This window comes from Talpa occidentalis, unplaced genomic scaffold (assembly GCF_014898055.3).
Source record: "Talpa occidentalis isolate TD23 unplaced genomic scaffold, MPIMG_talOcc4v2.1 talOcc4.10, whole genome shotgun sequence".
Taxonomy (NCBI): Eukaryota; Metazoa; Chordata; class Mammalia; order Eulipotyphla; family Talpidae; genus Talpa; species Talpa occidentalis.
In genome coordinates this window covers 38965621-39253978 of record NW_023600993.1, presented here as the reverse complement: position 1 = coordinate 39253978, position 288358 = coordinate 38965621, and the positions used below count along the sequence as shown (strand labels likewise).

At 43.1% G+C, this 288358-nt stretch overlaps 2 protein-coding genes and 1 long non-coding RNA gene across 7 annotated transcripts in view; all 3 read left to right on the top strand.

Annotated features, from left to right (window-relative positions):
• The window catches only part of ERC2 (ELKS/RAB6-interacting/CAST family member 2), an 847094-nt gene extending 755487 nt beyond the window's left edge, over positions 1-91607 (top strand). For 2 of the 3 annotated variants that reach the window (XM_054694730.1, XM_037501575.2), the window contains one exon: positions 88702-91607. In XM_054694730.1, the coding sequence (XP_054550705.1) occupies positions 88702-89037 (336 nt within the window). In that variant the 3' untranslated portion in view covers positions 89038-91607. The remainder of the gene's footprint in view (positions 1-88701) is intronic. The other variant, XM_054694735.1, reaches the window with a different exon arrangement.
• A 19128-nt stretch (positions 91608-110735) lies between these two features.
• WNT5A (Wnt family member 5A) lies at positions 110736-133245 on the top strand. Of its 3 annotated transcripts, none has more exons than XM_037530802.2 (5): positions 110736-111814; positions 117728-117861; positions 119094-119344; positions 123854-124146; positions 127979-133244. In XM_037530802.2, exons 1-5 carry the CDS (start codon positions 111809-111811, stop codon positions 128435-128437), a joined length of 1143 nt encoding a protein of 380 aa, XP_037386699.1. In that variant the 5' UTR covers positions 110736-111808; the 3' UTR covers positions 128438-133244. The 3 variants fall into 3 exon arrangements, with proteins under 3 accessions (XP_037386699.1, XP_037386708.1, XP_037386713.1); XM_037530811.2 differs by lacking the exon at positions 110736-111814 and adding an exon at positions 117228-117324 and having other exon boundaries at positions 127979-133245; XM_037530816.2 differs by lacking the exon at positions 110736-111814 and adding an exon at positions 117495-117537 and having other exon boundaries at positions 127979-133245.
• A 6061-nt stretch (positions 133246-139306) lies between these two features.
• LOC129145701 (uncharacterized) lies at positions 139307-286783 on the top strand. Its single transcript, XR_008551622.1, has 3 exons — positions 139307-139431; positions 283322-283963; positions 286389-286783. It is a non-coding gene; the product is annotated as an uncharacterized LOC129145701 (long non-coding RNA).
• The last annotated feature ends 1575 nt before the right edge of the window (positions 286784-288358 follow it).

The following is a 288358-nucleotide window of genomic DNA, read 5'->3' as shown; positions in this document are numbered from 1 at the left end:
CAACCTAGAGAAAATCTCACACCTAGTATATAACTATTCCAACTGGGAATTGCTTGTTTCATAGTCACTATTTTCTACCTCAGCCTAGCTTGCCTCAGTAATCTGCTTTCACAAGAGAGGCTAGAACATGGAGGAAGTTTAAAGCTGTGGTTTTAAGTGGGGGCCAATTTTGCCCCTTAGGGGATACTTCACAATGTCCAGAGGTAACTTTACTTATAACAACTCAGGGTATGTGTGAGGAGCATCCTACTGGCATCTGGTGACCATGCCAGGGACCATCCAAAAACTCCACATGTGCAGGAGAGGCCCTGCAACAAAGAATTACCCATTCTGGAATATCATAGTACTGGTATTTAAAAACTCAAGTTAAGGAGAACAAATTCTGTGTCTTACATCAATGAACTACATTCTACCTATGGGCTAAAGTCTCTCAAGAGGTCTCAAATACACACACACACACACACACATACACACACACACACACACACACACTACTGAACCAGAGTAGACTGCATCTTAAATACATTCTGTGACAATTTATCTGATATGTGTATACACACTAGTATGACTTATAAAATAAGACTTCATTTAAAAATATGCTGAATCTCTGGTAACTTTGTTCATTATGTATTTTTCTGAATCAAAAGTTAAGCAAAATAAAATTCTTAGGTGGGGGAGTGCAAAAAGTTTTGATCTTTAAAAGGAGTCTCAGAATTGTGATGCCCCTATGTTCCATGATAAACTTGAACTTGGGTTGTGCCCTTTGTCAAGTAGCTTCTAATCTAAGGAAAATTCTTAGTGCCTGATTTTCACTAATGGCTACAGTGTTGGGCAGATCTGGCAAACAGATGTTTATGGTGTAAACTCTCTATTCTAGAATAGTTCCTACTGAGGCAGGAGGAAGGCTAGGCTAGAGAAGAATGTGCCAGACAATATGCCCCTTTGTTAATCAATGTTGTCATCTTGGCTGCCCCTCCAGCAGCCTCATCTTCCTGAAGTTTTCAGTAAAAAGGATGTTCAACAATTACATCTGGCATCGGCCAGGATTTTTCAAGTTCAGTTCTAACAGCAAGGAATGAATTTAATCAGATTCAAAGCAACTTAAGACTCATTCTTTAAATGTATTACATCTCCGGTAGAGCTCCGGAAAGAAGATTATTAAAAACCAGTTTCTTGAGCAAAACTTGCAAACAACTAACATACAGTACTTGACTATGTAAGGGCCTGAAATCTTCCTGGCATTTACCAAACTCATTGGAATACGTACTATATTCAGTACATTGCTGGAGTAACCTAATTTGTCTTTGTGGCAACCTGAGGAGTGAACATGACATTATGACCATTTCATAGACATGGAAACAGACTGAGGCCATTAAATGAGTGATTCCTCCTTCTCTCACCATCGAGTTGATAACATGATCACACTGTTGATTTTGAGTCCAAAAGCTATTATTTTAAGTTCTAACCCTTATTTCTTTAACTAGAAAATTCAGTTCTCTTGCAGACATGCAGTTATTATAAAAAACAACAAGTTGAGTCAATTTTTAATAGATTTGACAAAAAGTAGTTATCTATATAATAATAACCAAAACACTGAATTTAGTTAAAAAGCCATTTCCAAGTTTTCTCCTCTTTCCTCACTGGTAGCTCCCACACATGATGGGATGTGATGCAGAGGCCATTTGGAGGGGATCACAGTCAGGAATCGGGCACTTTCATTAACAAGATGTGATTTTAAGCAGGTCATGTGACTTTTCAAGGTGTCAGGTTCCTTCTGACCAAGAGGAGGTCATAGTTTATTCAACAATCATTTACTTGGCATCTATTACATATGCAGATATGATGACAAGTTCACAATCTCTTACTGAGACTGTCACACAAATAATCCTAATGTAATGTGATCTCTTCTAGGAAGTAGGTCTCTAACCTCTGTGAGGGGCCATGAGCACTGCAGGCTGCTGAGACAAACCAACAGTAGCAAATATTTATTGAGTACCTACTATACTCCTGGCTTCTTAACAAGAGCTAGAGATTGCAAATATATTCCATTTTAGTTGGGAGTAGGGGCATGGAGAGAGACAATAAGCTAGTAAGCAAACAATTAAGATGATTGCAGAGTCTGATTAATTGAATGAAGAACATACAGTAGAACAATATAATAGTGATTGGGGGTGGAAGGAGCTAATTTGCTTAAGGTCATCAATCAGAGAAGGCTTCTCAGGGAAGCTAAGAGCAAGAAAAGCTAAAAATGAAAACAATTTTCTAGGTAAAGAACCTGGATGGTATAGCATTAATACATAAGGTTCTAAAATTTTATTATTCTTTCAAGAGAGAAGCTTAGATGTCAAGTAGGTAATGTCACTTCTTGGGATTTGTTGGGATTTCTTTTTTTTTTTTTTTTAAGATTTATTTATTTATTTATACAAGCACTGGGTACAGTCAGAAGTGCGGGAAGGTGAGAGAATTCACCAGAGTCAGAGGGGAGAGCAGAGCAGGCAGACTGATGAAGTACACTGCTGAGGGGAGCAGTGGGCGGCAGGGGAGGTCTGCGCACCATGTGGGACCCTCACCCAGTGGCCGGGGATTGAACCGGCGCTGCAGAGGCTGCAGGCAGCTTCGCAACCCAGCACTCAACCGCTGCGCCACGGGGGAGTCCCCTGTTGGGATTTCTTAATGGTTAAGCACATGTTTGACTTTTTGCAAACATTCATTCACTCTGAATGAATATTCTTTTTGGATGAAGTTTGTGAATTATGCACTGGAATCTTCTATATATATATATATATTAATGTTTTAGCTATTTAACTGCTCAGATTTGGAGAAAATAAGCATCCAGATGTTCATGATAATTATGGATTTGGTCATTTCTTTCAGCAATTTTATCAATTTTTGTTTTAAATATTTTGAGGCTCCAATTTTAACTGTATTAAATGTTATTGTCTAAGTTATGGCCTTCTGGTGTGTTGTTCTTGTTGTTGTTAATTAATATTCCCCCTTATCCTTATTAATGTTTTTACATATAAATTTAATTTATTCTGATAATAATGCTACTGCATCATACATTTGGTTAATATGTGTGAGTGTATGCTTTTCCATCATTTTATTTTCAGCCTTCGTGTGTCACTGATCCATTTATAAGCAGCATATAGCTGAATTTTTAAAAGTCTGGTATCTCTGTCTTTTGATAGGTGAATTTAAGCTATTTACCTAAGTATATCTTCTTATTTGTCATGTTCTGTTATCATGGGTTTTTTTTCTTCCTCTGAGCTCCTTAATTGCCTTGTTTGTTTTTTCTTCATTTATTCTATTTTTTTTTTTTATTTTCCCCTCTTCCAGATCCCTTTCCATTTTATATGTTCTATATTCTATTTCTCTTCTCTTGGTGGTTTGGAAAGTATCTAAAGAAGAATTTGGTAAACATTTGGAGACTCTTACTACATTGACTTTGGTTCATTGACTTTATCTAATATCCTGACTCCCCAGGGGCTGTGTCTTTCCCAAGGTGGGATATAAATGAAAGTACACAGCACAGTCATTGTGACGAGTGTATCTTGGAGTGTGGATTTCCAACCTGTGTTTGCCAAGATGCTGTTGCCTGAGAGTTCTGGTAACTGGCAAATCGTAAAACCCTCATGGGTTATGGATAACATAGCTGCCTTTAAGCAAGAGGCCTCTTGGTGTCTTCTGTTGCCCCTCTCCTTGTCTACATTTGAGCTCTTATAAGTGATGATAAACATTAAATAGCTCCTGTAAAACTGTTGAATTGTCAGTTTTTAAACTGCATAAAACACTGACATTTTCATTAGATCCCAGCCCTGAGGAATGTCCGGCTTTCATCATAATAGATTTGTTTACTTCTGCAGAGAGTCTTAATGTGCTGCCTATGGGAGACTTCTTACTGTCACCTGCTCTTAAATGGGAAAGTCGTTGCTCAGCCAAAAATTTTTGGAAAAGGATTTGCAAGGGTTTTTTTCCTACCTCGTTTCTCCTCTCACTGCCATCTCCCAATGGGTAAGGAATAGAAATAGAGTCTGTGAAGAACTTCAGTATTGCACAGGAAAAAGTTCAACATAAAATTATCCTCCAAAACCCACTAGGAAACAAAATATTGGAAAGATGCTATTAAAATACTATTTAGTTTCAATGTATCCTTTTAAAGATAAGCAAATCACATCTATGTCTTTCCAACCTCAATCCTTTGGTCTACATTTAAACAGATATCTTGACTTTGGAATAATAAACTCTCTCGTGTATATTAGTAAAGAAAACATTCTAAACTATTGGGTCCTTCTAAGAAAATTAGACGAGAGAAGATTTTTATCTTCCAATCATTGCATTAGATTTTCACCATTTTTGAAGAAGATGCCAAATCATGACAAATGTAGAGTCATCTCAATTTTAAAAGCCAGAAAATGTGTAAGCTCAAAGAGAAGGCTTGTCTTAATATGACAAGAGCTGAGAATACTAACTTTTTTTGGAATCAACATGTTGCAATTGATGGCCACATTTCTTGTTTATTTTTAAAAAGAACATCCTTTTCTGTTTTAACTTGTTGAATCTATCATTGGCAGGTTTCAACAGAGACAGCCTGGAATAGGAAATCAAAGTCTCTAAGTAAGGCAGATCAGCATATGAATTCTGTTTCTAGAACATTCTCACTGTATAATCATAGATGGACTAATAAATCCTTCTGAGCTTTGGTTTTCTCATCTATAAAACTGAAATCATACACTGACTTTTTAGAGTTGAAATGAACACTGAGAAAGATAATTCATGTGAAGTGATCAGCCCAAATCCTGGTACATAGTAGGAAACCAATGACATTTGATGATGATGATGATGATACTTATGAAAGTAGTGATGGTGGAGATAATGGCAATTAAAGACAATAATGGTGGTGATCATGAGGATGTTCATAATGGTGGTGGCAATGGTGATGAAGATGATGTTGGTGGTAAGGATGACAGGAAGTTCTTTGAAAAGGATTGAGAATGTAATTAAAAGACCTGAGGAAAGGCAGAATTCTCTATTACTACTTGTTCTATAGTCTCCCAGCTTCTACTGGGGCACTCCTAATCACTAGGAGGTCCATTCTTAATAAAAATTCTGTTAGAGACAGCAAAACAAAAATCCTACTTTATTCATGCAACTATGTTTTCAGGCCTGAATTTGCATTTTTCTTAAAGATTTATTTATTTGTTTGTTTGTTTGTTTGTTTATGCAAGCACTGGGTACAGTCAGAAGCGCAGGAGGGTGAGAATATTCACCAGAGCCAGAGCGGGGAGCAGAACAGGCAGACTGATGAAGTACACTGCTGAGGGGAGCAGCGGGCGCAGCAGGAGAGGTCTGCGCACCATATGGGACCCTCACCAGCAGCCGGGGATTGAACCAGCACTACAGAGGCTATGGGCATCTTTGCAGCCCAGTGCTCAACCGTTGTACCACTGAGGAAGCCCCAGGCCTGAATTTTCCTAGAAAAAGCCAACAAGTGTTACTTTGAGTCTGTTGATCCTGTTGGGACACATCTTCTAAAATTTTCTCGCTCCTTGATTTCTGTGATGTTAGACATTTGGAGTTCTTCTATTTCCTTCATTATTTCTCTCTTAACTCTTTGCCAACTTCTTCTTCTTCAGTCATTTAGATACCTGAGTGTTGAACTCATAGAAGGCAAGAGAAAGAAAGGGTCAGCAGCAGGGTTGGAACGGAGTCTACAGGTGGAATTACAGTTCTGTGGGAAAGAGGAAAGATAGTGAATGTAAAAGAAACAGTGAGGATAAAGGAGGTTGGGCAATACCTTTAATTTTGGCACTGAAAGTTTAGCATTGGCATCTAACACAAAATTATTGGGATGGTAGAAGAAGAATAATGAAGGATTACCTGAGAGATGAATGGTAGAAACCACAGACATTAAAGAAAGCTTTTTTTTTTTTTTTTTCACATAGGAGAGAACAGTGCTTAATTGTAGACCCACAGGAGGGAGTCAGAGGAAATTAAGTATGAAGGTACAAAAGCAAGAGGATTCAGATATTTGGTGGAGGAAATGGGAGAGGTAGAAAGAGGAATTTGTTGGTCCCCACCTGCCACATTCCAAGTGAGCAGACAGGGATATCACTAGGTAAGGAAAAACACAATCTGAGGATCATGCTGAATGACCTTGGCTTTCTTTTAAAAGAGGGTGAGGTCTCTGATGGGAGAGATGTTTGGAATCATAAGGAGTTTGGGAGTCTAACAAGAACCACTATCAGAAATGGGAGTGGAAGACAGCCAGCTGTCAGTGAAAGACTTGCCAAGGAGCCCTGTGCAGAGGAGGTGTGTGTTTCTGTATCTTCCCATACTATTTGTGTGCTGGTTTCTACCTCCGGGATCTTCTGTGCACCATGAGCTCCCTAGAATCCCTCAGAGCTTCCACTTCACACATGGGACCCTCTCTCTCCTGCCTGGCTTTCAGAAATGAACTAGTGGACTGATAAGTACCAAAGAGAAGAAGATTTCAAAGACCGATTTCTTTTTTTTTTTTTAATTTTTTATTATTATTTAAATTTTATTTTTATGTTCCCCATACAATTACAACCCCCTTATTTTGACCCCAACCCCTCCTTTCCCTGCCCCTCACCCCCCATAGAGTGTCTCTGGTTCATAGTTGTTTGTTGATTTTGATATTTTCTTTCTTATAGTTATTCTTTTTCCTGGTCCCTTATTTAAGTTTTCTAGATTCCTGCTATGAGTGAGACCATCCGGTATTTTTCTTTTTCTTTCTGGCTTATTTCACTGAGCATGATCCCTTCCAGCTCCATCCATGTTGCTGCAAACTGCATGTGTTTATCTTTTTTGAATGCTGAGTAATATTCCATGGTGTACATGTACCACATCTTCTTGATCCAGTCATCTATTTTTGGGCATTTGGGTTGTTTCCAAAGCTTAACTATTGTAAATAGTGCTGCTATAAACATAGGGGTGCAGGTGCTCTTTGGAATTGATGTTTCTGTGTCCTTTGGGTAAATACCTAGGAGTGGAATTGCTGGATCATATTGAAGCTCTATGTTTAGTAGGTCCAGAAATCTCCACACAGCTCTCCATAGTGGTTGGACCAGTTTGCACTCCGATTTCTTATCTCACCCAAGCATTAGAATGGCAGGTAGTTGAATGAGAGCGCATAGGATCAGGAATCATGGGCACGGAGTGCAGCTAAAGGTCTACTCGGTTAGCCTGTATTGTGCCCTCCTATGGCACAGGGGTGTCTTGCCTTTTTTGCTTGCATTGCAGTTCCAGCAGTAACACCAGTACCAGGTGTTATCTAGCACCTGGCACACAGTAGGTGCTCTGTATTTATTTGAATGGGTTAGTGGAGAGTAAAGATCTTCAAACTTCCTGTCATCCTATGCAAATATAATGGACTATTACTCTGATGTGCATTTTAACTATATCACAATATCAGTTGAAGGAATGACTCTCTGATAGTAGAATGTCAGCTTCCATTGCTGGGCAAGTGAAAGGAAATACTTTCCATAGAGCTTGGTGGGGGTTTCCAAAATTGCTCAAATTTAACTACTAGATATCTGGAGCTATTGGTTTGGTTTATAGATGGATTAGTTTCTGTGTCTTCAGTAATCTGGCCCAAGGTGATTCAGTCATTTTTCATTCCTGTTGAGTCTTCTATGTCATTATAGACAAAAAAATGATACCCCTACAAGGCAAAGAGATGAAAATGGGTTCCAGATAAAGAAGCAGAACCTCCTTCTCACACATGCTCTCTCCTCTCCCCTCTTAAATCAGATCTTTCTCTACCTTTCCTCATAACTCCCCTAGCATGGTGAAATCAATTGTCAGCCAAGTCCCAAAAGAATAAAACTCTCTTCAGAAGGAGAGGGCAGAGGGCTAAGATGGAAAGCATCCATATAAGCTGAATGGATTGGCCTAGAGAGTGTGGAATCCAAGAGAGTGTTTATTTTCAAAACACAAGCTTACTGATCAGGTACTTTCAACAGATGAGAAAGATGGAATGAGCAAAGTTTGTGCCGAAGCTCGGGGACATGCCTACAGTGGCCCAAGCAACTGAGTCAGCAAGAGCAGCCTTTGTTCTCCCGGGCCTGGAGGCAGCCTTTGGACAAGCAGGGCTCCTCAGTGAGTTCCGGGAAGGTTGCATCAGTCTGGGCTGCTCTGCTCATTCCTCTGGGTCCCTTAGAATCTCACCTTCCTGCTCTGCCCACATATTACAGCAGCCCAAGGAAGGAAGCCTCACCAGCCACCCACTGGCAGACAGCCTGGAGTGACTGAACAATCCCCACAGAACATACTGCTGGCTGGCATCTTTTCGAGCACTGCTCTCTTCCACAAATATTTCTTAAGAAAAGACCTTTGAGACAAGAGTCATTTTTTTTTTTTTTTCTATAGGAGTTGTGCGTCAGAGCATTGGAAAGATGTCACTGGATTTAAAATCTACCTCAGTTACTAATATGCTGTGTGACCTTATGCAACTTGGTCACCTTTTCTGAGTCTCCGTTTCCTCTTTGGTAAAGACGATGTAAATTCTACCCTCTTTATAGGGTCTGATCAGACTGGGGGTTAACAGAGATGAGGTGTTTGTCAGAGGGTCTGGCAGAGAAGGAGCTCAGTGACTGGCAGTGAACCTGGCTGGAGATCCCCACACCCAAGAGCCATTCAAGACTTTTGCTTGTTTATCCTTGCTGTAGATGTTTGGTTTGGGCCTCCATCAGCTGCTTCTTCCATCAGAACCACATACACTCTTATGTCTTGAGTGTTGGTTCTCTTTGTAAATAGTTCCTGGCCTGCACAACTGACAATAGCTTCCAGGCCCTGCCAGTTCCCTGGTCTCAATACCTGGAAAACAAAGGGTGTGAACTCAATTTGAACCAGCTTTGGGGTTCCCTTCCAGCCTTGATGTCTGAGGACTTTCCACTAGACTTTCTGCTTCCAAGATGTTGCCTCCAAATCACCTCCAGATCACCTCCAGGTCACCTCCAGATCGCAGTGCTGATCACAGTCCAGGTTCCCCAGGTGGAAACATGAGGTCATATGAGATAGAATGCAATGCTAAGTAAGAGAACAGACTGAAAGCAAAATGGAAAAAAAATTTTTTTTCTCAGAATTTCCCAACTGCTCAATAATAAGCATATGCTTTTAAAAATTGTCTGAAAATCACAAATGAAAGTCAACTGCAATTCTACCCCTTAAATTTATAGAGAGATAAAACAGAAAGCCAGTGTTCTGTAGCCCCTCCTTTCAGCAGTGTGATCATGTTCCCAGATGCTGCTGACAGTTTGGGGTAATTCCTTCCCCATGCTCTCCACTGGGGCTTATAACATATTTCCCTATTTACATGCGTGCACGCACATATGTGGGATTTTTACAGAACTGTGCCCTGCAGTTTGCATTTTGGGGTCACTGCAGTCTATTTGATACCATATCAAGCTCATCCTTTCAGGCCAGTATCTGAAACTACCCCTTGTCTTTAATGCAGTGTGTTGTTGCATTCTATGGGGGGGAAATCATATTTATTCAACTACACCCTGTTGGTGAGCAAAAGATTGCAGTTTTTTTTTTTGTTGGTACCAAGAAGGCCTCAGCAAACACATTTATATTTCCTTATGTTTTCTGGTGACTCTATTGCCGTGGAATCAACTCCTAAGAGTTTGACTTCTGAGTCAGAGGGTGTTCTCCCCTTAAATTTTAGAAAAGATGTCTCAATTGGTTTCTACAGTGTTTGAAAGTCCCTTAGGCACCCACTAAAAGGATAGGAAGGTGCCAGTTTCCCCATAAACTTACTGGCGGTAGAGATCCCCTGTCTTCTTGTTTTTTTCTCATTCTGACAAGTGGAAAATCGTCTTGCTGCTTTGATTTTATTTTACTTAGATTTTGCTTATTCTCTTTGGCCAATTTTGTCTTAAGATGTTTGATCCTTAACACACTCTTGAGTGAAATTTTGTCTTTTTAAAAATATATATGGTCCAACTTTTATAATGAATTAAAAACCAAAAAGTGATTTTGAAAAGGCATTTTGAAAATGCAAAACTTCCCCAGGCTGTTGGGAGGACAAGGGAGTGGGGTGTGTGGAGTGGGGTGTGAGAAAAGGAGCAGTAACGACTTCAGTGTGCCCTGCAGCTCGCGGGAATCTTCTGCTATGTTTATCTTTGCCCCTGTGTGCTCCGCCGTGCAGTCCTGGGGTTTGGGCTGAGCTCACAATGGCCTCCAGACTGTGGAACTTCAACTTGCCGCCCTGACTGATGAGACTGCCCCGTAGGCTTGACCTGAGAATTCAGAATCCTCTGCTTCTGCCTCCTGCTGGGGTTATCACCACCGCATTCTGTAGCCCTCCAGCCCTCACTGTGCGGCCCCTCTTAAACCCCATATTCATGAACTCTGCAAGCTTCTTAGAGCCCCAGGAACTCATTGACAACCTCTTTTCATAATTCAGTGCCAGCTGAAAGACTCCTCATGCAGCCCTTAGGAGATGGTAGGTTTTTTGTTACCTTTTTTTTTCTTACAACAAAAATACTAGTTATGCAACTGAGCACTTTCCACTTGAGAGGCCAATGCTTGTGGTTGTGCAGATTCTCCACTGCACAACTCCAGGGCGCACCATTCACTGCACAGTCATTGCAGATTCGTAGAGTTCTTTCTGCCAGATGGTGGCTTGCGGAAAGTACCTTTTCTCTAGTTCATACAGAATCATGATTGCGAGCAGCAGAGTTAACCCTATGCCAGGCACACTGTACACGTTGCTTTTTAAATCATTCCAGTTACCTGCTGAGGTTGATGAAATTACTTCCCTTGCCAAGCCTGAGAAAACTGAGAGGTTATGTTGCTTGCTCAAGTCCCACAGTTCAGAAGTGAATTCAAACTCAGGTCCAGCTGATCCCAAGGCCTGTGTTTAATGCTTATCCTCCCTCTGTATTGGGATCCAGTTACTCTCAAAGAGACCTCTGCAGTACCCCCCAGCTGTGATTATCATACAAGCACCAGGTTCAATCCATCATTCTCTTCCTACAACGTTCTAGAAGGGCCACTGTGGCCAATGGGCAGTACAGTTACAGCCAGGATGAACTTGAAACTACCCAAGGGATCCTCGTGACCCAACAGTGTCTTTCTGTGACCTAAACCCCAAACACTAGGGCTCAGCTCCCCCCTGCGGCCATCTCATCAGGAGGTCAGCATCTCTGGATCTCCTGGGAAGGGGGAGCCCCACTTTTTTAATGTGCACTCTTCTGGCTGAGGGTTTCTTGGTCTCTATCCTGGAATCGGTTTTCTTTAACCACACTCAGAGTACGGGTAACTGTAACACGGAGGTGTTAAAAGTGAGAGCCAACATTTCCCATCTTCTGACTCTGATGCTGATGGATGGGGACTGGGTGAGAGGGTGTTTCTGGAATTGATTCATCAGACTGAGGGGATTTCCCTCTCCCTCTCTGCTTTCACTTCTGAGGTTCATGTGTCTTTTTAACATTCCATTGGCTTACTGGGGCCTAAGTTGAAAAAAGTCTTTAGGATCCATTTGTTCTGATTCAATTGCTGAGGCTTTATGATGGTGTCCCTCTCTTGGAAAAATGCTCCGGGTGGTTTGTGTGACTGATGCACTCACTCCGCAGCAGCCTGATTGATGGTGGGGAGGTCCTGGTTGATGCGCCAGCCCTGTAGCCAGGGGCCTACAGATGGGCTCCTGAAGCAAGACTGTCTGCCCTTGATGCCACCTAGCTTGGAGCCTTCTGCTCATTCCTTGAGGATACCCAGGGAAGAAACAACCTTGATGTTTGTGCCAGCCTCTGCTTGGGAGCAGGGAGTCAGGAGTGCTGGGTTCAGCCTAGAGATGTATACCAACTTTAGTCATGTGGGTGAGCTTATTTTCTCTGTGGCTCAAATCATGAAGCTGGTCAGTGAGAAAGGATGTTTCTGCAGTTTTGAAGGCAATGATATTTGCTTGTTAAGAGTGCTGGAGCCAGACACAGCTGGTTGTTATTACAAACCCACCATTTACTGTCAGGTTGACTCTGTATAAATGGCTTCCCTTCTCCAGACCTTTAATTCATATCTGCAAAATGGGATTGATAAGACCTGTTTTATAAGGTCAGTGCTAGGATTAAATGGGATAATTGATGTGATACTATGTGTAAATAGCTTAACCCACGGACCAGCACATAGAAACCTCTGAATCATATCATCACTAGCTTAGCAGTCAAGGTCAGTCATACTCCACACCACAAATGTATTGCCCTATCTCTGCTAGTGTGGATTTTACAACCACTTCGGAGTGTAGCTTGGTAATGTCTGGTGAAGTTTAAAATTGACCTGCACTATGACAAAGGAGTTTTACCTCTAGGTTTATACCCTATGCTGGGATCTATATGCAAGAGGACATGTGACACTAACATCATTGTAGCTTTGTAATGGCAAAAAGTTGACTCTACTCCAAATGTTCATCAATAGACGGTCTGGTATATTTCCGCATTCGGGTATTTCACAGCGTTACAATGCATTTGGCAAACTGCATTAATGTGGGTAAGTAGTAAAATCACCATGTTGAATGAAAGGAGCAAGTGCGATCATGATAAATGCAGTATGCGAACATTTGTTAAAAATTTTTAAACTTGTATATTGGCACCGCATTTAATAATTCATGAATACATAAATGACAGCAACATTAAATGTGTAACAAACATGAGTAAGAGTAATACCAACTTTAGTTTAGTGTTTGCTTTAGGACTGGGGAAGGGAGGGAAAGGAAATTAAGATGAGGTAGCTTAAATTATAGCCTTACTTTTCATTCCTTGAAAAAAAAATAGTTGAGAGAATATGGCAGAACATTAAGATTTATTTATTAGTGGGTATATGTGCTTTTAATATTCAATTTAATTTTGCATGTTTGAAATATTTCACAATAAAAATGCTTAATAAAAGTAAGTTGCTTATGCAAAAGAAGGAACAATAATGGATAAAAATACTCCTTTCAAGGCTTTTGTGTCTCTTCTTACATTAAAAAGAAAGAGAGACAGTAACTTTGTGTTACAGCACAAGTAAGAAAAAGTTTGGAGCATTAGCAGATTTTTTTAAGAGTTAAAAAACCATTTGGTTAAAATATATACAATCTTTTCTCCTAAATGACAGTTTGAAACCGCAGTTATTTTAAACATACTTTTCTTTAAAATAGGCGAAATAGGTCACTGACTTGGTCACCAACTCAGTTGTGTTTCTATGTTTGTGAATGAAGAATGGGCAAATCTCCTCGGAAAATGCTTCTAGTAATAGTTGCAATTTTAGCTATAATGATCAAATACAATGATAGATGTTGCACTTTAATTATAAAAAACTTTCCCAGAGTAACATGGGACCTATGGCAAATGTCTCTCTAAGTGTGGCTAGAATGTACCTTTTTTTGTGCTAGCCTAGCATGGTTTGGAATTAGCTTGAAAAGGTGGGGAAAGATCCACAGTCCAAGAACTGGTCTACATTGCCAGGGCTTCTCTGGAGCACTGAAATGCCAGGACCCTCTTCTTGCATCTAAGGAGTCCTTGCAGGTGTCTGCTTTCCCCTCCTACAGCATGTCATTCACATCTTTTGGAATATGGTCCCGTTCACCCAGTCCTCTTTTCTCTGGAAACATCAACCCATCCCCATTTGGTTTCATTTCGGTCCTGCCCTTCCCCCTTAAATTGACGTTCTGTCTCCAGCCCCTGGACCCTCAGGTTTGGTCCAGTGCCCGGACATCAGTCCTGCAGCAGGGGCCTCGGCCAGAACTGGGACAGAGCCCAAGGCTCCCAGACCCCTCTCCAGGAAACCCTGCTCTCAAGCACTGCCATTTCCAATGTTTCCTTGAGCTCGCCCTCCCACGTCTACAGACTGAGGGGGAAAAGGATTTTCTTTTCTTGTTTTCAGTCTGGTTTTTTGATTTTCATTCTGCGGTTCTGCTCTGCCTCGCTTTGTTTATCAGCATCAAAGCTGAAACCAGCTGTGTTTGTTTGTGGATCTTTCATTTCCATGAAACCTGCGGATTTTTCTAGGTCACTCTGTGTTCTTAATAATCAAGAAGGTGGTTCACATGGCCACAGAGGAAGGACTGGGGTCAGAAAACCTCAAACCCACAGAGGCCCCTCGGTAGCCTTACCCTTGGCCCGGATGAGTGGGAATAACAATTAAACATACTGATACAGTATAGGTTTTGTTATCTTTCGGGCGAAGTCCCTCAAAGGCTCTGCCTAACAAGGAAATTCCATCTTGCTTATTATTTCTGAGTAATACCCCGTGATAAATATCTCATTTAAAAATCTAGAACCCCAGCAGTTTCCAAAGGGGCAGGAGCATATGTTGGGAATTTCCTTCATATCTTAAGTACTGGAACTTCAGTTGCTTTATTATGGGCCCAACAGCAACCTGAGGACACAGTTGTTGAGTTGTTTAGTTGAGGAGCATTTGTGTGAGTGGAGCCCCGGCCCAGCGGTGGTAAGCCTAACCACTTAATAGGCCATTTGAACTCTAAGGACAGTTACTGGTGCAAAACCCCTGAACCCTGAACCAGGAGAAACAGGAGACAGGACAGAAGCCCTTTTAGAAATTGAGCCCTGAAGCTGTTAACCTCTCCTGCCCAGCTGACAGCACAGGCAGCTGGGAAGGCCATGCTGGGTGCTATTTATCTTTGAACTGGAGAATGTGGTGGTGGGGGGACCGAGTCTCGGCCCACAGCAGAAGCAGCAGCCAGCTCCAAAAAGCCATGTTTCTGCCTGTCCTTCTATCCACCCAATGGACTGACATACATCAGGCTCCCGAAACAGCAAAGACAAGACCGTATTTGGATTTGTAATTCCCCGGGCATTTGCAGGCAAGTCTGGTTCTCGTTGTCCACTGACTCAGAGATAAAATCAGGGCCTCTGCTCAGCTTGAGACAAGCCATTCGTTTTGGTCACCCTCCCTCTCCGGATGGAAATGCCAGTGTGCTACTTGGGTGATTCCAATCTGTTGGTAGAGTTCCCCTGTCAATCTTCCCACTTCAGTAAGGAATTGCTGTTCTGTATCTTCTGTTATCCTTGCACTTACCCTTCTGTCCCCATCCCACTTTGGAGGTCTCCAGAAAAAGGGAGGCTGAGCAGGGAGATGTGCGCCAGGGCTGCCTCTACTCTCCAGACAGGTCTGTGATCTCTGCGAAGGTGCCCGTACCTCGAGGGCTCTGCATGACAGTGAGTGGGAAGGTAGGAGGGTGCAGTTTTAAAACCTCATCTACAAGAAGATGGCATTGCCTTTCCTCTGAGTCTTAGCAAAGCATGGGCAGAACCAGTCGCTGTGCCCCGAACCCCTGGCACAAATAGCTGATAGTAATAGCAGCTGTTGTCCAGTGAACATGGAGACAAAGCAGGCACGACTCTGAGGGATTCATGCCCATTCACTCATTCATTCCTCATGACAACTCCATGATGTGGGTGCTGGTGTGGATCCCATTTTGCAGGTGGAGAAGCTGAGTCTGTGAGAAGCTAAGTGCCTTGGCCCAGTGGCACCTAATTCCGAAGTGGCAGGCCCTGGCTTCAAACGTAGGTCATCAAGCTCCAGCTTGAGCTCTTAACCTGCAGGCCAGCCAGTAGGAGGGATTTTTGAGCTTCCCATTACTGCTAATAATAATAATAACTGTTGTCAAGTGAGTGCTTGCCTGATGCCAGGCACTATTAAAGAAACACTTTCCCTGCGTTATTGCCTTTAATCCTTGCAGTAACTCTCCTGGGTTGATACAGTGCTTATTTCTCTTTCACACATAAGAAAACTAAGACTTAGGGAGGTTGAGTGACTTGCTCAGCGAATTATAACTAATTGGTGGAGGAGCCAAAGTTCTAGCCCAGGAGGTCCTGAGAGCTTGGATTCCTGGCCTTTGTGCCTATGTTGGGATGGGGGCTGTTGCTGGATTGATGGCCAGGGCTCCCCCTGGGCCCTGTGCTGCCCTTTGAGGGCCACAATGGGAGAATCTCAGGGAGTCCTGGGATACCTAGAAGAGCTGGAGTTGTCCCTCGTACAGGTAACTAGTCCCATCATCTGTGCCACGCTGATCTCCCAGCTTCTAGCAAACCATATTTTCTGGGTTTAGTTGCTGAAATAGGAAGCAAATATTGTTTAAAAATGAAAAATGATGTAAAGAATTAAAAAAAATTAATAACAAATAAAAATAAAAGAATTTTACTCAGTAAATTATCAGGGAAGCTGATATTACCCAGCGCATCTTTGCCTTCTTCCCTGAGTGGATGAATGAGTGAATGTTTCTACCCGGGAACTAGCCAATAACTAACAGATGTCTGACTTCACCTGTAATTTCTCTAGGTTCCTATTTAGTAATGTGAAGAGACTAAAGGCCAACTCTTGAACGTTCTAGCCTAGGAGGTTTTGAGAGCTTGGATTCCTGGCCAGGAAACTAGGTTCAGAGATGATAAGTGGCATCTCAGTTGGTTTGTAATAAACTCCAAATTTGAACACAGGCTTCATAGGTCATCCTGTCTATATTAACAAACCCACTCCTGATCAGCCTCTGTTCCTGAAGGCAAGAGAAAGGTCAATGCAGAGCCCTGCAGGAGGATCTCTAAGTGGAGTTGTGAAGATTGATGTGGCACAAAGGCAGTCATTGGGATTGCTTAAAAGCTCACTTCAGGGGCCTAGCTGGTGGCACAAGGGGTTAAGCACTGTACTATGAATCAGCCCTCAGCCTCTGCAGCACAAGTTTGATCCCCAGCCAGCCACAGAGCAACCCACATGGTGCAGCAGACCTCTCCTGTCTTGCCCACTGCTCCCCTCAGCAGTGTACTTCAGTCAATCTGCCTGTTCTGTTCCCCACTCTGTGTCTGGTAGATCCTCTCACCACCACCCCCCATCTCTGGCTTGTACCCCAGCTCTTGTATGCATAAATAAATAAATCTTTTTTAAAAAAATAAAGCTCACTTCAAGTGGGAACTGATCAACTGAAAAATTTAGTCTTTGAAGTTGATCAACAATTAAAAATATATATTCCACCACAAAAGATTGCTAGTTAGTGCTGTGGCTCAAAACCCAAGTCCATGAAAGCAGGCATGTTTAGGCTATGGGAGAACCTGGCCTCAGGTTGGGGAGAACAGATGGGTGTCCAGAAGAATCTGCCTCTCTGAGAAAACTAATTGATCAGCACAGCCACCCATCCATCTGTCTAGAAATACGTATTGGATGCCCACTAAATCCAGGGCCTTGTGCCAAGAAAGAAATCCCCAGTTGCACCCTCACAGGTAAAGTGTTCTAGCAAGGAATACTTTTATGGAACCAGCTCAATAAATGCTGGTGAGATATCATATGGGAAACATGGGTGATTCATAACTTTGTCACCAGGAATTGCCTCCTACAAGAGAGGTCATTTTAGCTGAGACATGACTGATAAGTGAGCTATATGAAAAGCAGGGAAGAGTATTCCGAACAATGGGAACAGCATGTGTGGAGGCAGGAGGTGAGAGAGCCTTTGTACAGATAGAGGACTGGATATATATGTGGTCATTCATGTAATCAGTGTCTTAAAGAAGTTATATAGTCAATAAACTCATCTTGATGGATGCCCTCTGCATGTCTCATCTTGCCTTCCCACAGAAGTGGGGAGAGGGCAGCATGCATGTGTATTTCAAAGTTCTTGGAATATTCAGTTAAAAACGATCCCTCTAATGATTCTGAATGAAGACTTCTGATGGTTTAGTTCTCCTGGAGGGATCAGATCTGCTCACCCACTTCCCTGGAGAGAAGTGAGGACAGAGGTTGCTCTATGCCAAATCAATAGTTCTTCATTTTGGAGGAGTTCTTGAAAATGTTTTGAGAAGGGACCCTTTCCCCAGGAAAACAGCACACAGAAAATATTAGATGTTGCATGTCATTTCAAGTTCTCAGGCATCTCCTGGAGCCCACCCATAAAGAAGGGATGCAAGCGCCACCGGTGAGCAGCTGTTGTTTTTGTTCTCACCTTTGGACTTCCCTTTGGAAACAGTGCTGGAAACAAGCACGGAATTCCCTCTGTCTAATGCATGTCACTCTTTCCTGCACGTGCAGACTTCCCCTTACACATCTCAAGTCCCCACTGCTAAGGAACTGCACTGGGTGAATCAGTCATTCATGTAATCAGTTCCTTGAAGAAGTTATATAGTCAATAAACTCATCTTGATGGATGACCCTTCCCACGGAAGGAATAAATGATATTATCACATGTCTATTTTTTTTTTTTAGACAGCATTTTCTTTCCCATTTATTTTCTTCCTCAAAGGAAGCAGCAGTGGGAGAACTGCTTCTCTTCAAATTCTCATCAAATATTAGCTTAAGTATTTGCAAATGGCAAGATGTTACAGTATTAATGGCTTTCTTCTACACTGCTCATTCTAAAGTTGACTTCTTTATGGGCCTATAAGAATCACCCAGTACTGCCGCCTAATTAAAGCAATACATCCTTAAAATTGATATTAAAGAAGGCCCCTATCCAATGTGTCCCCTTTCCACCACTCCTATCACTCCCTTCCACCTCTGCAGCCAGGCACCTGCTACCCCAGGGCCTTTATACGGCTTACAATTTTCTTCCCCCAGATAACCACATAGCTTACTCACCTCTTGTTCAGATGTCACCTACTCAAGGAGGCCTAATTTGATCACCCCTTCCTGGGTTTATCTTGTACCTTTCACACCTAACATACAATTAATTTTGTTTATATGCCCCATTCAGGCAAGCATGTAGACTATTTTGTTCACTGTGCACAGTATAGGATGTGCCTATATTCACACATGAATATTAGGGGTGTTCAATATATTTAATATTTCTGGATGGCTTTAAGGAAAACAACCATCTCAGGGATCAGAATATATATGTAGTCAATCAAGAGGTTTACCTTCCAAAGCTCAAGCATCACTCAGGCCCAGAGAAACGAGAATATCTCACTTGCCAAGCTCCTGGGTTTCTCTCTAGCCAGCACTCTTATGAAAACAATTACACTTCTGATTTGGAGAAATGACTTCAACACTCTCATGGGCTCAGGACCCTCTCAGCACAGAGGACCCCCTGATGTATGCGGTGATTGTCCAAGGAAATGAATCAACCTTCTGGGTCTCTGTCCTCTGTTATTTCTTCCAAATTTTCCTGATATTAAAAGCCATTGCTATTTTGGGTGAAATAGGATTCCTGCCCTCAGGTTTTTAGCCAAGAGAAAGCTTTTATTCTTTTGTCCATGGCAGCACTTCCCCTTCCCCAAAGAACCTTATATGACTCAGTTTCCCCAAGGATCAAGATGCTCTGGCTATTGCTATCAGTGGCATTTACATCCCCTTTTGGCAATTTTGGTAAAAACCAAACAAAAACTCAACTTGCTTTTTGATCTTTTTGCCTCATCTCACATGTGCAAATATCCCCGAACTATTCTATCACCTTTTTTTAAATTTTATTTTTATATTCCCCACACAATTGCAACCCCCTTATTTTGACCCTAATCCCTCCTTCCCCGGCCCCCCCTCCATAGTGTGTCTCTGGTTCATAGTTGTTTGTTGATTCTGATTTTTCTTTCCTATAGTTATTCTTTTTCCTGGTCCCTTATTTAGGTTTTCTAGATTCTATCACCTTTTAAGTTCTCTTCCTATGTGTCCCTGAATCTGTAGGTCCTAGTGTTTCAAACTTTTACCAGTGCTATAGAGATATTAAATTAAGCATTGCAGCTTAGTGTGGAATGTGTAGATACTTGAAGGAGGATTTAAAAGACATTCTGATTTCCTAGAAATGTAATAGTATATTGCCTTGGAGCAGAGAGAAATGCAGGAAGGAGCCTCCTTTTCCAGCACCATGTCTGCTGCTCTTCAACGCAAAGGAGGTTAAATCATGAGCCGAATGCAGAGCATGTGAAAGGTTGAGGATGTGTTCTGTTTAGGAGACCCTGTAAACGGACTTGTTTTGCTGGGTGGAGGAATGAATCATTTCAGCCATGCACACCAGCTGCAGCCTGTGGAAGTAAACCGAGGGCTTTCCCACAGCATGCGCTGTATATTTCATTGTTAGAGCTTTGCATTTTGACAGGTAGTTCTTATCCTTCTGGAAAGAGAGGTCTGAAGCCAGCAGCTGGAGGAAGACCTGGCAGGGCCTGCTGTCTAAATTGAGAGCAAGCATGTGCAGCAAAACCTCATTATAACATGACCTGTTATTACGTGGATTTTGATATCCCATGGGGCAAATATGTCTCCTAGCATAGAACAACTCCATACTGCAGACGCCTGTTGCAACTTGTCTAACCTGGAAAACAACATTATCCCAGAATCCTGTGTTATAGAGGGGTTTGTGCCATTTTTTAAAAATTGACACAGATCATGAATTACATATACTGGGTAGAGTAATAAGACTGTGCACAGTGCATGGCAAGTGCTCATTGAGGTCCTTCCTCCTGTGGAACTTACAGTGTAGAAGGAGAATGGATTAGACAGATTAGAAAAAGATTCCCAATTCTTTGCAATGTGCTTTTGCAGCACCTCCCCTAAAGAGATGGAATTCTGGTTCACCTCCTTTTGAATCTGAACTAGTCTTGAGACTTTTCTTCAGCCATCAAAATGCAGTGGAAGTGAGAGTATCCAGTTCTGAGCCAGAGCTTTAGGAGACCTTGTAGAATCCTTCTCTCTCTCTCTCTCTCTCTCTCTCTCTATCTCTCTCTCTCCCTCTCCTCTCTCTCTCTCTCTCTCTCTCTCTCTCTGTGTGTGTGTGTGTGTGTGTGTGTGTGTGTGTGGGTGCGTGTGTGTGTTTGTTTCTGTCAGAATTCTGCCTGCCCATTCTAGCCTACAGGTACATTCAGGAAAGCCTGATTGTCCAGCCACAGTTATCCTAAACCAGATCACAGCCAACCATCTACATATGAGAATGTCCAGCCAAGATCAGCAGAGCCACCTAATTACCCACTGCAGACACACAAGTGAGCCCAGCCAAGATCAGATTAATCATCCGGTTGACCTGTAGACTCATGAACAGTAGTACACAGTTGCTGTTTTAAGCCACTGCATTTCGGTGTGCTTAGTTACACAACAGTGGTCAGCTCACACTGGGGCGTGGGTGATATGTAAGTGAACATAAGGGAGAATTCAAATGAAAGGCAACTACCTTGAAGGAAGTAAAACATGGTCACATGATGGAGAGGAACTTGCACAGGGTTATTTCCTGTAAGAAAGTGAGTGGCGGCCTTTCTGAGGAGGAGACAGGTGAGCTGAGACCTGAATGATAATTTGATGTTGACTGTGGAAGAGCTAAGGCAAAAGCTTCCCAGGGGCAGAGAGAGCATGTGTGATGGCCTCAAGGCAAGGCTGAGGAGTAATGAACAAGGTCTGAGACGGAGAGAGAGGGGCAGGAGCCATACTCTGTGCAGCCCTGTGAAGCTGGAGTGAGAAATCGGGATTCTGGTACATGACTGGAGGAGCCAAGGAGGACACTGACACAGGGCAACAACATTGTATTTTTTTTTTCACTATCTGGCCATGGTGTGCTGGTCAAAGTGGCTGCAGGAAGCTAGTCAGTGGATCACCACACCAGGCAGATGTGAGATGCTGGTGACCCAGATGAAGGCTCGGATGGGCCTGCTGCTGCCCTCACCACATTCTTCCTTGTCTGGGGCTGCTGCTCTCCCCAGCTGTGAGGGTGAGGGTGAGCACCCAGAGTGAGGTGAGAGGATGAGCACCCTGAGTGAGGTGAGAGCCTGTCTCCTTTGTCTCTCCATCTCCAGTGCCGAACACACAACAGGACCTCAGGAAGCACTTGCCTGAGGGAAACTCTTCTCTAAATTTTTGATCCCTAATACATGCTCTGCTCTCCTACCCAGCCCCCTCCCTTCCCTTTCACTCGGTGGCTTGAGATGGAGCTCTTCCTCTTTCACAGTCAGTGGAGGCCCCATAAAGCAATCCAGGACATGGCCTTTGTTATTACAAAGCGTATTTTCATGGCTCGTGGCCATCCCCCAGTGGGTTCCTCTCCCAGGCCTGGACTGTAGTGCGTGACTGGGCTCTGTTTAGGGCTCAACCTGACTCATCAGGTGACCATGGGGGAGTCTTCAGGCTTCTCGGCGCCTCTATCTTATGCCATAAAATCCTTCTGGTTCTCACTTCCCACCAGCCCACCTCAAAGGCCCATGACTGTTGTGATCTAGTGTTTACAGAGAACCCTAAGCAATGTAGGCAAACTTTGGGAACAGATGCTACATTTGAGACCCTGCCCTGATGAGCAACACTCCCCAAGTGCCTTGGGAATCACAAATAAAGGAACTTTATGAGGATATAACCTTATTATTTTTATCCTGTCTCTCACTGCCCTTTTATTAGTAGAATTGTTTGGGGCTGGCCTTTTTCTTTCAACTGGCATAAATTTTCTTTGACTCAGCTTAGCTTTTTTTTCTCCTCTTTTCCTAGGGAGGTAGGTGGAATTTAGAATTAAAAAGTAGCAATGCAGTGGGAATGCAGACTTGTCTTAAATTTCACAGCAGTTCATGAACTTCAGGAAATCTGAACACACAGTATGCAATTAAGAGCAGGAGGGGATTTTTTTTTTTTAATCAGTTGTGAAAGAGAAGATGGCGGCCAGAGAGGGGCAGCTAGCAGGCCTCTGAGGCCTAGGAGGCTGCTGTAGGACAGGGCAGACAATGGCCTGTTGGCAAGCCAGATGCCTTGCCAGCCTTTTGATCTCTTATCGCCCAACCTGTCCAGGACAGGCATGGCAAGTCCTTCTAGGTGGAGAGATCAGGGCCGGGGTCCGAGAACTCTGAACTAGGCTCAGGTAAGACTGGGGGGCCCTGAGGGTCTAACCTCCTCTCCCAGATGATTTTCCCCTGAGCCACCTAGTGATACTGAATGTCTGGTGTTTGTCACCCTTTGGAGCTGCAGTTTTCCAACAGGCAGGAAACTGAGGGCTAAGAACCAGAAAAAGATCATCGGCTGCAGTTATAAAGAGAGAGACGGCCATTAGCCAGCAGCAGGAAGAGAAGGCAATAGGCTTCCTTTGAAGCTGGTTCTCTCCCTCTTGTCTTGGCTCAGCATTGAAGTAGGAAGGAAGGTGCCACTCCTGCTCAGGAGATTGGGAGAAGCCTCCGGCTAAGAGCAAGTGCTGGGTCCAGGTCATGCTGCGGCTTTGCCCTTGGACATGTCATGTCTCTTCACCTTTCTGAGTCTCAGTTTCTTCATCTGTAAAATGACATATATACATATGTAAACCTCCCGTGAGGGATTATTTTGAGCATTGCATATACTGATCTGCATAAATCCCCAGTGATTGTTGCTGGTACAAGAGACTTCATAAATGGCTCTCTCTTAGAATAAGATTTGATAGATGTGAAGAATAGGGGTCTTTGGAGTCCCACAAACCTGGTATTGAATTTAACTTAATTATTGAACTTCCTATGTGACCTCTAAGCAAAGCACTCAGCAACTGAGCCATAGCTTACTCCTCTGTAAGAGGATAGTAAAAGTATCTACATGATCATTCATGGTAAGAATTAAATCCAGTTATGTCTAATGCACAGCCCAGGGTTTAGCACACAGTTCCAGGACCGTTTGGTTGCTCTTGCTATTCTGATTTTATTCTAAAGTTATACTGTGTCAGCCAGAAGGCCTTGTGTGTTTTGTGGGGTGCCGTTCTCCTTCTTGCCTGTCACTGAGTCACTGCAGGGCCTCCAAAAGCTCTTGAGCTAAAACAGCCCACAGGGATCATGGCTGGCTGGTGAAGGCCACCTGTGTAGTCAGGAATCAGGCTTGGCATCCTGGTTGACAACATCAGAATAACTGACTTCTGTGTGCTGCTTAGTCCATGTACATCCTCTGTAAAGAATTCTTGTAATAACCCTGCTCAGTAATTTTGTTTTTCTCATCCCCATTTTACACCAAGGTAACTGAGAGGTTATATCATTTTCAAGGGATCATATGGGCTAGTCAGTGTGAAATGATGGAGATTTGAACCCAGGCAACCCAGGACCCCAAATTACCTGCTATTCTCTATCAGTCAGAAGCACCCTGGGTCAGCCAAGCCAGGAGAGAGAGGAGCAGGGGCTAGATACCTCTGTGAGTCAGAAGTTCAGAATTGGGACCCAAAAGTCTCCATTCCTTTAGTGGGTATTTCTCTATCCCTGACAAGTGGGTACTTGTGTGTCATTGGGACTAGCGAGAACCTGAGAACTGGTCCCAGGGAGGCAGAGGGCCCATTCTGACCTGTGTCTAGAAGGGATAGTTAATCTGGCCTCTGACTCACTGCAGAGAAGTTATGGGACTCTGGAATTGGAAGGGACAGCCTTGGTAGTGAACTTGAGCCTCTGCAGTCCTGGTAACAAGCCACCATCCATTGAGCTGTCCAATGAGGGTCAACCTGTGGACATCTTGAATCCTCAGATTGCCCTATGAATCACTGGTCCCCCGTGTACATGTGCATGAGGTACATGGTCCCCCGTGTCCATGAGGCAGTGAAGGTTCCCAGAGGCACAGGGGCTCTCCCCACACCTTTCAGCTGATTTGAGTGTCAACCAGAATCCCCAGTGCTTGCCAAGACCATGGTGGCCTTTTCTGGATCCCCTGTCGTGGGGCATTCTCCTCAGGCGTTCTCTGGAAGCAGCCTGTCACTTGTGGGATGGCCCTTTTATTTAGGAGCACTGGCCAGATGACTTGGGGGATAAACATTTGTTTTATTAGAATGTTTCCTTGACAGACTTCAGCAAAAGAATGTCTTATCAAAGAATTCATCACAGATTTGAGAGAGAAACGGATCTCTACCAAATGGTACAGATAAACAGGAGGAACTTGGGAGCCAGATGGCTCTGGATCTGGGTTTAAATCCAGGCCCTTTGGTTGTGGTGCTGTGAAGCTGTCATTGCTCACTCCTCTCTGTACTTCAGCTTCCACTTTGGCCAAATGGGAATAACAGAGCCTATGCATCAGAGCACTTCTAAGAATCAAAAATAGCACATGGAAAGTCTTGGGCCTTTATAAGAATTCAGCACAAAGTTCTCATATTAGCAATTATTATTACTATATCAACCCCAACACACATGCAAGAATAAATGTGTGTATTCTTTTAGTTCTAAAATACCCCAATCAATATTTCTTTGGAAATGAGGAGAAACACTGCCTCAGTGTAAGGGCACTTATCAATGTAAGCTACATTGTCATTTCAGAAAAGCTTAAAGATAGGGAAGTCATTGTTTTAGGACTCTGGAAATGTGTGCTTCCTCCTCAATCAAAAAAAAAAAAAAAAACTTTGTAGATAGAATGATAGAATCACTCTCACTTAGGTTGATGGCCTGTGGTGGGCTGCGTTGATTCCTGAACTAAGTGCATGCAGGGGGAGGATGAGATGCACATGGGCTCAGGAGGGTCCAAGCAGCGGACTGGCAAGCAAAGACAGAGGACAGTCAGGCTTTAGCTATGCAAATGGAGGAAGAAGTCCTAAGTTGCAAAGGACCACATGCTTATAGCCCAAGGCACATCCAGCTACCCCAACCTTCCCTTTTATGGCTGGCCTCCAGCTGGCCATCATGTTGCTTCTTGGCACTGTCTTCCAGCTTGCTACCAGATGACTGCTGTGGACCCCACCATCCTGACTTCCCTCACATCTGTTGCTCTTCATGTCATCATTCCAGATGTAAAAGGCTTGCAAAGAATAGAGTAAATCATAAAGTTCAATGATCATATTAATGGCTAACATTTATTGAGTGCACACAAAATGTATCCTCTCAGGCCATTCTCAGGTAACTCTATGGAATGATGACTATTGTCAGTGCCATTTTACAGACGAGACACTCGAGGTACAGAGAAAGTTAAATATTTCCTAGTAAATTGTGGAGGTGAGATTCAGTCTGTCTAACATCAACAGCCCACTTCTTACCCACGCCTCTATGTGTCACATCCTGTAATTCCATAACATTCCAGAAATATTTACTTTGAGATGGGAATGCTGGGAGGGAAGAAGGTGGTACAGGTTTTTGAACATTTTGAAAAATTTTGAAGAGTTTAGGGCTTGGGTATCAAATCTGCTTAGGAGTCAAAGTTACTTTAAGGTTACACAGCCTATAAAGGGGGCTTCAACACCCTGCAGTTTGTTCAGCTCCCGGAGGAAAATCTACAGTTTTTAGTGTTCGTTATTGAAGAAAGGTCCCTGTTCTAAAATGCCGATGCAGGGACACACTCCCCTGCACGCCCAGTCTACCCCTGCGGTGGGTGCTGCTCCCCTCTGGGCTCAGACTGAAGGCCAGAAGGGGCCTGGTGTGGGCGAGCCTCCCAGCTCACCTCTGGCTCCTCTGGGAGCCTTCTGCCTGTTTCAAGCAGTCTTTATTAAAGAAAGGTCCCTGTTCTAAAATGCCCATGTGGGGGACGCGCACCCCTGCGTGCCCAGTCTCTAGTGATCATTATTGAGTCAAAAGAAAAACATATAAAGAGATTCTTAGTTTGGCCATTTGGGGCAATCGCTTCATAGCAAAGAGAGGGAAGCTGAGGCACTGAGAGGTCACCCAGCTGAAGTTTTTGGACAGTTAATAGAATTTATTTGAAAAAAAACCTCATGGAGTAGTGGAAACAGTTCAAAACCAGATTTTAGTTTATTGACAGGTTAAACCTAGCCCTAGTACTTACTATATGACCTTGGGAAAGCCCCTTTTTCCAATCAAACCCCATGCTCCCATCTGAAAATGAGGCGAGTGCTACCCCTTTGCAGGATTATTTTGGCTATCACATATACAAAGTGCTTGGAATGATACCCGGCACATAGTAACTTCTAGGCAAATAATACCTATTATTTTCTAGAAGATTCCAAATATCCACACCATCCCACAGTCAAAAAAAAAAAAAAAAAAAAAGAAAGTCACTGGTACTCTTTAAGCATGGAATTGCTTCAATTGTCTTTCTTTCTTTCTTTCTTTCTTTCTTTCTTTCTTTCTTTTTTTTAAAAACTTTTTAAAAGGCTAGGTTTATTAGGAAAAGGAGAAAGAAAAAGAGAGTCACCTGCAAAATCAGGTGGGCAGGAGAGCAGTCACTGCTGCTTTGCAAAGGGAAAGGGTTTTCTGCCTCAGTTATTTTTCTGATGCCACACACGTTTTTATGGGCTATGATTGGGATTGCGTGTGGTGCAAGGAAAGCTAATTGCCAGGAATGATATCCCCACAACATCACATTCTCACTTTCAGTTCCCTGTGCCTCTTGTGGCAGCAAATGTTTCTCTAGCTGCAGGACTGATGTCTGAGGTGCACATAAGTGGGTGACAAAGCCTGCCTGCCCCCCAGTCCACTCTCTGGGCTTTTTCTGAAGGGTTGCCAGGATGAAACCGTAAAAGGTGAGGCTCCCTAGCTGCTGTCTTTGTTCTCTTGCTAGCTGGAATGTCTCATAATGACAGGCAGGAAAAGCCCCTTCAATGCCCAGATACCATATTCTTTCAGTGACACCATCAGGTTTGCCTCCCTGAGTCATATAAACCTCATAAATGGCGGGAAAAACAGTCCTCCCTGGGTTGGGAGGGCAGGAACCACCAGAATATTAGCCAATGTGTGTGACCTTGTGTTGACATTATCTTGTGAAGAAGGAAGAAGTCTGATAATATGATAAATGGAGAATTTTTGTGAACTGTTAAGTTAATCGGAAGGATTGAAAGAGTCATTCACTTGGTCAGTCAATTCCCAGTAAGAATTCATTGAGCACTTGCTATGTGGCAGGAGCTTTGTTAGTGTTTTAAAATGTAGATTTAAGTATTATTTAGATATGGCGAGGTCAACAGATCAGGAGACAACTGCCATTAAAATGATAGTTTATTACAGTGTCCAAGAAGGGGAAATCACCATGCTTACAAAGCCCACAGGGATGCACCAGGGTCCATTAGGAGGCAGAAAAAGCAAGGGGGAAACAGTGGGCAAGAGCCTTCATTATGGTTTCCAAAGTCAAGGAAGGTAAAACAGGCTTAAGATTGTCGAATATGAATAATTTCAGCAGATTTTAGGGCATAGGGGAGGTGTCTGACAACTGATCCCTAAGATGATTAGTACAGGGGACTATTAGCTTGGAGTATAAGAATTCTGCGATACCCATTAGAGGTGATTGAGGCTGTGGGTTTGGTTGGTTGCTGTGTATATGAGTCATTTATTATCTTTAGGAGTTGACTAGCTCTAGGGTGAACTCTCTCCTTTTGGTCAAAAGACTCCCAATGTCAAAAGAACAGAAATAAATATGTGTAATACAACAAGGCTCAAGGGCATACACAGAACACAAAGCAGACCTGATCCCTGTCCTCATAGACTGTTCCATCAAGCAAGAAAGAAGGCATCAGCTTATTGATCATTGTAAAATGCATCGAGAGAAGAAAGAGGAAAACAACAGACTTCTGTGGAATTTATCATAAATAAATATCACGGATGGCTTGAAAGTGCCCTCTGCATGGAAAATGGGTGTGGAGAAGGAAGCATCTTTTCTAGTGATTAGTCGGTCAAAATTGAACAAATGGACTAGGAATAAGAGCATGTCAAAAATGGGAAGAAATATAATGATTTTCCAAGGGGGAAGGCCAGAAGTGAGGGAAGGGCAAAGAAGAAAAGGGAAGCTGCAAATTTTGGAGTTTTCCTTGAATATCTTTATCACATTCCAGTCTTGATGGCCAATCTGACCATAGACCATCTGTTCATTCTCCCAGTATTTTAGCGGTGAATTAGAGGATTATTGCCAGAACCCTTTGAACTCCAGGGAGAGGGTCCTGCAGAATAGCCACCGCTTCCAATCCATGCGTCATTTGGCTCCTGGCCCTCCATCCACACTCACCTTCCAATCCCAGACCATTTGGAACCAACCTGGAAGCCATTATCTCGTCAAGTTACATTGTCACATCAGCAAGTGGGAAACTATCACCCTAGAGATAAGACTTGGAATTTGCTTCTTTTTTGGCTGAGGTTCATATTCTGACCATGCTGTTAGCCTGCTCCTTTCCAGTGTATAGCCTGGCATTCTCCTCTAAAGGCACCAGGGCAGACCATTCTAGAACAAGAACTTGCAAGGGGGGTGATTCAAAGCACCATTCATCTTTGGGAGGAAAGGAGAATTAATACATACAAGGAAGCTTGGAAGGTGTCATCTAAAGGTACAACTTGTGTTTCTATCCCCAAACTTTGGGCACCACAAAATGATAATCAAGCCCAATTAATTGCTCGTCATGTCATTTTAAAAGAAGATGAATAGTGAAATGTTTTTAAATTCTTGACTTAATTGAAATCAGTGTTTATATGACTTGCCAAGGTTTTAAAAATGTGTGTGACGGGTTGAAAATGTTAGCATAAGGAGAGTTTCAGGCACATCAGATGCAAAAACATTGAAAACCATTCGTCTAATTTAATTGTCAAGTTGTGCCAAAAATGCTAACGTGATATCTTTGAAGAGTAATTGGTACAAAGAATATCCTCAAAGAGAAATATTTCCACACGTCTGGCTCTTATCTTACCCTCATTAAATTTTTCCCTCCCCATTGGCAGAGTGTTCACGCTCCTTCCCTGCCCCTTCTGCACCGGGACCCAACTTGCTCGGCAATTTTTTTAGCCACTGAACTTTAACATGTTATCGGAAGATTCCTTCTCTCAGATTTGGCTGAAGATAATCATGGAGGGATTTTTAATCCTTTGTTGCCGCCAAATGTGGTCTTCTTGTGTATTTGTTTAATCAGATATGTTGGAAAGTTGCTGCCTGCTTGGCTCCTTGGAGACGAGGATACCTGCTCACTGAAGTGAGATGAATTCTGGGGGTTCGGTGGCATTTCCTTGAAGTGGGTCCAGAGGCAACTTTTAGCCCCTCTCCCTCAATTACATTACCCAGAAGTTCCTGGAATGGCCCCAGAGAGAGATGAATGAAAGGTGAGGAAAATGAAGAACCTATTCCATTTTCATCACTCTAACAGGAAGTGGATAAAGAGAAGCTGTGCTCCCTGGGAAAATGGGTGATGAGAGCCACCCACGGTGTCCCTGAGCCACCCACTTTTTATTCTGCTTGCCTGGCCATGGTGACCTGACAGCTTGCATCCTCTTCCTGCGTGGTGATTGTGTTTGCATGGTCTGGACTGCAGAGCCACCTCCAGCCATGTTCCTGCGCCCCCGTCCTCTGCTCCACCTCCACTTTTCCATAACATTTTGCACCATCCAACACTCTAACAACTGTTCGTTTATCTTGTTCACTTGTTCATTTATCTTGTCTGTCTCCCACCCTGATAGAATTCAATCTCCTTGAAGGCGAGGATCTTTGTCTTGTCCCCTATGTGCCCAACACATTGTACTCAGCAAAAATTTGTTGACATTAAAATAAAGATTTAAGTATTTGCAAAATTAATTGACATAAAGACTTCTCTATTAAAAAAATTGGGCACTTTTGTCAACTAAACAGTATGATTATCCATCATAGATTCCAACCATAAAAAATAAACCTAAAGAGATTTTTTTTTAAGGCATTGAATGGCAAAAGACTGACTCTTCCACTGGTCACTTAAAGATCTTGATATCAGGAATGTGGTAATCAGCCAGAGCTTTGCTCCAGCTAGCCAGCAGGATGCCTTGTTCCTGTGCTACTGGACAAAGCTTTTCCTGCCTTTCCCTTCAACCGGCCTGCTGAAAAGGTTCTGGCTTTGATAGTTGACTTCCCCCATCAACCTCACGCTCCACAGTGGGGTCCCTGAGAACCCAGGCCCTTGACTTCTGTGATGCAGAATCTGGGGAAAGATATATGTATGTCAGGGGAAGAGTTTGGGCTGGAGAGAGGCATTCCTTGGAGAATAAAGGAAATTTGTGTTGGAGAAGCTTTGGGAGACAAGGGAGTGGGAGCAACTGAGAAGACTGCAAGGAATGAAGGAAGTGGACACAGTATACCGCATGCTTTTCTGAACAGGGGTAGTAATTTAGTGCCTTCACCAATCTCACTTGGGGTACCTCCATCCCTCCTGATGTTAGATATGAACTTGAGTCTTGTTCTGGCTAATGAAATATAAATAGAGGTACTATGTACCACCTCTGGAAAGAAACTTCTAGAGTCATGTGTGGTTCACCTTGCTCTTTCCTCCCCAGCTTTCTGACTGTGGAAACGTGCTGAGGTGGGGCCCCGGTAGCCACAATTGGCAAGGCCTTTTGCTGACCCACAGTCAACATATAGCATGACCAAGGGATTATGGAAAATCACTAAGATTTTAGTTTGTTATTGCAACATAACCTGGCATATCCTAACTAATATGTGACCAATGCTATTTAGATTGGTATGACATTCAATTCAAAACTTGAATTTTTAAAGAGTCTTTTCATTCATTTGTTCATTAATTCATTCAACAAATGTTTGTTGAGAACCTACTCTGTGTCAGACCCTGGATAATGGACCAAAGATGAAAAAATTAGCAATACAAACAGAAATCTTTGCCTTCAGTGAGCTTATACTTACTTGAGGAGGGAGATGACTTAAAAAAGATAAATTTCGAATATATTTGTCAATGGTAATGTTTTCTGCTTAGTACCATTAATAGAGCCAGGACCTCCCTGGTGGCACAAGGGGTTAAGACACAACCTATGAAGATATCTGTAGCCACTGCAGCACGAGTTCGATCCCTGGCCAGGGAGCAACCCACATGGTGCAGCAGACCTCTCCTGTCTTGCCCACTGCTCCCCTCAGCAGTGTACTTCGGTCAATCTGCCTATTCTGTTTCCCACTCTGTCTCTGGTGAATCCTTTCACACACACCCACACCTCTGGCTTGTACCCCAGCTCTTGTATGCATAAATATATAAATCTTAAAATTAAAAAAAAAAATAGAGCCAGACGAGAAGAGGCTATGAAAGGTATAAAGTCTTACTGAGAATGTCATATTGAAGGAAGACCTGGAGGAGGTGAGGGATTGAGCCTTGCTGAGAGCAAAGAGGGAATGGTGGGAATGGTAAATGCAACCTGCAGTGGGGATGTGACTGACACGTATTTGCAACCCATGATACGAGTATCATGAGACTTGGGAGAATAGTAGGGGATGAGTCAAGCAAGAACAAGATAAGACCATGTAGGCCCCTTGTAGGCCACCATTAGAACTTTGGCTTTCGCTGTGAGAAGGGAAGTCATTGGAAGGTTTGGGACAGATATTTGTCAGGATCTGATTTCATTTTGATGGAATTTCTCTGGCTGAGTTGAAAATAGACAGGGGTAAGTGGGGGAGGTAAGGCAGGAGAATATAAAGCCTGTTAAAAATAATCCAGAAAAGAGATACTGAGTTTGGACCAACGTGGTTACAGTGGAACTGAAGGGAATTGTTGGAGTCTTGATGGATTTTGAAGGAAGAAGGCCAAAATTTGCTGACAGGTTGGATGTGAGGTATGAAAGAAAGAGAAGTCAAATGGCGCTCTGAGGTTTGGCCTGAACACCTAGAAGGGGAGAGTTGTCACCATCTAGAATAGGGAAGGTTCCAAGAAGGGATGAATAGATGATGATCAGGACTTTGTTTGGGGAGATGTTAGTTCTGAGATGGCTACTAACCTTTGGGTGCAGTGTGATTCTTCTCTCACCTCCTTGCCACTGTATACTCAGACTACCTGACTCTGCTTTGTAAGCATTACCAAGTTGAACCAGGATGGTGGTTTAACTAGCACTGACCCAAACAGTAGATCTCTCATGCCCCACGTGTGACTCATCAGTCAGCAGGCAGCCTTCTGGGAGATACCAAGAGAACATGAATTACTCTTTCAGTACGAACTCACCATTATGAAATGCACTTGGCTAGTGGTGCTCATACACTTGTAATGACCTGACTATAGATTCCACTGAGCTATAAAATAATATAATAACCATTTTAATACACAGCATCTCTCTGCCAAGGCAGCTAAAGAGAAGGCTATGAGCAATAAAATTAGTCCCGAGAAAAAAATGAAAAGCCATTGGAAACAATCACCTTCTAAAAGGAAACAGATTAGAAGGGCCCGAAGAGGGAGGCCATCACCAGGAGTGAAACTTGCCAGATTGCGATAAAACAGTTGTAAGGGGAAAGGCCGGAAGGAAAATTTCCAGGCTGCTGTCTGTGGCTTCACTAATCACCGGAGTGACCTCATTCATCCCCCTGGCCTCATCTTCCATGCATGGGTGATGACTCGTAAGCCTGAAACAGGCCTCCAGATCCCTGTTTCCACTGCCACTGGGAAATCTCAGCATCTTCTCAACCTCATTCCAAATCTAATCCTTTTCCTGGAAAATCCTGGAATCATCGTTATCTCTTCCCTCTCTCTCACCCCCTGCACCCAGTATGCCGGCCCTCTACCGTCCACTTCTCTTGTTTCCCTTTAGATTCCCAGCCCCTAGAATTTATTCTCCACCCAATCTAGACCACCATCATTTCCCCACTAGACCACAGCAACCTCCGGCCATTCATGTTGGTTCCACCCTAGTTGTTAATCATTTATAAGGATCTGGTTTTAACATGAAAATTAGATTACGTTCTCCCTTAAAGCCCTCCAGTCTTGTTTCATTTGGATAAAATTCCAAAAAATTTATCAGGATTTCCAGGTCCCATGTAATGGAGGGCTTGCCTATCTTCCAACTATGCTACACCCTACCCTTGGCTTTTCTTAATTGATCTTCTATCTGTTCCTTACACTTTTTAAACCCTTTCTGGCCTCAGGACCTTTGCACATACCCATACCCCTGCCTGTAGTGCTCTTTCCCAAATCTGCACATGGTGGTTTAAGCAGTCTTCCCTGTCTACTCCTGCCCACCTCATTGTAGATTATTCATCATACGACCCTGGCTGTATGTGCTATGAGTTGCAAGTGCTATGAGAAGAAGGACTTCTCTTGTTTCCCTTTAGATTCCCAGCACCTAGAATGTGGTCTAATATACACACATTTATAATTTTTTGATGAATGAATGATTAGCATAATAATGACAAACATTAATTGCATAGTTACTTTGTAATGGGCATAATGCAGGCATAGTATTGGTCTACTTTGTTTCCTACTTACCTAACAGAGTAGGTGCTCAAAAACTCTTTTCAGGATGAATTTAATTCCTCATGTAACCTGTATTGAAAATGAGAAATAGGGCCTCCCATGGTGATGCAGGCTGTTGAGCACAGCGCTGTAAAGCTGTCCGCAGCCTCTGCAGTGCCGGTTCAATCCCCGCCAGCCGCGGAGATGCCTACATGGCAAGGCAGACCTCTCCTGTCTCGCCCTCTGCTCCCCTCAGCAGTGTATTTCGTCAGTCTTCCTGTTCTATTCCCCATCTGTCTCTGGTGAATCCTCTCACCCTCCTGTGCATCTGACCTGCACCCCAGTTCTTGTATAAATAAATAAATCTTAAAAAAGAAAATGAGAAATAGCATGTTATCCCAGAATCCACAGTTGGTAAGTGGTGAAGTCAACTTTGAACCCCCATATTCAGAACAGAGCAGTTGTTCCTGACACATAATAGGAAATTCAATGATGGGATATCATAGGATGAAGGCCAAGTCTAGTTAAATCCTGAGTCAGAAAACAGTAGCCAGGACATTTTCCCTCAGGCCTCGAGACTGCTGCCTCCCCACTGGAGGTAGTAATTTCATTTGAGACATAAGTAAAAAAGAAATTTTGAATTTGAGAGAAGTGTATTTTTGGATTTGAAACTTGACAGCAAAAGACTTTTGACTGGCCCTGATTTCAGTTGCTCTTGAATGTGCCTGTGAAGACAGAGTATTTACATCTAGCTCGGCGCAGCCAGCGGTTCTGAGTCTGAAATCAAATGATTATTTCTGAAAGTATTTTATTTTAAAAGCCTTTGAGTGACAAATGATTTAGCAAGTTTTCAACACTGTGCTTCATGTGGTTTCTGTTGCCAGAGGGTGACTTACGGCCACGCCCGGGCGCTCGAACCCCAGTGCACTTACACTGGGCTAGGCAGTCACGTCTTTTTTATTACGTTTAATAAAGTTTAGCACTTTTTCTTTTCTGAGTGGTTTATTGTTCTCCTGATGGCAGCATCTCAGTGAGCCAGGAAGGAGTACCAGACTGGCTGGAGAGAGGGCCATGCAGAGGCAGCGAGTGGATTCCCAGGCCCCAGCAGAGCCGCGCGCAGGGCAAGGGGCCTAGAGGGGCCATGTGGTATCTCCCCAGCCCACCTGGAATCGAACCCACGCTACAGAGGCCAGGAATCAAACCCCACGCTGCAGAGGCTGCAGACAACTTCACCGTAATCAACCTGCTGCGCCACTGGGGAGGCCCCTAGAGGGCTGATTTGTGCGAGGCCCAGACTCCATCCCCCTCTACCCTGTGACTTCGGAAGCCTGTTGTCCACTAAGTCTTCAACTAGGAGGCAGGCTTAAGCTTTTTGAATACAGATATTTAGTTATTATGGAATACCTATTTAATTCAAAATCTACTTTAAGGTTTATTCCAGGTTTTTTACATGCATCATTTTACTTATTCCTTAAACAACTATTTCACTTACAATTGGGTTTGGTTTAGAATGACAGAAATTCTGAAGCAAAAGTCAGATTTTTTTTTTTCTCATATAAAGTCTGGTAGGAGGCAGTGCACGGCCAAGTAAGAAGCGGCGTGATGTCATCAGGGACCTTGGCTCCTTAAACTCTCCGCTCTTCTATCCTAGGGTAGGGATCAGTCTGCACTATGGCCTGCAATCTACTGCCTGTTTTTGTAAATAAAGTGTTATTGGATCACAGCCATTCTCATTCGTTTGCATATTATCTGTGCCTGCTTTCCCAATACAGCAGAGTTGAGTAGCTGCCACGGAGAACATATGGTCTGCAGAACTCAAAATGCTTACTACCTGACCCTGAAAGGAAAACATTTGCTACTCCCTGTCCTAGGACATGGCTTCTGCCTTCTGCTTCAAAATGGCTGCTTGAGCACCAGCCTTCATAACTGTATTCTAGGCAACAGAAATAAAGAAGAAATAAAATGGGACCTTCCTTTTCCCTGTGTATACCCTCTCTAGAGATTGCTTATAGCCCTTCTTATATTTTATCAGTCAGAATTTTGTCAAGTAATCAGACCCAGCTGCAAAGGAGGCTACAGGCTTTGTAGTCATTATCCTACAGCCCTTTGTGTATCTACACATCAGACCCTATGACTAAGAATGGTGAACAAGGGCCTCCCCGGTGGCGCAGCAGTTGAGCACTGGGCTGCGAAGCTGCCTGCAGCCTCTGCAGCGCCGGTTCGATCCCCGGCCACCGGGCGAGGGTCCTACATGGTGCGCAGACCTCTCCTGCCGCCCACTGCTCCCCTCAGCAGTGTACTTCGTCAGTCTGCCTGTTCTGCTTTCCGCTCTGGCTCTGGTGAATTCTCTCACCCTCCCACCCTTCTGACTGTACCCAGTGCTTGTATAAATAAATAAATCTTAAAAAAAAAAAAAAGAATGGTGAACAAAAAGTAGGGTGAATGACTAGCAGCATTTCTGTCATGAGAATCCTACAACACGGTTCTCATTATTGCCACATTGTAATAAGAAAAGCTTTCTCTCAAGCACTTTGGCAACATATAAGCAAGCCACACCCCAATTTCACAAATGGTTAAAATGTGAAAGAGATCATTTAGAATTGGGTGATTGAAAGACACCAAAGAAGCACCTTTCTTTTTTTAAAAAAATAAGTAACATTCCACTACACTAAAACACTGTAACTGGACTTCCAAGTTCATAGCATCTAAGCTTTCCTTCTTTTCCTTGACTTTGCTTCAAGAGCAGACTGTTGCCTTCCTGGTTCCAAATAGCCTCAGATCTCCTCATCATCAAAACCTCAGAAGAAAGTCATCTCTTGATATGGCAAGGAGATTCCTTAGAATGAGACCTGTGTCCTAGTCATTTTAGGATCGCCCACCCAGCACCTTGCACAGATCTTGGAATAGAATAGATGCTTAGCAAACCATTACCAAGCTGAACACAATTAGATTTTGAGTTCCTTTGAAATAAGAACCGTGTCATCTTTCTCCTTTGTCCAACTTCTTTTACGGTCTTGTTCATGCTGCAAATATTGCGGGTAACTGTATCAGTTAAAATTAGTTCAGTTCCAAGTGGCAGAAGCCCAGCTCAAACTGGCCGAAGCTGAAAAGAATATTTATTGGCTAGCTAACATTACTGAGAAGTCCAGGCAGGGGTGGTTCTGTTTGCCGGCACAGCTGGATCTGAGATCTCTCTGCCTCTGTTTCTTTCTCTATCTCTCCATCTCTTCAATCCCTATCACATTTATCTCTCTCCTTTCTTTCTGTCTGTACATTGGCCTCTTCCCTTCTTCTATAAAAGGCTGGGGTAAAGGTAGCAGTTTCTCTCACCCATGGTTCTTTCTGCTTAGGATCCTAGAAGAATAGACTAGGTCTCTGTAGTTTTTTTTTTTTCTCTCTCTCTCTGTGTTCACTTATCAGATCTTATGGAAGCATCAGATGGAGCATTTTCCCAACCATTGTGGCCAGTCATTGTGGCCAAAGGTTGAGTAATCTGATTGGCCAAATCCCAGTCAGGAGCCCATCGTGGGACTAGAAAGGAATGGGTCAGCCCCTCCAAGTTCATGTCGAGGTGGAGAGGGTCCAGATTCTGGTTATGCAAGAGCAATCTCGTATTTTCTTTTTACAGACATGGCTCTTGAAATAAAAAATATGAAAACCCTAAGGATGCATGATCATCTGTCTGTTAACAAAATTTTCTCTGAGCAGTTGAATTTAGACACCAGTATGGGGGAAACAGTCAACCTTACTTATTGCTAAAAAGTGGTTATTCTTTCTTTTTAAACACTGGTAATGGTTTTAGAAAGTAAGTCTTCCAAATAAACCTTACCACTACCGTCTTTACATGTGCGCATTCTCTCTGGTGTCTGGGGCTGATGTTCAAGTCTTTTCCTTGTACATCAGTTACTGTTTATTTGGGATTCATGTGTTTCTTTGACCTCCTGTACATGGTTGATGGATGGGTTTTTAAGCATCTTTAAATGAATTACAATATATGCCAAACTTATATTTTTGTAATATTTCTGCCAAACTGGACTACAGTGAATGGCTTATTTCCACATTCCTTTGGAATGTGCATGTTCATAAAATTTTACGCCTGTCAGTTGGTGATTTGCCAACATTCATTTGCTATCACATCATGATCTTTTTTTTAAAAAACACAACAAAAAAATTTAAATACAAGTATTAACATAGACAGAAATGTCTTCTAATAGCATATCATTTTGATGTCTTGGCTGGAGAAAGATGAGCTCCTTAAGCGAAGGTGAAGCTGGAAAGAAGTGGGGAAAAAAGAAAGGAGGGCAACTGGACTGGGTGGGCTTAGTGTTCTTTGGTGTTGCATACACTCTCAGATCACCAAGCAGGGAGCTTGCTTTCTCTACAGGCAGTATGCAAAAACACTTGGGGTCTTTCTCATGACATCCTCAGACTCAATCTGCATTTTCTTGTTCTGATAGTTGAGACTCTTGGTGTCAAGTAACAATTATACTAATCAAATTGAATTAATTAAAGAGAAGGAAGCAAGGAAAAATATGTCAGCCTAATTAGAAGATCCAAGGTCCTGTTGACTTCAGCTGGATCCAGAAACTCATCTGTTGCCATCAAGATACTACCTTCATCTCTAGGCTTTGTTTCTCCTTTATGTTGAATTCTTTCTTAGGCTAACTTTCACATGAAGGTGACAAGGTGTATGCTGCCACTCCAGACTGGCATCCTACACTCTCTGAAGATATGCCAGTTTTCTGACAGTTTCACATACTTTCATTAGACTGGTTTGGGACCCCTGTCCATCTACTGCTGAACAATTTGTCATGGACAAGAGGACACTGCTTTTGACTGATCAAGTCTGGTCATGTGCTCCCGTTTAGATGGAGTATAGACTGATAGTGGAAGAATAATGACTTCTCCAGGAAAATCGGGGTGCTATTATTAGAAGAAAGAGGAAATAGAAACTGGGAGAAAGAAGAGTAGCTCACCATGCCTACTTTTTTGAAAGGTCAACATGGGGGCTAAGTGCAAAGATTGCGTACCAATATATTCCCCTTCAACATCAGAAGCCTAGAATTTAGAGATGAGGATTTTAGAAAGATCCAAATGAAGACAGGTTAAGTTCAGACAGGTTTTTAGCTTTCATTTTCAAATTGAATATTCTGCCAAATGCCAGTAAATTCTTTTGGTTGAAGTCAAGTTGGAGGACCCAGGCCCCAACTTACTGATTCCTCCCTCTTACCTCCTTCCTAACGCACATAAATATACCCAGTCTCTGAGGAGCTTCTGTGGATTTCCAAGAACTATACATGAAAATATCTGAGTTTGTACAATGCCAAATGGACAGATAGAAAAATTTAAACCCAGGGATATAAAGGAGTTTCCTTAAGTTCTCAAACTTGTCACTCTCTGAGGTGACAGATCTGGTTCTAAATCCAGAGTATCTGATTTCTAGCCCAAAACTTTACTTCTCTCATTTTTTTTTTTTATTTTAATAGAGGCATGTTTTTTTTTTTATTTATTTATTTACTTGTTTGTTTGTTTTTGTTTATACATGCACTGGGTACAGTCAGAAGCGCGGGAGGGTGAGAGAATTCACCAGAGCCAGAGCGGGGAGCAGAGCAGGCAGAAGGACCGAAGTACACTGCTGAGGGGAGCAGCGGGCGGCAGGAGAGGTCTGCGCGCCATGTGGGACCCTCCTCCGGTGGCCGGGGAGCAGCCGGGGATCGAACCGGCGCCGCAGAGGCCGCGGGCAGCTTCGCAACCCAGCGCTCAACCGCTGCGCCACCGGGGAGGCCCACTTCTCTCATTTTTTAAAGAAGAGAATAATCAATGCTTTAACTAACTTTCTACTAGGAAAATACCAATATCATCTAAATCTTCTCTCTAAAATTATGACTCATACTTGTCTTTGGCCATTGATACATTAATAAGCCCATCTTTCATGTTCACATCCTAAGCCATGGGGAGGAGATCTAGAGGGTTCTTCCCCACTTGGCACCTGGAGTCTTTTTGGAAGACAAGGTTCAGTATACACAGAAAAAGGGTATTAGGGGCTTAATGGACCAACAGTCTGAGGAGCTCCCTCGTGAGATTGATGCTGATTGCTGACTTGAGGCCCTTGAGTAAATTTTAGCATCTGAGCCTATTTTACAAAAAGAATCTAAAGTGAAGGCTCACTATGTACAAGAGATGAAAGCAGAGCTGCTTTGAGTGCAAGGAGTGGCACAAGGGCATTTGGGTTCTGACTAATTTTCATCCTCCAGAGGGTCCTAGGAGAACCTCATGAAAGTTTAGGAGTCCCCAGATCCAAAATGAAAAATCAGACTTAGAAGGAAACCAAGAGGAAGTCAGTCCAGAAAGGGTGGCCAAGAGACCATCAATCTGACCAACGGCGATGATAGTGAGTTTCTGTAGAGCTTTAAGTGTTGCAAAGTTTTTAACCTATATTATCTTTCTGGCTTCCAGTAGCTTTTTGAGGGCATTGACATTATGGTTCCCTCATGGCTGGCAAGGAGCCTTGCGTACAAGAAGATGGGGCACTGTTTCAGAGTCAGACAGCTAAGCAGCTAAGTGTGAACCTGAAGGAGTCCAGCCCTTGACTCTGCATTGCCCTGTGCAATGGACAAGCCTCCATTCTGGGCAGACAGGCCAGATTTCACTTGCAAAGAACTGGCCTTAGTCCCAGACAGTGTTAGAAAAAGTCTGGGTGAAGGAGGAAGAGAAAGAGGGCTGACATCAACTTTGGAATGACCGGATGGCTAAGGACACAGCCTCGGGGGAATGGGCTGGGGACTTGAATCCTGGCCTCTGCACTTGTTGGCTGTATAATCTTAGGCCCACCTAGCTTTGCTCTAATGTGGGAGTAAAGCAGACCCCACTTTGTAGGTTTGTTTTGGTGATACACGTAAAACATACAGCACAGAAATGAGGGCTCTGGCACCCCTTTATAATCTGATTCTAGGTGGAGTGCTTGTTCTAAGTGAGACTGGGTATCAAGTATTCCTGTGCCTGCAGGAATGCCCGGTGAGGCTGGGTAACTTTGGACAGGAACAGCAGTTGAGGGCACTCAAATGTCAAGATCTCCCTAAATTCCTTCCTACCCAGTGTTCTCAACTTTTCATGATTTTGTCCCCTGAGGGATATTTGGCAGTGTCTGCAGACACTTTTGATTGCCATGACTTGAAGGGGACATGCAATTTGCATGTAATGGTGAGAGGCCAATCATGCTGCTAAACAATGCAGGGGACTGCCCCTACCGCACCCCAAATGGTTATCGGATTTCAAGTATAAATAGTGCTAAGGTTGAAAAACCTTGCTCCAACATGACATTCTAATATAGTTTTTATCTCTATCAGAACTTACACTAAGATGCAGATTGGTAAACTTGGTCCTGTAAGCCAAACACTGCCTGATTTTGTAAATAAAGTTTTATTGGAACACAGCCACACCCACTCCTTTTTCTACAGCAGCATTTGTGGTATCACTGCCACACTGTCTTCCTAGGCAGCTGGGTGTTGGCCTGATGCCCAGGAGGGGTGGCGTGGGCAATGCTCCTGGTACCGCACTACTCCAGAGAGAGATGCCTGGGCTCAAGTTCCCTCAGCAGCTCTGTGGAGATAAGGCCTCTTGCCCCCAAGTTGCTCCAGAGGGTGGGGATGGATGAGATCATGTCTGAGCAGCCCCCATGGGCTCCTATGAGATAGAGTGGCCATCCATACTGTGGAGTGGTGCCTTGTTCCCCTGGAAACTGATGATTTGGCATGAAATATGGCCTTGCCCAAGATGGAGCTGAAACAGGCCAAAGCCTGGGGTCAGGCCCTTGCTGGAAGGGAAGGATTAAAAAGAAATTAATCTCGCTTATTCTCTCTTTGTTCACCAACTCCAGTGGAGGGAGGCCAAAGACAAGGAGGACATTGATGGATAGACTGAGGGTGTTGTCCTATGAGGCCTCTCTGGGTGCTTTGGCAGGGATCTAGGTTGCACCCTGAAAACTCTGCCCACTGCAGTGCTCAGGCCCCATCATGGGGGGACTTCCTTCCAGTCTCATGTTATCAGGGAGGTCTCCCAGGGACACGTATTTTCTTATGTCACTAATTTAATTTCAGCATTAACTTCCAACAGCTTAGTTGCTAAACAGATAGTTATTGAGCGTCAAGAGGTAAAGAGGTAAGATGCATGCAGATGGGAGTTCAGCTTGGCGGAGGGGGCAGATTTTACAGTGTTGGGGTAAGCAAGCACCTCTTTGCCCTCCAGTACGTCCTTCTTTCCAAGAAGCCATTGTGAGCAGAGCAGCTTGACTTAGCACTACATTCCACGGATGCTTCTTGGGACCAGAATCTCAGAGTTAGCCATTTCTTTTGGGGAAGGAAGAAAATCTAGAGAAACTTTCAGAAGACTGAATAGCTCGGGAGGGAAAGCATCTGAGCCACAAAGCATCTCAGACCAACAGAGAGATGAGCAAAGGCAGCTGAGGGCTGGCTCAGGCCTGCCGGGCAAGGGAGGTGGGTCAGGAACCCTGCTCCAGGGGAATCTCTGAGCAGGCAGATTTGCATGCCTTGCTCATTCCAAAGATGAAGCTCCAGCGTCTGGCTCTCCTGCCTCCATTTCTGTTGGCGCTCAGCCTTCACTCCAGGCCTGGCTGTAAGACTGTTTCAGTGAGTTTTGCAGAGAGAAAGGTTAATGTCCCTAGTGCAAGCTGTTCCCACTATTGGTTATTGGCATCAACACCACCCTTTCTGGAGGACCATAGAATAACCCTAGATCAAAAGTTTACCCCTCGATCTATAATGTATTCTATAGTTCAGAAACCCACCATGGACGTCAAAGGAGAATTTGGCTCATTATTTGTTCTAGGGCACATATTCCAGACATATCCCAAACATATAAACCCTCAGATGATAGTATTGCAGAACAAAGCACAATGTTATTTAAAGTCTGAGCCAAAGGTCACAAACACAGAAACTCCCTTGGAATTGTTAGAGATGCTAGAAGAGGAATTATAGTCATTTGAGGCACCTCAGACAGACTTCTGCTGACTTCAAAGTGCTGCATCTGGTTGGCCACATTTGCTCTGAGTCTGAGCCTTGTATCCTTTTTTAAGGAGTAAGTGAATCGCTAGAGGGGAATTCAGTGGCTGGGGCCTCTTCTGGAACCTGTTCTCTTCATCTTTAAAACCACAGATATTTGCACCTTTAAGATTATGCTCCTGAGCTACTTGAAGGGACACTTAGAGATATGGGTTTTCTGCAAATGATAAGAATAGCTGAGGTCTCCCTTTTTACTCCCCTGACTTTTTTTACTCATAACTGCATTCCTGAAATATTTATTATGTCCCTACCTAGTACCAGGCATTGTACTAAGCACTAGATTACCTCTGCCTCTTGGGGTTTTCAGCTAATTGGCTAAGCAGATGTCAATTAAAGGATCATATGATACAGTCGATTATATATGTGAGGAGGCAGAATGGCAGAAGGATGTGGTACTCTGAAGTCATATGATGATGGCTCATGTTTATTTAGTGTTTTGGTGTGCCAACACAATTGCCTCTCCATTATTATGTTGATATTATCAGTGAGAAGGCAGAGGCATGGACAGGGCACGCACCAAGTAAGGGCATGCACTGAAACTGGAATTCAAGCCCAGGATTCTTACCCTGGGATCCTGACCCTTAACCCATATACTGGGAGGAGTGGAGTCGTAGGAGGGTTTGCATGATTAAGTGGCAGTTGAGTCGTGACCAAAAGAATAAGTTGGAGTCATTGGGAAAAGAGACAGTGTTCCAGGCAGAAAGAACAGCAGGTACAAAGGTCCTGTGGCTGGAGGCCATCGGAATTACAGAAAGTACAGGGGATGGTGGAATAAGAAGAGGTTGGCAGAGGCCACATCATGCAAGGATCTAACTGGAGTGCTCCTCCTAGGTTCATCCCTTATGAATTTCCTGGGGACTGCCAACCAAACCTTTTAATGTTTGAATGTTTAATATTCAAAGCTAACAGAGTTCACATGGTAACTACTCCATACATAAGGATTCTCTCCAGAGGTGGCCAGAATAAGTAAAAGCTAAAATCCTGTGCAGATTGTGATCTGTTACAGAAACCTTTGCCCTCAACACCTCAGGATGGCTGAATTTCAGCCAGAATGGCTTCAGGATGAAGAGAGAGATACTAGAGGTGCTGACAGGAAGGCAGAACCCTGGCCACGGCCCCACAGAATTCCATGGTCTGCCCTTTAGTTCCCCTGGTGCTTGTTGATCAATATGGATGTCTGCCATTTCAGAACATGTCTCTTCACCTTTGCTCACCCTGTCCCTTCTACCAGAGAGGTCATCTGCCACTTTCTACTGCAAATTCTGCGTGTCAATTTTCAGTTATCTTCAGGTGATGCTAAGATGCCATCTTAGTGAATTCTCCTGGCCTTGACCAGAATAAAGCTCTTATTCCTTGTGTGTCAGCAGAATTGTAAGAGCAGAATTTTTTTCTTTCCTTTGCAACATTTGCCAGCTTTTTTTTATATTACACATTCAAGCTCATGTCTCATCTCTCCTAAAACACTGTATGTCCTAGGTCTGTGTGTGTGGGTGCATTTGTCCTGCTGTCCTATAGTGTAACTACCACAGTGCCAGCACATAGTAGGCTTTCAGTGAATGTTTGTTGGATGTTGCTAGTTGACTTTGCTTCTCTCTCACATATTCAGCTCTTCTTTTTTTCAACTCTTTCAGTTGTGAGTTAAAGGAAAGCCAAGTCAAAATCATATAGGATGAGAAAATGTATGGGCCTTTTAAATTGGAAGACTGATGCCACTTTCAGGCATGTTGGGATCCAGGAACTCAGATGTTATAGTCAGGACCTGATTACTCTCTACCCTGTGCTTGTGCTTTCCTGTGTTTTAGTAACCTTCTCAGGCTCCACTTGGTAGTAATATGGCTATCAGCCACCAGCCTTCTGCATTTAGGTTCATTGGCAAAGTGAAAGTTCCAGTCATCCAGCAAAATTCTCAGTTCATCTCCTTGGATCCAGATGAGTCCTTGTGAGCCAGGGACTGTGATACTGTGATTAAGCTGAGTTATATGCTCTCCACTGAAAGCTGGTGATGGCACATGTAGACAGAAATGAAGGAGGTGGGCGTGTGACCTACCTTCCTAAAGGTGAGGGACTTGGAATGAAAGCCCCATGCCCCCTCTACTCTACATACAGGGCAGTGGCATGACCCCATTTGGAGTTCTGGGATGGTGGATCTGCTTTTGAGAGGTCACTGTTGGCATTGTTAGACTGGGAATATCCAGAAAGTCAGAGGGTGATTCTGCCCTAGATTTTAGGTCCTAACCTTGTCCCCCAAAGACCTACATAGGAAATTCCCCCACTTTTTAAGGCTAGATGAAGAGTTAGGAAATGCAGTTAAACGAGTCCCTGAGGCATCTTTCTTGCTCTGTCTTTCTCAGCCAAAATAAAATGTTTATTTCCAAGGGAGAACTTCCATCCTCTGATTAAGAAGGCAGAAATATCTCCCATCCTGGGAATTTCCTCAGCCCCATGTGGTTATCGGTGTCACAGTCTCTGCGAGCTGTGAATTCTGGCATGGGATTTGGAGGAGAAGCACTGGAGGTTTCAGGGCCTCCCCTGGGGGCGCAGGTGATTGAGCGCCATGTTGTGAAGCTGTCCTCAGCTTCTGCAGCATCAGTTCGATCCTGGCCAGCCAGCGAGGGTCCCACATGGCGTGGCAGACCTCTCCTGTCTCGCCCGCTGCTCCCCTCAGCAGTGTATTTCGTCAGTCTGCCTGTTCTGTTCCCTGCTCTGTCTCTGGTGAATCCGCTCACCCTCCCACGCATCTGGCCTGTACCCTGGTTCTTGTGTAAATGAATAAATAAATCTTAAAAAAAAAAAAAAGAAGCATTGCAGGTTTCAGGGGCCCTCGGGACTGGGTTGGAATTATTGAAAGGGATGCTCTCTCTGCAGAAACCTTTCCCAGTCTTAAACCTGCTTCCTCAGTGAACAGGTAACAACCAGCAACTCTAAGGGCATTTATTACCGACAGGAGTACAGAGTTGCTGCAAGGGGGTACCCCAGAGCTGGCAAAAATATCTGACTCCTGCTGCTTCTCTGCCTGGCCCATGAGTTTCCCCAAGGCAGAGAGCATGCCACGGGCCCATCTCACTGATCACGATGCCCCTTGAAGACTCTGATACTTGGCAACTTTTCATTGCTTTGCCCAGGATCACCCAGGTGGTAAGAAGTTGACCCAGTGGTCTGATTCCAGGACGTCTACTCGCAACCATCTTGCAGGGCAACCTAATCCACTTCTGAGGTGTCTTTGGCCCTCCCCCCTCCCAAAATGTTAGCACCTCTGGCACCATTTCTTTTTCAGGAAAGAGCTTTTTGATCCAGGCTCATTTGCTCCTGGCAGTAAAGAGGAAATGCTGCTTCCTCATAGGTCTTGTCCAGAACTTAGCTTTTCTTGCAGGCTTCTTGCCTTTCTTAATTTAAAGCTCAGATGAGCTCAAACTGGGACTGATAGGATTTCTCCGCCAGCCGAGACAACAAAAATGCGTTTCTGGCATGGTTTGAATTAAACGAGAATTTCCCATTTTTCATAAACATTTACAGTAGTTGTGGATGCAGAGTTGAAAGGTTTAGGGTTTTGGTGTTTAATTAGAAACAAATGCCCTTTATGGTCCTGTTAGCAAGGGTGGCAAGTCCTAGATTATTAGCATTATTCTTGTTATTTGTGCCTGATGTTGACTTTCTGCCTCATCCCGGTTCTGACCTCCCTCCGGTGACTGGGTGTGGTGGTGGGAAAAGGGACCCACAGAGTCACTGGTGAAGTTTCTGTCTGCGAGCCAGGGCTCTGGGCCTGCGTTGCGCCCCACCTCACACGCAGCCCAGGGCTCCTTCCTTCCTTTCCTGGGGCAAGTATGAGCTAAGGGCTTAGCCTGCAAAGCAACTGCTGCCTCTCTTGGGCCCTGGGCAGAGAGCTGTTTCCCAGTCCTAAACACCCAGGCCCTCCAAGAAGAGGCTGGCCACAGCCCTGGGCCCACACTTGGTTTGAAACAAGGCCAACCTGCAGCCTGGGGCACATGCATGGAAACCCAGCTCCCTGAAGCTGCAGAGAAAAATCAGTCTTACACGTTACAAGTACCTTTGTTTTGCCCCGGATGGAGATTACAAGGCTTTCCCTGTGGGAGCAGGAGAAGAAAGAAACAATCATAACTGTCTGAGACCCTCGCACCCCAGGAAAGTGTATCATCCATTTGGTATCTCCCCAGAATAGGCCTGTGTCTCCTGCTGTAGACCCTAAGAGGCCAGCTTTAGCCAGGCTACTAATCCCCTCAGGGCCTGTCTGCTCAGTTATGTTGAAATTGTTAAAAAGACGGCTCAGTCACACCTTGGAGTCCTCGCGCACAGTCATATCAAAATTGTTGAAAGGGTTGCCCTCTGTCAGACCCGCTTCCTCAGTGAGGAATGAAAGGATTTAATAAAAGAATGGAAAATGCCTACAAGTCCTTTCTACCTGTTAAGGATATCATGAACTCCCATAAAGCAGTGTCTTTGAATAGTTGGTTCAAAGAGACTTTGTAGGTTATTTCATAAGCCATTAAAGGGGTCATGGACGTTTATAGGCAGACGGTCCTTTGAAGCATCAATCGATCAGTCTCATTTTACAGATGAGACAACTGAGGCCCAGAGAAGGGGAGGGGTCCCACACGTAATCAGGGGTGAGGAAGTGGACATCTCACCCCTGGCACCATCAGGTCCTCTGTGTCCCACCTCAGTGTACAAAGATTCATGTTAATTTTGTGGAACTTCCTCTCAGAGGTATTGAGGCACTTTGTAAAAGACATCCAGTTTTCCCTAGCTAAACCTAGGCAGGATTATATTATTTCCCCTACAGTTGTGCAAGCACTACTCCATGATTCATTATAGAAACATTCAAAACTTTAATAAAGTTCAAAGAAGAAACTAAGTCACCCATATTCCTCCCTCCTAAAGACAGTTTCATTACCGTCTTAGTCTTAGTCTCCTGTTGGCCTTTTTACTTCGAAAATTAGACTGTAAATGAAGCAAAGGTTTGATTCTCAGAACTATCATTTCCTAGCTGTGACTGGGTCAGTTACTTAACCCTACAAAGCCTCTTGTCCTCCTGGGGCTCTGGTGAGGATTGAACAAAATTATTAATGTAGGGCGTTGAGCACAGTGCTTGGTGCATTCTAATAACTCACCATTATTATCATCATCATAAGAAATATCTGGAAGCATCACAATCATAACAGCACAAAATTATTAAGTTACAAAAGCCAAATAAAATGACGTTGAAATAGAAGAATGATTACAAATCATTCAACCACTTAAGGAAAGAATTCATTTGCTTGTTCGGTTTTTGACCCTAGTTCCTAAATCCACTTGGACAATTAAAAAAAAAAAACCTCTAAGTAGAAGATTACTAGAAAGCAACATAAAACAAGTCCCTGTGTCTCCTTATTAGAAGAAAATGCCATTCAAGTGTTTCTAAACCAACAGAAATGATGTGCATGCTGTGTGGAATTATGGGATAGCTGAGCCAACAGACATTTTCAAGGGGCCCTTTTTTTTTTCTTTCTCTCTCTCTTTTTAAATTTTCTGGGTGAAGTTAGTTACACCAGACAGTTTTAATAGAACAAAGTCATATAATGAACTTTTTCACATAAAGTGCATTTTTTCCATGATTCACTCACTGTACCTTGTTTATGAAGCTTGTAAATACAGTAGATTAAATGGGTCTCTTTCTCTAGTGTTCAAAAGTCCAGACCCCTCAAAGCCAGAGAAGGAGAATGGGGTGGGGGTTAGGAGGGAGGAGAAAGTCATAAACGGGCAAGGCAGGCAGGGAGGGGGGAATGACTTGAAAATGAGAACAATAGGTGGCTGTGGGGGAAAAAAAAATGAGAGTGACTTTCCTGAGGGGGAGGTGCAAGTCTTCATCCCTGCCCCCACCCCAGCTCCAGCCCCACCAAGGCCCATTATGTGCAGACTTGCTAGGTCATAGTGACCCTGGAAATTGGTCTACCGTCAGACCTCACCTTCCAAGCAGAGGAGATTTGCCCCCAAGCACCAGACACCTCCTCTCTGCACTTTGAGAAGCCAGGTGTCTCTGTGTTGGTGGTGGGGACTGTGGTCACACATGTTGTTGGGTAGGCTTGAGTTCAAAATAGGTTGGGGTATAATGATACAGGACCAGGAGGGGTGTGTCTCAAAATACTTCACTAACAGACGAAAAAAAAAAAAAAGAAGTTTTGCTGAAGCAAATGTAGAAACTTTTGATAAAGGTTAAATCTGAGTGATGGGTACATAGAAGTGCTTTTCCATGTCAGTGTGACTCAGCCATGGTGTCCAAGCATTTTCAAATGTTATTCTAGATGCTTCTGTGAAGGTGGTTTTTTTTGGATGAGAATAACATTTAAATCAGTGGACTTTGAATGCCGTAGATTACCCTCCATAAAGTTGGTGGGCCTCACCCAATCAGTTGAGGGGTGTAATAGAACAAACACTAACCTCCACTGAGCAAGAAGGAATCTGCCAGCAGACTGTGCCTCTTCCCTGGGTCTTCAGTCTGCTGATATGTCTCCCATAAGATTTTCAGATTTTAATTTACCCGGCTCCCTACTTCTACAAACACACACACACACACACACACACACAGACATACACAGATATTTCTGTTGATTCTTTTTCTTTGTAGAACCCTAATACAGAAATTCACTATATTACTTTTGTAAATCAGATATGTTTGAAAAATTGTAAATCAGACAAACCCAAGGACTCATCTCCTCTCTATCTCTTACTTGCTGTGTAAGTGGGCAAGTCACTGCCTCAGACTCTTTGTCTACTTACAGCAGGGGACAATGTAAAGTATCTACTTGGGCCTCCCCGGTGGCACAGCGGTTGAGCGCTGGGTTGTGAAGCTGCCCGCGGCCTCTGCGGCGCCAGTTCGATCCCCAGCTACTCCCCGGCCACCAGAGGAGGGTCCCACATGGTGCGCAGACCTCTCCTGCCGCCCGCTGCTCCCCTCAGCAGTGTACTTCGGTCCTTCTGCCTGCTCTGCTCCCCGCTCTGCCTCTGGTGAATTCTCTCACCCTCCCACGCTTCTGACTGTACCCAGTGCTTGTATAAACAAAAAACAAACAAATAAATAAATAAAACATGCCTCTATTAAAAAAAATTTAAAGTATCTACTTCATGAGATTTGGAGAGGTTGACATGAGATTGTGGGCATAACCTAATTTATTAGATTATTAGATTTATGTATTCACTGATCCGATGAATATTTACTTTGCACAACCCCTGCTGTAGGAATACTGATGTTGAATGCAAAGCAATGAGACCCTGCCCTTGGCAGCTTAGGTTTTAGCAGAGGAGCTGGAACTAAATGACACCATCCTACTCCCTAGCAGAAGGGCTTTGAAATCAAGGACTGTGAGTCTGTGAGGGATCTGGAGCAAAGGAATATGACCGACAGCGGCAGCCTCAGAGAGGGAGCCCTAGCGGTAGTGTTGCTTGAGGTGAGGGGAATCTGGTAGTGCAAGACCCTAAAGAGAAAGCAAGGAGGCAAGAAGGCCTAGGGAGGAAGGAAGCATGAGGTCAAGGAAGATGACAGAGGACAGAGGAGCACAGGAACCAGGCTGCGAGGCTGGCTGAAGATTACGGTCCAGACCAGATGGACAGTGGAAGCCATGGAAAGGTTTTTTTCATTAAGATTATATGCATGTGTTTGAGAGAAACAGAAAAAGTCTAATTGTCCTTTGGGAACATGACTCTGGACTTCATGGCTTTTAGTGGGTTGATCCGACTGCCGAGGCGCCCAAGTGGGCAGCTGTAGCAGGTCTCCAGGCAAGAGGCACCAATGACCACAAGTAGCTGCTGCTTTTACCACTGTTACTACTGCCTTGGAAAACAATATTTACCAGGAGGCTTCAGCTGCCTTCACACTTGCTGACGGCAGGACTTTATGCATTAAGCCTGTATTTAGAAAGGTGTATCATTTGCCAGCGCCTGGCCACCCAGAAAGTCTTGCCTGCCATCACGGCCGGGGTCTCGCTCTCATCCTACTTACTTTCTCTGGGACCTTGGCACAGTCAATCTTCTCACTGAGCCTCAGTTTCCCCATCTAGAATAAAATAGCACCTGATCTGACAGCCTTGCAGGGCAGCTGTAAGTTTAGTGATATCAGCTCTCATGAATGTGGAACAACTTTGAAAAGCACTGGGGAGGAAAAAAAAAAGGTAAGGCAGTGTTTGCTCCGCATCTGGTTTCCATATTGTTTCAGGCATTTTGCTTTGGGAGAGCAGCCTCAGAGACAACCACTTAGTTCCAGGTTTAGGCCTCAGGGTCCCCAGTGATGGGAAGTATTTCTAGATAATGAGAATAACCAGGGCATGGCACTTTACCCTTCAGCAAGTCCTTTCGCAAAAGGGACCAAATTTAATCCTCATTCTACTTTGGTAGAATGGCAGGACAGGTAGGGTTGTCCCTTTTCACAGAAAAGCAGATCAAACCCTGGAGATGACAGATTCTTTGAGTGAGTGGTGAGTCCGGGGGAGACCAACTCCTGTGTTTTGCAGCCAAGTTTAGTTCCCTGGTTCACACACACACTGATTTTCTGTAATAAATAAGTGTGAGTTATAGACTTAATGCGGGTTCCTTTAGAGATCAATAAATACATTTTTTTTTTTTTACCTGCATGCACTCTATCTCAAGGGTCTGATTTTGTTGCCAAGATTTAAGAATTTGGTGGTTGACATAAAAATCCGGGTTTTGGGTTTCTCTTGAGAAGTGGATCATCTGACTGCTGAGGAGCTCCAATTCTCACATACAACATTGCCCGGAAGAAGACCTGCTGCAGGAATGCTCAGTTCACCACTGGCCCTTCCATTCCCCCCAGGGGATGGTGCCTGCCTGGTGCCCAAGTAAACACTGCACATTGCGACCCCTAATTTAAACCTACTTCGACATTTAGAAGTGAGAAAATGGAGCTCCAGTAATGCTGAGTTACCAACTAAACAGCTTTTGAATCGAGGGTGGGAACCTGGAATTTCATGGCCTTCAATCCCATCTCAGCTCCCCATCACCTCCTTCCTGACAGGCATGTGTCAAGTCTACAAGAGAGGCTTCTGCACGGCCATTTGTTCCTGCTCCTATTTTCCAGCCCAGAAGAGAAGGACTTAAGTGAGAGCAAGCATGGAAGATAGAAGGATAGACACAGAGGAGGAAAGTCTGCATTGTTTTTGCAAAGAACCCAAGTCAATCCACTATATTTAACCCTTTTCTTTACTGTGACAATTGACAAGATCGATTGGTGGAGTAGTTCTGAAATGATTTATTACCATGGAGATAATCTGAAAGGAGAAGACAGATGCATCTCCAGGAGAACATTGTTGTCAATTTTTCCTGTGTGGTGTGATTGGGGAGTACCAGATCTCACCCATGGGTGTTCATGTCAGCCTGTAAACACTGACCACCTGGCCCACAGGTGGTTCAGCCTGGCATTCAGGACACGCATCGAAAATCCTGTGTTCAGCACTCAGAGTTCTCCTGCTGTCTGCCAACCCATCAGGAGCTGCTTGCAAATCCATCAGACTTTTATCAGGCATCCCTGCCCCTGGCGTAGGTCTGGCAGCCGGGGGAGGGTGCTCTGGCCAGTCTCATGGAGACTTCCAGAGCAGAAAGTGCTCTGGATGGGGACTCAGGGTAACTGTCTTCCATTCTCAGTTCTGCTTCAATCAGCCCAACACTGCTATGTTGCTGTCTTGCACTTCTCTGAACTTCAAGTGTTTATTGAGAGACTTATAGAATACCCCGTTCAGGGAGGTGAGGTTAAAAAAAAAAGAATATCCCCTTCAGCAGCAAGAATTCTTTGGTTTGCCAGTTCCTTGGATGGGGAGGACAATTCCAGCACTCAGGATTCCAAGACCTCTGCTCTTTTCCTCCTCTCTAGAAGAGGCTGCGGGCTTGTTTTCCTGGTCAGGTCTCTGCAGCTTCTTGGGGACTGAGCTAAACTCTCCTGCGGCTGAATGTTTTGTGTGCTACCCCCACGGAGGGAGCGTTCGTCTTCATTATTTCCAAAGAGAAGCTGCTGGAACAACAATGAGACATTTTATGAGAAAGAAGACCTTAAACTGGTTTTCATTAAATGTGGCTTGATGGAGGCGAACCGGAAACATCCATTGGAGCAATGGCAGCCTTTCAAAGCCCCCCTGCAGAAACGATAAGCTATAAAAACAAATGGCCCAGCAACAGAACAAAAAACAAGGCTCCAGGAACATTTGCCGGGCTGCAAACACGGTCCGCTGGGCCCTACCCCGCCTCTCAAAGGCTGAACCGTCCGGACCTGACTGATCTAGGGGATAATGCGAGCCGGGGCTGGAGATTCCGTGCTGGGGGAACTGGACAGAAGCAGGCCTGGAGTGAGTGGGGAAACGGTGCTGGGGGTCCACAGAATAGCCACAGTAACAAAAGCTAGTATTCGCTTTGTGCCAAGCCCCCAGAGAGCCCTTAGCATGCATCCCCACTGCCTCCTTCTCCCCCAGGGGAGGCGTGGTTATCATTCCCATTTTGCAGCAGAGCAAACAGAGGCTCAGAGATGCTGAGAGGTATCCAAGATCCTGGTGCTGAGTGGGAAAAACAGGATCCAAACTCATTCTCAACAGAGGGTGCAAACCACCAGTAACTTCTCCTAAGAGGAAATGGTTATGAACTTACCCAGCTTTTAGACGTCAGGAGGATGAACGCTGGTGAATAAGCCCAAACTTGTTTTCTACCTAAGTTGGAAGTAATGAAAGTTGGGGTGGGAAGGAAGCTGCTCTCAAGTGTTAGGGAGACCTGAGCACACACACCTTCCTTTCCTTCCACCTACTGGCTGTTTGGGCTGAGATGGCTCCCTACCCTCCCTGAGCCTCAGTTTTGTCATCTATGAAATGGGAAGGCCCACACGCCTGGTGTTGACTAGTGTCACTGTGATGGTGAAGTAAGAGTCAGTCAACTCATTGTTTATTGAAAACTCCTTTGTGTCAGGTCCTGTGTTTTGACCCTGGAGATAGAGCAGTAAACAAAATAGGCTAAAACTCCCTGCCCTCTTAGGGCCTGGATTCCAGTAGAGGAGACAGACAATAGATGTAAGTGAGGGAATGATGTGGTGTGTCTGACATGGTGCAGTCCGTGCCTTGGAGAGGAACCAGCCCAGAAGCCGGGGTCGGGGAAGGGATAAAGAACAGATTTAATAAGGTGACAAGGAGGGCCTCATGGGACTGTGATCTAGAGCAAAGAAGCTGACAGAGGTGAGGGAAGAGTGCTCCTGGCAGGGGGCACAGGGAGGGCAAAGGCCCTGTGGTGGGAGCAAGCTTGGTCCCTGAGGGAACAGCGGTGAGGCCAGGGGCTGGGGTGGAGGCCATAGTGAAGCTCGCAGAGCAGTTGTTCCCATCCTTATTCTTGTTTCTATTAGATTAACCATGAAGCCAGGTGCCCAGACTCCCAGCATCCATCTGAAGGTTCTCCTAGCCTGCTCCTTACTTGCAAGGATGGTGATGCTGCCTGACGCGGCCGCTAGGGCCTCCCTCCCTGCTCTACTTCCGTCCGTCTTCTGCAGTAGTTGTGGGAGTGAGCCAGTTCATGTTCAGAGACCTAAAGGAGACACTGAAAATAGGTAGAGACTCAGGGTTCCTCAGGTGCTCTCACTCCACAGCCCCTTGGATTCCTCCAGGAGCACCAGCGACTCCCAGCCCCAGCCACGCTCTGAGCCACTCTGGGCCCTGCAGGCTGTGCTTCGGACAACGCAGGCGGGGGCAGCCACACCAGGGCCATGCTCCGCACAGCAGGCACAGTGCATCCCGCCATCCTCTGCTTGTTGCTTCTTTGGACTCCTCCTGTCCTAGTCCTCATGCTGTTCCTGCTCCATAAGACGCATTCAGAAAACTCTTCCCTGGAGGACAGAAGTTCGCTGGTACCCAGGCTCCTTGGGGAGGAAAGTTGCCAGCTAGAGCAGCGTGTCCCTGGGAATCACACTGAGAGGACAAATCTCTGAGCAGGCTCCATCTCCCCACATTCTGACCCACCCTCCCCACCCCCTTATGGCAGCCTCAGCCTCTGCAGCTCTGCAGACTTCCAGAAGGACTTCAGTGGCTGCTCATCCTTCGGCCTCCCTGCTTCTCACCACCCCAGTCTAGTGGAGCCACGTAACTGGATCTGCCTCCTAGAAGGGGCCCCAGCTGACATTTAGAGTTAGAGTGTAAATGGATGCTGAGACTGGAGGCAGTGGAGGCAGGAGCTCCATTAGGAAACTGGGGGGGTGGGGGTGTTTGAGGGGGTAGGAGAGAGACTGGCAGCTGTGCCAGTGAGGATGAGAGACAATGCTCAGCCATTCTGAAGATGAAAGCAGAGGCCTGGTGACTGATCAGATGGGAGAGGAGAGTCATCAAGGTGAGAACCAGCAACACCAAGGATGGTGCGATGCCACACAGGAGAAGAGCAGGAGTCGTTCTCACGAGGTGGCAGTAGTGTGACGATGACACTGCAGAGTGCCTGCCTTCAGTCAAGACCACAGTGGATGTCACATTTCGTGTCGACTCTGACAAGACCTCAGGCAAAGTTGGGGTTTAATTTTCTGAGGTCTATTTCTTCATCTGTTTATTGGAGATGATAATGAGTCCCAGGCTGTGGAGGGGCGGGTGACGTAACAGCCGTAGCACAGTGTTCGGCACACCATGAGGATTTGTCTGTTGTCGTTTGAATGATGGTGAGCATTGTATTGTCTCTCTGCCTCACCTCCACCCCAAGATGTCAGAAGTGGCTCCTTGATTTTAAGCTGTTCCATATTAAGATGAAGTCTCTCATGAATCCAAGTAGTATCAAGCAAGGAACCAGCATTTGGCATTTTGGAAGTTGGATGTACCCTCAATGACTCTGATAAATGACAGGAAAGCAAGCAACCCCCTAGGGAATGATTCTTAGAAGATGCCCCTTCCTTCTCCTCCATTGATATGGGGGTGGGGAGGTAGGCAGCATCCTAGGTGGGGAAAGATTGGCTTCTTCATAGCCAGAAGCAAAAGGTGGATGTGGTTGAATTGGGGGAGGTGGGGGACAAATGGCACATCAGTCACTGATAAAAGGCTGTTGTTGAGACCCAATAAACGCAGTAGTCAGTCACCAGACCATATGTGTGAGTGGGAAGGTAGGCTGTTTTCCATCTGCTGAACATTCACCCAACTCTAGCAGGAGAGCCTTGGGGCTCAGGAGGTCTAACTCTAGTGGGGAGATTGAAATATGGAACTTGAAAGGCTGAGAATTATGTGCTGAGAAGAGGGAAGGGAGCATCTCAGGCAGGTCTCATGATGTCTAAAAGCCCACATCACTTTCTAAAGAAACCTCCCCCTTCCATGGTTCTGTTGCCCAGGCGGCCACTTGTTGGCTCTGCTGCCCAGCCAGGCCTCAGCATGACTGTTCAGATAAGGGTTGGACATCTAAACCACTAGCAGGACCTCTTCACCTACATGGTCACCTGGAATGTGGCTTTCCAGGAACCAGTGAAATGAGCCCATCAGGTTCTTATTCTTGGAGTCTGAATTGAGGAGTAGAGAGAGTTAGACGTGATTAGCCTTGAGTGGTAAGGCTATGAGGATGACAAGGAAAGAGAAGCTGGGGACCCATGTCATGCAAGCTAGTTATGAGCAGAGAAGAGTTCCATGCATCCTGGTTCCTGATACTTCCTGATCCTATAGAAGAATCCTTCCCCCAAATTCTCCTGTTTCCTTGGTTTAGCTTCAGTGAATCCTTGATTCTTATAATCAAGGTTGACTGTAGGTTGCATCATAAACATACCCCACCTCCAGGGTCTTCTCCAAGGGAAGGGAAGTTGGAAGGAGGCCAGCCTCACGCTGCCCCAGGCAGCATACCCTGTTTATAACTGCACTGGAGCCGAGCTGGGGGAGAGCTCAGCGGTGACCTGGCCACTCATCTTTATGAGAACATCCCCCATGTGGGAACCTTCCCTTTTCATCAGGATGTTTTTCTTGATGTCCAGCCGAAACATTCCCATTTTGTATTTCTTCCTATTAGTCTGAGCTCTGGCCCTCGATATTACTGGCTGATATCAACCCTGTCTCCCTGAAGCTGCCCCCCTGAGTTCAGATGTTTGACTGCTTACGCGTGGACAGCCCTCGGCTGCTGCTCCCCTCCCAAACGACTCCTCAACAGCCCCTGTTGTTTTCTTAGCCTTGCTCCCCCACTCCTCCCCGAGATGAGGTCTGATGGAGTTCAGGGACAGATGGAAGGACAGATTAAGCACAGCGGGTGCAGGAAGTCAGGCAGGCAGGCCAGGAGAAAGAATCCTCTCAGTCGAGAAGAGGAATCCTGACAATACAGAAGCTTTGAGCAAAAAGGACATTGAGGCGACCACCCCAGTGACCCCTCCCCCCGATGGTTCCCTATGGAAGGGTCCCTTCCCCAAGGGGTGGAAGCTGAGCTTGACTACATATGATCATGTAGGCAGACCAGTTGCCTTTCTGGGTGGAAATAGGAAAGCAAAAAGAAGATCAGTGAGGGACCATAGTGGAAACCACTTTAGAAGACTGGGAGAAGCCTTTGAACATTCCTTTTGGTGTCAGGCGAAGCTCTCTGGTCTGCTATTAGGCGAGCTGTGGGTCGTTTAAATGAAATAGTTGATCCCGACCTCCTGTCAATGAGAAGGAGCATTCAATGGGGGACACAAAGGGCTCTTCACTCTTCCATAGAGGGACATCCTGCTCTTAGATAGTTAGAGTAAGTCCGTAGGGAAGTGAAGTTTGGATACATGTGTCACAGAGTCACTCACTGACTGTTGCTTTTTCAGGAAATGAGAGGAAGAATAGAGTAAAATAAGGGGAGGGGATTTTTTTAAATAGTTTCCTATAGCTCAGAGTCAGAAAATACATGATACAGACACCATTCCTCCCCACTGCCATGGCTAGTATCCCAGACCTCAGCTTTCTTCCCTGAGCAAGGCGGGTACAGCTCTCCAGGTAGGACATGAAACAGATTTGCCATCTTGGGCAGTGTTCTCTTTTTGATAGTCTTCTGTGATCTCAGAGTCTGGGTGGTAAAGTAGCAAAAGGAGTGATAATCATTGTTCTTACTGTATTAAGAAGAACCAGCACTGACATCTTCAGCAGAATATCGGGGAAAGAACCTAACTTTGCAGACTTGAATTCAAATCCTGGCTTCATCATACACAAACCCTGTATCAATATACTAGCCTTGGATAAATTCTTACATTTTCTGAATTCTAATTGCCTCGACTATCAAGAGGGTTTTAAAATACTGTGTAGGATTTCTGTGAAGATTAAAAATGGTAAATATCATTGTTTTTCACAGTGCCTGGAAAATAGTAGGTGCTCAGTAAAGCATAAGTTGGTATAAAAATTGAGTAAATTGCAAAGTCTTTCAAGTCTATGTACTTGACTTAGTATGTTTTGGACTGAGTTGATCAAACAACACTGACTTGGCATGTGAGCAGACTAACTTTTCTATTTTCAACGTTTGTGAAACTAACCAGGGCAAAAACATTTCTGCTTGGATTATTATCTGGGTCTGGAATCTAATGATAGCCCTTGTCTGGCTTTCAAGACAACCCATTTTGTGTAGACACTTAGCCATGCAGTTTTTGATGTCTGTAAATGGTTTGTGTGGAGAAATGGCCAACTTTTATGTTGGAGAAGGCAACATAAAGATTATGAAAGCTGCTCTGGATGAATCATTAAACTGTCCCATGAACTTTCCTTACCAGAGATAATCACTTGCTCAAGCCAGATAAGAGCCAAGAGTGGGATTCCCCATCCTTAGCTTATTGACAATGGAAAGTCAATGACTTTTCTTCCAGGATCCCTACCACCGGCTCTTATCAGCTAGGGTGCAGGACCCAAGGCAAGCACCAATGGCATGACTTGACAACCTGAGACACTTCGTCAGAGCTGTAGTTTACTGGAACCTAAGTGGGAGCTGGACTGTTTTTGGCTGACTCGAGGTCTTTATAAAAGTAGGTTGTTTGTCATCCTAATTTTTAAAAGCATAGAATCTGAAGTTCTGGCCAAAAAAAATTAGCAACCTTGTACATTGCATGTAGTTTGCATAACAGATGGTGGTCAGGGAGGTTGATATTTTTCAAGACTTGATGACGTCACGGCTTGATGTCCTGAATAAAGTTGCTTTTCACAGACAGTATTTCAGGAATAGGGATTTTTGATCGGGACAAAGATCTCAGCTGTACCTGAACTTGGGACCTAACTTTTCTGAGTTTCTGAAATTCTCTTCCAAAGAAAACTTATATATGTAAGCTTTAACATATATGTTTGATATTTTTATGTTGGTCTCTGCACCTCTCGCTTTCTTCAAACATCGTGGGAGAGTCAGCCTATAACAAGAGGAGCTGTTATCTGAGGGTCTCCCTGGGAGGGTAGGGAATTGCCAAATCCTCACAGGACTGCCCTAGATGACTCCCAGAAAAAGCATAAGCTTTGCATAAGCAATTGGTCTGTGGGGTGCTGGTCTGAACTGACCTTGCTCTTTAAAGAAACAAAGAGGATTCTTTCCCAGAGAAGAGGATTTTGACTTTAAAAGCAGCCATTCATGGTACAGTCATTGTGTGAATGTGGCTTTGAGTGTGGCTCCTGGGAGAGGAGGGGAAAGAATGTTAAAGCTGGGAGGAACCGTCAAGACACTGAGTTCACCTCTCTCATTTTATCAATGAGGAATCTGAGCCTTCAGATAAGAAGGCAAACCCTGAGTTCAAACAGCAAGTCAGTGGCCAAGCGTTCATTAAATCTTATGTTTTCTTCTCCCAGGTAAATATAGGCTAGCTCTTAGCCCTATTCCCCTCCACCCCTGCCCCCCAGCTCAGCATCAATACTTTATAGCAAGGATCAGCCTGACCTAGCACCAGCCTAACCCTTTAACTCACAGTCTGGAACATTCTTACCACACCAAGCTATCATCAGCCAGAGTACAAGAGCAAAGTGTGAAATATCACATGGATATCAGGGGGCACCTCTTCTGAAGAGACTGGTGCCTGGCCTCCCCCACACGCATCACCGATACCCAGTACATTCTGTCTTCTCACAGAAGCACAAGTCTTCTGACAGTCACAGGAAAGCACATTGTCTTATCCCCATCATGGACTTGAAGACCTTCCAGTCGATACTTAGGGCTTTTCCCCCAAGTATCCCCAAAGACACCCCTGAGGCCTTGAGCAAGTCCCAATCCTTCTTCTGAGACTCATTATCTTTGTTTATAAGTGATGGGATTCGATCAGCATTTCCTGAAGTGTATTCTGAGAAATACAGGTTTCACAGGCCCATCATGATTACTTTTAAAAAAGAAAAAAGATTCCCTACAGGATGTATTGAATCAGTATTATTTATTTGAAATAGGTGTTTTTAAATACCTTTAATTTGTTTCAATAAACATTACTTAAATAAGTATTCTTTTCAGAAAAATCTGAGTTAAACAAAATTAAATATGTTGTTTCATTGCAGGATTTAGTAGAGACTTCAGTATGAAAATGTGCCATAGAAAACCTCCAAGCACGGGTGAAATACACACTCTCTCAAATACTTTTGGCCACAATGGTCCTGTTTAATCAAACATCCTGCCTCAGCTTCACAAACATGGGACAGATGATCTCTCTAACCACGTGGAGTTCTAACCTTGTGCTTCCTTTCTGCACTCGCTCTTCCTTGATAATGTCTAGTAGCTCTATTTTCTAAAATAATAGCCAGACCAACTTCCAGGTTTTTCTCTCTCATTATCAGTGTGATTCTGTTTGCGTTTTCTTAGTTTATGTTTTTTCAGATGCAGAAAATTATGTAATTAGCTGTGAGGTCTCAGGCCATAATTTGGGAAACATTTCCCACTTAAATTAAAGGCTCTGCACGCCCACCCAATCCGTAATTGTGTGGATCTTTCAAAACTCTCCGTTGGCTTCATTTAATTGTTAAACATTAATTTAGTGGGGGGAAATCTTCAAAGAAGGGGTAGAGGGATAGAGGAAGCGTGGCTGGTAGGACAAAATATTAATAGGTGGTTAAAAGCAAAACAGTAATTCTTCCCGTCTAAGCTTGCAGCCTTTGGTCGGTGGAAAAGAAACAATTGGTTATTCTGGGATTATATAGGTTTCATTGACTTAAAATGACCTAAGAGCAGCCAGAGAGGGATTTACTTTGTCTTTATTTTTTGCCTGAGGAGACAGAAAGAAAAACAGGGTTTTGTTTTTTAAATCTGAAAAGGTCCTTTTCCGTGATGGTTTCCAAAAGTGTTCGTTAAAGAACAAGATGCCGTTCAACAAAGACCAAAAATTAAAACGGAAAAATTCCTTTCTGCCAGCAGTGTTGCTCATACAGCCATTTCTGCTCAGCCGACTCCAACCCAGTCAGCCCCCAGTGCAGGGCAGGACTCAGCACCTTCTTGGACCTCTGAGTTGAGGCTGAAGATGTGTGGAGTTGCCATGGTGATCGCTGTCAACAAAGGTTACCCCTGGTGGAATCTCTTTGGCCCTGTGACCCACACACAGAGTTGGAATAATAGACTCTGTAAGTGGCTTCTGCTCTGCAAATAGAGACAGGGCTGGAAATCAATTATTAATGAGCTGGGTGACATTGACATTCATCCACATTTAATAAGCAGCCCAGCAACCAGAGGAGGGCTGCGTTCTGCCCAATAAAGTCCCACGGGTTGATAGGGAAAAGAAAAAGAGAAAGAGAGAAAGAAAAAAGCTAGGGGAAGAAACCCAAGGAGAAGCAGATGATGGTCTGTCAATAACTGCTGAACCGGTTTTAATTATTCGGATTTCTCTGCTTGACATTCATATTGGTGCCAGTTTTTATACTGAATGAACCGGGAGGATGTGACCTGCTGATCACGCTCAGCCGCTCCTCCCTGCTGCCTCCCACATGCATACCAGGCAAGCAGATTGGGATGGTGGGGCTTGTCTTCATTTGTGGTTCAAAAGCTCTTGGGTTCTTTTGGGACTTTGCAGAAAAGTGAAATGCTAATGAAATGAAGGGGAAAAAAGATGTTGAAACAAGTGCCCTGCTGCCTATGTGTTCCATGCAGAAGAAGCAGGACTAAGGTTTCTAAGATTTTTCTCTAGGAATTACTGTGGTTTGGGTTTTTTGTTGATGGTGGTGGTGGTGTTTTTTTTTATTTTCCTTCCCAATCTGGGCTGACCCAAACTTACAACATGCAGCCTCTGTGGGAAGAAGTGTCTCGTACTAGTTAAAAATACACCTCTGCTTTACAGTGGGAGTAGACACAACAGAGATGCTAGAACTGTTTTAGAACCACTTTACAGATTGGTAAGCTTAAGATCCAAAGGAATGAGCTATGAAATTGACTCAACTGATCTTCAAATTAAAAACTCCAGCCGGGCAGTCTCCCTCTGACCCAGACTTTGTCAAGTCTTGAGCCTGATAGCTCACCCTTTGATATTCTATATGCTTTTTTGGAATCTGTCACTTTGAGGTGTGGTGTGGGGGTACAATCTCCCACCTCCATGCACCAAACCCTTCTAAGACTGTTCTTTCAGCAGACTTGTCATTCCTAGACACTGATTGCTTGTGGCACTTGGCGTGGCAGTAAGGCCAGATTCCTCGGGGGAATGTGGCCGCTTGGCCCCACTGGTCTGCAGCAAGTTACTGGTGTCCGCGGAGCCCGTCCTGCCTCCCAGTGTGCTGACAAAGGGGGCCGAGGTACTCAGGAGAGACTGGAGTCAATTAAAGGCTACAATTTGGGAAAAGCCCTCCTTGCATCTCCCTTTTTAATCTGGACCCTTTACCTTTTGATATTCTAGACGCTTTTCTTTTGCCCTCTGTCAGCGCAGAAATTTTGAAGGTGACTGATGTCTCAGGTCAATAATTACATGTGGCAAAAGTTCTTAAGCTATAGGTTTAGATGCCTCTAATTTCAAGGCAAAAGCTTGAGGTTTCACAGTCCCTTCCTGTAGGGCAGGGTTGAAGCAGAGGGGGCTGGGAGGCCATCGGTGGGCTACCCAGAGCAATCGAGGGTGTGCCTCCACTTCTAGCTGATGTTTTGATAGCTGAGTTGGATAGTAGGGGGCTCCCACCCTTCAGTCACTTGCCACACCCCTTGAGTGTGGCCTCTCCATGGGAGTTGGGGAGTTCAGAGTCATTACTACACAAATTTTAAATAAGGTTCATTTTTATTTTTTTACACTCTATCAATTTACCTTTATTTTTTAAAGATTTATTTATGGGAGTTGGGGAGTTCAGAGTCATTACTGCACAAATTTTAAATAAGGTTCAATTTTATTTTTTTACACTATCAATTTACCTTTATTTTTTTAAAGATTTATTTAGGCATACAACAACTGGGGTACAGGTCAGAGGTGCGGGGGGTGGGGGCGGTGAGAGGATTCACCAGAGACAGTACACTATCAATTGATGACTTCAACTCCTTCAACAGAGATTGGTAACTAGATACTGTAAGACCTTTCTCCAGTCCCTACACTTGGCCAACAAATATTTGTTGGGCATCTCCTGTGTGTCAGGAGCAGTGCTAGGAGACAGCAACGAAAGGGTTCCTGTCTTCTTGGTGCTCACAGTCTAACTGGGAAGACCAGGCAGCCATATGTGGAAAGTGCCAGACTGAGGGCGAATAGGTACTGGGGCTCAGGGAGCATTCCCAGAGTTGCTACTCCCTGACCTGAGATCTGAAGGATGAGTATGTTTGTCATGGTAACAAAGCAAGTCAGAGTAGGACCATGGAAAATGCTGGAAGAAGATATCTGGTCATATTGTTTTCTCCTGGGATCTGCAGGTATCTACTAAAGGGTCTTATGCAGGGGAGGGGCTTCATTGCTTCCATCTTACCAAGTTCACTCTGGTGTATGCATTAAGTAAAAAAAGAAAGAGAGAGAGAGAAAGAGAGAGGGAGGGAGAGGTGGGAGGAGGGAAGAAAGTTCACTTTGACTTCACAGAATACAATAGATTGTAATTTGAGGCCTGAAAATATTGTTTTGCTTTAGTGATTATTTTATTGATTTGTTTTATTTTAAGTGGTAAAAGGGGATTCATGTGGGTTGGGGGAGATGGTCCAACCCTCATCCCAGGCCATGGGGCAAGGAGAGAGCACAGGCAGTTCCACTCATGTTTGTGAACCGTGCATCGATGTTAGCCCCTCATTTTTCACCATCACCTGCCGTTGGCTCACACCGGTTCCCAGATGCTCGGTTTTTCTAAGCTCTTGTGTCCTGCATGTAAAACTTTTGTTCCCGTGAGACTCCTCAACCTTGGCTTAGGATCCACTTCCACTTCATCCTCCCCCAGCCCAGTCTTTCTTTCTAAACCAATCATCCCTTTCCCGGCCTGCTCGCACTTACACATGCGCTAAGCCGCTGCTGAGCCGGGAAGGCGGTGGGGTAGTGGAATTCTGGCAGGTTGGCTTATGGTGCCCATTTATTTTTGTCAAGTAGTATTCTGCCTTCCAATATTCCAGAGGCAGTTTCCCCTGTCATTTAGAAGAGGAACCTCATGAAATAACAAGTCAGGCAGAAAGAGGAAACGTGTTGGTCCACTCGGAAACCCGGCGAGGAAGTAAAACTCCCGATCATGCTAAAGTCCCATGCAATGAAATGCTAATGAAATAGTATGTTCTGGATGCTCCAGGGGTGACTTAGGCCCCACGTGCCCCCAGACTGTTCAGGGGCTAGAGTCCCATTGCTGGATTCTTTGGACACACCGTGCTTTCCACCACGGTCACCTTCTATTGACCATGAGGCTAAACTGATTTGTTTCCAAAGCCACGGGCACCCTGTGGTTCTTCCTGGGTCCTGGTTCTGAAATGAATGGGGAGATATGTCCTTGCTTGGTGCTGACTTCAGGTTGTAGCCTGACTCTAAGGTAAGAGTCAGAATTCAAATGACATTATAAATAATACTTGCTACCATTTATTGAGCTATTACTTTGTGTCAGAGTCCATGCTGGTACCTTTTCTCTTGAATACACTTGTCCTCAGCAAACCCTTCCATGTATACAACAAGGAGTGAGTCTCATCCTTTGACAACACGAGTGGGGAACTGAGCTTTGACAGATGATGTCACTTGCCCAGCTGGTTGGCAGCAGAGCTGGCATTCAAACCCGAACCCTCGGATCGTGGAGACTGCCATCCTAGCCTGCTCATGTGCCACCCACCAGCTGGGTGAGCTGCCCCTCCCGGCTTCATTTACTCTGCATCCTCAGCAGTATATGGCACCGTTAGTCCACAGAAATCTTACAAGGAACCTCAAAATATAGAAGAGAGAAAATGCAGAGCTGACCAGGACAGAGCACGGGTGTGTGTGGGGGGAGGGGGCTGCGGGGAGAGGGTAGGACACTCAACCTCGCAGCCGCCCGCCACACAACAACGTGTGCTGTTTTGTCACTGTCACTCTGACCTCTCCCTGCCAGCCCAAGTGGGACAAATTGCCTGTGGGTCTCCTATCTACTCCCCTCATCCCACCAACTTCTTTTCTTACCACCTGTCTCTTCTTCCCTTCTTTGTGATCCTCTACTCCTTATCCTGTGGCCTTCTCTTGCCTGGAAAGATAGACAGACAGTAGGATCAGGACTGACATGAGAGTGTTATCACCCACCATTCCGGGTGGTGGTCTGTATTAGCTGCCAGTTGCACATCCCATGCCCTCTTGATGGCTGGCACAGGGCCCTCCACAGAGGCGGTTCATAATGCGATTAATATGAATATTGCCCTTATCATTAATAGCACAAAGGGGAGCTGGAGATGGGGTGGGGGGACCTCTGGAGAGCCATGTGCATCTGTTAGGGTCATAGCCAAAGGCTCTGCAGAATTACTGAAGTAACTTGCAGCCTTCTCACACTCAGCCCCTGTGTCCAGGAGGCCTCTGCCACGGCCCGGCCACTCCCATTGTGGCACTCCTTCCAGATCTGTGATCCCTCATGCACACATCTTTTGCTCAGCACAAAGTCTCCCTCTTAGGTGAGAATTGTACTTGTGTGAAACAGGGCCTAACCCTAGGCTGCTCCCAGTGTCCACTCCATCTTAGCAATTCCCCAGTCTTACTGACTGGGGAGACATTTTCGGACTCATGCCCCAGAATTCTAGGGACAAGGGCTCTTGGACAGTGGGGAAGGGTTTTAGGTAGTTGGGCGGGGGAGGGGTTTGTCCTACTCCAATGTGAGACCTGTGAGCACAGGGACCCTATCTTTCTAGCTGCTTCTGTCATTCTAGCACCTAAGCACTGGGTCAAGCCCCTGACAGGAGTTCATTGACATAAAAGAAAAAGGGAACTGATTACTGAGAACGCGGCATCACCTCTGATCTTGAGGTGATGAGTACACCTTGTGAAGCCCTTGAGAGGGCTGAGTTTGACCCTGGTTCCATCACTTAATACCTAGGTGACCCGGCCCATTAGGTCTTTGGTGTGCTCATCTCTCAAACGAGAATGAAGAGAGTATCTGCATTAAAAGATTTGGAAAGAATTGACTGAGCTAATACATAAAAACAGCCTTAGAAGCTACACTTGACACCTGCGTTGTGCTCGGTAAATTTCATCATCATTACACGCTTGAGATAGAAGACAGAGGTTTTGTTTGCATATTTGTTTGAGGGCTGGGATGGGTCTTGCTGAGTTTTGCACCCTAGTACAATTCATGCCTGACATGTAATAGGAGCTGCTTTGCTGGTGATGTTTGTAACGATAAAAGGAAAAGTAATAACACTGTATTGATTCTTCGTTGGAAGGAGAGACCTATAAGTCTGGAGGTCCCTGATGGAAGCATTGCAAAGTTGACCAACTTAACCCAAGCCACCCTATGTGTGCATGTTGGAGCTAGGATAAGGACACAGCTCAGGCATGACCAGAATCAGCCCTGTGGTCCTTGCATTCACTGGGGGCTTCTAGTCACAGCTCCTTTGAAAGGACCCTTGTTAGCTTTCAGCCACAAAGGAACTCCCCTGGAAGGAAGAAGTGGCTGAAGCAAAACATCTTATACAGCCCTGGAGTCTTGATGTGAAGCAGCCTGAAGTATGGAGTATCAGCATAGAAAGACTAAAGCCCAGAACATTTCCCTGGGTTTTATTTGCCAACCTTTTTACAACCATGATTAATGACTGCCAAATTTCCCGATCTTTCATTCAAACAAGTGAGAGGAACCCCCTCAGTTTACGTTATGCCCTGAAACTCTACAAATATATTGAAACTGGAAAGAGAGAAGAGAGTTGCGTCCCATCATTGCTGGTGATGGTCCAGGCAAAGCCCAGCTTTCTAAGAAAGGCAGCCAGGCAGGACTGAGGCTGAGCTGGGAGCCGGGGTCTGGCTGAGATTTCCCATCAGCAGGTTGAAATCAAGGGGGAGAATTAACTCCTTTCCTGACTAGATCATGAGTATGGGTGATTTGTGCATGTGGTTATACGCCAAGCCACCCTTTATCATCTTTTTAAAGGGAAATGAGAATCTTCGGGGACCTCTCTGCGCTCTGACATTCTGCTCGCAGGAAGTCCAGAGTCATTACCATGAAAAATGGCAGCCAGGATGCAAATGCACATCAGGGGCAGACAGTGAGCTGAGCAAACACATTAATGCTCTGAGGGCAAGGGAGGGGTGACTTGTCATGGGGAGGAATCAGCTGTCTTTCTCTAGAAGCTGCTCCCAAAGACTGCTTTACAAGATGGGAAACTGTGCTTGCTTTGGCAAGGGTTTCGGCTTGTGACTCGAGGGTTGCATCAATTCATTCCAAATTGTGTTGGTAAGCGATGGGAGTCTTGCCTTCTGGAGAATTACTGCTCCTTAAAGACATCCTCACCAGCAAGCCCAGCCCAAGGAGTAGCAGGCCAAGGCCCCCGGGGTGGATTATTCACTTAATAATCAGGTCTTTCCTCCTATTTCCCTCCATGGCCCTCCCTCTCCTCAGTCTGTGCCTCTCTATCGAGGCGAAAATCTAATCAAAGGAATGCAGGGGCAAAGGGACTGGGAGAAAATCAGAGAAGGAATCGACTTAGAAATGCAACATAATGAGGTTCCCTGAACAGACTTCAAAAGGTCAGTTCGGCTCTGGAGTCCCATGTGATGACCTCACGATCAAACTATTCTTTTGTCGTCCTGTTAGAATCCAAATTGTGCTCATGTGTGAGCTGGAAAGGTGTTCTGGTGGGAGCCAAGCCCACCCCCACCTCTACCCACTGCCTACAATAATTGGGCATTGTAACTCTTTTAACACTTGGATTTGATTTTCCAGGGAAGACAAGCCAAGTTCCCGGGCATGGGTGCTCCATTTACATCCATCCCTTCCAGCTGATTCCCCTGCTCTTGAGGCCACAGCTTAACGCAGGGACACAGTGTGATTTTTGATGTCAGTCATCTTGAAGATCTTTGCTCCTCAGCTGGACTCGTGCAAGGACATTTTTGTACACTGTGACTGTAGGAATATGGGCTTAGGGGAGAGTGGGGCTGTTGTTAATGCAGATAGTCCAGACCCAGAGCAGCATGGGGCTATCGAGATGGTGAGGACACATGTCAGAGGCTTTGACCTCACCAGGGGCTTTGACCTCACCAGGAGCCAGCCAGCTGCAACCCGTGCCAAATCCAGCCTGCCACCTCTTTTGATTTTATTGGATCAAAGCCCCATTCATTTATGTCCATACTGTCTATGGCTATCCATGTTTTCATGCCATAATTGCAGATGGAGACCACAAGACCCACAGAGCCTAAAGTACTTTCTCTCTATCCCTTTACTATCTTGTCATCCTCTGGTCCACACTGTGGCTAATATAAGCCTGGAGACCTCAGATGCTGTGTGTATACCCCTAGTTTGAAATCGAATAAGATGCTGAAAGTAGTTTAGTGCTTGTAGGAAAACCACACTTAGTCACTGATTGGTTTATTCAAGAAATAGTCGTTGCGAGATATTATTATCAACATCATCTCCATAGTCCCCTCCTCTGAGGTTTCCCAGGCTGGAGAAGAGGCTGCTTTCAGAGAATCACTGACTTGACTATTAAAGCAAGGACTAACCCTGTATTCTTATCTGGTCCAATAATCTTATTTTACAGATGCAGAAACTGAGGGTCCGTGGAGGGAAAATCTTATTCTTAGTCACATGAATAGTTAAAGTCAAAACTGGAATTAGAACTTAGGTCTCCCAGGCTGGGAAACAGATCACAACAGATGACTGTATTATCTCTGTTGCATCCTCTGAATTTGGTCAAGAGCAACCAGTGGTCTTGGCACCATTTTCAGGAGCAATAGTTAACTGTGTGACTCAGCAGTTTCTTCCTCTGAAGAGTACGCCCTGGTTCATTCTTAAATGCAGCTGATTGTGGTGATTATTCACATAAATTGCACCTGTCACTCCTCTGCACAATGCCAGACCAAGGGGTAATGTGAGCTCCTTGAAAAAGGAACCCTTTTTTTTTTCCAGAGTGATTATAAATTAGATATGAATGTAGGCTTAGGATCCTGGCAGACATTCTCCCAGGGAATTCTTTATCTTGCATATATTTGCAGAGTAACCTTTGCAAAGGTTAGACTACTCTTGGAACCGAAATACAACTTTGAAGTTTAAAATTTCCAAGATATTTTGGGAATATAATAATCCCAATTCTCTTTCCTCTAAAATTTGCTGTGAACTCCCACTGAGTTACTGTTCATGGAGCTGAAACTTGGGCTGTGCTCCAAAGGGCCATCCAGGGGCTCATTGGAGAATCGACTTCCACTGGTAACAATGCACAAAGATGCTTTGGGTTGAGAACATGAGTTACCTAGAGTTACCTCCAACTTATAAGAATTAAATGTGTGTGCCTGATGTAATTTGGCAGTGTGTGAGAGAGAGAGAGAGAGAGAGAGAGAGTGCCAGCAAGCCACAGAATCTGAATAGCCCTGTCCAGGATCTCAGCCTGCAGAAACAAAGTCACATGAGCATCAAAGATCACCTCTGGCTTCTGCTCCTTAGGATTCCCTTAGTAGGTGTATGCCTCAAATGTAGCCTGAGAGCCACTTTTCTCATCCTTCTACCTAGAGCAGTGTTTTCCAACCGGGAGCAATCCCGTTCTCTTGCCTTAGGGAACATTTGGCAAGGTCTGGAGTAATTTTTAGTTGTTCAAACTGGGGTGCAAGTAGCACTCACATGGGAAGCAGCCAAGGATGCTGCAAACATCCTACACACAATGAAGCATTGTCAAAGTAGGAACTATCTACCGAAAACTCAAAAGTACTGAGGCTAGGAAACCTTGACTTACAGGGTCTAGACCTGCTCATCACTGTATCAGTGCCAGACAGTTACCACATGTGTCATGGAATGGACACTCAAGAAATTTCTGTTGAATAAATAAAATGAAGAGAATAAAGTATATGAAAGATTGAATATTATCCCTGCCTAGTAAGAGTACTAAAAAATTTTACCAAATAAAATATCTATGCACAGTTCCTGGCGCTGTGCCCAGCACATAGTAGGTCTTCAGTAAGTGGTAGCTTACAATGATGCCAATAAGTTTACCTGATTGGCTTCATGCTCATTTTAAATAAGAATTCACTTGTTTTCATCCTTTGCCAAGATAACAGGCAGTCTGTGCAGGCAAAAAGCCCAGTGGGACTTTTACAAATATTGGTTTACAAAGAATCTTTTTCATCTTGTGTTTTCCAGATAGGTAAGCCAAGGGCCACTTGGTTGTGCCTTCATTTCCGCTCCCGCTGGCAGACTTTTCCGAGGCTGGGTTTTGTTTCTCTAAAATTATTGTTTCATTGCTTTGTTGTTCTGAAGGAACCTGTTGGTTAATATTAATGCATTTTTATCTTGGGCCATTTCCTTCCAATTCTCTTTTCCATTCTACCATCGTGTTGGGCTTTATCCTCTTGTAATGTCAGTGCCGTTGCAGGGCCCTTTCTTGTACATATCACACCTCGAGCCTCCTGGGTTCGAGCAAGCCTGTGCGGTGTTACTTTCATTTGCATTGGACAGGGTGGGAAACTGAGGCCCAGGAAATTAGATGACTGCTAGGGAATAGCTTCTGTCTCCTCCTTGTTACCCACTTGCTGGATTTGAGAAGTGGGGGAGATATAGGGACAGAGGTGAGAGACGGGGAAGTGACTGCCCAAATCCTCAGAGGAAGTGGTACCTGGGCAGTCTCCTGATGCTCCCATCTTATCTTTTCCAGCCCTTAATTCCCCACCTATTCCTGTAAATGGATCTCTCATTCATTCATTCATTCATTCATTCATTCATTCATCAGAGGGAGTCATTGAATGCTTCTGTGCTCTGTCATGATGACATGGGAAAACTTTCAGGTTTGGGTCTTGCACCACCTGTTACCACCAGAAGGCACTTGCCTAAATTACTTAACTGCCACAAACTTCTCTCATCAGAAGTGGACACGACCACTTCTGAGATGTGTCCCAGAATAATCGCGACAGCCCATTGTGATCAAGACAAATTAAATTCTTGTGAGGATTCTCCACCCTCTCTTGTCTTCCCTTCCACTAGGACTAGCACTGACAAAAATTAATATTCTTATTCTATTGGCACCTGACTCCAGGGAGAAAAATAATGACAATTGGGATGGCTAATGTTCATGGAGCCCTTGCTACTGTCAGGCGCTCCATGAAGCCTTTCTCTGAGTGACCTCATTTAATCTTCTAAACACCTGTGGTGGTTTTGGTGTCTCCATCTCACAGGGGAGGCAGTTAAGGCCAAGAAGAGTACAATTCCTTGCTCCGGGTCACACAGCTGACCATGGACTGGGCCAGGATTAAACTCCATTCATTGGGAATAAAAATCTCACTCACTTCCTAGAGCCAGGCTCTGCCCTAGGCAGGACTCTCACCCCACCCAGAACAAGGGCCCAGGACATCTCTTCCTGCAAAAGGTGTGGACTCGCGTGTGCTCCTGGAAGTCTGTGGTCCCATCAGCTGTGTCAGCTGCCTTCCCAGGGAAGCGGATGACATTCCTGCTTCCAGCTGGGAACAGCTGATCAGCGCTGAGGGAAGGCCCAGGAGGCTGAAGTCCTGCCTGGCGGCAGCACAAACACAACAATTGTCTGCTGAGCCCCCCTGAAGACTCTGGCCCTTGGAAGGGTCCCTTCATGCTTCCTGAGCCGCTGCCTGCCAGAGCCTACTGTTTGAGACTTTCGTTCCTCCTGGCTCATCTTCAGGGGTTTCCTCAGGACAAGGTTGCTCCATGGCCTAAAGACCACATGGATTGAAATCTCTGAGAAAACCTGACGGGGCTTTCATAGTACAAACACAACTGTTGCCTGTGGACAAATATTGACTTTTGGGGCTAACTCTCTCACAGATGGCCACCCTTGGGAGAGGCTCCTCGCAGGCCACAGAGCACTGGTTGCTCAACCGGGTCAAAGGGAGCCAGAGGTGAGGGGGAGATGCTTCATGGATTGCGGATGACCCTCATCCAAATGGACCCCTGCATTGCCGGCTGATGGCAATTTAGAGTTATGGTATTTGGGGGAGCAGTGGAGGGGCACCAAGTACCATCCATCAGAGGGCTTAAAACAACAGAAACTTGCTCCCTCCTGTCACTCTGGAGTGACATCCCAAATCAAGTGTCAGCAGGGCCAAGCTGTCTTTGAAGCCTCAGGGGAGGATCCTTCCCATCATTTGCTGGCTGCTGGGGTGGCTGGTAAGCCTTCACTTGTGGAGGCAACACTCCGCCTCTGCCCCGTTGTCACGTGCGTTTTCCCACATCTCTGTGTCCAAATCCCCTTCTTCCAGGGACACCCATCCCTGGATTAAGACCCTCCCTAGTCTAGTCTAATTTTATCTTAATTTGATTGCATCTACAAATATCCAGATATGGTTCCAGGTACTTAGGCTTAGGTCTTGAACATATCCTTTTAGGGGATGCTGTTCACCCACACCACCCCCCACCAGAGTTGTTTGTCCTTTCAGGAAAGGTGGTTTCCCTCCCCACAGCCACACCAGCTGCCTCCATCCAGCGCCCACATTGCCCTACAGGGAACCTCCTTAATCACAGCCTGACAGCCTCCCTCCCCATCTCTACTTCCCCGCTGCCCCCAGGGAGGTCTGCAGTCTCCTCGGTGTGGCCACAAAATCCAGGGTGACTTGACCTCGCTTTCCCCTGCCCTGCCACTTGACTTGCCCTTTCACATTCTGTGTTTGCCTGTCCTTGGCACTTGCAGTTCTCTGAGTAGGTCTTGCTCTGGCCCATGTCTGGCCCTCTGCTCAGAAACTCCTTTCTTCCTTCCTAGTCTGGCTCACTCCAACTTTTTATTCCTCCTGTCTCAATCCTGAAGTCATCTCCTCTGGGGAGTCTTTGCCAGCTCTCCCTGACACTATATCAGGGGCCTTCTGGGTTCCGTGGGCACCCTGTGCTTCCCCATCCCCATTAGCTGGCACCTCACAGTATATTGCTATTGTCTCCTCGCTTGTCTGTGCCCCTGACTTGACTTCAAGACTTGAAGATCAGGTCTATGTCCTACTTACTTTTGAATCACCAGTCTCACAGCCAACGAAAATAAGTGCTTTTGATTTGAATAATCGATTGATTGAATGAGAAAGTAAACAGAAAGCAAAAATAACAACAGTAGCCCAGTTGCCTTCCTAATTCTATGAAAACTAAAGGAGATTTTTATGCCTTTCTGCCAATCATTACATGCCACCAAATCCAACCAGGCACAGATGCTTAGAGAAATGATGTTTCAGAGATATTCTCATGCCAGGATTTGAACAGAACTGAAGATAGACCTGGAAGGCAAATCTGGGGGAGTCTTGACTTGTTGTCAGGAATGTCCCCGCTGAGGCTGTGCTGCAGGTGACAGTGGTGCTGGTGATCTTCTTTGGAGTTTCAGTCCCATTCTCAGTAAAGTCCCATTTCACTCCTTTCTCAGTAAAGGTTAAAGGCAAAAGAAGAAGTGGATTGACTGAGCTAATTTCTTCTGCTTTGACATATGTGTGGTATAGCTCTTTTGCATGATTGAACATTTCAGTCCACTGAAGAATAGAATTTGTAATTCCCCCCCTTTTTTTCATTGTGTTTAGCCAAAACAAGCTGTGAAGAATGTAAAATATATCATTTTGTTGGCACCCGTTCACAAGTGAGTCAGTGAGCTTGCTCGCATTTACAACTAAAATTGGATTCTAACCTCCCAAAAATTTATGACAACTGCTCCTTCTTGTGGCTTAAATGTTGACATATAATTAATTTAGGATTTCTTCCCAAAGCTTCCTGTCCAGGTTTGTACCTGCCACAGAAATATCCTTGAAAGTTTATCTAATAGCTGGAGCTGTGAAAAAACCCTCCAGAGGCTTTGTAGAGCGGGTGGGCTGTGCCAACAGGAAGAGCCCAGAGAGCAAAGGGTGAGGTCGCCAGTGTGGCTGGCTGCCAGGGGTGCCGCGGGTCGGATGCATGGAATTTGCAGTTTGGGGGAAGCTTTGGGCTCCTTCTGCCACCATGGCTTCCGGGCCCCTGTAATGTGTCCCCTCTTTGTCCTGCGTGCTTCCTTTCATGAAGACGACCAGACCCTGGTCCAGCCCATGAGTAACCTAAGCACAAGCAGCCTGGATCAAGCCGGTGCTGATCTCCACTCTGTGTGGGCTAGTGGGGAGGGCAGAGTAGCAAGAAGTGCTGTTACATGCCTGTTACATGTCAAGCACTGGTTGAGGGGCTTTTTAGGCAAAGTTCATTTTATTTTATGTTCTTAACCACCTGGGAAGGTTAGAATTATTATCCTCACTGTGTACATGAAAAAAACTGAGGCTTGGGGAGGTTTAGTGACTTACCGGAAGTTACTCAAACCAGAAAGGGGAAGAAATGATATATGGGCAGTTCACAGGTGCAGAGCTTCTGTTGGGCCCTGGCTCGTGTGATGTCTGAGGTAGGCAGATCCCCTCTGTGCTTGGATGAAGGACTGACTTCAGTGAATGGAGTCATGGGAGCAGGCGCAGAAGGTGAGATGTTTGCCAAACCTGGGCTTCCACCCAGACAGACTACACCGTAGGCCGGGGCTTCCCTCTCACGTTCCAGCTAGTCTTGCACACTAAGAGTGAGGGGCCTTTGACTTCATCTTGCTGACCACCTTGCTCCTGGAGGGCCTGGGCATCACCGGTCATTGACCAAGGAAGGGAAAGCAGTCGGGGACAGAAGATGTGCCACTACCTCCAAACTTTGAAAATGTGCAGCCTTCCCATCAGGATCCTGCTTGGGGACAGTCTGAAAATGCAGCCCAGGGCCATTGCAAAGAAGCTCACGAGGTCAAGGTGAAGAAGGCCAGGTCCCAGCCCCACACTGACCTCCTCTAACCTAGGTGACCGCTGCCAGCCTTTCTCATGCTTGCACCTCTTCAAATGGAGAAAGTGCTTCTGACCTGGTTGAGTCTCCTCCTTGTGGTCTTACTTGGGGCAACTAACTTAATCTCACTGGTCAGTTTTCTTAACTCTAATGGGAGGGAAATAATAGTGCCCAGTTCACAGGGTGATTATGGAGACTAGGTGGGTTAATCTGCATACAACAGTGGTTCTCAACAGGGTGTGGAGGGAGTGGGCTTGCATTTCCAGGAGGAATTTGGCAATATCTGTAGACATTTTTGGTTGTCATGACTTGGGGAAGCAGGGCTGTACTATGGGCATCTAGTGGGTACAGGCTAGGAATGCTGTTTAATCTGTTACCAAGTACAGGGTAGCCCCCGGAACAAAGAATCATCCGGTATAAAATGTCAATAATACCAAAGTTAAAAACCTCGGCTGTAAAGTGTTTAAGACTCTTCCTGGCATGTAGTAAGCCTTCAATAAACATTTGTAATCATTTATGTTCAGCTTTCTCCTTAATCCATTTAAATATTTATTGAGCACCCACTATGTGGCAGGCACATCAGAATACTGCAGTGAGCCAAACGTACACAACCTGTCCTCATGAAGGCAGTGAGGCTACAGTCAGACGTTAATCAAATACTGCACAAATACACGGGGCCAAATTGCTCAGAAGCGGGAGTAAGTGGACAACAGTGCTAAAGGGGTGTGTAGCTAGAGGATTGGACCAGAAACAATAGTCAGAGAAGGTTGCCCCTGAAGAAATGACATTTAAACTGACACCAAGGATAAACAGAGGCAGTCAGGGGGAAGGGAGACAGGAAAGTGCCCCAGGCAGAGGGAGATGCAAGTGCAGAAGCCTTGGGGAGCAGGGAGTAGGGAAGACCATTGATGAGCCTCCTCCTGCCTAGGAATCCAGATGCAGAGTTTGCTACTGCCAATCACATGTGTCCCTGAGTGATGTGGGAACTGCCAGAGGACTTTGGGGTTCTGCTGTATTTGGAAGATTTGGAAGTGGCTCAAGGGCTGCCCCCAGAAGCTATTGGTGTCGTGCTCTAGCTCCTTGACCTCTGAACCAATTCAGCCCCATGGTATTTCCCAGCTCACCATCCCGAATGTCAAGCCTGGCTTGGAAGAGTTAAATCCACACCCTGCCTGCCAAAACCTTGCGACTTAATAGCGACACTTCCAGCCAGTTTTTGTATTATAGAAAATGTGCTTTTTCCTCTCATCTTCAAAGTGACCAGCAACAAAAGCAGCCAGGAATTCCCTCGTAGAGCACCTTCTCATTTAAGTTGAAAACATTTGTGATAGAAGTCCCATAGCATGGAAGAAAGGCGGGCCCATTGCTATGCCCTCTCAGTTATCCTTGGAGACCATCCAACCCTATGAGGATTACTGAGCTCACATATGTGCCCCAGCAGGAGCTGGAGCTGAAGCTAAAGGCTGCAGCCATGAACCTAGAGCGCCATGCAGACCTACAACAGCAGACTTTGTGGCATGGAGTTTAAATGCAAATTCAAACTAGAGAGCATGTCTGCTTTTTCACACTGCAAATGTGGTTCTCTTGAATCTGCTTTTCTCAAATTCCTCATTCTGGAGAGCATGTCATTATTTCCCTTTAAGGTAGTCCACTGTGCAGTGGACTTCTTGAGCAAACACGCTGAGTATAGATATTTGCGGAGATGGATTACAATTTTGAAGCCGCCTTGATCTGTGAGTGTCCCTTAAAATTGACACTGTATAGGCAGCAGCCCTTCTGCCCACCTGTGCCCATGCACACCTCCCTTTTAACAAACCGATGCCTCTTGGGGCAGCTCTCTCTGCCCACTTGTGTCTGTGCCAGCATTCTTTACCCTTCTCTCCCCTTTATAATAAACCTGCCCCTTTGGATATATTAAAAAAAATTGACACCATGTAAATAAAGCACATAGTAGGTACTCAGTTGCTGTCTTTCATAATGGGACATGTACATGGACTTGAGAACCTGGTTTTTGTTGCCTGATCCCACATACACATGTAGCACACAATCAGTAGTATTGCCAATACTTCAAAAATCTCACTCTCTAGAATCCTGGCCAATTTTCCCACTGACCAGGCTGCCCCAGCCTATGTAAGGAGACTAGAATATTGTCCTGTATAGGAACCCGAATGGCAGCCACTGTGCCAATGACCTGGCCCAGACATCTCAGGGAGGTGCCAGTTTGTTTATACCACAGTGAAAATTCCTTTTTGGCAAAGCAGCTTGAGGTTAAAGAGAAATCTTATGAACGAGAAGTCATACCCCACCAATGCTAATGGATTTCAGGTCAAGGTTTTCTCAGGCCTTTCAAGGTTACCTATGAAAGGACAAGGGCAAGAAGGCAAGATTCCATGTGTTGGAGGAGAGGGAGTAACTCAGCAACAGACATCCTGGCCATCACTGGGGGAGGTTCTAATATGGAGTAAGTCAAATCATGGAGTTATGCTTTGTCGTAAAGGCAGACCCTCCCTCAATAATCTTTTTAGCATCCTACTCCTTCAAAGACAACTTGGACCCTAAAGCCCTCATGTGGCCAGAAGACATGTGAATATTCCATCAGTTGCATAGAAGCAATAGATTGGAATCCTCCAGATAGTTCACTCAATCTCAGAATGATAAATGATCAATCATTGCATTCCTCCTAAATGAAATTAAGATGTTAAGATATATTGCTTGGGGCTTCTGGTTGGGATTTCTGCAGTTGAGTTTCCAACAGAAAATGTATTGCTTTGGAATCGCTGGGAAAGGAAGACATTCTGAATCTACGTTAAGGCAAAACATTTGACAGCGGAGAAGAATGCTGCAGACGTTAATTTTTTTCATATTTAAAAGTGATTAATCATCCCAAATACCATGAAGCTAGAAGGTCATAATGAAAACTTGGGGGAGGAAGGAGGATACACGTGCCTGATACTCTGAGGTGGAGACATTTGAAGGAGGCCGTAGGTAATCTTGTGCTGAAGACAAAAACAACTACTAAAAATTCACTTGCAAGGGCAGAGACTCTGGGCAAAACCCTCGTAGTGCCTAGAAATTCAGACTTTTTCATTAGTGCAGGAAGGAGACATTTCCTTCAAGAATGTGTATGTACAGCATAGATGTGACTTCTTGGAAAGTCATTGCAACCCTCCTGTCAGATCAGGTCAGAGCCCCAACATTCTGGAAGCTGTGGATGTGATGTTTTGGTGTACCGGGAGCTGTGTGGCTGGAGTGTGTGACTTTCTTTGCTGTGTCTGTCTCGGAGCAGTATAATGCATTAATAATAGCAGCCCCTCAGAGGGGAAAACTAGATGCCAAAAAACAAGCATGTGCTCAGTGAATATTGGGGAGCATTCTCCTTTTTGGTAGTTATTGTGATTTTTAATGAATTTAGTCCATGTTCAGTTTAATTATTTGTTGACTGTAATATCTGACACACTCACCAGACAAGCAGTCCATGAAGTCAGGGCAGTATGTGGGTGTTTAGTCACATATCCTGGACACTTAGCATGGTTCCTGCTTTAAAAATTGTGGGAAGGAGTGTGAGGAGAAGAAAGACCAGAGGGAGGTGCTGATTGGGGCACAGAGGGCTCAGAGACCCCAACTCTCTAAAAAGCCTGACTCCACTCAAGGAGGTACTGGTTTATGCTGCTACATTTCCCTCTTCCCTTCCCACCTATCAAAGGAAAACCCCCTCTCCAGAAAGTTATTTTCTTTTGTTGCAGTAAAACTCAGATTTGGTGGTTGCTTAGAAGAAAAAAAAAGTTTGAAACAAGTTTAAAATTAAAGCACAAATTAATCTAATGCAAAAGTCCATTCAGCTACTATCTGCCAGAAATAAATAGTTTAAAAAATGAATTTCAGATCGCTGACAATGCTGACTGTGTTTATGGCAGCAGAGTTGCCTCCTTCAACCAGCGCTTGTACCCAGCATTTAGAAATTAAACAAAAACACATTGAACTTGCTGCATTAGCTGTTGCCACATCGCACACTAATGGGTTTAGTGACCACAACCCACCCAGGCCAAAGTGTGTCAACAGCCAAAGGACCAACCTCCCTCTCTGTGCTTTGCCCAAGTTGTTACAAGTTTAATTCTTTGCAGCTTACTTTTCCTGCTGTTTTGGCCTTTCCCCCACGGTGTCATAAAGAGCATCACAGCCAGGCCAGCCTCATAGAGCAAGGCAAGGAAACCCCTGCAGAACCTCTGCAGGTGCAGGCACCTCCAACTTTTGGGTCTCATGACCTGGCAGGTCAGATCAGTGCTCAAGAGAGCACATGTGGCTACACTGTTTCTCTTTCTCCAGGTTCTTTAGCTGGGCACTGCAAAAATTCATTCTGGAAATGGCAACCTTGATTTTCCACTCATCAGAGAATCCAGTCTTCTGCCTCTTCCCATACACGAAAGCATGCTGTGTGACATTTGCACTCTGGGTGGTGGTGATGTGTGTGTCTCCATTCCTTTCAGGCCTTCAGGCCTGCCTGAGGAAAGAGGTTGGCTGCCTCCCTTTATGAGCAGCTGAGTCAAGCACTGGGTTTCAGGGCCTCGGTGGTGAAGAGGTTAAATTGCTCAACCAGCTGGATCTGTGCTTTCCTGCCCACACTTGCTCCTGGCCTAAGGCAGTGCCTGCTGTTTGGGGAGGGGGGAAGGGAGGTCTCCCCTGGACCCAGGTGGCGGACAGGCAAACCATGTTATTAAGAAGCAGGGATCGCTAAACCTTGATCTTCAAAAGAGACCCCTAATTAGTCGCCAGCCCAAGAGTAAATGGCATTCCACCTCAGCAAGGCGGGAAGGGCGCCTTCAAATCCTGGGGACTAATTGCCATTATTGGTTCTATGAAGATCCTGTTGTAAACACTTGTCATCCAAGCCACTTCTGGTCGGCAACCTTGAGATATCAAGTTGTTCCTTCATGTTTCAAATTCCCCAAAAAGCCTTGTTGGCTCCTTTTTCTAAGAGGGGGTCAGGCTTCTCAGCACCTAGCCAGGGAGATACCTCCGTGCCACTAGACAGCAAGCTCCTCCGAAAACTGAACTCTTGTCAGTAAGGGATTTGAAAAGATGTTTTGCTTTATTATCACTTGAATGTGAAAATCCCATTCCATATTTGGAAATGCCATTTCAAACAATAAACTTTAATTGCAGCAGAAAGGAGTTCTCCTGAAGCTAACTCAGACCCTCAAGCTCACAGACCTTCTCAGGACCTTGAGAGGGTCCTAACCAGGTGTTCCCATGGTCAGATACTTTCATCAAGTTGGAAACCATCAATTATTTGTGCATTCTCTTTCTAAGAGAGGCCCACACAATGGTGTCAAACCACGGTGGGCTCTGTAACAACCAGGTGTGTGGTTCTCCTGGCTTCTGCAGTCTTTTCTCCCTATTCTTAGACTTCTTGCTTCTTGGTCCCGGTTGGCACCCGTGAGATGAAACTCTTCCAGGCCACGCGCAGGATGCTAGGTTTTGTCAAAATTTACTCATGAGCTAGGAGAAAGTTTCGAGGTCTTAGGACTGAGAGCCTCTGGTCCGGGCCCCTCAAGGGCAGCCCAGATAACACCAAACTGATGGCAAAAGAGGCCCACCTCAGGGAAAGCCCCGGACATTAGGGCTTGTGGCTCTCCGGAGCTCCAGGTACTTTCTATTACCTGGACTCTTCCATGGCCATTAGTATGTAGGAGTGAGACAGAGAGAGGGAGGAGGCAAGCTATGAGCAATTTCTGAACAGTCTGGTGACGTGTTTTCTATTCAGCGTTGGATCGACTTTGAGCTAGCACCTCTGGGCCCTGAGTCCGGCACCCACACTGCCACACCTGGCAAGCTGTGTGGCAGGCCCAGGGCCACGGCCTGTCTAACAGTCCCTTTCTCCTGATGCTGAGCTCCACAACTCTTTCTTCAGAGAGTTAAGGAGTCACAATTACTCAGCGATAATGCTTTTGTGTGGCTATTTAGGGTGGGACAGGAAGGTGTGAGTTCTATACACAGGCTTAGGATATTTGCTCATCGGATTCCATTGTCTCCACCATAAGAGTGGATGGTTTTCCCTCCACAGGTAACCTAATAGCCTCAGACAATGACAAGGGAGGCGTTGGCCCCCAGCAGGCTTCTCCAGCAGTGACTAGGGCATTTTCCCTCTCCCCAGGGTGAGTGTTCTGTTTGTTGAATCAGTCCTTCGTCTCCAATGTCATTCTCAGGGCCTCCAAAGATTCCCAAAGCATTATTTTAACCTATACATTTCGCTGATTTGAGATGTTAGAAATTTGTATGCCAAACTTTGGGTTATTTTAACTAGTTCAGAAAAGAAAGACTAACATCAGTTTTGACAACAAACAAAACCAGTTTTTGTTCTATCAGTTATGTTTAAAAGATTCCAATTTCAAACTAAACACAATGTGTGGTTATTCTGTCAGTGATTTATATAGCCACCAGGGCGCCACAGTTACACACTGCATACATCATTGTATTTTTAAAATGTACTTAATGAACATTTTTTTTCTTTTCTAGTAACTACTTCATTGCCTTAAATGAATGCATTCCAATAGAATTTGTAACAAATGACCACTTTGTGTTTGCATTAATGCCAAACACGTTTAACAAATTTTTAACAAGGAACCCTGGCAAAATGCCAAACTCCTAGAGGGACACTGAAGGAATGCTATAAATTTAAACTAGATTTTACCTTTTCACTTAGCTCAGCAAGTGTCTTAGGTGTCCTGCTATCTCAGGATTGTGGCATTTCTATTTTATGTCAGATAGTTGTACATTTTCATTATTTTTATGACTTAGGTTGTACCTATTTCCACGGGACTTTTAAATCTATGCAGTCCTGTCCGAAATAATTTGATGGCAGTGGAAAATAGTTCTTTATTTCGGCGAGGTTGTTCATATGTTGTGTGGATTTGTAGGTGTGTGTCTACCTGTACATTGCTACCGACAGAGCGCCATATTTAAAACAGCACAGTCAGCCCATAGCAACAGAAACAAGAAACAAGGCCAGTGGTTCTCAACTGGGGAGAGTTTTCCCCCTGGCAGATATTTGGCAATAGCTGGCGATATTTTTGATTGTCTTGATGGGAGGGAAGGGAATGCTACTGGCATTTAATAGGAATTGGCTGGGGATATTGCTAAGGATGTTGTAACACGGCACCAAGACTGAGGGTGTAAGTGGCCAATGTGTGCCAGGTCCGGGGAGTGGCTACCACCTGGCAGTGGGAATGGCCTCTGAGGGAGGGTCTGGGCAGTCTGCACTGCATGTCCACCAGGAGATAGTTATTTAGGTGCTTGCCAGCAAGTGCTTAATTTTAATAGTTATGTAATATTATAATGTATAATAGACAAATACTAGCTCCACTATGCTATTAAAATAAAATCTTTCTTCAGAATATTCATTTTTCAGCAAATATTTTGAAAGAAATGATTAATTAAATATGACAGTAGTCTGAAGAGATTTGGGGAGATAGAACACTACAGACTGAGGTTCAGGAAGGCCTGACCTGGTGGGGAAGAGAATGGTTGGCTCTGGAGTGGAGAAGCTGTCACTTCAAACCAGGGCCCAGGAAGGTGGGAATTGGACCCAAAGCTTCCAGTTCCTTTAAGTTTCAATATCTGCATCTGCTTCTGGGGTCAGCAGCTGGGTCAGTCACAGGATACTGTCCAGTTCATTTGAGATCATGCATGTGAAAGCACAGAGGACGGGGCCAGGTAACATGCACCAAACACTGGCTGTCGGTCATTCTGAGAGCAGCCCCGACAAGCATCAGTCCTAAGAGGGTACAGCAGCGTGTGCTGCTGCTTGGATGTGCACATTTGAATCGCTCTAATCACCTTCATTTAAAAACACTCAGAGTGAGGTATACCCAGCGAACTCTCAGAAGATGGAATCTGGGGTCTGCCCCACACCCCTCCTACCAGTGGTTCCCACTCTGAGCTGAGGGCTGCTCGGCCCGCCCCAGCCCCACCCCCAGCCCTTTGGGCCCCGAAGTGTTACATTTTATGGCCCCGTGGAGCTGTAGGAGGCCACTGGCGAGGTAGAATGTTGCTCTCCACTCATATTTTTGAATTATGGCTTCAAGGTGGTTGCTCCTATCAAGAAAATTAAATGATTTAACATAATTTGTTGCCACTTTGATCACAACAATGTAAATAAATCTTCATGAGGAAAACGGGAAACCCATTCCGCCCCATTTTAAAAGATGTTAAGTAATAACACAGATGTAGTTATAGAATTGGGGGGGAGGGGAGCAGAAACGACTCTGTTGGGTTTTCCTGTGAGCAGAGGCGTGTAGGAGAGCGGTCCTCCAGGCACCCTGGCCCCAGAAAGAGCAGCTCGTCCCTTCAGACCATTGTTAATTAGCCCATCAGGGCCTGGCTTTTATGTGGGCACCGTGTGCAATGTCAGGGGCATCCAACGCCGCGGTGAATGGATGTCTGTTTTTGTACCTGGGGGCACACTCACACATTTGGAAAGCACATGGAGCGTAATGGACATTAACCCAGATGTCAAAAATAGCCTGCGTTTTACTACTGTTATTAAACAGTTTCCCCTTTAACCCCTCCGTGTTTACCAAAGACCGCCTTCTCCCAGCCTGTTTCTGCACATCACTATGGAAAGGGCAAGAGAAGAAAGCCATAATCGGGCAGGTGTCTTTATTCCAAAGAAAAACAGTCTGAAGGAATATTTGTGAGACACCACACATTTATAGCCTGCTCTCTTGGGGACCCTTGTCCGGAGGTGGAATCTTACAGCGCTTGGCCTACCCGCCCCCCCCAACTCCACGGCACCCCCACCCCTGCACAGCAACTGCAGAGTTTCCTTCTGAAGAACCAAGTCAAGATTTTCCACAATGGAAACAGCTTTCTTTCCTACAGGGATACTAATTACACATTATTTGGTTTAAAAAGTTCAAAAAGTGCAAAACCAACAAAAATTCTAAAGGAGAAAAATTTAAAATGCCACCCAGAGAAATTTATTAAATAAATTCTGGTATGTGCACTGGCAAGCATTTGTGCTTACGTGTGTGCTGGTACACCAATGGGATCGAACTATACAAATAGCATTATAATCTACTTGTCTCACTAACAAATTGTGGCCATTTTTCAATTAAAAAAATCAACATCAAAAATGTCATATAACCAATCAATCTTATGCATCCCTTTCACAGGCCCCAGTTCAGTTTCTTTGTGGCACCCATTTTTTAAAAGTCTCACTCCTTTATTCATTTGTGTATCTATTTGTCTGTCTTCCTCCTGAAAATATAGACTCCGTGAGAACAAAGATTTTGTCTGCTTTGCCTTTCCATCCCTGTCATTAAGCACACTACCTGACACAAAGGAGCTATATTGGTTTTTGATTGCTGCATCACAAACAGTCATCTGGACAGAAGCCACCCAGGCTCCGTCAGCTTCTCTCTTTGGGGTCTCATAGGCCTAAGTCAAGGTGTCAGCCATCCTGAACTTTAATTTGGAGCCTTTGCGGTAGAGCCCAGCTCCAAGCTCATTCTAAGTGTTGGCAGGATTCAATTCCTACTGGCTATCAGACTGAAGTCCCTGTTTATGTGCTGACTGGTGACCAGGTCTACGCTCTGATCCTCTAAGGCATTTTCAGGGTTTTGCCTGTGGCCTCCTCTACCTCAACACAGCAAAACCCATCTCCTATTTCAGATTTCCCTGACCTTCTTTGCTGCTACCAGCAAGGAAAAAATCTCTGCCGCTAAAGGGCTTGTGTGATTAAATTAGATCTACTAGGACAATTTCCCTTTTGTTTAATTTAAATTCAACTGATTAGTGATGAGAATTACATTGGAAGGTGACATAATCATGGCAGGAGACATCCATGGTCCTGATGCCAGGCATTAGAGCAGCAAATCTTGGGGGTGAGGTTGACTTTAGATTGTCCCTTCTCTAGGTGCTCACTAATACCTGTGGAAGGAATGAGTGAATCAGTTTGTTTCATGAATGATGCCAGACACAGGGGATGCTAAGTGAGTAAGACTCGCCACCTCCTGCCCTCAGAGGGCTTCTAGTCTAGACCCGGGCTGTTCAGTACAAACAGTGCTAGCCACATCTGCAGTCATGAGTGTCCTGGTTGTCACTTAAAAAATAGTAATAAGAAACAGGGGCCTCCCTGGTGGCACAAGGGGTTAAGCATCGCACTAGGAAGCAATCCGCAGTCTCTGCAGCACAAGTTTGATCCCAGCCAGCCAGGGAGCAACCCACATGGCGCAGCAGACCTCTCCTGTCTCACCTGCTGCTCCCCTCAGCAGTGTGTTTCAGTCTGCCTGTTCTGTTCCCCACTCTGTCTCTGGTAAATCCCCTCACCCCCTGCATCTCTGGCCTGTATCTCAGCTCTTGTATGCATAAATAAATAAATCTTTTTTAAAAAAGTAATAAGAAACAGAAGGGATTAATTGTAATAGCACATTTTATTTGATCCAATATATCTAAAATATCATTTTAACATGAAATCAATATAAAAATGATTACTTGGTTAGTTTACATTCTTTTTTTTTTTTTCATAAAAAAAATCAGCACAATCCAGTGTATATTTTATAATCATGGCATATCTCAACTCAGACTAGCCATATTCAAATGCTTGGTAGCCACATGTGCCAGTGGCTATGATACTGGACAGTAAAAGTCTAGAAATTACCAGAAGGGAACCATACAGGGTGTGTGCTACATCCCACACTGGAGGTTCAGGAAAGGGTTCCAGAGAAGAAATGGCTTCTAAACTGATACTGAAGAATAAATAGGAATCAATCTGTTCAAGGGGTGATATCAATTCATGTGAGACAGACAAGTTTGTGCAAAGAGGAGTAAAGAAAGCATTAGGACTGCAAAAGCAAGTTCAGCATTAGTGGAACATGAAGAGTGGAACTGAAGAGAGAGGGAGGCCAGATGGGGTCTCGCCAGCATCATGAGGAATTCCCGCTCCATCCTGAGGGCAGGGGGATTGTAAAGGAGGGTTGCAAAGCATGCTCATGAAGTAGATGTCCTCATTGAAATTGCACTGTTGGCAGCACCTGGGGAGATTGCAGCGCTGGGATGCTGTGATGGCAGACGCCCAGGGACAGGTCATACCTGCTGTGACCATCCAGGTGAAGGGGGACTGGCCAGAGAGTCTCTCATAATGAGTGACTCTCCAGTCACAACATTGCTGGAAGCCAAGATTCCTTTTTAAATTTAATTCCTTTTTTTAAATTATGTGCTTACTTGCCCCTCAACTGGGATCATTTGCATTTCCAATGGCTGATAATATCGTGGGAGTTTTTTTTAACTCGAATCCATTTAGGCTTCCCAGTGAATGGATTGTCTGGTGGAAGGAAAGGCAATGCTTTTTGAGAGTTCTCTTCTCAGCATAACCTTACAGCATCAACCTTACCCAAGAGCAGCACTCTGCAGTGGTAAGGCATCGTATTCTGCCTTGTGACCTGCTACCCAGCTGGAAATCTTTCTTTCTACTGAATAAATGATTGTTCTTTGCTACTTTATCTTGGAAAAACATCAAGGACATCGGACATTCGCTGTAATTATTTTTCACTCGTTTCACCATCTGTAAAATATGACTGGTGCATTTTAGTACTACTTTGGGTTTCTCTTTACCTTTTAATCATGTAGCCTTTTAATATATTGGTCAGCCCTTTAAAAGGATGATTAAGAAATGCTTAATGCACAAAAGAATTAGAGCTATGCACAGCTCATGAAGCAGAAAGCGTGCTCTGACTTACAATTTTCATACAAAGTTTACAGAGATTTTATGTGCCAGAATGAGTAATATGATCTGCTCTAGGAACTCCCTCGCTTTCTGGCTCTGCAAAAGTAATTTTTTTTTACCCCGATTCAAGTTTCTTCACCAGAAGGGTTACACCAAGCTCCTCAGAGTATGAATTAGCAGAGTTCATCCAAGCCACATATTTCACTTGCACTCTTTAGAGATGGCTTGAAGTCACTGCCTACCTGCGTAGACACTGAATCTTTGATGCAGTTAATAGTGAGTGCAAATTGAGAAATACTGTATAGCAAACACCAAATCTGACAGTGCCGGCTATATATAAAACATCACTCACATGAGTGTGTGCGTGCATGCATGTGTACATGCGTGCGTGTGTGTGTGCTTGATCTGCTATATTCCCCGACAGCTGGACTATTGACATATGCCTAGAAACTTCCAAAGTATCTAAGGCTTGGTGATAACAACCCAGTTATACCAAATTAAGCATCAGCTGGGGAGAAAGTCATGATTTGAAAGGTCTACGTGGGGTGAACCTCTCCTGACTTACTCATCTTATTGTTTCTTCCCAGGCTTCATGGTACTGGGACAGTGAGAAAACTTGGGACACTTCTGAGTACCTATTGTGCAGGCATGAAATATGCAAATGGAAGATTGATGTATTTCTGTTTGGTGTGAAGCACATACCATTTGATGTGGGAATAAAAGCCAGGTCTATTTCATTCTGCTGTATTTAAAAACATATCAATATACTTAAAACAATTTTATTGTGGTAAAATATACATAGCAAAATTTACTGTTTTAACCATTTTAAGTGTATAAATCAGTGGCATTAAATGTATCTAACCAACACTACTATCTATTTCTAGAACATTTTCATTACCCCAAACAAAAACTGTAACCATTAAGGAATAATTCCACACTCCCATCTCCCCCAAGCCCAGCCCTCACCCCCAAGCCTATGGTAGCCTCTAATCTATTTTCTAGAGTCTATTGAAGTGGAATCACAGTAAGTGTCCTTTTGTGTCTGGAATATTTAACTGAACATGATTTCTTCAGGGTTTATCTATGTTATAGCATGAATCAAAATGTCATTTCTTTGGGACTAAATATTTTATTATAATAAAATTCCATTTTTGTATGTAACACATTTTGTTTATCATCTGTCGACAGACACTTGGGAGTTGTTTCTACCTTTTGGTTATTATGGGTAATGCTGCTGTGGACATTTGTGAACACATTGCTAGCTGAGTCCCTGCTTTGCATTTTCTGGGTATATACCTAAAAGTCGATTGCTAGATCCAATAGCCTCTTAAATTATTGCTCTTACATGGTTTGTAAGTGAACATTAAGTTCTCTGGTGTCTTGACAGGCTTTCTCTAATCTCTCTAAGGTCAAGTTAAAAAATAATTGAAAAAGCATAGTCATTGTAGAAAAGTGTGGTGTGAAAAAAAAAATATTATCTGACCACATAGAAATAACCACTGGACATTTTGGCATGTTTTCTTTTGATTTCTTTTTGCATATTAAGAGATATCTAAATCTATATGTGACATATTTTGACAGAGGCCTCTTCTCAGATGTGTTTGCAGGAAACAATTTAACTTTCTGTTTACTTTGTCTTTCTTCCATGCGTCCTCCCCATTGCCTACTCACTCCCAGCCCCAACCCCAACCAACCCCAACCAAAAATGGTAGAGAGGCTGGTGCAGGGTGGAGAGAGAAGCTGTCAGGGTTATCTTAGACACCAGTGCCAGTTTCTTTCCCTGCTAAATCATGTACTTTCTTTTTGCAGCTATCAGAAGGGTTGAATAAAGAGAAAACGCAGCTCTGCAGCAATATTCCGATAATCTATTGCAGTGCGACTCACATCACTGTCCATCACCACCTGGAATGGCTCATCAGGACTCAAGAGGAGTTTTCACTTTCATTATTGAGCATGTTTCTGTTTGACTTGATATTTCCTTCATCATCCTATGTCCTTTCTCATGGATTAAGATGTATGGGAAAGGAAGAATGTGGAGAAGACAAAAATGACAGATCCCCCATATTTGGTCTGGATTTGGGCATTGAACATGTGATCATCTCTTCTGAATGTCATTATCTGATAACATTTAATTATGTTGTTTAGACATCATCAGATAAACTTGAGCTCCGTGGGATTGAACTGTGGATTCAGCTTCTGTTGGACAACTAGCTTCATCTCCAGTTTTTCTGCTGGTTCAGTCGAAGTGGTCATTCCTAATGCATTAGATTATCAAAAAGTGTAAATTCTCTGTGAGTGAGTGGTGTTGGCAGTGTTTGTATACCAAGATGCGTGGAGTGTTTGACAAAGAAACCAACACACCAAAAACGGCGAGCCTTTACCCTCCTCTATTTCTTTAATCTGCTGTTTGAAGAACCATATTTTGATGGTGTAACCAGTAGTTACCTCTGGGCCAGGTTGGAAATGAAATCAATTTTTTAAACCACTAATACTTGCCAAGAAATCGCCTTATGAGAACATGGTGTGTGTCTCTGACAATGCATGGCACATCTAAATTAATCATTCATGATTTTATCTACCCTGTTTATGTACTGGAGAGTGGCAAAAGCCTGAGGCACCTGCCTACTTCTCTCTGTGTATTGAATGCATCCCCACAGCTGGGATGTGGCCAAGCCTCAGACTCTTTCCATTCCCTTACATGCAGGTCTCCATGAAGAAGCTGGGACTCATTCTCATTTCAAGATCCAAATGCTGTGCAAACAGTATAAGCTTAGATCTTGTGTAAACGAAGGTTCATTTCTCATTTTTTAAAAATGTCTATAACATGGATTCCAAAGCCTTTTCAGCATAAAACTCGAAAACATTGATGAATGAGGAATAATCACAAAAGCTGTGTACCTGTATATAGCTCTACACAACATGTTTGTGAGTACAGAGTCATTATTTAAAGCACATGCCAGGGAAGGAGACCAAATTTTGAGGTCTTTCACATACAGTGACACGGTACTAAGGAGAATTAAACTCCTACTGCTTACTCTGAAGATTAAAACAAATTTTAAGTTGTTAGAACTTCATAGAACTCATGACCAAGTCTGGCAAACATGTGCAACTCTTGTATTGATCCATTTTCTTGTCAATGGAAGATACTCTTCCACATGTATGCAAGTAGGAGATGAAAAAATCTGCATTTTTAAAGGACAAACAGTGAATTTAAGCATGAGTGGCCTTAATAAATATAGTTGTCTTTCTTTGCTGCTGTGGAAAGGATTCTAAACATATGTTCCTGAAGTCTTGCATTGAATTTCCTTGTTATGATTAATTTTTAAAATGTTGGTGCAATGAACTCTGGACCTCTCTCGTGAGCCATAGAGATGTTCAAAAGACAGACATCTTATTTGTCGGGGAAGATGAAACTGTCCCTGATTGGCACCTGGTCGGTGCATTGGGTATAACATATTCAAGCAGGTTTCTTGCTTTTGGCTTTGTTCTTGTCGTCAGTAAGTATAGCGAACTATGTGAAGCTTACGTGTTGCATAAACAATCCAAATACATTCATGTTTAAGAAGTTTGTCCTTTAACTATCAAAGCAATCAAGGTCTTGATTGGAGGAAATGAGCAAAGTTCTTTGCAAGCATATTTAGCACATTTTGACATAATGTCACACTGAAAAACCCAGGCCACAAACGCATCCCCGTGAACAGTTTGGGAGTCCTTGAGTAGATGGTCCTCGCTGTCGCCTACAAAAAGGCCCTGAACTGAACTCTGCAACTGAATACTTGAAATAAGAAATCCACCAGGGGAAATGGGGGTCCTGAAAACAGGAAAAGCAACAACCACGTTGAGATAGTTATTTCTAAGTATGTGCCAATTTTGTCACGGCTGTTGTTTAGGGGATATTTTTTTTGCCCCAACTTTGTTGGTTTAAAGTATTCTTGATCTTACCTTTATTGGGGACATATCATTTTGCTTCTTAAATCTTAAATTCTGTCTAGCATAGAATCTTTTTCCATTCCATGTAATATTCTCTGATGTTGGGGAGGTTACCAAAAAAAAATCCTTTTTCACATATTGAAATAGTCTCTGGGTTTACAACAAACACTGTGATGTTGGAGAGGTATTTCCTTTGTGCAAACTTTAGCAGGTTCCCCTCTAATCATAAAGAAGTTGAAAAAAAAGTCGAGGCTGACGTTTAGGAGAAGTTGGTCTTCTTACTTTGTGCAAAAGCAGGCTTGTACTTTATACCCCATTTGATTTCGATGTACAGTCTCGATTTTGTATTTACTAACTTTTGTGTATTCAGTATGCACGTTAACAGCGTGTCAACTTTCATTTGAAAATGGGTTTCAATTTACTTTTTAAACAGTGTTTATGATGAGACCTCCGAAGTGTTGACATAAGCCCTATCTGAGATGTTCTTTGTGTAGAGTGGCGTTTGAATGCTGCCAAGGGTCAGTGTATCTAATTCCCTGAGACCCTAGTTTGATAGTGCTTCTTGTAATATTTCTTTAAGTGAGTGGCATGTGGGTTGTGATATTGACCATGTGATTATGGACTTCGATATGAAAAAAAATAAATAAAATTAAGGAACCCTCAGAAACTACCAGTGGGCATGTATTAGCCAGTCATTGTAACCTCGTGTCTAGTAGAAGTACAACATGCAGGTATGTACAGTTCATAAATTTGTTATCATGTGTATGAGAAGTACTTTGTGCTGATCGCCTTATTTATATTCATCAAATAAACTTTGTTTCTTTCTGAAGTAAGTTCATTCCATCTCTAATAAATACTCTAATTCCAGAGGTTTCTAATCTTTTTTGGGGTCAGGGATCCTGATTTGAAGAGCCTGTGGACTTGAAAGAAAAGGGAAGCCATGGACTCATTTTCCTGGAGCCGCCAAAGTGTGACTTTCCCTTTATCCATAGTTGGATCTAGAAGTCTGTATTAAGAAATTAAGTCACTGTTGGTGTCGCCTGTCTTCCTGCCCTTGCTCTTTGCCTTCCCTTTTTGCCTTTCTCTTTCTCTCTCTCAATCCCTCCTCTTTCCCTCCACCTTTCCCTTTCTCCCTGTTTTCTTCACTGTTTCCATGGAATTGAATTAAGTCCCTGGTAGGTTCTCTCCATTTGGTGACAAAGATAATGCCCAACAACTTGCAGTATTCTTGTCTTTGAGAGGAGAGACCTTCCCTTTCCTAGCACCCATACTGTCCCCAAAGGGACTCTGAGTCCGATTAGCTTTTTCAAGTGCATTGGGTGGGTAAGGTCAGTGATTAACAGCCTCACTGGATATGAGGGTGGGGGCAGTTTCCAGAGGGAAATTATGGTCTCTGTTCTTGAAGAGAAGGATAAGAAATCTGGGCAGGCAGGGATAACAGCCCTGGATACATATGCAAATTCATCCAGAAAAACACACGCACACAAAATTGCACCAACCTTCACAGCCCGCAATTGGATCATGGTAGCAAAGCAGCTCCTAGTTTCTGTAAAGGTGTCTCTTATATTCCAGGAAATAAACTGCCAATTCTGACCATTATTGAAATCTAGATGTTCATTGATTATCAGAGCTAGAAAATAGGTTAGATTATCATGTAATCCAACACATTTTACAGAAGAGGAAACAGATCCAGTCAGAAGTGACTGATCCAAACATACGTGGTGAATTCATCACAATCTAAGACCATGCCCCAAAGATCCTGAAACAAGAATATGTGTCCATAAGGACTCAGGAGAGAATGGGACAAAAATCTCACCCCACTTGGCCCTTGACAACATAGGGAAAATATCATTTAGTGTCTATGCTTTCTGAACAGGAAGTCAGGAGGTGTGGGATTCTCTCATAGTGAGGCACATTTGGAACAACCTGCAAAGTCATTTGTCTTTTGCATTTGTTGCCTTTTTGTAGAAAAAGAATCCTTGTTGGACAAGAATTCCTTTATCTCATTAGGACTTACTAAAACAGCAAGTCGGATTATGTAAACCCACTTGGTCGGGTGCAGCCTCTGCTTCTTTACTCATAAACCAGTAGTTTAGGTAAGAAAGGTCTAGCCCACACAGCTCTAGATTCAACTGCAAGCCAGTCCATACCTTTGGTTCCATTAATGCATGGAGACATAATTTGAATCCACCTCTGGTTTTGACCATAAAAATCAACAAAATCAACACTGACAGCCTCTAGTATGTGTGAACAACTATTACAAAAGATTGGAGAGACGCCCTAATTCTTGGAATTGCTGATCCTTTATCACAGTCATATTACTAAGTAAACCTGAATAAAAGTAATTGAACATTATTAGCATTTTCTAGGAGCCAAGCCATGGAACTCAGAACTAATATTTATTCTGACAATAGTCCCAAGAGGTAGAGACGGTCATGATCCACATTTTACAGTGAGGGATGATGAGTAACAGTGTGCATTTACACAACACCGACTTGATGCCAGCATTGTGCTAAATGCTTTGCTGACAAAAACTCAGTTATCCTGATGGTAATCCCATGAGACAGGTACATATGAAGAAAAGGAATTTCAGGGAGCTTACATACCTCTGCCAGGGTTCCCCAGATGGTATGTGATTTTGAATCCAACTCTTAGCAACCCCCTCCTCTTAGAGGATCCTCTAGATAGAATGGAGGAGATGAGACTTGGGTTCATCTCCACTGGAACCCACACAACATGCTGTCATGTTGCAAGTTTGATCTTCACTACTGCCTGTTCAAATCAGTAGTCAGAGGGACACTGCATTAGATTAGCGTCAAGACATCTTAACTAAACTCTCAGTTTGATGACTATTTTGTGATCCTTGTTCTTAGGGTAGCATGTGATGGTGTAACTGCCATGTGCCTTTGTTTCAGAATCTAACCAATAGGAGCAAAGCATATGTTACCGACCTGGCATGGAGTAACAGAGGAAAGAATGAGCCAGTCATTGAGAAAATATTCAGGAAGAAAACATTTTAACAAAACTCTCTCCATAAACCTCATAAAGTCCTACTGTGACTTATTTCAATTTTTACTTAGTTACTTGGATACACAATATTTGGGTGAATATATTAAGTGATCAATTTAAAAACAAAAGCACTTAAGAAGGAACTGTTGCTACACAGCATAACATCAATGACTCTCACAAAATATTAGGGAAAACCAATGGACATAGGAGAACATACACTATGATTCCATTTATATAAAGCTCAAGAAGTGACAAAACCCATCTATGGAATTAGGAGGCAGAACAGTGGTGAGCCTTTCTGGTGTTAGTAACTGATAAAAGCACAGAGCAGAGTTTCTGGCAAGGTTGGTCATATTCTGACTCTTGACCTTAAAATTGGTTATGAAAATTCATCAAGTGATATGATTTGTGTGCATTTTTGTGTGTATATCTCATTTCTAAAAGTTATTCTAAAATAGTTAACATCATTAAACATTAATCCAGGCTCAAATTACAGAGTTTGGAAAACTAGAGCCCATGGGATGAATTAAGACTTTGGATACTTCTTTGTCTGCCTAGCGCTATGTCTTAGAATTTTTTTCACAGGGCAGTAGTAGCAGGCTTGGAGTCTGGGAAATTGGAAAACTTTAGAAAATATTTCCCATTTCTCCATTGTCCTCATTTCTATTTGAAATGCTACACCTGCTAACTTTACTTAGTGTGTTACCTGCCTGATCCCTGAAAATATTTTAATTTGCAACCTCTGGAATTATCAAAATCCTGATACCACCCTATCCCAAACAAGTGATCTTGGACTGATTACTTAGCCTCACTGTGTTTGTTTTCTCATGCTAAAATTATAACAATTTCTAGAAGGGCTTTTTTCCCCCTAAGGATCAAATATGCACTTAACATAATGCCAACCATATGATAGATTCTGAATAAATGGGAGCTATAACTCAAATTAGTAGTAATATGATCATAAGGAATAAAAATGTTTAACAAAATAAAAGTGATGGTCAGTTGCTGACTCCTGGCCACTCTCTCACAAAAATTGCTTCAGAGATGGTCCTTGTTCAGATTCCATTTGCCTTGTCATGATTTCCCTTAATGAAGTTTAATAACCAGTGTCCAGGGACCTCCCTGGTGGTGCAGGGATTAAAGACAGTGCTATCAAGCTATCCACAGCCACTGCAGCAGAGTTTAATCCCAGGCTGGCCAGGGAGGTGACCCACATGGGGCAGCAGACCTCTCCTGCCTCCCCTGCTGCTCCCCTCAGCAGTGTATTTCAGTACATCTGCCTATTTTGCTCCCCACTCTGTCTCTGGTGAATCCTCTCAACCCCTCACCTCTGGCTTACCCCCTAGTTCTTGTATGCATAAACAAATAAATAAATTAAAAAAAAATAACCAGTTTCCAGATCTGGATATTGGGGGTTGTAAATTTCCCTGGTGATAGCTGCCAATGACAGGGAAGGAAATCTTGTATAATTACCGCTTGTACTTCCACAAAACACATTAATTCAAGTCAAGAAATAGACAATAGTTTTTTGGACCAAAAAACACTGGATTTTTTAAATGCAGGAAAGATCTGCCCAATTTGTATGATAAAAAAAAAAAGTATATACCTGGTGGAAAAAAAAAAAAAAGAAAACAGAAAAAAAGGACTGACCCCAATGTGGCAGAACATCAGTGGAAGCATTTGCACTGGATAGGACCCTTTCCTTACCAAAGGCTGCACACATCTGGAAGAAGAATTCAGACTTTAGGGTTTGTCATGGGTTGACTGGGAATCAATGCTTTTACCTGTGGCCAAAATCCATCCATGACCTTGGTTTTTAGCATTCATTTGGTAATACAATAACTTTTCTTAGTTAATTGTATGGCATGCTTTTTGTAAATGATGCCATGCTGTTCAATATCCTTCAAAGAAGGTAGCTTAATGAGCTCCTGGAAATAACTCAAAACAGCAATATAATAGGATTTTAGAAATGTTAACACATCATAATTCCATTCGGAGTTGTTCAAAAGAGTCCTTTGCAAGATTTAGAATGTGGGATCTAAATTCTAGTTGATACTTTGGTTTTTGAACATCATGTTTTCAGTTTATGAGAAAGTGTGTTCAAACCGGTTGCAGAGAAGGAAATGCATTGCCTTTGGATTCCCCCAATGTGTTTGTTTTTTGAAAGAGGAGAGGAAAAATTTTATTCCATGCCTCCCCCCTGCATTTCTGCTCCTTATAACAAAATGGCATTCCCACAGTAGCCTGAGTTTGAGTTTGTGTTTCTAGAAGGAGCTGTCCACATCAGCACAGGATCAGGGGTTCTGAGAAAAGGTTGAGCAGGTTGAGCAGCAGAGTGATAAGGAACAGAGTTGGAATTTCTGAAGCCGATCAGTTCCAAATCTCCTAAAATTCCAGAAATTATAAAGTCATGGGAGAAAAACTTCTCCAGGAGTCTGATTTCCTGGTCAAAGGAACAAATTCAACAAGTCCAAAAGCGATCACCACAGAGTATGCTTAAAGAAAAGTTCAGAACGTGGCACGTGGCCACTTCTAAAAGCATGGATGCCCTCTTCCCAAGTTAATGAAATGGGGCCGTATTTTCCTTCTGACAACAATGGTTTCATTGATATTTCATACTGGTTCAAAAGAAGCAAAGTTGATCTTGCATTACCAAAGACTCAAGTAGGCAGAAAGGAATAAAAATTTGCTCCAAGTATTTGGAAGGGCCGGGCATTTTTCAAAGTTGGACAAGAGAGATCATTAACAACACTTACTCTGATATACTGATGTTCTGCCTATATGCCCTTGAATTATTAGTGAAAGCATGGATTTTTCTGACTCACCCAGAAATCATCTCTTTTCCCAACGTACACTTTGGTTCATACTACTTCACTCACTGTCAAAAGTATACAGCTGAAAAGCAAAGGATGGCTAAAGGAAGCATACTAGTTAGCCTAAAGGTGAGGAGTTGCCTTTCAGATTTTGTATGATTCAGAGATAGTTAATTTATACTCCTCTTCTGTCAGCCAACTTCAAGATGCCCCTAAACTTTTTTATGTGCTACATACTATCTTTGAAGAAAAGAACACAAGGAGAACTTCTTTGTAGAACAATTCTTCCTTTATCCTGCACAACTGTGCTTGTAGTTATCATTAAATGTAACAGAGCTAGGTAAAATGGATACCACACTCAGAATAAAGAGCTGTATTTTCCTTCAGTCAACATTTCGGAAAATTTTGATGTCAGTTTGGACATTGATGTTAAGCCAATCCATACAAATTCAGTCAACTGCAGCTACAGAAATCTCTTTTAAAAGTCAGTCATTTTGTACTGAGGGTCTCCAGTAGAGCATTACAAATGGTGGTAATTAGCCTATCAGTTCCTGCATTTGATTGGAATTTGAGAAGATAATTGTTTCATTTCTATGTTGTGTATCTCTAGCTCACCATTTGACCTTAGAGTAATTGCTTAATCTTGCTTAGTTTCCAATCTTCTATCTTGAAAGTAAGAATAATAATAACTTCCAACTACCTATGTCATCCAGGTATTGAGTGGATTAATGGGGTCATGTCTATAAATTCTCAAGAGAGAATTCTGCTACTTTTACAATTCCGACTGGTAATATCTTAGAGCTATAGTTGGGAGGGGCTGCATGGAATGGGGTCATTTTTGCTGGTTGGTGTTCTCGGCTTCCTTGTAATGAAGGAATGGACTTCTTTTGATAGCAAACACTTCGTGACTGTGAGATCTCTGGTTCTCTTTTATAATTGCAAGAATCTGAACTTCTGTGGTAAACCAAACTTTATCTAGACAATCCATGGAACTCCAAGGATGATACCATGATCTCATCACCACAGGAAATTACTCAGAGTATTTCTGCTTCTGTAATACATGGATTGACTTTTGGGGTCCAACAGACTTGGTTCAAGTGCTGTCTCTTTCCTTACGGGATGATTCAGGGCCAATCTCTCATCCTCCCACCCCGACTTCCCCTGCTCCTGCCAAGTGTCAGGTCATTAGGAACACAACCTTTAGATGAAATGCTTAGCACAATATCTGACACATGGTAGGTTTTCAGAAATATTTCCTCTATTAATAGCATGTGTAACAGTAACTAAATGTATTCTCAGGCCAAGAAGGATTATAATGAATGCTAGTCCTTAATCAACCAAAATCTAATTCATCAAAGCTGGTTCTTAGCCAGAATCTGGCTAGCCACAGCCATCCATTAGCATTACTCTCATTTTATAACTGTAGTATTAGGAAAATGGCAAATCAAAAGGAAATAACTTGGTTTCAGGGATTTCTGCAAATTCCCATACCATATTTTTCTGTCATTGCAAATCTAGCACCATCTCCTGACTTTGCAGGTGCAGGCCCACAGCATGGCTCTGAAGAGCTAACATTTGCTAAGAAGGCACACCATCCCAACTGTAAGTTAAATACGATGTGATTGTCACAGCAGCATGATGAAGTCGGCACTATTAGCAGCCGTATTTATAGAGGGGGAAGCCAAGGTTTAGTGAGGTTAAGTCACTGAGTACTATAGAGTTATTAAGTAGAAAAGCCAAATTTCAATCCTCACTGACTCAGAATGCTGTTCTGATCCTGCACTGTCCTGCAGAACATAAAACAAGTCATATATGTAATATTAATATTGCTAGGAGTCACATTTCTTAAAAATGTAAAACAAAGCAGGAAAAATTCATTTCAATCACACATTTTCTATATTCCAATATATATAAAATATCATTTTAACATAATATTGGAATTATTAATGAGACCTCTTATCATCTTTTTCTTTATTCCTACTGAGGCTTTGAAATTCAGTTGATATTTTATACCTAGCCCATCCTCATTTGATTAATCTCAGCTCAGGTGCTCACAGTCACATGTGCACGGTACAGTTCTAACCTCTGTGCCATCAGGCCTGAGTCTTTGAAGACTGCCAACCAGGTGTACCAGGCTGGTTACTGGAGAAGAATCTGATAGAGTTTCCGTGTTTAACAAGGAAATGTAGCAGGAGTTTTATATATTAATTTTTACATTCTCAATTTATCAATTAATTTATCCTCAAGGAATAACTCTTTCCTGAAACATTCTGCAATGTGAACTTGTAATATATAATATGTGTATTTTACAAGTTGGAACAAATGAATAATCAATGCATGCATGGATGGATGGATGCATGAATGGATGGATGGATGAATGACTATATTCACTACCATGGAAAAGGAAGATCTTAAGCCAGGAAAAAGTATAAACTTCAAAAGGCAAGAACTAAGTTTTGCCTACCTCTGTAGTCCTGCCTGTTCCAAAGTGCCAGGCCCACAGGAGGCTTTTGAGAGACAATTTCTGCAGCATAAATTGATGAATCCACATGAAGAAATTAATTACATCAAATGTGACTCCTTATTTTTTAAGAATTATTTTATTTATGCATACAAGAACTGGGTTGTAGACCAGAGGTGTGGGAGGTGAGAGGATTCACCAGAGACAGAGTGGGGAGCAGAACAGAAAATCCACTGAAATCCACTGCTGAGGGGAGCAGCAGGTGAGACAGTAGAGGTCTGCTGCGCCATGAAGGTCACCTCCCTGGCTGGCAGGGGATCTAACTCATGCTGCAGTGGCTGGTGACAGCCTAACAGCACTGTCTAACCCCTGTGTCACCAGGGAGGCCCCAAATGTGATTCCTAATGGGCATAAGGGATCAAGATTCTTCTTTCTCTCCACTGAAAATTTGATTTTAAGACCCAAAATCAGCACTTGATGGATGTTATTTATATAACCATTTAATTTATCTTTCCAAATGGAACAGCACCAGAGAGGCCACAGAAATCAGAAATCAAGACAGTTGCTGACTTTCCCATTGATAGTCTCAAACACGTCATTGGATGGGTTGAGATATGGATTGACATATGACAATGGATATAGCTTTGGGTCATCCACTGTATTATGTATCTGCCCTTAATCTAAACCTGCCTTTACCTTTTTAACTTAAATGGAATTTTTGCCTAAACCAATCAAACATTGTGTCCTCAGGTCAGATCTCTTTGAATTGCAAATGATAAAATCCAGCTCAAACTGATCTCAGGAAAGAAAGGGGAGGCGGATAATATAGTCTCAGGCAAAATTGGATACAAGGACTGCAACAAAGTTCAAGAAAGTCCATGGAGATATTTTCCCCTCCATTTCTGGATTTCTACTTATTTTTATGTTACCTTCATTTTACATGTAGTATGGGGCTTCCAAACCCCTCCCCCAGAAACAGCATTCATAGTCAACCAGCTTAGTAACCTCAAAGGAAAATTAGTATGCCCCCCTCTGACCATCCCCCCACTATTGCCAAAACAAAATCCCCAGACTAGCTCTGGCTGTTCTAATGTGTATCCCATGATTGGCCAAAACTGAGTGGCATGCCCTTATCTTGAGTCAGGAAGTAGACCAGCCCCATAACATAACCTGGCCTGGAAGCGCAGTGTAGGTGAGGCCTCACAGAACAATGCACTCTCACCTGAGGTGGGAGGGATTGATGCGAGACAGGCCAAACCTCAGTGTTTCCAGATGAGGTGCTCTCTCTCCAGAGTTAACATACTTCTTTCTTTTCTTTCTTTAGTAACACGTCTGCCTTTTCCCTTTGCTGTGTCTCCCACATTCCCCATTGTGTAGCATCAATGACACTCCTGGTCACCATCACACCTGCCTGAATGTCTTGTTTTACTGTGAGTACTTGAGGGCAGGAGTCATGACTTGTTCATTTCTGCATCTTTAATGTTTAACATAGTTCCTGGTACAAAATAGCTAATTGGGGGAAAGGAAGAAATAGGTGAGCCGTTTGAAAATTGAGCCCCAGGTTTGGAGAACACAGTTCAAAGGTATGGATATTGTTTTACTGGTCGAGTGAAAACTCCCCAACAAAGAGTTTGGAAGTAAACTCTGAAGGGTGTACCATCCTAAGATTGCACAGTTGGATTAAAAACAAAACAAAAAGCGAGAAATCTAATGTTAATCTTGTCACCACTTCATTAGCTATAGGGCAACACACAACTGATTCCAGTTTTGACATAAGTACAGATGTTTGCTATCCTACAGTTTACTCAAAGACAAAGAGATCAAGCAATAGACAAAGAGGAGAGTAACTGGTTTCTCGTCTTTCTTCTTTGAGAATTGACTCCACCTTTCTTTCTCCCCAATTTGCTTTTCCATCCCTTTCTTTGACCCTTCTCACCTGCCTCTTCCCAGCTGGTTCTTCTGTTCCATTGTTCTCCTCTGCCTTCCTCCCTCCTTCTGCCTCTTTTTCTACCTCTGCCTCTGCTTTTACTCTTAGGAATAAAGGCTCTTGATGTGCAGGATATGCATCTAAATCCTGACTCTGTGACCTTGGGCAAGTCATTTCACCTTACCTTTACTTTCCTTAATCATAATGTCAGAATAATAATAACCCTAAGTATTATTCAGTCAAGGTGCATGATATTATATATGTAAAATGCTTAACACAGACTAGAGTGGGAGATTTTAGGAAAAGTAAGAGAATTTTTATTTCCTATGGGGTAGTAAAGTTTGAGACTGTTTCAGTTACAAGTTATCCCAGACTCAAAATAGCCTCCTCAAGTGAGTCCAGTGTGTATCTGCTTGCAGAACATTTTGTGGGATAACAGTGCTCAGGAGCCCCAAAGTGATGAAATGGCTGCAGATTGTTTGTCTTCTGATGGATACTCACTGGACTGGAGTCAGCCCCTCTTTCTTGATGGACTCCACTTAGGACTTCTTGGGTGGCCAGCCAGCAAAAGGAGGGATACCTTATGTTGAATTTGGTTCTTAAGCCCTTTAAGCACTATTCCAAACCTTCTGAATTTAGAAGCCACAAGCTCAATGACCTTACCCATGCAATAACATCCAGGGTATGTTTACAAACATTTTTTGGGGAATGTCATTCCACCCATATATTTGGGACTATCTTTTAGAGTCTGTTCATGTCTAGCACTTAGTAAGTGCTCAATAACTGTTGACGAAAATAGGAAAACCAACATGATCTGGCATATACAACACTAACTCCATGCACGTATGACTGGGTGTGTCAGAAATGCTTGTTAAATGAATGATAGATGAGCCACCCTTGATAATCCATGAATATTTGTTGAGTGAGCAAACACTGGAATGAATGAATGAGTGAATGAATGACCTGTCAATCACATTCATGGCTGTTACTTTCCATATGTGTTAAACTGCTGTTTATTTTTAGTAGCTGAAATTCAATTCCAACAAGCTGACACACAAAATGTCTGACTTGTTTTTATTTGTTGTTGTTGGATTTTGGGATACATGATGCTATCATATGGATTGAATTTCATTTTCAAATAGCAAGGAGATATTTTCAAACATCCTTGAATTGAGCATGCAGAACAAGGGAGGGATGGCTCTTATGTAACTGCTAATCTCTGTTATGACATCTCTGCATGACTGAGAGGCTCATGCTTCTGGGTTGAGAAGAAGAGGGTTGTCCATGAATGACATGTGAGTGGAGCCATCGTGTTCCTGTATATACTCGGTAGATATATGTACAGCCTGGAATAGGTAAATGTAATCCCCTGCCATCATTCATTTCACTTTCCTGAATTCTGTGGTATTTCCAGGGAGTGACTGCTTTTCTTCTGGGTTAAGTAGAAATCTTTGCTTAAGTCAAAACCACTTACTTTAAATACATTCAGTGACATTGGGATCTTTTGCTCTGGGAGTGTTTCTCATGCTTTTCAAAGTCAATGAATTGTCACTTGACCTCAATGGACACTTATAGATCACTGAATCAAGGATTAAACTGAGTGGAGAAAAGAAACTTTTATCCAGAGTGCATTGATTGAGACATATTTGGGAAGTCATAACAGTATCACTTTATTGGGCATTGATGATTATAGAGGCTAAATATATAAATTGTGAAGACTTAGATTTAATTCTGCTATCTAGAATTATTTGAGATCCCTTGTAAGAATGTTGATAATATTTAACAAAAAAAATCATATTTGAGTGGCTCCAGTGAAAATTCTGTCAAATTCCTATGATAAATCAGAACATCCTTGAAAAGCTAATAAATGCAGTCAGCTGCCTGGATGTTTTGTGCACATTTTGGTGTCTGGAAGACAGATCACTGACTAAATGGCTACACTCTGTCCTTCCCATTCAGAGATTTTATAATTTTGTGTGTCTCGTCTTAAAATTATCCATTATTGGTTTGGTTTGACATTAAAAATTAAGTGTCACATGGCTAAAACTGACCAGGAGAGATGCTTATATTTTTAAGTAGTCTTGAGGTGTCAGGATACACTTTTCTTCTTCAGGCAAAGTCCATTTTAACACTCATCCAAACTTGTTGCCAGGCAGGCTTTCCAAGCGGTCAAGAAAGGAGGGCTGTTCATTACTTCTTATCTGGAAGGGATGGAGGTGATCTGTGTTAGAGTACAGTTAGAACAAACTCTGAGCTTTGTCTACTTGTTTTTAAGTGAGATCTTCTGCCGGCCAATCTCACAGCATGCCAAAGTCTGAAAACTTTCAAAAATATTACATTTTTCTAGTTTTTCCTTCCAGAAAAAGGAACTTAACTAAAGAATTCAAAAGTCTGCTATTACACACCCAAGAACATGACTGTGTCATGGGTTGTCTGGGAACAAAAGCAGTCATTGGGAATAACTAAATCATATTTCTAAATTTTTTAAAAAGATTTATTTATTTATGCATACAAGAGCTGGAGTGCAGGCCAGAGGTGTGGGGGGTGAAAAGATTCACCAGAGACATTGTAGGGAGCAAAACAGGAGGATCTACTGAAATACACTACTGAGGGGAGCAGCAGGTGAGATAGGAGAGGTCTGCTGCACCATGCGTGTCACCTCCCTGGCCAGCCGGGGATCGAACTAGTGCTGCAGTGGCTGTGGATAGTGTCATAGTGCTGTGTCTCAACCCCTTGTGCCACCAGGGAGGCCCCATATTTCTAAATCTTAATGCACAGAATTAGCCATGTGATATTGAGAGTTCCAAATAATAAATAAAGACAAAGTAAAAATTCTAGCATTTTCTCCTGTCTCTCAGATAAGACAGTCAGTTTTTTTCATGTTAGGAAAGAGACCTGTGTTCCTTTGGAAATGACTGATCTGTGTTCTACACCAGCATCTAGATGTCCAATCGGCCCACACAGAACATGGAAGAACACGAGAGAACAAGACTGATCATGTCAGCTGCCTTTTATTATTATTTTTTTTTTAAAGCCAGTTAAGAGAAAACAACTTTTCGGAGGAAACAAATATGACAGAAGGGGGAGAATCATGGAACACTGTCTTTCTTCAAAGTAAAACTATTTTTCTTATCAGACTCTTTTCACTTAGAGTAAGCCTCATGTGGGAGAGGCCAGAGGAAAAAGTGTAAGTAAGCACATTTGGGGAACCACAGAGACATCTTTTAAATATAGTATTGCCTTTATTTATAGGTAGGTAGAGTAGAGGGGGTATGACCCTGATATTTGAGGTCAGATTATCAGGGCTCAAACTCCTGCTTAGCGTTCATCATTTCTGAGCACTTTCACTGTGCCAGTACCTGGACATTCCAGCTTTAAACAAACAGATGAGTTCTCAGCACTCCGGGATTCATGTTCTAGTGAAGGGGAGCAGAAAATAAACAAACAAACATGAGTGTAAATGAAATAAGTTTATTTTTGATCAGGACAAAAGAAGAAAACCATACAGAGTAAAGAGGTAGAGATTCATGGGGATGAGGAGATTGGGAGCAGAAGCTCCAATCAGTTCTAAGAACACTGAGGCTGTGACCTGAGTGGGGTAAAGACCTTCGGATCAGAGGAACAGCATTTCAGGCAGAGATGACAGAAAATGCCAAGGATGATTCTTATGGGCCTTGCAGGCAGGTTAACTTACTTAGACTTTATGTGGAAAACTAGGGAGTCCTTGATTTTAAACAGAGGAGTGATATAATCTGAGCTATGCTGAGGAGAAAGAAGCGTCATCTTCTCATCCGTCACTTCAGCAGTAACCCGGAAGGAGCAGCAAATCAAACTCTTTTTTCAGAAGGCAGGAAATTCAAAAGACACTGTCCAGACAAGGTAAGAATTTAAGGTGAATGGCTGAGTATGGATGCTATGGTTCCTCCTGGTGGTGGTGGAGTGAGAGCAGGAAGGATGGCTTCCATGGTAAGTAAATTAAAGAGATGAGGACAAATCGCGGAAATGGATTTGAAGTAGGCTTTCCCATTGTGGTATTCATATGTGATACTTAATGGAGTGAATTAAATGCTTTCAGGAAGGACTCTCCCATCGAAGGTAAGTCTCGTGTGGGAGAGACCAAAGGGGAAAGTGTGGGCATATTTGGGGCACCAGGGTACACCTGTTAAAATGGTTTTGTCACAGATGAGTGGACCAATAAGATGTGGTACACACACACACACACACACACCCCACCCCCCACACACAGAGGAATACTACTCAGCAATCAAAAATGATAAATTCATGCCATTTGCAACAAAATGAATGGAGCTGTAAGGGATTATGCTAAGTGAAATAAGCCAAAAGAAGAAAGATAAATGCCAGACAGAATATAGAGAATTTAGAGATATGTGGACTATAGAGAAACCAAACAAAGGGTCAGACAAAGATAAACTTTATAACCAGTCCTTGAAAGCTGACCAGAGATCTGAAGTATTCAAGAGGGGAGGGAGTAGGAGAGAGGGATGCACTAGAATGGGAGCGGGAAGGACAATAGACCATGGTGGAGGGCTCTGGGTGCTTTGGTGGTAGGATGTGTGGTAACCACAACTGAGGGGAGAAAGCCTACATTGTCAAAATATTAACAAGTATGTAAAACAAAGGTATGTAAAAAAAATTGCGATGAACATTGCATTCCTACCAGCAGCGTAAGAGTGTTCCCTGGGGGGAGATGGATCATGGGTGCTATGGTGGTGGTAGAACTACAAGGACTACATCTGAGAGGGGAAATCAAATACTGTACAAGAATTAACAATGATGTCAGAATAATTAATTAAAAATAGTTTTATATTTATTTATGGGCAGATGAAATATAGTGGTTAAGCCTCTTATTTAGAGTCAAATTACAAGGATTCAAACTCATAAACTTGAGTTCTAAAATGACTTGGGTTTTATAGAAATTGTGACTCTTTGAATCTTTCCTTTTCTCCATGTAGTGCAGATGATAACAGCATCTGTCTTGTGAAGTAGTAAGGACGAAACCACACAAGGAATATGAAGAGTTCAGACAGGAGCTGGCATGTAACACATAGTAAGAACTCAATAAATGTTACCAGCAATTATTATTCATTACTTGTCATCTCAACATTTATTAGCCTCATCCTTATTGAATTTTGTCATGCAGACAAGGCAGACAATTATATAATTACATCCCACATTTCTCTCCTCTTCTCGAACCCTCTCTTGGGCTCCTCATTTGTCTCAGGATTTTAACTGCTGACCCAGGGACAGACATTCCCAGTGTTGAAATAATCGCAGATGTTGTTGCCAGGGCAGAGGCCCAACCAAGGCCATTTGTGCATTATCTCAGTTGTTAAAATGACGCTACAATAGGATCTCCCCTGGTGGTGCAGGCGGTGGAGCCCCACGCTGTGAAGCTGTCCGCTGGCTGTCCGAAGTCTCTGCAGCGCCAGTTTGATCCTGGCCAGGCCAGCGAGGGTCCCACATGGCACAGCAGACCTCTCCTGTCTCACCCGCTGCTCCCCTCAGCAGTGTATTTCGTCAGTCTGCCTGTTTTGTTCCCCACTCTGTCTCTGGTGAATCCACTCACCCTCCTACACATCTGGCCTGTACCCCAGTTCTTGTATAAAATAAATAAATAAATCTTAAAAAAAATGACGCTACAATATTTAGTTATCTTCACTTTCAGGTGAGTAAGCTGGGGATTTGAAGAGGAAGTGACTCCTATAGTCCAGTCAGCAAGAGGCAGGACTGGGATTCAGACTCAGGTTTGTTTGATCCTGATGTCCCTTTAAAAACAAAAAAACTCAAAAAACCAAAGAATCCACTCAGGCCCCCACCTGCCAAGCACTGCTGACCCTAAAAATGAAGAGGACTGTAAGCTAGGAGCAGGCATGGTGACTAGGACCAGTGCAAGGAAAGCTTGGGCCTCTCTCGGAGCCTCTTGAGTGAGCCCCATGTCCAAAAGTAGCCTGTGACCTCAAGGGAGCCTCTGCACTCCCAGGCCAGTGGAGGGGCAGTGCTAAGTGAGGGTTTACTTTGACTATGGCCATGTGGTGGCTAAGCAGGCCCGACCCCTTCCGGCCTCTTTGTCCTGTTTAATGCTCCATCCGCAGCCCCTCCAGGCCAGGCAGCGGGGCTGGTCTTGACTCTGAGGTAGAGGAGTAAACATCTTGGGGCTCTTTATTAGTTTATTTCAGAAGATGGAGCCTGTTTGTCCCTGGGGCCCATCCCTCTTTTATGGCCTCTAGCCCTTCTTGACAAATTCTAGCGACTGGAGAGAAAACCGCTTTCTACAGCGGATCATTAAAACACCGCCATAAACTCAGGGCCATAAAATATTATTTGCTGGGCATAAAAGGAGGGTAGATTTTCCCAGAATGACAACCCAGACCCTGCTTTCTCCCACTGGGGAAGGCGGCACAAGGATGCGATCGTTCATAAATTCTTTATCTTGCACTCTGTTTTGTGAAATAACCCTGTTGGGAGAGCAGCCAAAAATATTGATTTATTTGTTTCACGGACTCAAAAGCATTTTTAATGAGTGAAGCAGGGTGATGCCTTGCCAGTGTGTTTGCAGATGACTCAATTTGAGTGCACACACCCAAACGTTTGCACAGACAGTTTGCAAGGGGAAAAGTGGACTTCCACAAATTGGAGGCCTGTCTTAGGGGAACCTTGGAAGATGGAGATGGAGAGGCACCCACTTTCCCCCTTTCTGCCTGGTAGTCTCTCACCTGAAGGAAATCAACACTCAGAATGGGACAGGATGTTAGAACAGAGCCTGACTTGCCAGCATTCACCCCGTGATTGAAGGCTCAAAGGGGCTTTCCAGTTGGTTCCACTTGACATCTTCTTCTAGAAAGAAACTTTTCATCTATTCACTCATTCATGTGTTAGTTCAACAAATACTAGTGAGCACCTACTAAGTGCCGAGAACTTACTGAATTCTGGGCACTGGCTTTACATCTCCACTATCGTGGAGTGTATTGCACCCCCATGGGATATAGTCTCAGCTCACCATATCAGTACCATCAGATAAAATCCATCATCCTTTATCTGAAACCGTTGGGGTCTGATAGGTTTGCTGGAAATTTTAGAATTTTTTCTGAAAGATAAAATGAAGCATATGATTATTTAATTTTCGAACAGAGCCAGTCAGGTCTGGGGAAGTACCCAGTAACCCAAGGTCTTTCATATTTCTTCAGTGAAAAGTAGGAATAGTCAATCCAACTGGGGTAAATCAAAACCATAGATGATCTTGTCATGTGTGGTCCAGTTTTGCCAACCAAAGTATTTGAAAATCTCTCTTCAGAAGTACTTTTCGTAGAAGAGCATTCTTGAGGACCAATTAAGTGCCTGACCTCAGCCAAGTACCACATGACCATCTTTGGGCATTTTTCCCACTTCTCTGATTTTCAAGGTCACCCCTTTCATTTTCACTGTGCCCCTACCACATGTGTTCCTGATGGTTGTCTGCTTTTTTCCCCAATGTGGTGAAGTATATGTGTTGAAGAGAATTCCGAGGCACTGCGAAGCTAATGGTTTGTCCAAGATTTCACTGCTAGAAAGAAGCAGGTGAAGTGGGCAATCTTCACCACCACGAAAAACCTTCCCCTCCAGGAAAGAAAATAAAGGGGCAAATAAAACGGCCGTGCCTATATCTACACAAGCAAAGAAAAGTGGGAGAAAATCAGGCAATTATCCAGATCATTCCGAATATATCATCTTTAAAAAGGTTTGTGGCTGGGTAGCCAAAGATAACCAAAAACAAGTATACCTGGATTGGCTGTATGGGTGGAGTCTATTCACCGTGTAAGGCCATTCTCCTAGGAATAAGATAATCTATGTGTACTGCCTCCAGACACTCAGGTGCTGAGTGGCTTCAGCACCCTTTGGGAGCTCCACTCTTAGCCAACTCATTTCCCGTCATTTTTCAGTGCCGCTGCTGCAGAAGAACTAGGTCTGCCCTTGGAATCCTCATGAGGGACAACACTGGGGTTCCTGCCCAGAGGAATCCCTGGCTGCAGCCACTGTGGGAGAGAAGGAAGGGCAGTGGGAAGCTGCCCAGGCAGCATCTGGCCAGGCAGAAAGCCCTCTTGTTTAGACCCTACTGTCCCTAGAGCAGATCTCAGGCCAGAGGGGCATCTCTTGCAGGTTTTGAGAATGCCACACAACCATTTTGATGCACCGGGCAATAGAAGGCTAGGGCTGAGGAGGGTCCAGTCAGCCAGCATAAAAGTAGGACGAGGAAGGGACAGCAAAGAGAGGGACAACATTCCTGAGCCTCTTCTTAGCTCCTAGGAGTAGTTAAATCTGGGATGGGACACCTTGCAGCCCAGGAGACAGAAGTACCCAAGCTATAGATTTTGCTGCTTGAGGTCAAGTCCATGCCAGATGGAAGGGAAATGGAATTCGGAATTCTGTGTGTGTGTGTGTGTGTGTGTGTGTGTGTGTGTGTCTGTACACACACACACGCCCCTTCCACCTCCTATGCCTGGAGAGGGCTGTGCACTAAGAACAAGAATTGCTCTCTAGTGTAAGGCACAGTTTGACGGTGGCCCCGCTGGTGTGCCTGAGGTGGGGGGCACCAAAATCCTCCTGCCAGGATTCCACCAACCACAGGTGTCTGGAAGTGTGTTGTGCCCTGGAACCCGTTTTTTGCCAAACTTCGCAGGCTTCTCTCTCACCTAGGGCATCTGCCAAGATCCAGCCCCCACAGGACCGCGCCTCACACCTGGGTATGCTGGGTGGTAGCTAGATACTCCACCATGCGCCCTAGTCCACTAATCTACTGCCCTGGGGGCACTGCAGGGTGTATGCACCTACACCTACCCTTTTCTCCAGCATCCCAGCTTAGCGACCCCCCCCCCACACACACACACCCAGGGGTAAGAATAGGGGAACTGTCTGGACCGTGCTCAGTGCCCGAGCAGCAGCACCCCTTGCAGCCCCAGTGGGAGCGGCCTGGAAGAGGCCAGATCAAAGGGCCCATCGGTGAAAAAGTTGGGGTTCAGCCTCCCGCGGGTCAGCGGTTTGGGAAGGAGTGCAGACAGTCTGGCGGCCGGCCGGCTGCGGAGCGGCCCTCTCTTTTCCAGCAGATGCCTGCGGGGGTGGAGGGGGTGGGAGCCCAGCGCAGGGGGCTTGAGCAGGGAATGCATCCCGCCTCCCTTGCACCCCAGCCCGTGGTACGGCTTTAAAATCCTGCGGAGTTTGTCATAGGCCGGCCTCACCACGCATGCGCGCAGGCCAAGTGGAGTTTTTTCGCTCTGCCCCCTCCTCTTCCCTCTCTCTCTCTCCAGTCGCCTTTGGTTCTGCAACTGAAAAAAAAAATTTTCCCCCCGATGAGAACACCCGGGGACAGAGGAGCCCGGAGAGCGGGAGGGCGAGAGTGAGGCAGCTGGCCAGGAGGGCCGGGGGTGGGTGGGGGACGCGTCCCCCGGCCGGGCGGTCTGTCCGCGGGGCGCAGGACGCGTGAAGGCTGCAGGAGCGCCCAGGCACCGCCTCCGCCGCGCAGAGTCCGGTTCCGAGCGGCCGCGGCCGAGCGAGCTCCTCCGGCCGCCGCCACGGTGCCCCCGGCCGCCCGCCGCCCGCCTGTTTGCGCTCCCGCCCCTCGGGCCCGGGCGCCCCGCGAGGACCGGGCAGCCCGGGCAGCCGTGCCCGCCGGGGACCGCCGCAGCCCGACGACCTCCGCGAAGCCCCGCGCCCGGCCCGGCCCCTCGCCCGCGGTGCCCTCGCGCCTCTGCGCCCTGGAAAGGCGGGGACAAGGGGGATTAACCCGAAGAGAGAAAGAAGGGGGTCGGGAGAAGGGAGCTAGTGGCTCCCCTGCCATTCGCCCCCTAAATCCACCGCGCAGCACAACGCTCGGGAACGACTTTGACCCGTCCTGCGCCCCTCTTTTGCCAAACCCTAAAATGAAAGGACAAAAGTTGGCGCTGCCTCTTGCAACTCGGAGAGCGACTTGTGCGTTTCCAGCGGCATCTCCCGGAGAAAAAGCCGTGCACGCCTGATTGTTCTGTGGCCCCACAGCTAGTGTGCGTGCGTGCGCGCGTGTGTGTGTGTGTTTGGGTGTGTGTATGTGTGTGTGTGTTTGGGTGTTGCCTGTGTGTGTACACAGACGTCCACACACTCACTCGCGGCCACAGGACCAGCGCCTGGAAGCAGACGTTTCAGCCACAGACTTGGAGAGGAGGAGCTGGAGACCGGGAGGCGTGAGCCGCCGGAGTTTGCAGAATCCGTGGTGTGAATGAACTGGGGGCACCTGGGCGCAAGGATCGCCCCCCCCCCCCGCTCCCTGCCCCGGGCCAGAGTTGAGTAGTGGGGCATTTTTTTCACCCTCTTGTGAAGAATTTTTTTTTATTATTTGTTGTAAAGTCTTTTGCACAATCACGCCCACATTTGGGGTTGGAAAGCCCTAATTACCGCCGTCGCTGATGGACGTTGGAGAGGGAGCGCCTCGCCGCGGAACAGTCGCCTGCGCGCTCTCGCCGGACCCGCGGCTCCCTCCTAGCGCCCCGGCCCGACCCTGTCGCTGCCGCGGGCGGGCTGGCTTCTGCGCCTCCTGGAGTCCCCGGAGCATCCTAGTGTGGCCCTGGTGCCCGGATTCGGGAGCCAGTGACCACTTTAGCTTGCATTCCCTGCGTCTGCCCAACGCGCCCCGGAGGAGCCCTCAACTCAGCGCCGAATCGCCCCCCCAGCCTTAACCTGGTCGCTCCGCTCGGATTCCTCGGCTGCCCTCAGTCGGGTGGCGACTTCCTCCCGCGCCCCCTCCCCCTCGCCATGAAGGTAGGTGTTCAGTGCGCCAGCGACGCTCGCCACTTTTTTTTCTATACTTTTTTTTTTTCCTTTTGGAAGTTCACTGCAACCCCCCACCGCCCCCCTTTCCTGGCTCCCCGGCACACACCTCTTCCTATCCCTCCATTTCTTCTACCGCCTGGAGAGGCTGGAGCTCCCCTGCTGCTGGCAGGGACCCTGACCCCTTAGACCTCCAGCCCACGGCGCACTGCTTGTGTCTCCCGGGAGACCACTTCTTGTCCTAACAAACGTTCTGCAAACTTTTTCGACTTTGGAGAAAACATGGGGAAGAATTATGGCAGAAAGACTTGAATGTGGGTCACAGACGAGTTTCCCTTTGCCTCGAGAACCTCGCGTGTAATTTACTATGTATATTTCAGTAACAGGATAATGATTCAATTCAACAAATATTTACCGAGCGCCCACTGCGCGGGCACGGAGAGGGTGTGTGGCCCGGGCTCAGAGAGCGGAAGGGGACTCATTGGTTGGGAGAAGCAACTAGAGGCCCACAACCCCAGACGAGTGCACCCCCAGCCCTTTGCAGCCCGAGGCCAGGTTACAGACTCCTGTCGACCGGGAAAGGCCTTGTGCCTTTAAGAGTGCCTGGCTGGGGGCCAGCGCGCACCCCGGCGCGGGGAGCTGGGTCGCGTTATTAGCATTATTAGCCGCCACTGGGTGAGCTCAGGCACTTTGCAGCGGTGATGGGGGTGGGGAATGCTGGCTGTAATTCTGTCCCCTGGAAGAGTGCGCCCCGGCCCCCTGCAAGGAATCTGCCTTGTCCTTTGGAAACATTTGGGCCTCTGGGTTGGGAGAACGGGCTGGAGGTGGGGGGCAGTTTGTGAACTCTTGTTTGTTTTAATTGTCAGTTGTATGTTAAAGCCGAGTCACACACTCCGAGGGTCACCGAGAGTTCACTTTTACGAAAAGTTAACATTTCTCCTTACAATTTAACTTGCCTTTTTCTAAACAACTTTTCTCTCTATTCCAAGGTTCCATCCTTATTTCCATTTTCCTCTTCTATTTTTAGTTTTCTAGAAAATAAAGTTGTAATTGGAAGATGTTCTCGAAACACAAACAACGCCCCTCGCCCCCCCCCCAAAAAAAGTTAAAAAACAACAACAAAACCTGGGCATCCCGCGGCCTTGTTTTACTTCCCAATCCCAGTCTGGCATGGGGCCCCTTCTCTTCGCTCACTTTCTTTAAATGGACAACTCGTTGTTTGCAAGTCACTTGGAGCCTGCAGCGGGATCGCACCTCCTCAGCCCCTGCCCCCGCCAACATTCACAGCTGCAGCCAGCCAGATGCCTAGGTTTAGTTTCTAGAGAGCCTCTGCCAGGGGAGTTCCAAGGGGGGCAACGCTGAGAGCCACAGACGATGGAGAAGCCCTGGAATTGGTGTGTGTGTGTCCGAATTGTGGACCCGTGTCCTCGTGTGGGTCCGAGAGGGATAGGGGGCCGAGGTTAAGTTGTTTTCGGAGCTGGGACATACTAGCCTTTTTCCTGCCCGGCCCCACATATGAGAACTCTCGCCTGGATGCTCTGCCCAAGGGTCCCTTGCCTTGGCATTCCCTGTCTGGGTGCTTCGGTGCACAAGGGGTTAGCACCGAGCGCTCAGAGCTTAGTCCTTTCCGCTGCCTTTTCTTCTCCACTGTGCGGTGCCGGCTGCCCCCTGTTGGCTGCCTTGAGGTAGGACGCCTTGGAGCCTTGGGGCGGGCGCGCTAGCCTTTCCCTCCTACCTCTGGATCAGTTCTTCCTTCTCTACCAGCAGGTCCTGTTCTCAGGGTAGAGGCCCTGGGACATCCCTGGAGGACGAGCTGTGTTGTGAGGCTACCGCAGTACGGAAGGGATCTTGGATCCGACTCAGCAAATGGGACTATGAGGAGTGCATTTAGGGTTGATACTTCTCTAAGGCTGGTCTTAGCAACTGGATTGTAACCTAGGAGGCCTCAAATGTGACTGTCTTTCTGTCTCTCTGTCTCTCTCTCTGTCTCTTTCTCTTTCTGTCTCTCCAGATAGGGTTGAGAAAAGTGTTGGTTTCTCTCTCTGGGCTTCAGATTCTTTGTCTTTTAAAAGGGGATGAAACGACCTCTAAAGAGACGATCCAGGGGATCTTTAATTTATTTTCTCATTTCAAGGACACTCAACTCTTCCTTTGGACAAAGTTGAGAGCCTGTGTAGAGAGGAGACTTAGATACCCTATGTGAGAAGGTGTAAGTGATATGTTCGGGTGTGTTTGGGGAGAGGGGGTTGTCTTGAGGTCTAGAGCGCCTTCCCAGGGGCTGGATGAGGGGAGGAACAGAACAGGACAGTCCAGTCTTCCCCAGGAACCTCCTGGACCTGCTATCTGTTCTGAGTCCTAGGCAGGCATAGGCTCCTCTTATCCTTGCACTGATTTTGGCTCAAAGACTCATTCCAACCTTTCTCCATCTCCAGCACTCCCCCCCAGCACTGTGGACACATACCAGCAGTTTGGGGCTGCCCTGGTTTCCCTGGGTCCAGGCTAGAGGCACTGGGGGAGCAGACTCGTCTACGTCTGCAAAGGGGAGCTCCTATGGGCTGCACCAGTTCATCCTTCAGCATCTCCCACTTCTCTCTGTTTTCCCTCAGAGCAGGATGACCCGGCTTTGGCTGCAGCTGAGTTTTTCTCCCACCAATGTCTCCAACTCCTTGGTTGAGGAGTGAGGAAAACAAATTTATTTCCCACCAAAAACTGGGATTCTTGGCGTTTTCCTATCTTTTTCACCATCATAAGCCCAGGTGAAATGGGCTTCCTCCGAATTCATCTCCCTTATCATTTCTGTTTCCAGAAACTTGAGGGGGACCTGAATGCAAAGAACCCAAGGGGGATGCCCAGATCCTCGAGATAGCACCAGTAATGGGGGGCTCCAGGGTCTTCCCCCTGCCTTTGTGTAGTTTCTCTACAGGGGCCCGCAGGCTAAGGACTTCGGGAGCTGTGGGGTTTGTGCTCACATTTGTGCTTTCTGAGGCCCCTGAAAGTCCTCTCACCAGCGTGTTTTCACCTCTCTCTCCTCTCATCACCCGTGACCGGCATCCCATTTGATTAAAAAAAAAAAAAAAGCTAGGAACCCCTTTAATCAATACAAAGGTTTGGGAGGAGAAACAAAATAAGCAGCCAATACGTTGAGCACGAGGGGCTGGAGGCAAAGACGCCCGAACACACAATCCCCACCACACCCCTCCAGAACCACTGCAATGCCCGAATGTTGGGGAACACTACACTACAATAGATTTCCAGGATTCTTTACGAAGTCGGCTTTCCGGGGCTCGGAAGTGTTCCCAAACATTCACCCCACGCTTTGGTAAATTCAGCTTTTACCGGGAGCTTTTGTTGTCGCCCCGGTGTCAGTCTCAGAAGTTTCACTTCGTACTTTTTTTTTTTTCCCCTCCTTTTCAACCAAATCTCTTAAACAGGCCGGCATGTGTACCCTACAGACTTGATATGTTTATTAGTGAGTTCCCTGTGGGTTCTTTCAGTCCTTCAAACTGGTGAGGCCTTTTCGGGGTTGCACGAGGACTGCAGCAGGAAGAGGGCCAAGGTGTTTCCCGGCGAGCTTGCGGGGTTAAGTGGAGGCGCGACTTAGGGGGCTCTCCCTCCGCATCCCCTTTGGGACATCTCGGGCCTACGGCCACCCGGGTGACCCGAGTGGAGCAGAGCGAAAAGACCCACTCCCGGTTGGCCTCGCTTTTAGGAAAGGGTGGGCTGTCGCCGTGGTCGTCCGGGGGGAGAGCAGGTTCGGTTTGTGTGGCTTCGCCTCTAACAAAGAGATCCGCCGTAATCCGCCAAATCTGTTATCAATTTCTCCGCCGCCCGCGCCCCGCCCCGCGCGCCCCACCCGTCGGGAAGCTCGGAAAGTGCGCGCGGCCAGCAGCAATCTCGGCGGCCCTCTCGGAAGCACGCCGACGCGAGTATTGTGCACGAGTGTGAGTGTGTGAACACACATGAATGTGAGTGCGTAGTTGTGTGTGCGCGCGCGCTGCCTTCTCCGCGCTCGGGGAGAGTCCACTTTGCAGCCAGGGCCCCGCGAGAAGGCAGTCCCCGCTGCCCACCCCCTCCTTCTGCAGGAAACTTGACACTTCGGGCGGGGGTGGGGAGGGAGAGCAAGCCTCCGCTCCCAGGCAGGGAAACCCCAGGTTTCCATTCTCCGGGTTGCGCCCCCAGCTTGGAAGCGTTTTGGGGACGCCAGGGCCACCGCGCAGAGCCCTGGTGGCCGGCGCTAGGGACCACAGAAGCGCTTCCCCTGCCTCCGAGAAGCCCCCAGGAGTCCCGGGCGGTTGGCGGGGAAACCCAGGGCACTCTCCTGAGCCCCGGTGCCTTTTCACCACAGCCGAGGTCCCCTCAGGTCCCTTGCGGCGCTGGCGCTCCCCGGGTTTGGTGGAGGCCCACCTTTCCTTCCTCACGGAAGGGGCTCCCTCCGGGACTGCGGGCTGCGCGGCGGGGCCGAGTCCCACGTATCAGAGATGTGAAAGGGGATTTGGAAACCCGCTCCTCCCACCCGAGCCCTCCGCCGCCTCGCTCCGCCGCCGCCTACAGGTGGAGGAGTCCCCAGTGGCGAGGAACGGCGGCGGAAGCTTGCAAGGCCAACCCCCTGCCCCCCGAAATTCTTCACCGCACGCACTGTCGCCGCCGGGGCCCTCAGCCCTGCAGCCCAGGAGCTCGGCACGGGCGCGGGACCCCGCGCGTCTCGGCCCGGCCGCAGGACCCCGCGCGCCGCCTCTGGCCTCGCCCTCCCGCAGGACGGAGCGAACCGAGCGTGACTTGGGCTGGAGGGTGGAGTGGCCGCGTCCCGGCGCCGGGCTCCGGATGCCGCGCGCGCCAAGTGGCCGACGCGTCCAGACTAGGACCGAAGGACACACCGGAGTCCCCCGAGTGCCTGCGCGCGCGCGCCGCGGCAGCTGCCAGGAGTGGGGGGCCAGAGGGAGAGTGAAAAATGAGGATTTAAGGGAGCTTTGTGGGGAGGACCAGCCAGGGATCCTCTCTCGGGACAACGGGACCCCCAGATCCCTTTCTTTCTTGAAGATGCCAGCCCTTCCCGAAGTACTCTGAGTCGGAGGAGGCCGCGGTCAGGAGAGGGGGGCACTGTTTTCCTCTATCCTGGGTTGGGGGAGCAAATCTCCCCCCCCTTTGAGTCCCCGCGTCCGCTGCCTCCTCGTCCCTCTCCAACCCAGCCAAGGGGCCGACCCAGGAAACCCAGGCTGCCCTTCCCTCTCTAGAAGTGGCCTCCCCCAAAGCGGCCCGTAAACTGATGGTGAAGCACAAGATGTTAATTCGAAGCTGCATTGCCCAGCTGGGCACTCGCGCGCGCGCCGCTCCCGGGGGCCTCGCCCCCCACCCCTGGCCCTTCCCTCCCGCGGCCTGCCCCCACCCCCACCCCCGCGCGGGCCACCCCGCCTCCTCGGCAGCCGCCGGCGGCGCGCCTCAGTCGCCTTCGCCATCCTCTCGCCCATGGAATTAATTCTGGCTCCACTTGTTGCTCCGCTCAGGTCGGGGAGAGGACGAGGGTGGCGGCGGGTTCCCGAGTGAATTCCCGAGGAGGGACGGACTCTGCGCGAACTAGAGGGGCGCGAGGGGTGCGGGACGCGCCAGCAGGAAGGAGGCAGCGCCTGGCACCGGGGCTTTGACTCAACAGCATTGAGACATGTTTGTAATCGCTGGCGTGCCCCGCGCGCAGGATCCCAGCGAAATCAGATTTCCTGGTGAGGTTGCGTGGGTGGATTAATTTGGAAAAAGAAACTGCCTATATCTTGCCATCAAAAAACTCACCGAAGAGAAGCGCAGTCAATCAACAGTAAACTTAAGAGACCCCGGATGCTTCCGTTGTTTAAACTTGTATGCTTGAAAATTATCTGAAGGCAATAAACATCTGCTCCTTTCTTCCCTCTCCAGAAGTCGATTGGAATATTAAGCCCAGGAGTTGCTTTGGGGACGGCTAGAAGTGCAATGTCTTCCAAGTTCTTCCTGATGGCTTTTGCCATATTTTTTTCCTTCGCCCAGGTTGTAATAGAAGCCAATTCTTGGTGGTAAGTTCATTCTCTATGCATATTCTTGTAATTTTTTTTTATTTTAAAAAGTAATTTGTATGATGCTGCAGGATTTAAAACCGAGTCGTGAGTTTGGGTGCTTTTTTCTAGTACAGATATATATATATATATATATATATATATATATATATATCTTTCCATCAGAATTTTATTTTCATTTGCTAATATTGGAAAGCTTATCTTTAGCTCCAAAGGGAATTGGAACCTATAAATCTAGACTTTTTTTCTGTGAGGTCCTTGTTCAGATGTATGCTAGTAGTATATCATGTTATAAAAGGGAACTTCAGTTCACTTGTCTGATGATTGTAAGCCTAATCAGTAAAAATTTACTTTTTGCTACCTTTAGGTAGTAAAAGAGGGTTCCAACTTTTATTTTCTGTCACTTGAGGTTATTTACCTTCAGGGTCTGAAGTAGACAGAGTTCTAAAGTAAGACAGCTAACCTTCCAGTGGGGAAGAATATGGGCTTGAAATTTGATCAAAAGAAGGTTGACTTGAAGTAGTCAAATATCCCTAAACGAGGGTTTCTTTCTAGCAGGGGCCTTGTAGATAGACTGCAATATATCCAGAGGATTATTTTTGACGGGTTCTGGATATTTTTTTCCCTGTAAATGAACGGCGTTTTTCTGACTGTCAAACATGACTTCTGTTCACTGGATACCTTGTCTTGGGTCCTTTACAATCACATAAGGAGCCCTTTTAAAATGTCCAGAACATGGTGAATTTTCTTCAGTCTGTATACTTGTCCCTCTGTTCTTCCATCAGTCAAAAGGAACTGCTATCTCCTACCCGTGTCGAATTGTGTCTACTTGCAGCGTTCATATTTTTTCAAGGCAGATCAGTCCAATTTGTGGGGCAAAGTGAGTCACTTTCTCTAATGTCAGAGGCCCGTCCCCGAAACCGCCATTTCCCCCTATTCTGACTGGATTTCGGAAATGTTGGTTCAAATGTATGGCAGAGGGGCGAGGAAGGGAGTGAAAACTAACTGAGGAGCCAGATGGCGGGGTGGGGAGTACACAATACCTCCGTTTTCTGAGTGGAGTTTAAACAGAGAAGTTTTATGAAGCCCTTCTCATACTTTGTCATGAGGACAAGCAGGAGAGAAAAAGCATCTGTGTGCTTAAAACTATGTATTGCTGACATGCTTTCATGGGGCCTACCTCTAGAGTTCACGTAAATCTTGAATGCACATCTCCCCCCCTCCCTTTTTAGGTCGCTAGGTATGAATAACCCTGTTCAGATGTCAGAAGTATATATCATAGGAGCTCAGCCTCTCTGCAGCCAACTGGCAGGACTTTCTCAAGGACAGAAGAAACTCTGCCACTTGTATCAGGACCACATGCAGTACATCGGGGAAGGTGCGAAGACAGGCATCAAAGAATGCCAGTATCAATTCCGCCATCGAAGATGGAACTGCAGCACCGTGGATAACACCTCCGTTTTTGGCAGGGTTATGCAGATAGGTAGGCAACTATTTAGCGTGTCTTTAAAAGGGTATAAACTTTTCTCCCAGAAAAAGTCTTCAGTGCTTACTTAGAAGCTTGATAAGGGGGGGACCTCCAGCAAGGTGATGACGCGGGGATTTTGTCATTGGTGCTACTTGTGTTGCTTCCTAACCCCACACCTGACTATAAGTTTTAGACTTCTTTAACAAATCGAGAGGGGCACATGTAAGACACCTTTGTTCTTCTTGCACTTTTCTTTTTGTTCTGAAAAAGCGTTTTGTTTAAAACAGCAGAACAGTGACTTTGGTTTCTCAATGGTAGATGAGGGAAGTTGAAGCCTTTATATACTTTTAAACTTCAAAACTTTTAACTGGTAGGCATTCCCTAACTCAAGCCACAATTCAAGTGGACCATGCATCAAACTAAAAATTGTCATCTTTCAGAATGCTGGATATGTTGAAAGCGAATAAGGTTTTAATTTTCCTAATGTAGATATTTCCTGAGCAGTAGAGATATATATGTTAAAAGCTTTATTTTTAGTCCCAGAAAGAATTTTAATTAGAAGTGATCCAATTTACATTTGTGATTTTGGCAATTGGTATAAAAGCACATGCTTTAGATCTCAACTTTATAAAAAAAAATGTATCACTCACAGTTTAATTCTTTATTTCATGTATGTTGTTGAACTTGGTATTCCATTCAGGGAGGAGGTAACATTAAAGCTGGGCTAAAGGCAAAGCATTTGGGAAATCAGTTTGTCTCTGGTTTGACTTAATAGCAGAGGACACTATGTGACAGATGTGGCCCTGTGTGTGCTTTCTAGTGTGAATATTTTAGGTCTCTTGATTTTCATGCAAACAAGCCTTTATAATTAATATTACTGCAGTGACTCTTAAAATAAGAAGCGATTTATCAAAGCAATTAACTGTTTATACTGACTGCAGATAAAAAAGTTGGCTTAATATCCGTCACGGATGGATAAAATGCTTTTTAAAATCTCCTGAAAAGTGCATTCATTGAGAACAAAAAAGAGTTGTCAGTGGATGTTTCAGCCAAGCAGCTTCATAAACTAAAATAATACAGGACTGGAAGCCGTTCCTCTAATTGAATGGGAAAAAGTTCTGCAGCCTCAGCCTGCAAAGTTTCATAGGGCTTTGTCCTTCCTGTTAATGATTAAAATGTGCTAATGTATATACTGGGATCTGAATCTAGGCGTCAGGCTTCAGGAATACAGGCATTTTCCCTGAATATGGGCTGTCTTATGTAGTTAACTGGGGGAGTGCTGGAAATTTAATTCTGCATGTTGATCTTGTGAGTAAACGCCAAACTTTTTTTGGCCAAATAATATTGTCAGTTTCCCTCCCTCACCTTTGCCTTATGTGTTCCCCTTAACTGCCTTCCCCTCAGACTGTAGGACCACGTTCTTCATGTGTATACGAGTTAGCAAAATCACACATCTCTGATGGGAACCACGAATTAGGAAGAGCAGTTGGAACTGTTTATCTGTATAGGCACTTGAATACAGCTTTGATTTAAAATCTTCCTCTTCTCTTCACACGTAGCTGGTTTGGGACTAAAATATTCTAACTAAGCCATCATTTGATAAGTTTGAATTTTGTTGGAGATTTATTTAAAATAGAGTCCAGGAGCCAAAGAGCCTGCTTTGTCAGGAAACAAACAGACCCCTTGGCCCAAAGGCCGATATTTAATTGTCCCTTGCAAGTATACTCTGGTCCTCTGCTGAGCGGTACCACAGCCTGGGGTGATGGAGAGTGGGTGGGAGTGGAACCTCTTGACAGCTTTCCTGAGATACCAGCAGCCCTTGAAGATACTATCAGCCAGTCATCTGAGGTGCAAGGAAGAAGACAGCACCTCTTGCATCTCCCTTTCCCAGAGTTCCCCAGGTGCCTGGTATGTGAGCAGAAAGCTGCTGCTGGGTGGCTTTGTGGTTGCTTTTGCTGGGACACCAAAGGGGCTCTTCTCTTCCTTATTTACTTTAAAAAGAGCTGAAGAGAAGGAAAAACATGGACCCTGCCTCAATAGTGGGAGAGTTATTTAGCTTTCCTTTTTCTCATTAAGGATATGTTTGAGAAGAATGAGCTAAGGGAAAAATTAAAATACCTTTGATGCTAAAAGGTGTATGCGTGCACGCACGCCCACCCCAAATCCCTTAGTACTCTAGAGATATTGAGAGAATTTTTTTGTCCGTGAGAATCTGACCCTGAGATGGGGCTAGTGTCTGAGAAACTCAGGCTGCCACCTCCAACCCCTCCTCAACTCATTTTTCTAGGGTGCCAATTGCCTTGGAGGCACTGTGTACGATCGCCTCATGAAGGGCCCTCTCTTCATTTTGGAAACATTCTCATTTTTCATCACGCTACCCTTTCCTTCCAGCTTTTGTCTAGTCTCTTCTTTGTTTCCACGCTGTGAAAAGATATGTTAGAAAGGCACCATTTTTAAGGAGTGTGAGGAGCCGAATAGAAGCAGATTTCACAGAGAGGGAAACCCTAACTGAACCAGCAGTGTTCCATCCAGGATGACTATATCCACAGGCGATTAGCCAAAGAGCACTTTGCAAACTGATGTTTTCCCTGCAGTGACCAGTTAGCTTAGCAAGTTCTACCAGGTTTGTATTCTGGAGCAAAAAAGGAAATCCTCAAAAGATACTTATAAAAAAAAGCAATATTATTGTGTCTTGTACAAAAGCCCTTTTACGATTTGTATAATCAAAGGACAGTGTCTTGTTTTCCTCTGTCCCCAGAGAATTGTTTATCTCCTATTCCTCTAGCTGCAGCCTCTTCATTCTACAAGTCTCGGATCCAGGGCCATGGCATTCTCTGTATTATCAGTGTTAATCCTCTGGTAACTCCCTAGAATCTGTCTTCTCCTCATTTCTCTCCACTCCCCCGATGCTCTCTGTGTCTCTAATTCAAGCTTGATAGATATAACACCCCCACTGGAACTTTCTGGATCCTCCTGCCAACCACCAGCACACTTCTCAAGATAGTCATTTTTTAAACGTGAGAGGGAAGGCCTGTGATAAATCACAAGCGTTGCCATTGCCACAAGAGGCAATCAAATGGCTGGTGTTGAAGAGGGGAGATGTCCAAGAGCGGCTGTGGCTGGACCCTGGAGCTGGCGCCGCCATCCCCTGCAGAATGAGCCTCTGGCTGGGACCAAGTCCTGTGGCCAGCTCTTCTGGTGCTGCCCTCACCCCACCCAAAATAGAGATTGTTAGCAAGGCCTCTAGTAGAGGAGAAACCAGTTCTAGTCCAGGGATTTCAGTGCAAGAAGGGGCCTTTTCCCCCCTAGGCATCCCTATTTCAATACCCTTATTTTATAGTTGAGGAAAGTGAGATCCCCTCATCCTGCCTAGCTGGGCCTGCTGTTAACCCTTTCTCTTTCATAGTACATACCACATTTTTTTTATAAAGTGTCTTCTTATCACCTGTAGAAATATCTCCAAGGGCGAGTGGAGGTAAAGGTAGTCTGTAACTGTCTCCAATTTTTCTCCTTAAAAGTAGGCCTCCTATTTCACAGTTTTACAGTGAGGTGTTCTTTACAAGTTTTAGGGAAGGAGAAACACAACCCCCTAACCTTCAGGTTTGTATATTCTTTTTAAGTGTTCAGAAGAACAAGGCTTTATTCCTCTTACAGTCTGCTCTCCCCCTTCTTGCTGTTATTCTAACACTTGGAAGTAAAGCTGTCAGGGAGTTGCAGAAGTGGTGTGGAGGAACAGCAGGCTGTTTTAAAAGTGGATACTTATCTTCTTGAATGGGAAGTATCAGGTCAATCAGCCCAGAATTTAGGAAGAGGCAAGTTTTATTTCTAACTCTAGAAACTAGTTTAGAAAGGGCCCCTGGAAGGTCCAGAACCTTGTTCTGAGACAGCTATTTCATACTGCATGATGGAGTGGGATGGAGAGGCTACAACTGCCAAAGGAGGAGGGGAAGCCAGGCTTAAGCTAGTGTGGCCACTGCCAGGGTGGCTGTTGTAGTGTCTGGGTCCATTGCCAGCCTAAGACTTCCAGAGACTCTAAGCCTAGCAAATTCTATGCTCTTGCCCTACCGCTAGTTCAAAATGAAAATAATGCCAAATATCAAAATATGTGTAAGGACATCTACCTAAACTCTGAGTTTTCCTTCAATGACCTCTTTCATGTGCATTTTGGGAACAAGTTTTGAATATTTTCAAAAGCATGGTGGAGAAATATCAAGCCAGCACTGCTAACCACCCCTGCCTTAGGCTCTGAAATGTCAGCATGGAGAGGTGGAGGACCTGCTATTCCCTTGTCATTCCTTCCTTCTTGTGTGTTTGGGGGCATTTCTCTTGGCTTGTCCTCAGGGTGGGCCCCTGGCCACGGTCTTGGTGGGGCTGGGGACTCCTGGATACCCTTGGGGGAGTGGGCTGCCAGGGGCAACACATGGGGTGGCTGCTGTCCTTGGGGGTCCGGGTGTCGGCATCTCCCTGCCCCTCTCTGAAGCCTGCGGGGCAGGCAGCCCGGTGACCCCGCGTCTTTGCCCGCAGGCAGCCGAGAGACGGCCTTCACGTACGCGGTGAGCGCGGCCGGGGTGGTGAACGCCATGAGCCGGGCCTGCCGCGAGGGTGAGCTGTCCACTTGTGGCTGCAGCCGCGCCGCGCGCCCCAAGGACCTGCCGCGGGACTGGCTCTGGGGCGGCTGCGGCGACAACATCGACTATGGCTACCGCTTCGCCAAGGAGTTCGTGGATGCTCGCGAGCGGGAGCGCATCCACGCCAAGGGCTCCTATGAGAGCGCGCGCATCCTCATGAACCTGCACAACAACGAGGCCGGCCGCAGGGTGAGTGCCCCAGCAGACCCCCCAGTCAGCCCCTCGCTCTTACCCCCCTCACCGGTCTCTGGGCTCTGTGTGTCTCCCTCTGCCACCCTCTCAGTGCATTCCTGTTCCTGTGTCTCCGCCATTCTGTCAGCGTCTGCCTCTCCCTGTTTCTCTCCACACACCCCTCTCCTGTCCAGAGAGGCTTCTGGGCTGCCCCCCTTGAGTCCCTGCAGCCCAGGTGCTTCTGCAGTTGTCTGAGCAAGACCTTCCTCCGCTTTTTAGATTTGTCCTCAGTGCAATTGCCCAGCCAGACTCAGAAATAAAAAAATGTTTAATAACATTCTCCCTCTTCCCAGGACATGGAGAGAGTTATTTATCCCAGCAGGTGCTCAGATGAGGACACCCGGGGCGACCCAGCTTTCAGGCAGGACTTACCTGCCTTTCTTTCTCCTTGCCTTTCCTTATGTCATTAGACAGCAGGCCTTATAAGATTGAAGTTTCTGGGGTTTTTTAAAAGATCTTTTCTAGGAAAACGCCAGCGCTTTTAGTCATGTGGAATTTTATATGACCATCAGACGACTGGTGGTAACTCTGGAGGAAGAGAGAGCCACTCGGAAGTGCAGGGAGAGGAGCAGCTTTGGGAACCCTCCTGCGCCCCTCTCTTCCATACTTTCTTTCTCCTGGTGGGGATATGAAAAACTTTTCCACAATAGTTAAAAAGACCCTTTTTTTTTCCTGTGGTTAAACACATGGCACTTTATGGCTGATTTAAAATGAAGGGGTGAAAACTTTTCTTAACTTTGGCAGCACTGAAAACCAGGGCCATTATTTTTTCACAGAATCCAAGGTGGGTGCCAGGAACTTTCTGGTCAGAGATTTCACTCTTCTGTATTTTGGGGTGAGGAAAAGGAAAGATAATCACAGAGCAAAATACAGAGGACTGGAAGGAGGCTCAGAACCCTCTGGTCACACAACCTCATTTTAAAGATTGGAAAACTGAGGCCTGGAGGACCTCACTCCATGCCACCGGCAAAAAGTGATGGATTCAGATAGAAGCCCAGGCACTTCTTAAATAAATGCCTACATCACAGCTGCAGGGTGAAGGGCTGTAGGTTTTGGAATGATAGAAATCTAGAGTAAAATCCAGTTCTGTCTGTGCTTTCCTAGATCTGAGCCTCAGTTTCGACTTATGTTAAATGATCATGACATTAACTATCACTTGAGGCTGCGCTCGTATAGTCGAGTGTAGCATAGGAAATTACCAAAGCTTGACTATTTCTGACCAATAATTTTACATGGTTCAATCAAAGGTCTGTTTAGTGTCGGTAGTATTTAATAAATGCTAACTTGATTGCTGAATGTTATGAAGCAAAGGACATAAAGAAGTAAAAGATTATCTAGATAATTCCATCTAACCTAGCTTCTTCTCACATTTGATGTGAAACATTTGGGGGTGTTGAGGGTTAGACTAAACTTTGCAGAATATTGCCTGTGCTGCCTAAGGGGACAGATGATTGCTCCAGAGGGAGTGTGGTCTCTCCTTCTCAGCCCCCCCCCCCCATTGCTGCAGTGCCTGCAGTGTGGCCCATGCTCTCTCCCCTCTGTGGTCAACTGAAGCCATGTAACAAGTGTGGCAGCTCCCTGGCAGCTCCCTCTCTCTCTCTGGAGCCCACAGAACCTTCCTCCTTTTCTCATCAGGGTCACCTCATTGGACTTGTGCCCACAGGGTGCCCAGTATCTCAGTCTCCACAAAAGAAATGAGACTGACTCTTCTGGGCCCCATCACACCCATGTTGGGTGCATCCATCTTTGGGGATTTCTTGGACTTCCTTCACATAGAGATATCATCATGGGTATAGCAGCCCAGACCAAAGGGTCAAAAGATATCCAATTGGAGAGGTGGAAAACCACTTTTAATATTACACATTCATTTATCATCTGCATTTTTTTTGGTAAAGATTTATTTATTAATTTATACAAGAGCCGGGGTACAGTCCAGATGTGTGGGAGGGTGAGAGGATTCACCAGAGACAGAGAGTGGGGAACAGAACAGGCAGACTGACCGAAATACACTGCTGAGGGGAGCAGAGGGCGAGACAGGAGAGGTCTGCTGCGCCATGTAGGTTTCTCTCTGGTCGGCCGGAGATCGAACTCGTGCTGCAGAGGCTGTGGATTGCTTCACAGTGCAACTGTTGTTTAACCCCTTGTGCCACCAGGGAGGCCCGATCATCTGCATTTTTTAATAGTGAGATTTTTAGGGTCATTGTTACCACTTGAGTAGTGAACTTGGATCCTGAGGAATGAGGTTACATAGAAGATGACAGTTTTTCTCCAGGGTAGTGGGGGTAGGGAGGGAAGTTGGACCCTATGCCAGGAAATTATATTAGAATCTCCTTGGGGCATTTGCTTTTTATTTTCTTCAAAGGAGAAGCAAAGGTTAAATACGTTTGCAAAACCCTTCCTCAAACTAGCTGAGTTGCTGAAACTCTTTATTTTGAGGGAATATACTTTGGCCTCCTTATTAAGAAAGCCCCTTGTAATTTCTGGAGAAAGAAGCTAGCTCTTCTGGGTGGAAGCAGCCTTCTCACTCTAGCCTCCAGGTTCTTGACAGGCCCTCTACAGCATACCAGCATGACGCCGACACTGGAGGGTCACTGGCATGGCAACTGTGGGCAGTCAGGGCTATAAATAGGCAGCCGCCACCTCCCATACTGCTGGGCACAGTGCTGTGGGGCCAGACCTGTGGGCACTGCTACCGGGAGGCCAAGGTCACTGGACAAGGGCCCAGGAACAAGGCCCATATGCCATGCCCTCATTACCCTGGAGAAAGACCAGATTACTGAGTGTGTCCTACTTGTCACATTCTGCACATGTGTCCCCTCATTTTGCCCTTTAACAATGCTATGAGCTTGGTACTATCACAGTCCCCCTCACTGGTGGAAAATGGAAGCTCAGAGCTGTGAGGTCAGTAGCTTGAATGCAGGGGCAGAGTGAGGACAGAACCCATGTCTGCCTGGGTCCTTTCATTGGTGGTAGGGGAGAGGGGCAGTACAGGAGTTACTCCTGAGTTACCCTGCATTTTAGTTGTTTGGCCTTGCAGGCCACTTACCCTCCTCTGTGTATGACATTGCTCTCACCTAATCTAGCCCATTGTAACATTGCTGGGAAGATTAAATAGAGTATAAGGTTTCTTATGGCAGTGCCTGCTAAAAGCAATAATAATAGCAATAATTAATGAGTGAAGATTTGAACCCTCATCTCACCTGGGCAAGATGCCTCCAGCCCTGTCACTTACTGGCTGGGTGTCCCTGGAATGGTTCCTGAACATGAACTCTGTACCCAACTGCCTGCATTCAAATTCAGACACAACTTCTTCCCAGCTTTTAGAGAATTAACTCACTTTTCTGGGCCTCACTTTCCTTCTCTGTGAAATGGGGATGATCCTGGCACTTCTCATAAACGGTTATGGGGATGAGGCCTGGTGATACAGGTAAGGAATTGTGCAGCCTTTGACATGAGTCTATGCCATATTAGTTGCCGCTAGTGCTGGTGTTTTCCTGCAAGGAAGAAGCACCGGAATGATGTTTTGTTCCTGTTCCCATTCAAAAACCATTTTTGGTTTTTTTAAATGATGATGTAATAATACTGAGGGGCTAAGAATATATCTTTTGTGTAGACTTTTTAAAGATGACACCACCAGGTTTCTGGTCGTGGAGGATGAGAAGGAAATAACTTGACCCCTCGTTTAGCTGGTGGCCTGGGCTCCACCTGGAAAGTGAAGAGCTGTGTTCCCCTAGCTCCTGCCTGTGCCTCTCCGTGAGCGTGTGTGCTGACTGGCTGTGTTTCCCCGCAGACGGTGTACAACCTGGCCGACGTGGCCTGCAAGTGCCACGGGGTGTCTGGCTCCTGTAGCCTCAAGACGTGCTGGCTGCAGCTGGCTGACTTTCGCAAGGTGGGGGACGCCCTGAAGGAGAAGTATGACAGCGCTGCCGCCATGCGGCTCAACAGCCGGGGCAAGCTGGTGCAGGTTAACAGCCGCTTCAACTCGCCCACCACACAGGACCTGGTCTACATCGACCCCAGCCCTGACTACTGTGTGCGCAATGAGAGCACGGGCTCGCTGGGCACGCAGGGCCGCCTGTGCAACAAGACGTCCGAGGGCATGGATGGCTGCGAGCTCATGTGCTGCGGCCGTGGCTACGACCAGTTCAAGACCGTTCAGACGGAGCGCTGCCACTGCAAATTCCACTGGTGCTGCTATGTCAAGTGCAAGAAGTGCACAGAGATCGTGGACCAGTTCGTGTGCAAATAGTGGGCGCCCTGCCGCCTGCCTGTCCCCCAGCCCAACTCCCAGGACCCACTTATTTATAGAAAGTACAGTGCTTCTGTTTTTTTTTTTTTTTAATATTGTTTTATTTTCTCCCAAGAATTGCAACCGGAACCTTTAATTTTTTTTTCTGTTCCCATCTAAGAACGCTGTGGTTTATTATTAATATTATAATTATTATTTGGCAATAATGGGGGGTGGGAACCAAGAAAAATATTTATTTTGTGGATCTTTGAAAAGGTAAGGCAAGACTTCTTCTGATGGTGTAGGATGAGGGGAGCCTGACCCATACCCTAACTTAGCTGTGTGCACATCCAGAAGGTAAAGGAGATTTGTTTTCTTTTTCTGAACTATGGCGTCACGTGGTACAGGGAGCATCCAGCTGCAAGAGGGGGTTCAGATCTATGTAGTTCAACTTCTGTGACCGAAATGAATCTTAAACATTCTGGTGAAAGTTGAAGGGTCTTGAGAGACAAAAGAGAAAACAGGACCCCCCCCCCAACCCCCACTCCTTTTCCCAGGGGCTGCCAACCTGAAATATCAGAATAATCATTTAAAAATGTAAGGGTGGGAACCTCATATCCCTGAAGGTAGAAGGTATATCCTGTGTCTCATTCTTCTGGAACATTCCATCTGCAGATGATCCTATTCTAATAGCTACTGATACTTAGGGAGCAGGGAGAAAAGGCTCCAGAACTTCTTAAGAACTTAAAAATGCTTCTATTAAGACAACAATTTAAAGTTGTTACAAGAATTAAGTTTTCAGATTGGAAAAGGATCCCGAGATGACTCTAGGTGCTAGACTTTTTGTTTGGAGAGGGGCCAGGGGACGGAGTGGTTGGCTTGAAAATAAAGGGAAATAGACTGTAATTTTCTTAGGGATACTTGGTTAATAAATGATAATAATGAAAATAATACATGGATTCCACTCACAGATCCTCAGCCCACACAGCAAGATAATTGTGTGCAGGTCAGCACTGCACCAGAGCAGAACACCTCTTTGAGGGGAAAAAGTAAAATCCACCTCCCACTTGACCCCAGGCCCCTCTGGATGCTGGCCCCTTTGCCAAAAGGGCAGCTCCATTGGGTCCCCTTTGATTGATTGTAGGACAGGAAATGAAACATTAGGAGCGCCACTTGCAAAACAGTTCACTACTTAGGGACTTTATTTTTTCTAAATTGTTATTTTGAGGAGCAATAGTTTTCTATGTTTTAATGACATTACTTGGCTAATGGAGTTCACAGAGGTGTTGCAGATATCACTGTTAATGATCCTGTGTTTGGACTATCCGCTCAAGCTTTCCCTATTATACTGCAGGTGTACCCTAAAACTGTTCCCAGTATACTTGAACAGTTGCATTTATAAGGGGGGAAATGTGGTTTAATGGTGCCTGATATCTCAAAGTTTTTTGTACATAACATATATATATATACATATATATATATAAATATAAATATAATTATATCTCAGTGCAGCCAGTGATTTAGATTTACACTTTACTGTGGGGTTATTTCTTGGTCTAGCGCAGTGTGGTCTGCCATCCAGTGGGGATTTTTCCAAAAGGTGTCCTACTTGAGCTTGGGCGGTGGTCCTGACATGGTAGCCCCAAGAAGCACTGTGTTTCTGAGGGCCTGAAAGGTCTCACCCATTGATATGCGTATTGGTTTGAAGATTTCCTTTCCCTCCCCCTACCCCCTTCTCTCTGACCTTCACTTTGTACACTTTGCGGAGAGGGCATTACTTGTTCCACACAGACGTGGAGATGAAGAAATATTCCAACTCAGAAACATTGGCAGGCTCTCAGTTCATTTTGCAGAGTGGAAACCAGTGCCTATGAGACCTGTTGAGTCCCCGAGGAAAATCCAGCCCACGACAGATGGAGCTAGTTTAACATTTTTTCGAACATGGACACCTCTTTCCAAAAAGTGCCGTCAAGTGTGTCCTTATCTCAGACACCATGGCTTTCGTATTTGGAAAGCTGCACCTCCCCTGCAACCCTCACCGGCTTGGTGGCCTTCGTGTCACCTCAGCAGCTGTGGCTCTTAATTTATTGCACAGGATGTTCACTTCCCCTCGGTTGCAGTGAATTGCAAGCAAAGATCTTGAAATTAAAAAGCACTAATTCGTTTAAAATGTCACTTTTTTGGTTTTTATTATACAAAAACCATGAAGTAATTTTTTTATTTGCTAAACCAGATTTTGTTTCTTTTTAGTGATTCGTGTTTATGAAGAGAGTTGAGTTTAACAATCCTAGTTTTTAAAAGAAACTATTTAATGTAAAATATTCTACTTGTCATTCAGATATTATGTCTATCTTCTATGGCCTTTATTCTGTACTTTTAATGTACATATTTCTGTTCTTGTGTGATTTGTATATTTCACTGGTTTAAAAAAAAAAATCAAACATTGAAAGGCTTAGGCCAAATGGAAGATAGAATATAAAATAAAACATTACTTGTATATTGGTAAGTGGTTTCAATTGTCCTTTGGATACTTCATGTGGAGATTTTTTTGAGAAACCATGAGGGATAGTTTAGGGGAACTACATGTCAGAATAATAGAAGAGTGGAGAACTTTACCAAAACCAAACTATTTGGAAGCTTCAAAAGATTTCTATATGTAACGGAACAAAAGGGGAATTCTCTTTTCCTCTATATGTTCCTCAAAACCAGAAATCAAGCAGATGGCTTAAAGCTGGTTATAGGATTGTTCACATTCTTTTAGCATTATGCATGTAACTTAATTGTTTTAGAGCGTGTTGCTATTGTAACAGCTCAGAGAGGAACCAAAAAGACCCAGGCTTTTATCCATGACCAGAATTGTAATCCAAAAAAGTATATTTGTGTTTATCACGCAACTATTGCACTTCTCTAGTTGAAGTTACTAAGGATCGAGCATATCTATGCCCCTTTGAAAGTACTTTTATGAAAAGCAAGCCTCAGTCTGCAGAGAATGAAAACTCTTTGGAAACTAAAGGTCCGTTGTGTTAAGTGCAATTAATACTAGTTCTTGTGCTTTCCGAAAGCGAACACCGAAATCTGGCCAACCCTGTGCAGATTGATATGTTAACCTTCTGCTTTTTTTCTTTCCGGATAACCTTGTAACATATTGAAATCTTTTAAGGATGCCAAGAATGCATTATTCCACAAAAAAACAGTAGACCAACATATAGAGTGTTTAAAATAGCATTTCTGGGCAAATTCAAACGCTTGTGGTTCTAGGACTCACATCTGTTTCAGTTTTTCCTCAGTTGTATATTGACCAGTGTTCTTTATTGCAAAAACATATACTTGATTTGGGAGTGTCAGCATATTTTTTTCCTTCTCATCTGGAGTGCTTTCAAGATCTTCCCAATACAGGAAAATTAACAAAAAAATTATATATAGGCAGCAGTAAACAGAGCTGTGTTCAAAATAGTAATTATGGGCTCAAGTAAAAGGAAGACTGTTGTTAGTCCTGTTTATCTGTTTAGTTCTTGGAGTTACTGACCCCCTGAGACCGGCAGCGTATAGGTTTTAGTAGCCGACCCAAAGCCTTTTCTCGTGATTTTGCCAATACCAATTTTCAATTTGTTTTTGCACAACATTACTCAAGCCACTTGGTTATCAAATATGACAGTCTAGGAGGACAAGTACTCCCGTAAGAGACTGGTACTGCCCGATTCCAAGAGATCATTAGCCAAAACAGTCCCCAGACACGGAGTGGTCCATAACGGCAGTAGAGAGATCGACAGAGAGGGTACTTGTAACTTGAAGCATATATATAATGCAAATATGAACCAAGGCATAGATCTGAAATACTGCATTATCACTGTAAACTATACTTTAAAAATATTTATTTTTTTTAAAGAAGTGTTTTTTTAGTCTCCCCTCTCTCTATGGAATGATGAAAACCCGATACCACATTTTGAAAATAAGACGATGAAATGGATTTTAATGCAGGTAATGATCAGCAATGTAGGAATTTAAAACTTAGTAAAGGAGTCTTATAATTTACCTCTTCATATAAACTACACTGAAATCTGATGATTGGATATTTTATTCTAGTGAAACATCATCTTGTTAGCCAACTTTAAAAAATGGATGTAGAATGATTAAAGATTGGTATGATTTTTGAAACAAATGTGTCACTTCTCATCTAGAACAGTAAAATGCTGTCTCAGTATTTCAAAAGCAAAAAAAAGGAATGAGGAAAATCGCATCTTAGACCAGTTTTATATGCAGTGTACAATTTGCTGGGCTAGAAATGAGATAAAGATTATTTATTTTTGTTCATATCTTGTACTTTTCTATTAAAATCATTTTATGAAATCGGCGGAGTCGTGTGTGTTTAGCAGAGATGTCCATGGCGACTGAGGATTGATGGGATGTGAGTATGGAGCATGATTATGGCTTAGGGCATCCAGACAAATAAGCATTCACATATCAGGCATGTAGGTGATAATCAAATCTCAAGGATTTATTTTGTATTTTAATGCTCATTTCTTTCGCTAGTATTAACCTTTACAATTCTTACTAGTTCTACTGCTAATGATGTATAAATTTGTGCTTGGAGATAATTACTCCACGTAAACATTTAGCACAGCGAGAGAGGATCATGATGAAATTACAGGAAAAGAGAAGGAAGGTGGAATGATTTGAGGAGAGTAATAAAATAACGTTCTAGGTAGTCAGATTGAATTTCCTGGAATATCCTACTGACTGCATATTGCAGTGGCTCTAAGCCAGATGTTTACCTCCAGGGTTCTCAGCCTCTGTACTAGTGACTTCGGAGATAGGTAATTTTTTTGTTGTGGAATTTATCCTGTGAAATGTTTAGGAGCATTCTTCCCCCATTTGTGACAACTGAAAATGTCTGCAGACATTGCAGAATGTTCCCTAGGGAGCAGAGTTGCCACCCCTGCTCCAGTTGAGAAATGCTGTGTCAGATGGAGGGACAGAGCCTTGTAACCACTGTTAGCTTACCTAGCTTACCAATGAGTCAGGGAAGTGTCTTGCAAATTTCCCGGTATAGAGCATGGAGATGCAGCATCTTCCCATAGTCAACACTGGTTAGCAGTTAATAATACAGGCTCTGGAACTAGAGTGCCTATCTTCCAACCCAGATACTGCCATTTGCTGTGCCAACTTGGAGAAGTTGCATAACCTCTCTGTACCTCTGAGCCCTTGTCTTTAAAATGAGAGAGAGCATTACAACCTACATCTTGGGGTTATTGTAAAGGTAAAATGAGTTAAAATGTTTGGACTGAGAGCAGTTTTCTAGTACATAGTCATGTTCACTAAATGTCATGCTAGGAAAGACAGAGAAATCTGAACACTAAACCTGGAAGCTTGGGTGATATCATCTAATATACTCATCAGCACCTAGCTTAGTGTGAGGAAGACCCCCTTAGTGTTTGGGGGAGGTGGCAAACCTGCTGCCCACTAGCTATATTATATTCCCAAATGTGTTTTGCTTGACAGGCAAAACATTAAAAATACTTAAATTAGCAGCAGACATTAAAAGATGAGTGTTTTTTATATTCAAATTTGGACTTCTGGCTTAAAAATGGAAAGAGCTGCTTACCTGGACACTTGGTGCCACAGGGCCCTGGAGGCACAGTTCACTGCATGGAGCAGCCATTGCTCTAGGAGACATGCAGGGCCATGGGAACCTGCTGTGATGTCACTTAGCTGCCCTACAGGCTCACGCTCTGTGGTGGCTTTTAACAGGGTTCCCCCCACAAGTCTGAGTTTGTCAACCTCACCACTTTGATATTTTGAGCTAGATAATTCTTTGTTGTGGGGGGCTGCCATGTGCCCTGTCGGGGGGGGTAGCTGTGTCCCAGGCTCTGCCCTCTCAGCACCCATAGCACCTCCTGTTTGTCACTCCACATTCTCCAGACATTGCTGATTACCCCTTGGGAGTGGGGGGGTGCGGGGTGCAGAATCACCACAGTGGAAAAACCATGGGTCTAAAAGGAAAAGATCTATATTTATAAACTAGCAGTGAGGTTAAAATAAAGAAGTGAAACAAAAAAGAAGACTTTCTTGGTGTAAAGACATGTCTGGAACACCATAGGAAATTGATAAATATTTAGTGAGTGAGTGAAAAACATATCCAATCCCAGATTTCAGCCTTGCCACTCTTCTTCTTCTTCTCTCTCTGTTCTTACTGACCTCGGCTGGAACATGGGACAGAAGCAACTACCCAGTTAGGTTTGATGTTTCAATGACTGATAGAACCTGCAAAAAGCCACCTCCGAAGTCTGACATTTTGTAACCACTTAGTGAGAGTGGAAATTAGTATTAAAAACAAAGTCAGCCGCCCCTCTCTAGCTAAATGAACATTTTCTGTTCTCCCACCTTTGTTATTGAGATGAAATGTATAAAGAGCATTACATCACTCACAAACTCAGGAGATGCTCAGCATAAAGGTTCACAGCAAACACGTTTGAGAAATGATGAATGATGGATTCTGCTCTGCGGAGAGAGACTGTGTCCATTAGCATATTGGCAGCACCAATCACAGAGCTGCGGAGAACAGCTGGCTGCTGAGCCCAGAGCTTTGGAAGGCAGCACTCTGTTCACCTGACACCTGCTCCTCTCCTCCAGGTAGGTTGGGGAGCACTGGTGTTAAGCACCCTCTCCCTGGCAAGTGGAGATGCAGTCCACTGGGGTCAAGAGTTTTGTGGCTGCACAGGGGGTAGAGTGCTGCTTAAATCATTTAAGTAAGATTTCCAGCAGTCTTCAGTATAACACTGTTGCTGACATATCATGGATAAAGAAATGCAATTTTGGAGAGGCGAAGTCTGACCACAGAACCCTATGTTTTTTCTCTCTGTAGCAATGTGGAGGTGACATTGGACAATGTCTTCCTAATCAAAGACTATATATGTTTTCCAGACTTGCATCCAGATATGGGCAAAAGGCTAGTTTCTATCAGTGGAAGGTGAATGCAATGATGCGTGTTAATTTTGGAGCTCAGGTTTCTGAGAAGCTAGTGAGCTCTTCATTGCATCTTTCCCCTCCCAGCTGGTAACAGAAGACTCTAGTGTGATAGGGGTTGATGGAGAAATGGTGCGGAAATGGCTGGGTTCTTGACAAACCGAATGGAGGAAAGGAGCTGACTAGAAACTCTTTCAACTGTCATATGACTAAATGACGCATTTCTGTTGTAGTAAGCCTCTGTTGTGCTGGAGTTTGATAGAGTAATTAGTTCTCACTAACACTTTGCCCCTCCTGGTTCTCGTCATGCTCCCCTGGTCAGGAGCAGGGACACACTGGATCCCTGGGCACAGTGGGGGTTCCTCTAAGCAGAAGATTCCTTAACTGACAAGGTCTCTTGCATTTTCACGTTGTACCCCAAGGAGACACGGGCACCAGGGAAGCATGCCATTTCAGCTGGAGAACTCTATCCCTAGCTTTGACGTGTCCTGACTCATCCACATTCATTATCGAAGAGGGCTCCTCCCTCCGTCAACTGGATTAGCTCCCAGTCATCTAGGAAAGTAGGCCTCATTCAGCAAAGGTGAGGCTTTTTCCCACTTATTTTTTTTAAGATTTATTTATTTATGCATACAAGAGAAGGGGTACAGGCCAGAGGTGTGGGAGGTGAGAGGATTCACCGGAGACAGAGTGGGGAGCAGAACAGGCAGACTGACTGAAATATACTGCTAAGGGGAGCAGCAGACTAGGCAGGAGAGGTCTGCTATGCCATGTGGGTAGCTCCCTGCCCAGGGATCGAACTCATGCTGCAGTGGCTATAGTGGCTTCATAGGTTGTGTCTTAACCCCTTGCGCCACCAGGGAGGCCCTTTATCCCACTTCTGACATAACTCCTGTATAATTTGGGGCGAGTCTCTGAGCCTCTGATTTCCTTTTTTGTCCTTGTTTTATCTCTAAGGGCCCATTCAACTCATTTATTGTTTTATCCTTTATTTATTTATTTATTTTAAAGATTTATTTTATTTATTTATACATACAAGAACTAGGGTGTGCAGGGGGGCAAGAGGATTTACCAGAGACGGGTGAAGAGTAAAATAGGTAGATCTACTGAAATACACTGCTGAAGGGAGCAGCGGGTGAGAGAGGAGAAGTCTGCTGTGCCATGTGGGTCAGCTCCCTGGCTGGGGATCGAACTCATCTTGCAATGGTTGGCAATAGCTTGATAGTGCTGAGACTTAACCCCTGCACCACCAGGGAGGCCCTATTCTTTTATCCCTTATATGTTAGGAAGGAATATTTAATAAACACTACTTGTCCTGGGCACTGACTTAACTGATGGGGTTGAAGGAATATTTAATAAACACTACTGTGTCCTGGGCACTTACTTAACTGATGGGGTTGCAGAGGTAAGCAAGGCACACTTGGACCCTGTTCTACCAGAGTAGCCAGTAGGCACAATGACAGCGGATCAAGGTAGGCTAAGGTACCACAGGGGCCCCAGAGAAAAGAGTCAAACCCAGACTTGGGAAATCAAGGCTGCTTTCCAGCAAAAGTAACATCCTAGAAAAGTTTTTAAAGACAAGTAGGGATGGCCCAGGGTAAGTGTGGGAAGAGCACCTAAGGTCATTCAAGAAAGAGGGCACAGCTTGTGCAAAGGGCCAGAGGTGGGAGGTGATCCATCCCAGGATTCATGAGTCCAGAGGTATGCTGGGATGTGAAGGTGGAGGAAAATGGTGGGGGATGAGGCCAGGGTGCACAACAGCCCAGGCTGCCGTCAGGCAGGACCCAGAAGCCTGTCTTAGGAGGATGGGGAGCCCGGGGGGAGATTCAACAGAGGGGGGAACATGCTCAGAACTGACATTTAATGACCCTGTGGAGACACTTGCCTCTTTCATTCCTTAGGTCCTGGACCCTCAAGGCCTCCATAATCTCAGAGACATTTTTTTTGGTGTTGCATTGCTTTGGCTCAAATCCCTGCAATCCTGGGCTCCCAGCCCAACTCATGATGGCCTGAGATCCATGTAACTGACACATATGTAGGCAGACACTTGCCTACCTCGGCTCCACCAGTGTGATCTGCTATAAGTTCTACCACACTCTTGCCCAGGGATGCCCTCTACACACACTTCCCCTTCCCACCGAAGTCTCACTTCCTGTCACTTAACTTGGAAGCTCCAACCAAAGCTGCTGGCACTGATGGCAACCCCCTTGCTCCTGTGAACTCCATGGCAGACACAGAGCTCTGCATTCCAGGCTTCAACTCATTCAATCTCCATCATAAGCTTGTCAGGTACAGGTGTGAATATTACCCCCATTCTATAGATGAGGAAATCGAGGCTCAGAGGAATTTAGCACTCACCTTAGCAGTTATCTGCAGCTGAATAACAGATTATACTCATACCAAAGCTTAGTGACTTAAAACAGTAACTATTATCTTTGCTTATGAGGCTATGGGTCAACTGTTTGGGCTGGGTCACTGGATGGTTTCTCTGTGGCTTGTACGTGGGGCCTGACAGTCTAACTAGGGCTGGATGAGCTGACATGGCCTCACTGACCAGGCAGCAGCTGATTCCAGCTGGTCTTCCTTTCCATGGGATCTTTCATCTCTAGGGAGATCAACCTAGCTTCTTCCACATCATGGTGCCCCATTCCATGAAGGTGAGAATGGAAGCTTCTAGGCCTCTTGAAGCCTGGAGTTGGAAACTGCACTGCATTCAACTCGTCAAAGTTAAGCCAAGGACAGCCGAGATTCAAAAGCGTAGAGAAACAACTCCACTTCCCCACAACAGGAGTAGCTAAGCCTCTTTGCAAAGGAGATTTGCACAGGATGGGAGAAGTGCTGCAGCATTTTTGCCAACAGTGTTCTCTGTGGGTCAAGGTCCAGTGTGTGACTGTGAGACATACTGAAAGAAGGGGACCCTCTGACAAAAAAGTCGTAGTCAAGAAAGCCCAGCATGAAGCTTTGCTTTTATTAGCTGTGTCTTTTGGTCAGTTATTTACCTTCTCCGAGCTCCTTCGCTATCCTCACTGTAGGGTAAGGAAAAATGTCAGGCTTTTCTGCCCTCCCGCCATCAGGACAGATGATGGATCCTTGCGGTCCTGAATGCATGCCTGATGGCGGGCACCTGGAGTAGGGTGTGGGCAGAGGTAGATGGGATTCACCTGGGCTGACTGGGCTTTTAAGGGCGGCGTCACGGGGACGCCAGTAGAAGCCAAGAACGAACGGAAGCTGAAAGAGAAGCCGAGAGAGAAGCAAGAGAAGCAGAAGCCGAGAAAACGCAGGAGAGCCCAGATAGAGTGAGGATTTGCTGGGGGCTGGGAGGACTGCCAGCCTCCCGGCCCCCCAGAACCCCTGTCTGCTGTATACCGGGTAAATCCCAATAAAAGACCTGCAAAACCACTGAGGACTCTGACTCCTCCTTTACTGGGTCTGCTGGATCAGAAAACCTGCCCTGTGTCCTTCCTGCCACGACACTCACGTAATGTGAGGCTACGGTATGGATATGTAGTGTCAGGCTGAGGTTGTGGGTAATGGTGAGGTTGGCCTGTTGTGTGCAGAGCAAGCACTCAGCAGGTAGTGGGGATAATGACAGTGATGGTGGGGATCGCTGCATGGGGAGCAAACAGCCACATTCTCATCACTAGCTTTCAATGAGTCGCGGGCCTTCCTGGTTCCTTTGAGGCAGGGGGCTGCCTTTGAGGCACTGGGAGGGGGCTTCTGAAGTTTCTTGATCAGGCTCAGGCTGGGCAAGCAGAGGTAGGGAGTAAGAACTTGACTCAGGACTTGACTCAGCCATGCCACTTCCTCCTTGTCCTTGGGAAATTCCATGAAATGCTTTTTCAAGGCTTAGGAGAGGCCGATGAGGCTAACCAGCTGGGTGCTTATCTTTTCTTTACAGAGGATGATTTGGGATTGAAAAGAGCTGACCCTGACTCCTAGGCATCCCCTTCACCATTCCCCACATCACTTTCGTGGATACAGCAAGCTGTGCTCCTTGGGCAAATCACTGAGCTCCCTCTGGCCTCCGTTCCCTCACCTCTAAGGTTGAAACAGTAAGTAAGCCCCATGCAACTCACAACATATTTATTAGAACTGCTCCCATTTATTAAACACTTACATGAGTATTTCGTTGGGTTTGTGGGGGGTATTTTTAATTATACTACTTTATTTGATCTCATAGCCTCTGACAAAAAGAAGGGCTACTTTCCCCATTTTACAGAAGACAGAGAAGGCCTAGAAGATTGGGTATCTTTCCCCAATTACACAGAGCTAGTGAGAAGCAAAGCCAGGTTTTTCTGATCACGGAGGCCTTGCTTTTTCTCCAGGAGATGAGAACGCCTCAGGGCTGTGGGAAAGAAAAAGGGAAGACTCGAAATACTAGAAACCTCCATTTCATTCCTGACTGAGGTCATTTGTCCTAGTTTTTGAGATGAGGCCACTTCTGAGTTCCTCCTTTGATCTTCTCGAGTTTGTGCTGTTGGAGAATGCCAGGGAGTGTCGAACCAAGGTCCCTCTGCGCTGGGGGCAGGGCTTGATGAATGGTGGTCCTGGCTGCACTTCTGGCCCAACAGACCTTTCACTGCCTAGACTCTGGTCTCACGCTGGCTCCCTAGTGGCCGTGTGACTTTGGGAAAATCCCTAACTTTCTCTGGGCCTCATTCCCTAATGTGTGCATGATGGTTTGGAGGGTTCACAGGGCTGAATTTGTTTTCCTTCAGCAATATTATGTCCCAGGAAGTCAATGCTATATTGAGGTGGTAAGAAGACTGTAAGCCATGGTGTAGGGTAAGGAAAAATGTCAGGCTTTTCTGCCCTCCCGCCATCAGGATAGATGATGGATCCTTACAGTCCTGAATGCAGGCCTGATGGCGGGCATCTGGAGTAGGGTGTGGGCATAGGTAGATGGGATTCACCTGGGCTGAGACTGGGCTTTTAAGGGCGGCATCAGGGGGACGCCAGCAGAAGCAGAGAAAGAAGCTGAAAGAGAAGGCAAGAGCAGAGAAGCAGAGAGAACGCTGGAGAACCCAGAAAGAGTAAAGACTTGCTGGGGGCTGGGAGGCTGGCAGCCCTCCCAGTGCCTCTGCCTGCCATGTACCTGGTAATCCCAATAAAAGACCTGCAAGAAACCACTGAGGACTCTGATTCCTCCTTTACCCAGTCTGCTGGATCAGAAAACCTGCTCAGTGACCATGCCTGCCCTTACACATGGTCTGCTCACATTTGGGAATAAAAGGCATGTAAAGGGAACCCAGCCCCCGTGACTTTGGTCGCACAATAGCAAATGTGAGACAGCATCATTGTATACTCCTGCACGCCCACCACATCCTGCTCCATCCAACACGGTTACGGGGCCAGGCTAGGAAAACTATGAGCTTGAGATCAGAAACACCTGCGCAATCAGGGTATGCTTCTGGACCTTTCTGAGCTTTCATTTCCTCATCCGTAAAAGGGGCCAACCATACCCACTGTGCAGGGGTTTTGTGAGGATAACAAGGGAAAGTGTTTGTGCAGTGACAGGCAGCTGGTAACCACTCCATAAATGGAAGCTATTATATTATTATCTTAATCCGAAAGCCCTCGTGTCCTGCCCTGGAGAAAGAAGTCCAGTAAATTATTTAGTGGCAGATAATTCATTAGTTAATCCAGTCTGCTGCCCAGCACTCTGTCTCAGGAGTCTGCTTTTTCTGAGGGAACAGAGTGCAAGTGGGCAATTCTCACTGTCTTCCCTCCTCCCCCAGCAGTCTTTACAGAGGGATTTCTGGCATCGAGGTGAATTCCCCTTCCTGGGGCCTCTTCTGACTTTCTTGATTCAGACTGTGCATGGGGGCCGTGTGCTTTTATTCTCTCATTCCACATTTCCCTAATGTCTCTCTGTGCCAGGATTCTTTCGAGGTGCAGAAACGAGGAGGACTCTGTCCTGCCTCCAGGAGCACTGTGTCTGCACCGAAGTCTACCTCTTGGCCCATCCCAGGGTGCCTGAGGTTGAACACTCAACTGTGACATCCCAGGGGACCCCCAGGGGCTGGCGGGGAACCACACTCCAAGGCTGTCTTCAAGGAGCAGCTTTAACCGCTTGAATTTGGGTCTCAAAAACCAAGAAACCAGTTCTAAGTGTTTTCACCTCTCCCACTGCTTCCTCCTAAATTTCATTAGGGCTGACAATTTGTATATCCACTTACAGGGTAATGTGATTTAAATGGATGACCGTAACTGTTAGAAATGGAGTTTTCTCTGGGCGCTGGGAGCAGGCGGGGCGGCGGGGGTGGCTTCCCAGCTCATCTGGCCTTATGTAAAGGCCTGAGTGCAGCATTGCGCGTGATGGGATGTCCACCTCAGGAGATGGAGGGACAGCCTCTTGGCCCCCTTCCCTCTTCACCCCACAGTCGCTTTTGTTCTTGGAGGCCAAGCTATCTTGGAGTTTTCGGCATGCAATAAAACACACTCCACCACAAGGCCGTGTAGAGCCAGGACGCCTGGGGGAGAAAGCCAAGCCCGCGGGCTGGATGGTCTACATGGCCAGGCGGAATTGATAGTGTGTGTCCTGCTTTGTGGCTTTCCTTTTTGTTTTGGCTTTGTAACTAAAACAGAGTTGATGCCTCAGAGATGGGATGTTCAGTTTAATTTTATTCCCTATCAACATCTCACACACAGTGTGTGTGTGTGGGGGGAAGGGGGCAGTTATTCAATCATGGATTGAACTTGGGTTTGAATTTTCACCTTGTCCACTCTGTGACCTCAGAGATGTCATTTCCCCTCTCTGAGTATCATTTTTCTCATCAGTAAAACTAAGCTGCTGTTTCCTGCCTTGCATAAGCAATAGGTAAAGTATCAAAACGGCGCTCTAATACTCTACTCTAGCCATTTCCACATATGGTTATTGAAAGTTAAATTAATCAAAATAAAATATCCAGTTCCTCAGTTGCATTAGCCCCATTTCAAGTGCTCCGAAATCACATATGTGAAATGACAGAGTAGCTGTAGGACTTTTCATCATGCATTGTGGAAACTTCTGTGGAACCATAGGCCCATAGCCACTAGCTGCCCCAGGAGCCTCCTAGAGAGACCGATGGCCTGCAAGACCTTGACCTGGCGCCAGGACCTGCGGTCATACCTCTCACAGTGAACACATTCCTGCAGCATTTAGAAGTGGAAACTCACAGGCCAGCTCTCTTGTTCTTATGGACTCCTTTTCTTCTACGTACAATGTCCAAGCATGGGAAATCCTCTGCAGAGAGGCGGCCGCAACACAGCAGCAGCCAAGATCGCAGAATGCACAATGGAGGACAGTCGCAAGGCAGCAGTTCCGGGCGGTAGACTTTCATGTTCTTTTAACTGAAACCGAAGATCGGAGTCCAGCTGGATTAAACCAGCTGCAGCCATCAGGAGGCAGACTCATCAGAAGATGTCAAGATAGATGTCTCCTGGAACCCAAGGACCGCTGGAGTCTTTGGGGTGATGGGAGACTTCAAGTCAGAAATTCATACATTTGCCCTTTTCTGTTCTTTCCAAATTTGACAGAGTTCCAGAACTGACCAAGAGATTCACAAAATACAGATTCTAGGGCCCTTCCTTGGATATTCGCAGTCAGTATGCTTGGAACCCGTCCTGGGAATGTGTATTTTTCTAGGCTCCTCAGACAGACTGAATAGCCATCTGGAAACTTGCTTCCAGCAATCTGGACCTGTGTTCCTAGTAATGTTGCCGTCAGATTGAGTGTCCTGTTCCAGAGGCAGAAGATCATGTTGGCCCAAGTCTCTGCCCATTGTCCATTGTGCAATCAGGAGGTGGGTGTAGCAAAATCTAGTGGCTCATACCTGACTCTGGGAGTCAAAATTTCTAGAATAACCTATGCATTTTTAGAATTACCATATGAGCCAGCAATCCCACTTCTGAGTACATATCCAAAAAGATTGAAATCAGGATCTGGAAGGATCAGCACCCTCGTGTTCATAGACACATCCTTTACAACAGTCAAGAGATGGAAATGGCCTAACTATCCATCAACAGATGGATGCATAAAGAAGAGGCAGTATAAGCTACCATCTTCAAAATAAAAAAATAAAAGAAAAAAGAAAAAGAAAATCTTTCCATGCACTACAACCACAGAGGAAACAGGAGGATATTATGGTAAGTGAAATCAGCAGTGGCAGAAAGACATACTGCATAATTCCATTTACACGAGGTCTCCAAAGTAGTCAAAGTCGTCAACTCAAGGAAACAGATAGTAGAAAGGGGGTTGCCGGGCCAGGGGGCGAGAATAGGGGCAACAGGGAGCTGCTGTTGAATGGGTATAAGGTTTCAGTCATGCAAGACGAATAAATTCTAGAGACCTGCTGTACAACACTGCACCCATTGTTAACAATACTGCATTGTACACTCACAAATTTGTTGAGAGGAGATCTCATAACTGTTCTTACCACAATTTAAAAAAAGAGAGGGAGAAGAGAATTTTGATGAGGTGTTCAGAGAGCACAGACACATCTGCAGGGGCAAGGCCGTTTTTAAGACTTTGTTTTGTTATGTCTGGGAGGCGATGAGACACTTTGTCATGCCGTAATAGATAACTAATACAAAGAGCTAGATTTTTTTTCCTTTTTGAAGAAAAAATTCCCCTTATTAATGTACTGTTGATTTGTAATTTTTCAATGGAAAACTTACAGTTAGTCCTGTGAACGTGTGATTTTTAAAAGTTTGTTCAAGTATCTGACTTGATCGTTTCTAAGGGTCTTCTTCTCCTTTCTGTCCTTAGACAAGTTATTCTGTGGAAATGAATGGGTAAACATATTCATGTGTATATATCAAAAAAAGTCTGAACAACATTGTACCAAGGCATTCACAGCAATTCTCTTGAGGTGGTAGAAACAGTTTTTAATTTTATTAATATCCATATTCTAAATTTTCTGTGTTCAATACAATATTCTTTCAATGAAAATCATTTTTAAATAAAAAATGGAGAAGTGAAATGATGATTGACATGTTTGTAATAACCACTCATGAAAAATGTCAGAAAGGATCTCTGTTACCTGAGGGCTGTCTTCATGCCGGAAGCTGTGAGAAGTTTAGTTTTCCAAGGGTGGAGGAGTGCTCAGCAGTTTGGCAACTGGGATCACATACCTCCCTCCCCAGGAGGTGACAGGAGCAGAATCTTCCAGGTAGTTCCTGAGGATCAGGCCCTCTAGAACTTTTTCTGTGTACCTTGGACACTGCCCAACATCTAGTAAGTGTGCAAAAGCATTGAGTCAATGAAAGAATGAATGCAGGAAGAATTTGGAACAGACTCACACCGTGAAACTTGGGAGAAGAGAAAGAGTCAGAAGATTGTTATTTGATACAGAGCATTTGGGTCCCTCTCGGTTTCTTACCTGAGTCTGGAAGAATACGGGACCCTGACATATGGGTAGGCTGTTGTGTCATTAAAGGGGGTGCTGGAGGAACTGTGCCAAACAGTAGCAGAAGTCAGACTATTTGGCCAGCAGTCAAGGGAGTTGACACCTGCTGAGCTCAGGGAGGTCTTTCTGTGTGAGGCTGGTGGTAGAGGGTGATCCCGCAGCCCTATTGGTAGTGGTGCATGCTCAGCCAAGGGGTTTCCACAGGGTTTTATTTATTTGTTTATTTTTTAATATTTTATTTTATATAATTCTTACATCATTTTTCATTTTTGCACAATGTATGCAACTTCATTTTGGTTATATTCCCCATAAAATTGCACCCCTCCTTATTTTGACCTTAATCCTTTCTCTCCCCTCCCCACCTCCCCCATAGTGTGTCCCTGGTTTATAGTTGCTTGTTGATTTTGATTTTTACTTTATATTAATTAGTCTTTTTCCTGGTCCCTTATTTAGGTTTTATTTTTTTTATGATTAACATCTTGGATATATTTTGAGCTTTCTATTTGTCCTTAGTTTCCTCAGAGCTGCCCCTTTCTAAGTAAAGGTTTCCCAATGTCTTGAAGTTGCAAATGAGTTGATGGCATCTTACTCATTTCTTCACACTGTCTTCACTTATCTTTCTAGCAAATGGAATCGTTTATATAGTGTCTATTTTTATAGGTAATGCTTGGCACCTTAGTCTATTGGATTTGGCGTTGATATGACTGCTCGCCTCTTCTTTTGGTTTATATTTGTCTCTTTCATTCCTTTCATTCACTGCTGTGTGTTGTTAGGATTTGATTGCTTCTTTTAAGCTTTTACAGTTGGATTTCTTTAGTATGACAATGTTTGTCTTTTAACTGGTAAGTGTAGTTCATTATTTTGATTAAAGTCATTGATATATTCTGAGCTATTTGCCTTACTTTTTATTTCTTTTGTTTATCTCCTGTTATTTTAGATGCTTTTCAAAGCATGGTCTGAATTTTGTGATATGTAAAGCTTCAGGGAAAACACCCCACGTCATCAGGGGAGAGGACCTCTAGTATCTCTTCTTGTAAGGGCACTAATCCCATCAAGAGGGGCCCACATTCTCAGACTTATCTAACCCTAATTACTTCCCAAAGGCCCAATTTCCAAGTAGTATCATATTGGGGGTTAGGGATTCAATATAGAATTTGGACCCTACACAAATATTAATCTACAGCACCTATCTTCACCTTCTGTCTTACTGTCATCATCACAGCATCATAGCATTGGGAATGAGAGCAGAAGGCTGGACAATGTCCCATGGCAATGGCTCATACTCAGGGAGCTTACGGCTGGCAGGGAATAGATCTGGTGCTCATTCATAGCAATGGCCACTGTTTATTGAGCACTTATTATACCTACAGGCATGCTTTTAAATGCAAATCCTGCACCAACTCACTTAATCCTCACAAACCTGAGATAATCACTGCCATTTTACAGGTGAGAAACTGAGGCACAGAGAGATTAAGCAACTTTCACAAAGTCGTAGACCTTGAATATCAACTTTAGTCCATCTGTGTTTTTTTTTTTGCAACATTAAATAGTATGGAAGTCTAGAGGCTGACTGCTTGGCTTCAGAACCCGCCGCCACCTGGTCCTAAGCAAGTTCCCGTCACTCTGAGCCTTGGTTTCTTCACCTTTATATAAAGGGGTATGATTTGCTGTAAGGATTAAATGCTGCAGATGATTGTGCTTAGTTATTGAGACAGGAACTTGTTGACACTTTGCAGCAGGAACATGATGAGGGACACAACAGTCGTGGAGTAGGTTTGCAAGGCAAGACTCTGCTACTTGAGTATTTATTGAAAGCATACAGGCTAGTAAAAGCTGATCATGAGACAATGGTATGAGGAATAATGACTGGAGAGTGGGATAGGAATGGGGGACAAAGTTTTACGAGGGACAGGGAAGGGGACAGCATGACCATATATCAAGAGACATTTGCATCAACAAAGTATTTGATGTTATTAAAGGCAGAGTTATCCAAGACCACCGTGGAGATAGTCACGTAATCAGGTCAGCAACAGCCTGGGCGTTCCCAGTGTTAAAGCACTCCGGTGCCGAGTCCAGGAACAACCAAGACCCAAGTTTGATGCAAAAGCAAAGGTGGCCTTTATTAGCTAGCTCGAGCTAGGGCCCGAACCCCCAGAGTGGAACCGACACAGCGGCCGCGCCCAGACAGGGTTGGACCCCGAACACCATAATTAGGCGGTTTAAATAGGCACACAGAATGGGTCCCTCAGGGTAATCTGACAGCTTCAGATGTGGATTCTAGGAATCTGACTGTTAGGGTAATCTAATGGTTACAGACGCCGGTTCTTCGAATCTAGGAATTGCAACCTCACTGTCAGCTATGCTCTTAAAATAGCTGCTATACTAACATGGCTGCTGTACTTTAAAATGGCTGCTGCTATGCTCTATTCTTACACCAGGCCTGCCTCGTGATATAAACTATACTCTGTAGGTAGTCAAGGAATGTTCTGCTGTGATTTGTAGATAGCAAAGAGGTCACAGTTGCCCACGAGTGGCCAGCTAGTAGCCAGCTCATAGGAGCCCACACTTAGTATCAAGCAGACGCAGACATAGTGATAAGAGCTTTTGGGGTTCCTAAGAGTAAAAGTGTTGATTTGACAAATGGGAAGCCTGAGGAAACAGAGGGCCTCTGTGGAAGGCAGAGTCTGAATTGTTGGAGGAAGGGCAGGCAGAGAGATGATTGATAGTATCGGAGCTCCCGGGAGACGGTCCTGGAGAAGAGAACATCCAGTCCCCATCGTCGTGCCCTGGTGGCAGTCCCGGCAGGTGTGTAGCTCAGGGTGTGAGGCTGGGCTTGGTGAGCCCACACCTGTTGGGCTTTAGCATTAGGGTGAGGTAGGTGTGGCCAGGCAGCAACTGGCTCCAGACAAGGGCAGGTCTGGGCCCATCTTCCCTGCACCCGGGGATCCAGGAGCTCATTAAAGAGGAGGGGAAGGAGCAATTACATGCAAACTTCTGAAGGTAAAGACTATGAAGAGTGGGGCATAGAGGGATTGCTCTCTACCTCAGGCTTCTCTGGCTTGCCAGGAAGGCGGAAGGGATGAAAGGAGGCTGGAGACACTTCCAGGGTTATTAAGGTCAGGACAGGGCTGGTGAATCAACCAAGATGGCCTGGAAAGCTAGAGAGAACAGATTAGGGTGGATGTGACCTGCAGTGGGCAGCCTGGGTGAGCTCTGGAGCAGGGGAGGAGCAGGCTTAAAAGGGGAGGAAGGTGTGGCTGGTGACTGAGCTGCAGGAGTTTGAGGGAGGAGGAAGAAACACCAGATGTGACTGTATCTAGGGTCTGGACTTTGTGGGTAACCGTGCCCTTTATCCAGGGTGCTGCTGTCAAGTAGAAATACAATGCCAACCACCTATGTGATTTAAAAGGGTCTGAATGCACATAAAAACAGCAAAAAGAAAGAGGCGGAATTCTGCTAATGTGTTTTATTTAACCCAATATATAAAAAATACTTATTATTTCAACATGTCATCCACATAAACATTTTTTATAGAGTACATATTTTTCTTGTGCTAAGTCTTCACAATCTGGGGTGTATCTCAAGCAGGATGTCTCTATCCCAACTCGCGGGGGCCGGAGGGGGTTTGCTGCTGCTGGATTGGACAGTGCGGGTCCAGACCTAGGATCAGCCTGTGTGAAATTGATTGAGGTTGTGTCCTTTCCCTGTTTCCATTTTGTCCCCTTTTCGCTGGCTGCCGCTGGAGAGCTGGAGGCCCTGTTCTCTAACCAGAAGCTGTGAGCAGGATGCTCTCTGGCCCTCCTCTTTGTTCTCGGCTGAGCTGGGGCCTGTGCTGGTCTCCATTGTGTGCTCAGAGTTAAACATTAACTCTGCATTTTTAGGGATAGCCCAAGGAAAGTGGTTTTTAGAATATTAACTTCCATTGTGAAGGACACCTCTCTTCCTGGGGACAGGGTGAGGAGGTGGGTTTATGAGATAACTCTAAACTTTCGGTGATAGAGCTGGAAATTTACTTTAAAAAATGGATTTGATTTGGGAGTCCCAGATAAAGGAGTCTGAGTTGAAAAGACAGCAGCTGGGTGTTCCAGGAAACCCAGTGCATGGGAGGAAACTGTTCTTCTGCTTCAGGCTCCTTCTCTCAGCTGTTTTTGGATCTTGTTGATTCGGAAGAACAGGAGTTGACTTCGAAACTGATTCTTTTCTGTTCCTCACACACTGACATGGTATGAAGGTTATTAAACAAACGATAGTGCTGGATAATTCAGGCTTTGTGTTTCAGCTTTATGGGGTAGTTGGGTCACTTCTCTGTTCCTCACTTTCCTTATCTGAGAAGTGGGACATAAATATATACGATTTGAGTGTTTATTCAAAGGATAAAAATGAGAGAACGTGTATGAAACCCTACTTGGACCTGAGGACTCATGGAATGGTAAGTAAGGTCTGGGTTCTTATTACTGTCATTACCATTATTATTGGTGAAGCAGGGTCTGCCTTGCGTTTGTGGTTTGGGTCAGGAAAGGCAATAGGAGAAGGAGGATGGAGAGAGAGAGGGGAGGAGGGATGTCTCCTTACCAACACAAATCTGAATGGGGATCTCTGAGTGGTGGAGGTGGCCGAGAGGGCTCCAGACAGCTGGGACAAGGCTCGGAGAGCCCCAGGGAGCTTGTCAGGGCTGGCACACCAGCAGCTCTCTGGCCATAACCATGAACTCTGTCGAGGGGCTGCGCTTTCCCCACAGGTTTCCAGCTCCACCGCCCATGTCCCAGAGTTACCCAAACATTTCCAAACCAGTCTGACCCCTTTCTAATGCATTCCAGATGCATTTGTAAGAAATTGGAAAAACTCAGAGCCAAGTGGGAAGTTGCACATTTATAGCACCATGTTGGGCCCAGAGATTTTGTCCAGTGGGCACCATGTCCCAGCGGAGGAGTTGCCTCTACTTCACTCTCCTTTCTCTCCCCAAAGAGGAGCCTTCCATACCTTCCCCAAGTGTGGCCCTTGATGACCTGGGGTTTTCTGGGTCATGTACATGGACCCTCAGATCCATCTGGAGGTCTTGGGTTCATGTGCCTTCTGAATATTTATTAAGCACCTACTATGATTTGGGTTGTATTTCCCTAATGATTAGTGACTTACAAAAGTAACTTTGATCTTGCAGACTCTCTCAAAGGTCTTGGGGATCTCCCAGGGGTTCAGGGATCATACTCTGAGAACTACAATGTTACAGGGGACTATGAGATATTAAAATAAGGCAACCCATCCAGGTTTGGAAACAAAAGACTAGATTAAAAAGAAGGCTGTTAGGGAGTGGTCAAGTTTTGGCAAAATGTGCACAAAGATCCAGTGAAGGAGAGCATGATACCTTAGAGGAACTCAAGAAAGAAGATCTTATGAATCCTCTGCCTAGGAAAGCCACAAATTCCACACTCCTCTTAAATTCTGGTCACTAACATTTATTGAGATACTGTGACTTGCCATATATAAAGCTCATCTCTTCTCCCCGGGAGCTGACAATCTGGAAGGCGACAGCTTATGCCTCTCCCATCCAGCATTACTGTGATATGTACAGAGATGGGGAGGTGGGTTTGCTATGTGTGCATGTGGAGGGACACAGATATCAACTTTGGGAAATCAAGATGACATAGGGGTTTAAGTTCAGTCTCGAAGAGTGAGTAGTGGTGATCTTGACACAGGAGATGGTCTGCATGCCAGGCTGAAAGACAGGCAGTCTGAGAGCAAGGAACTACTTGGGCTTTGGTGGAAATGGGAAAGGTACTTATGAAAAATTGGGGAGGCTGGGAAAGGCATTGGCCATCCAGTGCACTTGACTCTGAACTCTAAATCCACTGTGGTCTGAAGTTAAGTTCAAAGGGTGGATTCTAAGCCATGACTTTTTACTTTGTGGGAAGGTTATTTCATCTTTTTGGATCACCTGAGAGAGGCTGCACTGCTTAGTTTAAGATCACACATTGTGGAAGTTGATCTGGACCCAGATCCCAGCTCTGCTATAAACTACCTGTATGACTTTGGAGCAGTTTTTCTGTGACCTCATATTTGTTATAGGAATAATACTGCAATGGTTATATGGATTCAATAAAGTGTATTTAAAGTCATAGGGCTTAACTATTCTTATTGACAAATTCCTTACACACAATGGGGATGTTCATCCCATCCTGTTGACTTCTGATGATTCTGTGGGAAGCATTAACATCTCAGCAGAGGCCGGCCTTGATCCTGTTTATCTGGTTTCTGTGTGATTCAGCTGCCCTCTGCCTTCCCTGCACATCCCTGACAAATGGTGATTGGGCTGTGCTCAGGCCTGCTGCATGACGGTGAAATTGGAGTTAAGAGGACAGTTATCCCAGTGGATTATTCTTCACTCTCAGAAAAAAAACCAGAAGGGAAAAATAAAGTCAGAAAAGAGTGAATCTAACGTCTGTGTCCCTTTCTTCCACCTTATGGAAATAAGATGCAAGTGTGTTTCCACAAAAAAGAGAAGATCTTCCTCCAGTTTTCTACTCCATCAGCTTTCTGGAGCACATAGATGAGTCAGGAGCTGGAGCAGCTCAGCAATGAGAATGGAGTGAACTCGGCTCTGCAGAGAAGAGGGCAATACTACAAAGCAGGTAGACAAGTGTGGTTGTTACAAACAGCGCTGGTCCTGTAGCTCAGGATCACACAAGCTGTCATGCTGAAGTGGACAGACTCCTCCTTCCGTACTCTGCCCACTGCTGGACTGAGAACAGCTGGGCGGGTCACAGCCCTTCCAGTGCAGTAGAACTTGCTTCCACAGGATTTTCAGAAGCAGACATTGGCCACGGCACAAAAGCCAACCCACTTGCTGTTTCCTGAGTGGGTTCACCTGAGGGTGGACAGTGAGAACACAGATCCAGGTTGTTCTCACTGACCTTCCAGGCTGTTGGGATTTCCCCTGGGCGGGGACTCATTCACTGCCCCATCAACCCCAGGAATGAGCGTTCCCTCCTGCACAGGATGATACTCCTCCTCCTTCTCCTTCCCAATCTGTGGTGTCTATCCCTGCTCAGCCCACAGCTTTGATTCAAGGGACAACTTTGCTGTGTGGTAGAACAAATGTTAGTGTGTCCTCCTGAGGCCTGATTTACCATGTCACTGAAAGCTGGTGCAGACAGGAGATGAGCGTGGTGAGAAAGAGCCGGGCATCTGGAGCCAACTGCACAGGTTCAGCTGACCATTGCGGCGAAGTGACTTACTACACCTTGCCATCTGAAAAATAGGCTAAAACCTACATAGCAGGCTATTAAGAAAGATAAAAGTACTTGAAAATGCACCTGGCACACAAAGCTGCTCAGTCGTGTTTGCCAGGGTTGCCGTGTGCCAGGCAGGGTTGCCCTGAGCCAGGTAGTGTGTTCAACCCTTTGTGTGGGGTCTCACTTATCTTCACAACAGCCTGATGAGGGCACTACAATATTTGTTCCCATCTGTGCTGTCAAGTCAGTTGCCTAAGGTCACACACCCAGCTCCCCCTATTTCCAGAGCATTATTCTCAGTGGGGTTCCTTGTGGCCTCCAGCAACAAATGATTTTCAATCTTCATGTTGCTGCTTTCTGAACGGAGGATCTTGATTAAGCTGGTTCCTTCATCTGAACCCCAATTTTCTCCTCCTTTAAAAGATGATACAATGCCTGAGAGGTGCAGTGCCAAAGAATGAGACTGTGATCTTGGATTCCCACTGAGGTCCTGTCACGCTCCCCTGTTCATCTGAGGAGACTTAGGCCCAGCCATTCCACTGCTCCTGCTTCAGTTTCCCCATCTGTAAGTATGAGAGCATTTGCCTTGACGACTCCGGAGGCTCTTCTTATGTTGGGGATGCTGAGCTGCTTCTGTGGAAGCTGAGGCCCAGGCACACTGAAAAAGTGGCAGAGCCTGAAGGCAGTTAGGGCAGTTAGGGCTCGCTAGGGATAGGCTTGCTGAAAGTTGGCGCTGGAATCACAGGGTGAACCATCTCCAGAAACATTTACCTGACGACAGGCTCTACAAGTGAGGGGACTGACATTCGGCCTGCCTGGGACTGAGTCCTGGTATTTCCCTTTACTTGCTGTATATGGGACCTCTTGGGGTAAGTTGCTTAGTCTTTCTAAATCTCAGTTTCCCCATATGTTGAATCAGAGGTAGTAAAAGTACCTCCTTTATAGGATTGCTGAACGAAACGAGGTCATTTATGAAAAATGCTTAGCATGGAACATACCAAGTAGAGCTTACAAACTGCTGGCCAGAGGGCCAAATTAGACTCCAGTCCCCTGGAGGGCAGGCCCCTGTCCACCAATGTCTGTGTTTCCAGGGCCTACTACAGCCACCTGCCCATGTTCATCAAATGGGAACACGTACCTTCTATTTATAGATGATGCGGCTGAGACCCACAGAGGAGATACTCTGTGCCCAAACAGTCAGCTGGTTGAGGAAGCAGTACAGGAACCCCAGCTTCTAGCTTTGCACCAGTGGTGTTTCCATGACAGCATGTGAAACCTTGAATTTTTTTCAAGACTTGAATGTTTGTTAAGACCTAGAGTCACTGGAGGTTTTCCTGAAACATGGAATGTCTTTCTTTAGCACCATGGAGTAGGGGTGGGGGTTTAATGCCTTGGGGTCTGCACTGGACCTTGGGGGTTGCTTAACATGTCTATAAAACTGACTTTGGGAGGTCCTCACAGTCTGAAAGAATGCTGAGGGTTTCTCTAGGGGTACAAATTGGGTAATTTTATGCTTGCATACTTACAAGATGGGCTTGCCAAGGAGATGGGAGTTGGTGCCAGTGTTGCCTGAGAGGTGACCTTGCTAATAGTTTTTCAGTGACCCAAACTAGGCAAACTGCTCACAGAAGTCTACAGAGCCCTTCTAGTCTACCTAAGCACCCTGGCATTTTCAAGCTAAGCTCTCCTGCTGAAAGCAGGAGGTAGGTTTTCACAGGCCCAGAGCTGCTTCAAGTTGAGCAGGAAACATTTTTCATGAGCCCTGTATAATGAGGCGTGGTGACCTCTTGTAATGAAAACTCGTCCTCCCTCCAGGAACCCTGCCTCATGCCTAGGGACAGGAGGCAGTGACTGGCATGTGTGACTTGAAGAGATAATGGGACTAAAAAGATGCTCATAAACATTTGTCAGATGGCCAGATGGATGTGCACGGAGGGCTCCTGCAGTTGGAAGTGGTGGAACATCCCGAAAGCATCTGGTTGCTACCAGCTATAGGAATCCCATGATCTGTGTGCTGGGAGGTAATAATAGATTCAAGAATAGGATCTTTAGGGTAAGTCTTTTTAAACTCAGAGTCTCAGCGGGCGGGGTTGTTTCACTTCCTAGTTCCATCTCAGATCTTTCCTTTGAGTTCCAAACCCTAGGCGCAACCTCTATTGGACATCTTTAATTGGAATCTGAAAGAAAGGTCCTTGACGTCTGCCCCGGACTCCCATGCACACTGTCCCTACCCAGACCTCCCATCTCAGCGGTGGTACCAGCTGCCTCATTTCAGCCTCATGGTCAGTCCCCACCCTCCACCTTCCCTTTGCCCACATCTAATCCAGAGCTGTTTTGTGGATTCTACCTCCAAGGTAGATCTTGACTCTCCAAATCTGCATTTGCACACCACCACGCCTGTAATAGCAACCTTCGTTTCTCTCATATGGGATACTAGAGTACCAGCTACTTTCTGGCTCTACTCTTGCTCCAAACTTTCATCTTATTAGCTTCCACCTCACAGTCCCACTCAGCACATGCTGCTTTCTGAATCTTCAGGCCTCAGGGACTTGATGTTTCTACTGCCTGGAATGTTTTCCACATGGCCATTCACTAGCTAAATGTTGTCCTTCTTGGGGTCCCAGTTCAAATCATACTTCTCTAATGATCCTTTCCCTGGCCCCTCCCCCTCAACAGCACCTCCCTGCCTCTCACCCAGATGACGTCCTCCAGAGTGTCTTTTTCAGTCTGTAATCATCTTATTTTCCTGTTTAGTCTGCCTTAGAGAACAGCAAACCTTTCCAGATAGAAATATTTTAAGCTCTGTGGCCATACGGTCTCCATCCCAATGATTCAATTCTGCTGTTTGAGTGTGAAAGAACACAATTAGACAACACGTGAGCAAATGAATGTAGCTGTGTTCCAATACTTTGTGACCACTGACTTTCGAAATTAATTTTTACATCACAAGATAGTCTTTTTTTTTTTTTTTTAAATCTTTAAAATCAAAGAACTTTTCTTAGCTTTCGGGCCTTACAGAAATATGAAGCAGGATCACAGACAGCCCCACAGGCTGAGGTCTCCCAGCCCCTGGTGTAGAATGTAAGTTCCACGAGGCCAGGGGCCTGCCTGCCCCGTCTGTGGCAGTATCTCTGCTGTATAACAAGATACTCAATATCTGAGGAATGAAAGAAGGTAAAGGAATCAGTTTGAAGCTAATTGGACAGTTCTCCAACATGGGATGATCATGTTCTGAAAACAGGAGTAGAGGGTCAAGAAACAAAGGGAAGACAAGCATAGAGAAGGGCATCTGAAGATTTGTCAACAAAAATCTCCGGACATCAAGTTCATCCTTCTGTCTCTTTTCAGGACAGCAACTGACCACTCATAATCTGGATTTCTTGACCCAGAGATGATTCTAAGTCAGCAAGAAACCACAACTTTCCTGTGCACAATCCCCCAAATTATGTCAGTCATGTTATCAGAGCCCTAATCCACAGGAAGATCATAGACCTTTTGTCCTGGCACAGGGTGTTACTAGTCGAATAAATTAATTATTTATGAGTTTTATGAAGAAAGTTATTCTGAATTGATCCTGAAAAAGGAGATCAACCTTTGGATCCCACCTGCTATTTGTATTATTGATAATTTCTTTTAGTTGGCACCTTCACCATTCACTCAGAATAAATCCTTCTTGGATTTTTTTCTAATAGCATTTGTCGCCCCCCTGCTATAAGTTTGAGACAAAATGCTTTTCTTAATAATACTCTCAGAGGGAAAATATTTGGCTCTCTCCTCCATAATTTTTGATGGAACCTGTTTATTGCCTGTGGTCATTCCATTGGCGGTCATTTGATGCTTTGGACTGCTGAATGAGGCCCCATTTGGACTGTGTCTCTAGACACCAGTAGAAACATTTGCAAAGTTTAAAGAAAACTCAGGCAACTGATTATATTAGAGGGAAAATTAATACTAGACTCTCGCTCACCTCATATCAAAATCCTGGATGAGTTGAAGATTTAAATAAGGAGAAAAGATGGATGAACACTTAAAAAACATAATTTTAGGATATAAATGTCTCTAAAAATGTAACTGAAGACAGAAACATAAATATAAAAACAACTGCATAAATTAATAAATCTTCAGCACAGCTTCACCTACTCAGCCCCCAACCCCCCTAAGAAAAAACCTCTTAAAGAGAGGTATAACTTTATATAATTATTTGCTGACAAAAGGATTATTATTGAAAAGTTCTCTTTATTTACCTTTTTAAATGACATTTATTTGTCATCAAATTTAATAACATTCTACTCTTAATACATTTTAATTATACAAAACAGAGTTATATGTTATAAGTTTGCTCCTCAGGCCTTATTCATCTTATAAGTGGCAGAGTCTACTCTTCTACTGCTTTCTCTTATGCCTCCCCACTGCTCCAGCCCTCCACCCCCATTTTCCCAGTTTCTGTTTCTAAGGGTTTGACCTTTGCTTTTTAGATTCCACATAGTGATACCACACCATATTTGTCTTTCACTTAGCATAATGGCCTCAAGTTTCATCTATAGCACAAATGACAGCATTTCTTCTTTTATAAGATGACACATAATGGAATGTTATACACAATGAAATATTATATACATATATACATATAATTATGTATGTATAATCACTTGCTGTATACATATATATAAAGTCACTCTCAACACACATGCACACACATGCACCACATTTTCTTGATCCATTTGCCTGTCTCCATATCTTTGTATAGCAAATATTGCTTCAGTGAATGTGGAAGTACAACTGTCTATTCAAGATAGTGAGTCATTTCCTTTGGATATATTCCCCAAGGTGGGATTGCTGGATCATAGTATTGTTCTTTTTTTAATTTCTTGAGGATCCTTCTACAATTTTCCATAGTGGCTATACCAGCTTACAAACACTTATCCCTTTTCTTCATATCGCTGCCAGCATTTGTTATCTCTTGTATTTTAGATAATAGCCATTCAAACAGGCCCAAGGTGATAGCTCATTGTGGTTTTGATTTGCATTTCTCTAATGCTTAGTGATGTTAAGCAGGGATAATTTCTTTCATGTGTAAAATGATCTAATCATTGAGAGGGTGGAGGGGAACCCAATTGAAAAATATGTAGAGACTCTGCAGAGTTGTATACATAAGGATTTTAATGGAAAAATGAATGAAGGACATAAACAGATGATTCACAATGAAGTTCAACTATCCAACAGCATGTCTGAAAAAACATTCAATCTTGTTAGGAACAAAACAAACCACAAAACAGCCCTGAGATACTGTGTTCTGTCTGCCAAACGGGTAAGCATAAAGGATAGTGACTGTGAGGTTGCCTCATGGTGAGTCAGCAGAGGCACGTGCACCCCAAACTCCAAACTTACTTCCTACCCCCCAAAACAGTCCTACGTATAGACATTGAGGTTTTCACAGTACTGGAGAGTTTTCTATTTGATTTTGTTATCGTTTGGGTGCTCCTAACAGGTTATTAATAAAAACTGGTTGAATGACTGGGTGACTGAATGAATACAAAGTGATACAGACCAGAGAGGTTAGAGTGTTTTGAGTAGGAACATGTCCAAGACATCCTCCATGTTCAACAGTGGCTGTTGCTTAGGTATATCTGCATCTAGATTGCCTGACGACTGGTAATTTGATGAGTTATCTACTAGTTGGCTGACCAAATTGGTATTAATTCAGTCAAAGTGACTCCTTGAGGAAGCAGTGTAGGTGGAGTTTCTATACCATCACGCATTCACTCCAGATACATTATCGCTGCTTCTACATTGAATTGGTGTCTAAACGTACGAAACACTTTGTATGTTAAAGGGGTAAATATATCATCAGTTGCTGGATTTTTAAGGACCCACTAAGCTGAGTGTAAATGTGTGTTAGGGACTTCCATGTTCCTCTGGTATCAGGACTTTGTAGAAAATGCTATCTTCCTCTTTAATAAGCTCCATGTCCACATGTCAGTTAGCCTGCAGTCCTGGAATTAATGCCTGTATTAAAAACCTTGGAGAATAACATGCCTGCTTGAGGCAATCTAATTAAATTTCTCCTGTCAACTTGAAGTGACCCCCAATGGACAAATCGAACCTATTTTTAGGTCACTAGGGCTATTAGGGGGAATATTTAATTAGAGTAGGGATGTTTAAAATAGTTTTCTCTCTTAACATCAGTGCCTGCTGGCATATTTTCCCTGATGTCATTAATCACCAATGAACGAACGTCAGAATTCATATTCAGATATAGTTCCTGTCCAAATCTGCCTTCTGTGGGTAGTTCGTCGCATAACTCACATGCCCAGTCTCTCTGGATTTTGGCCCTTTACTGTGAGACAACGGAATGGAGAGCTTTAGAGAACTGAATTTAGAGCATTTCTTCAGAATAAAAGCCCTGACAGAGTATTACTCCCAGGGATCCTTGCGATTCTTGGTGCCAGTGCAAAGACAATCACATTCTGACTGAGGAGATGGAGAATGTTCTGTGGTCAAGGGACTAAGGAGAGCATGATGCTGCTATGGGACCAACGAAGAACTGGGCTATATAGAAAGTGATGTGTGGAAGATAAAAATTCATTAGGGCTCAAATCTCATTTTTGATATCCTTTATAGATTTTTTTGTGCTATAGAAAGTTATAGATCTTAGTCTGTATTGAAAAATCACATGAGCACATGATACACACCAGGCACTTAGAACACCAAAGGGTTTCAGGTGTTTTTAACCACAGCAGCTCTTTGAAATGGGTATTACTGTTATTCTCACTTTGCAAATGAGGAAACTGAGGCACAGAAAGTTACTCCCTCGGGAGTGGCAGAGCCAGAATGAAAACATAGTTACCTGCCTTTGGCCTTGGGTGCTTAGTACTATCTTCTATTTTATTCCCTTAAGAGTAATGAGTTTTTTCCTTAATTCCTGGCAGATTTTAAGTAGTGCATACTTCCTAGAGCTTTGTGTTCAGGCTTCCTACCAATTATTGCTCTTCTCCCCAACTCAGAAGCTGTTAGAAAGTCATTATTTGTGAGAGGAAAAGGCACTTCTCTGCTGCACTTAAAAGAGTAGACATTAAACCTGTATGACCCTTTGTGCAAAGTTCTGAGGAAGCAATCTAACAAGGATATAGAGAAATCCACTTAAAGTGAACTGAGATCATTGTCTATCCTGTTTTTCATATCATCAGAACCCAGAAGAGTCGCTGACATTGTTCTGCAAAGAATTGTTAAATAAACAAACTGTAAAGAAACAAAAAATATACGCACAAAACCTCCATGTCCACCCAGAGGATGAAATAATTTTATATCCACAGCCAGTGTGCTCTGATATTACAAATCATGTTTGTAGAAGAAATTTCATTACCAGCACATTTAAATAATCTCTTAAATGAATAAATCAGGCACCAAAAGATTGGAGACATTATATTCTCAGCTCATAGTACAATGACGGTCCCCACAGAAGCCTCTTGGCCCCCTTCCTCCTTATGACCCTGATCATCTTGCTAAGCAGTTAGGGATCACCACATCCCCAGTGACTAACACATGGTAGGCTTTTGTATGTTTGTTTAATAATTAAACTAAAATAGCTGTGGAGCACATTGTTAATACTTTCAAATGTGTTATTTTTGCATCATGAGGTTTTTTTTTTTAAGGTATGACTCACCTCTAATAACCCCTTGTTTCCAAGGTCAGACATTCACTTCCGGTGGATTTCAGGGTGTGGTGCAGTATGTCATCCCAATGTCCCCGGGGTGGAGAAATCATTAACCTCCCTTTTCAGAGAGAAGCCTGGAGGGAAAAGCATTTGCCTGGGAGACTTCATCTTTAGGCTCAGACCCCTCTTTTCTGATGGTATTGAGCCATCTGTGATGATTGGGGCTGGGGTCCACAGTTAAGGCTTGAGGATAGTCACAGGCACAGAATGGCCACTGGGGGTCAGTCTTATGCATGGGAGGTGTGATGGCCCCAGTACCTTTCCTCCAGTGTCTTCCCAGTCTCCAAACTGATACCTGAGATTCCGCTACAAAAGATTTATTTCTTAGGTTAAGATTTCTAGCAGAGCTAAAATATAAATATAATCATATGTCTATACTCCAAATGTGCCTGAAGTTCCTGGAAGTACTTTTGGGTGGGAAAATTGTTGAGAATGATCTGCTACCTATCCTTTGCCAGGTTTCCTATTTGGAGTTTCATGTGAAGGGTGACCACAGAATTTATCATCCAAACTGGGATGTGAAAGGAGGTGATGATTGTTCGGGGTGCCGGGGCAAAAGGCATGAACTGGGAGAGTATTGCATCAACAAGTTTCCATGGTTTCCCTATTTATGGATATTAGTTGGTCACCATGATAAATGAAGTGTCTTCCCCATCTTGGAGATGAAGAAAGTCTCAGAGAAGTTAAGACCCATGTCGAATGCCATGGCCATAGTTGCAAGATCTATGCTTCTTTATCCCTTAGGTATAAGGTCAGAGGACTCACGAAGTCAGCAGGAAAGAGATGTAAAAAAGGGCAAGGGGTGTGGCCTTGAATGGGGCAAAACAAGAAACAACCCAAAGGTACTTTGTTGACCCAATGATCTTATGATTTCTAGGTAGTTTTACTGCCAAAAGCAGGTTTGCCACATAACTAAAAGCCTGGAAAGGAATTTTTCTACATAAGATGAAAGAACAAGAGGGAGTTCTAAACATCAGGAAATGTGAAAAATTAGTAACAAAATTAAATAGTGTTTTTTCATGTATGTGTAGATTCAGGACATTATTGCCTTAAGAGCCAATTTTCTTTTGTGGATGGTGCTAGGACTTTGTCTTCTGGTTTTTCTGTTCATTCATAGTATTATACTAATTTTGGTTGTTTTTCATTGATCCAACTAAGTGGAAGTGTGAAATCAGAATGTGAAGCCAGATCACACACTACTATACTAAAAAAAAAAAAAAAAAAAAAACAAACCCCAAATTGTCAGAATTGGTTTCTTATTTCATCAATGGAGAAGTGAACCAAACTGTTAACCCTTTAGTTTTTCCCCTCTTTGACAGCAAAATTGCCTTACGGCCAATCCTCTATTGGGTGAAAATACTTGGCAGCAAAAATACTGGACATGGATTTTGCCAAGATCAAAGGTGGCTATACTCTGAAAGGGACATGGGAAAAGTCTCACTATGAGAAAAGTTAACCAGCTCAAGGCTGCTTTACCTCGGGGTGCCTCATCATCAGGTGTCAGACCATGTCTGCAGGTGCTGAGTGTCCCCTTCTTGCTCTGTGCCTGTGTGTGCAACTGTGTGTGCATGTGTGTGTGCCTGCATGGGTGTGTGTGTTTGGGGTCAGGGGGGCTTGCCTGGGAGTCAGAGTTCTGACTTGGTTGGTGCCATTTTACCAGCTGTGATTGTCTTACAGGTCAAGGTCATAAGTGGGAGGGAGTCATCTTGGCACAGCTGGCATCATAGTTTAGGATTTCTCTCACACGGATTTTGCAAATTTCCCTGGATGAGGGAAAGAGAGGGCCTAAGCTTATGTCCTAGAAAGAATTTTGTCACAGACAGCCACGAAGTGTTGGAGGCATCCAGGCTTCATTTCAGGCACAGCACACCAGGGGAGGAATGAGGGCGCTTCACATAAATCTCATAAATTAGGACAGGCATTTCCCTGAAGGGGAACACTGCCTCCTACAACAACAGGCAAATTGCCGCCTTTCTATATCCCCACATCAGTCCTTCCAACATGCCATCATCATTTAGTGGAATTCATTTCACAAGTAGTGAGGCCAATCCTTTTCAGCTCCCATTTTTTCATTTCTACTCGCGTGTCATTTGTCTTCACACCTTGGCTGTCTCCCTATGAAGTGGTCATCAGAGCTGAGTCTGAACTCTCACCTGGAGGTTTTGGGACATCCCAAGGAGACATTATGACAGGAAGAGCCAAGCCCACCACTCATCACCCATGATGTGCCAAGAGCTCCTGATGAGGACTAAACCAGACGGCAGCTCCCCAGTGCGTCTTTCAGGAAAGCCCTCACGCTCACCTCTGCTCTTTCTCGGGGCTGTCCTTCTCATGGTCACCGCTAGTCCTGAGCTCCTTCTGTGAAATTATTTTTTAATGTTTTGCTTCACCATCCTATATTTTCTTATTATCCTAATCTGTTCAAGATCGAACGAGGAGGAGAGTTGACCCATTTCTGTGATTTCCACCAAAAATAAAGCCAAACCCAATTTCTAGGTTCTGGGAAAATGGCAGTGAATGTGTCTCTTTAAATGACTCCAAATTCCTACATACAAATCAGACAGCTGGGCAGCAAGACTGTCAACAAATGATCCTGATCGACTGTTACTAAACAAACACACGTCCCACTCCCTTTCCCCAAAGCAAGATACTTTTACAGACTTCCAAGTGGAAGGAATAAGAAAAAACCACCAAAAGACACAAAACCCACAGGGTATCAGCATCTACATAGCTGAAAACAGAGGGTAGAAACGTGGTGTCTGATGGGCTTGAAAACAGGGAAACCCACAGATATCTAACAGGAGTTCATTGCAACGTGCTAGGTCAGTCCAGGAACAGTAGATGAAATGGAGGCAATGCTTACTCTTACTAATTACAGGTGACTGAGGGCCCTCAGAAAGGCTAGAAGGGAGCGGGGCAGCCTAGCTAGCCTTTGTGAACCCTAGAAACTGATCCATCAAAAAATTCAATGGCCCTCTATTGTTTAGAGTGTTAATTCTAGACTTTTAAAAGCTTGATATTCAAAACCTTTCATAGCTTCACCCTAACATACCTTTCAGTATAATTCCAACCACATCTTTCAGTTTGCCTGATACGCCAGCTACACTGTTCTCAGTGGTTCCATTTGCATTCCCCAACTTCTTCTCATTTCTCGAATTTCACTCAGCCATTATGATATGGTTTTGGTCAATTCTGGACAACATCACTGAAAATGCAGGCTCGAGACACAGTTGATGGTTCTCAATTAACTTTTGGCACACATTTTTTTTTATATAAATACAAAATCCCTTTGTATTTATAAAAACTCCTGAAATAATAGCAGGCTTCCTAGTACTGTAGTACTTGCTTTAACATACAAGTCTCTCTCAACTTTCTACTGATTTTAAATAATTAATAATGTTACTATTTAAAAACCCATCCCTTAATTGGAAAAAGACTAAATGGCATTCACTTGACTTTTGAAATGATGATAGGACATTTCCTTTGGCCTAGAGAATGCCAACTAAGTTCAAATTCTACACAGGTGCTATGGAGACATCGGCTAATCTGAGGGTCTGGTGCTCACATCACTGAAGCTTCCTTGGGGGCAAATGCCTGTCCATAAAGGAAGCTCTAGAGGCTAAATATGATGTCAAGGGCCCTCTTGGTGATTCTGGCTATGCCCATAACTCCATGGAATAGGAGAAAGAAGGTCATTTTTTAGAGGGAGCATGGATGCTTATTTTCCTTTTCTTCTGTTGTATATGAGTGTGTTGATTTCAGGCTGGGAAGAAGATTCTGATATGCAGAATCCCACCACGTCCTCAGTCAGAGAAACAGATGTACCATATGATTTTGAGTGTGGCACCCAGGATTTGGGTCTAGTTCAAGCACACAGCTCATAAAAGCCCAGACAATAAAGAGTGAAGATGTAAAAGATAAAAGGGTTACTTTAGATGCCATAAAATATTGTTTAAAACCATTCCCTAACATTAGTGTTCTAACCTTTACGTTTCCATTTTCAGGCTTTAAAAAAGGACTGTTCAGTATACTAACCAAGCTCAGGAAATGAACATCTTCTGGCCATTAAAAGCAGGTTCTCCTAGATGAGTAAAGGGATCTGCATCTGTCTCCCTGTGATACTGGACTTGCATTCATACACTGGGATGCATTCATCTCATGCTCAGGACCTTGCTAATGCTTTATTTCCTGTAGCTAAATCCTGTAGCAAAAGGTAATACTACAGCTGACATTTTTTAAAAATATTTATTTATTTATACAAGCACTGAGTATAGTCAGAAGTGTGGGAAGGTGAGAGAATTCACCAGAGCCAGAGCGGGGAACAGAACAGGTAGACTGAGGGGAGCAGCAGGCGCGGCAGGAGAGGTCTGAGCACCATGTGGGACCCTGGCGGGTGGCCGGGGATCGTACCGATGATGCAGAGGCTGTAGGCAGCTTCGCAGCCCAGCGCTCAACTGCTGTGCCACCCGGGGAGGCCCTACAGCTGACATTTTTGACAGAAAGACAATCACAGCTTATTACTTTAGAGAGTTTTAGTTCTCTAACTCTAGAGAGGTTTGGGCAACCAATTTAAGAGCAACGATTGTGGAGACCCTGTGAATATATGGTTAGACTTGAACCTCTAAACATTTCGTGAATACTGTTTGCCACATATCATTTAGAGTAACCACAGAGTGACAATAAAAATAGTAGCTTGCATGTATTACATATTTTCTAAGAATTAAGCCCAGAGCTTATTAAATCTTCTCAACATGTTCAGGACAGGTACTGTTGGGAAACTTTATTTATAGGTAAAGAGAATGTAACTTAGAGGTGAAAATAACTTGCCCAAGGTCAAAAAGTGATAGAATTTCATTCCAAATCTGTCTGGTTGGAAAACCCAATTTCTTTTTTTTTTAAAAGATTATTTATGCATATAAGAGCTAGGGTACAGGCCAGAGGTGTGAGGGGGAGAGGACCCACCAGTGACAGAGTGGGGAACAGAACAGGAGACTGACTGAAATACACTGCTGAGGGGAGCAGTTGGCAAGTCAGCAGAGGTCTGCTGTGCCGTGTGGGTAGCTGCCTGGCTGGGGATTGAACTGTCAGCAGCTGCTGACAGTTACATAGGTTGTGTCTTAACCCCTTGCGCCACCAGGGAGGCCCAAGAAAACCCAATTTCTTAATCACTTTTGATATACTGAGTTTTTCCCTAAAATAGAAAAATGCTAAGTAATGTTTCATTAAACCAGAAACTGTTTAAAATGTGAAACATTCCCACCCCCTTGGATCCTGACGTTTGGGGACCATATTGCTCTTTCTGTCAAAGCAGCATAATCCACCCAGATTTTAGTTTTCTTATTTGCAAAACGAAGGAATGGAGTTAAATACTCTCCAAGAGCACCTTTTCCTTCTGACATTCATTCATTTGTCTTTTCAACAAAGATTTATTTGAATTTCTACTCTAAAGAAAATACTGAATGATCTAGTCATAATAATGAACTGTGATTCTTGAGTACTAAGAGCTCACAATCAAATGGAAGAACAAAATTCATCATCATCAGATCCAGTGCAAATAGTATGCATGTATTTGTCTATGCACACATGCATGTATGCATATGTATATATATATACATGTTCAGTCATATACATTGCTACATAAACACTCATACAGATGTCTGTGGGATGGAGCAGAGGCAGGAATTTAGAAGTTGAATGGTTTCATAAAAGGGTGACAGCAAGGTCCATGAGGAGAAGGAATTGAGTCTTTTTTTAACCACATTACTTCCTAGACCTGACAGGTCAGTAAATATTTGTCAAGTGATGGCATGCATGAAAATGAGATGTAATCTGGGTAGGATATTTATTCCAGGTAGTAGGGACAGCATGTACAAAAGTAAGGAACACATATAATTTTTTTTTGTGGGTTGAGGGAGGTATTGCAAGATGGAGCTCAGAAAGAAAGGTACAGATAGGTTAACAAGAGATAAGGTTACTAAAGGTAGATTTTGGCCAGATTTATGGAGGATCCATGTCATGAGATTTGGGTAACACGTGGCCCTGAAGTTCTTTTAATGGGAACATTTGATTTGTTTAAGAGCTCTGAATGCCTTACTTATTATAACTATTATATTCAAAATTATTTAATATGACAACTTAAAAAATAAAATGGTAACAATGAAAACTCCACTAGGAAAAGATTGCCAATAGGCACCTGTTTTTTGTTTTTTTTTTTAAAGATTTATTTATTTATACAAGAGCTGGGGTATAGTCCAGATGTGCGGGAGGGTGAGAGGATTCACCAGAGCCAGAGCGGGGAACAGAACAGGCAGACTGACGAAATACACTGCTGAGGGGAGCAGAGGGCGAGACAGGAGAGGTCTGCCCGCCATGCGCATTGCCAGCAGGGATTGAACTGGCACTTCAGAGGCTGCGGACAGCTTCCCTGTGCTGCGCTCACCTGCCTGACCCACCAGGGAGGCCCCTGGGCACCTGTTTTTAGGGAAAAAAAGTTATCAGTGTAAATTAGAGGATAATTGAATTGCTCAATTAATTAACAAAAAGTAGTCAGTTGAATAAGGGAATGTGTTTTTGTCTGTGAGAGTTTGTTAGTCTGCTGGGAGAACTGTCAGAGTGAAAGCAAATGTGATGTATTCTTGGAAAAGTGACTTTGCAGCCTCCCATTATGAAGAGATAGTAGTCTATTCACTATTTTTTGAAGCTGGGCTGTGTTATCACTTGCATAGGACTGGAAATGATGAGTGCCAGTTCTGAACCTAGGCCTTGAGAGTCCTTGCTTTCTTCCATTCACTCTCTGAGGACATTACTGCCACCATGTGAACAAGTCTGGTTAACTTGATGGTTGTCAGCCCAGAAGAAACCCCAGAGAAGCTCGAGACCTGTGATTAAGGCCACCCTAGATCAGCCAGGCCCAGCCAACTCATCAGCTGGCATGTCAGTAAGCCTGGCCAGTGCAGATTGCTGAGCCCAGTCTAGTTTAGTGGAACTGGTCAGGGAACAGGAAGACTAATGAGCAAGAATAGATGATTGGTTTAAACCAAAAAGAAAGAAAAGGAAGAAAGGAAGATGTGTGTGTATGGAGGGTGGGGCAGAAAGAAGGAAGAAAAGAGGAAAGAGGGAGAATGGAAAAAAGAAGGGAAGGAACGAAGGGTAAATGTTAGCAAACGGTTGTGGAGAGGAATCCAGTATCTGGCACTTACTGTGAGGGTTACCCACTTTATACTTAGTCCTTTGTTGCATCAAATTGGTTCATAAATGCGTCATTTCTCTCTTCTAAGGAAAGTTTGATTCCAAAGACCTTCAACTTGATCTAAGCTGCATGCCAGAAAGATTTTAATCAAAGGGCATAGAATCAGGAAAATCTTGGCTTGAATTTCAAATTCCCCTCTTACCATCCATATGACCTTGGGTCCAATGATAATTTATGTTTCTAAAAAGTGAGGTTAGGGCCTCCTAGGTGGCACAGCGGTGGAGCGCTGGGCTGCGAAGCTGCCCACAGCCTCTGCAGTGCCTGTTTGATCCCTGGCAGCCGGGCGAGGGTCCCACATGGCATGACAGAACTCTCCTGCCACGCCCGCTGCTCCCCTCAGCAGTATACTTGTCAGTCTGCCTATTCTGTTCCCCACTCTGGCTCTTGTGAATTCTCTCACCCTCCCACGCTTCTGACTGTACCCAGTGCTTGTATAAATACATAAATAAATCTTTAAAAAAAAAAGTGAGGTTAAATAATACCTACACCTTGGAATACTATTAAGCCATAAAAAGAAGGAAATCTTGCCATTTGCTACAACATGGATGGACCCTCAGTGCATTATGCTGAATGAGATAAATCAGATAGGAGAAGACAAATACTGTATGATCTTATTATTTGTGGAAACTAAAAATCCCACAGAAAAAGAGATCAGATTAGTAGCAACGAGTAGGGATTGGGAAAATTAGGCAAAGGTAGCTAAAAGGAACAAACTTCTAGTTATAAGGTAAATAAGTACTGGGGATATAATATACAGCACGATAATGATAGTAAACACTGCTGTATGTGTCGTATATTTAAAAAAAAAAAGCCCCATGTTTAATACTTTGAGATACCTCCACATGAACCAATAATTCCATTTCAAGGCATCTATCCCCCAAATTCAGAAACACTAATTGGAAAGGAAACTTGCACTCCCACGTTTATTGCAGCACTATTGACTATAGCTAAACAATGGAAACAATCTAAGTGCCCAAGAACAGATGACTTGGTCAAGAAGACGAGGAAATATCCACAATAGAATACTACTCAGTGATCAAAAAAGATAAATTCATGTCATCTGAGGCAATATGGATGGAGCTTGAAAGGATAATGGTAAGTGAAATAAGTCAGAAGGAGAAAGATGAACCAGATGGTGTCACTAACATGTGGAACATAAAGTAAGTAAAACAATAGTCAGATATAGGCAAGTTGAAAAATTTACCCTTGATAGCTGACTACAGCAGTGAAACCCCAAGGAGGGGTAAGAACAAAGAGGGAGGGAAGCACAGTGGTGTATGGTGGTGGAATATGGGTGAGTTGGTGGGTGGGTGCACTATGGTGGCAGTACCTGATGGGGGTGTCCCAATGTTACCTCAGTTAAAAATAAAATAATAAATAAATAAAGCCGAGAGTAGATTCTGAAATTTCTCATCACATGAAAGCTAAGTTTTTTTCTTTCAGTATGGGTGTTAACTAAACTGACTGGAGTAATGATTTCTTAATATATGTAAGTCAAGCCATTTTACTGTACACCGTGAACTTGTCCAGTGCTGTATGTCAATTATATCTCAGTAAAACAGAAAGGAGATCTATCCACACCTTGTATGGTAGCAAAGGTAAGCTAACTTAAACCCAGGGCCTGTTACTGCGGCTGCCCAGCAGGAGCTGCCTTATCATTACCACCTGTGAATTTAAACCAAGTAGAAACTGAGGGAAAGAAGTTCTTAGAACAGGTTCTCAGCCTGTTTCTAGGCTGCTCCCTGATGGCCTTCTGAACAGCACACACACTCCATGGGCATTCCCAGGCTCATCTTTAATTTCTTGTACTTCATTCTCTCTCTGGTTTATATATATATATATTTTTTTTTTACATCATTTTTCATTTTTGCACAATGTATGCATTTTCATCTTGGTTATAGTCCCCATACCATTCTCTTTCTGTTAAGGGATGTATAGAGCATAAAAGTGATACCAGAGGCACAAACTTCAAACCACTCTCAGCTATAAAGACTAAGTGATTGCAAATCTGAATAGTTTCTTACCTACACATTATTGGCAGCGGAAGGATGTTGCTTGTCATGCATCTGTGGTTCAATCAGGGTCTGAGAGAACCACTTCTGCTCTCAGAACTGTGCGCTTCACTCAGGCAAAGCCTGTACTGGATTCTTCTGTGTTACTGGCACGTAGCTTATTGGCACATAAGCAGTAATTGATAAATATTTGCCAAGTGAACAACTGTACTCCCCACTCCAAGGGAGTGAGAGAATGGTCTTCTCCCTCCAGTAAATCAGAGTCCTCTGGGACTGGAAGGGAGGAGTTGGACAGAATGTCAGATTTTGAGGGATCAACACCAGCTTCCTGTCAGCAGCTTGACTATCCTGGCTTGATCAAACCCAGTAAGAATGAAAGAAAGGGGCTTTGTTTCCTGAGTGTACCATTACTAACTGGCACAACTACCACTCTAAAGCTCGAGGGGGTTAGTGGCTTTTCAAGTTTGTGTCTTAACTGTCTCTTGAATTTCAAGCCCCAAAGTCTGTTTTCCTTATTGAAAATTCTCCTGCTTTAAAGAGTTAGGAAAGCAAGCTCTAAATAAGGCAAGTAGACAAATACATAGAATATTAGATGGTGATGAATATTAAGCAAAAAATAAAACAGGGATCAGGGATTCGGTGTGTCAAGGGCAAGTGCAATTTTGCAGAAGAGGGTCAGAAAAAGGATTCGGTAATAAGGTGAATTTTGAACAAAGATATGAAGTGGATGAGGGAGTGAGCCAGGAGAATCTAATGTAAGGCATTGTGGGTAGAGGGAGAAGCCACTGCCAAATGTCAGAGGTGAGAGCCTTGGGGGAACAGTATGCCCTGAATGAACCCCACCCTCTGACATTTCCTGGACTCCACCCCCACCTTCAGGCCAAAGAGGTTCCAGGCACCCAGGACTACAACTCCCATCATGCTGTGAGTCTGCCATGACTCTTGACTTCTTGTGGGGTGTATTGCTGGGAACCAAGGGTGGAGTTAAGCAGCCATGCTTGGTATAAAACCAAACACTCGTGGGCCTGGAGAACTGGGTTTTACCAGCCTACAGCAAGCACGGGGTCCCAGTTCTGGCAGCTTTACCGGTAAGGCATACCGATCAATTAATTTCTCTGTCTCTCTTTCTCTCTGTGCAACCCCTCTTTTTACTTCCCTTGTAAATAAGCCTTTTCGTAAACTTTCTGTGTGTGCCTGCCATTGGGTCTTGTTCTGAACTGTTTTTTTTTTTTTTTTTAAGTGTGAGGGTAAGGACTCACATCCAGGTCATCCCATGCCCCTTTGGGCTTGGCCTGTGACAGGAGCATGTTTGGCATCACTGAAGATCATCGGTGAGCCCCTTGTGGCTTGCTCAGTGTGAGCTGGTTAAGAGCAATGGGAGATGACATTGGGGAGGTACTGGGCTGTCGGGTCATGGAGATCCTGGTGCTTGTGATGAGGGTATGGACTTTTGTTTTGTGTGAGTAGAGGTGTGCTAAGTTCTGGACGTGGAGTTTGGCAGAATTACACAGATTAAAGGGCAGAGGTAAAAGTGAAGAGAGCCCAATTAGGTGAGGATGATAATGAATTGGAAAATGGTGTGGTGAGAAGCAGATGGATTCCAGAGATTCTTTGAAAGTAAATCTGAAAGCTTTGCTGATAGCTTAGATGTGGGGTAGGAGAGGGGACCCCTTTAGAATAGCGCTCCCTCCATCAGTTAGTCCTGTATTATGTGAAGAAGGTGGTCATGACACTTTCAGGGGTACAGAGAGATGCCTACACTTTTTAATAAACCCTAGAACCAATGGATGCAACTCAATTTTCCTTTTTGGAAAACATTTCCAAGTTCAGCACTATTTGTAGCTTTCATGGAGTGTGAAACCTTCTAATAGCAAGTCACAGATGGCCAGCAGGGAAGGAACTTTGAGAGATCAAATAAACCAGTGTGTCCCACAGTGCGGGAAATCCTGGTGCTTAGCCAAGGGATTTCAGATGATATATCAGAATGGATGTTACCATATTACATTTGAAAAAATAATTCCCTTTACAATCCTTTTTTCTCAGCTTGGTGATAAATCTTAAGCACTTCTTGAACACTTCCTTATTTACCTTTTTTTAGCAAAGAGAAATCAGGCTTTGGACTCAGAGCTGTATCAGACAACCGATCTCTAGAATTTAATAACATGGTTTAAGTTCACTATTTTTTCCAAAAACACATTTATTTGTGGATTCACATTTATTTTTCTTTTGTCTTCATTAGTGTAGTACACCAAATGAATCTAACATTTGATTGAAATAATTTCTGAAAACATTAGGATGATTGCAGCTGTTGATTTTTTTTGAAAGTATTTATTGTCATACATTCATACAAAAAAGCACACATAATTATACAGATTGGTGATTTTTCACATAGTGAATGCATGTGTGTACCACAGCTCAGATTAGGGCATAAAGAATTGAAAGTATCTCAGAAGTCCCCTTTTCTGAAACTAATGTGTCCTATCCAACTCCCCAACAAAGGAAATTTCTCTATTTTTAAACTTGTTTTAATTGAAGTACCATTGGTTCACATCTCAAACTACTGAATTAACTTTTTAAAAAAGATTTATTTATTTATGTATTTATGTATTTATGTATTTATTATTTATTTATTTATTTATTTATTTATTTATTTATTTATTTATGCTTACAAGAACTGAGGTGTAAGCGAGAGGTGCAGGGAGTGACAGGATTCTCCAGAGAAAGTGGGAAGCAGAACAGATGGATCTACTGAAGTACACTGCTGAGGGGAGCAGCAGGCAAGACAGGAGAGGTGTGCTGTACCATGTGGGCCAGCAACCTGGCCAGCCAGGGATTAAACTGGCAGCTGGGGATAGCTTGATAGCGCTGTGTCTTTAACCCCTGCATCACCAGTGAGGACCCTTAACTTTTAACTCCACAGATAAGCTTTGACAATTTTGAAGTGTAGGTAACTCGTTTACTCAGCATGAATTCTTCTGTGTTTGGCTTCTTTTGGGTTATGCTGTATCTCAGAGTTTCATCTGTGTTGTCTAGGTAACACTGATTCGTTCTTGTTAATTGCTATGTAGTATTCTATTGTATTAAAACATCGCAGTTTACTCCTATGGATGGATGGATGTTGTTTCTAGTTTTCAGTTGGTAGTTGATAAATGGCTATGAAGATTCCTTTGAAAATCTGTGTTGTTTTATTTCTCTGGTGATTAAATGAATTGAGTGCCCCCCACCCATTTTTATTTTATTTGTATGTGTTTTACATCGTTGTTCATTTTTGTACATTGTTTGATTTCCCCTCTCAGGTGTAATCCCCATAAAATTCCCACCACCAATTCATGCATGAATTTAATTGGTCATTTGGATATGCTTTTTCTGAAATACCTGGTTAAAGTTTTGGCACACTTGTCTTTCTTTTTTTTTTTTAAGATTTATTTATTTATGCATACAAGAGCTGGGGTACAGGCCAGAGGTGGGAGGGGGCGGGGTGAGAAGATACACCAGAGACAGAGTGGGGAACAGAACAGGCAGACAGACTGAAATACACTGCTGAGGGGGGCAGCGAGGGAGTCAGGAGAGGTCTGCTGCTCCACATTGGTAGCTCCCTGGCTGGTCGGGGGCTTGAACTTGTGCTGTAGAGGCTGCGGATAGCTTCATAGGACTGTGTGCTTAACCCCTTGCACCACCAGGGAGGCCCCCCACTTTTCTATTGAGGTATCAGTCTGGTGTTTTGTGTGTGTGTGTTTTTTTAATGACATGTAAGAAGAGATAAACATATCTTTTAGTAATTGCATAATTTCACTCTGAAGCTTGATTATTGATGTCAGAGCTCAATTTTTTTTTTTTTTTTTGGGTTTGGTGCTTTGTTTTAGTCTTATTTAAGTAATCATTGCCCAGCCTAATGTTATAAAGATATTCTTCTCTTTTGTGAAAGCTTTATTGTTTTACTTTTCAGATTCAAGTCTATAATCTATTGAAATTCTAGCATTTCATATAAAGTAGGGCTTGAAGTTTATTTCTCCATTGGATGTATAGCTGATTCAGCATTAATAATTGAAAAAATACCATCATTTCCCCTACTGCTTTTCAGAGTTATCTTTGTTGTGAATCATGTGCCTCTATGTTTCTAGGTTTGTTTCTGAGCTTTCTATTTTGTTCCGATGGTCTACTATAACTTGGAGTCATTCTTGCATGATCTTAATGTGGTTTTAACATGCATCTCTCTTATGGGGTTAATGATGGGCATTTTCCCCATGTATCTACTGCCTTCTGTCTTGTCATCTTGGGTGAATTGTCCTCTATTCAGGTCTGTTGTCCATTTATTAATTGTGTTGGTTGAGACTGTTGGCTTTCAAGCCTCTAGTGGTATAAAGTTCCCAAATCAACAAATGTCTGGAGGGCAACAGCACTTTATATGCTGGATTATCACAACATGCATTCCTCTCTTTTGGCTCTTAGAATTTCAGATGCTAGCTGCCTTAGTGTCTTCCCAATGTCTTCAAACAGAAGTTTTGTTTTTTATGTTTACATTTGATATATATTTTATCCAGATTGTTAAATTCTTCTTGGCAAAGGAGTTGGTCTGGATCAAACTAATTTGTCATGACTCAAACCAAGAGTCCATCCTACTTATTTTTGTCATTACCTTCTATTTTAAGACCAATGATTCTAGCTTTCCTTTTGTATTAGTGAAATAGTTTCCTTTCTAAGTAAGTGTATTTATTATAAGAAATGTACAAATTGTAGTAAAGTGCAACACATGGTACAATAAATATTCATTGCTGCTACCCATGTAAAATCACGTTCTATAATGAAGAGTTGAAATAAATGAAAGCAGTAAGTAAATCGCTTACCACTAGGTGTTTGGAGATGGTGAAAATGGTGGTGATGGGCTTGGGTTTCAAACAACTTATTTTAAGTAAAGTAGAAACCCACAAAAGTCACTGTTTTGCCCAAAATTACACAGCATATAGCTGGTAGAACTGATATGATGATATAATGATTCAGGAACTCTTGGTTCCCCCCTCCCCTTTAAAAAAAAGATTTATATTGATGCATACAAGAACTGGGGTCCAGGCCAGAGGTGCAGGGGTGAGAGGATTCACCAGAGACAGAGTGGGGAGCAGAACAGGTAGACCTACTGAAACACACTGCTGAGGGGAGCAGCAGGGGAGTCAGGATAGGTCTGCTGTGCCATGTGGGTTAGTTCCACGGCTGGGTATGAACTCATGCTGCAGTGGCTGGCGATAACTTGATAGTGCTGAGAATTTACCCTGTGCCATCAGGGAGACCCTAGATTCCCCTTTCAATCCTTTATATGCTCTAATGTAGAGCTTGGGTCTAGGGCTCTTCTCCCTCTGTAAGTGGGTCTCAGAGAGTTTTTATTTCTGTAGCTTATATTTTTCATTTTGGCTTGAATTCTTCCACATAACCTTATTTTTATTCCTTATTCCAAATAACCTTATTTTTGTAATTGTCCTTTATTTTATTGGATTGCAATAAATAAAGTATGGCTAGGCTGAATCCATGAGAGAGAGGAAGAGAGAGAGAGAGAGAGAGAGAGAGAGAGAGAGAGTTTCAAAGTCCCATCAATCTTTACTAGCAGTTTCTATATAATTTTTGAGCCCAGGAGATTCAGGGTGATTGATCCTTCTAAATGCACAGCTCCTTTTAAATTGCATGCAAAAGAATGACCAGTTCTGTGGAATTTATTGTTACTAAATCTCCTCTCCATTTGCTTAATTGTATTATTTGCCTGGGGGATGCTGTTTAAATGTGGAGCCAAGTCAGCTAAATGAAACATGATCCTGGCGCAAGAAAATAATGATGTGTCTCTTTTGCTAAATAACAGCCTCCTCCCCCCTCATCTCCAGATGCTTGGAACCACACCCTCATTTTTTTTGGAGGCAAGGGAGGGTGGTGCCCAGTTTGGTCTTAGCTGTTAAGGGCAACTGTCAGGCCATGGGCAGAGCAATGCAGTTGGTCCTGGGACTCAGAGCTGAGGAGTGAGGAGGCACTGAGGATGCTGTGGGTGACTTCCCCTCTGCTTGGGATATGGCTGTGTCACTTCCCCTGCCCAACCCAGCAGCTGAAACCAAAGCCGTAGGTTAGCCTTTCAGTTGAGAAAATTGTCAAGATTGGAGGACATTTGAAGGGATCATTTGCTTTTGTCTTATCTTAAAAGTTCATTGGAGCTCAGTGCTTTAAATTTCTACATTAGTGCTTTTTACAACCGTACAGCCCTCCATGGATAAAGAAATTTCTCATTTCTCCATCCAACCCTTTTGGGGCCTTCTGAGATCAAGTGAGAGCATGGGATATAGAATAGACTGCTATGCTGATGTTCACCGAGTTTTCCCTGTGTACCAGGCACTGGTCTAGGCACTGGGTTGTGAAAAAAACAATGAGGCTACCCTTGTGGAGTTGACATTAAGGCTTGGGTGGGGTAAGAAAAGACAAATAATTTAAGTATAAGGATCACAAAGTGAGCGGAAAGGATTATGGAAAAAAATACAGTGAGGGAGGGAGATAAGGAGAGTTGGGTGGTGGTAGGACTGATATGTTAAATAGGGTGGTTAGGAAAGGCCTTCCTAAAGAGGTGAAGGAGATGAACCTGTGATTTGGGCTGTAGGGAGAGATTAGAAGTGCTTGCTAAACTGGTGGCTTTGAATGCTAGTGGGTGTCAGAATCACGAGAACATACAATCTCCCAAGCCTCCACTTCTGGAGGTTCTAAGTCATTAGGCCTAAGGCAGACTCTGGCAATCTGTTTTTCTAGAAAGCTCCTTCTGCAATTCTGATGTTAGGTCAAAACCAACTTAAAAAAAAAAAAAATGTTTGAAATTTTTGTACTTTGAAAGCCTAAAATAAGAGTTGTTCTAAGGAAAAATGATTTTCAGATTGCAGAGAGTTGGCAAATGCAGTCCCTGATGCAAGAAAGAGGGAAATGACAATTATTGAGTGTCTGCTGTATGCTGGGTACATTCTTCATTTGCTGTGTTTTAGGCACTAAGTGTCAGAGAAGCACAGTGAGGCCAGGAGACTCACTGCTTCAGCATAGTAGACTCCATGCTGCGGGGTCATCCCACTTTACTAGGAGCCTTTAGCATGGGGAGGCAGGTGTGCAGGTCTGCTTGGCCTCCCCCACATCAGGGCTAGTCCATTCACCTATCTGACCTCAATTTTTGTCAAAACTGCTAAATGGAATCATGTTAAAAATTTTTCTCAATAAAAAGCTCCTGGAACAACCCCTGGGTGCCAGGCATTTTGAAAAACTGCTGACTTTCCGAATTAAATGGGACCACAGAGATCATGTAGCTGCCCGGGAGAAGGAAAACACATCGCATCTACTGCTGTCCTTTCTGGTTCGCTCCAAATCCAGGAGCTGCATCAGTAATCAATGATGGCATCCTTTCTTGAAGAATCCAGATGCAACTCGGAACCCTCTTCAACTCAATGTTCTACTTAACAGCTACTGATTTATTGAATGTGGCTCACAAAGAAGAAACTTATTTGCGATTCATTATCTGCACAATTCCTTCTTTAACACATCAGAAAACCAGGGATCAAAGCGTCATGGTTTATCAAAGAAACACAGTTACTGGCAGCTCCGGATGGTGTACCAGACCATTGCTTTTTTTTTTTTTTTTTTTAAACTATCCGTTTTAGTTATTAGGAAACTCATTTCTCAAACTCAGGTTTGGGCGATGAAGAACTGTAAACAACCATCAATGATGCTCAAGCCATTCTGCCTCAGTTTTTTCTCTTTGGATCTGTGCCAAATTCTGGGAGCCGGCAGGGAGTCAAGGCCTGGGTAATCCTGTAGGGTCCCTCCGTGGTCACGTCTCTGTGCTGACATCCGCTGGTTCTGCCCTTGCTCTGGTCTTCAGTACTACCCTTCTGCGGGCATGCCGGTTCCCAGATATGCTGCCCTCATCTTGTCTGATTGTTGCTCTGGATCCATAGAGCTTGCTGCCAAGTTACCTTCATCATCATTTGCAAGGTCTTTTTACATTCAGCTCTCTCCTTCAGTCACTGGCCCTGTGTCCTTGCTGCCCTCCAAGGATGTGGGATCCTTCTGCTGATTCTATGTCCTTATGGCCTGGGAAGGTATTCTGTGAGTTGGTCTTAGGCTTGATTTGCCCTGTTGTTTTTCTGGGTCTCCACTTAGCACTGGGGTGCAGGATCCATCTATTATCAGCTCCTATGTTAGCCAGAGAAATCTAAGGTCTGTGCTGGTGGTGAGCCTGGGATGGGAATCTGAGGTCTGTGCTGGTGGTAAGCCTGGGATGGGATGGGAGAAACAGTGCTGGGTCCCTAGCAAACAATTTCCTGATAAACATGTCAGGCCATCCACCTCCTGCCTAAGGCAGTTAGATCTGTCTGGGCAGATCTATCAACTTCTCTCCACACCTATTGTTAAACAGGAGTTCTTTCCTCTCATCTCCCCACAATAGGGAGAACTAAATACAAAGCTTTTTACATCTCAAAAGCCAAGATGAGATTCTTGTTCTCTCTCCTCCAGTGACTTACCTTGTCCTCAGGGTGACCTTATTTGAATGGAAGAAAAAACCAAAGGAGCAGTGAGAGGGAAGAAAAAGGAATAAGACATTATTTTACATTCTCTTATCACATCAAATTGCCTCAGAAGTCTAGATCTCACAGCTTGCCTGTGGACTCATGTTGAGGTCAGGTACAAGAGTGACAATGGCCCCTGAGCCAGATTTAGCCTATTTTTGTATGACCTACAAACTAAAAATGGTTTTTCTATTTCAAATGGTTGCATGTAAGACGGTCCTGTAGTAACTACATATTGTCTTCCACTTGCTTCTCAGCCTATACATTCCAAATTGAATTGTCCAACCTTCTAAGAAAAATCTCGGGCCTCCCTGGTGGCTCAAGGGGTTAAGATGCAACCCATCAAGCTAGCCGCAGCCACTGCAGCACCAGTTCGATCCCCGCTCAGGCAGCTACCCACATGGCGCAACAGATCTCTCCTGTCTTGCCCGCTGCTCCCCTCAGCAGTGTATTTCAGTCAGTTTGCCTGTTCTGTTCCCCACTCTGTCTCTGGTGAATCCTTCCCCCCACTTCTGGCTTCTACCCCAGTTCTTATACATGAAAAAATAAAGCTTAAAAAAAAAAAGAAAAAGAAAAAGCTCACTCACTCTGGTTTAGAGCCCTGGGTCAGCTTTCTTAGGCTTCTGGAGGAAGGGATTCTGGGCTTACCCTTGCTTATCCACATTCCAGCTCTTCAGAATAAAGTATCTTTCACTGCTCTGCCCTCACCAGCTGGTCTCAGTTCCAGGTCAGCTGAAAAGGATAAAACTTCAGAGCGTTTGATGAGGAAGAATCTCCCTAATAAAGATCCTCTTGACATTACTATTGCTCTTAGTGATCCCCAGGAGCAGAAGGTGCCTCTTTGGGGAGCTGCTTTCAACTAGCAGTGACATGTGGAAAATCTACTATGGCTATGAAGTTTCCTGCCTGGAAGCTTACATTTTGGCATTGTCCCATAGAATACATTGGGAAACAAATGTAATTCTCACAATTCGGTTCTCCCGACAGGAAAATATGTCACTAGAGTCAATGAATAATATATGTTGCTATACATTTTTTAATAAAATGAACAAATTGTTTCTGAGTATTTGAAAGACTTAATTCTTCATTTGTGAGTTCATTTTGAAAACATTGCAGTTCTCTGTATTACCCCATACAAAGACATGAAATTAACTGTCATATTTTCTGCTGAGGTCTGAAAGTTGAAAAAGTTACGTTTCACCCAAATTAGCTTCTTTCCCTTCACATTTGCTCTATCATTAACCTTCCCTACTTGAGCCTGCAATAAAAATTACATCATGATCAAATTCAAGGAAAGGTTTTGTGAAAACCATGCCTAACACAGATATTTATTACTGGGCTTGAGGGGCAGGAGTCAGATTTATTTGGATCATTTGTTCACAATTTGTGCTATGGCTATTTTAGACACTTGGACACACAAATGCATACTTTGCTTCAACCCATTGCCATAGTTTTGGGCCCATTGGCTGCACCCAGAGAGTTGGGTTTTGCTGACATCTGTAAACTAAGATCTTTGAGAAAATCTTTTTGGTTTGGCTAAACTGGGAAAACTCATATTTCTTGATTAGGTTAAGTTGTGGGCTATGCCAATTTGATTATTTTTCCTTTCCTATGATAGAATTAGTAGTGATGATAATAATGGAAATTATCCTTTATACTTGGTCAAGCCTTCACATAGATGATCTCTCTTGATTTTTGGACACCCTGTGGATTTAGAATATAAGCACCATTTCTATTTAAATGAACCACATCTGAGACCCAGAGAGAGAAATGGATCAGTGGAGGCCACACAATGAGTGTCTTCTAGCTTTAAATCCACCACTTTCACACACACATTTTACATTGTGTTATCTCCTGCTCTGTTTGATGGTCAACATTTGAGGGGTCCAGTAGACCTCCATTGTGATTAGACAGCCTGGGTATGTTTGCCTGAGAGAAGATGGTTCATGGAGTTTAGGAGAGACTTAAGCATCTTTGGTTCTGAATTTTGAAGCAATACTCCTTTTTTGGAGGATTTGATCAAACCACCTGAGGCAAAATAGAACTTCTCTGTTCAGTGGAAGAGATTTTTTTAAAAAGTCTTGTAAAATAGATCTATAACACCCTTTGGGGAGTCAAATAACTCTTACCTAAAATAATTTTAATAAGTTAAATGTAAATGTATTGGAAATGGATAGACCATCTTTCCATGAATTTCACTCAGGCCAGACCCAGGAAAAGTACTCAGGGAAAAATGTTCAGGGTCCCCATGGCCTCCAGACTCACAGAGCTCAACCTCACTTCTCTTCCTGATAACAGAAAGACGATGAAATCTGGTATTGTGGCCGAGTCCATTACTATGTGTCTTCACAATATATTTCTCTGAATAGTGCTCTGTTTAACCCTTACCATACTGAATTCATCTCTATCTTCAATGGGTAGTCATTTTCATGATGGTGTGATGGTGTTTGACTTGACATGCCCATTATATTTGACTTTCCAACCTAAAGGATGTATGTATAACATGTATATATAAGAGGGTAATGGTGGGGAGCTTTTGGAAGGTTGTAAGCCCAAGAATGTGAGATTTACAGCCACATGGCTTTGGGTTAATACTATCCTTCCCACTCACCTGTTTTACATTAGCAAGCTGCATATTTTTTTTTCAATGTCAGTTTTCTCAGCTGTAAAATGGGAATAATCACAGAATTTACCTACTAGTAAATAAGGCAATCTATGTTGAACATGTATATACCTGCACATATAGCATATAACAGTTATTTAACAAATAGTGTCTACATGGTTGTAGATGTTGGTTGCTCTTACTTCTTTGCCTCCATGACCATTTACTTTATTAATAATATATGATTTTCCTTTCATATATTAATAATATATGATTTTTTGGCTAAAATAGGCCAAAAAAATTGTTCTTCCTGGGATTTGATGCTTATGCCACAAGGCTGAAAGACAAAGTAGCTGATGTCTTAAGAGGTTTCTGCTGCTGGATTCCCAAGTGGCCCCACCCCTGGTCTTTCTGGTCACCTTTGCCTTAGATCTTATGTCCTGCCGCTTATAAACATATTTAAGTATGTATTTACTTTTAAAGTTAAGCAGTGCCATTATTACTCAAGTTCTGATTAATTGTATTGCTATTTTGATTTCTAACAATAAGTTTTATCATCATTGTTATTACATGTCTGAAATAAAGAACTAAATTTAAAAGTTATATAAATATAAAATATAAAAACAATCCATAGTTTAAGGGGAAACATAATGAAAGTCATCATCAGTGGAAACAAAAATCATCCACAACCCCTTAACTTGGAGGTGCTTATCTTTTCCATGTAGGTGAGGTTTGCATTGTACATTCCTGTAAAAGGATTTTTGTGAACACCCATAAGTCTTTGAAGATGATCAGGGAGAACAATGTGTGGGAAAGGCTTTAGGGTCACCATAGGGAGTTATTTGTGGAAATTTGAGGATGACCCAGAATCTTATGGTAGAGAAGACATTTGTGTAAGAACTGGATCTTAGGCTCATGAGTACAGCTCAGTGGGTCCCCTGGGTCAATGGTAGATGGTCCCATCTGCCCAAGAGCTCTACTCCTTCAATTGGTGGGCTAAGTGGTTATCAGGTTAGCCATCTCCAGTTATGGGGAACTCAAGGTGATCCATGCCCTGGTTTGAAGACTCTTCCCACCAGATGGATAACTCTGATGGCATAAGGATGCATGGTCAAGAGCTGAGGTGCTGAGCACACTGGCAGCGAGAAGGTAAGTGCGCTGTCACTGGAGCCACCCCTTCTTTGCTGGATTTTGGACATGTTTTCCATCCAAGGGAGTCACATTTGACACAGAAGTTAGGTCCTAAAGGAGGTGCTCTTTAGGTTACCCACAGTGTTGAACTGATGACATTTTTTTTGGTTGTACATTGCATGACAGGCTGAGTATTTGGCGTGCTTCTGGAGACCAGTTCTTATGAAATGGACATTTAATATTAGACTCATCCTCACTTCAATACTTCAGTGATTCCCTCCCTTTCCGCCTCCGCCCCACTCCTTTATATGCTCTCAAGTGTAATGCACTCACTCCAGGCCATATATACACCAGCATGCTGGCAGTAACTATGAAATAGCTTTTTTTTTTCTTTTAGTTTTAAAAGGAATGGTGAAAGCAAAACAAAACAAAACATGCTCTGCTGAGCAATTGTCTTTGAGTCTCTGAAACTGAGTGTTTATATGTGTAGCTCCCCTGGGCTATGCTTGGAGATGTGGAAATCTGAATTTAAACTCAGACTCAGAGCCTCCAGCCTTAAGGGCTCTAACCACAAGAAGGGGAGTGTGCCTGAGTGGGCCACGCCAGTGGGGGTGCATTAGCTTGCAAAACTGGCCTCATTGATGGCTGTCTCTTACCCAGGACCAATTTCCATCCCATACCTCCTTGTTTCTTGTATACAATCTCACATTTTCAGGTCTCATCTTTATGGAGAGTATTACGTCCAATTTCATCAGACATCTATTTTGTTATATTTAAAAAGACAACTATGTTATAAAGGAGACTTCTCATCTCTATCATTTATACCATGGATTTATATACTTCCTGTTGCAATACTTGTGAAAGTGATGATATTACATTAGTAAAATAGCCATTGACTTCCAAATCATCATTACATTTATTTATGCAGCCTTTTAATAGAATTTTAAAAAGTCTAAATCTATAATTTGGAGGGTTTTAAAAGATAATTTCATCTGATGAAGATGATGTGGTGTCAATACTAGCAATTATAAACTATGTGCATGAAAAGGCTTTAGTGAGGCACATCGACTGTGACTTCCAGGGATGCAGTCACAGCACGCGTTAGCAGAGAGCTGTGATTTAGCAAACCGCTGCAGCCCAGTGATTGCAAGCTCCTTGGAGCCAGACCGCCAGGGTTCAGATCCTGGCTCTGCTGCGGGTTAACCTCTAGACCTCACACAAGTCCTTTCATGTCTCTAAGCCTCTGTTTTTTCATTTATAAGATGGGGCTAATAATGAGGGTAAGTCATTAGCTTGTGGTGAAGATGAAATTAAATATTATGCAAAGGACTTGCATACTAAAAGCACTCCAAAAATATTACCCGTATATGCAGTCGGCATTGCTGTGATGGTGCTTGTTCAAAACTATGAAGGGGTGGAATCTATAATAGAGGCTAGTTGATCTGATCTTTTCAATTTGTGTGATAAGAAGAGATTCCTTTTACTAATCAACATTCTGCATTCTGCAAGCTCCTTTTTTACCACCTTCCCAAGATATTTAAATACTTCCTGAGAATACCTATATATAAAGAACTGAGCAAGGGACTCTGTGGGGGCTAGACAGGTTTCCAATGTAGTTGGGGAATAATGAGCTCAGGCATCCCCCACTTTTCAAAAGTTTCAGTTACATCACTTTGCTTTTTTTTTTTTTTTGAAGATTTATTTATTGATTGATTGATTGATTTATACATACAAGCACTGGGTACAGTCAGAAGCGCGGGAGGGTGAGAGAATTCACCAGAGCCAGAGCGGGGAGCAGAGCAGGCAGAAGGACTGAAGTACACCACTGAGGGGAGCAGCGGGTGGTAGGAGAGGTCTGCGCTCCATGTGGGGCCCTCCTCCGGTGGCCGGGGAGCAGCCGGGGATCGAACCAGTGCTGCAGAGGCTGCGGGCAGCTTCGCAACCCAGCGCTCAACCGCTGCGCCACCGGGGAGGCCCTACACCACTTTGCTTTTACAAAAGACTTATATTAATACATGTTTTCACTAACCAAGAGACATCTGAAGAGGTTTTTTGCTTTTAGGACAAAAAATGAAAAGCAAAAATACCATTTAGCTTTGTTTTGTTGCAGTTGTAAGAGAGGCAGTGTTCACCCCGGGCAGCCAAGCTCCTGCCCTTGTGTTTATCCTGTGGCCCTGCCAAGCTCCTTCCCTGGGAACTTTTTTATACAAGGCTGTGCCTTTATCGTATCATTCCTGCTTTCACTATATGTTAGTGCTATTTTAGGTTTTATGTGTCATCTTGTATAATTTGGTAGGCTATTCTTTGGATCTGGGGTTGCTCAAACATTTTTCCACATAAATGAATGACAAGTGCTTCTTTGCTTTATGCCAGTTCAATTTACAAAAGGATGCATAGGAATCCTTTTCTTTCAGATACTGGGGGAAACCTGAGTAAGGTATGTCTTCTGCATATCTTTTGGGAAATTGCTTAAATAGCCAGTGCTTGACAGCCCAGTGGAGGGAGCAGTTGTCAGGATGGGAGTGGCCAGGAGAGACTTTGCTAAGAGGGATCTCATTCTCAAGGATGCTTAGAGTTTAGACAGCGGGTGAGGAATAATGAAGGTACTTGAGATCAGAAACTCTACCAGATGGAGTTACACCCAGTCAAGGGTTTATGTGTCAGCAAGAAGTAACTTTAATAGTGTAAATGAGAATAAGTGGCTTCAGGCACAGAGAGATTTGCCCATATTATAAAGATGCCACCAAGATCCAGTGTTCTCTCTTTGTCTTGTCCCCTGCTCTCTGATTAAAGTCAGTTTATAGAAGAGATTGCCTCTCTATGACAAAATGGCTGCGAAGCATGTCTTTGTTCTTTGCAGGGGAAAAAACTTCGGGTCCCTGTCCTAAAAATGCCCACCAGGATCTTACTGGTCTCACTGACTTTGACTGGATTTTGTACTGAGCCAGTAACTCCGGTCTGGGAAGTAAGATATGGCTGGCCATGGCCCAGGTAACAAGAGGTAACAGTCTCAGGTAACAGTCCCTTGACAAGAGTTGGGGGGTGGGGGAGAATGAGGTTCCCAAATGAAAATGGAAACCACCACTGACAGTAGCAGAAGAGCGCCAGATTCCCCTAGAGGGTGATGTTCTTCACCAGAATTTATGTCTAAATTCATTTTCTTGAATTCGATCCTTGATTTACAGCAACATGAAATGGGGCAATCTGTTAAGTACCTTGGAGATACTAAGTTAAATTCTGTGTCCTTTTATGTTAAAAAAAAAAAAGTACAATTGGGAGTGGTTATCTTGGTTAAAATGAGTAATACTGAAATTTACTTCAGGGCAAACCCTAGCCCCCTTAGTCCCCTAAGCACTTTATTTTTTTAAATGCAAGGGACAGGATATGACTGAACAGGCCATAATTGATGCTTTACAGTTTTTCAAGACTGCAGCTAACTTATTTTCTCTGATTTCCTTGGTTCTTTGAGTCATTCTGGAATTGGCTTTCTGTGTTCTGTTGGCACTTAGTTTCTTCATAGTTGAGGAAGTAGAGTCAGAGATTTCAGAAGGTCAGCCCTCATGAAAAGGATTGGACTGCATTTTTAAACCAGTATTTTTAACCAAAGAAATTCTCCTTATTTCCTCTTCCTTGAAAGGCTTATCCAGTTTCTTCTTCCTCCTGCTTGAAAAGGCTTTGCTGGGGTTTTTATTGCATGGGAAGTTCTGACAATAATCTCAAACAAGCTGGGTTGGGATTCCCCTTTCATTGCATCCAGCATTTTTGGCTGAAGATGAGATGATAATGAGTGATGAATATGAATATGATGAATATAAGTGCTTGATATATTGAGTTTGGCATTGATTATTTATTTTAATCCTCTCAACCACCCCAGTGGCTTACCCTGTTACCTTTCTTTTACAGATGTGGCAATAACACTTGGAAGGGCCAAGTAATTTGCCTGAGGCAACACAGCTCTAAAGAGAGATAACCAAGATACAAATGCAGATATACCTTCCAAATACTCTTAATAACTTAAGCCTGGGCTTTGTAGTTCCTCTGAAACACTACTTGATGGTGACCTTTTTGAGTCACATCAGTATTACACAGCGTGTGATTTCAACTAAGTATCCTGACATGCAGGATTGTGCAGGAAGCATGAAACAGATCAGCCCAGAGCTGACGACCTGTGAGTTTTCTATAAATGCTAGTTTTTGTCCTGCACAGTCCCATTTGCAGTTATTTTTTGCTACCACATGGTGCCACTGTTGGAGATGAGTCCTGTGTGGTCTAAGATTCTCCTATGCTGTTGCTGGTCCAGATCCAAGTGCTGTGGTGTCCTCAGGAGATACTGGCATCAGTTACATCCTCACCTAAACAAACTTCCTTTGACACAATTCTTAGCTCTTAGTTGGACAGCATTTGATCTGTCTCTCTGCCATTTGGGAAGGATAGCTCCAGTATAATTTTATGATAGTTGACATGTTGAGGTATAAAATGGAGATGTACATTATCTCTGAAAGAATCAGTGGGTGGACAAATTATCCCTCACATGTAATAAACTTTTGGGGAGGTAGTAGGCACAGGATGAAGTACATGGGCATTGCATTCTAGCCAACTTGGTTCAGATCTTATCTTTACCATGTATAGCATGTGATATTTGCAGCAGATATTTTAATTTCTGAGCTTAGGTTTCCTCATTTATAAATACTAAATTTTATTAGCTCATTGTGTTGCTAGACTTACAAAAACTGCGTAAGAGCTCACTAAGTTAAAAACAAATGATGGCTACTATTAATTAGCCCCTTAGTGCTCCAGGTTAGAATTTTTCATAGTCAGTTCTGCCATGATGCCTGTTTTATAAATCCACATTTCTTCCACTGAGATTGATATATTAGGGAGCAATTTGAGTCTAACACAAATATTACATCTGAATGTGCTGAGTTCTGTACAGGAGAAATCCTTGGGGGAATGGAAATTGTGCCCTGCTCAACAAAGACAAGTAGAATCATACGAAGTGCATGCCCTACAAATACTCACCGTTCAGGGGCCTCCCTGGTGGCGCAAAGAGTTAAGTCTCAGCACTATGAAGCTAAGAGTAGCCACTGTAGCATTAGTTCGATCCCTGGCCAGGGAGCTAATCCACATGGTGCAGCAGACCTCACCTGTCTTACCCACTGCTCCCCTCAGCAATGTATTTCAGTAGATCTGCCTGTTCTGTTCCCCACTCTGTCTCTGGTGAATCCTCTCAACACCCACTCCCCCACCCCGCCCCACCCCGTACCTCTGGCCTGTGCCCCAGTTCTTATTTGCATAAATAAATAAATCTTACCAAAAAAAAAAAATCACCATTCATCTCAGATCACCGCAGAATTGCAGTCACACCCTCCGCATAGGGCATTATCACTTTCTGTCTGACTTGGGATAGCTTCCTTCCACCGCAGCCTGCCTTCCCTGGCTGCAGCCTCCTCCAGGCTCACTTCTGCAAGCAGATGCCAGGTCTTTTCCAAAGTAAACTACCACATTTATTGTAGAATTCAAGTCATTTTCAATCTTTTAACACATGTAAAAATGTGCTACCATTTTTATGAGGTTCCTATCTTAAAAATGCATAACTGATGCAAATTTTGAATGTTGTGCTCCAACACTTTTTCTATGAGCCCTGTGGTTTTAATGTATGGTTTTGCCTGGTGATTTTTAGGAATACACCTCAGTGTTATAGTAAAGCTGATGCTATTTGCCACTTACCTGTAAAATATTGCAACTGTTCTCAAGGGAGGACTGCCTTTAAGCTGGGGGAATTTGTCACTGGGAGCTGATACAGACCAGCGCCTGCATGTGCACAGTGCTATCAGTGCAACTGCAGAGTGGGGTGCATTGTGAGCAAGGCCAGGGCTTTTGCCACTAGATCTTTCCCTGGTTTCTCAGAGAAGCAACGTGGCTGGCACATTTGGGGATGTACTAACTCCCCTTCATAGGAAGTTGTTACTAGGAAAATTTCTCAGCACGTTGAGTTCCTTTTTCAAGTCCCATATGCTTGAATTCCAGATGGGCAACTCTCCTTGAGATGGCAGCTGCTTCTAGAAGTATAGATGCCTCCAATTGGTAGTGTTTAAAGAGTTTTTTTTTTTTGTAGTGCACTTTTATAATTAGTCTTCTTTACTATTTTAAATACCTGGGGATGTTGGTAAGGCTGTCATTCATGATGAAATATCCAGTGTGGAAACAGCTCCTAAGTATGCGTGACCATTTTCCATTTCATGCCATGGCAGCCACTATTTGTCAAGCCTAAATTTATTTTCAGACTGAGCCTAAAATCTTGAGATAACACTACACATGGCTCCAGTGTGTAGTAACCCAACCAGTGGGTTGGCGATTAGAAATGATATTTATTTGCTTTCTAAGATCTAGATTTTTGAGTTCCCCAGGGCAGAATATATCTGGTCTCTATCACAGTAGGTTTGACCAGTGTTTAATGAGGCAGACAAGTGACTGAGGAGACAGGCAAAGCAGGTTTGGTGATCGGATGGTGGGATTGCCTATATTTTATAGTGCATGTTAGGCAATGGGATTTTAAAAATGTGCTATTAGCTGTAACACCTGCAGGCAGTCAGTTCCTTTGTCAGCAAGTCCACACCAGCATGAGGAACCAACATTCTCATCAGAAAGTCCATCTGGCCCTTGAGCTCTCTACCAGTCTTATGGGGATTTGCCAGATAAATAGTAGAGATTGTCTTTTCTTATATTATCCCTATATTATTCCTTATATTATTACAAATTTTTCTGTAACCTGTTCTTGAGTTTCAAATCCTATATTAGGTATACTTTCATGTATGCTTCTTCTGCAAAAAAAAAAAGTATTTTTGAAATCTATATATACATTACATGAACTAGTTAAATCCTTTCTTTAGTATTTCATTATGTGAGTGTAAAATAGTTATTCTTTTTGTTGTTACTTCTAGATTTTTACTTTTATGAATGAAGCCTCCATGTGAATTTGTACAAACCATTTTTGTGAACATATTCAGTAGAATTTTGGGGTCATTCAATAAGTAAATATTTTATCTTCATGAACAACTACCAAACTGTCTTCCAAAGTAATTTCATCTGTGTTGCCATCAGCAATTCCATTTTTTCCATATCATTGCCAATAGGGGGTATTGTCAATTTTCAAAATTTTTGCCATTCTGGAATAGGTAGTGGTATCTCATAGTGATTTAATTTTACTCTCTTTAATGAGTAAGGATATTGATTTATGTCCTAACTGGCCATTTGTAGATCTACTTTTGTGAATTACATGTTTAAATTTTCATTGGCTTGTAAATTTTATCATTGAATTTTGTGTATTCTTTATGTTTAGGATACAAATAATTAATATATATGTATTGTAAATACTTTCTCCGAGTATGTAGTCTAACTTCATTTTCTCACTGATAACTTTTAAAGTGCAGACTTTAAAATCTTTATGAACTCCATTTTATTAGTTTCCCCATGATTCAGATTTCTTTTATCCAATTAAGAAAACTTTACTACCCCAAACTTATAAAAATTGTTTCCTAAATTGTTTTATAGTGTCTAGCACCTTCATTTAGATCTGAGTCATTTAAAATTAATTTTTGCTTTTGCTATGATTTAAAGGTTGATGTTCATGTTTTGAAATAGAGATCCAGATATTTCAGTTTCTTTTGAAGAAAAGAATACCCTTTACTATTTAATTTTACATTTTTGTTCTAAATCATTTGACTGTATATACCTGTGTGTCTGTGTCTGTTCATTTCCATATATGTATGCCATTATCACACAGTTGTGATGACTTTCGTTTATTTGAAATCAGATGATGTAAGTCCTCTAACTTTGTCCCTTTTTATCAAAGTTGTTTGGCCTAGTCTTTTAAATTTTAGAACAAATCTGTCAATTTCCACAAAAATGCATACTGGGATTTAGATTGGGATTATATTGAAGCAGTTGATTTATTTGGGAGAGAAATAATATCTTAACAATGTTGAGACTTTTAATCTACAGACATAACATATCTCTCCATTTAATTAGGTTTTCTGATTTTTCTTTTGAGCTGTAATTTCTCATATTCAGGATGCTATTTGCTTATCTTTTGTGAAATGTTTTCATAGATGTTTTCTACTTTGTAAATTTCTTTTTTCTTCCTGAAAAATAATCTTTTAGTTTAGAAGGATTTTAGATTTATGGAAAAGTTAGATAGACTAATACAAAGATCTCCTATTTACCCCTTAACCAATTTTCTCATCTATTAACATCTTACATAGCATTTTATACACGTCACAACTAAGAAACCAACCTTAGTATGTTACTATTAATTAAACTTTCAACCTTATTTCGATGTCACCAGTTTTTCCACTGATGTCCATTTTCAGTCCAGGAGCCCATCCAAGATACCACATCACATTTAATCATCCTGTCTCCTTGGTCTTTTCTTGCTGGCAGCTTCTCAGACTTTCCTTGACTTTATGATGCTGACAATTTGTAGGAATACTGGTCCAGAATTTTGTATGATAACCTCCATTTGGGATTTGTTTGCTGTTTTTCTCATGATTCAATCTGAATTTGGGGTAGGAAAAGACACTGAGGTAATGTGTCCTTTACATTACAGCAACCATTTCCTTTTTGATTTTGTTAGTTTTCAGCCTGGGAGGAGGTCAGGCTGTAGTTTCAAATATGTTTGTTTTATCTCTCAATTCAACTTTAGCAGAACCCTTGAACCATGTTTTCTTCCACTCCTATTATAGATGCTTTCTTGGAAAAATATGAGGGTGTGGAAGAGGGGTGAGACTTGTCGGGATGAATCATTTGTTTTTGCATTTGGATTCTGTCCTATCCATCCCTGCATTCATTTGAGGTTTGGCTAATTTCTTCATAGCTGCACAAATTACCTTTGTTTATGGTGGAAGCCAGCTCCTCTGTCCAGCTGTGCCCACTCCGAAGCTGAGACTCTACTCTTAATGGAGACCTCTTTTCTCTCTGAAATTTGGTCATGTAAGGTTTCTAGTTGATCTCCACTAGTTCTTTAAAATAGTATATTTTTTACTTTGTCCCATATTTTCTTGTGTCAACACAAAAGAAATTGTCCATCATATCTTTCTACAGCTTAAATACAAGTAAGTTATGTATGTAGGGGCAATATTTTATTTATTCCTTATGTTTATTTCCCCTTTCCCTTGTTGCATTGTTTGACTTCTTTCCTTCACAATTTTTCTTTTTTCCCTTTAACACCTTGCAAGTTGTGCATTTCTTTTATAATTTTTAAAGCATCAACACAACATTTTTAACAAGGTTGCTCAAGTTAAAATGGAAGTGTATGCAATGTTTAACTCTCGTTACCCCCTCTTTAATTATATATTATTGTAATCTCGTGTTTTTGTCTCACCATTTTTATCCTACCAAATTAGTAATTATTATTTATACATGCAGCTCTTGCTTTAGGTTTTCCCAATTTGCTTGCCACTGTTTCTCCCAGCCCACTTTCCTATGAGGTTCAGATTCTTTCTCTCTGTGATCCATTCTTTGATAATTCTTTCAGCAAGGGACTTTATGTGGCAAATTCTTGCAGACTTTTTGTGGAACAGTATTTATTTTATCCTTTTCTTTGACTCTTGAATGGTAATTTAATTGCTGGGAAATTTCTAGGCTTACAGTTTTTCTTTGCTCACTATTTTTCTGTCTATCATTCAATTTTCCTCTGACAACTGTTGTTCTCGAGAAGTTTTCATTGATAATTCTACAGATTAGTTTTATGGCAATTTTGTCAAGTCTTGAGATGGCATTTATTTTATAGGCTATTTTTGAAGAAAATTGATATGTCTTCCTATCCAAGCATATCTGTAGTATGTCTCACAAATTATTTTTTTTTATTTTATACCCTGGTATAATTTTATAGTTGTATTCAGTTAAGTCCTGAATATGTCTTGTTTTTACAAGGTATCTTGTATTTTAATGGCATTTTTTGGTAGTTGATATTTTCCCGTTTTTTGAAAATAGAATTTTGCATAAAAATTTTATTTATTTTGATTCCATATAACTTATCCAATTCTATTTCTGACAATATTGATTTTTTTTTGTTTCAAAACTGATTCCAACATTATCCAAGTTAAAAAAACTGCAAAAACTAATACCTATGCTATTGCTTTCTAAATATTTTATTTTTATGGAATGTTACTATCCAATTTCTTTGATTATATTTAAAAATGTTAAATAATAGTAGTGATATAACTTTTTTTTTGTCTTAATTTCATTGGGAATTGCAGCATTTCTTCAAAGAACACTTTGTGGGTTAATTTATGATATCTAAAACACATCTTAGATATTTATGATATCTAAGACACAAATAAATGGAAAACTCTTCCATTCTTATACGCTGAAAGAATTAATATTGTTAAAATATTAATACAACCTAAAGCAACCTGTAGATTCAATTTAATCCCTACAAAATTCCAATGACATTTTTCACAGAAATAAAACAATCTTAAAATTTGTATGGAACCACAAAAGACCTCAAATAACCAAAGCAATCTTGAGAAAGAATAAAACTGTAGGCATCACTTCCTAATTTCAAGGTATATGGCATTGACATAAAAACAGACACATACAATAATGGAACAGAATAGAGAACACAGAAATAAACTAACACTTATATTACCAATTAATTTATCACAAAAGAGCCAAGAATATACAGTGAGGAAAGGATAGTTTTTTCTAATAAACTTTGTTGAGAATACTGAACAGTCACATGTGAAAGAATAAACTAGATCTCTATCTTACACCATATATGAAAATGAACTCACAATGGATTAAAGACTTAAAAATTAGTCTTGAAACCATAAAACTCTTAGAAGAAAGCAAACATTAAGTTCCTGGACATTTGTCTTGGTGATGATTTTTTTTTTTTTTGACATAAAGCTTAACAGTAAAGGCAACACAACCAAAAATGAACAAGTGGGAATAAATCAAACTAAAAAACTGCAAATCAAAGGGAACCAACAGAATGAAAAGGCAGTCTATGAAAGGAAAAAAGTATTTGGAAGTCATATATGTGATTGAGAGTTAATACCCCCCAAATATATAAAACTCATACAATTGAACAGCAACAAGCAAACAATCCAATTAAAAAATAGGCAGAGGATCTGAATAGACATTTCTTCCTAAGAAGACATGCAAATAGTCAACAGGTACATGAAAAAAAAAAAATCGGCATCATGAATCATCAGAGAAATGTGAATCAAAATCACAATGAGATTGATCAGAATAGCTATTACCAAATGACAAGAATGCTTGTCCATGGTCACGTTCATTGAGAATGCCAAAATAGTTTTCAAAGTGTATGTACCAGCCCATATTTCATTAAGTGAGAATCCCCCTCACTCAACATCCTTACCTTCATCTAGCACTGCTGTCAAAGTGATTTTATGTCACATTAATCTAATTACTTTTTGAGATTAGTCAACTTTTAAGAAGCATGTGGTCTGTTAATTTCCTCCCTATTAATGCATCATTATGATTATTTTCTACTTTTTATCACTGATTTATAGCAATCGCTTATCTTTGATATTGATCCTCCATTGGTTGTTGGTTACAAAAATCTTCTAGTTTGTTGTTTTTCATGAAGGTTTACAATTTTAAAATTATCAAAATTTTCTTCTATGGTTTGTGCTATGTCATTTTGGAAATTATTGAAGAATAAAAGTTATTCTGTATTTACTTCTAAAACTATTAATAGATGGAATGATTTCAACTTTTGTTACTAAAGATCTTATGTGCAGTGATTTTTTTCTTTTTCTTTTTCTTTTCTTTTTTAAAATGCAAGAGCTGGGGTACAGGCCAGAGGTGCGGGAGGGTGAGAGGATTCACCAGAGACAGAGTGGGGAGCAGAACAGGCTGATCTACTGAAATACACTGCTGAGGGGAACAGGGGGGCGAGACAGGAGAGGTCTGCTGCTCCATGTGGGTATCTCCCTGGCCAGCCGGGAATTGAACCCATGCTGCAGAGGCTGCAGACAGCTTCACAGCGCTGTGTTAAACCCGCTGCACCACCCGGGAGGCCCTGCAGTGTTTTTTTCATAGGGTCACTTGATTGGGTTGAATTTTACAGACATATAATTCATATTTTTTTAATTTACTAGGATAATCATGTGGGACTTCCTCCCTAATTTGCTAATATGATGGATTGTATTATTTTTATGTGAACTCAATCTTACATTTCTTGCCCAAATCCAAATTGGTAGTGGTGTTTTATTGTTTTTATGTATTTCTGAATTTGATTTTCCAATATTACTTATTTACATTTTTTTTCATATGTACTTATGAGTGAAATTGACCTGTTACACTCTCCCTGACTTCTTTGAAATCAAGCTTAGGTTGGCCTAATAAAAATAATTTTTTGGAAGAGATTTTATGAATTTGGAATTATTTGTTCCAATATGTTTGGCAGAACATACCTATAAAACCATCTGGATCCAGCATTTTCTTTTTACGACATTTTTAACTTTTGACAACTTTTAAACAACTATATGATTATTTGTACTTTCTTTTCATTTTAGAATCAATTTTGGTAGGTTGTGTTTTTCTAGGAATTTATCCTTTTTTTTTCAAAATGTATAATTTTTTGGTATAAAGTCCATAACGACCTGTTACGAACTATTAATCTCTGCAATACCTGTTGTCACTTTCTCTTTCACTCCTCATATTGTTTATTGCATATTATTTGTATTTTTATTCATTAATATTGATTCTAATTTTCTATGTATTAACCTTTTCAATGAATCAACTTTTGGGTTTGTCTTTACTTTTGTGTGTTTGTTCTCTATTATATTAGTTTTTGTCTTTAACTGTATTATTTACTTTGCTTTCTTATTAATTGCCTTCTTTTAAAAATTATTTTTATTCTGGTGTTTTCCCTCTTAATTATGTCTGTTGGATGCTTGGGTCATATATTTGGAGATGTTCTTATTTTCTGGAGTAACAGTGTAAGTATCCTTCCTTTGCAACACTACTTTAGCTGCCTCTCACATCTTTACTTGCATGTTTTTTATTTTCATGATGCTTTTTATTGACATGAGTTTGTTTGTTTTTTCTAATTTCCAAATAGATTCAGTTTTTGAATTTGTCATCCTTCTCCCTCCCTCCCCACATTTCCTCATTTAAGTGAAAATTGTCAAAGAATGTAGTACAGATGAAACCGCATTTCTGGACTTTCTGAGGCTGGGTTTATGAAATAGTAGGTTCCCGTTTTTGTGACTTGAAAAGGGTGTTTTTGTTTTTTTTTCCAAATAGCCAGACTCAGTTTCATATAAGCCCTTAAATCAGGATTATAATTCTAGTTTTCAATTTTTAATTACTTTTTGGTCTGATTAATCTTGATCTGATTATTGAGAGAGGTGTGCTAAGATGAGTTCTGTTATAATGGTCGATTTACCCAGTTCTTGTAGGTCTTTTAAGTTTCATTTTTACATAACAGCCTATAACTAAACTTTTAAGATTACAGCTCTGCCTGGAAGTTTTTGTTTTTTATCTTTAGATATGAATCCATTTATATTTATCATGAATGCTGATATGCTGATATATTGACATATTTCTTCTATCTTGTTATATGCTTTGGGTTTGTCCTACTTCTGACTCTTTTGAGGTCTTCATTTGAATTTGTTTTTCCTATTCCATTTTTCTCCTTGGTGAATATATGTTCCATGCTTTTTTTTTTTTTTTTTTTTTTCAGTAGCTAAACTAACAACTTTAATAAGCATGCTTAGCTTGACAAAGTCTAAATTCAGTCATCACATTTCCCATCCTAAACAATCCACAAAACTGAGGAGAATTTCAGTCCCAGATGACCTACCTTCTGACTGTTATTATCCATTATTTTTTATTCCAGCTGTAGTTCTTCTGTTTCAAGCCAATGTACTTGTTTGGGCTGTTCTTTTTGCTTTGCCCCACCCTGTATGGGATTATTTTTATCATCACTTTATATAATTATTAGATTAACCCACATCTTTACCAGTGTCTTTGCTTACATTTCCTACCTGCATTAGATTTTCATCTGAATAATTTTTTTCCTATCTAACATTCATACTTTAGAATTTAAGTTTCAAAGATATTTTTTAGGTTCCTATTTTGTAGTTAAATACTTTCATTTTTTGAGAGTCTTTATTTTACCATCATGATTTACTTCAGCCCACTAAAGATAGTCCACTCCTCTGGGAACCCTTTTGGGTGAGAAGTCAGCAGTAATACCCAAGGCTGTGCTTTCAGTTGGTAATCTGTGTTTTATCATCACCTGCTTTGAAGATTGTTTTATTACCTTTGGCTTTCAACAATTTCAATATGATACATCTATGGTAAACCCTGTATCTGAAAATTGGTATCATTTTCTCTTTGGCAGCACATCTTCCCTATTTTTTCTTTTATCACCTTTCAGAATTTGAATTAGGTTTATGTTAAGCCTTCTCGCTCTGTCTTCTATGCTACTGAACCTCTTGTGTCGATCTTCCATTTTTTGGACAACATTTGAAGTACTTTCCTGTCTTTCAGTGAATTCCCTCTTTAGCTTGGAGCTTCTGGTTTACATGTTGCCACCTCTAATTATTGAATAATATGTTTCCATTGAAGAAATCATAGGCCTTGCCATCAAAATCCCTGCCATTCTCTAGATAAAGATTCCCTTTTAGATCTAGAGACAAGAGATTTACTGAGAGAAATATAGACTCTGCTTGGTAATACAATTACAACCTCGATGGATCACAAGCCATACCACTTCATGCTTTTCCTACTTTCCTAATAGACACTGGAGTATTTCTAGCCAACTCTTTGGTAGGTATTGCCAAGAACCCAACTGAGTTACTACCAATATATGTATCGGTAATTGGCCACATCAGAGGATGAAATCAACAATTACAGGCTTCATGCTTGTAGCAAAGAATATAATTTTATCATAATATTGATAACAGTTCCACACTCCACCCGATTTGACCACCAGAAAATGATTTCCCCCATGGGGAAAAGACAAGTCTGTCTCACCCAGTAAGCATGCTAGGCTCCATTCCTTCTCTCCGTCCATCTTTGTCAGATGCTGAAGGACTTCTTCAGGCTGCTCTCCTTGGCACAGGACCCTTTTGGTGTTAAGGGGTATTAATCAGAACCTACTCAAACGAGTGGTTTGTGCTACCATGAAATTTGTAAACCAAGTAGATTATCCTAAGTGATTTGCTGGTTTGTTTTCTAACTGCCAGAAAAGATATAGCAGTAAAGTTCTACTGACTCTCATCTCATCTTTCTTCATTTGCAGTTTTTGATGGAACATTTGGTTTCTAGCTAAGAAGCAGGCTTGGAGTAGACATTCTGAAGCAACTGTTGAAGGCATCCATAGGAGAAAGCATTCTGAATTGGATATGACTTTGGAGGTCTTAAAGGAAGACAGGTGCCTTGCTCAAGGTCACTCAGCAAGACAGGACTAGGATTATCATTTCCAGTAAGGACTCCTATTATGTGCTTGATTGTTCTGGCTTAAGCCTTCATTGAATGGGCAGGTTAGAGCTTGCTCTTAAATGATCCCTGTGGTTCTGACTGGCATGATTCACTTTTATTTCCCCATCATCCACATAATAGCACTGATGCACTTAGGCAAGTGTAGTGTCATTTTCCTGTGGCCATGGTGATTGGCTAATGAGTGGGTATATTGTTCAATCAGAAGGACGCTGATTGAGACCTGTGTGGGGAATGTCAGAAAAAAAGATGCATTCTCTTTCCCACTGGACTAGAATCTACAAGGTTTTGAAATGGCTAACTTGTTATCTTGATGGTTAAGTCTTTATGAGAAGGGGGCCAACACAGAGGAAGGAGGACAGATAAATTGAGAGAAAACCAGTTCTGGTGATGTTTTCTGAGCACATGGATCCAGCCATGCCTGAAGTCATCCATCTTTGGGTCTTTCTAACTTTACAACTAAATCAGACCACGGCTTAGAAATTCCTGATGTGTTTTGATCAAGCCATCCCTAGACTGTAATCAAGAGACTTAGGAATTTAGTTCTTATTCAGAGATTTATTGATGCAAGGTTAATTTTATATGTTAACTTAATCCTGCTAAGGATGCCCAGAAAATTGATAAAACATTATTTTCTGGTTATGTCTGTGTAGTTGTTTCCAGAGGAGATTAGCATTTGAATACGTAGATTGAATAAAGATCACCCTCACTAATGCAGGTGGGCATTATCCAAAACATTGTGGGCCTAAATTGAACAAAAAGGCAGAGGAAAGACAAATTTTTACTTAATCTAGAGCACCCATTTCTTTCTGTCATTGGGTTTCTGTACTCCTGTTTCTCAAAACATTAGATAGACTAGGACTTTTATGATCAGCTCCTAATTCTCTGACCTTTGGATTTGGGCTGAATTGCAATACCAGCTCTCCTATTCCGCTGACAGGCCACAGATCTTAGAACCCTTCAGCATTATGTGAGTCAATTCCTATCTATCTATCTATCTATCTATCTACCTACCTACCTACCTACTTACCCACCTTTCCATCCATCCATCCTCTTGGTTCTGTGGTCCTGGAGAACCCTGATTAACTTTTCTAATAATAGTATTAGCTTTAGATATCTACAGACTTAGTGTGGTTACTCAAAAATTGTCCTGGTTGGGAGATGGTCCCTTGACCTATTTTGAGTGTATCCTGTTATTGTAAATTAGTTGGAGGAAATGGTTCAAACAAACAAAAAACAAAGGGTACATTTTGAGTAGCAAGAGATGAGATGGTGGTTTATGTTCCACTACTGCCATTATTCTTGGTCAATATTAAAGTACTCTTTCTGGTAGACAGTCAAAACATTTTAGGATAAGCATACTCCATGATAGTCCCATGAATCCACTCACTTCAGCTAAGACTCTAACTTTACCTTAAATAAGAGAAAGCTATTAATTACTTAGAAGATGGTTCTTAACAAAGGATATGAAAATCATATGGATTTTTGAATTGATGGAGAATGCCACACACTGAGAACAAAGGGGACATTTGCGTGTTAACAAGAGACAGACTGTAAGTGGAACCCTGTTAGGAGTTTGCATAGAAGAGCTCATGGATCTAAGCTGTAGAAAGGATGGGTCTCCTGCTAACTCAAGTTTTCAGCCTTAGCGCTAATGATGGATTAATTCTCAGTTCGATGCATTTGTAAGATGCAATCCCTGGCTTTCATTCACTAGATGCCAATAGCATCTCTGGCCTTAGTTGTGATAAACCTAAGATAACTCCAGAAATCATCAAGTCTCCCCTAGTGGGCAAAATCAAACCCAGTTGACAATCACTGCTTCACATGCTGTTCTCCTGCCTTTGTTATCCTTCTGAAACTAGACTGCATACCAGGACTGTGTTGGCAACTAATAATGATTGTGATAGGGAGCCAGAATGATCTGTGCTAAATATTTATAAGGCTGTGTCATGCATTGAAAAAGGGCAGAACTGAATTCAAGTCCTAGTTATTCCCACCTAAGTTATCTTGTGTTGCTGTTTAATTTCATTGGATCAATATCTAGAAAGCCAGCCATGATAAATTAGATAAACTGAATAGCTCATAAGTATCAAAGAAATTCAACTTGTAATTTAAATGTCCTCCCAAAGAAATATTGTGGTTCAGATGGTTTTTCTGGAGAGTTCTACCAAACTCTTAAGAAGTTAGTATCAGTTTTACAGAGACTTTTAGAAAAATAGAAGAGGAGAAAACATTTCTTAATTTATTTTAAGAAGTTAGTATGCCTGCTATCAAAACTAGACATTTCACCTCTCTGGTTCATCTCCTGTTCCAATAGCTTATGGGGACCTCTAGGGCAAGGACATTTCCTGGTTGGTGTGTCTTTGTGTGTGTGTGTGTCTATGTGTGCATGTGTATGTCTGTGTATGTGTACATTTATGTGTGTGTGTGTATGTTGTATCAACATGGAACCAATCACGGCCCTTCCTGATTTACCTCTTGATGGAACAGATAGATGCTTCCTATAGTCATGGGTAAAGAATCTTCGTGTTTTTAGTGTTGATGAGGACCAAGTTGTAATTTTAGGAACATGAGGAATATTGCCTCTGAAAGACTTTGTTTTCATGGCCTGATTTCTTGCTGCCTTTGGGCTGGTGCCAGTGTTCATGGTTTATATTCTCCATAAACAGACAGGTTAGCTATCCGGTGGCAGTCAGCACTGGTTGTGCAGTCACATCACCCCAGTGACATCATAGTGTAAGGATAAAGTCATAAAATGGAGGATTTTAGTCATAATATTTCCAGGGGGACTGCTCTCAGAGAAAAATTTTCAGAGCTGAAGAATGCTTACAGGTTCCAGGCATAAGTGGGCTGTGTGTGTGTGTCTGTATGTGTGTGTTTATATCAGTAATATCAGCTATAGTATTGGCAGCTGACCTTTTTTGTGCCATTTATATGTCAAAAATTATACAAAGAACTTTATAAGCTGTAGATCATGTAGTTCTCTCTATAACTAGTAAAGCTTGGGGCAGCCATTATGCCATTTACAGAGAAGACAGGAGTTAGAAACTTGTCCAGGGTGACATGAGTAGGACGGAGGATGGTTCTAACTTGGGGCACTCGGAGGCCAAAGGTCCAGCTGTGACTGACCCCAGCTGCAGTGCAGTCTGGACTCACACTGGACACACAGAATGCTCACGTGGGGGAGGGGTGCAGTTAACCTTCCTGGGAAGCTTTGCAAAACCACCTCTGGGACGAGCTCAGGCTGGCCGCCCGGTCGGCTTTGGCAGGGAAGGTACTTGGACTCCAGTCTCAAGATGAGCCTTGAACCGTGTGCAGCTGCCTCTGACTTTCCTCACAGTAACTGATGACTGGCCTCTCCCTACCAAATCCTCTGGATTTGTTTTATGTTTTCCCTCAAAGAATCCAGGGTGAGCATGACGCTGGCACATAAATTTCAGTCAAGTAGGAGGCTGGGTGGGAGGACAGGTCAGGAACGAGAAAGCCCAAATGCACAGGGGAAGGGCAGCTGATTCACATAACCCCACTCAGGGGCAGCCCAAGGCCAAGGAGGCTGCCTCCCGGTGGCCACTCCCCAGGCCCAGGACTCCTGAGTCAGCTGGTGTCTGGCTTTGACAGAGGCGACATCTCCAGTTGCCTTAAAAAAATATAAATATAAAATCCCTGTCAGGAGTTCCCGCAGCTCACTCACCTGTCAATCCTTTAGTGCTGACTCAGTTTCCTAGACACTTATGGACTCCAGGCCCCAGAAGGGCGGTGTTCAGACACACTGTGAGGTCGGCATGCTTCCCACCAGCATCACTGTTCAGGTTCTCCCTGCCAAAGGCTGAGCACCTCCCCACCCTTCACCACCCTACACACGTAAACCAAAAGCATAAAAAAAAAAAAAAAAAAAAAAAAAGAATGAAAGAAATTCAGTTGAACTAGTTTGTGTAAAGATACAGCCTTGAGCTGCAACAACAAATACCGGTGTATGGAAATAGTAAGTAGTTCAGAAGTTCAAGAACTTGGGAAACAAGTTTTAATAAACTAGTCACAGTACCCCTAACTTTATGCATGGGTCACTCCTCATATGTCCCATCACCAGGTAGACACCTCCCCTCACCACTCTGTTTACAATCTTAGCCTGCTCTATTTTCCCCCCTGGTGTTCATTTAATGCTACACATAAATAAATTACAGTGATGTTTGTTGCTGATTGCCTGTCTTCTGTCTTTAGAGTATAAGCTCCATGAGTTAGGAGCTTTACCAACTTTATTTACTCATGTCTCTCAGATATTTAGACCAGTGCTGGTTGCATGAAAGCTACTGAAATTTTTTTACTGAACATATGGAGAATGTGAGAACAAACAAGGGAGTGGGTGATCATGCTTGCTGAAGGGCACAGCTCAGAATGTAGAGTTCAGGTTTAACAATCTATTCTCTCCTCAAAAGTTTTAGTTACTGAAGAATTTTGAATAACCAAAGCTGTCAGATTTAGAAAAGATATTTTTTGAATATGGCAAGAGGCCATCACTGGAAATATTCACATGCCAGGGAGGATGGAGAGACAGTTCACACTCTAGATGCCCATGTGGTTCTCTGGGCATTTTAAGGTCCCGTCCACCTCTGTGGTATCAGAACTTCTCTGGCATTAACTGGTGCTTTCCCTAGTTCCAGAAAATAGATGGTCTCTCTATATGTTTCTCCAAACAAGCCAAGGCAAGGCTGGCAAGGTGGTGGGACTACAGGTTCTTTTCTTGAGAGCCATACCACTGTAGAGTTGGAGATAGGCACAGATTAGCTATTGTTTCAAGTCTTGTTATCTTGGTTGCAAGAAGCAGAATATCCACCTCAAACCAATATCCAAAAAAAAAAAGAAAGAAAGAAAAGAAATTTTTACTTGTGCCATTAAGTCCAGGAATTTCTGGCTTCAGGTATGATTAGATCCAGGGATTTCAATGCTATCACTAGGAATTAGCTTATTCATGTCTCTCTGCTCTGCCTGCTGTCAGGTTAGGTTCACTCTCAGTCTCCTCAATATTTTCCCAGCTACACTAAGCTTTCATGGTTACAACAAGTCCAGAGTGAGTGTTGGCTTTCTCACCAACTCAAAAAAGTTCAAGGACTTTGGCTCTGATTGGCTTGACTTCTACCACCCCTGAACTAATTTGAACTAATGGCGAGAGGAATGGAGTGAGCCAACTGGTCATGTGCTCCACCAGGGAGGCCATCACTGTCACTGGCTGCCAATAAATTAGGCGTAGGAAAGAAGTGGGTCCTCAGATGAAAATTAGGATTTTATCGTGGGAAGTGAGAAAAAGAAATAACTGATGACTATTGCAATGGTGTAAAAGGAAACCTGTGTAAAGCAGAGATGTCAGAATGTTTTCAACTTGAAGGCTGACTCTTATTGTTAGTGGCTCTATGGAATACCATGATGAGAAACAGTCTGAGACTGAGCCAAGGAAAAACTAAGTGTCATGATTGATTAGATATATCTGCTATATCCTCAGAAAATACTTGGGTGCTGGATACTTGTTCTCCTTGATTCAGGCATTAATCAGTGGGAATGATTACAAATGAAAACACACAAGGAGTGACAATATGCTAGGTCATGGTCAGTTTTGACACTTGGAGTGAGTTTACTGTTAACGTCCTGCTTTGTTATTCACAAATCCAATCAGGACAGATTGGGGCTTTAATTAAAAGGTCACTCATTGTCATCAATGTCAACCTGTGGTGCTGAGACAAGGCAACATTCAACTTGCCTTTGTTTGTTGGTGGCATCGCCAGGACGACCCATGATGTATCCCTGTCAAGAACCTGTCAATTCACACTGTCAGTGATCACTTTCTTGGTCTCTTTTCCTCTTTGCTCAACAAATCTTGCTCAAGCCCCATTTGTGATGGGCACTCTGCTAGGTGCCATATAAACAGTAGTGAGCAAATCAGATCTGGCCCTGATCCTCACAGAGATTATGGCCCATTGAGAACAGCCCTGCTGGCTTAGAACTCTTTTCAATGTCTCTTTTTGTTCCTGGTTTGTCATCTTCAAAGAAACCATGTTCAGGTATACTACACTTCAGCCCGATGAAAATGTTACCACATCTTCTGCCTGGAAGTGTTACAGCTTGTAAACGTGGAAGAGAACATCAGGTGGCTAAACAAACTTATTCTCCCCAGTGTCCACAAGGGTATCCATTCCCAGAAGGTCCTTCTCAACAAAGCTACCATTTAGAAGCTGAGTGATACTCGTAGTGTTCTATAGACATTATCTCATTTAACTTTATCAGAAATCCTAATACACAGGTGCCCGAGGAAGTTATGTGACTTCATAAACATCACACAGGAAACAAATGCTAGAGTTGGGATTCAAGTCTGTTTATTCCAGGGTCTAGGCTTCTAAGCAGTCAGCAATACTGTCATTATAAGAGCTCCTGGGAATGGAGGAGCGTGGCTAATTACACACATGACCATATGGGCTTTATGGAAGGAGGAGGAGGGAGTTATATGTGGGGTCATCAATTTCAGTGATGTGTTTCCTCCTTGTATTATCTGCTTGAGCTGCCTTAACAAAATACAACACTGGGTGGTTTAAAGAACAGTAATTTATTTCCTAACAGTTCTACATGGTAGGAGTCCATGACCAAGATGCTGATAAACTTAGTTTCTGATGCAGATTTCCTGGCAGACCACTGACATCCTCACAAGGCCTTTCCTCTGTGTGTGCATGGAAACAAAGAATGCTTGGGCACTCCGTGTCTCTTCTTATAAGGACACCAATCCTATCAGGTCAGCGCCCTACCCTTATGGCCTCTTAAATTTAATTACTTCCTTACAGTTTCAATTACCAATTACAGCTACTGGGCATTAGGCTTCTATATGACCTTTAGTGGGGACACAAATATTCAGTCCTTCAGTCAATCCTTTTCCTGGGATTAAAGTTAGTTAAGTAGTAGACATTAACTTTTCCACTCATCATAGAGAAGGTCAAGTCGTTTTTGTGGGATAGGTGAGTGAGTATTAATGAATGACAGGAAGGTAGCAACCTAAGGGGGATATTTGTATTTTCTATGTAAGTGGCTAGTATCTAGGCTTCATTTTTATGCTTTTCTCACTTTTCACATTGGATGCGATGCGCAGGAATAATAATCACCCACATATTCCCAGGGTTTCTTGGAAAGTTCCAATTTCATATAATTTTCTTCTTAGTAAGGGAAGTCCTCATGAGTGTAACTGAATGAGATTTAGCTTTTGCACCTTTGTAAAATCTTTGTAAAATTTCTGAGACCAGAGAAACTCATTTTGCCATTTTCTGTTCCTTGAGCCAGCATGTGTGTGTGTGTACAAAAGTGTGTCACCATATTTATGGGACCCTTGTGGATTGAGCTAGGTTTTTATAAGGTTAGTGGACTATTGAAACATTTTCTTTCTCTAGTTCCTCATGTAGGTGTCCTTCTGCCAAGTGGATCATTGTGGGTCTATGGAATTAGTGGCGTGAGTTTCCTAACTGAGTTTTATAATCTCTTCCCAGAGCTTCCCATCCAAGCACAACATCCATGGTTTTAATGGAGGCAGCAACCCTACCTAGAGGTGCCGCTGTACTTAGCAGGGCTTAGCATGGGTCATGAGGCGTCAACCTAATGGGCCGGCATCACAGAGATTTAGGAATTCGGGGATGAAATTAAAATTTTGTAAGCATTGTATTTCAGAACTGAAAGAATGTGAACGTCCTGTAGGAAAGAGATTCTCTGGTTCCCTCCCTTACCAGGAATGTCTGGCAAAGTAGATTTTGTGAGTTTGAAGGGGCCGCCTGTAAACACTTCTTCATAGCAGAGTTGATCATTATCTTGATATGTAGTCATGAGTTCTGAGAGAATGACCCTTTTATTTTGGGTGAATTCATATTTTCCGTATCTCTGAAGCCTTGGTGTCATGAGGGGAGAGGCCATTGGATGGTAAAATGTCTTAGGGAGTGGATCTTCACGATCAATTCCCACCTGATTTCCTGGGGAGGAGGGATGATTGGCAAGGAGACTAGGAAATCCCTTGATTGGGTTCCTGTCCCTGACCCCCACACACATACTGCATAGAATGTAACAAAGAGAGGTGAGAGTCAATTCCAAATGATAAAAATCTAAGTCAAACTTAGTTAAAAAGATTGGAGTTTTGGGCCTCCCTGGTGGTGCAAGGGGTTAAGCACAACACTATGAAGCTATCTGCAGCCTCTGCAGCACGAGTTCGATCTCCGACTGGCCATGGAGCTATCCGCATAGTGTAGCAGACCTCTCCTGTCTTGCTCGCTGCTCCCCTCAGTGTATTTCAGTCAATCTGCCTGTTCTGTTCCCCACTCTGTCTCTGGTGAATCCTCCCCCACCCCACCTCTGGTCTGTACCCCAGTTCTTGTATGCATAAATAAATAAATCTTTAAAAAATATTGGAGTTTTATGACTGAAATCTATGAAAGTAATTGAAAAGTTCAAGTGTAATATTATTGCTTTGGACAAAGCTGGATCAACATGCTCAAACAGAGTCATTAAGTATCTATCTTTCTCTAACACTTGGCTCTGCCTTTCTGTGTGTATCTTAATTTTGGGGTAGACTCTTCCCTTATTGAAGGAAGTAGGTATCAACCCTTTGGGTCTCATTCAACCAACCAGAAATTACAACAGAAAGATAAATCCCAGCAAAAATTGCAAAAAAAAAAAAAAACAAAAATTGCAGGGTGTAACCTTCTCGGGTCTTCTTTCTGTTCATGGAGGTAAGGAATAGACTCATTCTTATTTAGTCCAATGTCCTGGATTAGGTGAAGAGCGATTTCATAAATGGAAAATTGGGGTGCTGTGTCAGGAAGAAGGTAGAATGGGTAGATGATGTTTAAGTCAATGAAAAACCTTATATCCTGTTGGAGAAGCAAGAAGATTTTGAAAATATTTCAATTTCCCTCTTACATTGGTAAAATGCATTTTACCAATATGCATTTCCAATATGCATTTCCTTATATGCTTTTGTTGGATCATTGAGCAACTTTATTGACTATCCATCAGGTAGAGGCCCCATGCTACAAATCAAATGGTGGGTAAGAAAAATAGGGTCGTTGCTTTCTTAGGCATTTTAACCTGACAGGGAAGACTGGAATATAGGCTGCTATAATCAGTCTGTAAACTGCTGATGTGGGAAGTATATGGTGCTAAGAAATTAGCTATCTTGGAGAAACAGGTAACTCATTTGAGGTATAATTGTTGAGCAGGACATTTCCAGGTTCTTTTGGGATGGGATGTAGGTGGGAAGACCAAGAAGGAGAAGAACATTTCTAACCAAGGAATAGAATGTGCAAAATCCTACAAGCTATAAATTAGGAATATTGTATGTTGGGAAAATGGAAAGAAATTCTTTATCTTCTGAAACTGAAGACTTCTCTGTCTTTCCAGGGGAGCATTGGGGCAGTGGCAGATAATCCAAGTAGGAGAGGTTGGTTTAACTCCTTATCTATTTATTGGTCTGTCTTAAATCAGTGTGGATAGAGAATTCTCCTTGGCACTGAACCAGAAAGTATAGCTCTGAACTTGAATTAGTTACCTTCTAAATATCCACCTATATCGCATGGTCCAGTGGCAAAAATATTTTGTTGTATGCTTTTGTGTGAAAATACTCTTGATAAGAGAACTGAAGATGTTAAGATAGTTCATGGAATATAATCACAGCTATGTTAAAATAATACAGCACCAAAAGCATTGAAAAAGACAGGAACAAAATATACCACTATGTTAATAGCCACCAGTGGGAGGTGAGATTTGCATTTATTATTCATATTGTCCATGGAGGAGCAAGTATTAAAAAGGAAAAATACCAAGGGGAAAAACTCTGCCAGTTAACCACCAAATGTTTGTTCAATCATGAGGCAGGAGTTTTAACGAAGAAGATAGAACCCCTGGCTCCAGGAACTTGTCATCTAACATTTATGATTTACAAATGCAAAATGGGAGGAGTACTTAAGCACTGATAGGAGGTCAGGGCAGATGGGTCAGAAGGAATTTTTCTTTGCAGTAACAGTCTTTTTTTTATTTTTTTTTAAAGATTTATTTGTTTATTTATTTATACAAGCACTGGGTACAGTCAGAAGTGCAGGAGGGTGAGAGAATTCACCAGAGCCAGAGCAGGGAGCAGAGCAGGCAGAGGGACTGAAGTACAGTGCTGAGGGGAGCAGCGGGTGGCAGGAGAGGTCTGTGCGCCATGCGGTACCTTCCTCTGGTGGCCAGGGAGCAGCCAGGGATTGAATCAGCGCTGCAGAGGCTGCGGGCAGCTTCGCAACCCAGCGTTCAACTGCTGTGCCACCGGGGAGGCCCTGCAGTAACTGTCTTTTGAGTCAGTTCTTAGAGGGGATAAGGGCATCCCCTATGAGGCTATGGAATGACAGAAGCAGGGAAGAGCATTCACCAGAAGGAAATTTCTAGTTTTCTTCCCACACATTTCTCAATGGAATTGTTCCCATTTCTTATTGGACTTTACCTTGTACACATGATAAGGTCAGAGGTAATGGCATGGACCATTCAGGAGCAAAGGAGTTCAAACATGCACCCTTTCTTGCTTAGAAGACTTCACAAAGCTGACAGAAGAATGCGATGGGTAATTGACAAATAAAAGCTTCAAAGGCTAAATGTAATATCTAAAACAGAAAGATATTACAAAAGACCACCTATGCATATTTACACTTGGCCACTATTGAGAAAAGGAAATACTGATTTTAAGATACATATGTACAGAATGTTGAATCCTTTTAAGGGGAATATCAAGGTGAAAGTAGAATTTTAGGCAACCTCAAGGTTTGAAAATTCAAATTGGTAAAATATATCTGAGGCAAACATTTGCATCATGGAACAATTCCCTATCCTGAAATAGAGCTGTCTGATAGAGCAGTAAGATGTCTGCTTATAGACCAATAGACTTCCAGATGAGTGCTGATGAGGGTACCAAAAAAAAAAAAATCAAATATTAAGAGAAACTTAACCCAAGTTTATATAAAAGAGTGTGCTGTAGTCAATGAACAAGAAAGCAGATTTTTACTTACGAGGATCAAGTTTACATGCATTCAAAAAAATCCTCTCTCGAGACTTTAGCAATCTTTATAATTGTAGTATAAAGGCTAAATGTTGAGGGGTAAAAAATGACTTGAGTTTTCCAGCTGCATGTCCTCTCAGCCAGTCTAGGACAGTAGGAGAGGGGATTGATAAAAGCTCAAATCAGCAGTCTTATCTTTCAGGCCTGGGAAGCTACTAGTGACTGGTTGGGCAGTTACCTTTATAGATGATCTGTCTATAGCAGCATCAGAAAAGGGGCAGACTGTCAGTCCCTTCACCACTCTTGCCCTGGGGGAGTATCTTGTAAAAGGAACACATCTGAAATCAGGACCTGGACATCACTGGGGGAAGGGAGTCTTGCCTTTCTCTATCATTGAAATTGTCACCAGAAATCCAAACATATGATACTGAATATTTTTTCAAAGCTGAAAGAATCGATTCCTGGATGTTGGCGAGCTCTTCCTTCATCAGGTTTGAGGTCACTAGCCCATGCACTATAAGAGCGTGATTGATTGCAATGGTGTCATATATCATAATAATAAAAGATGTGTTACTGATATCGTAAGAGCTATTTTTATCTTGTTCTTCCCTTATTTTTCATCTGTATCAGAGTGGTTTATGTAAACCTGACACATTTGTGTATGTGAAACAGATGCAGGGTAAAGCACAGTTGTGTCTGTTCAAACCACATTTTTTAAATCATAGACGTGATTTATGAAAATGTTCTTTGCGTATAAGTTTTTTCTTTCTCTCTCAAACAAAACACACAGCAATTATAAATGTAACATTCAATTTTTCTGGTACTTACAGAGTTAGAAGTAAAGTTTTTAAGTTGCTTTGCCTAATCTGTCTTCATTAGGTGTTTAAGGAAAACATATAGGACTTTTCTGCAGATGTAAATTAGAATTTTAGAAAAGAACTTGTGTGCTATTCACACGCAAGATAAGGAAATGGCCTTTTCAGCCACATTGAGGCATATCCCCTAAAATGCTCTCCTCCTGAAGGGTGCCATTTCCTCTGTCATCTTACAGTAAATGGAAAAGAGCATTAGGATCTTCCCCAACCTCTGCTCCCAGTGGAGGAGCTCACAAAGTGAGTTTCCATGAGAGATTTTATAGAATCCAAATGGCTCTTATCACTGCAAATGCCCATCATTCATCAGATTCCTCAGACCTACATCCTACACGTCTTCTTCACGCTCATGTCCAATCCATCACCATGGGTAGGATAGTTTATGTCCTTATTATTTTCAGAATTATCTACTTTCTCTCCATCTACACCATTACTAACTCTCAAGATCAGACTATTACCAGCTCCCTCCTGGACACAGACGAGTCCTCAAAGAATCCGCTGCAATCTGCTCTTGGCCTCCCTGAGCACACTGGCTTTTGCAGCCAGTGTCATAGGCAGGGTCAAGCAGACAGGGCAGTTATCAAGAAAGGAGACCTACAGGGTGCTGTGGCCTTCAGTAGAATATGTGAATGATGAGTAAATACCCCGATCTCTCTCTTCTCTTGTTTCCAAATCCTTCTGAATCAACTCAACTCAAATGAGGACAGCAGGAAGGCCCAGGGGATAAACTTTGTAGATGTCACGTCCTGGGCATGGAGCAGGATGAAGAAGGTAGAGATTGGATCTGGAGGACACACCCACTCAGTGTCTCCGCTTAAAACCTTTCCAGTGGCCCCATTTTGCAGAGACCTGATGCCAACCATCCTCTCTCAAGTGGTAAGAAGTCAAAGTGTTAGAATTAAAGGAAAGACTCATTTTCTCACTTTTCCTAGCAAGAGGAAGGAGTTGATGCTGGGACCTACTTTTATGAGATTTTCTGAGATTAACACATTGTTCAAATGGATGCTATGAAATTCATGTTATTTAAAGGGCTTGTAGGTGGTCTCTGCCGTCTTGTTTATGTATTTTCTCTTAACCTCCCCATATCTCCTCCATTGTGGCCTTTGCATGTGCAAAATGCAAATGTCACGCCAGTTCCTCTAAATGACACTGATTCTGAGTGGCTTTCCATCAATAGAGCTGACCTGTCATTGGGTGCAGAATCAGTCTGTTCACCCAAACACAGCTAGAGTGTCTTCTACCAAGATTTCTTATCCTTTTACAAAGAAGTAGATATTTGTAATTCTAGTTTTAAATTGATGCACGATTTTATGCTTCAGACTGACAACTCTTTTCAAAACACACTTTTAAAGAAAATGATGATCTCTGTTTCTGTCATGTAGTTAAAGCCATGATTTTATTCTTTCCATCTTTTATACTGTTCTTTCTGGCTACTGTTCTCTCACTTCTCTCTTTTCTTCTTTTAGATCTTCACTTTTTTCTCCATTTTCTAGAATTTTGTCATGTTTTACTAAGAATACCTTTTCAGTTAATTTAAAAAAAAATACATATACTTTCAGCCTTTGAAATTCACTGCTATTGACATGAAGCATATCTGCTTCTGGTATTTTTCCTATAACAGAATGTTATGAGAACCCTTTTCTCTTTCCTGTAGCAGTCTTTGATGGCACTTAATGCCTGTTGTTGGTGGCCACCATAGACAGAAGGCGTTGTACTTTGTTATCATATAATATTGAGAACAGATTCTGCACGTCATCTAGGCAGGATGCAAGTTAGGTGGGTGAGGAAAGGTTTTCTAAACCTTAACCCTTTCATTGGAGGGTATAAAAGAGTTAGAAAATTGAAAAGCTGAAACACTGAAGAAACTAAAAGGTGGAAATGGGGAGTGATGAATCCTTTGGGGAAAATTGCGAGCATGCTGTGATTCTCACCTTAACCCCAGTCCTTACACCACATCGATGGTGGATGGAGGAGGTGCTTCCCTTACTTAACCCCAAGGCAAATGAATGTGACCACCCCAAGAACTTTCCTAGATCCCTGGGAACTTGGGACATGGAGTGTAGATAGCAGTAGGTGTGACAGACTGGTAATCTTACAAGAAGAAGAGAGGTGACTGCACGGGCACAGCCTACACTCCCAAAATGTGTTTCCTTTGGATCAGAGGCCATACTGGAATAGTCCCCACCCCTGGGATGTTGGGATTCCAGCAGAGAGAATGTGTGGGGTGAACCCCACCAAGGGCTGAAAGAGAACTGTGGAACAGCTGGCCTTGAGGGTGGGGCCTCAAAGAAGATCTAGAGAGGAGAACTTTTCAGTGTTAGAAGAAAAACCAAACAAACCAGACCCCCAAGCCTCCCAAAGGGACTATAAACATCTGTTAGGGCCTGAGAAAACCAATGTCAGGTATGAACATTAATAATTAGAGCCCTACTTAAATGAGGTCGGAGGCTAGAAAAGTGTTGTGTCCATCAGCAAACTACAGGGACCAAGTGTCTTGGGTCTCTCAGGTTGTTAGCTGGGATGTGAATGTGGATTTCTCCATAAATTCCATCTGCCCTCTCTTCTGTCTTATTTCAGAACAAACCCCTTTGAGATTGGAATAACTGATTGCTTTTGTTTGAGGTCAGCACAGGTTACACTGTGTTGATCCAGAAGGACCTTTCTTGTGTTTTATCTCTTCTTGCTACCACAGAGACCTGGAGCAGTCAGAAACTAGAGACTGGGGGTGGGAATATATGAGGAAGCCAGGATATGAAGGAAGGACTTCATGCTTCTTCTGTAGTGGAGAGCTCTGCCTGAGATAGCTGGGAGGGGTGCAATTTTAACTTCTCTTCTGAAAAATAATCACATGGATATTGACTATTATCTGTAACTGTGCATTATTTATCAAAATGACACAATTTCTAAGACTTTGTGACAAGAGGATAATTTGTGGTCTCACATAGAACAGAACACTTATGGGATTGTCACTAGAGTTTGTCCAGCAGGTGGGAAGGAATTGGACCCACGCAGTGGTTTTGAGTGGGCAAATGGAAAAAAAAAATAATAGAGTTGTGTTTTGACATCTAATTGAGCTGCAGCTCTTTATGAATATACCAATTTATATGACATGCATACACATCTAATACATATGTACATACCTTTAAAATTACAGAAACTATATATGAATTCTTCACCCCTCAAAATGAAAGCATGATATTTATTTTTTATTATTTTTTATATATTTTTTATTTTTATATTCCCCATACAATTGCAACCCCCTGATTTTGACCCCAATCCCTCCTTTCCCCACCCCCCGGCCCCCCAAAGTGTGTCTCTGGTTCATAGTTGCTTATAGATTTTGATTTTTTTCTTTCTTATAGTTACTCTTTTTCCTGGTCCCTTATTGAAGTTTTCTAGAATCCTGCTATGAGTGAGACCATCCGCTATTTTTCTTTTTCTTTTTGGCTTATTTTGCTGAGCATGATCCCTTCCAGATCCAGCCATGTTGAAAGCATTATATTTAAAACTAAAGTCCCCATTGAGTCTCACTCCCATCTTAAGCCCTGTCACCTGGACCTGTGCTATGAAAAGATATACTCCTATAGGGTATCTAACTACACAAAGTTTTTTCTTCTTCTACTCTTATCTCCTGTCATTTGCTTTTCACAGCAATTCTTTGTAATTACTAGGAGAAAAGTATAGTGTGAACTTTGTTTAACAGAGAAGAAGGCTGAGTCTCATGGATGTCATAGGTAGGTGAGGACAGGTTTTCTAAACCTTAACTATTTCGTTGGAATTGAAAAGCTGAAACACTGAAGAAACTAAAAGGTGGAAATGGGGAGTGGGGATCCTTTGGGGAAAATTGTGAGCCCACCCAGCTCTTGTATATCCATGTGCCCACATTGCACAGTGGCAGCACGTGTTCTTGCTATGGGCTACACTGCAGTCACAAAAATGGATTTGTTGATCATCCCATCCCTCCCAATGATATTAAGGTCTGCTTCTCCTCTTTCCTCTCCCCCCTCTATAATTTACGCACTGGAAAGGAATGTTTGTTTGCATCCTCGGTATGCTCATCCTGTCTACTGCTTTTGCATGCTTTCCCTGTTAATGGAAGGGCTGGCATCCATGCCCCTTAGTCATGCCCAATTCATTTCATTTTACTAGGTTAGCCAAGCCAACATTTACTCAGGCCCAAAGCCATTGGGCAGAGTTTTTTACAACATCAACAGTGATAGCCAATGAAGAGACTTGTTTAATTCAAGTTCATTGCCTTTTGGCATCGGTGCCCAAGACCCTTGGGATGGGTCCATGAAACTCCTTTGTAAGGTACAATGACTGCCTCTTGGGCACCTTGGGAGTTCCACAGATTCAAATGAAGCCACTTGGTGTCATTTCATTTGGTTACTTAAAGTTGAAAGTCATCCCTGGGCTTCTCTCAGGATTTGGAAACTTGTAGCTCAGAGTGGGACTTTGCTCATTAAACAGCCAGATCCACATGGCACTTTAAAGAACAGAGGCTGTAAAATGCACTGTGAGAATTCAGGGGAAATTTGATCAGGTTTTTAGGTTCTCTTCTTGCCTTTTAAATTCAATGTAGAAGCCTAACAAATTCAGGATACCTAACCAATTCAGTCTATACTTAGGGTTATTATAAAATACATCTTATTATCATATGTATCATGTGAGACTATCTAGGGGAAAATCAGGAAGGGGATCACCCAGCTCCATTGTGCCAGTCAGGCTACCCTTTGGCTGAATTAATTTACTTCTTTCATATGGCCCAATTTATTACAAATAAACAAAAGTTTAAATAACCTCTTCACTGGAGAGCCAAGGTATTTAATTGATGGATTTGTGACTGGGATGTTTTAGGGCTATGAGAATGCTATTGTAGTTAAAAGCAAAGTTGTAGAGTTAGACCTGAGGCTGACTTCTGAGTTACCACTTGGTCAATGAGATCTTGGTCAATATATTAATTTCTCTTTCAGAAGAGGCAGTTGAGAGTAAAGTGAGAAGCAGGGGCTTTAGAAACAAAACAGCTGGGTTGGAACCCCAGTGGCTTATGTAAACTGCTTAACTTCATCATGCTACAGTTTTCCCATCAGTAAAATGGAGATAAAAATAGCACTTCAGCAAAGTTGCAGGATACAAAGTCAACACACAAAAATCAGCTGCATTTCTATATATTAACAATGAACAATCTGCAAAGGATACTAAGAAAACAATTCCATTTATAAAAGCATCAAAAAGAATACAATACCAAGAATAAACTTAAGAACAAAGACCTGTACCTTATAAACTACAAAATTTGTTGAAATAAGTCAAGGAAGACACAAAGCAATGAAAAGATATACTGTGTTCATGGAGTGGAAGACCAGATGTTAAGATATCAAAACTACCCTAAATTATCTATAGACCCAATGTAGACGTATCAAAATCCCAATGATATTTGTTGCAAAGATAAAAAAGTTCATCATAAAATTCATATGTAAACTGAAGGAACTCTGTGCAGTCAAAACAATCTCAAAAAATGATGAAGAAATTTGGAAGTCTCATGCTTCTTGATTTAAAAACTTACAGTAAATTTACAGGGTGTGTAATTAATTCATAGTGGTGTAAAGATATGCAAGGGGACCAATAGAACAGGATAGAGTCCCAAATCTCTTACATAAATGATCCAAATGATTTTAAGCAAGAGCACCAAGATCATTTAATGGGGAATGGAAATTTTTTTCAACAAAAGCAGTGAGGAAAACTGAATATCCACATGTAAAAGAATTAAATTAGATCCTTACTCCACATAGAAAAATTAACTCCAAGGGGATCAAAGACTCAAACATGGAAGCTAAAACTATAAAACTCTTCAAAGAATACAAAAGAAAAACTTCATGTTATTGTATTTAACAGTGATTACTTGGATTTGACCCCAAAAGTAGATAAATTGGAGTTCATCAAAATTAAAAGCTTCTGTGCATCAAAGGATACTACTATCAACAGAGTGAAAAGTCACTTTATGGAATAGAAGATGTTTGAAAAGAGTGTACTGATAAAGAATTGATATTGAAATACATTAAAAACTCCTAAAATTCAAAACAAGAAAATATCAACCTGATTTAAAAAATAGGTAAAGGGTCTGAATAGACATTTCTCCTAAGAAGATTTTATACATACATGTATACAATTATGCATACATACATACAAATATACATGCATATATAAATATGTATATATGTCTATATTTGCATGACTAATAAGCATGTGAAAAGACACTTAGCATCACTAATCATTAAATCAAATCATTAGGGAAATACACACTTTACACAACTTTACACAAATCAGGTTGGCTAGTATTTAAAAAAAATCCAATAACAAAATAACATTTGCAAAAATTGAAACCATGGTGTATTGCTGATAGGGATGCAAAATAGTGTAGCTGCTATGAAAAAGCAATGTGGTGCTTCAAGGAATTAAACATAAAATTGCCATATGAGCCAATAAGTCCACCTCTGCTATATACCCCAAAGAATCAAAATTAGGAACTTGATAGATATGTTCACCCCCGTGTTTGTAGCAACATTATTCACAAAAGTCAAAATGTGGAAAAAACCCTTGTCCATCATCAGATAAGTGAATAATCAAATAGTGGTATAGACATAGGGTAGAGTATTATTAAGCCTTTAAAAGGAATGAAAGTGTGACATGTCACACTGTGGACAAACCTTGAAGTCATCATACATAGTAAAATGTCAGACATAAAAGAACAAACACTGTATAATTACACTTATAGGAAACAGAGTTGTCCAATTCATAGTCAAAAGGTATAATGGTACTTATTTATTGAGCAGACAATTTCAGTTTGGGGAGATAAAGATAGTTCTGGAGAATGATGGTGATGATTAGATATCAATGTGAATGTATTTAATGTCACTTGAAAGTGGTTAAAATAATAAATTATATATATATATACAGCATAATGAAAGAAATAGCACTTAACCTGTGACATTGATGTGAGAATTGTCTAAATTACCCAAATTTAGATATAATCTGTTGTATAATTTCATATATACATATATTTAATCCTGATTTCATATCTAAATTAATAGATTGAAAACAATTATAAAACAAACTTTTACTGTGAAAGAAAAGAGTAAATATTTTAGAGGGCATAAAGTTGTCACAACTATTAAATTTTTCTGTTTGGCAGAAAAGCTCTCATATGTAATACATATACAAATGCACATGACTTTATTCCAATAAAACTTTATCAAAACAGGTGGCAGACCAGATTTTGTCCAGGGGTAGTAGCTTGCAGACCCCTGATCTAAAGCATTTGGCACAATTTCTAGCAATAAGTGCTATTTAATTATTAGACATTACTGTTACTACCACATAGGATTGTCTTGAGAAACTAAATAAAATAATGCATAAAAATGCTTGGCACACAGTATATATATTGTCTAATTTATACTTTTTAAATTAGGGCATATTTGGGGATGTTTCATGCCAGGTGTGAAACCTGATATACAAATTAGCACCAAGCAGGCCCTAACTGAACTGAGGCAAGGCACTAAAAAATATTGACTTCTCATAGTTTGAGTAGGTGTCTCACAGCTTTGATGGATCCCACCTTTGAACCTGTGATGTTCTTTACATTAACTACTGCTTCACTCATTAATTACTGTGATGTTGGACCCATTATTGGCTCCTGCGGGGCTTAGTGCTTTCTTTACCTGTGTGCATTACCTGCTTTGTGTGTATAGTGGCTCTTAGTATGAGCCTTGGTCCAGCGGCTTTGACATCATTGAGGAATTTCTTACAGATGTACATTTTCAGCACTCCACCCCCTAACACTACTGAATCAGAACACCAGAGGTGGGGCTGGTGTGTTGGAACAACCCTCAGATGATTTTAATTCAGCCAAAGCTTGAGACCCACTGCTCTGCCTACAGAGTGGTAGTCCCTCCTTTGCCTTGATAGGGTTAGAGTTTATGTCTTGAACAGGGGACAAGTATGGCTCTTCCCTGACACTTCCAACCCAGGACAAGGCCATTAGTACACATCAGATGTTAGAAACTGTGTCAAGGGCGACCACACAGACACGAAGGACCATTGATCCACAGCTCTGGTGTCATCGCCATGTGTAAGTGACTGGGAGATAGTCTCTTCCCATGGAAGCTGTGACTGCAAAAGCAGCCATAGTAACAAAGATCAGGGAGATGGCGCCTCTTGAGGGACATAGCCAGGCACTGATGCAAACCTTCAAGTCTACATTAAAGTCTTAAAATAAACCTGACCATTCTTGTGAATTAGGATGAAAGCTTCAGGACCCTCATGCTGCTCATCTTGCCAACATCTGGGGGAGGCATCTTGCTCTCTTTGTTCTCTTCTTCTCTGAACTTGGTTTGGTGGTGGTGTTGGCAGGGTCTTCTCATTAGGATAATGTTAATGTGGAGAATTCGCCAGTTGGCCGCAATTCTTGATGTCTGTCAAACACACCGAGAATTGTTTCCCTTCTCTGCCGCCCAGGACCTCTCCAGGCCATGAACACATAGTTTCTGCATGACCACAACCCTCTCCAACAGCAGGATGACCCCTGCACTCATCCCCAGCAGAGACACGTCCCTGGGAGGGCAGAGGAGCCTGGAAATAATGGCACTCTGCCTTGAAGGAGCTGGAACCCAGGCCCCCCGGGCGGCCTCAAATCCAAGGTCTCCCAGGTAAACTGTGAGAGTATGGAGGTATGAACCCATCAGGAGATGCTGACAGGAGGAATGTCAGCCTTCCCGGGCGTCTGCGAGTCAAGCAGGGGTTTGTGATTAGAGGCAGCTTCCCAGCCAGCCTGCGGTAAACACCACTTCTCTGCTCCACTCCAGATCAAAAACAAGTCATGAGCAAAGCAGTGCCTTTCCACTGGAGTCATCTTCTGCCTCATCCAAAACACTTTACGTTCAGAAAACGAAAACACACACTCTCCAAAGACCTCCCCCTGACCTCCATCAAGATCCAAAAAAGAGCAAAAAAAAGAAGGGGACCATTTGGAGGCTGACATTTGAATAGATTTATTTTCCTTTAGAAGAGCTGAACTGCCAAGCCAGACTGTAGACACAGACACGTGTGCACACACGTTACCTGCCAGGGATAAGACTGGGGGCATTGCAGATTTCTCCTCGCAGTGTGTTTCGTAAACTTCAGTCACACACTATACTAGTCAGTCACACACTATACTAGTGGGTATCCCAGGTGTCTCTTCTTTAGGATTCAATTGTAATCATTTTTCATGTATTATTATTGGTAATTTTGTTCTGAGGAGGCATGAATAAGGATGGTTACCTTTATTTTTAATTTTAAAGGTTTAGAAATTTATTCTATTTTTTTGCTTACCGTTTTAGTGAAATACCATTGTTTTTCATTTTTCTTAATATTTTGACAATATGGGACTTCTCCCCTTAGGTGTGGTCATCATAGCTCTCCCACCATAAAGCACCCCTAGTCCTCTACCATAGTCCACTGTGCCTCTCTCCCCTCTTCCTGTTCTCACCCCTCTTTTTGTCCCTCTCTCTCTCCTTCCCCTCTTGGATGCTTCAGATCTATGCTCAGTTTTCAAGGATTTCTTTTATAGCTTATCTTTATTTGACCCTTTGTTTGGTTTCTATATATTCCATCAAGTGGAATATTCTAAGTGACACCAAGGAATGGCTAGCTTTAAAAGAAAGCCCACAAAGCAGGTATTGATTAGTCATGATGTTTCAGCTTCATAGTCTCTATTTGTTTTACTTTGGAGATTCTGAAAGGCAGAAATGGGGGGTGAAGAGAGGTATGTAAATTTTAAAAGGATCCAGTGTGAAAGCCACACTGCTTACATGGGTGTAAGCAGGGAGAGGTTGCCACTTGTACTGCTGCTAACTGCCAGCCACTTGTCCTACAGTAGCAAGCAAGAGGGTGATCATGGCAAGAGGGGATGAAGTTCAGTGGTGGCTAATAAAGTTCATTATCAGAGCTCCTGCTTATCTGAAAGAATAAGGGGTTCTCTGATCTCTATTCAAGGGACTTCTGAGTCTTCTAATCGCCCTCTCTCTGGCTAGCTGTTACTCCCCATATGACAGCTGATGGGACATGTTGTCTTTCATTTTTCTACTGGGAAAAAATAAATGGAACAACATTTTAAGTGCAAGCGGGACTACCCACCCTATATGCCTCCACCATGGCCTTGACTAATGAAAAACACACTGAGCCCTGAAGGCAAGGAAAAGGGTACCAAAGAGCATGGGGTTTTATCACCATAACTCAGATGTTACTGATTTATCATGCTTCTCTGGGATTGGAATTAAATGCTCACCTCCTTGCTGAGTGTGCAAGGAAATCAGATGTAAATACACTGTGGTCACGGTTCTCCACTGGTCTCCTTGGAAAGAGACAGTCATAGGTACCTTGCATGACATCTGGTCTCTAAGAAAGCATAGTGGGGGTGCACACAGGAAAATGGGCAAAAAGGTGGACTATGGGAGAGGAAGAAAATGCCCTGGGCAGAGACAACAACTCTAGCAAAGGTTTGCAGTGGGAGTGGGCAGGAGATGCTTCATGAAGGGGAGATTAGTGTAGTGTGGGTGAGTGAAGGATGTGAGAAGGCATCCAGTGGGACAAACCTGCTTATTTGGGGAGTTGAGATTTTATTGCCTTTGAAATCGGGAGTCTTAGAAGTTTCTGAACATGAGAATGGTTAGTTCAGGTCTGTGTTTAAGTAATAATAACAAAACAAAGTGTGCAGGGTAAATCGGGAGATGGGCTGGCTATCTGGAGTACCTGCATTATTTTAGGCCCAAATGTATTGAAAACACTGGAGGAAGGGATGGATTGTATAGGCTGATGGGGCATGAGTATGGGGAAAGGAGGTTTTGATGTTGGGGGATGAGGTGCTGATGGCTGTGCTCTAGTTGTCCATCTCAACCCATGATTTGTGAGGAGTGGTTCCTCAGCACCCCGGGAGCCTCAGTAAGGCTTTCTCCATAAATTGCCCCCAAATGACATGACAGCTGAGATATCTGAGGAGTGAGGCAGGATTGTACAACCGGATGCTTCACTTAGGCCCAACCAGAGATCTGGATTTTTTTGAGGGAGGGTAGTTCTGAGAACTTTGGAAGTCTAGCTTCTAATTCCATTAAAGTGGAGATTTTGGACCTGTTTTAATTATATTTGGAGTCCTAGACTCCTCTCAAATGGGAACAGACTGTCTGGGAGCTATGTCTTGACCATATATATTTTTTTAAAGCTTTATTTATTTATTTGTTTGTTTGTTTGTTTGTTTATTATTTATACAAGCACTGGGTACAGTCAGAAGTGCAGGAGGGTGAGAGAATTCACCAGAGCCAGAGTGGGGAACAGAATAGGCAGACTGACGAAGTATATGGCTGAGGGGAGCAGCGGGTGGCAGGAGAGGTCTGTGCGCCATGCGGGACCCTCGCCCAGCAGCCGGGGATCGAACCGGTGCTGCAAAGGCTGCGGGCAGCTTTGCAGCCCAGCACTCAACCGCTGCGCCACCTGGGAGGCCCCTGTCCTGACCATATTTGGATGAATAATTAGAGAAGCTCCCCACATACCACTTTATTGCACACTTCCTGCATTGCTTGCCACTTTATAAACATTGTTTCCTTGAATCCACGCTCTAATATCTTATCACTGATTTACTGATGATGAAACTGAGGCTCAGGAAGTTTCTGAAACAGATTTTTCTTGCTTTTGTTTCCTTGAGAGCTTGTTTGGAGGTTCTGTTCTGGGGAGGATCATCCTTTTCAACCAAGCGTGTGCAGTTGTCTATGGAAAATGATACTCTTATTGATGAACAATGTCAAGTCTTAATTTTTGTTTTCATAGACATAATCTACCAAACAAGGTAGCAAGAGTATAAAAAAATAAGTGTCCATTGGTGAAGCGACCAGATGAAAAAATTATGCCTACAATGTAATACCGTTCTGTGATTCGAGGGTCTTTCCAATGACTAGCAGTTTTGAAACTGTCTAGAGACCCAACTCAAACTGGCATAAGCCCAAAAGGAGAATTTACTGACTCATGTAACTGAAAATTAGAGGCATTTATAGCTTCTGTCTTTCAGGTATAACTGGATCTAGGTGCTCAAAGATGTCTTTAGGACATCTGACTTTCTCCTTTCTCTCTGCTCTGCTTGGAAGCTCTTAAAGTTTAGATCACCCTTCAGGAAATTCCTGTGGAAACAATGTCTCTTTTTACCAATCTTCACAAAAGCTTTCCAGCTGACTCTACAGCTGTCGTGATCCTACTGCTAGAGACTTCATTGGAAGTCTGTCTACATTAAGTCATGTGAAACTGAAAGGAAGTGGTGATTTCCCCAAGAACAGCTAAAGAGCTAAATCTAGGGTATGAGGAGGGAGATGCTGAGAAGTCAAAAAGGAATAGTCCCACATGGAGCCCTGGGGAATCCCTCAGAGGGCTTCGAGAGGTGGGGAAGGGGGTAGTGGTGGGGGGGACTGAAACAGGATGGAGAGCACTCAATGGGATCCAGGGCCTAAGGGAAGCACTATTAAAGCACGTAACTCCAGAAGGGCACTCTTCATGTTAGAGTCCAGTAAACAGACATGACTAAACGCCATTTCAACTCTAGTCCTTATTACTTTTATGGGCGAGCATGGGAGGTTGCGTAATCATATGTGTGATCATATGTGTAATAACATGTGTAATCATACGTGTAATCACATGTGTGACCATCTGTTAAGACTGGATAGGCCAACATGGGAGGTAAAAATTACATAAAATTTTAAAATCATATTAACCTAAAAGGGTTTAATGACGGAAAGGCAGGGACATTGGCAGTGCCAGGCCTGATGGGTAGAAGGGAGTGTCTGTCTTGCATTCCAAATAGCAAGCACAGGGTTTAGAACAGTAAGGTGCATGGTGGCAGTTAAGATAAAGTGGTTAGCTAGATGTGTACTGCCCTAAGGTGCCCATCCTGTGTCACCAGCTGGCTCAGGTGGGAGTTCCCCCCAGGCATAGACTTCCTGCAGTGCTTTGTCAACAACCCAAGGTGGGTAACATCTACATTGGGGTCTTGGAGGAGATCTATGTCCCCCCATCCTCTAAGGAAAAATAAAGAATGGGATACTATCTCCTGGAAGAGAAACACAAGGCACGGTTTGAAGGCACCAGAAGGAATCAGGGAAATAGCTGCTGTCCTAGCTGTGTTTTCGCTTTTCACCTAATGAACTCTTGAGTATTGGCTAATTCCTGGCCTGGTGGTCGGTACTAAAGTTGAAGATCTGAAACACATATGTTTAACCATATGTGTAATCATATGTGTGACCATCTGTTAAGACTGGATCATCTTCCCATGAGGACAGAACTGTATCTAACCTTTCACTGTGGCAACCATAGTATCTGGCACATAGTAAATGTTCAGTGAATACTTGTTGATTTTGGCTAACTCTACAAAGTTAATAATGCTTTTTAAAATTTCATAAAAATACACAAATGCCTATCTCTTGAAAAATATTCTAACATTACATAGGAAGCTAAGCATTCTCTGATCAATCCCTAGTCCCAAATACTCCCCATTTGCCAAAGTTACCACAGCAATCACCATGGCATATATTCACTTACAAATAATATCTGTGGAAATATATGGTAGTTTTGAGCCTCGTGCTATTTACCCAGTTTCCTGTAGTGGTTATATCTTGTATAACTATACTACAATATCAAAACCAGGAAATTACTTTGGTAATACATGTATATAATTCAATGTCACTTTGCATGTGCAGAATTATATCATTATCAACACAATCAAGACACAGGTATAACTGGATCCATAAATAAATTATTCTAGTTATTCCATCACCTACACCTTCACTGTCATACCTTTTTTTAACCCCCCACAGTTCTCTAATCCTTGCCAACCACTAATCTTTTTTCCATCTGTATAATTCTGTCATTTTGAGAATGTTATGTAAATAGAATTATACAGTATTTGACCCTTTGAGATATGTTTTTTTAATTTAGTCTAATGTCCATGAAATTGAGGCTTTTTTAAAAACATAAATGATACTGTATAGCACGTATGATTTTTAACTGAACTATGTGCCCCAAACCCATTTTTTCAGGATATTCAGATGTAGCTAACTCTTTCTGTCCTGACATAGTCCACAGGATAATTCCATCATAATTCCCCTAGTCCTTGTTTCTGTGAGCTCTTGCCCCTTCCTTCATGGGCCCACATTCAAGGTGACATCTTTCCCAAACTCCTTCACACGGAGGCCCTGATCTGTGCATTAGGCTTAGACATGGCCTGAAAAGCACAAGGAATATTCTTGGGGAGAGTTATCCCCAAAGAGTCCCCTGGGGAGCCTCAGATCTTTAAGGAAGGCACATCAACAAGTTCTTCTGTGCTGGGTGGTGACTTGTCTTCCCACTACCCAGAAACATGAATGAAGTTAGAGAGGAGGGAAAAAATTACGAGTGTCTTTCCAATTGCCTACTTGCCTACTCTTGTCAGTAGGTAAATCTCATGGCAGTGATTTCTCTCTATACACATGCACACACATGTATGCACACACACACACACACACCCCAAGGAACATTCGAGCAAATAGCAGAATCAGCCTTCTGTTGCCTTCTTTGTAGGACATCTCCTATGCAATGAGTAGTTGCAAAGTTGACCCACAGCTCATGATATGGTACTGATTCTGAAGGGCCTTGGGTAGAAGGTACTAGAAATAGAACCCTGGGAACCCCCTGGAAGCCCCACTGAGCCAACATGAGTTATGAGCCCTTCGTTCTATCCTGAAGGAACTCTGTCAATGTTTCCAGGCCAGAAAGCTTTGGCAAGCCCCAAATCCCAAACTCTGGTACCCGGCAAGCCTGATTTGTGAAGACTCCAGGCCTGGGCCTCCCACAAATTCCTTCTCTGCCTCCCCACCCTTCTCTTGCCACGCTCTGAGCTTTTTGTACAAAATTTTGGGCCTGTTACCCATGTCTGGGAGGCTCGGAACATTATTTAGAGTTTTCTTATTCTTTGGGAGGATAAAATACGGCTCATTTTAATAGACGAAACCAGGAATCTAAACTGAAAGCAGAGGCCATGTAAACAAAACCCTTTAATGTGGTGGCTCCAAATGAGTTTACTTTAACAAAAACAGGACAAGTAAATAAGTGAGGTTTACAAATATAAACTGCAAAGTTGCTGAAGTGTGAGATAAATTGTCTAAGGCCCTTCTGTTTAAATTCTGTGCCCTGGCATTTCTCCTTTTGAGTTTCTATCAGAGGGAATCTGAGGAGAAGGGAATGTTCTGTGTAAGAGAAAAGAATTTCCCACAGTGGGGTGAGCTAATGGTCTGATTAGGGGACCCCCTGCAGTGGCCTGCCAGGGTTAACCCCTCTTCCCTCTCAGTGAAAAGGGAGATACCTGACTGGTGATATCACCTGAATGCCCTCATCCTATGGAAGGGACTTTTAGAACAGTCAGTTCCACCACTGTGACCCAAAAGAGCGACACAGTGGTGGAGGCGGGGAGGGGAGGGAGTGTAGTTTTGGAGCAATGAGGAGAAAAATTCCATTAGATGTCATGTTACTTGAGGGGAAGTGTCCCTCCTTTATTCTCCAAGCAGCATGGGTTATGCCCAGCAGGTGGAATTCATTATGAAGATGAGCTTTCTTGCCAGTGGGATTGGTGACCTGGCATTCAACCACTCTCCCAGGGCAGCAATCTAAACATTGCATGAGATTTTATCTGGGTGGTTCCGAGACTGTCCGCTGGGTCTGGAGGTGGGGTAGGGTCAAACCAGTACAAGTACTGTGGGAAGAAGGCAAAACTGGTGGAGGGGTGGTAAGCTGTCCTGTGTACAGTGGAGTGCTGGTAAATGTTTGACAGTTGATTCTTGGTGTTGGGAGGAGAGCCCTGATGTGTGGTGAATGTGGATTTCCATGATATAAATATGCCTCACATAGGCTCACAAAATTCTTCAAAATGTAACAGTCAATTCTCTTTGGCTGGTATGAGCCGATCCCAACATACCACTCCCTGCATGGTTCAGGAAGTGAAACTTAAAATGGTGGGGTAGGAGTTGATATGGAGAGAAAAATGTCTGAAACCATTTTCCAAAGATCTAGTGTTCCCTGTGCTTCTTTTTTTCATAACGCTTAGAGTATTTGTTCAATGTTTGCTTGCCCTGTTGGGATTATTGATGTATTCGGATATCTACTACAGTGCTTAAAATATAGGAGGGCTTCTTCTTTTCCTATTTGGATTCCTTGGATGTCTTTCTCTTGTCTTATTGCTCTGGCTGGGACTTCCAGTATTATATTGAAAAGCAGTGGTGAGAGTGGACATCCTTGTCTTGTTCCAGATCTTGATGGAATTGCTTTCAGCTTTTCACCATTGAGGATGATAGTGGCTGTTGGCTTGTCATGGATGGCCTTTATGATGTTGAGGTATGTTCCTTGTATCCCAAGAATTTCAAGGGCTTTTATCATGAATGGGTGTTGCACTTTGTCGAAAGCTTTCTCAGCATCTATTGATATTATCATATGGTTTTTATATTTCTTTTTGTTGATGTGTTGGATAACGGAATATAAAAATAAAATTTATTATTAAAAAAAGATTAAAAAATCTTGCCATTTTTGACAGTAAAAAAAAATATAGGAGGGCTGAAAACATTTTTAAACTAATCCAAAGATCTGTTGAATGCAACAGCTAATAATAAAAGTACCTACTGTGTGCTAGGCACTGGCCTATGACCTTGACAGGAAGTATCTAATTCCATCTTATAGCAGGCTTATCAAAACATGATAGGTGCATTACATGAAGGGTTGATTATAAATAAGGTCATCTAGGTCCTACCTCAGATCTCCCTGAGAAATCTTCATTTAAATAGCCTCCTCAGATCAATTTTAATTAATTCAAACTTTAGAACTACTTCCTGATGGAGTAGGTCTTATTATTCCTATGTTATAAGTGAAGAAACTGAAGCTGGGGAGTTTCAGTAACTTCTCTAAGATCACACAAGGATAACCGAGAGGTTCAGAATACCAAAATAGGTCTGTCAGATGCCAAAACTAGCTGGTAGTTTAGATTGGCTTGCATAGAACAAAACTGAATATATGAATGAATGAATGATGTATCTTTCCGCTGGACATTTGTTGTTGGAGTCAAGAGATGAGAGTGGATTAGGAGAAACCAAAAGTTGTCAATTATACTTGTTTTACTAGTTTGAGGATAAACAGATAAGGTCAGGCTAGAATAGTGGATATAAAGAGTAAGACATTGTGATAACGATCAATTATTCAGTGCTTTCCTATGTACCAGGTGCTGACCTTTTTTTTTTTGAGGGGGGATCCTCGCTGGTGGCTGGGGAACGAACCCGCGCTGCAGAGGCTGCAGGCAGCCTTGCAGCCCAGCGCTCAACTGCTGCGCCACCAGGGGAGGCCCTCAGGTGCTGACTTTTACATCATAACCTCATTAAATCTGCATTACAACTCAATATGAGACATACTGTCATCTGTATTTTACAGAGTGTGATACAGAAAGAATAACTCTGAGTTCACCACTAGGAAGTAGAACAGCTGAGGTTGGAACTCTGCTTTCTCTGGGTCCTTGCTCCTTAGTTCTTGATAAATCTATGCTCTGTGACTAAAGGGGTTGTTGAAAGTGATCTTGAGGAAGGGTAGAGGGAGGCAGGTTATATGTAATGGGCTTCCTGCCAGTCCAGCAAGGGGAGCTTTGGCAGTGGTAGGAAGCAACATTGTGGAGAACCACCCGTTGCCACAACCACTGGAAAACAGGGGCCTGTGTCTGTCTGTTTCCTTGAAAAATCTCACTGAGGCTGAGACCTCCCTAGCATTGGCGTGGACAAATGCTATCAGCTAGGGAAGTGGTTTTCTTCTAAGTGTTCAGTAGTTTTGGGTCTGCACTTGGTCTTATCTCCTGGCCCTGTATGGGTCAAGTGAAGCTGGAAACATCTCTTTTTGGAAAAAAAAAAAAAAAAAGGCAGCTTCCTTCAAGATGAAAGACATAAGTATTGGTTAAAACTTCAGAATAAGAAGGACGTAACTTCTGAAGAATGGTCACTCTGTCATCATCTTCTCTTCTTCATCTCCACACTCATAGTTTTGCACAGAGCTAATGACAAAGTCATGAGAATAAAAGTCTTGTGCCACACATATTTGTGTGGCAGGGTGGATGAGTCAAGTAGTCTGCATTCCTCCAGGAAGACAGCCCTTCTGAAATCATTCATCTTGAATCCAAGGGTTTGGAACCAACGTGGCACAGTACAATGAACAAGTGTATCATTGTCTGCCTAAAAGGCTTTCTTTAGAGAACATCACGGGTTCTTTGAGGGGGTAAAAGATAGGACACAAAGCTGAGGGTAAGGAAGAAGTGGCATGCATTAAATGATTCTGTTGCCAAGACCATGATTTTTATTAACCTGTTCTTATGCTGTTCTATCCTCAAGGATATTAGAGTGGGAGGTGATTTTCTACATTGCCATTTGGGATTGTAAATAGGTAAACATTTTTAGAGAGCAGGCTGGCAAAATGTCACAATCTCTTGTGGCTGTCTACTATAGTGTTTACTATCAACTATTATAAACCACTAGGTTATTTGTTACTGCAGCATGACCTAACCTCATCCTGCCTGAAACCATAGGTTTGCATTTAGGCAAAATGTATCTGTGCTCCTCAGTAGAATGCCAGGCAACTCTAAAATAAGTAAATGGTTCTTCCCGGTAGCATGAAACTTTTCCTTCTCCCACGTTGCTACCAAAAATGAAATAGGGGCCTAACAGTCCTTCAGGCAAAATTGTCTGTTTCTCTTTGGTCTGAAGTTTCTAATACTTGGTATAGAAAGAGTAGAAGAGATTATGATTTTAGATAATTCCAACTTCCTCTACAAAGTCAACTCAGTTGACTTTATGTAACTCAGTTGAAACATACCCAGTCTCTGTCCAACCAGTAAGGTTAGAAAAGCAGTTTCCTTCTCAAAATACTAGTTCAAGCACCTTAGGATGACAGCATCACAGCAAAGCTCCCTTCTGTACAACTTCTTCTAGTTCCATCAATATACAAATAAAGGAAAGAGGTTGGGGAAAATATAATTCCCTTCTACCTAGAACAGCTTCTTTCCATGTCAAAACTTTACCTCCCTCCCCATCCTTGCCTCTTCACTGGGTAGAATTAACTCATCCTTTAGGACTATGCTACATCACATGGCCTATGGGATGGCTTGACAGGTTACCACCCTCTCAAATACCTTTGCGGGTGAAAATGCACCCTACCCATGTTCCAATTCTGCTGTACCTTTCACTAAAATTGCTACAAGACTTGCCCACCATACTGTTTGACTGTGGTCCCTTTCCTGACCTTTTTATTCTTATAAGTGTGTCCATACAAATTTGTGGATGAAGTTTCTACTCAAGAGAAATTTTCCTCTAACACCACTAATTGGCTACCTGGACGTTCCCATAAAGCCCCTGGATGTGGATAAACTATGTGCTTTCTATTATAAACTGAATTGAGGAATATTTTCAAGTAAAAGTTTACTTGACTGAGTAGAGCAAGGGAAGGCATGAATTCGGTTCCTGGGCTGTTACTTGCCTTTTTTGCTTTCTTTCCCTTTGAAATATAAGCATGCATGAATAATCTCTTTTATCATCAAAAGAAAAAAAGAAAGAAGGGAGATCATAGATTACATGTCTGTTTTATTTATTGTGTACCCCTAGCACCTTCAGTGACCCACAGGTAATAGATGGGTAGAAGGGGCGGATTCCAGCTGGACAGTGGACTCAGTCATCTTCAACACCCCAGACATACATTTCAGTTCTTTGGTCTTATCTCTCCTGCTTCCCACCTCTGCAGGGATATTGTTTTTCCCTATAAGCCATAGCAAAATCTCGTCAGGTGGTTATCACTGGACTTGTATTTTTGGAGGATGAGTTTACCTCCCCATTCCTGCCCACTGGATTTTTTGCTTTTCTGCTCTCCCACACCAACTCCCCAGCACCCATGTCCCCCCCCAGCCTCCCTCCTGGCTGCCTTTCCTGCTTTTCTGTGAATGCATCACTTTTGGCAGTAACACTGCTCCTCTGGCCATCCTCATGATTCCATCACTGGAGGCTCGTTTGCATGTTACAGTCACACTCATCAAACACACCTCAGTCCCTGCCCCAGCCTTATACAAATCCAGGCCACTGATGAACTGGTGGACCACCCCAGAACCCTCTTGGATAGTCTTGCCGTCCCTCTTCCCTCGGGAAAGATGACACAAAGAAGGCATTATGCCAATCTTCGTCTGAGTAGGCCCCTCCCACCATATTGCTGCTGTTGCCATAAGGACCAGCTAAGAAATGTTTATATTAGTTCAAATGCTCATTGGGGGTGGGAGTCAAAGCCAAATAACACATGCTGTGGAAAAGTTGCAGGTGTGTTGCAGTCAAGGATTAACTGCTGTGTGCAGCCTCGTTTCTGTGGTGACCACATGTGCCGCTCTCCTTGGCAACGCCTGCATCTGCTCTGATTGCTGTGCTGGGTTTGTTGGGGTTGGGCATCTGAAGAGGTGAGGGTGGTGAGCGCCATCCTTCAGTGTGTCTCCAGGCCTCTCTTTCCATCCCTGCCACTTCTTCTAGCCCCTGTCACATGTGCACATGCACACGCACACACACACACACACACACACACACACTCCTATTTTTAAAGACAGTTTCAGCCTCCCTGGGGAGATAAGAAAAACATGCTGTACAATGAAGAGGCCACATCTGAAGAGTCTGCTGGCCCCTCTGCTGCACTAGAAAATATAACTGAGTCCAAGTGGGCAAACAGTTGTGCTCAGTTACGGGCTGAGGTGTTCTGGCAGAGTGGCTGGGAGAGCTCTGAGATTCTCCTCAGACGGTGCATGGCAGGTGGCATGAAGCCACCCCAGAACTGGTATCTCCTTGGGGACAATCTTTTTGCTCCTTAAACTGTGGCTCCACCCATGGCTGCAACAAGGCTTGGGGCCTGCTGAGTGACCGTGGGCACACTTCACCACACCCACGTATCTTGAGTCTCATTGGTGAGGCTGCTTGTCCTGGGCACAGCTGGTTGGGGTTGCATGGTGTACCCCCGAGCACAGGGTGTGTGAGCACCCTGGGGTGCACGTGTCCATGTGTCCCTGTGGAATGGGAATGGTCAGGCAGGAACAGCCCAGCAATATGGTAAGTTTTACCACAGCCAGGTATAAAAGTTTACATTTCATCACACCTACAAAATGTCTCTCCTTTAAACTGATAATTTCCCTCCCAGTTTGGTGAGACAGGGAGAAGAGCCCCAGTGTTCTCAGGCAACTGAACAAAGTGTCAGGTCCTGTTTCCTCCTCCTCCTCCTCCAGATAGGCAGCTTGCTGGCCACCTTCAGCTGGTTCCTCTACCTCCTGGGGCAAGGGAGGGGGGCTTCAAAGGCTGTGGCCCGGGGGCTTGTTCACTGACCCTGAAGTGTCCAAGGTCTGGCGTCTAAGGGCCCAAGGTCTCTGGGGGCTGGGTGTTGGTGGGCCTTCTCCCACAATGGCCCACTATTCCATCCAAAGCCCCCACAGGGGCAAGTGGAGGCAGAGCAAAGGCGGCCTCTCTGTGGGAAGATGAAAGTACACTCCCTTGTCACCCCAGCTGCACCTCTTGCCTCCACACTACAGCTAGAATGTGGACGTTTGGTTCTTTGATGAAGCCAGTGGCACAAAGGACATTGTATGGGACTCACAGAAGCAGATTCAGGACCAAGACCCTTCTGCCATGAGAGCCTGGGAATAACAAAATAAAAACTTCCAGAAACCAGGAAGAACATTTGGGCCTCTCTCCCTGACAGATAAAGCTGCTATTTCAATCATATGATGGATTTCACCCTCAGCAGTTGTGGTGGAATATAACAGGGCCAGGGGCAGCCTTTGGAGTTCTCCCTCCACTACTCCAGGTCCCTGGCCTGGTCTAATTCCTCCAGCTCTTTATCCCTGAAGCTAAACTGTTGAGTTTGGGACCTTTGTTCTGAGAAGTCCTAGTCTTCTGCATTCATCTGTACACAAACCCAATCCATTCCAGTCCTCCCTCCTGACTCCAGGGGCCCATCCTGATCTCCATGGGAGGCAGGGAGAGAAAATCTTTGTTCACTATCCAGATAAGCAGCCAATAGCGTTGTTGCATAAATGAAATCCTTTACTCCAAGTACTCTCCAACAGTGGGTATCTTCCAGAAGTGTTGACTTCTTTCTTTTTTTTAATGTTCTGCTTCAATCTCCTAGATTCTTAGGAGCCACTAACCTCCCTGTGTTTCAACCAACCAATCTCCTCATTGCTGATTCTTTGACTAGAGTGTGTTTAGAAAAATCTCCAAGGAGCTTTTGAAATGTAAATCTCTAGACTCCACACACAGATTTTTGAATCTCTATGTCTGGCAGGTCTTGGGAGTCCCCAGTCCATTCAGCCCTGTACTAATGCTGTATAAGTTATCATCAGATCCCTTTGGATGGATAAGTTATCCCTTTGGATCGATAAGTTATCCCTTTGGATAGATAATGCCATATAAATTATCATCAGATCCCTGTTCTACTGCAACTCCATACCCAGGTAGCCTGGATTTGTATGTGTCTGTGCTAGGTAGTAGCTGTATGATCTTGGGAGAGTTACTCAAAGTATCTGGAAGTCAGTTCTCTTCTAGAAGAATCATGAAGATCGTACTGCTTCCCCTCAAGGATTGACATGAGCATTGAATAATTTCATGTGTTTAAAACCTTTCACATGGTACCTAGCACCAAGTAATTAATAAATGCTAAGTAAATGTCACTCTGTTGTTATTCAAATTATAGTAAGTCTATCAATGAGTAGAAACTTTAATCACTGTCTTTCAGTCCTAGATCATTCTAATGTGAAAATCCATATCTTCCTGTGTCTGGAATCTGTTTTTCTTCTGATTCTGTAGATTTCTTAGTATTTCTCACTTCCTAAAGTAGCCTTGACACCTGCTCTTTTTCAGAGGGTTCACACTTGTAAATCTCCCTGTTCCACCTAGAGAAGGTTTATTGATGCCGCATCTTTATTGAATGCTTTCTAGAATGTACATTGGCTTTTGCAATAGAATTTTCACTGGGGCACAGGCTTGTGTAAACCACAGCACTATGAACCTTAAGAACCTCTTAACCTTTTCACCTCAGGTCAGGCTTGCATCTTTTTTTTTAAAAGATTTATTTATGCATACAAGAGCTGGGGTACAGGCCAGAGATGCGGGGTAGGGGTGAGAGGATTCACCAGAGACAGAGTGGGGAACAGAACAGGCAGACTGACTGAAATACACTGCTGAGGGGAGCAGCGGGCGAGTCAGGAGAGGTCTGCTATGCTATGTGGGTTGCTCCCTGGCCGGCTGGGGATTGAACTCGTACTGCAGAGGCTGCGGATTGCTTCATAGTGTGGTGCTTAACCCCTTGCACCACCAGGGAGGCCCCAGGCTTGCATCTTGATTCAAGTCAAAGATTCATTTTCATGTTTCCCAAGCATTAGATGGCTTGGCTCCAGCCCCCTGCTCCTATGACTATGTGAAGTCCTGTCACCTAAATTACGATGCAAACCAAAATAGTTTAAGAGCCTTGATAATAGCCTCAAATTCCAAATCTTACTATATACCAGCATCCTCCTGCCAGCATCTGTCTGTTGGTGTCTAGAGGGAACTATTGGATTCTCCATCTTAGGAAGGTGCCCAACAGCTGTGGGTGGCCCAGAATCCACACCTTCTCGTTGGGAAGGACATTCTCTCAGCCTCTAGCAACTTCTCCATGTGGGAGCCCATCTGCCGTGGACATTCTCACCCACCCACCCTTGTGCATCGAGTCCCTCTGTCCTTTGTTTAAGTCACCTGAGCTCGTTCTTTCTTCACATGAAATGCCAACATCAGTACCTGGCTTAGCCTGTCCAGTGGAACCATTCATAACAGCACTGCTTAGGGAGAGGAGCTTTTCCCAGAGCTGAGACTAATTCTCTAGAATTCTATAATAGATTTGGAGACCAAATTTTCCAGGGAGTATGGTTGATTCTCCTTGCTTTTTCTCTATAGTTTCAAGTAAACCTTCCTCTTTTCCATCCATCTACCTCTGTCTGTCACTCTCTCTTCCATTGTTGTCTTCATTGCCTTGTAATTATCTTAAATGATTGTGTTGTTTGTTTTCACACTGGTTTATTTATTGCTTCCCTGTTCTCATTAGCTGTGAACTCCATGAGAAGTTTTACCTCATCTTTCCTTGCTGCTGTTTTATTCACAGACCTGGGCTTGATACAAGGCAGGCAGCCATTAATTTTGAATGAGTGAGTGAATGAAGCCAGAAAGCAAGTAGGATTCAGTATGTATGAATTCCCATTCATGTCCTAATAGTCATTTCCTCCAGGCATGCTGTGCAGACAGCATCCCAGAATGAGCTGTGAGAAGAGCAGAGTCTTCCCAGGTAGTCAGCTCCCCCACCTCACAGGAAGAGCAATGTGACCAGGAGCAGAAGAGATGGGACAGAAGGGACACCAAGAAACATATTTGACCCTCACAGTAATTCCCAATCCTTCTGGGAAGGAAAAAGCCTTTCAACGCAGAGTGTGGATAAACCCTCAGGAAGAAACATCAATTTGAATTTCCACTGAGGCAGAAGAGATCAAGAGCTCGTTTGAGAGCAGGCTATCTTAAGGGCCCAGGTTTTCAAAGTTCGTGAATGGAAGAGGAGAGGGAGGTACACTAGAAGGCAGAGGCTGAAAAGGTGACCCCAGTACTGAGATATCTCCCACACTTCCTATACAGCCTGTGTGATAAAATGTCCTTGCATTAGCTTGCTGACAAAAGTCTAAAATCACATTCCAGGCAAGCAAGAGGGCCTCTTGCTCAGACTCTGGCTTGGGTCCAGAAGCCAGTTTGGGCATAGACTCTGGCTGTGCAGAATGGGGAAAAGGGGAATCTTGGCCATTGGCCTGGAGAACCCAAGGGATGTTGCTGGGATAAATTCCAGGGATGGGCAAGGGCACAGAACAACCTTGACACGGAAGGGTCACCCATGGAGTCCCTGGTACTAGGCTCCATGGTGACAGATGGAGCCTGGGGCTGGGACAGGGAGAAGGGAAAGTCTCCCCAAGGCCAGGGATGGAGGGGTCAGTTTATAGGGCGCCTGTGGCTTTGCCTGTGGGTGGAGAGGGAGCTGTTAAAGGCACTGAGCTGGACCAATAAAGATTTCTTTCTGAGGCTCCTTGTGTGTTCTCCCTCCCTAGTAAGACCACCGCCCCTGGGGTGAAACTCCTCCTCACCCCTTGAGGATTGGGGCAGAGTTCTGAGGACAGAAAGCACTTGATGTAGAGTGGGCACCTCATAGATTCTGTGATCCTCCTTTCTCGATTTCTCCTTAGCCCCAGGGTATACACCCATGATACTTTTCTAGGTGACAAGTCACCTGAAGACACTTAGCTGAGCACAGCGGCTGTGAGAAACTTCAAGGTGGTTTTCACTTTTACAGAGAGACGTTCGCCTGTGCACGCAGACTTGAGATCCATGTTTTACAAGATAGATGGGCAAAGACTAGAGGGGCCTCCGTGTTTTTCAGATTTTGCCTCTCCCACACTCAGCCTGATGGGCGGCTTTCACTTTAAAGTTAGAAAACATTCCAGCCTTTGCCCATTAGGGTGACTCCTGATATGCCTCATAAACTATTCATAAAACAAAACGATTCCAGCCCCAGTTGCTTCCCAGTCTTCCTCCTCCTTGACGTTTATTTTCCCCAGCCTGTCCTGCCCCTCCACCTTCCTGCTTAACCCTTGGGGGCCTCATTTAACGAGGCATTTCAGCTTGACATGCGTTACGTGGCACAGCTCCACACCCCTTTCCGGGAAACCTCAGACTTCTCCACCTCGGTCTCCTCTGGTGTGACCTTTGTCCTTCCACACAACCCCAACTCTTCCTGTCCCTCCTGTTCTTCAGTATCAAGGATATTTGAAATGATTTTAGCCAGGTTGCTTCCACTATGTCCCTTTGCCCAAAAATTGTCAAGCTTGGGAAGGCCAGAGAAGGCACTTGGCTGTGTTGCCAGTTTGTTCCAGGCTCTTCCTCTGTCCGGAGATAATGGGTATGACTTGAAATCAGAGAAAAGCTACTAGTGGTAACTCATGGGACTAGAAATGGAAATTGGTGTGTTCTTTCTTTAACCGGCCCTCAGTTTGGTGGATGTGAGGAGTTGGCAGCAGACCTGGTTCTCGAAGTCTGGCTTGTCTTCTTCCTTTTTTGCATAACTGCCCTAAGCCTTAGCTTCCCATCCGTGCATCCATTATCCACCATCTATCATCCATGCACCCATCATCTATGCCTGCTTCCATCCATCCAATAATTAATGCACACAAATTCTGTGCCAGGCCCTGTTTTAGGCACTGAGGTTAGAAATAATTAAGCTGATGAGTTTCTTTCCTTATGTAACTAACATACTAAAAATTAGAAAAATAAGAGAATCTACCTTGTAGGTAATCCGTGTAAAGCATCTGATAAGTTGGTTCATATGAAATTGTCTTATTTTTTTAAAAATATTTATTTATGCATACAAGAACTGGGGTACAGGCCAGAGGTGTGTGTGTGTGGGTGAAAGGATTCACCAGAGACAGAGTGGGGAACAGAACAGGCAGATTGACTGAAATACACTGCTGAGGGGAGCAGCGGGCGAGTCAGGAGAGGACCGCTGTGCCATGTGGGTGGTTCCCTGGCCGGGGATCGAACTCCTGCTGCAGTGGCTGCGGATAGCTTCATAGGTTGTGTCTTAACCCCTTGCGCCACCAAGAAGGCCCTGAAATTGTCTTTTTTAAGGTCAAAACTGAATATTAATCACTTTATATGAATGAAGCCAACTGTAAAGAACTTAGCGCTTGGTGGGTCCTCAGAAAAGGGGCAGGAATGAAACTTTTGTATTCTGCCACAAGAATGAAATTCTCTTCCAAATTTCTCGTTCATTGGATGAAAATGCAGCTGAAATCAGGTATTATTTACAGCTCATGTTTTTTTATTAAGTGTTATGAACCCATGAAGTCTTGAGAAGCAGCTGACAGGAAGTAGCTTGTTGAGTTTTACCTTGTGTTTTAAAGCTCCCGTCCACCAGACCATATGACCAATATTTTAAAATATGCTGATCCTTTTCTTGAGTAAATCAGCAGAGCTTAAAACAGACTTTGCATTATTCAAAGCATTCGTAGGGGCAGGGTGGATGAGGAGGAAGACCCTGTGTTAAACATTTATGTCTCACTGCTAAATCGCAAATGTAACCCATCTTTACGAAAACCTCTCCAAATGGTTGAAATAAATTTCATACAATGAGTCTATTTTTCCGCCTTCAGAAAATATACAAAAGCAGGTGTCTAGACTTCCTGGTGTGTTTGGGGAAAAAAAAAAACAGCCCTGAGTTTTTAATGTTTACTTGTTTTCAGGTGCAGTTAGGGTTGTTAAGAAAACATTGGCATTGGCGGGGCTTCCCAGGGACGCATGTTGCTATGGTACGGGGCTTCCCAGGACCCTAGGGCAGCCACCAGTGCGACTCCTGTGACTCAGTGGCCGAGAGTGTGAGCCTACAGCCAGAGGACCTGGCTCTGGATCTGGACTCTCACACTTTCTAGCAGGATGTCTTGGGATCAAAAAGACGAGTAATTTTTATCTCTGAGCCCCAGTTTCTTCATTTGTAAGTTGAACATAATGATGAACCTACAGCTGGATTGGTTTTACTTACTAATGGAGTGGTTCTGAAGAGTAAGTGAAAGAGTCCTTGTGAAGTGCTTGTGTATGTGTGGGGCAGACCTTGAGCAATCAGTTTCTGTTCCTATTAATAATGGCAGTATGATCAGTGATACTGTTATTATTTGGAGAGGGCTATTTTCAGCATCCATCTCTCTCCTCAAGACTCAAAAGGCTTGTCACTCCTTTGCAAAGGATAGTTTTCTTTTGTTTTGCCAAGGCTCATGCCTTGCATTTCTCTGTTCAACTCAAACCCCTGTGGACTGGATTACCCAAACTGCCCTGCCTTCTGGGTATCAGTTGACATAGGACAATGAGATGCACCATGGTGTGAAATATAAATCCAAATGACTCTGAAAGGATTTATGGGTAGAATTAAAATTGGTTAGAAAAAATATCTTGTACTTTAGTCTTCTGTTACATGGCTCAGAAAGACATTTGATATAATCCTTCTATCTTGTGTATATACAGAAGACCCAAAGAGGAGAAATCAAATTCAGCCTTGTATCTACCTTCTTAAGAGATGGCCATTGCTTACTATTAGGTTTTGCAAACAATAGCAATTACTTTTAAAGCAGTTATTTAAATGCCTGTTGGGCTTCTATTGCATGTAAGGCATTGTTTTTCTCTAATTAATACTTTGGTCTCTTGTCTTAGGATCAACAGAACTGAAAGAGTTTTTCTGAAAAACCACTAATATCTTTTGTCAGGAAAAATCAGTTCTAGATTTGTCAAAGTACTTCAGTCTTCTTTCTTTTGCTTGGCATAAAGTACGGTTGTGTTGGTTATGTGGCCTTCTGGCCGCCTGTGATGTTGAGAGTCATATCTTAGAAATTTAACTCTCTCCTTCCACGCCGGCCTCTTCCAACTGCACCTGAAGTCTCCGTTGCTGCCACACTTCCCAGAGGCATCTGCTCAGTATTTCAGCTACTGGAGTGGAGCAGAGAGATGGCCTCTCTGAGAGTCTATACGTCTGCTGGTGTTTGAGCTGCCCTTAAGAACTTACCCTTCCAGATCCGTCTCCTCAATGGACCCTCTGGATCCAACCAGAAGCAGGAAGCCTCTTGAGGCCTGTTTGTCACTGAAGAGAAACACATGTGGTACGAATAACTGCACTTCCATATCTGCCTTGAATGTTTCCAGAAATTTTCTTTTTGCCCAGTGGCCAATAGAAGTGCTAAATCTTGGAAAGTACAGGGTATTGTGATCAGGAGAATTTTTTTTTCCTCCAGATAGAATGCTTCTGGGTTATGGTTTATGGTGTTTATAAAAAATTGGTGACATCTATGTTCATCTAATTCAGTAGATCAGAAGGCTTTGCTTACTAGTCCGTGAGAACTTGCGAAGGGCTTAAGAAGAATGTATTCCTTCCTCACTAAGCATTCATTAATCACCTTTTCTTGCACTGGACATAGTATAGTAGACAAAATGGATATAACTCTTTCTTTTAAAGAGTTTAGATATTAGAGCTATGTTGTTCAATATGGTAGCCACTAACCAAAGGTAGCTACTTAAATTTAATCCAAACTAAATAAAATACAAAATTTGGCTTCTCAATCATACATACCCCACCTTAAGTACTCAATTGCCATAGATAACTAATAGCTACTATGTTGACAATACAGAGATAGAACATTTCCATCATTGTAAAATGTGCTATGGTATAGTGCTGGTCTTGAGAAATATACAGAGAATTAAAAACTAATTGCAAAAAAATATATTAAATGCTGTAATGAGAGAAGTACAGGTAACCATGGGAGCCTAAGGGGGCACTGTTATTTTTAGACACTGAATATTTATTAGTTCACAAATCAATGGGCCATAAATGTATAGTGGATTGTTCTGGTCTTGGCTGACTCACCTGTCTTGTGGTCAGGTAGCCACCTGGTTAAGGCCTTGTTGGCCATGTGGCCATGTGCCTCTCATCCCCCAGCATGCTGCTCAGGTATGTTCTTATGACAATAGCAAACTTCAATAGTGAGCAAGTTCTATCCTGTAAGCACAGTACAAGTCTCCATCTGTGCCTGCTGACGTCCCAGAGGCTGGGGCAAGTCACAAGCCCTGCCCAGTATCAAGGGGTGGGAAGGGACTCTGCTTCTCTCAATAGAGAAATTGCAAGTTCATGTGGCAAAGTCATACACACAGGAGGGAGAATAAAATTAGGGATATTGTTGGATTAATCTACTATGCCACTTCAAACATGATTATTTTATTTTATTTTTCATTTTTATTTTATATATTTTTTACATCACTTTTCATTTTTGAACAATGTATGCATTTTCATCTTGGTTATACTCCCCATACAATTCCCACCCCCCTTATTTTAACCGTAATCTCTCCTACTCCCCCCTCAACCCCTGTAGTGTGTCTCTGGTTTATAGTTGCTTGTTGATTTTGATTTTTACTTTATTATAATTAGTCTTTTTTCCTGGTCCCTTATTTAGGTTTTCTAAATTCCTGCTATGAGTGAGACCAGCCAGTATTTTTCTTTTTCTTTCTGGCTTATTTCGCTGAGCATGATCCCTTCCAGCTCCATCCATGTTGCTGCAAATTGCATGAGTTTGTCTTTTTTGATTGCTGAGTAATATTCCGTTGTGCATATGTACCACATCTTCTTGATCCAGTCATCTATTCTTGGGCATTTGGGTTGTTTCCATAGCTTAGCCATTGTAAATAGTGCTGCTATAAACATAGGGGTGCAGTTGCCCTTTTGAATGAATGATTCTGTGTCCTTTGGGTAAATACCTAGGAATGGAATTGCTGGATTATATGGAAGCTCCATCTTTAGCAGGTTGAGGAATCTCCACACAGCTTTCCATAGTGGTTGGACCAGTTTGCACTCCCACCAGCAGTGCAGGAGAGTTCCTTTTTCTGTGCATCCTCGCCAACATTTGTTGTTGCTAGTTTTTTTTTAATATGTGCCATTCTCACTGGTGTAAGATGGTATCTCATTGTAGTTTTGATTTGCATTTCTCTGATTACAAGTAAAACTGAACATTTTTTCATATGCCTGTTGGCCATTTGCATTTCCTCTTCAGAGAAGTTCCTTTTTAGCTCTTCTGCCCATTTTTTGACTGGATTATTTTCTTTGTTTTTGTTGACACTCTTAAGCTCTTTGTAGAGTTTTGTGATCAGTCCTTTATCATTAGTGTTGTGTGCAAAAATTTTCTCCCAGTCAGTGGGATGTCTGTTTGTTTTGGTTACTGTCTCTTTTGCTTGTACAGAAGCTTTTTAATTTGATATAGTACAGCTGTTTATCTTTGCATTCACTATCACTACTTTGGGTGATGAGTCTTTAAAGATGTTACTGAGGTGCATGTCATGTAGTGTTTCACCTATATTTCCTTCTATGTATTTTATGGTTTCAGGTCTTATAAACATGATTACCCTTAGATCATTTATTGGCTTATATAATTCAGAAGATTAAGAGTAGTTTGCCTTCGTTCATGACTGGATGCAGGTGCTCAGAGAAAATGGCTAAGTTTCTATCATAATCCTTCAGCTCTGCTTACCACTGTGTCGGCTTCTTTCTCAAGTGATCTGTACCAACTGATGGCAAAGACGATCCTGAGCTATTGTAGACTCATTGTACCAGCTCCATGATCCTACGCAGGAAGTTCTAGTAGGCTTAATCTCATTGGCCTGCTTTGGATCACGTGCCTGACTGTGAAGCAGTCACTGCAGCATAGGCGATTGGATGCTTTTCCTGTTTGCATGTGAGTAGAAACATGGAGCCTGAGAAGAGGAGAATGGTAGATGGACAACAGAAGAAAGCCAGTTTTCTTAGGAAGATCTGGCATGCTTTTTCTAGAAAAGGAATAACAAGTGCCAGAAATAAGAATGATAGATTCCAGCTACAGATAGACTTGTGGAATAAGTTGTGTGTTCCATGCCAAGATACTACAAGTAAGGAAATACAGAACAGAAAGCAGGCGGCACCCTGGAAGATCCAAAAGAAGTTTTTGTCTGCAGTAGAGAACTGTAAATTCATGACACGGTATAGTGAGGAAGAGAGGAGTATAATGAAGGAACAGAATAAAAATACACAAATAAGAAGTGAGATGAGAGAATGGGGCTAAAGAGAAAAATAGTTGAGAGAAAACAATTGAGGTAAGGAAGAGATATTGATAAATAGAAAGAGAACAGTTTCCGAATTGCTTCTCATATTTTGGATCTGATCTGATTTCTCCAGTCCAGGACTGTTACAGACTCTAGCAAGTCTTTCCACCAGTTTTCTCAAATCTCAAATAGGCACTAAAATATTGGTACTGTCTGTCACATAGGGCTGCTATCTCAAATGATGCAAAAGATATGGATGCCCTTTAAAAATATTATGCAAGCATACAGTGTGTGATTTTTTTTGGGGGGAGAGAGAAGGCTTCCAAATAAGACTGCACAGAAACAGAAACACTGCACCCCACAACCCAGGAGAGTCCTTACTTATACAGAGATTGCCTCTTGGAAGACATTATAGTTAGACTTTAAAATATCATCATTCCTAGTTCCCCTCTCCTTAGTTGTCAGTAGGGTTCTTATCATGTGGTGGGAGGTATATTGCCTTGAATTTTTATTTATGTGTGCATATATATTTCCACCTGTTTGATGCCGTCCAGAACAAGATACAGAACATTGTCAGCACTCTGAATGGTTCCATTGGGCCCATTCCCATTCCCACTCTTCTGGCTTCTATCACCATTGATTAGTTTTGTTTGATCTTGAACTTTATACAAATGGCAAGATACAGTGTGTACTCTTGTGTCTGGCTTGGGATTCACTGATTTTGAAATTTACCCATGTTATTGTGTGTATCCATATTTATTCTTTTTTATTGACATGTAGTATTATATGAATATGTGACACTTTATCTAGTTTTCTCTTGATGCACATTTGAGCTTTCCCTGTTTGGGTCTGTTATAAATAAAGCATCTCTGAACATACTTATATGTGTCCTTTGGGAGATATATGTTTTTATTTCTCCTGAATATACACTTTGGAGTAGAATGGCGTCATGAGCTAGATTCATTTATTGCTAACTATTTAGTTTCTAAAATATGATAACAATTTACCTTTCATCAACACTATGTGAGCTTTACACTTGATTTTGTCGCGCTTTCATTCCTAGCTATTCTAGTAGGTTTGCAATCATAAAGGTTTTATTTTTCATTTTCTTGAAGAATAATGATATTGAACTCTTTTTCCTGTATTCAGTGGTCCTCTGGAAATCTCTTTCATGAATTGCCTCTCAATTCTTGTTCTCCTTCAGGCAATTTGGAGGAAGGAGAGGTAGAAAGATACGAGATACGGTGCTTATTTTCCTTTATTAACATCATAACAGCTCTACAAAGAGGGAGAAAATCCTTAGCAATAACTCTTATTTGATTTGAGTCATATGACAACTGAGAAATCAATCCCTGTGCTTGGAATAGTGGTGTAATATGATTGGCTCAACCTAAATCATGACACTGCCTGTGTTATCAAGGAGGTAGATTCTGTTCTAAGATGAGGAAACGCTGGTGGACTAAAGTGTTAGCCAGTGGTGAAGCTCCCAAGAAGGAGCAGCTCAGTTTAGCCATGGAAATGCTGAGCTATCTTACTTTGTTTAAAACGGACCGGTAACTTAGGTTTTGAGCACTCCTAGATTTCCCTTGGATCACCCGTTCATCCCTCCATCTGTTTATCCATCCAGTTAAACACTGTTAGTTCTTTAAATTATTTGTGGCTTAAGACATAAACACATATAAGGTAATAATGATAAAACAAAAGCAGAAATAGGGAATCAGTTCCAGGAATAACATGAAGAGACATAAAATGGTCACGTTTAAGTGTATAGGATACTGTGAACCACTCAAGGACAAGGATTATATCTTTTTATTTCAGTTTTAAGGTAGAGTTTAGTGCCAGGTAAGATTGTAAGATTTGTTTCTACTGAAGCATGTAAGATTTATTTCTAGTGGAAAAATTAAAGTAATTGTGGCCCACCCAGGGATATTTCTAAAAAAGAAAATAACTACTGTCAAATGCCTCCTCCAAACTAAGTATTTTGCATATATCATTTTTCTTAATATTTTTTCCAATAATTTATTCAGGGAAATTTTTGTGTGTTTCAATGTTGAAAACATAAGAGATCATATGTACTCACCACCTAGGATAAACAACTGGTAAGAGTGATCATGTTTAACTTTATGCCATTTTAAATCATTATAATAATTCATTGTGAGGGAGAGATTATTATCCCATTTTGTATATGAGGAAATACAGACTCAACAAGGAGGCACATTGTGTAAGCTATATAAGGAGAACTTGAACCCAGGCTTCTTCAACTCCCTAACCCACATACTCTCCATAAGCAATATCTCTGTGAGTGAGCAAACGTGGGTTCCATACCTGAGCAGTGGACCTTTTGCCTCCCCTGTAATCTGGCTCCAAGTCCATGTTACCTTTTCCTCCAACCTCCATATGTATCTTCTCCTAGGGGAAATCTGGGTTCTGGAATGTTCTGAAGAAAGATTGCAAGCAATTTCTCCATCTCCCCTGGTGTCCTCATAAATGTTTGTATGTTGAAAGGAACAAATCTGGTCACAGTCTTGGCCACTGAGGGAGGTGAACTGCATCTCCACCACCTGCTTGCTGACTTCTGCAGTGTCTCTGATACCAGGGTACACGCCCCCCACCCCTGAATCTTCCTGCAGACCTTAGTTTACACATCAACCCCTTGAACAGACTTCACTCTCATCACTCTTTTTTAATTTATTTTCACCATAACTTAAAATCTTACTTTTTTTTTTTTTTTTTTTTTTGTGGGACCCTCGCCGGCGGCCAGGGAATGAACCGGCGCTGCAGAGGCTGTAGGCAGCCTCGTAGCCCAGCGCTCAACTGCTGCATCACCAGGGGAGGCCCCTTACATATTTTTTTGTTTGTTTTTCTTATATCTATTTTCTTCCCCCCGCCCACACATAGAAATTACAAAATAAATGCCACAGCAGAAACTTTATTTGTCTATCCTGAATGTCTGAGCATAATTCAGAAGGAGTAGGTACTCAATAAAAGATTGTTGAATAATCTATTTGATTATTTATTTCTTTTAAAGATTTATTTATTTATGTATACAAGTACTGGGGTACAGGCCAGAGAGGTGTGGGGGTGGTGAGAGGATTCACCAGAGACAGAGTAGGGAACAGAACAGGCAGATCTACTGAAATACACTGCTGAGGGGAGCAGTGGGCGAGTCAGGAGAGGTCTGCTGCGCCATGTGGGGATTGAACTCATGCTGCAGATAGCTTCACAGTGCTGTGCTTAAGCCCTTGCTCCACAAGGGAGGCCCTATTTGATTATTTAGATTTTATCTAAATCTGTAACATGGAATCCAAAGTCTTTTACATTTGTTAGATGCTAGGTCATATACATTCACTATAATACATAGTTAGCCATTTTTTCATAATTTTGGTTGTCTGATTTGTGTCTTATAATGATATGAAGTTCGAAATTATCATGATTTACATTTTATAGTTGCGAAAAATGAGGCACAGGGAAAACAAGCAACATGATCAAAGTCTCACAGCTAGCAAAGAGGGAGCTAAAACCAAGCCTGTCTGACTCCACACCCACATATATTTTGGCCCCTGTGCCTGAAAAAATCTTATCTTGTGAACCAAATATGGTCAGTTGAATATGAAGGGAGAGGGTCATTTCATGACTACGGGCCACCATCTATCCTGATGGGTAGGGAAAAGAGAGTTAAAGAGCAACTTCCATTTGTGATCCTTTTTAAGATTTTCCTTAAAAAAAAAAAAAAAAAAAAAAAAGCCCAAATTGCAGAAATAGAATACGAAGGAGTGCAAAGGCAAGAACAAGTAAGCCAAGGAGTAACTCTGGGGACCTTTCTGGGGACCTCTTGAAAAGAAGATCCTTCGAAGAGCTAGATAGCTGGGCTGCATGTTGCCATTTTCTGCCTGTGACCATAGCCATATTCCCTCACATCAGGCTTCACATTCCTCATCTATAAAGTACAGTGGCTAGTCCTTGGTACATAATAATAACATAGTAATTCATCCTTATTTTCAATGTTACTACATTATCTTTGCTGTGATACTATTAATATTACATCTACCAATACTGACAAGGTTCATTGGATAAGAGACAAAATTAAACTCTTCATTTAAGCTCTGGAACTCTGTGCCAACACTTAAGCTCTCTAAGCCCTGGAAGCTTCATCTGAAATCTGTAGTCACCAGCACGCTGTCCATGCCCACGTTGCAGACAGAGATCAGCACTAAAGGACTGACGGAGTTCAGATCAGGGAAAAGGATTATATGATGGTCACTTTAACTGTAGCTGACGTGTGAAGGAGGGAGCATGTGAAGAAAGCAAGACTTCGAAATGTTTTGCCGTGGCTGCTTGGGAACCTGTTGAGATCTGTCTCGGTTAGAGGGGTGCAGGGAACAGTCCTGTTTGTCAGGGTGCATCACACGAGGGTAGCAGCTTTCATTTTTGTGATCACAAGTAGGCCCGGCCCATTCTGAGAGCCTGCCTGCTGGACACAGAGGACTTATGTGCTGGCAGGTCCAGGCCTCCTTTGATAAGCCAAACGACAGATGAGCCTTTGGACTAATTCCGAAAGAGCTTCTCATTGGGAAGATGCCACGAAGTACAGCCGCCACCAATGACCCAGAATTATTCTTTAGTGTCCAGGGTACCTCATGTTCAGAATAGTAATTGAAATGTATGCTGTTTATTACACGCGCATATGTTTGTAATCAAGGTACAACTCTAGTGGATGAGAAGCAAAAAGCTATAATTTGCTGTCTAGTATCTTAGCTGTCCTACATTCATTTAAATCACTTTATTTATCTTCTTCTCCATAAAGAACCTTCCATATTGCAAATTTATTGAATGGTTAATGGCCTAAAAGTATGGGGTTCATTACAGAGCGATGTATTTATTGTAGTGTTAATTAAATAAAAGCATTGTAATCTTTCCAAATTGAACAATTATGTTCATTTAAACATTTTAAACTGAAAAATCTTTTATATACTAATTGAGTTGCATAATGAAAAGCATGTGTAATGGAAATTTAAATCAAAACAAATACTGAAATAATTTGAACAATTTTTTTAACAATATAAAACGTCTACTTCCATCTTTATTAGAGATACCCTAATGGCCAGCTTGCTGTCCGAACTCGTGACCTCTGAGCAGCCCATGTGGTTTCGGAGCCATCGGCCACCCTCACATACCAGCTGGCCAACTCTTTGACATCAAAGTTCTGGTTGGCTACTAGCCGCAGCCCCTGACACTCTGGCTGTTAGCCTGGATCCTGACAGGCTGGCTTGAGGCCTGTAGGCTGAGCTGACAGCCTTTTCTGCAGAGTCTGATGAATGGTTTCTGGCAACGAGCAGCTATGTTCTGACTGCTTGTGAGAGCAATACCCCATCTGAAAAATGCACACTGTCTCTCCCGGCCAGTCTGGGGTCGGGGCATCAGAAGTTCCTGGTGCTGCTGAGTTTTTGTACCTATGAGGGGTCTTTATTTGCCCTCGGAATTCTCACCCCCTCCCTGTCACTCAGGCTGTGAGAGGTTGGTGACAAAAATGGTGCTGTCGTCAGCATTAAAGGGATTAGCTTTATTGGTGCACTCCAATAAAGATTTTTTTGCTGCCTATATTTTGTGGCTCCATCCCATGCTTCAGTTATTTAGGGCTAAATCCTAATGTAACATTGAGATGGGAGGAAGGGTGTGGAGAGAGAAAACAGGCACATTTTTCACTAGATGCTCATTTCCTGGTTCCACAGAAGGATTTATGTGGGATCCTTGGTTTGCCCATGTCTTACTCTCCTTTTTGAAATGGCCGTTAGTTTAGCTAGATGCCATTAACACAGAAATCAGGAGGGCTGCCTCCCCGTTTCTCACACCTAGAGTTTACTGGGATTATCAAAGGGTTTAAGGCTAAACCACTGTACTAAAACCTCCAATTATTAAAAGACAGCAACAGTATGTTGCTTTGGAAGCGAATTCCTACTTGCCTTATCCTTAGGATGAAGTTTTAGAAGCATGAATATCTAATAATAATCCCTATGCTGATTAAATATATTAATGAAAATGGTTTATGGCTATGTAAATGAATAAATGTATATACCATGGTAAAGCATATAATTCAGGCATGCTTTTCCACTGTCCCATTCATGAAAACTTGTCCAGAGTGTCACTCAAGCTGAAGATATTTAAGTGGGTCCCAAAAGAATAGAGAAAATTGTGTACATGTACTACATCTTCTTGATCCAGTCATCTATTTTTGGGCATTTGGGTTGCTTCCATAGCTTAGCTATTGTAAACAGTGCTGCTATAAACATAGGGGTGCAGGTGCCCTTTGGTATTACTGTTTCTGTGTCATTTGGGTAAATACACAATGGAATATTACTCAGCAATCAAAAAAGATAAACACATGCAGTTTGCAGCAACATGGATGGAGCTGGAAGGGATCATGCTCAGCGAAATAAGCCAGAAAGAAAAAGAAAAATACTGGCTGGTCTCACTCATAGCAGGAATTTAGAAAACCTAAATAAGGGACCAGGAAAAAGACTAATTATAATAAAGTAAAAATCAAAATCAACAAACAACTATAAACCAGAAACACACTATGGGGGGGGGTAGGAAGGGGCGGGGAAAGGAAGGACTAGGGTCAAAATAGGGGGGGGTGCAATTGTATGGGGAATATAACCAAAATGAAAATGCATACATTGTGCAAAGATGAAAAAAGATGTAAGAATTATATAAAATAAAATATTTAAATTAAAAAAAATAGAGAAAATTTCTTAAGGCCAACTATGCCCAAGGTTTGATCAAAGGCAAGTGAATCCCCAGTGACCAAGAAGGTGTATCCTTGGCTCAACTGAAACTTGGGAAAGACTCTCAAAAACTGGATTTCTTGAGACACTAGTCACTGGCCTTGACTCTATCTACAGATGGAAAGAAGAAGGCGTGTCCTCCTACCCTCCCTTCCCCCATAAGATTCAGTCAAGTTCTAACTTCCAGCATAATCTCAGGAAATTGAGTGGGCTCTGAGCCATTGATGGGGTTGGGTATTGGCACTTCTAAAAGAAGTTTCCACTCTTTAATTACCTTTTCTTCGCCTATCACAGGCTGTATATTCATGTTTTGAGCTCATATTTGTGCTTCCTTTTACATGTTTTGACCACAGTCCTAGCAGTCATTGAAAGTGACCATTTCGTGGAAGATGATGGAAAACTTGGTCCAGGTTCAGGTTCAGGTTCAGAGACAAGGTCCTGAGATATGTACAAGGAGCCTGACCCATATTTTATTCCCACTAGCATCCCCATGCAGCTATGCTATTATGTCTGGAATTTGCAGACAAAGCTCTCATGGGCTTGAGGAATTTTTGAGGAGTAAAACCAGGAGTGACAACAATCACAACAATAGCAACAACTCATCTAATATCAGCTAACAAGTAAGTGGCCGAACTGAGATTGGGCTTAACTACTGTTTAGTTTAGCTCTCAGTTACTATTCCATACCAGATCTCTATGAGACTAGTTCTTTGAATACTTACTTTGTTCTAAAGTTATTATTAATGATGTTGCAGTTGATGATGATATGGAAAGTTCCTTGTGGACCTATGATGTCCCGTATTCTATAAATTCTTGCACATATTATCTTATGGTAGTTTCCAAACAATCTCAGAAGGTTGATATTTGTGTCCCTATTTAATGAATGGCCTCACTGAAGCTTAGGGGAGTTACTGAACTTATTCACAGGTCATTTAAACTATAAATATATGTTCAAACAAAGGCTTGAGATTCCTAGTATCTGTATTTTTCCACATGGCTACCTCCTCTCCTCATTTTTAATAGCTTTATTGAAAATGACACTGACTGGAAAAGTTCATTGGTTGCAGCTACTCAAAAGGCAGTCTTTTTCACCCAAACAGATTCATTGCCTGGACCATTTGCATTCAGAATTTTCAGAGCCTGGACACCCCTCTATTTATATGAATAAATAGAATAAAACCATATAGTTTTGAGAAACAATATGTATTCTGGCTCTTTATGATAGTGGTCCTGTTCCTTGTGTGCTGCACAGTTCGTTCAGCTCTGGGTTAGAGTCAGAAATGCTGCCTTCTAAAGCTGAGGAAAGTCATTCTCTTATTAGCTCACTCAACACATGTCTTGAGCTATATAAAGTGCCAGGTACTGTTTAAGGTACTGTGGATGCCATGGTGAACAAGAGAGGAGAATGGAGTTGATTTCTTGGAGCTCACATTCCAGTATGGGGGACAGACTCAACCCACCCATTCAGGTAAGGAGCATAAAGAAAAAGACAGCAAAAGGAACGACCCACCAACAGTGAAGCCACTGCAACAGGGATTTTGTTTTGTGTTGCTGTCTTTGTGCTCATACTGGGGAGTAAGATAGAGAAGATCCCTCCTTAACTTGTTTACAAGTCTGAGTGGAAGTGATAATAAGTGAGTAGAGAGAAAGAATTATAGAATATGTTTCATATATGGTGTGAGGGCCAGCAAACTTTTTTCCTGTAAAGTAGCAAATACCTTTGGCTTTACAGGCCATTTGGTCTCTCACAAGTACTCAGCTCTGCCACTGTAGTGTGAAAACAGCTACACACAATGAATAAATGAGTGTTTCTGGCTTTGTTCCAATAAAACTTTATTTACAAAAGTAGGCGGCTCACAGATTTGGCCTTTAAGTCACAATTTGCTTACTCTGCTCTAGAAGACAACAAAGTAAGTACTGCTCAGAAGAGTCCACTCAGAAGAGGAGTGTTCTCTCAGGAGGCTGACATTTAAGTGGGGAACTAGGAGAAGAGGAGAGGGAGAGCTGATGGAGATCTTGAGAGAGCGAGCGTTACAGGCAGAGGGACAGCAAAAGTGGGAACCCTGAGGAGGGAAAGAAAAATAAGGCCTAGGGAGTGGCTGAGCTCTGAGTGACAGGTTACCAGAGGTGACAGGAAGACAGCAGCAAGTGGTCGAAAGCAGAGGGACAGACGTCAAAGTTGTGAGAGGAAGGAAGGTGTGAGGTGGCTGAAGACTGAGAGGTGTGAATGGAGAGAGGTATGATGTGGGCTGCAGAGACTTGCAAGGACTCAGGAACAGGGACCCTTGCAGCGTCTATGCCTAAGACCTCTTATCTGCTTTAAGAGATGCGATAGGAATATCTTCTAAACAGACCCCTTAAATGTCAATATCTTCATCTATGGTTGGGGTGGGGGGGGGCAGCTCATTTATTTATTTATTTATCTTGAGAAGGTGATGATAGGGGAAGAATATGCCCAGGATCAATTGCCTAAAGCTGATTTCTCTCACAAATCCTCACAAAATCCCAATTGGTGTTTTGGCCCAGTTTCCTTTCAATGATGGCTGTTATGTAGAGCTGATAATTGTGCACAGATATTATTACCCAGGAAGGGAAAACCTCAGCAGTTCACAAGTTCAGCTCAGATAAGCAGTTTACTATTTGGTTGCTTAACTTGTCTGTGTGAGCCAACGTGACACTCTTACCTTCCCATCTGCTCTGGAGCCCGAGGCCTGACTGCAAATCTCTCTGTCTCTGGACACTTTTGTGGCCATTGTAGTCCACCATGGAGATGGGTTTGTCACAGCATTGCTTACCTTGAGTTTTCTCTAGGACCAAACATGGTTTGGTCTTTTCCTTTCTACCTTCACACACAGTAAGATTGATTTCATGTCAATAGTTCCAAACTGTGAGAAAATATTGCCAAATACGGGATCACTGGAAGGGAAGTTATTGGGGCAACGCAAAAAGTTTTAGAGTTTCGGAGAACTTCATTTTCCCTCATGGACACCACTGAGACGTTGCCTTCCTTACCTTTCATGGGATTTCAGGGATAGTGAAGATGTACTTGGCAGTTTCCAGCCTCACGTGTCCCTGTTTGTGACATCTGTCTTCTTTTGCCTGAGTATGTTTTTTCTGGATTGGATAAAATTTTGAACAAAGATTTCTGCTTTCATTTCCGGAAATTTTGTGCGTCATTGTAAATCATATGTAATTATGTGCCTAAGAACCAAAAAAAGAAATATTTGGGTTGGAACTCCGAAGTTTTGATTTGGCTACTTTAACCGGTTAGAGCCAATTGAATGGGATCACTTTCAATAACCTCCCTAAAAGGTCATTAAGTAATAGCAATGGGGTTTTCCCAAGGGGAATGAGTGAGCATTAGGTTCATTAAGAAGACAAACTAAGTATCTTTAATGAGTGGATTGATCCATGGTGATAACCCAAAGCCTACCTGAAGTAGCCAACTGAAAATGCTTGCCATCTTTGATAAAATAGCAGAAATAACTGGGGTGTGTGGTATGTGTGTAGCAATGTTTTCGTTTGAGTCAGCTTGAGTCTCCATAAGGAGACACCCTACAAAAGCCAGCATTATTGAGGGGCAGTAAGATTCAAGCTGGAAAGAATATGTATCTCCCTAGAAGGTAAACGCCTCACCTGCAGTATCTGATTTTTGCCATCGGCAAGACCAGTTATCAGCTCAGTGTTTTTGTTTGTAGTGGTTGAAACCATCTCCTCCAGTATGCAAGAAGGAGCACGTAAAGAACCTTCTTCCCAAAGTACCACTTGTTAAGAACTTTTACTACAATATTAACTGATTTGGGCTAATTGACATCTTGAGGGATTTATCAGAATGCTCGCGGGGACTCACAGAGTGGAAAGGATGGTTGGAAATGTGGCAAGGGCTAGTGAGGGGACCAGGAAGTTGGGATCAGGAGGGGAAGGGAAGCCTGTAGTCAGGTGAGCCTGATGAAACAGAGCCTAAGAGAGAACCCTAACCCTGTCTGTCCTGGGTCTGTCTCTGGCCCTCTGATGTCCATGAAAGAAGGTGGTTCAGGAATTATGTTTCTGTTTCCTACAAGGAACTAAACCCCCCTAATATAAGCTTCACTATACATAGTCTGACACAGGGATGCAGGTAGAATAACAATAGATCCTGTGCAAGTACACAGGAAAAGTTTTCAAATTATGTTGTCCCCAAGTGCACAACAGCTCTTGGTGATATGCCATTCTCAACTTTGCAGCTACAGTTGGGCAGAATCACACATTTCCCACTTGTTTCCTCACTACTGACGCTCTGAAAACCACTCTTCACCTCTAGCCAGATCCCTCTCTTTAAGTGATCCTACAAAGCCTTATTGTGTTCGTGGTGGACAAAAGGCAACGTACCATTCTGCGATGCTCCTTGCTCCTAATCTTCCTCACCTCTGTATCTTACTGCTTCCTTCTCAGACTCCATGTCTTATCAATCAGGGAGTCTCCCCAATTTCCTTGATTGCATATTTACATTAGTAAAAAAAAAAAGAAAATATTGGTCAAGACCTCTAATATATGTATGTTTGTTTACTTATCACTGTGCATGTTTTCTTTCCTTACTGCTAAGTGGAGTCAAATGGTCAGTTTGGACCCAGAAGTAGGTAGAATTTGAATCATGTTTCCAACCTGTACTAACTGTATGATCATAAATGACTAAAGAACAACCTCTCAGCATCCTCAGTGGTGAAAAAGGCAGAATTATAGCACATACCTAATAGGATTATTGTTAGGATTAAATAAGTCAGTATGTATGAGTACCTTGTGCAAAGCCGGTGCTAATCATTATCGCTTGTTTTAATCATTTTGAGTTATATTGAGTTCACTGCCCCACGAACTTGGGACAGCATGTGTCTGGTATTACAACAGTGAGGACTGATTCACATCAAAGGAACCATAGTACATTTTCTCATGGAGATCTCATGATGGATGGAGGGAAAGTGCTAGCATTCTTGATCCACTAAGCAATGTGAATGTAGATGTAGGTGAGGAACCTGGAACCATTTCCTCCTAGAAAAATGTATTTCCCACTCTGCACAATCAGCCTACTAAACAACACATAGTGTAATCTTAACTTGCATCCCATGTGGGAAGATGATGCCAGAGACCCAGAGTCAGGGCCAGAGTGAATAGACCAAGTAAGTCCTGCTGGACCAGCTGTCTTCAGATCTGGCTTCTCATACCTGGTCAGGGACTCTGATTTGAAGTGAGCATTACCTGGACCTGAGAGATAAGACTCCCTGAGGACTGTTCTTTGGATTAAGTGAAAACTGAAGATGAAAGTACAAAGGACATAGCTGGGGGCGGTAGCCGGACTTCTGAACCCTGTTAGACAACACCTTGGAATGGGCATTTTGCAGTTCATGTAAACAATTATTGGAATGTGTGTTTCAAAAATGATTTAGAACCATTCTTATGGAGAGCTACCCAAATTTAAGGTAGTGTTTTCTTTCAAGGAGTGCTTTTCAAACCATGGAAAATATAATTTATTTGTTTTAAAATTCTAAAATACTTTGAAATTTTCTCAACAAGCAGTAGATTTTAATTAAAACTTAAGCTAAGAAGAAGAAAATGTCTATATTCTGGAAATTAAATAACGCTCTATCCTATTATTCAGGCTATCCTCTACCACTCTCCAATTTGGGTGCAAAAGAGCATGTATTTCTGGCATAGAAAAAAAAATGTTGTGTCAGTTCCTATGTTGCAATTTCTTCTGGAATTCAACTTTAAAATGTAAGCATTTATCTTATTGAACTATTAACACCATTTATCTCCAATTTATAAAATGTCTTCCTGTATCTACCTCCCTTCAACAGTCATAGTTATCACCCCCACAAACACATCCATATCACAAATTGAACTGCTAAATAAACTTATACAAATATGTTTGGGAGTTATGGGCACTTTATCTGAACACTTTCTCCTTTGCTTGCTGAGCGTTTCTTACTATCTAGCTATTATACTTAGTGGTCGTCTTAAATGACAGGCAGATCACAGGAATTGTAGTAATTGCCACATAAGAAAAGATCAGAAATCATTAGGAAGTTTCAAATTTCATTCACATGCCTGTAATTGAGTGAAGTCATAGAAAAACAGGGACTAATTGGATGTCCTGTGTCCTTCAATGTGAACACGGCTCTGGTATCCAAATAGAAAATCCTTGTTTCAGAAATCAGTCCATGCTTTGATAAATATTTGATTCAGGAGCTCAGTGTGAACCTCCAGGGACAGAGAGTCCACAATAATTTTGATTTCTGTAATATGCCTCCAGGTCATCTGAGGGATGGGCTCAGTTCCTCTCGGGGAGGCTGACCACCAGGCTTCCACATGCACCTTCACTTCTCTTCGTGAAAAACCAGGTTCTCTGTGTGTTCCAGATAGTATTCCCTTTCTGAAATGCAAATTCGCACTCTTATTTCAAATCCAGGTGAAGGCTCAGCACATAGAATCTTGTTTCAAGGCCAGCCACAGAGTAGCCACCTATCAAGTGATGACATTTTTTAGATGTATTGGGTCCTGAAAAGGTGCTTGCGACAAGAATCAAATTAAAAAATGAGTGGTTACATATGTGTAGCTGACTCTGTTGCGAGCCATTAAAATGGAATGTGTTGAGGCCACCATTTGCCTCAATTCCAGAGACTTTCTCTGAGAGTGCGAATGGAGTCTGGGCCGTTTGCGCGGCTGGTTGAGCGTGGTATTGCCCGTTCCATTGGAATTGGGGTCAGACTCACCTTGGGCTCCCAGTCCAGGGTTCCCATTTGTGAGAAACATGATCGTAGCGGTAATTATTTGACTGCTGAAATATTGCTTTTCGAACATAACCACCCCTGTTTAGTTTTTTTTTTTTTTTATTTCCAGCAAGGTCTGTATCTATTTTATCTAAACCAGCAGTAGTCATAACAGCCATCTCTCTTCTAGGAGAGAAATGAGCTATCAGTTTTTCTCAGGCTTGAGCATTCTCCCACCTGTCCTCAATTTAATGCACAAATGAAAGCACATAAATCTTTGTGACATTTTGGCATAAAGCACCTACTTCAGATGACTCCTTTAGGAAACTCTGAACCCAGGTGTTTGGTTTTTGCATAAACTTTGCAAAATGAGAATTGTAACGCGACTTTGTGTACACACATACATACATACGTGCCTCCCCCAAAAGGTGGTTGCGTATGAAATGTGAAGAGCCAAAGGGATGTGGGTGCGGGTAGGGGAATAACATGTGTGCAAACTTAATATATCTTTTCCTCACCTTAAGTTGGACCCAGACAGTTAAATTATAATTACAGCCCCATCTGGAGGGGGAGAAAGTACAGTACTCGAGTGCTCCACGCCTTTCAGCCATGGGTACTTTGTCAGGTAAAATAAACACACGTCCTGTTTTCAGCCTGGGGTCAAACTCAACAAAAGCCATGAAAGATGGGACACTCATCAAGTACCAGATTGTGAAATGGTCAGAATGACAGCAACGACAGGAAGAAGAAATAAAATGGTTGGTTACTTCTCTCAAGCCAGACAGCTTAGGAAGGCCGCGCACAGCCTGACTTAAAGGGCACAGAGCCCCAGCTCTCAGTGCGTTGGTGCTGCCACCAAGTCTGGCGGGTGGAGTGGGAAGTAGCTCTCCCCTTGGCAGAGAAATTGGTGTCAAGAAAGTTAAGGACCCAGGCTGGGGCATGGCTATCCCTGGGGTGTGTTAGTCAGATCTTCTCTGGCCACAAAGTGTGAAGACTGTCCAGGTAGAGCAGTTGGGGACCTTGTTTCTGCCCTGGAAAGCAGCCAGGCTTGTGTCTGTGAGAGTGAAGATAATGCAGAGAAGAGAGAGAAAGAGAAAGTGCTGAGTATCTGAGTCTCTGTTTACGGTCATCTTTGCGGTCGGCTTATGCCACCATTATCAGTTTGGTTACACAGGCCAGAAATTCTCTTTTGCACAGTCTAGATCTGTGTTTCTCTTGCTGGTTATCAAAAGGACCCCATCTGATAGATCAGTCATGAAGTGACGTTTATAAAATGTGTATTTTTGCTTGATTTAATAGTATCAGCGCTAATATTCACCATTGCTAATATTTTTTGAGGACTTAGAATGTGCCAAGCCCCTTATCCTTCCTAAGGACATTAGATATGGATATATTCTTTCATTTAATCCTCACAGCCTCTTGAGATAGGAGCAGTTATTGTCCCTTTTTTATAAGGAAATTGAGGCACAGAAAAGTTCAGAGAATTGTTCAAGTTTTCACAACAAATAAGATGAGGAAGTGAACTTCAAATCCGGGCTCCAAAGGCCAAATTTTTTTTAATTAATATATTTTTTTAATATTTATCCATTCATGCATACAAAAGCTGGGGTACAGGCCAGAGGTGTGGGTGGTGTGTGTGAGAGGATTCACCAGAGACAGAGTGGGGAACAGAACAGGAGAAGCTGCTGAAATACACTGCTGAGGGGAGCAGTGGGCGAGACAGGAGAGGTTTGTTGCGCCATGTGGGTTGCTCCCTGGCCAGCCGGGAATCGAACTCGTGCTGCAGTGGCTGTGGATTGCTCCATAGCCTGAGCCCCAAACCCTGTACCACCAGGGAGGCCCAATGCCAGATTTTTAATTCTGGTAAGTTTTCTTGCATGAGAAAGGAGTGGAGTTAAAAATCAATGTGTCAACCGATTATGCCTAAGTCTATAAACCATTTTCTCTATACCATAGTCAAAATGCTTGGCAATTACTGATCTCCTATCAATACTTCAAAAGACTTCAAATTGCTGTAGCCTTTTATTTCCCCACAATTTTTTCCTTGAAAACTGTGTCTCGGGGGAAGGTGTTGCAGAGGTGTTGCAAGAAGAGAGTGAGGAACTGATGAATGGATGGAGTTGATAATCTTGGGATCCTCAATAGTTCTCTCAGGGGTGCTCAGAATTGAGGAGGCATCTGAGCGATTGCTTGTTAAAGCCCAGATTGTTGTGTTTCCTATTTGTTTTTTTTTTTTGTTTGTTTGTTTGTTTGTTTGTTTGTTTGTTTAATCAGCCTGAGCTTGGTTAGAGAACTTGCATTTCTAACAAGTTTCCCAGTGATGCTCCTGTTACTGGTCTGAAGGCCCCACTCTCAGAGCCATTGTCCTCTGGCAACTGCAGCTGACAGTTTGTAAGCACATGTGAAGCATCTGATTAATTCCCTAAAATAAACCAGCCAATTTGATTATTTAGGTACATTGCTGACAGTTTAGTCTAACTGGTCTGTGATCCAAAATTGCCAAATCAAGGTGAGTAACTTCTGGAATATTGAGAAGAATAAAATGATGCTTTGAAAAAAATTATAAGCAAGAAAATATTTAAGGACTATCTTTTATTTGGAAGTTTATTATTAAAATAACTTGAAGAAGTGTATTGCTATCTGTAACACAGTCAATCACTGTTCTTCATCACTATGTGTGGTGCTAAGTCAAATAAGTTACAAAAGTCTTTTATTTACACAGAAATCTTATGAGAGCACATGCTTGCTTTCACCTACAAATCACCCCAAGAATACAAGAGAAACAATCTCTATGTTATCCTTTGTGCTAGTAGATATTTGCCTTGCAAATGAATTTTAGTGAATTGGGCTGATGTCATTTTATGCTCTTACATTATTTTCTTTCAATGGACCAAAGTTTTGATCCAGAAAGAGCAATTATGATGAGTTTTGTTTTAGGGATACAAATATACTCTTTGACACTATTAGGTGAATTATAAGCACCTACTATTTCTGTTTTTGAAGTAACATTGGTTTATAACATTATATAGGTTTGAGGTATACAGACATTTACTAATATTTGGATATAGTACGTAGTAGATTTGCTCATCACTAAAAGGCTAGTTTCCATCCATCATCAGCATTTGAACCCTCTGACCCAATTTATCCGCTGTTCCTACACATGCCCTTAGGTACCTCCTTTTACTGCAACAGTCCAGTTTGGAAAAACTACTCTCTTGAGATCTTTCTTTGAGCCATCAAAAATTTCTCTAATGTACTTGGATGTTAGTATAACTGAACAAGATGAACATAAAGCAAAGAAATACTGTAAGGAAAATTTGCTTTTCCCAAGAGATGATGATGATGATGATGATGATTTTTTCTGAGAGATTGACCTATAGCTTTCTTTTCTTGTAATGGTTTTGTTATACTTTGATGTCAGGGTTATGTTGACCTCTTAAAATGAGTTAAAAAAATGTTCCCTTTCTTTAATCTCTGAGAGCTTTCATATAAAATTTCTATAATTTCTTCTAAAATATTTGGAGGACTTTACCTCTGAAACCAACTTATCTGAAGTATTCTTTGCTGGTAGGCTTCTAGTTAAAGATTCAATTTCTTTAATAGATTTCTTATTTCTCCTTGTGTTCATTTTAATAACTTGTTTTACAAAGAAATTATCCATTTCATGGAAGTTGTTTAATGTTTTGGTGTGAAGTTATTCTTTTTTTTTCCCAATCAATTTTGGTAGGAGTTTATTTATCAGTTTATTCTTGTTTTTGAAGAATCAACTTTTGGCTCTGGCTAGATTTGCCCATTGTATATCTGTTATCAATTCCATTGTTTTCTGTTCTAATAATTTCCTTTTTTTTTTTTTTCACTTCCCTTAAGTTTAATTTGTAATCTAGTTTGTTGGTTTGGTGTTGAATTCATTCCGAATAAAATGTCTTCATGGCACTTGCCAATATCTTTAATTACTTAGAAATGCATTTGTAACTGTGTTTATCTGTCTTCTCTACTCGAATATATGTTCTATGAGGTCAGGATTGTGTCGGGTTTCCTGCTGAATCCCATTCCCCAAAACAAGGTGACACTGAGTCACATGTAAAAGTGGGGACTAGACATTCCTGACTTTGGTTATTGCACAACTCTATGTAATCACTTTTTGCAACAGCTTTTTGCTGTGGCCATTAATTGACATTCATCAATTAAGCTGAGTATCAGGTCTCCAACTCTGACTTGCATTCTAAACATACATTCTCAGCAATGTCAGAATGGATTCAGCTGATGATTCTCAAACTTTACTTGTATCAGTTGCTGCTCTTCAATAGAGGTGGGTCTAAAAAATTACTTCTAAATTGCTATAGTGGTGATCTCCTAATGCAAATTGATTAAAAGATATTGCTGAACAGACTTTACTTAACTGCTATGCATTCCTGTCTCCCATCATTTCCTTTAAAAAACAATCAATGGTGCTGCCTAATTCACTAACAGATTCAATAGTAGCAAGTGAATTTCCTGGAAAACTCTGAAATGACCAGGCAAATGTGTTTTGATTATGCATTACTCTGAGGATGCTTGTTTAGGCCCTGGGAAGGCAGAGGAAAAATGATCAAGTCTCTATCCTCATAGAGTTTGTTTCAATCTTGTTGGAAAGGGTATCTTTTTAAAATACAATATTTAAGGTTGAGTTGTTAAATTGAATATCCATAACATAACCATAGTGTTAGTTAGAAAAATTTCTCCTAGGTCATGTGCTGGAAAAATCAGTATCAATGTTCCCTGAGCTTCTACAGAGAGAACATAACTTCCAGATGTTCTTTCCCTGAGTATATTGAGGAGAGCTCAGGTTAGAAAAGGGGTCCTCTCAAGCCCTGGGCTCTGGGCTGAGCCTGGTGTTTGGGATCCATGATACTGATCCTGCTTTGGGTATTTTAGCTACAAATTCCACCAACCCCTGTTGCATATATTTTTTACTCAGCTTGCAATAAATAGTTTCATATACAGAGATTCCATGTAACCATAGTCCCAGCCTTTAGAAGACTCTCCAGCAAGTTCTCTCTCTCTCTCTTTGTGTGTGTGTGTGTGTGTGTGTGTATGTGTGTGTGTGGGTGGGTGTTGGGTTAATCATCTCCAGGCAACATTGGTTGGTCATATAAGCTGTCATTGCCATCATCTTTCTGTGAAATTCTTCATCCTTTTGAATCCTTATAAATGGGCATTCATGCAAAGTATATCATTTTGAATTGAATTTCAAAAAACTCTCCCAGCAGCTGCCTGCCAGCCTGACAACGTCTGTCCTTGTGAAATGAGCCTCAGTGAGTCTGTTTGGAAGCGCTGGCTTTGGTTTTAGCAACTGACTAGGCTGAGTCCAGAAAATATTTTGTGATATTTATTTTTATAGCATGAATGAGCAAAACATCCAAGAAAGTGCTGATAGGGCTCTAATTCTCAAACTCCAGCTTAGAAAATAGAAATTCAGATTCTCTATTCAACCTCCCAGCCCCACCTCATTCTCTTTTTTTTCCTATGGGGGCTGATCCTGCTGGCTTTGGCGCAAGTAGCGATGTGTTGAAATGCTGTAAATTACAGTTAATGTGATATGATTCTGTTTATCCTTGTCCAACACTGTTCAACCTACCAATTTTTCCCTTCTTGGCTTCCCATGAATTAAGGCAACCAGAAACTAGCCAGTTGGAAGACTGTACCATTTTCTTTTTCAGTCACAGTAAAAGACAGACACAACTGATGAATATTGGCCCTAAAGAAAAGGTTTTTCTGCTTGGATAAGACATACAGAAAAAACCCAAGACACTGCCCTATTTACTTATGAAGAAAAAAGCTCATGTTCCAGGATGTAAAGAATTGAAAGCATGATTCAATTTCCTAAAGGAGTTTTACCAATAAAATTTAAATGGAAAATGTTGATGACTACCTAACAGTGAACTGAATACTAAAGAGATAGCTGCCATCTTTGCATTTCTCTTTCAGAGCTGGAAGGATCATGCCAAGCAGACAGTCACAGAAGAGTCGCATTACTTTATACCTAACTCATTAAGGAGCAGGGCACCCTCACAGTCAGGCCTCTTGGACTTGTGACAGTGACTCAGGAATTTTGGCGACATGACTGGTGTGACTAAATTACTCAATTGCCAATCATTGGGTTTGTTGGAAGACATGGTATTTGTCAGATTTTTATTAGAAGTCTGATAGTTGATCGTTTTATTTTTATGTAAATTGAGGTTTTGAGAAGGGGCAGTATTAGGGCTGAGAAGTTATTTTGGGAAGAGATTTAAAAAAGTCCACATAAGTGGTCAGAGCTAATAATAATAAATAATTGGGGGGAAAGGGTCCAAACTGGGCATTTGCAGATCAGGTTTGTTTTGAATATTACACAATCCAATTTGGGTTTGATTAAAATGGCAGGAATGAAAGCAATGGTTTTAAACAACAGTAGAGGACAGTTTAAAGAAAAAATTCATTCTATTCCACAGTTAATAACTAGCTTTTTAATATGTTGAAGGAGTGGTTAGGAAAATGTGATATGAACTTAAGAGGTCCATGGTGAACATGTCAGGGTTTTCTAAAAGCAGAGACAGATGATGTCTTCTGCATGTGCAGAGCAAAATGATCCTTTCACAAGCTCCCTCTACCTTCGACATGTTTCTGTAATGGATCTGATAACTCAAATCCCTTTCTTTGATCTGGCACATTGTATATTTGTATATACCCACTGAATAAACAAAGAATGTATGATTTGCCAGATATTGTTCTAAGCACTTTGCAAATGTCAAAAATCCGCATTTCTAGCCCATGAATCGAGTACTCATAGCTTCTTTTCCACGTGGGGTCACATCTTGAGGCTAGATAACTTCATGCACCCATGTCACCTCTCCTTGAATCACCACACACGGATGGGGGCCTTCCTAAGTGCAGACACTGTGCCAGGCACTGCAGGCACAAAAAGACTGTGACTTAGTCCCCACCTTCAAGGTCTTTGTGGAGTGAGAAGGAAGAAAAAATCTGAACAAGAACTCACAATAGAACATGGAAAGTATCAAAATCCCTTCCCCACACAGTCACCCCTTAATGAACAACTGAAAAGGGGTACACTTTGCATGAGGGACACTGTACCAGGTCCTGTGTTACCCCATTTCACTTAACACCAAACCTTAGAATATTCATTCTTTCAACTAATTCCCACTGATCATCAGTTCTAGAAGAGGAATGACATTCACCAAAAATATCGCAAATTATAATGAGATGGTACAACTATCATCTCAGGCTCCAATAGGAAGGACCCCTTCCAGACCCTCATGGTTATTGGCAGGATTCATAACTTGTGAACATTTTGCCAAAGCCTGCCTGTAGTTTCTTGCCATGGGGCCTTTCTACAACCAGCAAGAGAAAGAGACTACTAATGAGAGGCAAGTTACTATTTCTTGTTATCTAATTACAGAAGAGAGATCTCATCATCTTTGCTTTATTCTGTTGATTAGAAGTAAGTCACCAGGCCAGCCCACACTCAGGGGAAGGATTGGGGCATGAATTCCAGGAGGCAGAGATTGGGGACTTGGCATAATGACCACATTAAGAAGAACAGGTGTGGGCCTCCCTGGTGGCCTACGGGTTAGTCTCAGTGCTATTACCCCTGTAGCCTGAGTTCAATCCCTGGCCGTGGAGCTAGCCCACATGGTGCAGCAGACCTCTCCTATCTCACCTCCTGCTCCCCATGGCAGTGTATTTCAGGCAATCTGCCTGTTTTGCTCCTCACTCTGTCTCTGGTGAATCCTCTCGCCCCCTGCACCTCTGGCCTACACCCTCGTTCTTCTATGCAAAAATAAATAAATCTATAAAAAAAAAGTAGAACAGGTTCAATACAATGCCCAAAGCCCTTCAAGAGTACAAACTTAGTATGGTAGCACCACAACATGGGAAACAAACATTTTTGTAGGTAAAAGAGAATAATGTTGATATGCGTATGCACAGATTTAGGGAAATTTCCCAGACCTGTTGTGAAGTGAGTTAAGCAAACAAAGCTATTTTGCAAACAAAGGTGACATTATTTTTGCAGAAACAAAATATTTTTTCAAGATGAAATGTGTTGATGTGTACATACATGCGTTAAAATACAAAGGGAAAAGTTTGGGAGGAGACACATCCAATCTATGGCTGGTGATGAGCCCTGGAAGGAGATGTGGGCTCAGGCTGGAGGTGGGGAATAATGAGCAACTTTCTCATCATGCTTATTTGTTGTCCGGATTTTTATTTATTTATTTTTTTTACAGTGGGGATCTATTTGTGTATTCTATATTCGTTTCTAAAAAAGAACTGGAACTGGGATTCTGGGGCGTATGCCCAACAGCGCTGACTTTTGAAAATGTAGTGTGCTGTGCATTAAAATGCTCCCACAGTGCCTTTTCACTGTGCACATTCTCAAGGTTTGCTTGCTTTTCCATGCCAGCCTTTTCTCACATGTTTGTGACTATGATTGGAACAAGGACGTTAATAAGGGCCCTGTTGTCCCAGACCCAGGAGCTGTTCTGGAAATACATGAGTAAGGCTGCAGCTGGATCCGATCGAACACCCTTCTTTCCCAGACACAAAAGAAGAACCACAGTAGCCACCCAGAGAGGCTAGTGCTGCAAGGCACTTCTGGGAGGCCACAGGAAGAGATGTGGGACAAATTGTCCTTTTTGTGGTATGTCTTTTTGTCAGTACCATGACCCACTTTTCTCATCAGAAGACGAACCAAGGCTTCCATAGCAGAGGTGCATTCAAGAACATTTACCCAATTGTGACCTTGGGCCAGTGCCCTGCATCATCGTTCTGTACCCTAGTGGCATCCTCTGTAAAATGGTGATGGAGAGTATATCACTACCAGAGTTCTGTGATGAGGATTAAATAGCTGATACACCGTGGGGCATGTGACTTATGATCAGAACACACTGAGTCTGCAGAAGATTAGCTGCTGCTGTTGTTGATGCTGTTGTTTATTGTTATCAATGAAAGTTGCCATTTACTAAACTCTTACTCGGTTCCTGGTCTGGGTTGTAGTAAATGCTTTACATCCAGGTATGTGATCTTATTCAATCTGCCCAAACTCCCAGTTTGGAAGCTGCTCTAATCTCCCCATTTTATAGATAGGAACTCTTGTGGAAGTTAAATTACCTCTCCAAGTTGATCAAGTGGCAGGTAATGGTGCCAACATTTGAAATCAGGTTTGTGGTAATGTGGGACAAGCGAATGTTCTAGAATTAGATTATGATGATTGTTGGACAACTGTGTTTAGTAAGTACATTAAAAACTACTGACTAGTTCACTTAAAAGGGCAAATTTTATGGTAAAAAAACTACATCTTAAAAAGTTGTTATTAAAAAAAAATGAAAGCCTGACTTGTGAAGATGTTCTACTTTTGAAAACTGAATGACTAACCTCTGAAATTTGCTATTTCTCATGTGAAAATATGCAGAGCTAGGGATGATGTCCTCCAGTAGAGAAATCAGTAAACACTTGAGAATGGGATACTTGAATTTGAAGGATTGAGAGTCTTTAAATATGCCTTAAAGAATGAAGTAGGTTTGGGCATATGTAGGAAGGATATTCTAGTTAAAGAAAAGGTATGAGCCAAGCTACAGAGGTAAAAACACAGGAATGGGAAGCACTGATTGTTTAAATTAAGCAAAGGAGACTTACTACAATTTTTTAAACCATACTTTGAACTGCTCACAGATTTATTTATTTGTTTATTATTATTTATTTATTTATTTATTTATGCGTACAAGAACTGGGGTGTAAACCAGAGGTCTGGGGGCAGGGATGGTTGGTGAGAGGATTCACCAGAGAGAGTGGGGAGCACAACAGGCAGATCTACTGAAATACACTGCTGAGGGGAGCAGTGGGCGAGGTGGGAGAGGTCTGCTGTGTCATTTGGGTTGCTCCTTGGCCAGGGATTGATCTCATGCTGCAGTGGCTGGTGATAGCTTGATAGTACTGTCTTTAACCCCTGCGCCACCAGGGAGGCCCTGCTCACAGATTTAATAGATCTTATGTAACTTTTATATTGGGAGCCAAAGGAAAAAAAATACCAAAGTCTTTTTTTTTTTTTTTTTTTTTTAAATAGAGGCATGTTTTATTTATTTATTTATTTGTTTGTTTTGTTTATACATGCACTGGGTACAGTCAGAAGCGCGGGAGGGTGAGAGAATTCACCAGAGCCAGAGCGGGGAGCAGAGCAGGCAGAAGGACCGAAGTACACTGCTGAGGGGAGCAGCGGGCGGCAGGAGAGGTCTGCGCACCATGTGGGACCCTCCTCCGGTGGCCGGGGAGCAGCCGGGGATTGAACCGGCGCCGCAGAGGCCGCAGGCAGCTTTGCAACCCAGCGCTCTACCGCTGCACCACCGGGGAGGCCCCAAAAATACCAAAGTCTTAATTGAAGTTCATTTCATAAGAAATGTTGATAGGTGACCTTGATTCTTCTATGCCAAATGTATCAATAATGGACTCCATTAAGACATTAAATATGGATCTGGAGTTTTACTAATACTTTTTAAGTGATTAACTGAAAAACAGCTTAATCCCAGCATATCCATTTTAGGTAATCCAGTATCTTTCTATGATGGCTGATTCAGATTGGTCACAGCAAGTCAAGCTCAGACTGGTAAAGTGGCAGGTAGCCTTTCTTACAACAGATACTTGACCTTTCAGAGAACTTTCCAGGGCAGGAGGCTAGAGTGATGATTATCCTAGAGCCTTCAGGGGAGATGACTCATCCAAACCCAGGGCAGACCAGAAGTCCTTTCATGGAGAGATGCATTAAATAATGCACTAGATCCTCTCCCCTGTGTAGATGTCTCAACAAGCTTAATATCCTAAACATTTTCTACTTTTGATTCTTTGCTCAAAAATGCTGACTCTCCATATTGATCTTCTAAAAGTACCAATGAAGAAAAGATTATCACACGTTCTCATGATTATCTCAAGTTCCTGCCTCTATTTAGGACTGGAATACAGCTCATTTAGGATGAGTCATTCACATAGCTCATAGATAAAACCACCAGTTCAAAAGAAAGGAGAAGGTAACTGGAGAGGTAATGAACAATGACTAACTGGTAAGCCATGGGGCCTGGAGAAGCAGAAGAGCTCACGGACAGTCAGTGCACAGGCAGAGTTGTGGGCGGGGGGCGGTGAGGTAGGCAGACAGAGGCTGGAAACAAAAAATAAGGCCTGGGTTCCTCATACCAGCAAAAACAAAATTGAGAAACCAGAGAGATATCAGCTAATCTAAAGGTTGGGGCTAAGAAGGTGTTTCAGGATGATGGTCTAGTGGATAACTTGGGAAGAGGGAATAAAATGCAACACTTAGTAGGACTAGCTGACACTCCAGGCAATCAACAAAGGGCACCAACAAGAGTGGGCACCGACAAAGCTTTTTTTGGCCCCTTCACTCCAAGAAAGAGAGATACAGACAGGCAACATGGGTGTCTAGAGACACTTGCATGTGTGCCAGGGTCATTAAAACACCATATTTTTTGATTGCTTGAGTTTCCTGGTTGTCAAAATTTGGCCTGAGATTCTACTGCTGGTGCTGCCTCACTCCCGCCAACACCATGACTACCACTTCTCACAGTGATAAGTTCCATTGATGGGGCCCATCCGAGCCAGGTCCTTTTCACACGTCATTTCTGAAAGTCCTTGCAGCCACCATGTGACTTCAGCTGTAATAATCTAATCCATAGCTAAGAAATGAGAGTTGCGTGGTCCTCTACAGCCATGGTGTTGGAATTCAAACCCAGTCTTGCCAGACATGAACACCCCACTCCCTTCTGACCACCAGAGCAGGATGACAGAAGCGCGTGAGGAGTTCTTTGATGGGGAAAAGTGAAAAGAACCCTTAGCAGGGGAAGGCTCGAAGTGGGGTGTGAATTGGGAAGCCGGTGATAAAGCCATTTGGTTTTATTAATTCCATGCTTGTGCTCCAAAGCCGGGCAGATAGCGCCTTCTTGCACAGTAGCTGCATTGCCTGGAGCGTGTGATAGGAAGAGAGGAAGGGGGGGTGGCAAATCCTCCTCAACCTCTCAAATGAGAGAAATATGGTTTTCTCTGACTCACACAGACAGGTTCCTGGGGCTCGCCTCTGGGGATGGAGCCTCCAGGCAGGCTGACTTGAAATGCTTCCAAATGGATATGGAGCTGCAGATAGTTGGGGCCTCTGGGGCTGAAGTTGAGCCTGAGTGGGGAAGGGGACTTGAGGGCTGAGCTTCAGGGGCTGGCCTCCCACTCTCCAGGCCCGGGAGGGTTTGTTTAACCCCTCAGGGGTGCTGTGTGCCTTCCTTGTCGAGGTGGTTTGTGGGTTAGCGAAGCGATATTTATAGAGTGCTCTGTGATTCTTGGGCGAACACTCGCTTTATAAATGAATGATCAAATTTATTAGCAATGAGTAACTAACCCGTCTACATTTATTTTGTTGATAATACAAATTTACAAGGTTTTAATTGCCAGTTTTAAAACCCCAAAAACCCATACATAAATACATGGGTAATAAAATATCTTCTCACTGTGCCCTTGACTTCTGTAGTTACTTTAGGACTTATGAGGAGGGTCTGAGGGAGGTTTTAGATGTGATCACAAAACTTGCCTAGAAGAACTTACAGCCAGAAACAGTCTAATTCAAAGCTGGCTCAAAGTGATTTCATGTGTTTCAATCAAAAGAGCTACTACTGATAATAATTATTAATCATTTTCTTTATATGCTTATTAATGTTATTAATAATCTCCTTTCACTTACTGTTGTTATTTCATGCAATGCCCTCAGAATGTGGTCCCCAAACAGCAGCATCAGTGTGCAGAGGCACATACATGTGTGCAAGGGTCATCAAAACACCATATTCTTTTGATTGCTTAAGTTTCCTGGTTGTCAAAATTTGGCCTGAGAATGTGGTCCCCAAACAGCAGCATCAGTATCACCTGATAGCTTCTTAGAAATGCAGGATCTTAGCTCCCACTGCACTGACGTATCGAGTCTGAACCTCTTCATAACAAGATCCTGAGGCAATTTGTGTACACATCGAAGTTTGTGATCTTCTGTGTATTCAGGAGTATACCCACTCCTATTCCACAGTTGAGAAACTAAGCATCAGAGTCAATACATGCCCACAGTTCCATGTGAAACTGGATTTGAATTGGTCTGAGTCTATGGTAGTCAGAGTTCTCAGCTATAAACCAGATGCTGCAGGTGCAGAGTCCACACAAGATTCCAGAAGCTTGGACTTGCTGGGACAGTGATGACAGTCCTGGGCCCTCTAAGTAGTGATTTCACTAGGCTCTGGTCCATGGTTGTATACTCAGCTGTTTGTAGCTTCATTCTTTAGAACCTAGTGTGTGGGAGGCTAGTGATGTCCAACCTCTGCATAATACACCTCAGAGAGACCAAGGGACATCCACATTGTGAACAATGATGGTCTCATGTAACATTCTCCTTCAAGGGTAGACATGATGGCAGGCTTATTGTTTAAGAAAAAATAATCTATTTTAGAACAGTGAAATGAACCCCAGATAGTCAGAGGATGTCTGAGGTCAAAGGGAAGTGGTGCTTTGCGCATACACATTAATAACAATTTAACAAATATTTAGGAAGTATGTATTGGGCATAATCCTGATAGCTAAGAATGGGGGGAGGGGAGTTACAAAGCTAAGTCTCTGACCACAAAGAGGAAGAAAGGTGAACAAGTAAGGTGCTCTGAGCCATCCCTGCATCTCTCCCCACCCAAAAGGAAGCCAAATCAATTCTTTGCTTTACGTATTGACTGATTAGTGCAAGTATGAACTGCAGCAGGGTTTGTGCAGATGACTCAACACCACCAGTGTGCTATTTTCCTTGCTAGTGATGGCCTAAAGTGGATCTGCTTCCCCCCAGTGCATCTACTTTAAATAAACAAGAAGTGTCCATTTGTTGGCATGAACATTTTTGATGTCAGTGGGGTTCAGAATCTACCAAAGAAGAGAAAGAAGGGGTTTGGGGTACATTAAGCCTTTTTCCTCTTGGATATCTTCTCTATAAGGAACTCTTCTTGCGTTATACTCAACAACCTCCAGACTCAGTTTGTCCACCTGTCAGGTGGGCAAGTAACTAATATACTCTTTACTACGCAAAAACATAGATAAATTGGATGGCCAGAAAACATGTGATTATTTTAGGAAGTAAATTAGCCTGTGTTTCTGCAGAGACCTCGCCTCTTTCTGAACTTTCTGGCAAAACAGTTTTAAAAACAACCCTCTCCTTCTGCACTTTGTTGAAATCATTCAGCAGGCCTTCTGAGACCAAGGCCTTCTAAATTTATGACCTGTCATCTGGAACTTTCCCCTATGGGAAAAATTTCTCTGCAAGGAACACCCTCCATTGAGTGCCATTTTCAAAGAGTAGCTTGGGGACAGGGAAGAGAGACTCACTTTTCCAATGGAACACAAACAATGGGATTTACACGGGCCAAACCTCATCCAAAGCTCTGAAAATTACCCCTGGAGACTCTCTGAGGAGTGGAGCAGACAGACAAAGACCCTTCACAATTGCCCTTTGTTTCTAATTGTATTAGAAATTATTTTCGAATCAATGAATGAATACCCACTTAGGGATCTGGTTTCATCTGTCTGGGTGTCCCCTTATTAGATTCCCAGGCCCTAAGCCAAGCCCAGGCCACCCAATAAGCAAGACTTGGATGCCTGGATCCCTACCTGATTCTATCATTCCATGGATTCAAATCAGAATTATGGTGCAGGGACTAGCCTAAGTTGCAGAAGTTTAAAATGAGCAAATTCAGTGGAATTGCTGCCCCCAAGATATCCCTAGGTATCTTGGTTAAGACAATTTATGATAAATATCAGGCTTAGGTGGTGAGGAGTGACAGTGTCCCATGGATACCTGGTCTACCTTTGTGTCTGGGGGGCATCTGTATGTACACTTATTTCCAGGAAAAGGCAATTTTGGGAACAAGGCAGATACCACAAAAAGTGTTTATGAATATGGTTTAGAATGTCTCATCAGACAAAATGAAGGGCTATTTTGTCTTGTCGTCTTTTTTTTTTTATCTCTAGCATAAAAAGAGGCAAACATTGGCCCCATTCCATGTAAAGTGAGAAAAATGGTATTAAAACAAATAGTAACAGAACATTGTGACACGTAGTTTGCTAGAAAATGACCCACGTACTGATATCATGGATGTTTCCTTTTTGACTGAAAGTTGTAACTTTGATGTGTGTAAAGCTTCTGCTAAGTCCAACTCCTCAAAGAAAGAGTAGGGGTCAGAGATTAGAGGCCCCAGGTTGACAGAGAAGGTGCCAGAGAAAGTGATTCCGGAAGAGCCTTTTGAAGAGCTGGTATTTCTGTTGTGATATGAAGAATCAGGTCTTAGTCATGGAGTGTCAAGGGCAGCAGACTTGACAACAAAGCACGTGTGAAGAACTTAAGTGGGACCAAGAGCTGGATGTGTTCCAAGAACTGAATGGAGGTCAATGAATCTACAATTGCATTACAATAAGAGAGAGTAGAGTGAACTGAACTAATGTTGGAAAAGGAAGGTAGGAGCTAGATCATGCTTGTTGCATGGTCCACAGGCCAGGTGTTAACATGATCTGTCTTAAGTTTTAATAGCAGCCCTCTGGAAGCTGCATGGGCAACAGAGCTAGGAGGTTGGCATGGAAGTGAGGAAGTACTGAAAAAGCTGTCGAAAGATGAGACCAAAAATGGCTCCGACCATAATGATGGCTCTGTAGAAAGTAATTCAAAATATATTTTGGGCATTAAAGTTTATAGAATTTGCTAAGTGATTAGATGTTGGTGGATTTGTCAAGGATGTTACCAGGTTTTAAGTTTGAGGTCTTGGATGAATGTATGAATCGGTTTGCTAAGATCAGCCAGGATTGTGGGAGGATGCAGTTTGGGGAGAAGCAAAGTGCTAACTGAGGAAACATCATCCTAGAAATAGGAATTTGAAGAGCAACTGCCCTCATCAAAATGTTACTATGCTCTGTTTTGATTCATTAGGAAAAGGTCATCCTAAGGAATTATTGAACGTCTGCACCATGAGCATAGCTGGAGAGGCTATGTCACATTTGTTGGATATCTTTATGCCTGAATGATCAGAGGTAGGAGAGGGTTTGGTGTTCAGGCAATTCTGCCTTGAAACTTTTCCCTTCCAGATACTATTGTAGACATACATGGTCAAGGCATCTTGAATGACTGGTAGCCAAGAACAAAGTACATTGCTTTCCTTCAAGTTTTTTTTTTTTTTTTAAGATTTATTTATTTATGCATGTAAGAGCTGGGGTATAGGCCAGAGATGCAGGGGCGGGGGTTGGTGTGTGTGAGAGGATCCACCAGAGACAGAGTGGGAAACAGAACAGGAAGATTGACTGAAATACACTGCTGAGAGGAGCAGCAGGTGAGTCAGGAGAAGTCTGCCTCACTATGTGGGTTTCTCTGTGGCCAGCCAGGGACCGAACTCGTGCTGCAGAGGCTGCAGACTGCTTCATAGTGCGGTGCTTAATCCCTTGCACCACCAGGGAGGCCCTTCCTTCAAGTTTTAATGAAAACATCTCAATGAAGCCAAAACACATTTTGTTTCTTTCAGAATGGTAAATGTGCCCTTTTCTCAGGTGGCACTCAGATGCCCATGGGTGGGAAGACTCAGGTTTACTCTCGAGTCTTGAGTTTTATACACATGGCAACTCCCAGTGGAAAGAGACAAACTTATCCATTTGCAATAATGGGATAAGTATTCTATCCACAAACCCTTTTCATCACTTAAACATTTGACTGAAAGGACTCTTGACTTGTGCACTCCGAAGGTCTTAGCTGTGGCTTGCTAAGGATGACAGTGTTTTGATGGAAGCAAGACCTCAATTTCAGAGATCATTTCAAATAACATTGGGTCCAAGGCCAAGTGCCTGTGTCATTGGCAGGTCAAATCATAGTGAGAATGCCCATTTCAAAAAAGATCTTTATTGTATTTTATCTCTTTCAAGCAGCGAGCCTTTTTGGCAGCTGGTGCTACAGTCTCTGGATCCAGTTAGTGACTATAAAGGAGGCTCAGGTTTCTGGCAGTCAATCAGAACACAGGTGGAGCTGGCTTGTGGACCCCAACAGCCTCCAGGCCTGGGCTAAATGGGGATTTAGTGGACGTTCGTGGGATTTGTTGAGGGAAAAAAAATCACATTTTGAGTCGGAAGACAGTAAATCCAGAATCCAGGAAGGGAGAGGCAGCTTGAAATAACAGTCACTTACCTCTGTAAGAGAGTAAAGAGGGCTTTATGTTTCACAAATATATGCATTATTTTATTTGCTTCCTCCTCAAAAAAAAAAAATGCTGTGAGTTATATATTGTTATCTTCATTTTACACGTAGGGAGACCAAGACGTCCAAACCACAGACTAAGAAATGGGACTTATATTCAAGTTTGATTCCAAGTCTAATCTTCAAGGGCAAGACTTGAGAAAGTAGAAAGGAACTAAAATGTATTGTGTTTCACCTTGCAGCGGGCACTGCACAGTGCTAGGGCAAAGAGAAGTATAAAATAATGTTTACGACTTCATTTGTCATATAAGATACTACTCCAGAGAAGGAAGGCATGATATTTTAAACACAAATAAGTAAATATAAACCGGTTCTGGAAGGATGGAAATCCATATTGGAATAAATACGTGGCCTCTATTGGATTCAGTGGAAACAGGAGAATGATTTAGAGGAGGGAACAGCAAACTATAGTCCAAGGACCAAATCCTGCCTGCTGCCTGCTTTTTGCAGATCACAGCTCTTGGCTCAAGCACCCAATTCATTTGTGCGTCATCTGGGGCTGCTTTTGCGCTGTAGTGACAGGATGTAGTAGTCATGACAGAGCCTGTAGACAAAGCCTAAAATGCTTACTCTCTGACCACTTACAGAAACAATTTGCTGACATCTGATTTAGAAAACTTTTCTCATCTTGACTTAAATGATGAGTTATCCTTGACAGCCTCTTTCAATAGAAATTGTAGTGCAGGGAAAATTGTAGTGGCTGAAAACATAAATTGAGTATATTTGATATATTTAGATGAGAAGTCTGTAATGTCCTCTGAGTGTGTTACATATGTCTGAGACATGCATAGATGTTTGAGGATAGGTAGAGAGTGTATCCACAAAGTATTAATATCCCCTGCCAAGGATGGAACAATGGGTCAAAGAGGTGGTTATATCTATGTCTCCCACCCCTCCATTCATTTGTTGAAAGCCTAATCCCCAAGGTAATGGTATTTGAAGGTGGGACTTTTGGGAGATGATTAGGTCATAAAAATGGAGCACTAGTGATAGTATCCCTCTTCTTATAAGAGACCCCAGAAAGCTCCCTTGTCCCTCTGCTGTGTGACGACATAGCAAGAAAATGACTGTTGATAAGCCAGTAAGTGTGATCTTGCCAAGCACCAAATCTGCCAGCACCAGGATCCTGGACTTTCCAGCCTCCCAAAGTGTGATAAATCATTTTTTTTTTTTTTTAACTTAAGCAGTCTATGGTTTTGTATAGCAGCCCAAATGGATTAAGACAGGGTTGTATTGCTCAGGGCTGGCCAATAGTCTAGAGACAACGTTCCTATCTTGGTGTCTTACCTTTCTCGCTCATCACCATCCACTGTTGGGGGAGCACTCTGCTCCACACAGTCCGTCCAGTGTAGGAGACTCCAGTACCTTCTTCCAGGACCTTGGAGACCTACAATCTTTCAGGTAGCCGAGAGTGTAAAGACCATTCGGGAAGTGGCTCATTTCCCTTCTGCCCATATTGTGTGGGGATTATTCACAGGTCCCATGTAAAATTGGAAAAGGCAGTTCAGAAGCATGCTGGGGATAAATGAAAAGGGACATCGGTGGAAAATTAACCAGACTCTGTGATCTCTGGGGGTCAGAGGAAATGTTTTAGGTTTGCATGCCTCTTAGCTAAGGTGCCTCCTTCCTCTTTTCCCCTCTCCCTCCCTTACTTGCTCCCTCCTTTCATTATTTATTTATAGTCTTAAGCTCTTGTACTTACAGCCTAGTCCCCTGGTCATGACAACTACAAAAGAATGTTAAGATCTAGTCCTTATTCTGTGATTCATGCTTTTAATTCCACCTAAATTGATGGAGGAAGAAATTAGGAACAAATAAATGCAGGAATCCTGCCCCCTCCACAGCAAACAGGGATGCAGGCGGGAGCTTGGACACCAGGCTCAAAAGCGAAAGGGCTGGAACGTTTGGCTTAGCATGTGTGAGTTTAAAGTGGTATTTAATTAAAAAGTTGCAAGCTCGTGAAACAAAGGGTTTTGTTTGGCTCTCCCTTGTATAATCCCAGTTTCTAGGAAACAATAATTTGTGATTTATGAGTTCCCTTTTCACAAAAGTATGGAAGTTATATGTGGTTCATGTTTAAATGAGAAAAAATATCCCCTGATGGTAACTCATTATCTGTCTGACTAACAAAGGACAAAGGACAGATCCTGGAACATCTTTCTCTGCCATTTTATTTTATGACACATCCTGTTGGTAAATGTTCTTCTCAAGGCAAGCTCTGGAGTTTATTATTTTTTGTCTTTTCATTCTTCATGACTGCATCATTTTTTAAAAGTGCCAGGCCAGATGGAAGTTATCTTCCTTTTGGGTCAGGGGTGGAAAAGACATTGCGTGAAAGCACGGGTGATGAATCCTATAACATGTGACCCACTTTTAAGAGGAAGATGGCTATCTCGTCACAGTTCATAGGCTCTGCATTACCTCATTGGAGCTTATTTTCAGCAAGATATTCTGGGGGGAGGGGAGAGTATAGATTGTTACAGAATGCTTAGAACTCCTCAAGAGATAGTTCTTAGCCCTTCATGGGCATTTTACCACCTCAAATTATTTTCAGTGATGTTGGTCAGTTTGTATAGTCTGTTGCCCTCAATGAGACTGTGAACCCCAAAAAGTCAGGTACCTTTAATGGCTTACCCATTGCTGCATCCCAAGAGTCTAAAACGTGGCTTGACACATCCTATGTACCCTGTAGCAGAAGGGGAGAGGCAGAAAGAATGAACCAGTGAATGACTGAATAGTGGAAGGAATAGATGACAGACATCTCTTATCACCCCACACAGTGTGTTTAGAGAAGAGAAATGGGCCCAGACTCTTTCAGCCTTCTCTCACCTGAGAGATTACAGTCTCTGGACTCATCCTCATGGGTCACTCTGGAAAATTCCCACTGGAATGGCATTCAAAATGGCATTCCATTACTTGAAACACTTGAAAGGGAAGCATCAATAAATTCCTAGTAAGTCCCTCAAGACAAAGTACAGTTATCCATGTGGAGGCCTAAGATACCACGATCTAAGTCTAGTTTAAAGACATTGTGTCTCTTTCTTGAAGTGCCGTGGGGGAAGGAAATAGTTTCAGAATAATATTTGTTCTTTCAGATTTCACTATGAGATTCCTTCTTGATAGGAACCACTAAATCAACGAGATGCCCAGGAATGAACATTTCTCTACTATCCCAGCTGCTTCGAAGGATATTAATCCATCCTGGCACTGATGGATTCTCTGGAATAGATGTGGAATGAAAATCATTACCTGATCCTAGGACTTGGTGTTCCTCCCTAGAGGCAGGGTTACCAGCACACTGCATGGCAGGAGCCTCCTGGTTGGAATCACAACTTTAATACACACCAGCTGTGAGACCTTAGGCATGATTCTTAACCTATGATGCTGGCTTCTCATTCAGAAAATAAAGTTAATGGTAGAATGAACCTCATTGGATGCTAGAGAACTAGGTAAGATAAGATAGTGCGCTAATGAGCCTTTAGGGTAACATGCAGCACGTAGTAGGAGCTTTGCCTGTCTTAGTTACTGTTGCCATATGTATTAGTATCCTAGTTCTGTGAGGAATATCAAGAATAGCTGGATTTTGTCTAGAATGTTCTAGAAGATATTGAAGTCTCACATTGTAGGTTGAACTAGATTAACCAGGTTATCTTCAATTCATAGTCTCTGTCGCTTTGATTTTATGTCCTGCATTAGACAGTATTTGACTAAAATTTAGGCAATTAAAAAATTCCTTTTGCTAACAAGTCTGAACAGTCATGGTCTGTCACAACTATTACACCTAATGGCATTGCTGTAAATCTCAGCGATTAGTACACCATTACAGTGCAAGTGGACCACAGGTCTGCAGGGCAGTCAGCTGATGCCAGGGCTGAGCACAGAGGAGATATTACTAACTGATCTGGGCGCTCTTTCTGGTGAACATAGGCTGAGTCACTCGCTCCAATTAGTAGCAGAACTAGTATATCAGAGCGGCTCTCGGTTGATTAGATGATACACGTTTCCTTCCTAACTGAGCATTGTGAGAAGCACAGGCTCAGGTTCTGACTGAACCACTCACCAGCTGTATGGCATTTAATTTTTCTTCTATATTCTAAAGCTTGTAGCTTATTAAAGCTCAAATAAACATTCCTCTGTCCTTCTCACATGTATGTTAGGAGACTGACATGGGGGGAAAGTCCAAGTTTTGTAACAACTAAACTCACATGAAGGTGTCCTTTACACTCTAGAGAGAATTGGCTCAAAATCCCATCACATGACTTATGCATCTGTTCATCAGAGTTCCCACGGTGTTTGTGGCTTCCTGGGAGTCTTATTCTCTTAGCCACATTTGTGTTAAAACTGCGGCTTCTGCTTAATGTTATTTCACGTAAACTGTCTCCTGTGGGATAATCTGACCTGACTGAGGGTGCTTCAGAGCCCTTTTTTTTTTTGGGTGGATTTACCCACCCCACCCATGACACACACCCTCTAAGGACCTTTATGAATGTAGTAAGTTTGGGCAGGTGGGTTTCCATTCTCACCATCTCGGTTCTGCAAATCCATTTAGCTACTTTACCACTTAGATATTTTTCTTTCCTCTTCTCCTGTTCTCTTTTCGTCTCCTCCTTTCTGCTTTTCTCCCATTCCCTCCTTTTTCCTTTTTAAAACTCTTTGTTCTACTTCTCAGAATTCTCTGCCTCCTTCACATACACTTAGTACCTTATCTTTCCCACTGTTTGTTTTTTTTTTTTTTGGAGTTTAAAATCAATTTTATTATTTTAACATCTGTGGGACCTTATGCAATTCATTCAACTTCTGGGGATTTCTTATTAAATGAATATTTGGATGATAGTACCTTCATGCTGAAAATAAAAAGTTATCAAAAAATAATGACTAAAAATATTATCAAGAGATTGACTTTTTGATTGTACTGAATTTTAAAATTATTACTGTGTGCCATAATTGTCTTATATTTTATCTATGATCTGCCTGGAAATCCCGCTCTTTTGTTACAGGGCGGCCCCAATACAAAACGGGTTGCCTGACTGTGGGTCCTCACCCGCGCTTAAAAGGAATTATTAATACTCCACTGCAGGCACACACAAAAGATTAATAAAAGGTTTATTTACAAGGGAAGGGCAAATGAGGAAATGTACAACTCAGGGAGAAAAGTGGGAGACAAAGTCTTAAATGCGTCCTACCCGATCCACGGATCTGGAATCCCCAATGGCTCTCTGAGAGCTGGCCGCGAGCCACCAGCCGTGAAGCCAGGAGGCGAGCGAGAGACCCCCAAGGCCCACATGTCTGATTTTTATACCAAACCTGGCTGTTTAACTCCACCCTCAGGTCCCAGCCACCTTCCCTTTGGTGGTGATGGGATTTGTCTTTCCCACTGTCTTGATGGCTTTAGTCTGGAGTGGGGGTGGAGTCCACAAAGCCTGTATGGGATTAGCTCAGGACATCCTTTCCCCCTAAGACTTTCTTGGGTACAACAATAAATCTCAGACCCTTTCCACTGGAAATTCAGTCTTCTTGGTACATTGTGGTGTCTAAGCAGTGGTGGACTCTTCCCTAAGAATTTTGCTAACCATTATTAAAATTATGTATACATGTGCTGGTGTGTGCCTACATCCCACCCGTTCTTCCTCATTCATAAGGATGCTGATTTTCACTTGAATCATTATCACATGGTTAAAAATATACTACCTTAATTTGCAGCAACATGGATGGAGCTGGAAGGGATCATGCTCAGTGAAATAAGCCAGAAAGAAAAGGAAAAATACTGAATGGTCTCACTTATAGCAGGAATTTAGAAAACCTAAATAAGGGACCAGGAAAAAGACTAATTATAATAAAGTAAAAATCAAAATCAACAAGCAACTATAAACCAGAGACACACTATGGGGGGGGGGAGGAGGGATTAGGGTCACAATAAGGGGGGTGGGAATTGTATGGGGACTATAACCAAGAAGAAAATGCATACATTGTGCAAAAATGAAAAAATGATGTAAAAAATATATTAAAAAAAAAAAAAAAACTACTGCCTTTAGCTTACTTTGTAGCTACAGGTAGTCAAGGAACAAAACTAGGATTTAGATAGAAGTGTTGTGTGAGACTTGAGACATCTCAGAAAACAAAGGAAAGACAGTATCTTTTTAGTCTTACCTTTAAGTTGCTATCTGGACTCCTAATGAGATGTTAGGAACTCCAGGAGCTATCTTGTACCATGAAGATAAGGACTCACTCTTGGGATGATAAGTGTCTGATAGCATTGTCAAGCTGCCTAAATTCTCTAGATTTCAGTTTCTTCCCTGTTTGAAAATAAAACTTCCATCTTATTTAAGCTCCTTTTGTTTAGGCTGAACTATTATGTCAGAATACAACTCATTATTTTCAGAGGTGGAGACCCCATACATCTTTCAAATTTTACTCCAAAATACCTATGAAATGCAAACACCCCCCCACACACACACATACACACACTCTTTTTTTACCCCTAAGGATGAATGGAGGAAGTTTATGGAACATCCTCACAGACAGATTGACTGAGCTCTTTGCTCTCAAATGGTAGAACAGAGGTGTTCTGAGGGACAAAGGGACATGGGTGCTGTTGAGAATCTTCTGCCCTAAGCTAAACCTCTGCTCCAGGCAAAGAAGATTCAGTTGGCTCCAGAGACAGTGGCAGGCAGGGCATTCCCAGCCCTAAGATGAAACTTATAAAGAAGACAGATGAATGTGGTACTGAGGAAAGCAATAAACCCCATTATTTCGTGATGGGCTCCTGGGGAAACTGCAGACCAGTTTGTGGTTCACACGACAGACATCACCCAAAAGTTGAGGAGTTCACATCAACTACAGTGCACATTTAAGAATAATCAAAATATAAAACAGATGTCAATATCAAAATACTGAGTGTGTAGTCCCAAAATTGAAGTTAAACATATAAAAATAAGTTGAACTAAAGCATGCATTCTTTTCTATTTCAAATAGTTTACTGCTCTTTTAAGTGGGAAGAGGTTAGGAAAACGTAAGAAATTGCCAGTGTGGCGATGGAGTTACCATCTCCTGGAGCTACTCAGGAGCTCACTGTTGGCTTACATTTCGATTAGGGAGAAACACTGACTATTTAATGCCTCACAAGAGATGTTGTTATTTGATTTTTTTTTTTTGGTAGTCATTAGATGATTGGGGTCCAAAAGATTTCTGGATTTGCTAACTTTAGACATAACATTTTGTGTTAGAATCATTGAGTGTTTATATGGGTAAGCATATTGTTCTTATTTTGCATTTAATAAATAATAGCACATCAATCATAATGGGAAATACTCTGCAACTGAGCAAATGCAAAATCTGCCCTTATTTTCTAGCACTATTTAAAAACCATGTCCACTGTGTCCTCAATCAAAATGAATTCAACCCTCTCAGCATTACTTTTTTTCTGATGAAAATAACCAAATATATGCATTTTAAACCTTTTGAAACAGTACAAACAGGAATGAAAAAGAAAGTTGCAATTAGGTCAAATCCTATTAAACATAGATAACTTCCGTTTATATGGGGCGATCAAGGGTGTTACTTGATAGAGTGGTTTATGTTCTTGATCCAAGTTCTGTGTAGGTCCAACTTTTTCTGTCTTGTTTATTATTGCTTTCTACAATATCTATATGGCTGGTATAGTGTAGGTGTTCAAAATATTTTTTGATTAACCATTTTACAGTTCACCTCATTTTTTTTTTTGCTTTATCTTTTCAAGTCAATAAATATAAATCTATAATTTAAAAATGACATGTATTTTATTAGATGTTGTGTCAGTGACAATGTCTTTGCCAGTCTCATAGCAAAAAGTGATACCTCTATAATGATTTTATTAGTATTAATGAAATTATTTGTGAGTTTGAATATTTCTTTACATGTTTATTGGCTCTTGTATAGTTTCCATTTCTCATTCTGAATGTTGAATATTGAATTGTCTCTCTTTGGGTCATTGAGCAGCTACTGGTTTATCTGTTTTAATGGATTTTCAAATAATCAATTTTTTTGAGTTATTACAGCCTTCATTTGTTTTTGTTTTCTGCTCTATTAATCTCTTTTTCCCGAATTCCACCTTTCTGCTTCCCTATTTATTTTTGTAGTGTTTTTTCTAGACTTTTGAGTAAATTGTCATCTTATTATTTACACTTTTGTTTGCAAAAGTGTTACAAATGTGCATGATGTGAATCTTCATTTGTTTTTTCTATATCTTAGAGATTTTTTGGATGAAATATTATTACTGCGTTGTCTGTATGTTTTGCATATGTGGTTTTATGTTTCCTTCATGTTAGAGACATAGAGATTTGTTGTAATTTCCATTTGTTGAGCAGAGGAGTTGTTAATAGTGTTTCAGATTTTATATATTTTTTTTGTTTTGTTGCAAGTGATTGAAGAATGTGGCCTATACTATTTTCACTTTTTGAAAGTTTCTTTGGGGACATTTTTGTAAATGCTTCTTGAATTCACTGAAAGTTATTCTTGGTTATGGGATATAAGATAGCTATTTCTCTATCTGATTATACTATTTATTTATTTATTTATTTTTTTTTAATTTTATAGAGGCATGTTTATTTATTTATTTGTTTGTTTGTTTTTTTTTTTTTTGTTTATACAAGCACTGGGTACAGTCAGAAGCGCGGGAGGGTGAGAGAATTCACCAGAGCCAGAGCGGGGAGCAGAGCAGGCAGAAGGACCGAAGTACACTGCTGAGGGGAGCAGCGGGCGGCAGGAGAGGTCTGCGCGCCATGTGGGACCCTCCTCTGGTGGCTGGGGAGCAGCCGGGGATCGAACCAGCGCCGCGGAGGCCTCGGGCAGGTTCGCAACCCAGCGCTCAACTGCTGCGCCACCGGGGAGGCCCTGATTATACTATTTAAATTAATTTTTGCCTTATTGATTTGTTTTCTGCTTGATAAGACAAGGGTTAGAGAAGTTTATAAGGATACCTCCTTATTGAAAGTTTCCCCATATATCTCCACCAGTTCTTAATTTGTATATTTTAATGCTTTTGGCGGTGAGCTCCTTGACTTCAGTATTTGATACATGCTCCTTCTTGGTCCCTTTCATGATATCTCTGGACCTGGAAGAGTATATAGAACCTAATTTTATGTTAGGGTCATCTTAACTTGCAAAGGAGGAAACTGGGGGGCAGAAAGTTCAAATAACTTGTATTAGTGGGAAGTCACATAGTAAGTGAGTGGCCAAACTATGTTTGTCTGTCCCTTAACCTTCTGCCATCATTGTTTCCTGGTACGTAACCCTATGATCAATCTGTTTGGTATCTTCCCATTTCTTAAGTAACCTGCCTTATCTATATAGATGCTGATAGAATTCTCTCTGTGTCATTAAAGTTATAGATTTATGATTTTTAGAAAGGTGGGTAGTCTGTCCTACTGTACCAGAGAAAAGTTTATCTCCAAAGCCTGAACTCTTCTTTTACAACATGAAAACTGGAGTTAGATGTTGATAATTTCTCAGCATCCCAAGAATGACAGCTTCTACTATTGGTAACTTTGCCTCTGATTAATCTCTGGTTTTGGTGAAACTCCTATAGCAGAAACCACCTCACTGATGTGGGACAGGATTCTATCCCGAAGGGTGGTTGTCCTTCAGAGCTTGGTTATTCCCACCTGTGGTGTAAGCAGGCCCTTAACAGTGTTTGAGTGTCAGAGAAACCCTGCAGCCTGTAAGCAGTTGATTTGGTGTGGTTACAGACACTTTCCTCCTTTTAATCTGCCTCTTTTGCTTACAGGTCTTGGTTGAAACACTTGCTGCTAGGATATTATTACTTACTTGGCTTCTGCAATCTGCTAGACTAGAGAAAAATATTGCCCCGCCAACTCCACCACAGTAGCCTCAGAATATCACTTATAGGGTGAAGGAAAGTGACTATAGAATGCACAGTGAGGTACTTACCCTGGAGTCTTCCCATGTTCCCTGTCCCAATCCTTCCATAGGCTTGTAGCAGTGTAATCCCTGTAGAAAGTGGAGCTTTCAGGTTCCCTGCCCCACCTAAGGAAGGGTGGAGCTGAGCAGCAAGGAGAAGCTAAAAGGACTTGGGACAGAAGGCCTGGGGGAGAAGACTTGGAGGAGGCAAGGGGAGCAGAGACATGTGAAGCAAATGTCACACTTGCTTCTCAGCATTGGACAGGCACCAGGGGCTTGTGGGGCATGGAAGGAGACACATGAAAGAGACATTTGGGGAGGCTGACAATGGCAGCCTTTATCTTGAACTTGGATTTTGCTCTTTTCCTTCCAGACTGTTTATTATGCATAAGAGAACTGGGGTACAGTCCAGAGGTGCAGGGGGTGAGAGGATTCACCAGAGACAGAGTGGGGTGGGGAGCAGAATAGGCAGATTGACTGAAGTACACCGCTGAGGGGAGCAGTGGGCCAGCCAGGAGAGGTCTGCTGTGCCATGTGGGTAGCTCCCTGGCCGGGGATCAAACTCGTGCTGCAGTGGCTGCAGACAGCTTCATGGGTTAGGCTGTGTCCTAACCCATGTGCCACGGGGGAGGCCCTCCTTTTGATTCTTAAGGTGCCTTAGACTTGTGGCAAGCTATTGGGCCTCAGTGGCTCTACTTTGGGCTCTACTTTTTGGCTGGGCATTTACCCATTAGGGGATGGGTAACTTTAGGTGTTTAATTAGAAACCATATTCTTTCTCTTCTCTCTATTGCATACTAATTCTATTAAAGTTCTTTTCTATTGAAAGTCTAATACATTAAGAGTGTGTTTTATCTTTATGCAGTAGATGGTAGAACCTATTTAGAGCATGCAAAGTTTGGGGATCCTGGGGTACCGCCTCATTTTGCCTACTAACTGTCTGAGACATCATTAGTTATTTTTGAGAATGTCCTTGCTTCCAACCACTCTTCATTCTTTCTGGAAGGAAACTGTTGTCATTTCTAGAATCTTCTTTACATTTGGTTCTAACAGTTACATACCTAAATGTTATATCTGGATATTTAATATTACATGGACTAGTTCTATTGTTATGATCAATAATAATAATTTTTTATTTTCAATTCTTTTGATTAATTTTTGTGTAGCTTGGAAAGGCTAAGCTAAGGAGAAGGCTAAGGCTAAGGAGAAGCTCAAAAGGACTTGGGGCAGAAGGCCTGGGGGAGAAGACTTGGAGGAGGCTAGTGGAGCAGTGGAAAGGCGAGGCTTCCTAGACTTCTGGTACCACTGCACCCATAATTTTCAGAATCTTTCTTTCTCTCTAGATTGTTGAACTATTTCCAGCTTTTTAAGACATTTATTCTTCTCTGCCTTCTATTTTAGGCATGTGTATGTTAGACCCAGTGCTGTTCAAACTGCGCATGAAGAACAAATCGGTTTTTTAGTTTCTAGTCCACTGTAGCCCCATACTGTTATAAAACATTGATTTATAGAAAATGAAGTCAAAATAAGACATAAAATGCAAACTTTAATTTTCACTAAATTCAGCAAACAGCCTTATTATGCAAGTTACTAAATACATGCTTTAAATTTCTCTTCTTAATTATTGTGGGTGAGTCACAACCCACAGGCCAGGCAGAGTCCACGGAGCCCCCCCGTAAGGGGTGGTGTCCTGGGCTCAATCCCAAGGAGCGTGTGGATGCTTCACCACACTGGCAACGCTAACATTACCTCCCTGGGGAGCAACAGATTCCATAGGTTAAGGCTCAGTCTCCTGAGTGGCCTTCCACTTCACGTGCCTGGCCAGGACCAGCTGGCTACAGACCAGAGGTTCCGAGGAATCTCTTTTCAGATTCTAGGTGCCCTTGGCACACCCAGATTATTACCTGTGCTTTTGAAGGGCTGGCTGTAATTCAGAGGTTCCTAGAACACCTTCTTCAGGTTCAATATACTTGCTAGGGTATGTAGGGTAAGGTAAAAAAATCAGGCTTTTCTGCCCTCCCGCCATCAGGATAGATGAGGGAACCCTGTGATCCTGGGTGCATGCCTGATGGCGGCACCTGAAGTGGGTACACCTGTGCTAAGACTGTGCTTTTTTTTTTAAGGGCGGCGTCACGGGGACGCCAGGAGAAGCAGCAGAAGCCGAAAGAGAAGCCGAAAGAGAAGAAGCCCGAAGCAGAAGCAGAGAAGGCCAGAGAGCCCAGATAGAGTGAGGATTTGCTGGGGGCTCGGAGGCCTGCCAGCCTCCTGGCCCCCCAGCACCCCTGCCTGCCATATGCCTGGTGAACTCCAATAAAAGACCTGCAAAAAACCACTGAGGACTCTTGACTCCTCCTTCACCCTGTCTGCATGGGATCGGAAAACCTGCACTGTGTCCTGTACCTGCCCTTACAATTGGCGTAAGTTGGCAAGATGATCCATGCAGATGGGTATGGAGCCCTCTGAAGACCTGGAGGGACAAGGAGTAACAGACTGTTTCCCTGTGATGACGCTGGAGGCATCATGGTGACCCAGGAGATGGACAAGGTCCAGGATCTACAGGACAAGACCACACCTGGAGGAGGAGACACCTGAGAGGACCAGCCATCGACACCCGAAAGGACCAGACAAAGACCCCTGAGGCAGCAAGAATCATCGGCAAAGAGAGGACCAAGATTTGGAGCTCGCCAGTACTGATTCAGGGAGAGGCCAAGAGACTTGGACTGATAGACTGACAATTGAACTTGGACTGACAATCCCACCAGAAGGTGAAGGACCTTGCAGGTTGATATGTTTTGGGACCCTGGGGGTGGAACAGTTTTGTTTGTAAACCCCAGGAGATGGGAATCTGGGGGTGGCCAGAGGGCCTTGATGGCCAAAAGCAGCCTGTGCATGCCCAACAGCCAGGTGGAGGAGAAAAGCCAACTGAGAAGGCAAAAGCTGGTGCTGATGCTAAGTTTGGGAAGCCCTGAGTGGATGTTAAGCAGCCTGAGTATGCTGAAGCCCTGTGAGTCTCGTAAAATCACCTGTGGGTGATGCCCTGCTCATTGTCGAGTGAGGGTGAGGAGCTGAGGAACCTGTCCTTGGGGGACGGGTGGGGAACATGGCCTAGGGTGGAGCCCAAGCCGCATATAGAGTTTGGATCCCCGACCCATGTGCTTGTGCAGTGGGTTGGCCTGAGTGCAGGGGTCTGCGAGTCACATGGGTGGCCATGAAGGCCGAGTGTTGGAGCGACTGCAGACAGAAACCCTGAGGGTTGGCGATTACCCCCAACAGAATAGAATCGCCAATCCCAGAGCGAGTGCATCCTGGGGGTGGATGCGGTGTGTGGCTTGTAGCCGAGACTACAGCCAGAGAAGGCCAGGAAGCCTGACGGCTCCTGGTGTGTTACAGTAGATGCTGTGAGAGATTCCCCTCCCCGTATGAGCAGTGCCTTCGGCAGCAGATTTGGTGGCTCATCTGTTGGTACCAGTAATTGTCTTTTGCACTAGGTTGGGGCCCTGCCTGGACTTATTTGTGTTCTGTTGTATTTTGTTATATTGAGATGTATTTGTTTTTGTGGGCCATGGCTGCTTTGTTTGTGTTTGCTAAGAAACAAAGTTGTGTTTGTGTGGATTATATGGCAGAAAACCCTGAGGAGGTGGACTGTAGGGTAAGGCTAAAAACCAGGCTTTTCTGCCCTCCCGCCATCAGGATAGATTAGGGAACCCTGTGATCCTGAATGCATGCCTGATGGCGGGCACCTGAAATGGTTACAACTGCGCTAAGACTGCGCTTTTTTAAGGGCGGCGTCACGGGGACGCCAGGAGAAGCAGCAGAAGCCAAAAGAGAAGAAGCCCGAAGCAGAAGCAGAGAAGGCCAGAGAGCCCAGATAGTGAGGATTTGCTGGGGGCTGGGAGGCCTGCCAGCCTCCCGGCCCCCCAGCACCCCTGCCTGCCATATGCCTGGTGAACTCCAATAAAAGACCTGCAAAAAACCACTGAGGACTCTGACTCCTCCTTCACCCGGTCTGCATGGGATCGGAAAACCTGCACTGTGTCCTGTTCCTGCCCTTACAGGTGGCACACAGAACTCAGAGACCTGTTTACTCACTAGGTCACACATCCTTTCACACTGGACACTAAAAGACATGAATCAACAGGTTCGTGGGAAGGCACAGGGGTCCAGTGACCCCTTCTCTCCAAGCCAAATCACGTATCACCAACCTGGAGGTTCTTCAGAGTCCCCTTTTTCTGGATTTTCATGAAGGCTTCATTACCGAAACATGATTAATTAACTCAATAGCCTCCAGCTCCTCTCCCCTCACAGAAAATCAAGTGTCTGGGATCAGAGTTCCAGCCTTTAAATCACCTGGTTGTTTCCCTGGCAACCAGCCCCACCCTCAGGTATTTTTCTCAAGTTACCTTCATTAGCATAAAGATAGATCCCTTTATCACTCACATTTAGAAAATTGCAAGGGTTTAAGGTGTTGTGAGCCAGAAAGTGTGGATGGATTTCTCATACCAAACAAGTATGAGAAATACACATTTCGGTCATTTAAATGATACAAACGACATTGCAAGGCTCTTTGAGTAGCTTCAATATAAGTCCCTCAAGGAGAGTCAAGGTCAAGTTAACTTGTGTGTTCGCCACTCTTCCCATCTAGCACTATGCCCCACAAATAGTACCTACTGAAAAATAACTGTCGATTATATGAGTAAGTCAATAATACTCCAAGTAGCAAATGTCTCTTGAGGTCAAAGCTCTTAAGCTTATTCCTGACCTCCATCCACAGACTTCCTTTTGCATTGCAAAGACGCAGGTGCTATTATTTGAATTTACAGCCAAGGTCCAGAGAAGAATGGGTCGGCACACAGGAGGCCTTTTTATCCATGCTGTTTTATTTGACCCGAGTTATTTTCCCTCATATGCTGTTTCATGTCTCTACAGGGAGTAGAAAGCATGGTGTGAAAGACGAGGCAGGATATTAACCGGACCAGGGCCTGGGCCAGGTGTGAGCATTCTGTCTCCATCTGTCACTATATTTATCATCTTTTTCTTGAGGACCTTGTGAGGACCCTCAGATTCCTGGTCATATAAGCAAACTCTCAGCTCCAGGAACACATTATGATGAAGGGCTTTTTGGGAGTAATACTGTCCCTGAACTAAGAAAAGAATGATCAAGTCTATGTATTCTGGTTTATTCCCCTCCAGAGCACTGGTTTACCGATGTGGAGAGAATGACGGAGGACTTGTTACCATGGCAGCTGAGCTGAGAGGGAAGCATCAGTGGGACAATCACAATGTATAATATGAAAAGCATGGGTGTCACCTGTTGGTCAAATGCAGCCCAGCTCTAGGAGTGTCTAGGGTGTGCAGAGAACAGAACAGCCCTGGAAACTTGGATAGCAATGGCCTTGACTGGCAGGGAAGAAAAACACAAAGAAAGCTCCTGATGAGACAAGACAGCAATGGGAGAAAACCTTGGCGGATTTATACCTATGTTGCAGAAGGAAAGTAAGTTTTAAAGGATCTTTTCCCAGATTAATGAAATATGCTGGCACCCTAAATTGTAAGTACGTACTCTTAATATTTTATCTGCTCACCTCCTTTGATTATTTAGTATTCGTCTGCTATCCTAGGTGGTGATTTCATTTTGCATGCCTTTTTCTCATATTTCTCATGATTATGTTATAGATACTTCTCCATGAAAAGGGAAAGAACATTGAATGGGTACGAATTTCCCTGCCCCCACTTACATGCAGACACTTTGGACTACAACTCCCAGCAGGCCAGTAACCAAACTGTCTGAATGGGGAGCAGCTGGGAAGGAATGAGGTGGATGTATAAATGGATGTGTAATGAAGGCGTGGGAGGAGACACATGTGGAAAAGTAGTTGGAGGTGACACATGGAGGAGAGATGTGTAGAGACACTTGGCAGGGATATAAGGGAGACTGTTCCAGGTCCTTGGCAGAGATACTGGTGGCCATTATCTTGTCTTTGCAGATTATGTGATGCAATTGAATTTTGAGTCTCTCCTATCCCAGTTCCCTGGGACTTGTGTAACCGCTTTCTGTGGTTCTCTACCACAAGGTAACTTAGACTTGTGGCAAGTTTTTGGGCCTCAGCTGTCCCTCTTTAAGATAAGCCTGTTTGACTGGGCCTTTGCCCATGAGGGGATTGGTAATTTTCAGTTTGCTGTTACATGAAATCCTTTCTTCTCTCCCTCTCTCTCTCTCTCTCACTATATACCAATTCTACTAAAAATCTTTCACACTAGGTGTATGCTTTGTTTGTGCATGGGCGATCGGACTCCTTTTTAGACAGTTTGGGCTCCCTGGTTACCCCTTGGTCATGCTCTAACAACTACATTTACAATATACCCATCTATGATCAAAAGCTAACTTTTGATCAGCACTGTTGCTAGAATGTGAGATATATGAGAGTGTCTGGCAAACAATAGCCATTCATTCAATGGTTTACCCCTTGTTTGTGGCTTTCTGAACTCAGTTATCTGGGGAAAGACTTCAGTTATGAAACTATAAGTTATCATCTTGAGCTCCTACTAGCACAGAGGTGTCAAAATGAAACCCTAACCAAGCTGGCCAATGATTGAGCCCAAGGATAAAGTGACCCAGTTGTCCCAAGGATAAAGTGACCCAGTTGTCCCAAGGATAAAGTGACCCAGTTGTCTAAACGAGTAGAGAAGAGTCAATGGGTTGGCAGTTCACAGATACCATTATGGTTTTACTTTTTTGGGAAACAGGAAAAATCTTTATTGCTTGAGGAACTTCAGGTTGTTCTTTTTTTTTTTTTTATAGTTTTTTTTTTTTTTTTAATAGAGGCATGTATTTATTTATTTATTTGTTTGTTTGTTTATACATGCACTGGGTACAGTCAGAAGCGCGGGAGGGTGAGAGAATTCACCAGAGCCAGAGCAGGGAGCAGAGCAGGCAGAAAGACTGAAGTACACTGCTGAGTGGAGCAGTGGGCGGCAGGAGAGGTCTGCGCACCATGTGGGACCCTCCTCCGGTGGCCGGGGAGCAGCTGGGGATCGAACTGGTGCCGCAGAGGCCGCGGGCAGCTTCGCAACCCAGCGCTCAACCACTGCGCCACCGGGGAGGCCCTCAGGTTATTCTTTACAAAACTCTGTGTATTTGATGTGTCTGGCATATTGGATAA

Bases quoted from the DNA above. Each gene is read 5' to 3' on its own strand.
- WNT5A (XM_037530802.2), top strand. The intron at 119,345-123,853 runs GTAGGCAACTAT...CTTTGCCCGCAG, and splicing joins TGGCAGGGTTATGCAGATAG to GCAGCCGAGAGACGGCCTTC. The intron at 124,147-127,978 runs GTGAGTGCCCCA...GTTTCCCCGCAG, and splicing joins ACAACGAGGCCGGCCGCAGG to ACGGTGTACAACCTGGCCGA.